Source organism: Equus caballus, chromosome 11 (genome assembly GCF_041296265.1).
Source record: "Equus caballus isolate H_3958 breed thoroughbred chromosome 11, TB-T2T, whole genome shotgun sequence".
NCBI classification, from domain to species: Eukaryota; Metazoa; Chordata; class Mammalia; order Perissodactyla; family Equidae; genus Equus; species Equus caballus.
The window spans coordinates 22173311-22455822 of NC_091694.1; the positions used below are offsets into that span (position 1 = coordinate 22173311).

The 282512-nt window shown below is 48.1% G+C and overlaps 11 protein-coding genes, 2 long non-coding RNA genes and 1 pseudogene across 39 annotated transcripts in view; 7 read left to right on the forward strand and 7 right to left on the reverse strand.

Moving 5' to 3' along the window:
* The first annotated feature begins 408 nt into the window (after positions 1-408).
* TNS4 (tensin 4) lies at positions 409-21847 on the forward strand. Its single transcript, XM_001500210.5, has 13 exons — positions 409-620; positions 4399-4931; positions 10678-11101; positions 12251-12675; positions 14805-14891; positions 15210-15335; positions 16526-16618; positions 16730-16807; positions 17684-17755; positions 18622-18790; positions 19455-19523; positions 19779-19805; positions 20223-21847. Exons 2-13 carry the CDS (start codon positions 4493-4495, stop codon positions 20362-20364), a joined length of 2151 nt encoding a protein of 716 aa, XP_001500260.1. The 5' UTR covers positions 409-620; positions 4399-4492; the 3' UTR covers positions 20365-21847.
* Positions 21848-32619: 10772 nt separating this feature from the next.
* On the reverse strand, positions 32620-45039 carry IGFBP4 (insulin like growth factor binding protein 4). The gene is made up of 4 exons (XM_014736810.3): positions 43786-45039; positions 36769-36926; positions 35858-35992; positions 32620-33926 (listed from the first exon to the last, which is right to left on the reverse strand). The coding sequence occupies exons 1-4, from the start codon at positions 44132-44134 to the stop codon at positions 33792-33794; spliced, it is 777 nt and encodes a 258-aa protein (XP_014592296.2). The 5' UTR covers positions 44135-45039; the 3' UTR covers positions 32620-33791.
* Positions 45040-70716: 25677 nt separating this feature from the next.
* TOP2A (DNA topoisomerase II alpha) lies at positions 70717-95107 on the forward strand. Of its 3 annotated transcripts, none has more exons than XM_023652551.2 (35): positions 70717-70932; positions 71770-71925; positions 72125-72215; positions 72516-72579; positions 73755-73900; positions 74090-74187; positions 74414-74626; positions 74965-75138; positions 75504-75605; positions 75715-75852; positions 77179-77317; positions 78519-78676; positions 78965-79090; positions 79400-79510; positions 79868-79973; positions 80065-80174; positions 80426-80518; positions 80922-81036; positions 81140-81261; positions 81396-81544; positions 83341-83572; positions 83762-83896; positions 84021-84221; positions 84400-84595; positions 86327-86418; positions 86521-86685; positions 86824-86907; positions 87804-87986; positions 88296-88386; positions 91652-91801; positions 92048-92171; positions 92284-92327; positions 92706-92846; positions 93499-93695; positions 94011-95107. In XM_023652551.2, the coding sequence occupies exons 1-35, from the start codon at positions 70912-70914 to the stop codon at positions 94134-94136; spliced, it is 4593 nt and encodes a 1530-aa protein (XP_023508319.1). In that variant the 5' UTR covers positions 70717-70911; the 3' UTR covers positions 94137-95107. The 3 variants fall into 3 exon arrangements, with proteins under 3 accessions (XP_023508319.1, XP_023508320.1, XP_070083431.1); XM_023652552.2 differs by having other exon boundaries at positions 70887-70988; XM_070227330.1 differs by lacking the exon at positions 70717-70932 and adding an exon at positions 70984-71140.
* A 3937-nt stretch (positions 95108-99044) lies between these two features.
* On the forward strand, positions 99045-100711 carry LOC111775552 (kelch repeat and BTB domain-containing protein 2-like; annotated as a pseudogene).
* Positions 100712-107545: 6834 nt separating this feature from the next.
* GJD3 (gap junction protein delta 3) lies at positions 107546-111345 on the forward strand. Its single transcript, XM_023652553.2, has 2 exons — positions 107546-107675; positions 108500-111345. The coding sequence occupies exon 2, from the start codon at positions 108504-108506 to the stop codon at positions 109395-109397; it is 894 nt and encodes a 297-aa protein (XP_023508321.1). The 5' UTR covers positions 107546-107675; positions 108500-108503; the 3' UTR covers positions 109398-111345.
* A 3252-nt stretch (positions 111346-114597) lies between these two features.
* RARA (retinoic acid receptor alpha) lies at positions 114598-159052 on the reverse strand. 17 transcript variants are annotated; one of them, XM_070227333.1, is made up of 9 exons: positions 158864-159052; positions 137640-138182; positions 123305-123453; positions 121839-121980; positions 119704-119864; positions 119298-119474; positions 117743-117947; positions 116765-116923; positions 114598-116130 (listed from the first exon to the last, which is right to left on the reverse strand). In XM_070227333.1, exons 2-9 carry the CDS (start codon positions 137815-137817, stop codon positions 115913-115915), a joined length of 1389 nt encoding a protein of 462 aa, XP_070083434.1. In that variant the 5' UTR covers positions 137818-138182; positions 158864-159052; the 3' UTR covers positions 114598-115912. The 17 variants fall into 17 exon arrangements, with proteins under 17 accessions (XP_070083434.1, XP_070083432.1, XP_070083438.1 ...); XM_070227331.1 differs by having other exon boundaries at positions 117743-118043; positions 158864-159002; XM_070227337.1 differs by lacking the exon at positions 158864-159052 and adding an exon at positions 151173-151545.
* Positions 121338-123736, forward strand: LOC111775647 (uncharacterized). Its single transcript, XR_002811454.2, has 2 exons — positions 121338-122116; positions 123536-123736. It is a non-coding gene; the product is annotated as an uncharacterized lncRNA (long non-coding RNA).
* On the forward strand, positions 150158-163306 carry LOC106783280 (uncharacterized). The gene is made up of 4 exons (XR_001380968.3): positions 150158-151292; positions 160596-160704; positions 161396-161448; positions 162482-163306. It is a non-coding gene; the product is annotated as an uncharacterized lncRNA (long non-coding RNA).
* An 893-nt stretch (positions 163307-164199) lies between these two features.
* CDC6 (cell division cycle 6) lies at positions 164200-175039 on the reverse strand. The gene is made up of 12 exons (XM_001497757.7): positions 174817-175039; positions 173814-174004; positions 172740-173021; positions 172416-172615; positions 171992-172167; positions 171490-171596; positions 170907-171046; positions 170265-170365; positions 169034-169098; positions 165749-165951; positions 165172-165312; positions 164200-164884 (listed from the first exon to the last, which is right to left on the reverse strand). The coding sequence occupies exons 2-12, from the start codon at positions 173989-173991 to the stop codon at positions 164795-164797; spliced, it is 1683 nt and encodes a 560-aa protein (XP_001497807.3). The 5' UTR covers positions 173992-174004; positions 174817-175039; the 3' UTR covers positions 164200-164794.
* Positions 175040-178172: 3133 nt separating this feature from the next.
* On the reverse strand, positions 178173-221227 carry WIPF2 (WAS/WASL interacting protein family member 2). 6 transcript variants are annotated; one of them, XM_070227344.1, is made up of 10 exons: positions 220510-220702; positions 218549-218702; positions 200444-200493; positions 200208-200339; positions 193945-194077; positions 193121-193237; positions 192121-192777; positions 184743-184952; positions 183311-183412; positions 178173-183073 (listed from the first exon to the last, which is right to left on the reverse strand). In XM_070227344.1, the coding sequence occupies exons 4-10, from the start codon at positions 200268-200270 to the stop codon at positions 183033-183035; spliced, it is 1323 nt and encodes a 440-aa protein (XP_070083445.1). In that variant the 5' UTR covers positions 200271-200339; positions 200444-200493; positions 218549-218702; positions 220510-220702; the 3' UTR covers positions 178173-183032. The 6 variants fall into 6 exon arrangements, with proteins under 6 accessions (XP_070083445.1, XP_070083442.1, XP_070083444.1 ...); XM_070227341.1 differs by lacking the exons at positions 200444-200493; positions 220510-220702 and adding an exon at positions 220840-221009; XM_070227343.1 differs by lacking the exon at positions 200444-200493.
* LOC111775648 (small EDRK-rich factor 2-like) lies at positions 186644-187167 on the forward strand. Its single transcript, XM_070227347.1, has one exon. It carries the CDS (start codon positions 186704-186706, stop codon positions 186881-186883), a length of 180 nt encoding a protein of 59 aa, XP_070083448.1. The 5' UTR covers positions 186644-186703; the 3' UTR covers positions 186884-187167.
* An 11848-nt stretch (positions 221228-233075) lies between the features above and the next one.
* On the reverse strand, positions 233076-246894 carry RAPGEFL1 (Rap guanine nucleotide exchange factor like 1). 2 transcript variants are annotated; one of them, XR_002811455.2, is made up of 15 exons: positions 245991-246894; positions 243122-243200; positions 242073-242208; positions 241744-241841; positions 239889-240001; positions 239468-239635; positions 238423-238520; positions 238192-238314; positions 237448-237626; positions 237266-237356; positions 236646-236700; positions 236218-236305; positions 235964-236028; positions 235544-235598; positions 233076-235325 (listed from the first exon to the last, which is right to left on the reverse strand). XR_002811455.2 is itself a non-coding variant. In XM_023652569.2 (15 exons), exons 1-15 carry the CDS (start codon positions 246508-246510, stop codon positions 235201-235203), a joined length of 1989 nt encoding a protein of 662 aa, XP_023508337.1. In that variant the 5' UTR covers positions 246511-246894; the 3' UTR covers positions 233076-235200. The 2 variants fall into 2 exon arrangements, 1 of the variants encoding a protein (XP_023508337.1); XM_023652569.2 differs by having other exon boundaries at positions 236650-236700.
* Positions 246895-250360: 3466 nt separating this feature from the next.
* CASC3 (CASC3 exon junction complex subunit) lies at positions 250361-271825 on the reverse strand. Its single transcript, XM_001500485.7, has 14 exons — positions 271431-271825; positions 271055-271082; positions 270691-270728; positions 258949-259107; positions 258717-258868; positions 257997-258173; positions 257129-257814; positions 255056-255120; positions 254603-254717; positions 254264-254362; positions 253792-254006; positions 253035-253157; positions 252822-252885; positions 250361-252085 (listed from the first exon to the last, which is right to left on the reverse strand). The coding sequence occupies exons 1-13, from the start codon at positions 271659-271661 to the stop codon at positions 252862-252864; spliced, it is 2112 nt and encodes a 703-aa protein (XP_001500535.1). The 5' UTR covers positions 271662-271825; the 3' UTR covers positions 250361-252085; positions 252822-252861.
* Positions 271826-274400: 2575 nt separating this feature from the next.
* MSL1 (MSL complex subunit 1) overlaps positions 274401-282512 on the reverse strand; it is a 12148-nt gene continuing 4036 nt past the window's right edge. For 2 of the 3 annotated variants that reach the window (XM_005597436.4, XM_023652574.2), the window contains 7 exons: positions 281285-281667; positions 279329-279376; positions 278818-278882; positions 278105-278172; positions 277578-277702; positions 277338-277410; positions 274401-276943 (listed from right to left, as the gene is read on the reverse strand). In XM_005597436.4, the coding sequence (XP_005597493.1) occupies positions 276853-276943; positions 277338-277410; positions 277578-277702; positions 278105-278172; positions 278818-278882; positions 279329-279376; positions 281285-281667 (853 nt within the window). In that variant the 3' untranslated portion in view covers positions 274401-276852. The remainder of the gene's footprint in view (positions 276944-277337; positions 277411-277577; positions 277703-278104; positions 278173-278817; positions 278883-279328; positions 279377-281284; positions 281668-282512) is intronic. The other variant, XM_023652573.2, reaches the window with a different exon arrangement.

Below are 282512 nucleotides of genomic sequence, written 5' to 3' on the forward strand. Positions count from 1 at the left end.
AGATGCCCCATTCCCAGGCTAAGAAGAAACGACAAGATCTGCACCCAGCCTGAGTTCCACTGGGCCCCTACCCTGTACCTGCCGCAGCGTGACCCAGTTCAGACAGGACAGGAGGGGGCTCTAGGAAGTGTCTCTTGCCTACTGGCATCCTGCTTTCCTAAGGCCAAGGCCCTCACCTCTGCTGGCTCTTCCAACCCACTGTCCTCCCCTTGACTGGCACATGATGAGAGGAATGCCCACAGCACACCTTGGTCCTAACAAGCCCCTGTCCGAGTAGGGCTCCCCTGACCATGTGGTGCACGAGGTGGAGGTGGGAGGAAGGAAGTTTGGGAGCCCCCCACACACACCCAGCCCCAGTGCCCACCAGGCCAGGCGCCACTCAATGCTTCTCTTCCTGGCGCCTGTGCCAGCCCCATCTGAGCTGTCCAGACACGGGAGGGGTGGGGCCTGCAGGCTGTCAGGCCACGTGTAGGGCCCAGAGTGGAGGAGGGGGGGCAGGCGGGCGGGTTGCTCTTAAGGCGGGTCTGAAGGTGAGCTGTGCCTCCCCTTACTTCTCACCTAGACTCTGAGCTGTTTGGTCCCAGGAGCCAGGAGGGAACACAGCAGCCGGTGGACACCAGGTAGGTGCCTTTTTTTAAGGAGAAGAGAGGGAGACTCAGCACCTTCGCACCTGACTCCTTTAACCCGTTGTCCTCAGCTTCTCCACCTCTCCTGGGGGCTCCCAGTGAAGGTGGGGAGAAATGGGGAAGAGGCTGTGCATGAGAGGGAGGTGGTCTTGGGACTACAGACCCTGGCGTTCAGCAGAACTAAATCTGTACCCCTCAGTGTACAGATGAGAGAACAGAGATCCAGGGGTGGGAAGAGGCTAGCCCTGAGCCCCTTCCAAGGCTGCCAGGAATCCAGGGGTGGGGGCACACGGCCTTCACCAGTCCTGCAGGTCCCTGCCTGCTGTCCCAGGTGCTGCTTCACTGGGTCTGGGTGGAGGGGATAGGACAATCAGAAGCCGCTCTTGAGGGTGGGGGTGGGGTAGAGGCTGGGCTATTGAGGCAAGATACTATTGGGAGACTCAGCCTTCCCCCAATCTACCCTCTCCCTTCCGTGACTCGGGTTTGTAGGAGGGAGAGAACAAGTCAGGAGAAGAGGCTGGCCATGAAGCGAAAGAGGGGATTTGCCTAGGAATCAAGATTCCCCTTGCCTCTGGAGCCCTTGGGAACGAAGAAAGAGATTTGAGTCTGAATCTGAAGGGGAGTAGGTGGGAGGGACCTATAAATTCAGCAGAGCTGGATGGAGCCCACCCTATCCATAATACACCCCCAACACACACACGCACACACACACAGTCCTAAGCCCCAGGGACCCTCCCCTCCCCCTTAGAGCAGGAAAGAAAGAGCTAGAGAAGTGTGCTGATGAAGGCAGGAAAGAAAGGGCATCCTGGAATAAAGGAGTGAGCCTGGCCCTGTCTTGGGAGGTCCAGTGGTGATTCAGGGGGTGTTAAAAGTGCAAAGAGTTTGCAAGAGAGCCTGAGGGGCTGTCTGCCCTATGCTCCATCCCAGGCCTGTCCCACTGGCTTCCAGAATCCCAGAAGGGGCAGAGGTGGAAGGCGCCTTAAATCTATGAAGCAATGGCATAGAGCGTGGGACTGTAGAGCAGACCACCTGGACTCAGACCCCAGTTCCACCACTGGGTCCCGCAGGTTGTGTGACCTTGAGCAAATCCCTTCATCTCTCCAGCTCCACAGTGACAGTGCCTTCTCCAAAGAGGCACTGAGAAAATGAAATAAGTAAGTTTTAAGTATCTATTATTATCGTATCCCCATTATACAGATGGGAACAGTAAGACCCAGGGAGGAAAGACACTTGCCCAGGATGGCACAAAAGCAGTTTTCAAGGGGCGGGCCCGGTGGCTCAGTGGTTAAGTGTGCACGTTCCACTTCGGCAGCCCGGGGTTCGCTAGTTTGAATCCCGGGTGTGGACATGGCACTGTTTGGCAAGCCATGCTGTGGTGGGCATCCCACATAGAAAGTAGAGGAAGATGGGCACGGATGTGAGCTCGGGGCCAGTCTTCCTCAGCAAAAAGAGGAGGATTGGAGGCAGATGTTAGCTCAGGGCTAATCTTCCTCAAAAAAAAGCAGTTTTCAAATCAGTAGGCAGGCATCCCGGGTCCTGGTCCTGGGAGAGACCCAGGCCCCCAGTGTGCCCTACAAAGTCAGTAGCCTCATCCTTCTCTTTGGGGCCCAGTGGAAAACCCTGCAGAGTGCACCAAGATCCTGCCCTGAGAAACCCAGCGTGAGGAGTGTGAGGAAAAGCTGCAGCTCCGCGTCCTTGGCTGCCCCCAGGATGAGGCTCAGAGGCCTATTCTCTTCCACTGCCATTTATAGACACACTTCCTGAGCCTGGGGTGTGCCCGCCCCCTCCAGGACCCGGCCAAGGAAGAGGCTGGCAGCAGGGCATACGGGAGCCATGGGGGAGAAGAGGGGCCTGGCTTTTCTCATTCACTTGCTGTGCGACCTTGGGCAAATCACGCTGGCTCCCTGGACCTCAGGTGTCCCTCTGCATTTGAACTCCACGTGGTAAAAGGAGTTAAGAGTCCAAAGTTCCACAGCCTGGGTTTGAACCCAAGCTCTACCCCTTTTCTGGATGTATGGCCCATGCAGATTTCTTAAACTGTATCGCGGTGTCCCCATCTGTAAAATGGGCTGGGAGTAAGGGCACCGTTCTTCCTAAGGTTGTGAGAGGATTAGAAGATTTACCACACGTAAAACCAGTGCCTGGCATGTGGCGAGTGCTCAGTAAATGGCAGCTCTTATTATTTATTATCCTGAAGGTGTGATACTCTCCCTACACCCTTATTTCTAAGTAATGCTTAGAACCATCCAATTGCTCCCATAAGCAGCACCTGATTGGTTCCACATCACTCTCTGGGAAGGTGCACGGCAGGAATTCTTGTTCCCATCTCACAGGTGAGGAAACTGAGGGTCCGAGTCACACCTTCAGGAAGTGTTTGAGCTAGGATTCAAATCTGAATCTTCAGACTCCAGAGTCTGCATTCATTTCATTTGCCCCAGGCTGGTCTCAACGCCTTTTCTAGCCCTGGGTGTCCGACTCTAAAGCAGGACGCGGTGGAGGCATCTTGGAAAAAGGGTGAAGCAGAGTTGGGGAGTGCTGGGGTGCGAGCGATGAGGCACAGCACAGGCTGTGGTAGTACAAGCAGCATGTCCTAGCTCCTTACGGTTTTCTTGGCAGCCTCAGTCCTAGAACATCTAACCTCCCACCCAGCCCCACCTATACGAAACTAGCATATAGCAATAAGGTTAGACAACAGGAAGAACTTTCCACACTAAGGAAAGTTCATCTTTCCTGGATGAGACCGCAGGGAGTGAATATCATCTGATGATGTCACTCCGCAGCTCAAAACTGTTCTGTGGCTCCCCATTGCCCTCTGGGTTGAGTTGGCACTACTGAGCCCACATGTAAGGTTCTGCAGGGTCCGGCCAGCCTACCTCCCCGAACCCCATCTTTCCCTCCAACCACCCCAGATGCTCTCTGTTTCCCAGATTCTCAATAATGCCTTATGATCTCCCTTGTCCACCAGGCTTTTGAACCTACTTGCCTCCTCACCCCTACCAGCCTTGCCCAGCTAGCTCCTGTTTTCCCTTCTTATGTCCCTTTACATGCCCCTTCCTCCTGGAAGCCCTCCCTGATCTCCTCCCATCAGTACCTACAGAGTCCCCTCTGCTTCCCCTCCTTCCTGGTGACACTGTTTATGATTGCTTACCTGCTTCCTTGTCTGTTTCACCAACTGGCCCACAGGGAGTAGTAGCTAAGTGCAGGGGCTCTGACATCAGGCAGCCTGGAGTCTGGTCTGACACCTGTTGGCTGTACAACCCTTGGGCAAGTAGCTTACCTCTCTGTGTTCTCACACTCTAAAATGGAATAATAATAGTATCTACCTCATAGGCTGGCTATGAGGAGTTAAAAAGGCTTTACATATAACTACCAATGCCTACATGCATAGTAATTACTCAATAAATATTTGCTAGTATTTATTTAATAAATATGCCTGGGACATAGTAGCTAGTCAATAAACTTCTACTGACGTTGTTTTATTTAATGATCACTTGCATAATGCTTACTACGTGCCAGGCACAGTTCTAAGCATGTTACAAATATTAACTCATTTTACAGATAAGGAAATTGAGGCACAGAGAAGTTAATTAGCTAGCCCAACATTATACAGCTAGTAGATGGTGGAGCCAGCGTGCAAACCAGGGTGCAAACAAGTCTGCCTCCAGCATCCATGCTTTTAACTGAATGAATAAATATGCCTTTGTTTGGGGCAAGGGGAGGCAGGGTTTTCATCTACAAAAGTTACTCAGTTCCCACCCTCGGCCTCTTTCAGGTCCTGGGAGCTCCTGGTTGGCAAGTGACATCACTGGGATGTAAGTGAGGCTGGTCGGAAGCCAGAGGTAAACTGCCAGGTGACTGCCCCCACCATGTCGCAGGTGATGTCCAGCCCCCTGCTGGCAGGAGGCCATGCTGTCGGCTTGACTCCCTGTGAAGAACCCAGGAGGGCCCTGCACCCAGCACCCAGCCCCAGCCTGCCACCCCAGTGTCCTTACTACACCACAGAAGGCTGGGGAGCCCAGGCCTTAATGGCCCCCATGCCCTGCAAGGGGCCCCCCAGCAGGCTCCAGCAGGCCCCACAGGCTGGAGCCAAAGCCAGCTGCCTCCTGCATTCCCCTGATGAGCAGGCTTCAGGGTCTCTGGAGGACCTTGACTCCTACGTTGACTTCTCACTGGAGAGCCTTAACCAGATGATTCTGGAACTGGACCCCACGTTCCAGTTGCTTCCCCCAGGGGCTGGTAGCACCTGGGCTGAGCCCACTCAGAGCACTGCCTCAAGGAGAAAGAAGGAAGAGCCTGAAGCCGTGGGTAAGGAACTGGGGCACAGTGCAAGAAGGGGGGCTTGGGGACCAGACCTCATGAGGAAGAAGGACTTTTCTATCAAATCAGATGAACAGGGGACAATGTCCTGTTGGGAGGTGCTGTGCAGCCCTAAACAAATTACTTAACCTGTCTGTTTTCTCTGCTACATAAAAGGGATAAATACAAGTTTCCCTCACTATCCAATTCTACTTGGTTCTTGAGTTTGGAAAATGATGGATACCTATTTTATGTGACTTTTAAGAGAATTTAAATAAGTGCTTATATATGTAATAATTTTGTACAATGCCATTCACATAAATAAGAGCTCCATAATTGTGAGGTCCCTCAACCTTGCTGTTTAATGATGTCTCTCTTTAAGTCCCAACCTAGGTTCCCTGAAATGTTTGTAGGATTGCTTTCTGGGCCCCTGTCCCTGTTCAGGGGAGTATCTGTCTGGGGGGCCCAAGGTGGAAATAGCAGAGTTGAAGAGACACAGAATTCAGTTTATTTAGGGCAAGAACCCTGCTGTGTTTAAGCAGTGGTATGCTGGTAAAAGTTTAACAACTGGCTGCCTGGGGGAGTGGGGGAGAGCCCTGATTTGAAGCATCTGCCAGTTTCCATGGTGTGAATTCTCCCTCCGTGGCCAATTTCAAGCCACCAACATGATGTCACTGAATGTGGCATTGGAAAGAGATACATAGTAGCAGGCCACTACATAGTATTTCCACCTTACCAATACAGCAGATGTAAATAACCTCCAGAGTATAGATACTAGTCAAATGTAGTAAAATAATTGGGATGTGATTAATTTTGAGTATTTATTACTTTTGTTTTTAACGTGTTATTTACTGGTAAGTTTATATAATTTAAATTTTAATAATAGCTGCTTTTAGCAACCAGCTGGACAAAATCCTGAACATTTAACAATCAGCCCTCGCCATCTGGTACAAGCCAACTCCAACATACCACCACATCCAATAGAATCAAGAAATCCCTACCTCTCGCTTCAGATTCCAGACAAAGAGTTTTAAGTATATGCCAAGAATGAGGGTCAAGGAGCAGCAGCTCCATTAGACAGGCTGGAAGACTGAGGCCTCCAGGAGCTTAAACAATCACCATGGGTCAGAGTGCGGTTAGGATTGGAGAGAGGATCATAAGAATTTCTACTTACTGAGGACTTATTACACCCAGGCACTGTGCTGAGCACTTCATAGCAGAACCTTTAATCTTCCCAATCCACCCCCATGAGATGAGTATTTTATCCCCATATTATAGATGAAAAAACGGAGGCTGATGGAGTTGAGTAAGGAGCAGTCTAGCCTAATCCCCGGAGTGGGGCACACCTCACACAAGCTGTTTACTTCACTTCGCTGTGTCTCAGATTCCTCGTTGTAAAATAGAGATGTGAGTTCTTACCTGAAAGGGTGCTGCGGGGTTAAAAGAAACAACAGTTGCTGGGTGTTTATCACAAACCCTGGCACACTGTAAGCCATTATAAATGCGGCTGTTTTTATCAAACTTTGGGGTTGCATTTAGGATCAGCCCCAGGGTAGGTTCAGGCTCTAGGGTGGAGGCAAGCCCAGAACCCAGGTCCTCTGGCACCTGGGCTCCTGCCTTCTGCTCCTCCTCCTGAGCATTGCCTTCCAGGCCTGTTAAAAAAATCACCTCCCTCCCTGAGTCTTCCTGCTTCTTGAGGCCAGTCATGGGCGCGGTCTCTGCAGGAAGGTGACTTGGCCTAATTACCTAATTACCCTTGGCAGGAGCAAGCCCAGAGCTTTAATGTTATGCCCCAAGGCAGGAGTTCCACACACTCGAGGCCAGCTGGGGCGAGGCCAGTCTCTGTGAAATGACCACATGAATGGGGTGGGGGTGTTGACAACTGGGCCCTTCCTCTAAGGGGCCAATGGTCTGTGCTGTCAGATGGCCTGGGCACAGCCTGCCATCATGAGAATGTGTCCATCCAACTCTGGGCAGCAGGAGGCGCCAAGGGGGCAGCATGATCATAGGGTCCTGATGAAGCTGCCTAGCTCTGCCCTAGCCCCTTCTGATGGAATATAAAAAAACGTCCTCTCCTCTAACCTCTGCCTGGACAACTGTGATGCCTGGGAGCTCACAACCTCTGAGACAGCCAGCCAGGTCAGCTCCCCATTAGAAAGTTCTCTTCTGCCATGGCTGAGAATAGCGAGCACCTACGTGTCACTGTCACTGTCTCGTGCATCCCAGCCTCCCAAAACACTCCTTTCAGACCACCGCTACTGGCAGCAGGGCTGTCACTGGCCCATGGCAGTGTAGCTAATTCTGGGCACCATGGTGAGTTTTCATCCAACCAAATGTATGCCATGTGGAGGACCCCCTCTGTTTGCATCCTCATCCTTCCTACTTTGAGGGTGTTGAAGGGAAGACACGCTATCACAGAGGTGCCAGCAGCTGTTCACTGTTTCTCTTTACCCAAACTTGGCAACATTAAGCATTAAACATTGGCTATCGTATGTTGATCCCTCGCCTAAATATATGTAGAATTTTGTAGATTATGCACGATCCCAGCATCTACCCCGTGAAGGAAATAGTGGTAACCTCGTTTTACAGATGAGAAAACTGAGGTTCAGGGAGGGCAAGTGATGGCCCATGGTCACACAGCTAGAGGGAGGTAGGTCAGGTCTCGAAGCCCGGGTTTCTGGGCTCCAAAATCCATGTTTCTGCCTTTCTCTCTTCCTCGGAGCTAGTTTCTTGTCCTCCCAGGCTTCGCAGAAGAAATGTGTTTGGAGGCAGCCTGTGTTGCGGGCTCCTCTTCTGAGGCTCCACCTCCCCAGTGTTCACAAACCTTCTCCTAGCCCCCTGGCCCCTGCCTCTTGCTTACCTTCCTTCAGACTTACCCTGTGGGGGGCCCCACCCCACAGGGAACATGGCTCTTAGAAGCAAGCACCATATCCCTTTCTTTATCCTGTCACCTCTCCACGTCTTTGCAGCAGGCCCCATGTTTCATTTTCCAGCAGTTTCTGCCAGGCAAGGCCGTTTGCCAATCCCAAGTGAAGAGTGTTTAATAACTGTCTCTCCGCCCCCCCACCCACGGGCTCCCCCTCCACCCACCCTGCCTGGGGCTGGCGCCTGCATCCACCCAGCACTGCTCAGACTTGCCCCACGGGCCTGTAAACAGTGGCTGCATCCAGGTGATGGCGGGACCTCTAGCTCCCCCAGCCACTTCCACCTCAGGGCAGCATCAGGAGGTGACTCACAGCTCCAGGACTCCTTCCTCACTTCCCGCCCTTCCTGCTCGCTCAGCCTCCAAGCAAGGCCTCTGGTGGTGAGTAGGAAGCCCAGAGCTTCAGCAGACCAAGAGACCCTCCTTGAAGCAGCCAAGCACCTTCTCGCAGGGCAAGGCCTTGGAAAAGTGTCCTGAGAAACCCCTCCTCTTGGAAGAGGCCCCCCAGAGAGAGCACAGGAACAGGAGTCAAGTTCCTCTGCTCCCTGGCTGTGTGGCATTAGACAGTTCACTTAACCTTTCTGAGGCTTGATTTCTCATCTGTTATATGGAATTAATAATATTTTCTACTTCAATAGAGCTGTCATGGGGGTTAAATGAGCTAATATAGGTAACATGTTTGTAACAGTGCTGGCACACAGCACTCAATAAATACCAGCCTTTATTAAAAACTATGCAATAGATGTCAGCCCCACTCTCACATTTCTCTGAGCCTCAGTTTCCTCCTCCACAAAAGCAGTGCCTACTGGCATTGGACATAAGGGCTGTTGTAAGGCTTGAGAGGATTATAAACACTATAAAGTCCTATAAAAATAGAAGTTGTGCTTGCCAAACTTCCAGAAGAATCTACCCCTTTCCAAGACCTCCTGTCTTTCAGAGCCTGCAATACATTGTGCCAAATTTTCTCCTCTTGCCCTTAGCGGTGGTTCCCCCACCTTAACCAGAGAATATTAGCCATCTGGCCAATACTGGCCCCCCAAAGCCAGCAGGTAGGAGATGCCCTTCAAAGCCCACCACGGGCCAGGCTCCAGGCTCTATTCATCAGCGTGTTTCACCGTCACCACAACCTTGGGAGGTCAGATTTAGGTCCCCACTTTGCAGATGAAGAAACTGAGGCTCAGAGCAGTTAGGAAGGTTACCTGATGCCTCTTGGCAGGAAAGTGGCAAAGCCAGGACTCACACTCAGGTTTGTCTGATGACAAAGCCAGGCCTGTCCCTCCACCTCCTGGGACAGCATGCGCAGGTCAGCCTGCCAGCCCCCCTCATCTGATGTAATCCTCCACCCCCACCCCAGCCCAAGCAGGCTCAGACAGAGGCAGTAACCATGAGCAAGGCCAGAAGGTCCTACCCGGGAGCGGGCTGGGGCACGCAGGGACTCCACAGTTACCGTGGGCGGGGGGATGGTGCATGTGCCAGAGCCCAAGGGGGTGGGAGGCCGGCAGACAGGAGCTGAGTGTGCGGTTTCCTGCCGACTCTGCCCCAGTTTTCATCCTGGGAAGCCAGAGGCCAGACACACAGCCCTCCAGGAGGGAGCAGCTGGGTAACCCCCACCTTCTGCCACCTTTGCTGGAAGAGCACCAAAGACAGCTCCCCTCCCCCAGGTCAGGAGGAGGGGTGTCCCTCCTCACTGTGGGGAGAACCACAGGGCACCCCACTCCAGGGAGGAACAAGGTCTCAGAGCGAGAGTCCTGGGTGCCCCCACTGGGGCATGGAAAGAGCAAGGGAGTGAGCAGCCCTGGGTGTGTTTAGTAACCAATCCCTGTGCACCAGCTCACAGTGCAGCCTGAGAGGACCACACTCAACAGTGTGACAAGCCCTGCCCTCAGGAAGCTCCCACTCTACAGCAGAACCTCAAACTCTAAAGTGCACCCAGGTCCCCAAGAGCTCGCTAGAATGCAGGTTCTGATTCCGCAGGCCTGTAGTGGAGCCTGAGATGCTGCACGTCTGACCAGCTCCCAACTGAAGGGGTGCTGCTGGGCCAGGGACCACAGTGGTGCAGCTCGATGCACAGGGCAATCACCTGGGGAACTAAACAAACTGACAGCCTGAGGCCTAGGTCCACATCAGAGATTCTGATCTAATTGGCACCAGACGTAGCCTCGACATTAGGACTTTTAAAAGCTTGTCAGGTGATTCTAGTGTGCAACCAAGCTGGAGAACCCCTGCCTTCCCTGTAGGCGCAGACATAGAAACAGCCCTTACTTGCCCTGAGTAATAGATGAGTAGCAGATAGGTGAGTAACAGATCGGAAGATGTGATTGGCGCAGTGTTAAGCAGTCATTCCAATCTGGGGAGGGGGCATACATGAAGGAGGGATCTCCCAGTGTAAAGCACTTACTATGTGCAGGGTATGGTGCTGTGCCACCTACTTCATTTCACCCCCACAGGGACACCAAGAGGCTGGGCAGAGTCACCACCATTTACAGGTGTGGAAGCTGAGGCTCCAGAGTGAAATCGTTTGGCCCTGCTCTCTCAGAGAGTAAGTGGCAGTGCCAGATCAGAAACCGAGGTCTGCCTGATTCCAAGGTCTGTGTTCATTCCACCAGATCTCCCCACCCAAAGGAAGATGTCATAGAGAGGGTGACTTTGGAACTGGGCCCAGAAGGTAGAACTGGGTACTAATCCTAACTTAATGAGCTTATCCTCTCTGAGCCTCAGTTTCCTTATCTGTATAAAAGAAGCGACCACATGGTCTTGTGGACCCTTCCAGCATTCCTGTTCTGTAAGTCCAGGCTCCTGGGTCTCACTGATGCTCTGCTTCTCTCCCCAAAGATATAAAGTACATCGAGGTGACCTCTACCAGATCAAGGTGCCACGATGGCCCCCAGCACTACTCCAGCTCATCTGTCACCCCACCCTTTGGCTCCCCACGCAGTGGCGGCCTCCTACTTTCCAGAGATGTCCCCCGAGAGACTCGAAGCAGCAACGAGAGCCTCATCTTCTCTGGGAGCCAAGGCAGGGGGCACCAGCGCCCCCCTCCCCCATCTGGGGCTCCCTCCTTTCATCCCCCACCCTCTCCCAGCATCTCCATCCCTTGCATAGGGAGCAAGGCCTCAGGGCTCCATAGCCTGGGCTCCCCACTGGTGGCTTCTCCGAGCTTGGAGAAGGGGCTGGGGACTCTGGCCCCTCAGCGGAGCAGCAGGGTCTCCTTGCTGTCGGCCAGCCCAGTGTCTGATGTCAGCTATGTGTTCGGAAGGTAGGTCACTCTCACTATAGCTTCTGACATTGCCTCCACAACACACACACACACACACACACACACACACAGATCCTAAAATCATAGGGGGCACCCTGCTCAGTCTGAGCAAAATCTGGGCATGCACCAAAAATTAAAAAGTGAATGTTCTCTTTCATGCCATCACATCTATTTGGATCTCAAGCTTTCCTCAAGCATTTAGAATATGATCCAATATATAGAAATTTTGATCTATGCCTACCTCTTGGGAAAAGAATTGTTGCATTAACGAGGCTCACTCGTATCCTTTCCAGCCCTCGTACAACTTATCTCAAGGAAGGATTTTTTGAAAACCTCAAAACACAGGGATGTAAATAGAACTTGGGGGCCTGAGATGAACCATTTAAGAAAGAAAAGCCTGCTTCCTCTTTGTTGCTGGCAAAACCCAGCAGGAGGGAGGCAGACCTGCCTGGGCATTATTTACAATTGCCCCAGTCTGGTTCTCTGCAGGCCTCACAGGAGAGCTGCACACGCACATATCTTGCCAGGAAGACCAAACCACAGGACCTCGGTCCCCCATACCAACTCCAAAGCCACTGGGCCAGGGCAGTCCTGGCAAGGAGTCTGGCATTCCATAGCCATGCTCGCTGGCATGGGCCTCTGAGCTCAGGGAGAAGTCTGGCTGGATGCAGATCTGGCTTCCTCCCCTTCCTCCAGCTGAGGAATTCCCTCTGCATCAGCCATGGACATGGTCCAGCCCAGGTCCAGCTTGTGTGCTGGGCCCTTGGCAGTAAAGGTCAGGGGTGTGGGGGGCGGTGCCTGCTGTAACAGCTCAGTCAGACCTGCCTGGCTGGGAAGGCAGAGTGAATCCCGTCCAGCCTAAGTCCCTATGACCTTTGGAGAGTCAGCTCATTGGCTACTTTAAGTGACCAAAGACTATAGTGCAGGGACACTTCTGTACCCTTCAGCATCCATTAATGACCAGGTGGGCATGCCCTTTGCTCTGGGCTATGGGGTATGGAGTATACAGTACTCTATTCAACCAAAGCTAACTGTGTTTGCCCAAAGATGGGCAACCAGATCAGTAGATTCCAGAGCCTGGCTCTGGCCCCTGAGTGTCCACCTCAATACCTTAATACCCCGTCTGTCTGATGCTCTCTCCCCCTGCAGCAGCCAGTCCCTCCTCCACTCCAGCATCTCCAGCCATCAGTCATCTTCTAGATCCTTGGAAAGTCCAGCTAGCTCTTCCTCCAGCCTCCACAGCCTTGGCCCTGTGTCCCTGTGTACAAGGGCCAGTGACTTCCAGGTCCCCAGCAACCCTACCCCAAGCATGGGCCAGCCCAGAGCAACTCACTCCCCACCACTGGCCAAGGAGCATGCCAGCAGCTGCCCCCCATCCATCACGAACTCCATGGTGGACATACCCATCGTGCTGATCAACGGCTGCCCAGAACCAGTGTCTCCCCCACCGCAGCGGATTGCAGGACACCAGGACTTTGTCCGACCTGGGGCTACTTCTTCCAGCAACCCCTGTCCAGCCACCAGGAGCCACAGCCAGACGGTACCAGATACCCCTCTCACTACATCTGCAGAGGGTACGTTGTAAACCAATACCTCAAGCATTGTAAGGTCTGGCTAAGTGGAAGAGACAAAGCACCAGAGGGTTTCTGCAACAGCCAGTCAACACATTGATTGAGTACCTATTATGTGCAAAGCACTGTGTGCCAGGTAGTGGGGACATAGAGATGGACACAGTCTAGAAAGGGAGACAAAAGCCAAGGATCACTATGGAGCAGGATAAACACAGAGATAAAGAGATGTTCTAAGTCTCACAGGGCCACAGAGGAAGAAGTGGTCCTTTTAGTCTGGAGAACTGGGAAGGCTCCTCAGAGGAGGTGACATCCTAGCTGGAGCTGGAAAGTGGATCAGAAGTTCATGGCCAGAGCAGGAGAGACAGAGGGAACAGTGTTCTCAGCAGAGGGAACAGTGAGTCCATAGTCATGAAGGTGTGGAAGCACACAGCATGTTTAGGAAATGACTAGATGTAGGGCAAGGTTATTGAGAGTAATTTAGGGCCATATTGCCAAAGGCCTTGAACACCAAGTTAAAGAGTAGATTTTACCCTTTAGGCGACAGGGGTCCATCAGAGAGTCTCAAACAGGAGAGTGGTGGTGTCAGAGACACATGCTCAATAGATCACTCTGGCAGCTGTGTGGCAGATGAATTGCAGGGCCTGACCTAGGCAGAGTGAGCAGTTTTATCTGCTTTTGTTTGGGTTTTTATCATGAAGTGGTCCTGACAAGCTGTAACAGGGCCCGAACCAGGGTGGGGCAGGGGGGCGGAGGAGAGAAGACAGAGCGAGGAGACCCTCAGGATATGGAAGCAGCAGCCTTGATGACTAACTCAAGAGAGGGAGGGGGAGTGGGAAAGTCAGTCGTAACTCTGACGTTTGTAGATGACAAGCTCGGAGAGGGGGAAGAGGGTAACAAAGACAATGCATTCCAATTCAGACAGCTAAAAACCACAAAACAGCAAACACCCTCCTTCCCGTAGTCTATGACTACAGGCGTCCAAAAAGAACAAAACCAACCAGAACCCAAAGCAGGAAACACAGAGGCGAAGATTTAGCACCCCCAGGGTGCACATCTCCCATGAGCAGAGCCCCCGCTGAGCTCCAGGGTTACTGTCTCTGCTCCCTCATCACTCAGCCAGCTCCTTTCTGGGGTTTCTCAGCCCTCACTCCGCCACAGGCATCAGGGAGACTCTGGGGGGCAGGGGGGGACGACATGCTCACGCTAACCCTTGCTCTCTCCCACTCACAAAGCCATGTCAATGCAACAAGAAAAAGTGACATGACAGGTATGCCTTTGAATCTGCTCTGATCATTTTCCTAGGACAAATCATTTGCAGATTTTAGTACATTTTTTTGTAATGAGTTACTCTCAACCGGCCACAACACACTTTTTCAAGATGCTGAAATTGGGAACCACTGCTCTCTGTCTTAGGGACCCAGGAAAATGGGCATTTTGGCATCTCAGAGAGCACATTTACTTAGCCTGGTGATGGTCCCATCCTGGTTCGGTGATACCCTAGGATATCACTAATTATACTCTGGGATCTTATCAAATTCTGCAAAATGTTCTTAAAACAAAATTCGTTTTAATTTCCTATGCTATTAGAGTCTTAAAGAGCCTCAGAGGTTTTTTAGTTCACTCAGTCCCTCCTGGGCTTCAGGCGCTAAATAGTTGTCCCAAATCAGAGTCAAGAATCCCGTCTCCTAACTTCCAAGCACATCTTCCTCTGCCCAGATCTGATTTCCTTTTCTTTTCCAGGCTGAATATACCCCTAAGGAACTCATAGCATTATTAAAGGGGAGGAGAGTGTGAAATCAAACAAATAATGCATCTTGGAGTCCCTTATTTATCTGTTATTTCAGTCCCCAGAAGGCAACACTAGATTTGAGAAACTGTTTCTCATTAAACTGAGATTTTATCTATTTGTTTGTGATTCATTACCAAGGATACAAAGGGAAACTCCTAAGTCCTAGATACGCCAAGCCCTGGAATCCTTCTGCTGGATTTTGCCTCCTTAGGCAGTTGGAGATACCTTGGGGTCAGGGGAGGGGAGGGTGGGTTGAATGGGACCACTGGGCCGAGGAAGGGGGAGGGGCTCTCGGCTCCGCTCTGTCCAGCCTACAAGGTTCCCCTTCTCTGTCTGTCTCCAGGTCCCACCAGGGACATGCAGCCCAACATGAAGTTTGTGATGGATACATCTAAATACTGGTTTAAGCCAAGCATCACCCGAGAGCAAGGTAAGAGGAATCAGTGTGTTTCAGGGGACGAGAGACTCAGGAATCAGGTCTGGGTCCTGCACTCTGCATCAGGTAGATGGGGCCCTGGGTCATGGTAGAGGAGGGAATGGCAAATGGCAGGTCCAGGGGAGGGGGTGTCTTGTGGACCTCATGACCCAAGGAAATAAGAACTGCAGCAGAAATGGTGGAGATTAGACAATAGAAAAGACTTCCTGGGAACTAAGGGTGATTCTGTAACATCTGCTTTATGAAGACCCAACGGGGACACAGGGTGTCCAGGTGGGGTGGTAACTGTCTCTGACTCAAGGACTGTTCCAGCAATCGAGCTGCTGAGGAAGGAGGAGCCAGGGGCTTTCATCGTGAGGGACAGTTCCTCATACCGAGGCTCCTTCGGCCTTGCCTTGAAGGTGCAAGAGGCCCCCGTACCTGCCCAGAACCAATCAGGTATGCATCTGTCTCTGTACTCACCCAAGGCCTCTTGGAAGCAACAGGGTGTGGTGGGCTTTAGTCCCAGCTCCACTGCTAGCTTACAGGGTGACCTTAGGCCAGTCCCATAATGACTCCTGGGACAAGGGTCAACCGCAGTGCTCTCCCAGCTGCCCTCCAGCACCAAGGCTCTGCCAGCTCCTTTCACAGCAAGCCTGAGCTGCCTCTGCCTCCCCAAATCCCCAAATTCCCTGCTCCACTCTCATGGTGGGAAGAGGAAGAGGAAGGTCCCAGCCTCTCTCCAGGGTGCTGTCTTCCGGGTGCCCACCTCTGTCCAGACCAGAATTATCTTGGGGGAAGCTAAAGTAGTAATCACCCATGTGTGCTAACTCATCATGTGTGTGCTGGCTTATCACATGCTTTCCCACGGTCTTGCACACCCAACACACATCTATGGAGCTTCCCCCCTGCATAAGGCACTGTGTAAGGCACCAGGGATACCTGTTTGGGGAGACAGATAAAAACAGATCATTATAGTACCAGCTACCTGGATCACAGCCTCTCACTAAACCCCAGGGTTGTAGTGCTCAGGTAACAAATGGATGAGCTTACAGGGGCTCCAAGTGTTCCTAAGTGAGCCCCCAGAGCAAGTAAGCGAAAGAGCAAGGATGAAAACCCCAGCTTCAAATGCTCTACACTATGCCACTCTGTCTAAATAAGAAAGTGACCTCTAGGGCAGTGTTGGTTATCAAGGAAGCCTTGCCAGAGGCCACAAGCCCGAGGCTATGGGCTGGTGGTGGAGAAGAGGCAGACGGCATTGTTCACCCTTCCGGGGCCAGCCAGGCTCCAGTAGGGACCATCTGGTGGAGAATGATAGCGCCTGGGAGAGGGTGGGTAGGACAGAGAGAAACCAGGCTGAAGAGTTGCAATTTGATCTAAAAAGTCGTGGAGAACCATCCCTGACAGCTCTTGAGACCAAGAGAAAGTTCTCCTGGAGAGAGAATTAGCAGACGCAGAAGCCTTTGAGCAAGGGTATTGGCACCTCCTTTGTGGGTAGGAAGATGGGATTCCTATTTTCAGTGCCACCCAGAAGCAGGACAATGCACAAGTTAACCTCTGGATGGACCGGGAGGAGGTGGGTCAGGGAGTAAGTTGGTCAGTGTTTGGCTAACGCTCCCATCCACATGCACTCGCTCTCCTTTGTCCAGGCGAGGACAGCAGTGACCTTATCCGCCACTTCCTCATCGAGTCTTCCGCCAAAGGGGTGCATCTCAAAGGTGCAGATGAGGAGCCCTACTTTGGTGAGTCTCTCCAGCCTGCAGGCCCCTGGGTGGGTGGGTGGGCTGAGACTTCTGGACGGAGAGGGTGGTTTGGGGAAGGCTTCTCACACAGGGCTGCCTGATTCTTTGCAGGGAGCCTCTCTGCCTTTGTGTGCCAGCACTCCATCATGGCCTTGGCCCTGCCTTGCAAACTCACCATCCCGCAGAGAGGTGGGTTGGGGCACCAGATCTGTTTGTTCTCACTTAAAAGACTCCTAATGGTCACATCTCACCTTACTTATGGATTATTTTAGTGTCACAGTTAAGAGTGCATGCTCTAGAGTCCGTCAACATCTCCGCTTCCTATTGGCATGTACCTATTGGTACGGTGGTGTGGGGATTTAATGGGATAGCTCAGGCAAGGCTCTTAGCACAATGCCTGGCACAGAGGAGATGTTTGATAAACAGTAGCCATCTTTAAGAGGGTGAAGGGAGCATAAATCTGCCAGTTTGGCAAGGTTTGAAGTGCTGCTAGGATCCCCACTTCACAGATAAGAAAAGAAGGGTTCGAGGTGTTAAGTACCTCCCCCAAAGGCACACAGTCAGACCTCAAACTCAGATCAGGAAGCCCCATCCAGAGCTTACAGCCCAGCCACACCCCTAGATGGAAGAGGTCATCTCAGGGTGCACAGGAGGAGTAGCAAAGGAGATTCTGGGAGAGGAGTCAAGAGCAGGGGGAGCCCCTGATGGAGAGATGGCAACAGCCTCCCTATTCTGCAAAGAAAGGCCTGGGTGTGGGGTGGGGTCTGAAAGAAGTGAGGAGGTCAGGGGCCTCTGAGGACCAGGTCACTGCAGCAGTCCAGGGGCTGGAAGAGCAAGGAGGGGAAGGAGGGATAAAAAGGCTTGCAAGCTAGGCGTTCAGGAAGCCCAAAGTGGCCCCCTTTGCCTAATTACGGTAATGACCTGGTTTCTTAGCCAAGTCACTTCCTGGAGGTGGAGGCGGAGGTGGGAGATGTTCAAAAGGATTAATGAGGCCTGTTCCTATGAGAGGGGTCCATTCACTCCACCCCCGCCCCCTCGGGGGCCTGTTCCTTTGCTTTGGCTCAGAATTGGGAGGTGGAGCCGGGGCCTCAGACCCCTCTGCAGACAGCCAGGCCTCCTGTCTGAAGAAATCTGCCGGTGAGTGGTACGGGAGAGGCTCCAGGGTTGGCTGTGCCTCCCAAGGGCACCTCCCATCTCTGGGTGCGCACATGCACACACAGGTCCACACGTGTTTCCCATCACAGCTTTATTTCTTCATCTTTAACAAGGTGCCACATTCCTCCCCCCCTCGTAAACCAGAAGATGAGAGTCTGCAAGCAGTGGGCCAAGGGGAAGAGGGGCAGAAAAGGAGGGGTTTGGTGAGGCTTACACCCTTTCTGTACACACATGGGCACACATGGACATGCTAGAGTCTCTCTGGATCTGAAGTACCTGCCCTTGAGGTGGTCTCTGGGTCTGGGATCCTCTGTGGGGTATCAAGTCCGAGTCCTGGGGGTTTCTATAGGGGAATAGTCTCTCCTCCCATCCGGAGGCCAAGCACAGATCAGCACTTGTCTGAGTGACAGCTCCTACTCTGTGTCCCTGAGCACAATGACCCCCTCCCCATTCTTGTCTTCTCTCCCTTCTCTCAACAATGAGCCAGGGCCCCAGGGCAGGTGGGGGTGGAGGAGGCACCAACCAGGGGTCTGGAAAGAAGGAAGGTTTGTCTGGACACCCCTATACACAGGGCAACATCCTCTCCCTTGCCCCAGCCTTGAGGACCAGGGGCCAGGGCAAAGCAAAGCAACAGATGCTCCAAAAGTCCTCTGGGGTTGGCCCCAAATTGCAGTTACCCATACAATCCCTGCCTGCCTAGTGGCTCAAAGAGAAGCCCTACTGGATTCCTGAAGAAGGAAGGTGCCCCCGTCCCTTGGCTCTAGGCAGAAGGAGGGCTAGGGCCTAGGTGACCTCCACCCACCCTGAGGATCCTGGCAGGGCCCCAGCACAGTATCTGTATCCCACAGGCTGCCAGGCCCTGTACCTGAGCTCGGTGAGCGTGGAGACCCTGACTGGAGCCCTGGCTGTGCAGAAGGCCATCTCAACCACCTTGGAGAGGGAGGTTCTCCCCACGCCCACCGTGGTCCACTTCAAAGTCACTGAGCAGGGTATCACCCTAACTGACGTCCAGAGAAAGTAAGGGGCTTCCCTTGCCCTGGGGCTATTGGGCTGGGCAGGGTGAGCTGAAGGAGATGGCAGAGACAGCTGTGGATCAGTGATGAGGGTAGAGTTCAGGATCCTGGACCCCATGGAGTCAGTGACATGCTGAGTGACTCCAGGCAAATTCTCTGCTTTCTCTGGGCTTCATTCCAATGATCTCCTGCCAAAGTTCCCCTTCACTGTGACTGATGGAGATGGAATCAATCAGTATTCACCAGACACTGATTAAATCTGCACCCATTGATAGAACATCTTCTGTAGGCTAGTCTCTGGCTGACCACTGGGACACAGTGGGCGGAGATTGGGCTTGGGGATTCACAGTCTAGCAGGAACCTGGTCCTGGGCTGGAGGAACAAGAGATGTCCAAGATGTAATTTCTATCCTCAAACAGTTAAATGATGTGGTGGACAGGGAGCAGGGAAGGGCTAGGAAACCCCAATAGATAGGACACATGGCAGATGCACTCCCCTAAAGGAGGGAAGTGCAAACATGTGCCCCAGGGCCGTGTGGTGGGAAGGGTCTCTGCGGGCTGTGAGGGCTCTAACTGGGAGGTTCTTAGAGGGAACTGGAGATGATGGAGGTGGGGCATAACACTGGACGGGCTCTCACCAGTTCTCCTTCTCTCTCTGTCTCCTCCTAGGGTGTTTTTCCGGCGCCATTACCCCCTCACCACCCTCCGCTTCTGTGGGATGGACCCTGAGCAACGGAAGTAAGTTCAAGGCTGGGCCAAACTAAGAAGGCTATCCAGGGCCCAGCTGCCCACTGAAGGTCCCTGCTGACTCTGGGATTGGGATGACAGACAGAGCCTGTGAACCTCAAGGGGCCAGGAGCAGCAGAATGAGGGGAGAATGGGGCATGGCAGGGGTGGGGACACAGCTGGATGTCCTCCCCACTGCTCAGCCAGAATCCTGCAGAATGGAGCAAAGCCTCACTACTCACTACTGTCCGTGTTCCTTTCCCACAGGTGGCAGAAGTATTGCAAGCCCTCTAGGTAAGAGGCCTGATGATGGTCTTGAGGGGGGCGGCACAGGCCCTGGCCCCAGAATGGTGGGAGGAGACATGAGCTCGGGAGCCCTCAATCTTATGTCGAGCCATGGGCCCTGACCTCAGGGAGGCTTAATCTGTAGGGACGCCCAGGTTTGATGGTCAAGATACATCTTTGCCCTCAGGAACCTTCCACCCTGATGAGGAATACACAAGTTCTGTCCTCAGGGAGTCCCCATTCAAAACTAGGGGAACCCAGACCTCGAACTGGGGGATCTCCCAGTCTGACAGAGGAAGGATCCTCCCCTCAGAGAGCTCTCCTTATAAGGAGGTGCTGGAGCCACTTGACTGGGGAAGGGGCCCTCCTCCCAGCCTGGTGCCTCCCTGGGTCCTACTGTTCACTCAGGCTGCCCTCTCTCACCAGGATCTTTGGGTTTGTGGCCAAGAGCCAGACTGAGTCACAAGAGAATGTGTGCCACCTCTTCGCAGAGTATGACGTAGTCCAGCCAGCCTCGCAGGTCATCAGCCTGGTGGGTGCTCTGCTGCAGGACACAGAACGAATGTAGGGCGAAGGAGCTTCCTGGGCACCTTCCCAGACATCCCAAGGGGCTTGCTCAGGAGCCCCCCTCCACCGTCCGAACAAGGGCTTGTGGCCACACTGGTGGACCAATCTATTGAGGATTGGAGGAGAATGGTACCAAGTTAAAACCCTTGAACCCACTGTGACCTTCAGCAGTGACCTTCATCCAGACCCCGCTGGATCTCTATTTCCTCAACCATAAAAAGAGGTCAACAGACAGGATCAGCTGTTCTTAGACTTTGGTGGGCATCTTAATAAGTTCCTGTGATTCTGAAGCACACCCATATCTGAGGACCCCTGACTCCATCAGCCTGGACACTACCAACACTGCAGCCTGAGCTAGAGACCTGTGACCCTGTTTCATGGCAAACAACAGGTGCCAGGTGGTGATTCATGGGGCGCTGGCCCGAGGCTGGCCTGAGAGCAGATGGTATGCAAGGATTGAGGAGGAAATGATGGATGGACTGACTCTCTTTCCCTCCCTGTCTGTTCCTTTCCCCACTTCTCTAATGGCTTCTTGGGCAGCTGTTCCCAGGACAAAGCTGGATCTGCCTGCCCTGGATTCTTTAGGCTAATGTGGCCGTGGTTGTTGGGGCTTAGCAAGGAAGAACTTGCCCTCGTGGTCAGAGACAACCCAGCTGTCCTTAAGTTCTTGATGTCTAATTGCCCCCATTGCAAATGAGTATCAACCCCATCTTTTCTTTCAACTTTTTGGTAAGCGAGTGTCCTCCAACTGGTGTCACAGCTGCATTAGTGTTGCTTATGTAACCCACACCTGGGAGGTGGGGGCAGCAAGACTCCTGCTCTCCAGAGCAGACACAAGGGCTGGCTCTCTCTGACTGAGTCCTCCCTGCCCCTGCCAACACACACACACACACACACACACACAGAGCCCTCTACGGCAAAGTGGCATCAACTAGCCCCACAGCCACACGGGGGCAGCAAAGAGTCAAGAATGCAAACAGGCAGCCACTCTCAAGAGGCTTGGAAAAGCTGGGAGGTCTTTCTCGTCCCACTCCCACCCCATCTGAAGCTGTAATCATTTGCCTAGCAGGCCTGGGGTCCTAAGGAAACCGCACCATGAGGGTAGAAGGGAAGCTCAAAGAAAAAGCCCACTTTTGCTCTATGAGGAACAAGTGCCTGCCCCCCTCCCAGCAGTGGGCCCTGCCAGAGCATCATTATCTTTGGCCAAAGTTGGGCCTGACCGGTTGTAATTTCAACCCAGGAAACCAAACCAGACTGAAGCGGCCCTGGGCTGGCAAGACCGGCCGAGACCAGCCCACCGTGCCTGTGGTCGGACACTGCTCCACCTCCAGAGACTGCAAAAGGCTAGACAAGGTTCTGAAGTTCATAGTACCCAAGTTTTCAAGGTCACAGCCTGAGGGCTGACAGAGAGCCCCCCCCCCCATACACCCATGGGTGCCTGTGTAGCTCCTATCATGGAAAATAAAATACCTGTCTTTGCATAACATTTGGTTCTGACGCATTCAGGGCTGTCCCCTTGGAGAAGGAGACCTGAACAGAGAAGGGGGCCTAAGTTGGCAGGCAGTGGCTGTGTCTTAGAGAAGACCACGTGTGCCACACTCCCTCCCACACCCCTGGTCACAGCAGTAAGGTCTCCATTGGCTTCCACTTCATAAACCGTCACTTAAACCATTTTGTGTCCCCCATATGTCCTACACTCCTGTTCTTCTTCTTCATGACCCCTTTCCTGCCACTCTGCCAGGATAACAGAGAGCTTGGACATGCCCTGTGTCCCAGGGCCAACAGTGAGTATGTGTGGCATCCCCAACAGGTTCCAAGGTCTCACAAGGGCTCCCTGAGGGATGAGAAGAGGCAGGTGAAACATGGGCAGCTAGGGTCCAGAAGAGTCCTTGAACTCAGATGAGCCCCGAGCTCCCAGCTCAGCCCTGGAGAACTAGACAATGGCCCCATCATCCCTCCCTGGGCCTGGGGGGTTCTACCCCTGGCCTCTGTCAGCTGGCAGTCCAAGTCTTGCCAAGTGGTACAGGAGGGGGCTGCAGGGGTCTCCGCTTTCCTAAAGAGCCTTAGGAAAAGGACAGCTGCTGCTTCTGTTTGGGCTGAACTATGGGACCGAGCGCTAGGGGCTTCTCTGGAGGGCCTGTGAAGAGAACTTCCCAATGACCCAGAACCCCCACTGAGTAGCCCCTGCCCCCACTCCTACTGCCAAACTGCAGTTGCAGCCCACGCCCAGGCTCCCCTTGGCCTGGCCGTGGACAGAGTCTGTGGAGGGTCATAATGTCTGCTGCATTTGCCACAGCTCATCTCTCCTCCAGGAAGATTTAACAGAGAACTTGACTTGGACTTTTGCTGACAAGCAGAGTAGCCAGCCCAGCAAGGGTGGGAGGGCTGGAGGTCAGAGGGGAGGAAGGACAGCCACCAAGCCAGGAGCCAGGAGGGGAGAGGTCTTCATACTCATACAGGATACCCAGGAATTTTCTCTCCAGAAGGTTCCAGGCCTTGCAGCCCTTGGTCTTAAGCCTCCCTCCCCAGAACCCCCTCCAAGGTCACTTCTCCCAACTTGCCATCCCTCCGCATCCCTTTCTCCATCCTTCTCTCTATACAGATAGACACCTACCCAGCCCTCCCGCACATCCCCCTCCCAGCTTCTCTCTCCTCACCATACCTTCTCCACCCACCCACCACCAAATCCATCCTCTGCTTCTTCACAGAAAAACCTTCCCTCTTGCTCACTCTTTCCCCTTTAATTCCCTCACCCCTTTGTCCCAGGCAGCTGGACCCACAGCCAAGCCCAGGGAACGGGAAGGGCAGCCCCCTGCACTGCTGACCATTTTTCAAAACTCAGATTCCCACGCTCCCTAAGCCCTGCCTCCCCTCTGGCTATAGAGTGATCACCCCAGAAGGCTGAAGCACCCTCACCCTCATCTGACCAGCCATCTCTCCCATACTCATCTCCCACTGAGGGCCGAGGCTGCTCACCTCTTCTCTTTCATCTTCTGCCTCCAGCCCTTAACTCTCCTGCTATCCAATAGGCTGTGGGCTTGGAACGAGAGCTGGGCTGAGGGGCTAAGGGCTCCCAAACAAGAGGTTGGTTCCTTGATTCATGCAACAAATGTTTTCTGGATGCATGCTTCGTTCGTGTGAGCCAGGAAAACAGATAAATGTGGCAGCATTATAACAGAAGCTTGTAAGTGCCATGCAGGGCTGGCAGGAAGGCTAGAAACAGGGAAGAAAAACTTTACCCATTTGGAGGGAATGAGGACAATGTTACCAAGGAGGTAACATTGGAGTTGGGTCTCTAAAGATGAATAGGAGCCTAGCATGCAAAGAGGGGGAGAAATCAGCTTTTATTGGGGGTCTCCTATGTGCTAAGGGCAATGTGAGGCACGTTGTATATGTTTAATCCCATTTAAAAGATTAGAAAACTGAGGCTCACAGGGTTAACTTGTCCACATTCACCTAGCTAGTAAATGGCAGGGAAATAGGATTCCAAATCTGTGCCCATCCTACTGCCTCAGCATTCTTAGACAAGCAGATGCATGAATCTATGTGTGAAGCACACAGGTATGAAAAAGTGCCATGTTCAGCGTGGCTGGAGCATATGGTATCCAAGACAGTAGGTGAGAGAGGAAGCAAAGGAAAGATGCAGGAGCCAGATCATCAAGAACCTTGAGTGCTAAGCTGAGAATGTCTAGGGAATGAATACTTGTTGAATAATGAATGAATGGATGAGGTCGGACTCAGGACCACCCTGTACCTTTGTGCTGGTTTCACAATGCACAATTGTACGTGGCAAACTGCTTGAACTTCTCCTGTAGGTAATGGGGAGACATCAGAGGCTTTTCATCCAGGGATTAAGCAACCAGATTTGTGCTTTAGAAATATGACTATGGGGGTAGGATCTGAGGCCTAGGTAGGGGAGGAACATGATGGGAAGAGGAAGCTGTGAGGACTTGGAGTTCAGGCCAGGAAAGGGATAAAAGCCCAAGAATAGGGGCGCTCATCCCAAGACGGGCTGGGGCAGGAGCCTACTTGATCTGGGCCTGGGTCCTGGGTTCTCTCTGAGCTGGGAAGGACCATGTGAGAAAGAGTAGGACCTGGGACTCCCATTCCCCGTTGTATTAGTCTGCTCAGGCTGCCATAACAAAACACCAGACTGGGGGGCTTAAACAACAGACTTTTATTTCCTCACAGTTCTGGAGCCTGGAAGTCTGAGATGAGAGTGGCAGCATGGTTGGGTTCTGGTGAGGGCTCTCTTCTTGCCTTGCAAGTGACCACCTTCCCACTGCCTGTTCACGTGGCCTCAGTGCATAGTTGTAGAGAAGATCTCTCTCTTCTCTTCTTATAAAGCCACCAGCTCTACGGGATTAGGACCCCACCCTTAGGACCTCAGTTAACCCTGATTACCTCCTAAAGTCCTATCTCCAAATACAGTCACACTAAGAGTCAGGGCTTCAACATGCGAATTTGGGGGGCCAAAATTCAATCCATAACACCCCTCCCTACAGAACCTTTCCCCAGCCATGTTCCTCACCCCCAAAAATCCCCCCAGTCCTGGCTAGGCTGGGGCCTTCAGCCCCAGCAAAGCAGACTTTCTCCTCCCCGATTCTGTGCCCTTGGAGCCAGCCGGGGGCTTGTTTTGTAACTCTGCTTCCTGGAAGGCATCTCAGCTCTTCACCTCTCCCCAGTCTAATCTTGCCAAGGGGTGCAAGTGGAGTTTGGCTTGGAGCAGGCCTAGGGGGCAGGGAGAAACACAAGGAGGAGGGAACCAGAAAGAGAAAATGAGGAGGGGGAGGAGAAGGGTGATGCTCACTCACTCATTCACTCGTTTACCAAATATGTGCTGAGCTCCCACGTGAACAGTGCAGAATTAGGTACACCAGGTTGGCCAGGAGCTGGGGGATAGTCTGCATGTGCCCCAGGAGAAATGTCCTCTCCTTCATAGCATTCAGATTTGACACCCCGTGAACACCAAGATGGGACATATCCTTTCCCTAGTTCACCCCACTCCCACCTAAGTACACACACACACACACATCCTGCTTCCCCCTTCCGCATCAAGCATTAGAAGCCTGGGTGGTCACGCAGATCTGGGTGGCAAGTCCTCTCTGCCATTGACAAGCTGCCTGATTTAGGGGAAGTTGCTTTTCTGGGTATTGAGCCTCGGTTTCCTCAACTGTAATATCCACCTCACTAAATTAGGGTTGTAGGAAGCCTAAAGACACAGTGGACATGAATGCACTTTGTTGCCCATGGAGTCCAAACGTTCATTACAAGAAGGAAAGCACTCCCATAGCTCTCACTGACCACCTACTATATGCCAAGGACCCCTGAATGTAGTGAATATTTGTTGGAAGCTTTGCTGTATTTTATCTCATTTAACCCTAACAACAACACTACATAACTACTGTTATTTACCCTCATTTGATGGATATGGAACTGTAGATTAGGAAATTAAGTCAGTTTCCCAGGGCCCAACCATAAGTGGCAGAGTGCGATTTGAACCCAATCAATCTGGACCCAAACCCGTGGTGATGATGATAATGACCACATTTGGAGTTTATTGAACCAGAGGTCATCAAGTCCAACCCCTGCCTCTACCTACGCTAGGGTAGGGTTGTCTGCCCCTCCTTCTGGTGTCTCTGCCAAACCCCTCTTCTCCCATCAGGGACTAGGTCCCCACCCCAATCCCTAGCCCCAGGCTACTCAGGGTGTTGAGAGAGTCACCCATCCCTCTTTCAGCCTAGAAGGTGGCGTATTTCCCCATGTAATCTTCCACCCAGAATCTTCCATCAGACTTCCTTCCTTCCTCTCAAATGATAGCCCTTACTTAGCTTCCCCTTTCTGGAGACTGAAGAGTCTCTTCCTATTTGGGTGCCTGACCACCTCCCCACCCTGGGTCCATTGAGAGATGGTGTGAAAAGAACATTGCCCTGAGTTCTAATCTGTTTCTGCCACCAGCTCGGTTATGCCTTCAGACCCGTAAGTCACAGAGCCATCTAGGCCTCAGTTTTCCACCTGTGTAATCGGTAAGCTGGAGAAGAACTTGAAAGCTGCCTCCAGCCCTGGTCTTCTTAGGAGTGGCCTTTCTCAGCTACCAGGCTAGAGCCACCCCCTCTCCCCCAATACATACACCCCTCTCCAGCCCAAATACTGCCCTGCAGTCCCCAAAGCTTCCTGTGTGGTCTTCCCTTCTCCTACCTCCCACCCCAGAATTTATCTGCCGCCTGGCAGCCTCTGCTCTCGCCCCACTCTGGGCATGCCCTCTACTTTGGATTGTGCTGACCCTCCCTTCCTCTGCCAGTGCCCAGAGTCCCCCACAAGGCCACCATCTGCAGACCGCACAACTGGAGGCTGGCCCCTCCCCAAGCCTGCGGGGCCCTCTACCCTCATTAGATCCCCCAGCAAGGGTTAACAAGGTCCATTTGCATTTTAAAGGCAACCTCCTCCACCCCAGCCCCCCAAAAGAAAACTTTTCAAAACTTTTAAGGTCTCAGTTTACATTTTAATATAAACTCCTCTGGGCTTGTTGCCTGGGATTTAGAACACACCCGCCCCTAAACTCGAAAGCTCTTTGGGGGAGGGTTTTTGTTTTTACCACAGCACCTCCCTCATTGCAGGAGGCTGGGCCTGCCCAGGGCTTTTGGAAGTGGAGGTAGTCACGGTTCGGGCTGGCCTGGCCTGACCCCTCCAGCTGAGATCAGGCCAGGGTCACCAAACAGTCACATGTCACTTTGAATGAGAAGCCTTGAACTGAGGCTGAGAAATGAAGTTGGGAGACAGCTTAGCCAAAGGCAATTTGGACTTCTTTTTTTCTTATGTTTTTTGGGGGAAAAAAACCTCTATTGTCCAACTAACCTTCCACGATACTGGAAAATTGAATTTATTTCCTGAGCAGTCTGGTCCAATTTCCCCTGGGTGGTGACGAGGCTGGGCTCCCCTCCCTGCTGCTCCAACTTAGAAGCTTCTGACTCTGCTCAGAGATCAGGACCAGAAAGGGAGGCAAGGACCTGAGCCATGGTTGCCAGGCAGTACCCCACCCCGAGTGCCATGCTTCCTCAGGAAGCCCCCACTCCAATGTGTGTGTGTTGGGGAAGCTTTCTCCAAAGCTTCAGATTTCCTTGTCCCCACTCTCTCAGCAACCTGGGTTTGCTTGGCAGCTGTCTTGGCCTGTCCCCTACCCACTCTGGCTCTCCATGTGTGCCCTCTGAGTCCCCCAGGCTCCCCGCCTCTGTCTCTAGACTCTCAGGAGCAAGCCAGTAGAGGTACAGCTGTAACGCATTTGTGCTGGCCGCCAGGCTGGCAGGGCAGCCATCTGCAGCAGGGTAGCTGCCAGACCTGCAATGACGGGAACCCTGGGTCTCAGCCTGGCCCTTCCACTCCAACCCCAGTGCAGGAACCTCTCTGCCTACCAAGGCCAAGGAGGCCAGGGGTGAAGGGAATGACCTTGAGGCCACTCCAGGAGACAAAGGACATGCGCTGTCATCCCCTCCTAGGCAATCTGCAGCTGAGCTTCACTTCAGGGATGGGGAGGAGGTGCTGCTCCCAGAGGAGGCTGTCATAAGGTCAAAGACGGCCCGCCAAACCTCAGTGAGAGACTTGTACTCCGCTGACCACCACCCCACCACCACCCTCCCTGGACTAATAGAAAAGTTTCCAGGCCACTAGCCTGGAGAGTAGAGAGAAGGGAAAAGACCCTCTCTCCCAGCCCCAGTGAAGAGGACCCCGCCATACTTCCACTTCCCCTTAGTCTATGCCCCCCACCCCTCCTAGGGGAGGACATTGAGTGAGTGGACTTCTAAGACAGGCTTCCGGCCACAGAAGACCCATCTGGTTCCAATCAGGAGAGCAGGTTCCCAGATCCTAGAGGGCACATGGGGGAGGGAGGCCACAACCTCACTGCGCACCCCGCAGCACCTCTCATCAGAGTGTAGTCCCCATCCCAATTGGTCTTCCTTTCACCTCCCAGATAGGCCTCACTCACAGCCACTGGAAGAGTAGGTGAGGCAGGGAAACCTCAGGAGGCATGGGCCTGCCTGTTCCTACCCAGCAATCTAACCACAGACCCCAGGCCTCTGTCCATAGTTAGACAAACACACGATAGAGGAGAGATGGGAAACTGAAGGAATGAAGGAGCCTAAAGGGAGGAGAAAGGGCCACAAACAGAGAGGATCGGAGCAAGCAAAGGCCCTAGAAACCACCAGGTCCCAGCTGGATCTTATTACAAATGCGGAACCAGAGGTCCTGAGAAGGAAGTTTAATAGAACCACTTACTGAACTTGGCCCTGAGCCCTGTCCACACATTCTGCCCACTAGTCTTCACAGGAACACTATAGATAGGAATTTCCACCTCCATTTGACAGATGGGAAAACTGAGGCTCACAGGAGTGAAAGGTCTTACTTGCCCAACCTCACCCAGGTGGTAAGAAACCAGGTCTGCCTAATTCCAGAGTCTGGGCACCAGGCTGCCCTCCAGGAAGTTAAGGCTGCCTCAGCAGCCCATGCTCCAGAGCCACCACTTTGCCTTCCCTGCTGTCTCCAGACTTGGACCAGACCGGAGCCCAGCTCCAGAGGAATCTACCCTCCCCGACCAGAGTCTACTCTGGTTCCCCAATACTCACCCATCTAGCCCCCAAGTTCTGTCTCCAGGCCTCGGGTGAAAGGACACAAGCCTGAAAAAACAGCCTCCCTGGCCATGGCTTGGGCAAGTGTTCGAATCCTGGCTCTGGAAGACCTTGGTACCTGGGCCTCAGCTTCCCCATTGGTAAAAGGGACCAGGTTGTCAAAAACTGGGTTAGACAGTGACTCTGTGATTCCCCAACCCTCCATTCCCATCATCCTGAACAAACCTACAGGCTTCCCTTTGGCTTGGGTGGTCTTTAGGAAGAAGGCTCTGACCCCAGTTTCAGAATTTAGAGCTGGCAAGGGGGCCAAGAGAATGAGAACGAGGGGAACCAGCCAGCCAAGGAAGCCACTAATCTCCGTCTCTCCCTGGGGAGACTTCAAGCCACCTCCACTGAAAGCAATTTGTCACGCCCTGAATTAAATGATTCCAACAAGGGTTTAATTTCAGTTTAATGGCTCTGTTTTTATATGTAATTAAATACCAATGCATGGTGAAAATATGTTGTTTGCACTTTAGAGACCGTGTCAGGGCCAGGAAGCCAATCTCCCCTGGTTGCTACTCCCAGGCTCCACCAGCCCCTCCCCTAGTCTGGCTGGAATGGTCCAGGTTGTGGGGAAGGGGATTGGGTACCTGGGGAAGGGTGGGGGGGGTGTGGTCCTGGTGGCGCCTGCTGACTCAGTAGAGCATGTTTCTAATTATCTGCAGCACTCCCCCCTTCTACTCCCTGACCTCAACCCTCCCCAGCCCCTGGGGCCTCAGACATAGAAGGGACAGGTCACTCTGACAGTGAGGATCTAATTAGACCCTTGGCTGGCTGGAGCGGTGTCTGCTCCAAAAAACAAGGTCTGTCTCATTGTCTCTCCTCCACTTATTGTTCCCATTAACTCCCTCTTTCCCCTTGAATATGCTTACTTATTGATCCTCCCCCTGGCTCACAAACCGCCCCTTCCTCCCCTCTTCCCCATTAGGACCCAAGATCCCAGCTGCCAGCCTGCCTCCCAGCTCCATCCAACCACATCATCTTGACTTTCTCTTTCTAGGTCAGAGGTGAAATTGCCATAGGGGTCTGGAATGCAGGGGGAGTTTCTCTGGCTGGGAATATTTCAGGGTCATTTACCACACAGTCATATCCGCCCGCTCCCCGCCCCCCAAAGAAGGAGGGCCGAGCAGACTCCCCAAGTCCTGCAAGCCTCATAACATTCCTGGAGCAGCTCAGGGGCGGAATCCGGCCCAGAGGGCAGAGCGGTTGCAACAAGCAGCCTTTTCCTGGAAGGAGTTGAAGGGATGGCAATGGCTGGAACCTCAGGGCCCTGATAGGAGGAGGGGTCAGGAGGCTTGGCCAGCTCTCCAGAGATCCCCCCAACCTGAATCCAAAACTGGAGTCAGTCCAAGTCTCGGTTTTTTTCTCCCTACTCCCTCCCTGCCTTCTTGCCAATTTAAAACCCAGCCCCCAACCCTCAGCAGACATCAGGGCTTGATCTCCACTAATGAGCTGGGAAATGGAAACCAAATGCCTGATGCAGATCGGCACCACTGGGCTAGGGGAGCCTGGTGAGGTGCCTCCCATCTTCTGCTCCAAGCCACAGTATGGGGGAATGACATTTCTTGGAGACGCAGGGCAGAGCTCTCAAGGACTTCAAGGACTTCAGTTTTAGGTTCATCCAGGTATGGTGGCCCAACTAGGACATAAGATTTTGGTCCTTACCACCTCCTCCCTTCCATGGCTGCCAGAGATGCTGATGCCCCTGTGGCAACTAGAGTGACCATTCAAGGGTCTTTGGAGGCCATGGTGGGAGGGCCTAGGTGCAAACTAGACCAGCAGTTCCTCTCTGGAGCCCAGTTCTCCACGCTGTGACACTGCCCAAGACAGTGCACTTCCTCTGACCTGGCAGTGGTAGAGCGTGTCCACATTGACATAGAGATGCTTTTATGTCCTTCTTTGACATCTAGGACCTGGCTCCCAGATCACGGGAGCAACCGCCAGAGGTGGGGGGTGGTTTCTGTGGGATGTGGAATTCCCCCTCCCAAAGTGCACATCCCCTGTTCTCTGGTGCTAGATAGCTCCCCACAAAACCTGCAGTAGGGACACCTAATGAGCGATGGTCACGCACTCACAGCTGGGAGGGAAGGACATACATACTTTGTGTATTTCTCCTTTCCTCTCTCACAGCACACACATCCATACTCAGATCCACACAGCCCACATAGACACACCACACAAATGTGCTTCTTGTCTACGTGCACTCAGATCAGGTATACATGCCCTGTAAAAGCCCATACACTCACTCACATCCAAAGTATCACTTTGCTATATTCACACGTGTGCACACGCACACACACCACAAATATATGTGTATAACAAAGGTACATCCTAGGCCACACATGCAGCTTCTTCCCAAGCAGACCCTGCTTTTTCTGGAGGCCCATGAACGAAAAAGAACCTCCTACCACCCACTGCCAAGGATGCAAGGGTAGAATATTGGGAAGGGGACTGGAGACAAAGGGGAGTTTAAAGAGATGCTTTAGAGAAAGAGATACTCTCTCTACACGTGGTACAGGGACCTAAAAATTAATCATCAGCCTTTGCTCACCTTCTACCCCAACATGACTTGGCCTCAGCCCCAGAAGAAGGGTGTTCTGTGAAGAGTGGCCAGGAGACCGAGGGAGCAACCCTCACCGTCACTTTGTTCTTTATCTCCTGCTGCTGGCAGTGGCCTGTGGTGCCTCAGGGAAATCAGATGGCTACAGGATGCCACCACTGAGACAGAGCTAGAGAGACAAGGATTGCAGCCACCGACTCAAGATGCAGACAGCACAGATGCCAGTGCATCAGGGGCCAGGGAAATCGAGAGGCCTGGGAGCGCCTCCACAGCTAGGGAGGGTCTAGGAATCCAGGAGACAACCAGATAGGAGGGAGTTCCCCCAGAGTGCAGCAGACTCAGCGCACTGGGTCTCAGGGCTGCGGGTGACCTCCCGGGAGGGGGCCCCCACCCAAGAGATCAATGCCACACACACACACACACACACACACACACAGCAGAGAGGTGGAGGGTGAGGCACTGGCAGATGACCAGGAATCTAGTCATACCACATAAGCACAAATTTGGGGGCTGGCACCAGGAGCCCACAGCCTGGTGAGCCCAGGACAGCAAGATCAAAGATGCCCCCACTTCCAACCCCTCAGAATCAAATTTCAGCACACCCCTCAGGCAGGAATCTAGGCAGTCAGAGCTGTGGAATGCACTGGAGAGTTTATCCCCTTTCCCCAACTTCAGGGCAGTGCCTCCCCCTACTAAATTAATAAATCAAATCCAGTTGCAAACCCAATCTGCCTGATATCCTAGGAAATGCCCCAGCTTCACACACAGGCTGATCGCAGAAATAGCTCTGGCCCAGCAGGGCTGTCCTTGCTTGCTCCCTCCATTCAGAAGCCATTATTTGCCCACCAGGAGTCTGAACACAGACAGCACAGACTCTGGGGACAGGGAGGCCCCCTAGGGAAGAGGCTGCAGGGAAGAGGAGGGTGAATTGGCTGACCCTTTGCAGTCCTTTTACCATGTAAGGCAGGTCTCCCCACCCTGGTACATCTCTGTCTCTAATTTGAAATAAATCAACCAAACACAATTGTCTAGATTTTTGTTTTGTTTTGTAAAAAAAAAAAAAAAAACACAAAAGAAAAAGAAAAGACACTATGGCCAACTGGTAGGTCCCTAAGTCTCCTTCTATCCAGTCAAGCCAGAAAATGCCCAGGGGGTAGGGCAGTGTGGGGGAGGGGGGTGCAGGGGAAAGAGATGTGGGGAGGGAGGCAGAGCCACAGAGTGTGAGCCACTGAAGGATGGAGTCATCCTGGTGACCTCATGGCTGTGACCACAAATGAGGAAGGAAGCAAGACCCAAGGCAAGTCCCTCACCCCCGGAATGTGGGTCCTCTTCTCCATCAGGCACATACAGTCTGACCATGCATTCTTTCCTCCAATCTTGACTGCTCAGAGATGGGCCCCACCTCCCCAGCCCTCTGTCCTGCAGACCTTTCTCCGACCTTCTTCCCTCCCCCATAGTGGGGTCTGGGCTACCAGGCAACCAAGCAGATGGCACCACACTCGACCCAAAAGCTGAGATGGATCTTGGCTTGTCTTTGTAGGTCCTTCCCCCTGGAGGGACCTGGAAGAAAGAAAAGGGGAGCCTGGCAGGCCTCAGCTTTGGAAATGGGTCTGGGTCTCCTGACCTTTGAGCCATCTGCCACCCTACACCTTGCCTATGACCTCTACCCTCTGACTAGAATGAGAGGAGGGACAATTGTCAAGGTACATGTCTACTTTCCTCCTCTGATTCTGGAAATGGGACTTCTCTTCTTCCACAGGCTTGTGCTCATCTTATAGGAGGTGGCCCCACATCCCTAAATCAGAGGAAGGCAGAATAAGAGGCCCCAGGGCTGAAAACTAGAAGTGGCATGTAGTACGTGGTCAATAAATGTTTTTAGATGGCTGGGTGGCTAGATGGCTGAATGAATGAATGAATCCAGGATCAATTTGGAAACACACCAGGGCTTCCCCATTGCCACTCTCAGACCTCTTGGGCTATCTAAACCCAAAGAGGACACCCCTAGGCTCCAGCTCATCCCAAGGGCACACCCATGCTCATACTCATACACACATACACACACACACACACACACACACACACACCCGAGGGAAACTTCTGGGCCAGAGGCAGAGCCAGGACTCAGACCCAGGCTCCTGGTCAGTTCTGCAGCCTCCAGGGGAGAGAGTAGCAGGGGGCACTGAGTCCCCTGCCTGTTGGCAGGGCTCACTCGCGGAAGCTATCAGCCAGCTGGTGGCAGTCCAGCTCCCCCTTCGGCTCAAGGCCCCCCGGCAGCTTCACTCCTGTCTTCCGGTCCACACACCAGCATTTGCCGCGTTGCCCATCCAGGGCGGGGTGGCACTGCCAAGACAAGGGGGTATGAGAGGTCAGTTCTCAGGCATCTCACCCCAATCCCAGCCCAGGCCCCAAGTCAGACAGTTGCTCCAAGATGGCCTTTGAGGGTGGAGGTTCTTTCATGAGCATGGGTCCTCTGAGCTCACAGAGTAGAGAGAACTTGGCCAAAAAGGAAAGGTCCAGAGAGTTTTGGAAAACAGGTTCTCCAGCCCAGCTGGAGGGGAGACTGGATGCATGGAGTTTAAAGGTGCAGCTGGGTTTGAAAGGCTAGAGTTTAGGTTGGATAGGTGTTAAGTGTGTGTTCTGATTGGGTTGGGACTTTAGAAATGGGATGTGTTAAGAGTAGTTGAAGTTAAGGTAGCATCAGGATAAGAGTTGCAGTAGAATTGGGAATTATGACTAAAACTTGAGTTGGGTGAGGCTTACAGCCCAGGTCAAAAATGGAATTGGGATAAAGATAGAAGTTCAGGTCAGAACAACTAAAGGAGTTGGACTAAAGTTTGGGTAAAGATTAGACAGCAGGAGGAGGGAGGGCAGGGGGCAAAGGTGTATTTCAGAGTCAGAATTAGAGTTGGAGTAAAGGTTGTCTCAAGGGTCAGAATTGGTCTGGGGATAAAGAGGCAAGTGTCAGAACTTTCAGTGGGATAAAAATTGGGGGAAGAAAACACATAGAACTGTACAATACAAAGAGTGAACCCTAACATAAACTATGGACTTTAGTTAATAATAATGTATCAATATTAGTTCTTCAATCATAACAAATTTACCACACTAATGCAAGATGTTAATAGGGGAAACTGGGGGTGGAAGAGTAGATGGGAACTCTGTACTTCCTGCTCAATTTTCTGTAAACCTAAAAGTGCTCTAAAAAACAAAGTCTATTAAATTTTTTTTTTAATTAGGGGAAAAGTTTTTAAAAATTGAGACAAAGATAAAATTGGTGTTGGGATAAACATTGGAGATAGGTTTGGCATTGGTTTTAGAGGTGCCCTCTCTGGGCCACTCATTGTACATCACCTCATAACCTCCTTGTGCCGTCCTGAGATGTGCAGACCCAGGGGGCAGCCTTCCTCCTAGCTAGGCCTCTGCTGGCCAAGTGGCAGCCTACTTTGTGGGTACGCGTGGAGTGGAGTGTGTGCCTCTGCCCACAAAGAGCTGGCGAAGGAGATCTAGGTCAGGGCTCCCCAGGCCACACCCAGCATGAGGCACCACAGTGCCCTGCCCACACATGCCACCTTCCAAGTGGGTCCAACTCTGACTGGCCAGAGAAGAGGCTGGAGCAGGCCAACCCTGCTGAACATCCCAGCCTCCTGGTGGCTCATCAGAGGAACCTGTTTTCCAAGGGCATGAGGGAGCAGGAGCACGGAGGTTACTGCATTCATGTTTTCTCTCCTGCCCTCTTCCTTCCTCTGCTTCCACCCAAAGCTCCTGTCTCGGGCTGTCAGATCTGGCTGAACCCCAGATGGTCTGGCTGCTCAGCTTGCGGGAAGGGGCAGTCTGAGTTTCCACCTCAGCTCCTCATGATCTAGCCCCTTCATTCCCAGATGAAACCTCAGAGAGTCCATGACAGAAAAGCACTACTCAGAGGAATGGAGTAGTGGGGAGTGAGAGTGTCAGGAGGCATAGGTTGCTAGGAGTACTAGGTCTACATCAGATGGTGAATCCAGAGGTCATGGAAATTGCAGGATAACCCATCTGCCATTAACTCATTCTGTGACTTTGGGCTGGTCTTTACCCCTCCATGGGCCTCAGTCTCATCTGCAAAATGAGTGAATGGGCAAAATGAGCTGAGATTCTGAGGCTGGGGGAGGGCTTAGGGAGGGCCCAAGGGGTTAGGTTGGGGAGCCTCCCCCTTCCTGAGATCACCATTCTGTGGAAAGTCCGGGAATGCCCCTGAAGCCGAAGCCAGGGCTGAGCTGGTGGAGAGGGAGACCCACCTGCTTGGGGTGGAAGTTGCCATTGCGGTCGCAGTTGGGGATGGGGATGATGTAGAGGTCCTCATGGGTGCGGCTCTGTGAGGCGGCCAGCCGTTCCAGGGCCCGGTGCAGCTCGCTCTGGCAGGAGCCCTGGGGCTGGAGGAGGGGAAGGATGAAACTGCTCAGCAGAAGGCAGAACAGCAGGAGGACCAGGGCTGGGGGTCAGAGCATGACTGAAGGCCCTGAAAGGAAGGTCAAGGCCTGGAGGCTGGGCAGGGCCAATGAGGTGAAGGGAGGGGCTTGGGTTCAGGGGACACTGTTGGGCACAGCTAAGGACATTGAAGAGAGGATCTTGAGCCAAAGAGCTTTGAAAAAGGAGGGGTGCAAAGGGAAGGACCTTGTGCGGAAAGGGGCTGTGGAAATCCATGCAGAAGGACAGGAAGCGGGTGATTTCTAAGCAGGAAGGATGGATGAAATGGTACAATTAACAACTTGTAAGACCCAGGCACAGATCCATCAGAACTACCCATCAGGAAGGACATTAGCCAGACCCTAAAGCAAGCTCCCAAGGCCCCCAGCTACGGCCAGCATTAACCCTTTTAGTTACTGAGAAACTCTGGGACAGGAAATCCATGAGAAGGGCCAAGAAACATCAGGAAGCTTGGGGCAACGGCTATCTACTAATGTGTACAGAAGTATTTCAGTATTTAACAATCCCTTCAGCTGTACCAATGTACAGAACTGATGAACGGGAAAGAAATTTCAAGGAAAGGAATGAGGACTCTTTGGGTCCTGATGACACATACTAGACTCATCTTGCACACAGTGGGCATCCAAAGAATGTTTGCTGAATGAATATAGTCCAGATCTGGTGTGGTGGCAGTGGTGTTGTTGCCTATGCACATGCACATTTGTAGGTCAGAGGTCCTTACCACAGGCCGGGCTTCCTCCCGGGGCACTCCAACGACCTTCATCTTGCCCCCACTGGTGCTCCGGTCTCGAATTTTGGCAAAGTGCTTCTGCAGGCACCTGCGGTCATGGGCACTACAGGGGCTGAAGCTGTTGTTGGGGTGGTCACCCTCATCCTTGTCTGCAGTCAGGCCAAGATGGAGAGAGGTCAGCACTGGGAAAGGACAAGGCGCACACCAACCCAACCTCCCACCTGCTTTCTTCTTGGAGATTCACCAGGCTGGTGCTGGGGAAGAGCAGGGAGCCTGGGGGGTGGGGTGAGGGGAAGAAATGAAAGCAGCCAGTCTCCTCCCCACTCCCCTGGATCTCCTCAGGAGAATATTCCTCTTGAAGTCCTTGACTTGTCCCTCACCCCACCCAGTCTGGCCCTCAGATGAGTCACCAGCTGCAGGTGTCCAAATGGCATGAGGGTCCATCTCCTGGGCCCTGCAGGGAGGTCTAAGGCAGGCAGGGGGGCCCCCCCACTGGATCGTGTCCCCCTTCCATTCAGCTCCTCCTACCATCCCCCTCTCCATCTGCTCTCTCTTCTCGTCTCTTTTCCTGCTCTTTTCAGCGTTTGGCTGAGCCAGCCAGGGGATCCCCAGGGCTGTTGGCTCTGCTGACCCTCTTCCAAATGGCCAGAATCAAAGTTTCCAAGAGTGGTGAGAAATCTGGCCCAAAAAGCTCTCCCTATTGGCTGGACAGGAGAGAAGTGGGAGTGGGTGTGTATGCCTGCATGTGAAATTGTGTGTGTGTGTGTGTGACACTCTGTGTGGCCCCAGGACCAAGAGAACACCCTCAGATATCCCTTCAGTACCCCACCCCAGTCTCCCATCCTTAGACTTCGGACCCCATCCAAAGTCCATGTCTGTTGCCCAGAGCCAGGGCACTGAGGATCTGGAGACAGGGTGGTGAGGTTGGACCCCCAAGCTCTCCCTTGGATCTCCTAAAGACTATCTGAACTCAAGAAAAATCCCATCCAGAAGTCCCAGAATTGAAACCACTGCTCCTCCATCCAGGCAGCTAGAAAACCAGAACATAGGGCTGAGCAAGAGAACGAGGCTACAAGACCTCTCCACACATCAGAGCCACCTCTGAAATGCTCGGGCTTGGCAGCTTGCTACCGGCCTGAGTGCAAAGTCCCTGCCAGCATTCCAGATGTTGGCAGCCAGACAGAAGGTTACATCTGGTTTGCGTCAGGATTTTTTTTCCTGGGGAGTTAGCAGGTTCCTCCATGCATGGCAGCAGTCCCAGAGCTGCCTCTGGGTCAAATGGTATTTTTCCGCCTAGCCAAAGTCAGCTGGGGGTTTAGTTCTCCTTTTATTCTCCTAGTTCTGGGGGGTATGGGAGAAAGCATGTGGATAAAGGGAAACCAGGCAAGGACGAATATAGACCCTCAGAAAGACTTTGTCAAGATTCCACACTAAAGGTTATTTATAAAATTGAGTTACCAAGGATGGGAAGAATTGTCATGGGTACAGGGCTGCCTTAGAAAAAAGAATCAAAGGGAAGGAATAAATGGAGCAGATAGATATAACCCATCCTTCTGTATATTTACCATCCCAAAAAGGACAGTCCAGAGAGGACTTCTGTCCCAGAGATGACATCAACTTCTTGAGGATCAGCCAAAGAGAAGACACTATAGCAAGGTCTCCTATAGCTGGTGTGAGCAGCAAAAGAAGGGGCAGATAAATTTCAGAAGACCAGGATTGTGCCAAGGGGGCCATAAGAAGATACACCCTGAGCCCTCAGTTAGGAACCAGGAGAAAGATCTGGGATCCAGGCTCTTGCCTGAAAACACTCCCAAGGAAGCTATCTGGCTAAAAAGGCCCAGGCTGGCCAGTGACACCCCAACACACACATCAAGTCCACCTTGCACAAAGCCATGAGACTTGTGGATGGGGTCACAGTGTTTCAGGGGTGTAGGCTGGAGGTGGGGAATGGAAAGAAAGAAGAAATGAAAGACCTAAAGGAATTAGAGCCAAATCTTGGAACGACAGAGGCTGAGCTGGAATGTGAAGAAAGGCACCACCATTTTACTCATTTACCACAGCCCACGACACTAACGCAGGGACACCCTTTGAACTTCAAAAGGTTTCATTGTCTTTCCTTTGAGTTTGCTTTCTTTTCTTGACCATAAAGGAAAGGATTACTTTGCACAGTGACACTAGGTCCTCTTGGACAACATGCAGAATGTTCATAGGTTTCAAGAGTAAGGAAGAGTTTTCTAATGAATGGGGCTGCCTCAGCAGATAGAGAGCTCCACACCCTGGAGGTGTGGAGCATCGGGTGGTTGAGGCCTCAAGAATCTAGAGATCTGGAGTGGAAGTTTGATTGGAACCACGCTTTCCATTGCTGAGTTTTTATGAATAAAAGTTCACAAATGACTAGCACTCAAGGGATTATTAATGGATATTTGGAATGTTTATCCCTTTACTTAAGAGGTACCACTAAGGAGGACAACTGGGTCCACTCACTGAAATCTAGGGCTGCATGGAGCACAGGGCAAGCCTGGAAGCATAGCTTATGTTCCTGTGTTGGTGTGGCCCCACGTCACACAGAGGGGGTTATGTGGGGAAAGCAGAGCAGGCAGCGCGCCTGGCCTCCCCCTTCTTGGTTTCCCCACTACCCAGCACACTTATCCCTAGCTCATGTGCAAGCTTAGAGTAGAACACATCAGACAGGGAGAGTATCTCCTTACTTACTCTCATGGGGACATACGTACACAGACAATGTCCATATCTGCCCACTCAGACACAGACAGGCTGGGACTCAAGAATCACAAACACATACAAACAATCACATGTCCAGGCACACACTCATCCACGCGTGCACACTGCGCTCTGACCCTGCCCTGGGCAGAGACACAGACCCAGGGCAGGCCACGCTGACTGCATCATGGCTTGTTGACTTTCCATTTAATCTGTAACTTTTCCTTGCCTGGCCTTGCTTAACCGGCGGACTGAGGGCTCACAGCAGAACCCATCCATAGGCACTTGGTTTGGGAAGGTGAGGTCGTAGCCTTGGGTCTCTGGAAAACGTTAACTTCTCATCTCCAAAACTGGCTAAATACTTGCTACTTCCCTGCTAGTGCAGGAGTTCCAGCTACCTGGTGCTGCTCACCCAAGTGGCTCCCTCTGGAAAAATCCCATCCCCGTGGGTTCCCCTCTGAGCAGGAGGCACAGGCAGACCTAGCCCCGTGAAAGTTCTGACCTCCTGACCTCTGAAAGGCTTGTTTGGGAGGTGGGGCTTCCAAGATAGGCAAGGTTATCTTCTCCCGCCCCTCCTTGGAACTAGGCCAACAACATCCAACCACAGGGGAAACCTTGGTCTTTGCTCCAGCAACAGAGGAAGCGAAGGCACCCAGACAGAGAAGAGGCTCCACAGCTCTGGCACCACTGACTGCAAAGTTCATAGCCAAAGCTAGAAGATTTCCTCTTTCTTGCTGCCTGATTTCACCCCCATGATTTCTCCTTAACTCCAGCCCCTGCCCTCCTCAAGATACCCAGAGTGAGGCTGTGAGGTGGGTGGGCCCAGCCACCCAGACACAGAAGTTTCAGGCATGATCTGGAGGGTCATCCATCTGCCTTGCAAGAAAGGCCTTTTCCTTCTTCCCCTGGACTCTGACTAGAGAAGCCAAGACCACCTGTGCTGGGTACCAGGCCCTTTCTTTGAGGTCTGGCTCACGGGGTGTCCCCCTCACTGTCGTGCCATGCTGCCGGCCTCAGACTAAAGAGCCAGGGAAGAAAAGCTGACCTGTCCTCCCCATGTTTACAGCAGCAAAAGCTACCAAAGTCCTCTCTACCCCTTTCAACTCCCCTGAATGTCCCCCCCAGCTTTGCTCACTTGCCCTACTGTCTCCCAAAGTCCCAGAATCAGAGGAGAATTTAAGCTTCAACTTAAATCTATTCAGCTTCCTCTTCATCACCATCCTCATCATCACTCCAATTTACTGAGCTCTTACTCCATGCCAGACATCCCAACCCTGTGAGGCAGGTCATATTGCAATCCCATTTTACAGATGAGGAAATGAAGTAGACTGGGTGGGGAGGAAGGAGGAGAGACTTATATCTGCAGCTCCTATGTCTTTAAATGGAAAGACTCCTGATACTCGAGACATCAATAATTCTTGCTTTGCCAATACTAAAGAAAAAATGTTAAGCAGCCATGCTCCTCCTCCCCCTCCCCCCTCCCCAAGGCACAGAATTTCTGGGAAGGCCCTGTTCCCATGACATGACTAGATTCCCAGTACTGAAGTAAAGGGGACAATATCTGCTGCGTTGACTAAAAATTAACCCAGCCTGCATGTTCCCTAACCCTGTCCCAGAGGGACCCAGAGCACAGTTTAGGAACTCCCCAATCCAAACACTGATCTTCCCACTGTCCCCTCCTCCAAATTCCATGAGTCGAGGGTCAGTACACTGATGCAGAATTGTGGACTTCTGACGCACACATCCCACCCCACCCCCACCTCTGGTGACCTGAGTGGTGTTAATCCACAGCATTTTTGGCTCAGAAAGCTGGGACATGAGGGCTATTGTCGGGGGGAGGGGTGGAGATGGAAGTAGGAGACCTGTCCCAGGACAAAGAGTAGGCAGCTAGACCACAGCAGGCCAAGGGAAGGGGTCTGCTAAGTGGCTGCCTTTCCCCAGTCACCTGCTGAAGATCAGCCCCAAGAGGAAAAGGCAGAAAGAAGACCCTGATACCCTCTGCCAAAGTATTGCCCAGGCCAGAGGGCCCAAGCCTTGGGACCTAGGAGGGACAGTGGCCTATTGACAGTGGAAGGCTAAAGAGAATAGAGGGGCTAGGGACCGAGCCCTGGCCATCTTGGCTCAACAGAGACCCTGCAGGGCTGCTATACAACTCCAGGGGACGCCTTTCACACAGAGTAATGTGGCCCAGGCCATGGCAGGGGGTACTTCTGTGATGACCAGGAGGTGAGAGGCCGTGGACACTGTTTGCCGAGCTGCTACCTAGTTTCCTCAGGGTCCTCCAGGCTTCCCCTTTCCCTCTCCAGATATCTGCATGCACTTCACGGGTGGAAGACAGGCAAGGAGCGAAGGGTGAGGGGTATTGAGATCTGGGCCCTGAAATCCAAAGGAGACCCAAAGCCACCTTTTGAGGCTGGTTTGTAAGATGTCATCAGGACAATCATAAACTGTTCATGCCATGTCCCCTAAAGGCTCCAGAGGATCAGATGCTTCCTCCACTACAGGATGGGATATTCCTACCCCGCCGGGGACGAAGGAGTGCCCAAGACCCTCTGAGGACTCTTCTACCCCATGTTCAAATTGGTGAGAGAGGAGGAGGCTACCAGCCATTCTAATTTGGTGCCAGATACCTGCTGGCCAGTGGAGGACAGCGATACAAAGGGAAAGTGGTCCCGTTATACCCAGAAAGTGCAAGGGCTCAGCCCTCACTCCCAGTCTGATCAGTACCAGTACCTTCCTCTCCCACTGGCACTGGCATCTCTGCCTCCGGAGCAGCAACTTAGTCCCCCAGGACCCCCCCTTCTCAGATGTGCTGGAAGCCAGGCTGGCATTTCTTCTAGAATGTTTTCTGCTGACCCATCCCTCACTACCCAGGGGCAGGAAGGGCAGAGAGGCCTGAGGCCCAGACCCCTGGGGTCCACCTCCTTCCTGTTTTCCCTGCATCCTGCTCTCCTCCGGCTCACAAGCTGCAGAGGATTGAGGAAGTGGAGCGGTCTGGGACCCAGAGCAGGAAGCTCGGGGCTGGAGTCCCAGCATCCGGACTGCAACAATGGAAGCTTCAAGCACCAGGAAAAGAGACAGACCCACACAGAGGCACAGGGAGAGCAGAGTCAGAGAGGGAACAAGAAACAGAGGCAGAGACAGAAAGGCAGTCAGAGAGAGAGATTCCAAAAGTAACAGAGAAAGACAGAAACAAAGAGGAACACTGACAGGGACACAGAGAGAAACAGCAACAGAAAGAGACTGAGATCAAAGTGAGAGAAGCGGGACAACAGAAACAGAAAAAAGGAATAAGACAGAGGAAGAGAAAGAAACTGATAATGGGCAGAAGATATCAAGGAAAGGAGAACTCTAGAATGTTAGTGAAACTAGAGGTTGAGAGACGCAGAAGGAAAGAACAAAAGAATAAGAGAACGGAAAGACACTGAGAAAGATTATAAGGAGAAACTGAGAGGCTCACTGAAAAATGGAAACAGAGAAAGTGTAAGAATGAGTTTAGGGCAAAGGGCCTTCTAAAGCTCTTTTCTCTCTCCCTCTCTCTCTCCCCTCTTCTCTACTCCCTATCCCACACCTGGTAGGTTTCTGCAGCTCTGGGCTGGGAGCCAAGACTTGCTTCTCTTCTGCCACCTCAAATGGCACCTGCCGGGAAGAAGCAGGGTGCCTGTGTACCAGGGCAGGAGGAGGTGCCCAGGCCTCGCAGAGAGACCCCTGTCTTCCCAATACCTCTCAAACAGTTAGGTGAGCTGGCCTGGGGCTTTGGGGAAAGGCAACTCCGACGACCCTCACCACCAAAGCCCCACTAATTTGCATGTCTCACTCCACCACACCTCAAGGTCAAAAGTCCAAGCCCTGGCTTCTCAGACCCCTGGGGTTTCACTTCTGGGCAGGGTGAGGGGAGCTCCCTGGATCAGGAACAGAAAGCCCCAACCGCCATCATCCCCATCCTCCCCCAGACCGTTCACTTGCAGGATGGAGGCTGGACCAGGTCACTTAATTTACCACTCTTGCACCAGCAGCCAGGACTATCATTGAGACCTCTCTTCCCAACTAGGCACCCTTGGGAGGTTTGAGATGGATGGATGGGACAGAGTCCTCCTTGATGGTGGCAACAGGCTGCTAGAGACTTGATAGCAGTTTCCTTGGCTGAGCTTGTCCCATGCCAGTCGGGCCCTGCCTTCTCCTCAACTCACAGGGGATTTTCAAGGGCCTTCCAGACTAGCCTGAATGAGAAAAGGGCTTCTGGGAGGGGAGACCATCAGGGAGGGTGTGCAAGGGTAGGGGCAACCTTACCAGAGGGCTGCAGGTTTTCCTGGATAGCCTCGATCTCCGCCAGCTCCATGCACACGCCTTGACCGTGCATCAGCGTGTGCAGGGGCTTCTCCACCCCCCGGGGCGGGTAACAGCGCAGGCCCGAGCCGCAGCGCGGGGTGTACACCCCGCAGGGCATCCCCTTGCCCAGGGCACAAGTGGCGCAACAGCCGCAGCCGGGCTCCCGCACCAGCTCCTCGCAGCCCACGGGGGGGCGGCAGCGCGCCAGCTTCTCCTCGGAGCAGGGCGGGCAGTGGATGGCTTCGTCCTCCAGGCTCGGCCCGGGCCCGGAGGCCAGGAGCAGGGCGGCCACGAGGCAGAGGGGCAGCATGACCAGGCGACGACGGGGCGCGGGCGCGAGGCGCGGGCGGGGGCCGCGGGCGCGCAGGCTGGCAGCAGGGGGCACACGGCGGCAGCGCCCGGCGCGCCTGGAGGACCCGAACCAGAGAGCGGGAGGAGACGGGGCGGCCCGCTGACGGACAGGGACGGAGCCAGGGAAGTTAGCAAGCGGGCTGGAGGGAAGCGAGCCTGGCCGCCGAGGCGCTGCGCCGCATCCTCGGCCCGGCCCAGGCGGCGGGCGGCGGGGGGCAGGGGGCTGAGCGGCTGCCCGGGACCGGCTCCCCGGGACTTTATACCGGCCCCTGGCCACACCCCCAGCGCCTTCCCAGAGGTGGGGGAGCGGGAGGGTGGGGGCGAGGGGGAGAGAGCGAGGCGGCCGTTAGGGGGAGGGGGCGCTGTCCTGAGTCGCTGCCGCTACAACGTCTGAAAGTCCTTTTCTGCCCAAGAAGGAAGCGGCGCAGTTTGGAAGCCGCGGCGGGCGCCGAGAGCGCCTCTGAACCGGAGCCTGGGAGCGGAGAGAAGGGAGAGGAGAAGCGAAGGGGCTGCTCCTTGGCCCCCCTTCCCTGACCTTGGAGAATTCTTCCCCAAGCCCACCAAGGCGGCCTGCAGCCCCCGCACTGAGAGGGCGACCTTCTAGCCCCGACTCCGAGCTCCGCGGATTCATCTCCCTGCCAGAGTCCTTTCCCACCCTAGCGCTTTTGGTCTCAACCACTGGAGACCTAGTCGGGTGAGGTGGGGAAAGGGGTGCAGGCACCCAACGAGGCGCCCAGAAGGGTCTGATGGCCCCAAGACGTTAGTAGGCCCTCTTCCCACTTGCCCTTTACAACCTCCCCCTGCCCTTGTCTCCCCAGAGCCCATTTGAGTCCTGGTCCGCTCTGTCTTCCCCAGGACGGAATCAACCGACCTCAGGGGGAGGGAGGTGCCAACCCTCTTCTTCCTTCCTGGATGATGGCTTCTTCTGCCCAGACCCACTCCCAGAGGGAGACTGGCTGGGGAGATTGCCACTCTCAGTGTGCAAAGTGTGCATTGCACAACTCCAGGGGGCACCATTTCTCTTGTAGTCATCATAGATTTGTATAGCTGTCGTGACAGTTTTCCAGTAGATGGCAGTCAAGGGTTTTGAGGAAGGGGTGCCTTTTTCTAATTCACCCAGTGTTGCTGTCTGGGCTAGTGTAGGGGCTGGCAAGGCCCTCTGTGAGATCCTATTGGTACCTGTATCCCCCACCCTGCCTCAGTCCTGCTAGGATTGGAAGCAGCCCTACAGTAGCATTTGAAGCAGGGACCTGTCTCCTAGGTTCTCTCTCAGGTCCCCCTAGTACTCACCCATCCTCCCCCACAAAAGTTTCTGCTATCCTGGAGCTGGTTTCAGGGTAAGGGCGCCTGTCCAGGCATAATCGGTGACCCACTGTGGATTTTTTTGGCCTGGCCTAGCAAGCTGCAGGGCAGCCAAGCTGAGCGCAGGTCAGAGACCCTCTTCCTGCTTCCTCTCCTAGGACAGGGCTCTTTCAGTCTCACAGGGATTGGGCCCCTCTCCTGCTTTCTGCAAGTGCAGACTGTTCAGGTGACAGGAGGAAGAGAGGGATGGAAGCTGGACCTGTAGGGACAGAACCAAAAGTTGCAGACTGACGGCACCTACTGGCAACCATCAAGACTGCAGAAGGGCTGGAGACTTATGGCCAGGGACAAGATTCTTGGATTCCCTCCATGCCATCTCACAGATGAAATGGGGTCTCTTCTGCCCCATCTGCCTTGGAGAAGGACAAGCAGAGCCAGGTTCCTCAAGTTCCTGGGGGAATCCCAGCCTGTCCCTAATTCAGAAAACTGCCCCCAGCCCTCTCCCCCTCCTTCATCATCACTGGACCCAACTTATTGTGTGAACTCAGACACTACCTCTTGGAGCTTGAATGTCCCTAACTGAAAAAGGAAGGTAGGTCATCTCCAACTATCCTACCTCTTGGAGATCTTGTGAGAATAAAATGGGACCAGGAAGGATGGTTCTGATCCCAATGCCAGACTTGTCCCCTAGAAAGCAAACCTGGGAGGGATAAAGGTGCTGGGACATGAAGGAAGGAGTGCAGGACAGGCCAGACTGAAGCCAAAAGAAGTATCTGAATGATGCATGGGTGAAGCATGAGTGCAGGTGAGTGTGGGAAATCTGGAAAGATTTCCAGGTGAGACAGATGCTCGCACCTCTACCCCAGCATCCCCCCACAATGTGTGTGGAGAGAGCATCCTCTGGTATCCCCCACCCCCCCCCCCCCACACACACACACACACACACATCACTGTCTGGGATAATTCCTAGGAGACAGGAAAATGGTCATGAGAAGGCCTTCCAAACACCTCCCCACCACTCACTCAACACACGCTTACTGAACACCTGTTGTGCACAGGCTTTGTGCTACACACAGGGGATACAGGGATGCCCAAGACCACTCTCTGCCCTCAAGGACTCACTGCCTAGTGAGGAGAGACAGGCATATAAATTAAATAAGTCTAACAAATGTGCAGGTGCCCTGGGGACGTTTATATAGGGGAACAGTGGGGACCCAGAGACACAAGAAGTCAGTACTACATTCAGGGCCTAGAAAGACTTCATGGAGGAGATGACCCTTGCGCCAATGGTCTCCCATGCTAGCGGAAAAAGCACAAGTGTTAGCAACAGGCTAACCTGGATTCTAATCCCAGCTTTGCCACTGGACTCACTGGAGAACCTGAGATAAGTTACTCCCTGAGCTTCACTGTCCTTACCTGGCAAATGGGACTTTGTGGTAAGAAAGAAAGGTGGGGAGGGGAGAGAAAGAGTGGCCTGTGCAAATTGCTCAGCACATAGTAGGCACCAAGTGTTTGCTCCCTGATATCCCTCCCTGCTAGAAACTGTAACTTGTGCACAAGGCTGGAGATCCTCTGGTGGCAGGACCTGTCTCCTCCACCGGACTGGAGGCTCTCGGAAGACTGGGTTTAGTGTCCCCTGCTGGTGTCTGGGAGAGGCTCTATACAAAGGAGATGGGATTTGGAGTCAGAGGACCTGAGGTCAAGTTGCAGCACAGTCACTTGAGAGCTGTGTGACCTTGGACATGCCACTTAACATTTTGAAGGGTCATTTTCATCCTCTGTAAAAAAGGAAAAGACAATAATTGGGCTTTCCCCACAGAATTGTTCCAAGAAAAAGAATGGGATAATAGGCAAGAAAGGGCTTTGGAACCCGAGCAATGAGCTGCAGATGCTGCTTATTGGTTTTCTCCACCTGACTGTGGCTGCCTCGAGGACTGCGAGCACCAGCTGGAACTCCTTCCCTGCCATCTTTTCCAGCCCAGGGCTCCACCAGAAAAAGAACCTCCTCCTCAGCATCCTTGTCTGTCCTCTCACCTCCTGGGCAACCGGAGGGTCAGGAAGATGCCCCTAGATGGAGGGTTGAAAAGCCCTACTCCCTCCCAGCCTCTTCCACCCCACACCCTTGTTGGTTTGGTGCTTAGAAAGAGTCTCACTAGCTCCTTTGTTCGTTCAGTTTCAAAATTCTGCTGGGCTCAGCCTGGGATTCTTAGAAAGTCGATAGGAGGAAAGAGAGCTTGAGTCCCTAGGGAAAGACACAGTCCTGCCCTCAGAGAATCCCCAGTCTGATGGGCTTACCCTAGGGAGCATCTTGTCTGATGGAGTAGGCAAAATACATGTTAATGAGCGTGGACCATATGCTGGACATCGTTCTAAGGGCTTCACTCATGTGTGCTTCACAACAGCCTCATGAAATAGGTACTATCATTATCCCCTTTTTATTTTTTTTTTTTAAGATTTTATTTTTTACTTTTTCTCCCCAAAGCCCCCCAGTACATAGTTGTATATTCTTTGTTGTGGGTCCTTCTAGTTGTGGCATGTGGGACGCTGCCTCAGCGTGGTTTAATGAGCAGTGCCATGTCCGCACCCAGGATTCAAACCAACGAAACACTGGGCCGCCTGCAGCGGAGCACGCGAACTTAACCACTCGGCCATGGGGCCAGCCCCTCATTATCCCCTTTTTAGAAGAGAGAAACTGAGGCACAGAGAGGTATGTAATTTACTCAAGGTCACACAGCAAGTAAGTGCAAGAACAGACATTCTGGCTCCAGAGTCTGTACGATTAATCCTTTGTTTTACTGCTTTCCAAAATAGCTGTCAGAAATGTTCTAAACAAATACCAAGGGCAAAAGACTATGGTACAGAGTGCAAACTAGATGTAGGGGATCAGAGCAGAGGTGGCATTAGCATGGGACTGGGCCCCAAGCCTCCCCATAACTTTGGCTTCCCAGCCACTCTCTGGCTGACCTGGACTGCCCACTGTGCCCACACTGAGTAAGGAGGTCAGCTCCCCTCCACCTCCATTGATGTCCAGGGCCAGGTACAGCATCCTCCACAGTGCCCCAAGTGTAGGCTGAGCAATGGCACATCAGGGCATCTGCCTCCTTGCCCACCAGGACCCCACACTTGGAGAAACCAGATCAAGAGAGTGAGGATCTCCATAGAGACACCACAGTGCAGAGGGAGGGCTGGTCCAGAGGACAGAGCCTATGTCCTTTCCTCAGGACATGCAGCTCCAGAAGGGACAGGGACAGGGAGGGTCCGAGGAGAGTCTATCTGCAGTTGGGCTGGCCAGGATCTGTTTTCATAGCTCCAGTCCAGCCAGCTCCTCTACTTGCCAGCTTTGTAGCCACATCCCCTTCCTCAGCTTCAGTTTTACCATCTGTAAAATGAGGGAGGGGAACTCATTGAATTGTCAAGCCCTTCTAGCTCTGGCAGTCTAGGAATCTAGGACCTCTGGAGTCCTTTTGCATAGTCCTAGTCCCCATGCTGGCTTGGCTCTCAACCCTTCAGAGTTTGCCCTGTTTCCAGGCCGATTGGCACTGACAGAACATCATTGGCCAAAGCCAGCACAGGAGACAAGCCAAGTGAATGATGTTGAGCCATGTGAGGGCTCTGTCACCTCCCAGAGAGGTAATGAGGCTCACCCAAGGGCACACTGCTAGTAAGTAATCAAGGCAAGACTTAAGCCAAATATATTTACTACCTGCTATGGATTGAGCCCCCTGTGCTATGCTGCCTCTGCTGCCAGAGCATCGCCTGAGCCACGGGCTCAGGACTCAAGGAAGGCAGGGGTGGAGGGAGAAGAAGGTGCAACCTGGGAGAATCTATGCAGAGGACATTTGCAAAAGTAGAGACACAGAGGGGACTCTGGGCAGAGAAAGACACATGTTAGGGTGGGGAAATTGTTTGCCCGGCCTCCCCTGACACCTGTTGAGTCAAAGAACAGGGTGCCTGCTTGCCAGGTTCCTGTTGGCCTGACAGCTCAGTATCCCAGAATCAGAGCAAACCCCATGCCCTTCCCCCACATTCCTTGGAGGGCCTCCTGGCCCTGCCTCCTACTCCCCTGGCCCTTAGAAAACCCCAAAGAGACTCTACCAAGGGGCCTCTGAGCCTAGAAAGACCACCCAAAAGGGTTCTTTACTTAGAGAGATCCCACAGGGGAGTCTTCAGACTCAGTAAAACCCCAGAGAGAGGGCCTAGGATCCAGAGAGATCCCTAACACACACACTGGCAGGTGCACATCTGCACACCTCCCTCTCCCCAGAAGCACTAGGAGTTTACAGATAGCAGCAGCCATGCTTTCTACATGTTCCCAGACCTCTCTTCTGGCCCCATCATCCCATGCCCAGGGCCAGGATCTCTGGTCCCTCACACCAGCCTTTATGCTTCATCCTTTCTCTCCTTCCCACTCCTGCCCACTTCACCCCAGACTTCTTCTTCCCCCTGCCCAGAACATCCTGGCTTGAGAGACCTCCCAAGCTTGGGAGTGACCAGACATCCCAACCCCACTGGGAAAAAGTGGGGAGGGGGCCCCCAGGAAAGGTGAGTGATTGTAAGAAAGGAAGGGGAAAGGAAGTAACTACGGCCTCCATTTCCTCATTTGCAAAATGGGGATGATAACCATGTCTACCTCATAGGATTATTACAAGAAGCTGTACAGAGCAGGTATTAAGAGTGCTTGCTTCTTGTTATAGCTCATTTAATAAATACATATGGAAAAACATAATGGGATACCACTACATATCCACCAGATTGGTAAAAAATTTGAAATACTGATAGTACCAGGATATGGAGTAAAGGGACCCTCATATAATACTGGTAAGAAAACAAAAGTGTGCAAACACTTGGAAGCAACCAACAATTCAATTTATTCCAATTCCATATATTCCTGATATACACCCAGTAGAAATGTGTGTGCATATATATATTCCAACACACATGTGTAAAAGTGTTCCTAGCAGCATTATTCAGAATAGCTGAACATTGCGATCAATAGTAGAATAGATAAATCTATCATTGAATAAACTATTGCTACATCCACCAACATGGATGGATCACATATTGAACAAAAGATTGCTACTGTATGATTCTATTTATATAAAATTCAAAAACAGGCAAAACTAATCTATGGCTTTAGAAATCAGAGGTTACTTTTGGGGACAAAGGTAGGAGTAGTGACTGGAAGGGTCTTATAGGGTTCAGGTAATGCTTATTATTCAGTTACGCAGTGTATTCACTATATGAACATTCATTGAGCTAAACGTTTCTCATTTCTGCACTTTTCTGTATTATATTTTAATTTTTTTAATTTAAAAATTTAAAAATTTTTAAGTACCCAGTGAGTGTTAGTTATTAGACATGACCAGCCAAGTGAGTGAGATTAAGAGCCTGGAGCCAAAACGCCTGCACTGCATTCTGGGTTTGCCATTTACTAGCTTTGCGACTTTGGCCAAGTGACATCCTCCCTCTTATCCTTAAATGCCCTCAGTTGTAAAGGAGGGATAATGCCAGCCCAGCCAGACGGGGCTGTGCAAGAACCTACAGAGACAATGCATGTAAAGCACTCAGCACACTGCCTGGCACGGAGGAAGGCTCAATACGTATTAGCCATTATGTTTATTGGTCACCATGGTAACCCTATAAACCCATTTTATAGATGGGCCTCTGGGTAATAAAAAGATCGGCTTAAGATCACATGCAACTAAGTGTGATCAAAACCCATTTAGGGGATGACAGAGCCTGTGCCCAGGCTCCAAGTGGCACTGCCACCGCACCCTAGAGGCATTACAGCCTTGGAGAGTTTTGCCCAAACCCACACAGCACCTCTTCCTCCTGCCAGGCTGTCCCTGTCAGGGTGCAGTGTGCCCAGAGGCTGTTGTGCCTTCCCCGCCTGCCTAGCTCTAGCACCAACCTGACAGTTCTGGTGCCCTCAGTCAGGGTGCTGGGGATGAAGCCCAGAGCCCATATCTAGCCCCAGCTGTGAGAAGAGAGGATCTCAGAGATAAGCCACGTGCCCACCAAGCTTGCCGTGCCAGGGGCCTCTTCTGCTGCAGTCTCCAATTGTCCTTGCCCTGAGAGGTAAAGCTAGTCCTAAAGTTGGCTGGTAGGGGCTGAAGGGAACTTGAGGGCAAGGGAAAGGGCTGAGAGGGCCCCAAAACAAGGCTCATCCTGCCCAGAGCCCCTAATCCACATAGCCCCCACTCTAGTCTCTCCTGAAGCCTGGATTCCTCTCACTCCCACCCCCTCAGCCCTCACTGTTTCCAGAGGCTGATGTTTGGAGCCAGTAATCTTCAAGATCTGTACAGTTTGTTCCTCACCCCCACCCAGCTAGGATGATCTAAAGAGCAGCAGAAGCTGGGCCTCAAGCCAGGGGAAAGCCAGCCAGCCAGCCAGCAATGGAGAAGAGTTTTGCCCTCAGGTTGGGGTGCACAGGCTGTGGGGCAGAGAGCTCTGGCCTTGCAGTCAGAGCCGAGGGTTGAAATCCCAGCTCTGCCCTGATTAGCTGTGCACTGTGGGCTTGTCTCTTCAACATGATGGACCTCAGTTTCCTCATCTGTGAAATGGGGATACCAGCCCCTACTTCATTCTGCAGGGCTGTTAAGGAGGATCAAATGAGGCTATCCATATAAGGGAAAGGACATATATCTCAAAAAACAGGTTACCAATTAGTGGCATCATTATTATGACCTTTCTTGATTCTAAGATTCTATGATGCCTTGAGGTGGAAGGATAGAGAGGAGCAGGGGTACTAGCAAGAGGAAGGCCAAGAGAGGGAGAGACTGAAATATGGAGTAGGACAGAGAGATGGAAAAGCAGAGATGACAGATATGATGAGATGAAGAACGTGGAGACATGGGAGAGATTTAGAGACAGATATGAAACCAAAGATCCCAGTCCAGACTCCCACTCTCCATTCAGTCAATCATTCATTCCTCAGAGGAAGGAATAAGGCGATAGCTACCAAGCTGAACCATGTCTCAGAGCCCACATCTACCCACCAAGTCTGCTCCCTGAAGCACCCAAGGACCCTCTGAGGGCAATAGACTGGAGGATGGGTTTCTACAGTTCCAGGTATCCTCTTCCTCAGATCAGACCCCTGGGGTCACAGTCCAAAGTCAGAGATGGGGGGGCAGATAGCTACCAAGAATGTCAGTCCCCTCCCCGGTACCCTGATTCTCATTAAAGAATGGGAGCGCCCCCCATGCCAGACTACACTGTCAGATTACACTGACATTCAGCCTCTACTCAGGCTCTCCCCATCAGCAAACAAGTAAGCAGATGTGGAGTGGGGGAGGAAGGGAAGGTCCCCTAGAAACCAAAGAGGTGAGATCGTCAGGGAACTAGATGTGGGTAGAGGCATACAGCACCCCACTGCATCCTACTCCTCTCTTCCTGGGTCCCACCTTAATGCTTCCTGTGATGCTGACACCATTCTGACGCATGGGTTTTCCAACACCATCAAGCAATTCTCCAACACAATTGGTGTCCTACAGTTTAACTCAATTCTCACACTATCTACCTGAAGATAGCATCAAATCCCACAGGTTAAGGGCTCAGTCCTATAAGACTGCCCCCTACATACACTTCAGATGACAATCACAAGTCCAGGTTGTCACCTGTGCTTCTGATCAACCAGCTACAGATCGGAGGTTCCCATGACACACCTCCTTGGCTTCGATTAATTTGCTAGAGCAGTCTCAGAGAGACACAGAACTCAGACATTTTACTCACTAGATTACTGGCTTATTATAAAAGGATGTAACTCAGGGACAGCAAGATGGAAGAGATGCATAGGGCAAGGTATGGGAAAAGGAATGTGGAGCTTCCAGGCACTGTCTGAGCAAGCCACTCTCCCAGCACCTACACATGTTCACCAACCTGGAATCTCTTCAAACCTTGTCCTTTTGGATTTTTATGGAGGCCTCATTATGTAAGCACGGTTGATTAAATCATTAGCCATTGGTGATTGAACTCAATCTCCAGCCCCTCTCCCCACCCCAGAGGTTAGAGGGTGGAGCTGAATGTTCCAACCCTCTACTCACTTGACTGGTTCCCCTGGCAACCAGCCCCCACCCTTAGGTTACCTAGGGACTGTCCAAAAGTCACCTCATTAACATAACAAAAGACACCTTCTGGTTCTCATCACTTAGGAAATTCCAAGGGTTTTAGGAGCTCTGTGCCAGGAACTAGATGAAGACCAAATGTATATTTCTTATTATAAATCACAATATCATACCTCCCAAGGACCTCATCTGGGATTTCTGCCTATTTTAGAGCAGGGGAGAAAGTGACAGGTCCAGGTGACCCCGTTCTCCACCACATTAGGAGACATAACTGGCTTTCTCACCCCAGGCCCCAGGCCAGCTTGCTGCCCCATTGCAGTCACCCGCAGTTACACTTCTCTCTGGGCCTCAGTTTCCCCATCTGTACAATGAGGAGGTTGGACTTAGTCATCTAAGAGCCAGCCTAGTTCTAATCTTCTCTCTTCCATGGGACTCCAACCCTGCTCCTGACCCACCTTCTGGGTGTGCCTGCCCTGCTGGACCTCCTAAATGTCACACAGTGCTAGTTTGGGTGAGAAATTTCAGGGACTTTGGGACTTTGGGATAACAATAGGGATGGGGTACGGGAACAGAAAGAAGATTGAGGAGTTGGGTTGAGATAGAAAGCCCTCCCATCCCTGCTTATATCTCTGTACATGTCTTGTGTGCTCCAAAAGGGAGAGCAAGGGAAGAGGAGTACCCCAGAACTGGGCCCCTGGCATTCCTGGTGAGAGGGGGCTTGTGGGGAGTCCAGAAGTCCCAGGGATCCCCGGCTTCTCAGCACATCTTGTAGCCCCAGATCATCCCCACCTTTGGAAGAAACAGACTAGAGGTGAGGGGTGGATAGTGTATTGTTGGTGGGAGGTGGGTAGTGAGTAAATGGTGGGTGGATTAATGGGTGAATGGTGGGTGGATGACAGATAATAGCGTTCTTTGGGTAGAAGTGTGGTTGAGGGTCCTCTGAACCAAGGGTCTGAGGTAAAGGTGGCAACAGGAGTCTCAAACTAAGAACCCAGGTTCCTCCTGAGGCAATCCCTATATTCATACCCAAGTACTGTAATAGGGCCTATAACCCAATAGTCAATTAATGATTCCATGTATGACTCAATTAATGCCCCACCCCCAAGACCACCTTATATTTCCCTAAGTGATCTCAGGGCTATGACACTTTCCCATGTACACATTCTACTCTCATCACAGCTCCCAGCTTGGCCCCACTGCTTTCCCCTATAAGAGTCCCCCACCTCCAAATACTCACCTCCACTACTATGGCTCACCTCCACCCCTCCTGCCTCTCCTTCTAGGTGCAGGATAGAATTAGACCTTGGGTCCCCCTGGCTGCCAAGGGTTTCCAGAACTCCCAGGACCTCAGGGCTACCCTGACCATGAAGACTCCCAGGACTACCCTGGATACCTGGAGACTGATGGGCTTCCAGGAACCCTGGGGACACAAAACCTTCCTGGATCCCAGGACTGTGTTGGCCCTCCAAGGCTACCAGGCCCAGGGGGGCTTCCAGGGATCTCAGGGACCAGAGGGGTCCTCCGGGCCAGAGTCTCTTCCAAGCCGACAAGGTCCACAGGTGAGAAGAGGCCATCCATCCCAGCATTTTATTCCTCTATCCCAAGCCCTCCCGAAACCTCCCTAACATCCTTTTTTTTGAGGAAGATTAGCCCTGAGCTAACATCTGCTGCCAATTCTCCTCTTTTTGCTGAGGAAGACTGGCCCTGAGCTAACATCCGTGCCCATCTTCCTCTATTTTATATGTGGGATGCCTACCACAGCATGGCTTGCCAAGCGGTGCCATGTCCGCACCCAGGATCCGAACCAGCAAATCCCAGGCCGCCAAAGCGGAATGTGCAAACTTAACTGCTGCACCACTGGGCAGGCCCCTCCTAACACCCTTTTTAACTTCTTTCTGGGGACCGCTCTTTATCACTGAGCCTTTTAGCCATCCTTTCTCTGGTACTCCCACTGCCACAGCTAGAATGTGAGTTACTGGATTCTACAACTGAGCCTTTCTTTCCTCCTCTTTTCCTTATTTCTTTACTCTCTCCCTCACTCCTTGTCTTTAGTGCCTTCATCCCCACCCCACCCCCCATCCTTCCCTACACCCTTTCCTACAACAAATGCTGCTCACATGTAAGGCACTGTGTCCCACACATCCCAGCATGGTCTTCCACTGTCACATGATAGATGCTCAGTAATACTTGTTGGTTCACTGACCCTCTACCTCACCTCCCATGGTATCTCCTTCCTCTTGGGGAATCTTGCCCCAGGGCTAGAGAGCCTGTCATCCTGTGTCCTACCTCCTTTCCCAGTACAGGGCCAGAAAGGAGAGAAAGGCTCCAAGGGTGTCCCAGGTTCATCCCAGAGGCTTGGCGGGGCCTCCTGGAGCCCCAGGTCCATCTGGAAAGGTTATCTATACTCAGATGGATCTCCCTGAGAGAACAGGCTAGAGTGCCCCTCCCTCTTTCTCTTCTGCCTCCTCTTCCTCCCTGAAGCAACTCTCTCAATTATGTCTCTCAAACCTTACCTTGCACCATTAAAGATTAATTCCCTTGGCTTTGAGGAGGTAGTGTGTATACTAGAACATCAATAAGCTGGGAATTGTGTCATCTTGGACATGTCACTCCTTATATGTTAGTGAAGCCTATGAAAATATCTTTCTTTTCTCTAGATAAATGATTCCAGATGCCTCCCTAACTCTCTTCTCTCTTCTGTTTGCTCAAAATTTAAGTCATTGGCAATATACTGCCATTTTCCTCATTCCTTCATCTGTTCCACCTCTCTCAAAGTGCTCTGGGATAAGTGGATGCCCTCCTCACTATTGCCTCCAATACCACCATCACCGCCCCCCAACACACACCTTCTGCCTCCAGGTAGCCCCAAGTAAGAGAAGTAGGAGGGTGTCTATAGAGACACTCTGTGACTGCCCTGTCTCTACTTCCAGAGGACAGAGTTAACCTGGTTCCCATCTCCCTGCCAAGCTCAAGTGAGGCATGTGGATGAAGGAGCACCTCACCCATCAAACCCCCATCTCACCCCATCCTTAGAAGTGATCTAGGAAGAGCAGAACCTCTGAGAGAAGGGTAGGAAAAAGGGGACTTGTGAATGAGATTGCTTGAGATGCTGACTCTTTGTCCACTTTCCAGTTAGGAGCAGGGTGCGTTCACCCTAGAGAATTCTCCTCCAACCCCTTTCACCTCTTGGTGATGCAGCCTTACTCAGGAAAAGTCTCCCCTGGGACTCTTGCAGCTGACCCCTTCTGCCCCTTCTGGGTTTTCATTCCTACAGCTTCCTCACTAGATCTTTGAGTTCAAGGTGCAGATGCTCCAGGACAGCCCCAGTGTCCCCAAGGACAGCCTAGCCAACGTCAGAAATGGTTACTGAGCCTTCCACTGCATCCCCAGAGGATGGAGCAAACCTCTGGTACAGTGCGCCCCAGCTTCCAGGGGGCACAAGCAGAGGCATGTGTGGACCTTCCCCAAACTTTGAGGTTTGACTTTGCCCAGCCATCCCTCCAGAGTTCCCGTGCTCCTGCACAAAGTGGTCTGCCATTGGGTTGCTGCCCCCAGGTGGACAATGATAGTACTGATAGGACCATCTACAGAGGGCCTCCCGGGGAGTGAGCATTGCACTGGGTGATGAGGGTTCCAAAGGCGCAGGCAAATCCCTGTCTTCAGAAGAGCTTGTGGTCTAAAGAGGTAGACCTGCGGGTAAACACACCATGATCAGTGCTGTGTAATAGAGAGAAATGCACTGAATGCCAAGAAAACAGAGAGGAGCCCAGAGTGGTTAGGGAGAGCTTCAAAGGGAGGTGACATTTGGGGCTGGCCCCTTGGCCGAGTTGTTAAGTTCACGCACTCTGCTTTGGCGGCCCAGGGTTTCACTAGTTGGGGTCCTAAGCGCATAACTGCCACCGCTCATCAAGCCATGCTGAGGCGGCATCCCACATGCCACAACTAGAAGGACCCACAACTAAAATATATAACCATGTACTGGGGGGCTTTGGGGAGAAGAAGGAAAAATTTTTAAAAATTTGTTTTAGTTAAAAAAAATTTTTAAAAGGGAGATGACATTGGATCTGAGTCTTGAAAGAAAAGAAATTTGCAGCATTAAGGAAATTACCTAACCCCTCCAAGCCTCAGTTTCCTCAGTTTAGAGGGTTATTGTAAAGATTAGGGGGGATATTATGTAAAGTACTTATTACAGTGTCTAGTACATTATTGGCACTCAAAAAATTTATGTATAATTATTTACTTTAAGGAAATGGCTCTGATTGTAGGGGCTGGGAAGTCTGCAGTCTATAGGGCAGATCAGCAGGCTGTAGATTCTTGCATGATTTCTATGTTACAGTCCTGAGGTAGAATTCTTTCTTTCCTGGGAAACCTCCGTTTTTTGCTCTTAAGGCCTTCCTCTGATTGGATGACACCTACCGCCGTTATGGAGGATAATCCTTTTACTCAAAGCCAGCTGATTGTAGATGCTAATTACATCTACAAAATAATTTCACAGCAACATCTAGACTAGTGTTTGACCAAACAACTGGACACCATAGCCTAGCCAAGTTGATACAGAAAATTAACCATCAAAGAAGTCATTCCACGCAGAGGCTATTCCAGACAGGAACTATAATACATTTTCCCATTTGATTACACTTTTTGAAAAATCACTCTTTGTTAAACTAGTAAAATAAAAATGTTAAAGAAGATTAGGTTTGATTATGACAAACAATTTATAGCATGGTATATAGAAGTATGAACACCTAGGTAAAATCACCATAACATCTTAAAGTTAGAAGGCATCTCATAGCTCTTTGAATCCAACTCTCACTCTGGAGAGATCTCTCTTGCAATATACCTGGAAAATGGTCACCTCTAGATTCTTCTTGAACATTCTAGTGGTGGAAGAAGCCCCAATCTCCTAAGAATGTCCATTCTTGGACAGTTCTAATTGGAAATTTTTTCTTTACGTGGTACTTTCTTAGATCAGCACCTCTCTTATTAATAGTTCCTTCTTACCTATCAAAGACTAAACTTATTCTGGTTTTTTGCCCAATGTCAAATAGAATACTTGCTTATACTTGCCCTAAATGTTCATCTATTAGGTCAAAACTTCCTTCTTAGACATTCAGAGAGCTTCAAGACAGCTTGATTTCAAAAGCCCATGCAGGCTTTCTCCTATTGCAGCTTCTAGTTTGTCTAATAAGAAAAGGTCTACCTGCCTGCTCCAACTGACAGTCTTCCCTATACTTTGTAAAATTCCCGCCTTTATGCTCCTGTAGCTTCTTTCCTTTCATGATCAAGAGGGAAGAGAGAGAAATATGTAAGCAGCATTTAGCTGCAGGCCTTTGGGAAATATGATTTTCTTCAATCCCAAACAGAAGGGTAAAGCTTTCTATTTTCTTGAGGTGAATAACTTGCTCCTAGCTCCATTTCACCCCTTTCCAACCTGCCTGGTCTCTCAGATAATCTGTGAATGGGGCCCTGTAGACCTAAACCTGGCCCTGGTGGCTGTGAACATATCAGCAGAAGGGACAGCTGTCAGATTAGTCTCAGACAGAAGACAACTCAGAGATGTACTTTTTTATTCCTCTTCCTAGGTGGAGGATTCTGACACAGAGTTCCTCAATGATGACCTTCCATGCTCCAGAGTGATCAGGTAAACTGTACCAGGAGTGAGAATTCAGGTAGCCTGACCATCAAGATACTCAATTCAGCTTTGCCTCCCCTTCTTGGTTTGAGAAGCTGAGTGAGAAGAGAGGCCCAGCCCTGGCCTCTGCTGTCAAATGGGACGGCCTCCCTGACCCACTCCCTTTACCACTTTCACTCTGTGGGGTATAGAGGAAGGATGTGGGGAGCTGCATAGTCTCGGGGTGAGGGAACAGGGAGGGGTTCATGACAGTGTTTGCCCAGGTTGTGCTGACCAAGCCTCCAGCAGGCACAGAAGCCAAGACCAAATTCCAGTTCCAGCAGTTGCCATCAGCAGCCGCTGGTGCTAGAAAGGGGCAGCTGGGGAGTCTTGGGGTCCTGGCAGACATCTAAGTTCAGATCAGCCATGCCACTAGTCCAGGAGGTGGGGGAAGGGGTGTCACATAAGGAGTGGAAAGAATCAGAGACCATTCTCCCCCGTAGACACCATGGGCTTGAGCTCCTATGCAGCTCTGGGCTGAGCACTGTGGGGGAAGAGGAAGACAAAGATGCAGGCATACCCTGATTTAAACCAACTCAATGCACAAAAAATCACAGTTGGAATTACACTATTAGAACTAGAAGGGCTCTGAGAGTGATGTCAGCATCATGGCAGAGTGAGCTTTCTCAGTAATCTCTCCCCTCCACCATACAACAAAAAAGACATTCAGGGGCCAGGCCCATGGCCAAGCGGTTAAGTTCGTGCACTCTGCTTTGGTGGCCCAGGGTCTTGCTAGTTCAGATCCTGGGTGCAGACATGGCACCACTTGTTAGGCCACATTGAGGTGGCGTCCCACGTGCCACAACTAGAAGGATCCACAACTAGAATATACAACTACGTACTGGGGGAATTTGGAGAGAAAAAGCAGGAAAAAAAAAAAGAAGAAGATTGGCAATAGTTGTTAGCTCAGGTGCCAATCTTTAAAAAAAGAAAAAAAACAGACATTCATACTCCAACAGAGGACATCCAGACACAACACAAAAGATGTCTGAGAGACCCATGCAGCCATATAACAGAGGGCGGAGAGGTTGGAGCCCCTCTCAGAGGATGTGGAATGAAGTAACAGAAAACTTCGCTCCCTCCCCAAAAGACTGCAAACTGGGCCCATGGGCAGCCACTGAGAGGGAAGGAAGGGGGGAGGGGATGTTCATTCATGGGAATGTGAAAGATCCCCAGGGCTCTTGCAGGCCAGAGGGATACCCTCTACCAGGGTGAAAGCTATCACAGGGGGTGACCTCATCAAGCCAACACCCAGGAGAGCAGATAGTAAGAGCAGAGCAAGAAAACCCCAAGAGCAACCAGAAGAAAGAACCCCTCCCCCTCACCCGCCCAGTGCCAGCTCCAGTTCCTGGGATCTCAGCTGAAGGCAGCGGGCTCAGAATACACAGCTCTTGACCCCCACCCAGTGGTGACAGGCAGTTACTGTGACCAAATACTACCATGATGCGCAAAAACAGAGCCACATCCTATAGCAGTACCAAAAATTATATTAAATCTCCAGACCAGAGAGAAAATGACAAGTACCCAGAAATCAGTCTTGAGGACACAGAAATATGTGATCTAAATGACAGAGAATTCAAAATAGCTATCATCAAAAAACTCAATGAGTTAAAAGAGAATGTAGAGAAACAATTCAACAAGTTCAGGAGCTACTTCACAAAAGAGACTGAAACTATAAAGAAGAATCAATCAGAAATATTGGACATTAAAGACACAATGGAAGAGATAAAACAAAATGTGGATTCCCTGAATGCTCGAGCAGACATCATTGAGGAGCAAATTAGCATAATCGAGGATAGGCATGTTGAAATGCTCCAGATAGAGGAGGAAAGAGAACTAAGACTAAAAAGAAATGAAGAAAGTCTCTGAGAAATATCTGACTCAATTAGGAAATGCAACATAAGAATTATAGGTAGTCAAGAAGGAGAAGAGAAGGAGAATGGAGCAAAAAGCTTGTTCAAAGAAATAATAGCAGAGAATTTCCCAAACCTAGGGAAGGAGATGGAAATCCATGTGAAAGAGGTTACCAGATCTCCTAAATAGGTCAATGTAAAAAGACCTAACGCAAGGTATATAGTAGTGAAACTGGCAAAAGTGAATGACAAAGAAAAAAATACTAAGGGCAGCAAGGAAGAAGAAAATATCTACAAAGGAACCCCTATCATGCTTTCAGTGGATTTCTCTGCAAAAGCCTTACAGGCTAGGAGAGACTGGAATGACATATTCAAATCTTTGAAGGACAAAAACTTTCAGCCAAGAATACTCTATCCAGCAAAAATATCCTTCAGATATGATGGAGAAATAAAAACTTTCCCAGATAAACAAGAGCTAAGGGAGTTCATAACCACAAGATCACCCCCACACACACACAAGAAATCCTCAAGAAGGCCCTCATACCTGAAAAAAAAAGTGGAGAAAAGGGTTACAAAACACAAAGTAATGAGACAAATAGGTAGACAAAATCAGAAAATCGTAGCTTTACATCAGAACAGTTTAGCAAATACTCAAATATAGCATTAAAGATAAAGAGAAGGAAAACACCAAAACCAAAGATAATCTTGTCATTTTAACCACAAACTCACAACACAAGATGGAATAAGAAGTGAGAAAAACAACTTAGGAGGGTAAGAGGAAAGGGACTGAATTGATTTAGTCTAAGGAAATAAGAGGCCATCAGAAAATGGACTATCTTATCTATGAGATTTTGAATACAAACCTCACGGTAACCACTAAACAAAAAAGCAGAACAGAGAGACAAATAATAAATAAGGATAAAACAAAGAAATACAACATTAAAAACTACATAAATCAAGTGGTAGACCAAAACACATGGGACGAGAAACAAAGGAAGTGCAGGAGAATCCGAAAATGGCAGCATTAAGCCCTCATATATCAATAATCACCCTAAATGTAAATGGATTGAATTCTCCAATAAAAAGACACAGAGTGATGAGATGGATTAAAGAACAAGACCCAACAACATGCTGCCTCTGGGAAACACATCTCAGTTCAAATGACAAACACAGGCTCAGAGGGAAGGGATGGAAAATGATACTCCAAGCTAATGGCAAACAAAAGAAAGCAGGTGTTTCAATGCTTATATCAGACAAAGCAGACTTCAAGAGAAGACAGGTAGGGGCTGTCCCTGTGGCCGAGTCATTAAGTTCACACGGTCTGCTTCGGCAGCCCGGGGTTTCACTGGTTTGGATCCTAGGCATGGACATGGCACCCTTTGTCAGGCCACAATGAGGCGGCATCCCACATACCACAACAAGAAGGATCTACAATTAAGATATACAACTATGTATTGGGACTTGGAGAGAAAAAGCAGAAAAAAAGAAGAACATTGGCAACAGTTGTTAGCTCAGGTGCCAATCTTTAAAACAAAAATAAGATAAGACAGGTAAAGAGAGACATAGAGGGGCAGTAACCAAAGGGACACTCCACTAAGAAGACAGAACACATAAATATCTATTCACCCAACACAGAAGCACCAAAGTACATAAAGCAACTATTAACAAACCTAAAAGAAGGTATTAATAATAAAACAATAACAGTAGGGGACCTCAACACTCCACTCACATCAATGGATAGATCATCCAGACAGAAAATCGACAAGGAAACAGTGGAATTAAATGAAAAGCTAGACCAGTAGGACTTAATAGACATATATAGAACACTTCATCCAAAAACAGCAGAATACATATTCTTCTCAAGTGTGCACAGAACATTCTCAAGGATAGACTGTATGTTGGGAAACAAGGTAAGTCTCAATAAATTTAAGAAGATTGAAATAATAACAAGCATCTTTTCTGATCACAATGCTATGAAGCTAGAAATTAATTACAAGAAAAAAGCTGAGAAAGGGATAAAGATGTGGAGACTAAACAACACGCCATTGAACAACCAATAGATCATTGAAGAAATTAAAGGGGAAATCAAAAAATATCTGGAGACAAAGGAAAATGAAAACACATCATACCAACTCATATCGGATGCAGCAAAAGCTGTATTAAGAGGGAAATTCATCACAATACAGGCAGACCTTAACAAACAAGAAAAATCCCAAATAAGCAATCTAAAATTACACCTAACTGAGTTAGAAAAAGAAGAACAAATAAAGCCCAAATTCAGCAGAAGAGAGAAATAATAAAAATCAGAGCAGAAATCAATGCTATTGAAACAAAAAAGGCAGTAGAAAGAATCAATGAAACAAAGAGCTGGTTCTTTGAGAAGATAAAGAAAATTGACAAACCCCTAGCCAGACTTACAGAGAAAAAAAAGAGAGAAAGCTCAGATAAATAAAATTAGAAATGAAAGAGGAGAAATAACAACGGATACCGCAGAAATACAATGGATTATATGAGAATACTACGAAAAGCTATATGCTAACAAAATGGACAATCTAGAGGAAATGGATAAATTCTTAGATTCTTACAACCTCCCAAAGCTGAATCAAGAAAAAAATAGATAGTCTGGGGGCTGGCCCCGTGGCCAAGTGGTTAAGTTCACGTGCTCCGCTGTGGCGGCCCAGGGTTTCGCCGGTTCGGATCCTGGGCTCGGACATAGCACCACTCGTCAGGCCACATTGAGGTGGCGTCCCACATGCCATAACTATAAGGACCTGCAACTAAGATATAAACTATGTTTGGGGGGGATTTGGGGAGATAAAGCAGAAAAAAAAAAAGAAGAAGATTGGCAAGAGTTGTTAGCTCAGGTGCCAATCTTTAAGAAAAAAAAATCAGCTTCCTTCTAAAAAAAAAATAGTCTGAATAGACCAATCACAAGCAAAGAGATTGAAACAGTAATCAAAAGCATTCCAAAAAATAAAAGCCCAGGACCAGAGAGCTTCCCTGGAGAATTCTACCAAACTTTCAGGGAGGATTTAATACCTATCCTTCTGAAGTTATTCCAAAAAATTAGGGAAGATGGAATGCTTCCCAATACATTCTACAGGCCAACATCACTCTGATACCAAAGCCTGACAAGGACAACACAAAAAAGGAAAACTACAGGCCAATATTGCTGATGAACATAGATGCAAAAATCCTCAACAAAATATTGGCAACCCAAATACAGCAATACATCAAAAATGTCATACATCATGATAAAGTGGGATTTATACCAGGGACACAGGGATGGTTCAACATCTGCAAATCAATCACTGTGATACACCACATTAACAAAGTGAGGAATAAAAACCACATGATCATCTCAATAGATGCAGAGAAAGCATTTGACAAGATCCAACAGCCATTTATGATTTAAAAAAAAACACTCTTAACAAAATGGGGATAGAATGAAATTATCTCAACATAATAAAGGCCATATATGACAAACCCACAGCCAGCATCATACTCAATGGGGAAAAACTGAACGCCATCCCTCTAAGAACAAGAAATAGACAAGGATGCCCACTATCACCACTCTTATTCAACATAGTACTGGAGGTTTTGGCCAGAGCAATTAGGCAAGGGAAGGGAATAAAAGGAATCCAAATAGGGAGTGAAGAAGTGAAACTCTCACTGTTTGCAGACAACATGATCTTATATATAGAAAACCCTAAAGAATCCATTGGAAAACTATTAGAAATAATTAACAGCTACAGTAAAGTTGCAGGGTACAAAACTAAAAATAGAAATAACATATGACCCAGCTATCCCACTACTGGGTATCTACCCAAACAACTTGAAATCAATAATCCAAAGTAACGTATGTACCCCTATGTTCATTGCAGCACTATTCACAATAGCCTAGATGTGGAAATAATCGAACTGCCCATCAACTGATGATTGGATAAAGAAGACGACAATGGAATACTACTCAGCCATAAAAAAGACAAAATTATCCCATTTGCAACAAGATGGATGGACCTGGAAGGAATTATGCTAAGTGAAATAAGCCAGACTGAGAAAGACAAACACCCTATGATTTCACTCATATGTGGAATATAAACAAACACATGGTCAAAGAAAACAGTTCAGTGGTTGCCAGGGGAAGGGGGGTGGGGGGTGGGCATAGGGGGTGAAGGGGAGCACTTATGTGATGACAGACAAGAAATAATGTACAATTGAAATTTCACAATGACGTAAACTATTATGAACTCAATTTTTTTTTTTGAGGAAGATTAGCCCTGAGCTAATATCTGCTGCCAATCCTCCTCTTTTTCCTGAGGAAGACTGGCCCTGAGCTAACATCCGTGCCATCTTCCTCTCCGTTACACATGGGACGCCTACCACAGCATGGCTTTTGCCAAGCAGTGCCATGTCCGCACCCGAGATCCGAACCAGTGAACCCCGGGCTGCTGAGAAGCAGAACCTGTGCACTTAACCACTGTGCCACCAGGCTGGCCCTATGAACTCAATTTAAAAAATGCAAAAAAAAGCAGAACTAGAAGGGCTCTTAACAATTATTCGCCAGGGTATTTGAAAGAAAAATAATAAGTGATGAATCCTCATTTTCAAATGAAATCTTACACAAAACAGAAATCTTACACAGGATCTAAAAAGATGAACGTGGAGGCTGCTCTGGGTTAGGGAACCTGGGCCTCACTTCCTCTAACTGCCCTCTCCACCTCCACCATTACCTCTCTATGACTCAACGGAAAGCATTTTGCTGGGCTACCAAGACTTCAGTTTAGAGGTGGGGAAACTGAGACCTAGAGAGGAGATGAACTCAAGATCATGCAACCAGTAACAGTAGAGCTAGGCTAGGACTTCCCACCACAGCACACTGTCCTTCAATTCAGTGCAAAAATTGAGTTTTTCTATAGAGTCCTCACCCCTGGGTTCACTTAAACTGCAAGTTCCCCCAGTATATGGAAAATCTATCTCTATCCACAAAACATATTCTCACACTAACTTGTTCAGACAGGTCTGCCTTGCCTTCAGTGAGGTGGGGAAAAGAGATGTGGCTGAGAAGGGTACAGGGTATATAGGTGAAAAGCAACACTTAGAAAGTCACATACTGGGGCCAGTCCAGTGGCATAGTGGTTAAGTTGGCACACTGTGCTTTAGCAGCCTGAGGTTCACAAGTTCAGATCCCCTGCATGGACCTATGCAGGTGTCATGCTTATCAAGTCATGCTGTGGTAGGCGTCCCACATATAAAATAGAGGAAGATGGACACAGCTGTTAGCTCAGGGCTACTCTTCCTCAGCAAAAAGAGGAGGATTGGTGGCAGATGTTAGCTCAGGACTAATCTTCTTCACATACACCAGAAAAAAGTCACATACTGCCGAAAGGTAATAAACACAGAGAATTATCAAGATCCACAATTACTGAGAGAAATCTTTTGTGTTTATTTAAGCTAACTTTTTACATTATAAAAATAATATGTCTATAATTTTAAATTTTTCAAATAGAATAGAAGGGAAAATATGAATAATTTTCCTCCACCTCCAACTATTTACAGTTCCTTCCAGAAGTTTTCAATGCATCCATAAACATTTACCCAAATGCAATTATGCTCTCCATACCATTCTTCATCTCACTTTTTTTAAACTTAACAAGATATCTTAGTGATACTTCCATATCGGTACATCCAGATCAACTTCATTCTCTTTAATAGCTGCAAATCATTCCATTCCATTAGATTGCTGCCAATTCTTTTTTTTTTCTGAGGAATATTAGCCCTGAGCTAACTACTGCCAATCCTCCTCTTTTTGCTGAGGAAGACTGGCCCTGAGCTAACATCCATGCCCATCTTCCTCTACTTTATATGTGGGATGCCTGCCACAGCATGGCTTGCCAAGCGGTGCCATGTCCGCACCCGAGATCCCAACTGGTGAACCCCGGGCCACTGAAGCAGAACGTGGACACTTAACTGCTGCGCCACTGGGCCGGCCCCCAATTCTTTGCTAATAAAAAGCAGTGTTGCAATAAATAACCTTGTGTGTGTGTGTGTGTGTGTGTGTGTATATTTCTTTGCACAATTGTGGGAGTGTATCAGTATTCCTAGAAGTTAAATTGCTGAGTCAGAAAGTGTATACACTTTTCAAATTTTGATGGATACTGGACTGCCAGACTGCCGAGGGAAACCCCTGACTGGACTTGTTGGGGACGAATCTCTGGTCCTGAGCTGCTCCCCACTGGAACTTCCTTTGCTCTCCTCCCAGCTCTGTTTGGTGACCCTCAATGTCCCTTTGTCTGGGGCCACTAACGGTCTAAGGAGCAGACCTACAGTGCCACCAGCAGGGAGAGGCTGAGCTGTATAGGACATTTTGGGTTTTCCTTGCCTCCTCCAACCTGAGGCCGGTATCCCTAGTAAAGAGAACTGATCGAATCCTTCCAGCTGTTAACGTCAAGGTAAACAGGGCCTGTTGGCCAAGCCCTAACCACCCCAGTACCCTGACACTGGCCCAGCCTCATTCAGGAATTCCCAGTATGCTCCAGCCTAGCAGCTCCATCCCCCAAATCCAGAGCCACGCTTTCAGCCCAGCCCCCATCACTTAGTCCTCCCGCTAGAGAGAAGAAACACTGCCCCTTCAAGGGGAGCTCCCAGGTGGAGGATGGAGACACAGTTCCTTCAGGATCCCTTCCTCTGCCAGACGGGAGAGACAGGAAACACAACACTTATCAAAGGAACTCATCCGCATATGCAAATATACTCCAAACGACTTGAGGGAGCCTCAATAAAAGTGAGGAGCTGAGAAGACTCTTGGACCAGGGGAATTCTGAAGTGGTTTTGGAGGAAGAACTTGGAGAACTGATAGGGGAGTGGGAGGAGGGTCTTGAAAAGTAGAGGTAACAACTGCTAACATGTTTTGAGCATTTACTATTTGCCAAGCAATGCACTAAGCACTTTACATGTATTGTCTCACCCTATGCAGCGGTACTCTCATTATCCCCATTTTAGATGAAGAAACGGAGGCACAGAGAGACTCAGTGTCTTGCCCAAGGTCATACACCCAGCAAGTACTGTAGTCAGGAGTCTGACCCAAGTACTACTCACTTGGCCCCTACGGGTGGGGGTAGGGATGGGGACAAGGTCCCAATGTCCAGAGTAGCTAGTTTGCACCCCTGCAGAGTTGGTGGAAGGCGGAAGGGGGAGGGGATAATGAGGATGATGGCTGCCCCCTCTCCCCACCACAGCCCCTGGAACTGACTCCCAACCCCTTCTCGCCTTCCAGGACTAATGACTGGCAAGTGCCTGGAATTCCTTCTTTGTAAAAATGTTTCCCAGCCTCTCCCACCCCAGACTTCCTTCAGTGGCCCCCGACAAGTCCTGCAGGACCTCCTGTGACAGGATCTGGAAGGGAGAAGGAGCTGACAAACAGCTTGCGTCGGGAAGAGAGGCTCCGCCCCCCCAGTCGTCCCTCCCCCCAACCCCAACCCCCACACACACCAAGGCCATCCCGTGCTAGAGGGCTGGAAGATCGTCCAGGGTGCTTCCACATCTCATTTAGCCCTCTGTACCTTTGATAAAGGATAGTGACATGGGGAAACTGAGGCTCAGGGAGATTTCTGACTCAGGCATATGAGACTCCAAAGTCCTTTTGACTTCACAGTTCTGCATCTGCGTTTTGGAACAGAGACTCATACAGTCAGGATCAGGCTAAACTGCAGGGGACTTTTAAAGTTGGGTCCCAGAAAATGGGCTAGAGCTGCTTATTAAATTCCTGTTGCCTCATCTCCAGATGGGTCTTGCAGGGTAATTATCACATTTAAACGAGTAATGGTAGTTAGGATGAGTTGTATTAGTACGTCGGATTGTTAGCAAGAAAAACTATCTGAAACACTCTTGTAGTTCCTGCAGGCTAGGATGAGCTACAGAGTAGAAGCTGAGAGAGGCAGAGGCTGGACTGCCGTCGTTGGGGAATCATGCCCACCCTCCCCTACCACCTGGGGCCTCTGTGTTCCAGGAGGTAGAAGGTGGTATGGCTGGTCTCTGACTGTCAGGGTCATCCTCTGTCCTGGGGAACCTGCAGAGACTGACAGGCTGGCCCTGGAGCCCAGGGCCTGGTCAGCCTTCTGATGGGCAGCAGCTACTGGAAGGGCCTCCCCACAACTGCTCTGAGACCCTGGTGGTCCTGCGCATTGAGACTGCCTTCCCGTATCAACACGCGTGGTGAGCAGAGAGGAGCTGAAGACACTCAGGAATTACTGGAGGCCAGGCGACGAGAGGACCTGGACCACAGCAATGCCATGGCTTTCCCAACCATCCTAGCCCTGGGCTACTTCCATCCTTGACTTCCTGTCACAACACACCCCGTCCTCACTGGCCCTCCCTGGGGCTCTGCAGGCGGAGTGGGCATTGGATCTGCTCGTGGGATTTAACAATTGATTGCCCTCTGATTTCTTTTAGAAGAAAAAAAAGAATGAAGTCCACAAATTGTCAGGGCAGCGGAAGGAAAAATTCCTGCTTCCAGATTCCGATACTGTCAGCCTACTATTCTAAATGCCTTACATTTACTTCGTGTAATCCTCACACAACTCTGAGGTAAGGCTTATTTTTATTCCTTTTTTTTAAGCAGAGGAAAGGAAAGCACCGGGAAGCTGCCTCCATCGAAACCCCACGACTGGCACACGGCGAGGCCAGGATTAAAACCGAGGGAATAATAATTGGAAGGTGGTTCCGATGGTCAAATGTGCAGTTATTTTTTCTAGCATCTAGTAAGGGCAACATTTTTTTGTCTTTTCACCATTGTGGATTGACCAGGACAGAATAAACCCCCTCAAAATGTATATGCTAGAGTAATAAAAAAAAAACTTCCGTCTTTGGCATCTCCTTGTCAAATCTGAACCGCTGCTCTGGACCGCGGAATTCAGGGACTTGAACACAGGGGAGGGCAAAAGGAACGCGTAGTAGGGCATGCTATCGGGAGTCTGAGGGGAAAGTTCCAGTCCTAGAGTGGCCCCTAACCCATGCTCAGCTCCTGAGGCGGTGACTCTGAATCATTCCTTTTTATTGACCAGTTGCAGCCCAACGCCCCTCCACTGTGAGACCTGAATGCTGCTATTTTGCGCGGCTTCTCTAGACCCTTCTTTACACGAAAACTAAAAACCACAACTGTAGCGCTTTTGTTTCTCTGAAAATATGTAAATTCTCGGGGGGGGGAGGGGAGGCTGAGGAAAAGGCCAGGACCTGTTCGCTTGACCAAATCGCCAGGAGGCCGGCACTCGGCTTCCTCAGGAAAATCGAGCTAGCGCTCCCGTTCCTCTCACGAAAAACCTCAGGCCAGAGGACGGTTTTTAGACTTCAGGGATCTGAAATTAGTTAGCTACTTCTGAGGAATAAGTAGCCTTCTTCCTCGTTTTACCCGAGCCTGCACCTCCGAAAACTCCTTCCCGCTTCCCCAGCAAGTCTCTTCAGAGCTTTCTGCCCTGAGAGAACAAACGAGCTCTCCTCATTGGCCGGATTCCCTGTCGGTCTCTCAGCTAGGACTCCGAGTGGTGCGTTTTGAAAACCATCTAGTCCCGCCTCCCCCGCCTCATTGGTTCATTCGACCGGGGCCAACTCAGCCGTTCATTGGTAGATATAAAAGACTAGCTACGATTGGTTCTTCGGGACACAACCGGTGAGAGCGAATCAGGGATTGGCTTACCTGGTTTGGGCGGGCTAGAGGAAAGTTCAAATGGGACTGGAGGAACTCGCCTAACCGACGCGCGTCTGTGGAGAAGTCGCTTGCTCCGCGATCGTCTCGTGCGTCCCGCCGGTTTAGTCCCTCGCAGGGTTCTCGAGCCCCTTCACGACCGTCATCATGGACGTGTCACCGCTGCAGGTACAGCTCGCGGGAGAGGCGGGTCGTGGAGCGGTATCTCTGGCTGCCCGCGAGGGGTGAGGCTCCTGGGCTGTGGCCTGGCCGCGGCGGGCTGGGAGCCGGTATTCCGGGGCGACCCTGGTCTCCCGGGCTCGGCGTGATCGTGAGGGGGGTGAAACCCCCTTATGGTGCTGATAGTGAAGTATTCGCGGCTAAAGCGGCCTCGAGGGTGTTGTTTTCGTTTGACTGTTTCTAGGGACGGGCTTCGCCTGGTCCTGTAGTAAATGTGTGTTACCGTGGTCCGCGCGTGACTTGAAGCACCGCACACGGATGCTTCCCTCTCCTCCCCTCCGCTCGGAAACGGCGTTGAACGTCCCTGAGCTTGGGAGGGGCAGGGCACGGCACAGGGTTCCCATTAAGGAGCCGGCGTGTTGCTCAAAATCTGTCCTTCCTGTTCGGAACGTTAACACGGCCGGAGCATTGATCGATAGCCTCCCAAACGGCTGCTGAACAGGAATCTGTTACGTGTCTGGGACAGAGCAGGCGCTCAGTGAATGTTTGCGGAGTAGATGAAAGAACTGGGTGTATTTTGTTGCTAAACAAAACATTGGAGGAAAATATTTCCATGTCAGACAGACCTGGTGAGACCACACGTCTACTCACACTGCCACCCGGGAACCTGGCCTCAGTTGCCTTAAAATGCCGTATTTGCACAAAACGACGTAAACTTCACCAGTACCTACTAAAAGAGGACGATTTGTTATAGTGTGTATAAGCATATCATCATGGTAGACGTTTATCGTTTCTGATAAACCTATGGTTAAAAATCCCTTTTCTTCCTTTTTCTTAAATTGCTAGCCCATAAATGAAAATATGCAAATCAACAAAGCAAAGAAAAATGAAGATGCGAAGAAAAGACTCTCCGTTGAAAGAATCTATCAAAAGAAAACGCAGTTGGAACATATTTTGCTCCGCCCAGACACCTACATTGGTTCCGTGGAATTAGTGACCCAGGTAAAGCCAAGCTAATTACATGCAGTTAATTTTCCAGATTAATTTTCTATACTTCATGTACTTTGAGTGTCACTGGAAGTGGCTTAAGCTATCGTATCTATATTGTTGTATTTACTCCAGAAGACATTACAGTAATCATGATGATAAAACAGAGTCAATATAGGGTAAAAATAACTATGTTCCTTTGCCTTATTTCTAGCAAATGTGGGTTTACGATGAAGACGTTGGCATTAACTATAGGGAAGTCACTTTTGTTCCTGGTTTATACAAAATCTTTGATGAGATTCTAGGTGAGTAAATTCTTTCAGATAAAGATCTACTAGTCCAAATCCTTCATAAAAAGCATCATTCCTAGCAAACCCTCTGTAGCCAGAGCTGTGTCATTTCAAACAATACCTGGCAAAGGTGAGGCAGTTTACTGGAGTCAGGAAGTTGAATTGTTTTCTAGGAACAGTACTCTGAATAAAAATTGCTAAATTAACATCTCATTAATGCTACTCCTGTGCTGTTTGAGATTTTTTTCTTTCTATATCGTAGAGTTATAGAATGTTTTTTTAAATACTTCACTTACAAATGTGTTTTATTTTCAGTTAATGCTGCAGACAACAAACAAAGGGACCCAAAAATGTCTTGTATTAGAGTCACAATTGACCCGTGAGTCTCTTGGTCTTTTGTTGTTATAGCTCATTGTTACTGTTAGTTGCATTTACTTGATTTATAAGGAGGTTGGCTTTTTTTAAATGAAAGTTTGCAAAAGCACAGAAAGGCAGAATGCTAAAATGAATAATCGATGATACCTATCACCTAGATTCAACAGTTATCAACACTTTGCTATATTTGCCCCATCTATATTTTTTCTGAAGCATTTTAAAATAAATTACAGACATTATCACACTTCATCACTAAATACTTCAGTAAGCATCTCCAATAATTACTGTCAGTATTCTGGGGTCTAGAGCTTTAACTTTTTCTTCTGATGCTATTCAAATAGTAAACCAGCAGGTGGTGATAGAGAATAATTTGATCTAACATTTCTGGTTATAAATGCTGAGTGTCCTTTTGTGGGTGGCGAGCATCATTATTTCACCTTTGTATTAGCCTGATCAGTTATGACATAAACTATACTTTAGGTTCTTTTTGGGAAATGTAGGTGTTAATGATGTACTTGAATGCTCTTAAGGACTTGGTATCATTGTCTTTTAAAAAATATGGAGTTAGTTTTAATTAGTCTTTTTTTTTGGATAATACTAAGTACTATTTGAAATAAGAACCATAGTGTGTATCCAGATAAAATATATTATCTTCTGAAAATTAACTTCAATTAAGAGATAAATAGTCCAAATAAATTTTTAGCATTTTATTGGCAAGGAGGGCAGTTTACAGTTGATAATGTCTTTGCCTTTCATATTTGTTTTGCAATGTGCTTTGTTGGATGGAAAAGCTAAGGGAGCTGGGATAGTACAGATGATCCTCTTAAAAGTGGTATAATAATACTGTTTCCAAATTTTGTCCTTTTCTTTCCATTGGGCATAAATCATTTCCCTCTGTTCCCTAACGTTTTAAAATTTCGTGTTTTTTCAGCATTATCAGTGTCTGCCCAGGTGTTGGAAAAGATTTAAATTTTTTTCCTCTTGGCTCCTATTTTAGGAGTGTCAGGAACTAAGCATGATAGGAAAGGTATTTCTTGCTGAATTTCAGAAGGTATATATGAAAACGAGTCATAAAGAAATTGAGACTTGTGAATTTATGTATTTTAGAAATGATGATATTAAAATATTAAGCACAAGTTTAACTTTTGTTTTACAATAAAAATGTCAATCTTTTCTTAGGGAAAACAATTTAATTAGCATATGGAATAATGGAAAAGGTATTCCTGTTGTTGAACACAAAGTTGAGAAGATGTATGTCCCAGCTCTCATCTTTGGACAGCTCCTAACTTCTAGTAACTATGATGATGATGAAAAGAAAGTAACAGGTAGAGTATTGAGAAAAATAAAGGAAATATTTGTTGCTGAAAAAATGCATTTTTTCAATGACTATGTGTGGCATAAAGTTTAAAAATATGAGAGTAAATCTATAATTGAATACCTTTGCCAGTGATTAAGAAATAAAGCTGTTAATGAGATAATAACAATTAAGTAGTATTTTTTATTTATTTGCCCAGGTGGTCGAAATGGCTATGGAGCCAAATTGTGTAACATATTTAGTACCAAATTTACTGTGGAAACAGCCAGTAGAGAATACAAGAAAATGTTCAAACAGGCAAGTAACTTGGTATCTTGTGCCTTGATTATAAATTATATTATAGCAATTTATAATCGCGTTAATGGTTGGTTTAATTTAACATAATTTGTAAGCTAATAAATTATGGAAAGTTATTCTTGAACATATATTAGGTTATTTTTTAGGATTTATAAATTTGTATTATTTAGTTGTAGTTTGTGAGATGACTTAAATTTTTCGTCTTTCCTATTCTTTACTTCTCTAGACATGGATGGATAATATGGGGAGAGCTGGTGAGATGGAACTCAAGCCCTTTAACGGAGAAGATTATACGTGTATTACCTTCCACCCTGATTTGTCTAAGTTTAAAATGCAAAGCCTAGACAAAGATATTGTTGCACTAATGGTTAGACGAGCATATGATATTGCTGGATCCACTAAAGATGTCAAAGTCTTTCTTAACGGAAATAAGCTGCCAGTAAGTATTTTCCTGAGTGTTAAGGATAATGAGGGACTTGTGAACACTGTCAAAAGCACAATTGATTTGTTTCCCTCCATATGTTTTTCCTACCACTTCTCAGATATGTTTCTGATAAGAAAACAGTATTCCATATTTTTCAGTCAGCTCATTTTAAACTTACTGAAGGAAATTTCTTTCTCAAAAAAACATCTAAATTCGTTTGTGACCTTTAATGACCATTCTCTTATGCCCATCAGTGAACACTATTTCATTAGTTTTGAAAAGTCCTCATAGCCCGTTATTGAATCTACTTTTTATAACTTTTTTTTATACCATTATTTTTAATTCCTGTACAGGTAAAAGGATTCCGTAGCTATGTGGACATGTATTTGAAGGATAAGGTAGATGAAACTGGCAATCCATTGAAAATTATACATGAACAAGTAAACCACAGGTGGGAAGTGTGTTTAACAATGAGTGAAAAAGGCTTTCAGCAAATTAGCTTTGTCAACAGCATTGCTACTTCAAAGGTAATTTTACTGCCAAATTATTAATCATGATTTATCTTTACATATAAGTGTTCTTACTGTTTTTAATATGTAAGATGAATTTGAGTATTTGGCTACTTTGTTATAAAGGAAGGTAAGTTAGATTTTTTTATGCTGAGGAAGATTCGCCCTGAGCTAACATGTATGTCAGTGTTCCTCTGTTATTTGTGTGTCACTGCTGCAGCATGGCTGCCAGCGAGTGGGACCTGAGCCTGGGCCGCTGAAGCAAAGCATGCTGAATTTAACCACTAGGCCACAGGACCAGCCCTAGATTTTTTTTTTAAATGTTTGATTATTATAATTTTAAGGATTCTGAGCTTTGCAATTTGGTATTTTTCCTCATTTAGGGTGGCAGGCATGTTGATTACGTAGCTGATCAGATTGTCACTAAGCTTGTCGATGTTGTGAAGAAGAAGAACAAGGGTGGTGTTGCAGTAAAAGCACATCAGGTATGGTGTTTTAGAACAGTTTTCTTTTTCTAAAGTCAAGGAAGAAGAGAAAGGCTATAAGTAAAGCATGAGTAAGTTTTTAGTGATTTAATACCAACTTTTACTGCAGGTGAAAAATCACATGTGGATTTTTGTGAATGCCTTAATTGAAAACCCAACCTTTGACTCTCAGACAAAAGAAAACATGACTTTACAAGCCAAGAACTTTGGATCAACATGCCAATTAAGTGAAAAATTCATCAAAGCTGTGAGTACTTAGAGGGTAATAAAAAATAGAAGTACCTTACTTTATTTTCCATTGCCCTTCTTGGTTCTGCAGAAACAAAGATTCCTCCCACATGCACTGCTCCAAGTCTTCTCACTCTGAAAAGGAAATTAAAAAAACAGCTTTTATCTCACTGGTCTTACCCAGGGCCTTAATTACCATCTATATGCCTATATTTCCCCATTACATATCACCGTTCAGTTTAGATCAGTTCTGAATTCAGCCCATTTAACTGCATTGAATGCAAGCATTGAATGCCTAAGGTTGCTCTCAGTTGACACATCCACAACTGAATTAATTATCTCCAGGCTTAATGATCTCCACACAAGGAGCCCCCCACTTCCCCAGAATAAAACTATTTCCTGTCTTAGTAAAAGGCCCCGGTCAACCACTAGACTGCATAAACAAGAAAGCTGGGAGCCTTCTTTTCATCCTCCTTACTCTCTAATCCAACCAGTAAGAATCACCTCTTGAATACCCTGGTAGCCTCCTACTATCATCTCTTTTCTGTGTTACTATAATAGGTTCTTAAACGTTCTTACTGTTTCAGTCCTTTTTTTTGCAATGCTCTTAAGTAATCTTTTTGTGTTAAAGCACACATTTTTGTCTTCACTCTTGACGTCTTTCAGTGACTTCTTCTCTTAGAAAAAGTCCAAGTTCCTTATTTGGCCTGTAAGACAGTGCCATGTCCAACCTCATCTCAGTGCCATTTTTTCCTATGTGTAAGTTTCAGTCCTACTTGCTTTAAATTACTCAAAAGCATAGTACTCTTCCCCTCCTTAGAGCTTTTTCACATGCTAATCCCTCTGCTTGAAATGCTTTTCACCTGGCTAACTACTTTAGGTCCTAAATGTCATTTCCTCAGGAAAGCCTTTACTTTCTACCCCTCTTCCCAACTAAGTTGATTCCAATATAGTACTGGGCATATATTATTATATATAGCACACTTTCCACTTATCCATAACATCACACTTGTAATTTCTTGTTTCTGTCTTCCATGTTGTATCTTAAATTCCATGAGGACAAGGACCATGTCTAATTTGTTTTAACCATTAGATCTCCAACATGTGTCTCAGTGCCTAGCACAATATAAGTACATAGTCAGTAAATATTGAATAAATGAACCCAAAGGAACCAACTCCCTCAGTAGTGATAACCTGAGACAGAAAGATGTGCCACCCTCTATCCAGAAATTATTGTTCCACCTCTTTTCAATCTTTGAAATATTTTTATTTTTATAGGAGCTGATTTGTATTCTGGATTTCCAATAGAACTCTTCTTTCCTAACATGAGTCTTCTCCTTTTCAGGCAATTGGCTGTGGTATCGTAGAAAGCATACTAAACTGGGTGAAGTTTAAGGCCCAAGTACAGTTAAACAAGAAGTGTTCAGCTGTAAAACATAACAGAATCAAGGGAATTCCCAAACTTGATGATGCCAATGATGCAGGTACTACACATTTAATAATGTTCCAAACTTTAAATCTTGTAGTTAATGTTTTATTCCTTAACAGCATACCACTGATATTTTTCCCTTGACACTTAATATGCAACAGAATTTGTTTTAACTTTGTTAAAAATCAACCAATTCCTTGTTATAGAACATTTAGGTTATTTCCAACTTTTGGCTGTTATAAATAATGTTGAAATGATTATTTTGGAGTATAAAACAAGGATATTTATGCAGTGATCTTTTACCTAAAGTACAGAAGGAAAAAGTTTTCCTTGACCCTCTTATATCCCTGGCTAGATCTGAGAATTAAATTGAGAAAGACAAACGGGAGAAAAGCATACAAATTTATTTAATGTAAGTTTTATGTGATACTGGAACCTTCATAAGGAAATGAAGATACAAAGAAATGGTTAAACCTGAGTGGTTTTATGCCAGGTTTGATGAAGAATGGAAAGTTGTGGAAAGATATGTTAAGGCAAAGGTTGGGCCAGCCCAGTGGTGCAGCGGTTAAGTTCTCACATTCCGCATTGGTGGCCCAGGGTTCCCTAGTTCGGATCCCAGGTGCAGACATGGCACCGCTTGGCAAGTCATGCTGTGGTAGGCATCCCACATATAAAGCAGAGGAAGATGGGCACGGATGTTAGCTCAGGGCCGGTCATCCTCAGCAAAAAAGAGGAGAATTGGTGACAGATGTTAGCTCAGGGCTAATCTTCCTCAAAAAAAAAGAAAAAAAGGCAAAGGTTATGAGCTAAGTACAGTAAATGCGGGGAAACTTAGCAAGGCCTGTTCATTCAGATTCTTTTTGGTGTCCCTCTGTTTTGGAGATAAGAATGTTCCTTTCCTCTGGGTATAGGTAAGGCACCTCTCACGTAAGGGTCTTATGGCCTGCTTCACGAGAGAAAGTTTAGGGAGGAGGTCAGAGAGATTCCTGCTTCTATCATTTTCTCAAACTTCAGTTTAAAATAGTCAATAGGCCAAGGTGCCGTATTTTGGGGTACCATGTCCTGAACTCCATCACCAAGAAATATGTTTAATAGATGATCAAATGAATCTTTAGCAGCAATATAATTATTAGCTCCATTTTATTCCTAAACCAATGTGTTAGGAATTGTAAATTATTTGTGTTTCATCACATGTCTGAGTTAGTATATTTGAGAGTGAACTAAAACTAATATTAATTTGTGTGTTTTTATTTTAGGGGGCCGAAACTCAACTGAGTGTACACTTATTCTGACTGAGGGAGACTCAGCTAAAACTTTGGCTGTTTCAGGCCTTGGTGTGGTTGGAAGAGACAAATATGGGGTTTTCCCTCTTAGAGGAAAAATACTCAATGTTCGAGAAGCTTCTCATAAACAGGTAGAATATAAAAACCATCTTTAGAATGTAAATCTAGTTTTGTAATGCAGGACTTCATGCCTATTTTTCGTTCCCTCACTGGGCATTTTGAAATATATCTTGGACAGCTTGTTCTTGTTATTTTAGGAAATTGGATACGTTATATCATAACTTAACAGATCTTTCTGCCTTATAAATTAGCCTAATACAGAAGCTCAAGAAAATCCAAGCAACATATACTGTTGTATTTCGTTGTTCTTTTCAAATTTGTAAACAAAACATTACTTTTTTGGTGGATGTTCATTTCAGATAATGGAAAATGCCGAAATTAACAATATCATCAAGATTGTGGGTCTTCAATACAAGAAAAACTATGAAGATGAAGATTCATTGAAGACTCTTCGTTATGGGAAGATAATGATTATGACAGATCAGGTCAGATTTGTTGTCAAATACTTTATAGATTGTTAAAGTAAATTAAACGTGTCTTATTGTTTCATTGCTTTCCTGCCATGAGAGGAAATTATTTAACTTAAGAGTTTTATTCATTATCTCTAGTCCATATTTAATCAGATATTTTACTTATATAATGTATATTGCATATACAGGTTAAGTCAGTCTGAATTTGAAAAGCCTTTTCTTTTAATCCCCATAGAAAGTTTTTTGAGAAATTACCTGTGTCAATCATAATTTTTTTAGTTTCTAAAAGAATTTTTAGTGTTTTGGCTTTCCAAATATTTCTAGGACCAAGATGGTTCCCACATCAAAGGCTTGCTGATTAATTTTATCCATCACAATTGGCCCTCTCTTCTGCGACATCGTTTTCTGGAGGAATTTATCACTCCCATTGTAAAGGTATGCTATTTTCTAACATACCATAATGGGTATTTTAACATCCTACTCCTCGGGGCCGGCCCCATGGCCGAGTGGTTAAGATAATGTGGTCCGCTTTGGCAGCCCAGGGTTTCACCAGGTTCGGATCCTGAGCGGGGACGTGGCACAGTGAGGTGGCGTCCCACATGCCACAACTAGAAGGACCCACAACTAAAATATACAACTATATACTGGGGGGATTTGGGGAGAAAAAAGAAAAAAAAAAAAAAGACCCTACTCCTCAACCATGGGTACACATATAATAACCCCAGTGATGAATGGTGGTATGCAGGAGATCCAGCAGTATGCAAAGCAACTGCAATGTTTCCTTTACCACAGGTGTCTAAAAACAAGCAAGAAATGGCATTCTATAGCCTCCCTGAATTTGAAGAATGGAAGAGTTCTACTCCAAATCATAAAAAATGGAAAGTCAAGTATTACAAAGGTTTGTAATGAAACTCATGTAGAACTTCTCATTTTGTTATATATCATTGTACAAGGTTATATGGAGTAACTTGGTGTTTTTGATTTTGTAGGTTTGGGCACCAGCACATCAAAAGAAGCTAAAGAATATTTTGCAGATATGAAAAGACATCGTATCCAATTCAAATATTCTGGTCCTGAAGATGATGCTGCAATCAGCCTGGTGAGTTTGAGTTGTATTTTACACATACATACTAGTTTTAGAAGTCAATGCTTTAGCTAGTCAGTTGAAACATTTAAATTTTCATATAATAGAATGTTTTACAGAATAGAATGTTTTCAGTAAACATATACCAGAGAAAGGAACCAGATGTTTCAGAAAATTGAGTTTTTGTTGTTTGCTTATTTTTTATAGAAGAGATATTTTGCAACCTATTAGTACCAGTGACATCTTTTTCATCTTCTAATTTGTAGGCCTTTAGCAAAAAACAGATAGATGATCGAAAGGAATGGTTAACTCATTTCATGGAGGATAGAAGGCAACGAAAGTTACTTGGCCTTCCTGAGGTAAAAATTTTACATATATGCCACAAAATATATTATTTGCTGACCTTTTAGAATTGATGTTGTAGCAAATTAAAGTCACTGAATAGTTATTTCAGTAAAAAGTTTAACAATAGATAACTACATAAATATTCTTATTCTTATTTAGACTGCTACATAAATGTATTGGACCTGAAAGAAATTACAAAGGCAATGTACTTTTTTTCTAATTATGCAGCAATTTAGACTTGCTTTATCTTTAAAACATGTAAAATACTTCCGCATAATTCTGTATTTTTGAGGGATTTACAATAGAAATTATACTGTTAAGAGGATTCTTTGTTTTATTTTTGTGTTAAGCGTTGTTAAGACCAGTAATATTTTTTATTTTAAACTAGATGATGTAATATTCTCTTTGGTCCCTCAGGATTACTTATATGGGCAAACTACCACATATCTGACATACAATGACTTCATAAACAAGGAACTTATCCTGTTCTCAAATTCTGATAATGAGAGATCTATCCCATCTATGGTGGATGGTGAGTTCTAATTTATTAGCCTGTTTTTATCATAAGATGGAAATTAATGCCAAGAAATTATTACATTGAGGATACTCATATTTGTACTTCTTTCATTCTGAAGGTTTGAAACCAGGTCAGAGAAAGGTTTTGTTTACATGTTTCAAACGGAATGACAAGCGAGAGGTGAAGGTTGCCCAGTTAGCTGGGTCAGTAGCTGAGATGTCCTCTTATCATCATGGTGAGGTAAACACACAATCTATGATGTTCCCAGAAAGTATTATAGCAGAAATACCTGCAAAGTCATAATCATGGATACATATTATTTAAAGCCTGCAGATTAGATAATGAATCTTTTTTCTCCCCTCCCCACCCCCCAGATGTCGCTAATGATGACCATTATCAATTTGGCTCAGAATTTTGTGGGTAGCAATAATTTGAACCTCTTGCAGCCTATTGGTCAGTTTGGTACCAGGCTGCATGGTGGCAAGGATTCTGCTAGTCCTCGATACATCTTCACAATGCTCAGGTGGGTATGCTTTAAATTTTTAGTGAATACTTGCCATTTCCAATTTTGAACTATTGTGAGATTTAGTTGACCAAAAATAGAAAAATTCAATTAATCAGAAAATGTGTATTTGATACAGATGCTTAGATTATTAATTTTCAAGCTCATTAAAGTTTAATTATGCTATTCTTTGCAATGAGCAGAAAATCAAAATTCTATTTCAGTTTGATGCCCGAGCCTTTCTGTCCCTTAGAAGTATTGTTTCCTTGCCAAACTATAAATGTTTTGCTTCCATTTCTTATATTTTCTTTTCTTTCTTCATGTAGAGCAGTGATTCTCAACCAGAGTAGATTTTGCCCCCCAGGGAACGTGGGGCAATGTCTGGAGACATTTTTGATTATCGTGACTAGGGGAGCTGTGCTACCGGCATCTAGTGGGCAGAAGCCAGGGATATTGCTAAATGCTCTACAATGCACAGGACAGCCTGCTCACAACAAAGAACTGTCTGACCTACAATGTCAACAGTGCTGAAGTTGAGAAACCCTGCTGTAGAGTCTGTTAGAGTAAAGAAGAACTTGATTCTTCCTAAACACCACAGTTGAAATTTTACTTTGTTTACTAGTCTATGGGAAGTACATTATGAATAGTCAATTTTCAGCTGTTATCTTATTCACCCTCAGCAGCACTGGATACAATTTAATCACTCCATCCTTGAAACTCTTTGTGTTTGCCCTCCAAGACACGAGGCTGTTGGTTTTCCTCCTTATTAGTCTTCTTTGCTGGATCCTTCTCATCTTCCCAACCTTTAAATACTGGCCTACCCCAGGACTCCTTCATCAGATCTCTTTCCACTAGCTATATTTACTTCCCATCCATGGATAATATCTCATACATCCAGTCTCAGAGCTTCAGCCCTGACCTCTAAATTTTATGCCCAACTACCCTCTCATTATTTATCACTTGGATGTCTAATAAATATCTCAAACATAAGTTCAAAACCAAATCCTTAGTCTTCCTGTCTCAGTAAATGGAATGCTATCCTTCTAATTCTCAGGCTAAAAATCTTAGAATCACCCTTGACTCCTTTTCTCCATACTTGCATCCAATTCATCAACAAATCCTATAGACTCCTTATTAGAAAACTACTAAGCCATCTCATTCATCTAAACTATTATATTCTACCATCCTTCTTTCTTACGGCAGCCAGTTTTTTTAAATAGGTCACTCTGATTCAGAACCTTGGAACTTCTTCATTTCAGAGTAAAATCTGAAGCCCTATTTTAGCTAACTAGACTCTACATGGTCTGTGTCCCCACTCCCCATGTCTTTTGATTCCATCTCTTACTATCTCTGCTCCTTGCCTCTTTGCCTGTACACAAACATGTCAAGCACATTCCCTCTTCAGGGCCTTTTACTTGTGGGTCCTTCTACTTGAAATTCTCTTTCTCCAGATAACCACGTGGCTCATTCTCTCAGTTTCTTCCCTGCTCAAATGTAATCCTATCAGAAAGTGCTTACCATTCTTTAGCATCCCCTCAATCACTCTTACCTACTTTATTTTTCTTCTTAGCATTTACCCCACCACCTGACAAAATGTATGTTTGTTGGCTACCTCTCTGTACTTCCATGTGAGCTCCTTCAAGGCTGAAACTTTATGTCTGCAGTCCCTGGCACATAGAAACTGCTCAAATATTGTTAAATCAGTGTTAATCAGCAAGTAAGGCCAAGGTAATGTTCATGTATATGTATGAGATAACACATGTCCTTTCCATCAAAGTTAAGTGTTTTTTGTAAAATAACATTCTTTGTTTTTTTAGCCCGTTGGCTCGGTTGCTATTTCCACCAAAAGATGATCACACATTAAAGTTTTTATATGATGACAACCAACGTGTTGAGCCTGAATGGTACATTCCTATTATACCCATGGTGCTGGTAAATGGCGCGGAAGGAATCGGTACTGGATGGTCCTGCAAAATCCCTAACTTTGATGTTCGTGAAATTGTGAATAACATCAGACGTTTGATGGATGGAGAAGAACCTTTGCCAATGGTAACTATTCTATATTAGGAACCTTAGTTTTCCTCTGGTTTCAATTCAGTAGACTATGGTTAAAGAAGACACAAATATAAGTTTATTTCATGCTTTAATGTTAGTTAGGTTTTTTGTTAAATAGTCTTGTGATTTCTGTTTTTAGTATCACATTTAGAAAATATATTCTTTTTTAAAACACCAATTTAGCTTCCGAGTTATAAGAACTTCAAGGGAACTATTGAAGAGCTGGCTCCAAATCAATATGTGATTAGTGGTGAAGTGGCTATTCTTAATTCCACAACCATTGAAATCTCAGAGCTTCCCATCAGAACGTGGACCCAGGTAAATAATTGTAGATTTATTTTTTTATTTTTATGATTTTAATACTTTTTGTGTTAATGCTTATTGATATTCAGGACCCTATGTTTTAGAAACTTACAAAAGGATTATTTCTTTCTTCATTCAGACTTATAAAGAACAGGTTCTAGAACCCATGTTGAATGGCACTGAGAAGACACCCCCTCTCATAACAGATTATAGGGAATACCATACAGATACCACTGTAAAGTTTGTTGTGAAGATGACTGAAGAAAAACTGGCAGAAGCAGAAAGAGTTGGACTACACAAAGTCTTCAAACTCCAGACTAGTCTCACATGCAACTCTATGGTATGTCTGGTTTTATGAGAGATACATATGTTTCCATTTATATTAAAGATTAGTATCGATTTTAAAAGGATATCTTAGGCTACTTTTATATTTTCAAAGAATAGGGTCACTTCTCTAAAATCATTAAAGATTAGCCAATTTATCTCTTGTTGGTTTTAATCTTGTTTTTCCTTTTCAGGTGCTCTTTGACCACGTAGGCTGTTTAAAGAAGTACGACACAGTGTTGGATATTCTAAGAGACTTCTTTGAACTCAGGCTTAAATATTATGGATTAAGAAAAGAATGGCTTCTAGGAATGCTTGGCGCTGAATCTGCTAAACTGAACAATCAGGCTCGCTTTATCTTAGAGAAAATAGATGGCAAAATAATCATTGGTATGTTTTTGGAATAATAACTGCCTGTACTAAAACCATAATCATGCCAAACTTCCTTTAAACATTTTTGGTGAGAGTAATGGTGGGGAGAGAGGGCAAAATCCATTTAGTTCTTCTGGTTACATATACAAGCATTTCTTTCAAATGCCTAATTTAGGCATTTATAGTTTGAAAGAGATAGCTTTTCCTAGATTGAGCATCTTGAGAAATCAAGATTTAGTTAACATTTAGACCGGAAGAGAATAGGGAGCTAGAAGAGGTCCCTGTGTAAACTGATCAAGAGAAGAGATAATAAGTCTGATAGGGAAAGAAAAGGCAGGAAGGAAGATTATAAATGGTTTATATTATAAGTAAATTGTATACTCAACACTGAAAGAATCATGTCCTAGGGGATTTTTTTTAAAGAGGTTCTAGAAGCAACAAAGTCAAAGTTTAAGTGACCAGGAAGAAAACAGTTTTGACTAAAACTGGAGTATAAGGAAGGTTAAAAGAAATAGCTCAACTCTGGCCAGGGCTAACTAGGAAAGCCAGATAGCTAATGGGTTATACAATAGCAAGTCCCAAAACATGACAACACAAGTTACTGGTGATCACAAGATAATTTTCTGATAGTACACAAAAATGTTTAACTTAGTGGTTACATGTTCATTTTCATAAATATTTTTTTAAATAACTATATATATACATATATATACATACAATAAACTACTACTCAGCCATTAAAAAAGATGAAATCTTGCCATTTGCAACAACATGGATGGACCCTGAGGGTATTATGCTAAGTGAAATAAGTCAGATGGAGAAAGACAGTTACCTTATGACTTCACTCATGTGGAAGATAGATAAACACACACATAGATAGCGACAATAGATTGGTGGTTACCAGAGGGGAAGGGGATAGGGGGAGGGCAAAAGGGGTAAAGGGGCACATATGTATGGTGACGGATGGCACCTAGACTTTTGGTGGTGAACACAATGCAATCTAAACAGAAGTCAAAATATAATGATATACACCTGAAATTTATATAATATTAAAATCAATGTGACCTCAATAGCAATAGCATATCAATCCCCCAGTTTCACAGATATTATTGCTTAAGGCCAAGCTAAAATGAGTGATATTGGACATGACTCAAAAGAAAAATATAAAGATTGTATTCAGTTGACTGGAATTTAGAAAATACTAAGGACTATCCAGTCTTCTTGAGGAATAAATATAGAGGGCCTAAAAATAAAACCTATGTCAAGTTAACTAATGAAAGGTGGTACTTTAAACCTCATTCTGTCTATAGCTAGTAACTCTCAATATCCCTCATAGTCTAATAAATTGAATGCAGTAGACACTGGAAAAAAGAAAGGGAACAAGTGCATCATAGAGAACCGTAGTCAAGGAAAATTGAGGTTTGGATGGGTGGCACTAAAAACTTGCCCAATCAAGTGTTGAAATTAAAAAACCAGGGGGTATAATTGAAGTAGATGTTATCAGACAAAGATTTTGACTGTTTTCTATTTTATGATTAGATCACAACTTCATATGTGATTTGACTGCCCCCTTGTGGTAATTTACATTTGTCAATGGTTTAGGGACTTGTCCATATACCAAGATGTACAAATCTATGCCAGATAAAGATAGTTTAATTTCCACTTTTAATCTTTTGATTTAATATGGTAAAACCTTATTCCTTTCCTAAAATATTGCTCAAAACTATTTGTTTATATTTTTTAAAATAGAAAATAAGCCTAAGAAAGAATTGATTAAAGTTCTGATTCAGAGGGGATATGATTCGGATCCTGTGAAGGCTTGGAAAGAAGCCCAGCAAAAGGTAATTTCTTGGGTAACATTTTTCTATATTATTAAAGACTGTATAATCTAATGTCTGTGTTTCACGTTTCCTATTAAAGCTGCATTTCAATTCCTCATTTAGGTTCCAGATGAAGAAGAAAATGAAGAGAGTGACAGTGAAAAGGAAACTGAAAAGAGTGGTTCTGTAACAGATTCTGGACCAACCTTCAACTACCTTCTTGATATGCCTCTTTGGTATCTAACTAAGGAAAAGAAAGATGAATTGTGCAAACTAAGAAATGAAAAAGTGAGTTGATGATAGGATGGTACATGTTGCTTAAGTTATGTCCTAATGATAAAAGCAAAAACTTAATTGTGTGCTTGCTGCATGAAAATGCTGTTTGGTGCACATGAAGTAACTTAATTTTCTGATTATTTTCTGAAGGAGCAAGAGCTGGAAACATTAAAGAGAAAGAGTCCATCAGATTTGTGGAAAGAAGACTTGGCTGCTTTTATTGAAGAATTGGAGGTGTGTAGTTTATAATGCCCGTGTTAGAATTTTTATTAATGAAATAATGTATTCTAGCAATATATCTCTTTGTGAAGAAGTTTCACAATTGGAAATAGAAAGAATATAGGAGGCATAATGAAACATTCCAAGATAACACATAAAAGAACGGATTATTAAATGCTATTAGAATAAAGTAAATGATGCCAGGATATATACTACCCAGAAGTTTTTGAACAAAGAGAGGAAAGGGCGCAGGAGTTGATTTTCATAAAAGGAAGGACCTCCTGGGACTAAGAAGATAAAGAGAATTTAAATGTGGAAGACTAACCCAATCCCCCAAGTCAACTTAAAAGGACAGAGAGCTAGCTAATCAGTAGTTTCAGGAGATCCTTTGTTACCTAAATCTCCCTAATAATGTTTGTCTTCCAACATTATTTTAACATAAGAAAAACATCTCATTTCGTAAATTAAGCTAAAAGACTTAGCATGCAAATTTATATTACATTTCAGTATGGATGTCCAGCTTGCAATCAGTTGATTAGAGAAGTGTACATTACTGATATCACATCCTTTCTCATTTCTTATTTGAGTTTACAAATATACATATATATATGTATATGTTTTATCCTCAACCCAATTTCCCCTTCTTATTCTCAGAAAGATCAAGTGGTAGAATCAAGTAGAACCTAATCTTCTGTCTCCATACTTAGCTTTTCAAGGTGTGCCTTAATTATATCTTCACTGTTGTGGTGGTATATACCTAGTTATGGAACAGGTTATCACAAATTTATCTTAAGATGTAACAAATTGAAATCAATTTAACTGTTGCGTTTTAGTCTATCCCTATAAAGTAACACAGATGTTGTAATGTCTTTGTTAGCTTATAAACTTCCTTTCTTATATTCCTTTTGTAGGCTGTTGAGGCCAAAGAAAAACAAGATGAACAAGTAGGACTTCCTGGGAAAGGGGGGAAAGCAAAGGGGAAAAAAACACAAAGGGCTGAAGTTCTGCCTTCTCCAAGTGGAAAAAGAGTCATCCCCCGAGTGACCATAGAGATGAAAGCAGAGGCAGAAAAGAAATTTAAAAAGAAAATTAAGGTGAAACTCTTGAAAATGTTATACATAAAATACTTTAAGCATATTTCCACTTAAAATTGGGCAAATTATATTACAAAATTTCTAGTTCCATAGTTGGAATTTGTCCCCTATCTAATCATAACCATCTTATGAGCCTGATTTTTTAGTGTTTAAGTAGCTTGAAAAAATCATTCTTTTACCTTTATTCAGAGCTCCAACCAAAACTCAAAGGAAAAAAAAACACTCTTTGACCAGATATGTATTTGACCTTATATTATTCCAAATAATAAGTTGGCAGAATTTGACCATTTTTGTCTTGCTATCTTTTAGAGTGAAAATACTGAAGGAAGCCCTCAAGAGGACGGTACAGAGGTAGAAGGCCTAAAACAAAGATTAGAGAAGAAACAGAAAAGACAACCAGGTATACCATTTACGGAAAATGGTATAGAGTCGAGATTAAATTGTGTCTGTTACCTAGAATGTTCCACATAGATAATAAGTTCTTTTATTTTTTTCCCAAAGAATTTTTTTTTTTCCTTTTTGCTCCCCAAAGCTCCCCGGTACATAGTTGTATATTCTTAGTTGTGGGTCCTTCTAGTTGTGGCATATGGGATGCTGCCTCAGCATGGCCTGATGAGCGGTGCCATGTCCACACCCAGGATTCGAACTGGCGAAACCCTGGGCCACCGCAGCGGAGTGCATGGACCTAACCACTCAGCCACGGGGCTGGACCCAGGTGATAAGTTCTTATTAAGTAACATGAAGGAGGACTATGTCTGAAGTATGCCTGAACCTCCATAATATTGCCTGGGATTTGATTTATTTTAAAAAAGATCATTTTTTTAATGAAATAGTCTGTTAATTTGACAACTTGAATTCCTCAGTTGGGATCTAAAGAAAACAGTATATTAGATCCTACTTTTTTTTTTAATTTCTTCATTAAGATATTCACATGCTAAATTTACTCATTTAAGTGTACCATTCAATGGTTTTAGTATGCTCAGAGTTTTAGAACAATATCTCACTGCAAAAACAAATATTGTTTCCATTATGGTCATTCCACATTTCCCCCCCAACTCCTCCTAACCCTGAGGCAACAACTAATCTACTTTCTGTCCCTAGATTTGCCTGTTCTGGACATTTTGTATGAATGGAATCACATAATACATGGTCATTTTATGACTGGCTTCTTTCACTTAACACAATGTTTTCAAGAGTCATCCATGTAATAACATCTATCAATATTTCATTTATTTTTATTGCCAAATAGTATTTCATTGTATGGATATACTACATTTTATTTATCCATTTATCAGTAAGTGGACATTTGGGTCTACCTTTTGGCTATTGTGAATAGTGATGCTATGAACATTCATGTACAAGTTTCTATTTGGTCTTATGTTTTTATTGGGTAGATACCTAGGAGTGGAATTGCTGGGTCATATAATTATTTTATGTATAAGTTTTGGAGAATTACCACGCTGTTTTTGAAAGCAGCTGCACCTTTTACATTCCCACCAACAACATATGAGGGTTCTAGTTTCTCCACATCTTTACCAACACTTGCTAATTGTCTTCATTTTGATCTAGCCATCCTAGTGGATATAAAGTGGTATCTCATTGTAGTTTTGGTTTGCATCTCCCTGTTGGCTAATGATGTTCAGCATCTTTGCATGCGCTTATTGGCCATTTATATTTCTTTGGAGAAATCTATTCAGATCCTTTACCCATTTTTAAGTTGAGTTATTTGTCTTTTTTATTGTTGTAAGAATTCTTTATATATTCTAGATGTCACTTATCAGATAGATGATGTGCAAATATTTTCTCCCATTCTATGGGTTTTCACTTTCTTGAGGATGTCCTTTGGCGCGCAAGTTTTTAATTTTGATGAAATCAAATTTATCCATTATCTTTCTTTTGTTGCTCATGCTTTTGATGTCATATCTAATCTTTTGGGATTTACCCCTATGTTTTCTTCTAAGAGTTTTATAGTTTTAAGTATTACATTTAGGTCTGTGATTCCTTTTGAATTAATTTTTTATAAATGGTGTAAGGAAGGATTCCAAGTTCATTCTTTTGCATGTGGATATCCAGTTGTCCCAGCACAATATATTGAATTGTCTTCACCCTTGTCAAAAATCAAGTGACCATAAATATTAAGGTTTATTTATGGATTCTCAGTTCTGCTCCATTGATTTATATGTCTATCCTTAAGTGTCTATTCTTGATAATGTGTGCTCAGTTCTGTGGGGATACAAAGGTGACTAAAACAAATGGAAATATCTTAGCATTAAAAAGAAGTAAGAAAAGTGTGTTGTGTGTGCCATGCTGTGCAAAATTCTATATTGGCCTTAGAATGCAGCACGCCTTTAACTTTAAACTTAGCTAGCAATCATTTAGCATGTAAAACCGATGAATCAGTTAAGTATTTTGAGCATGTATGTTCCCATCACTAGCAAATATTGTGAGGGCACGAGAAGTGGGAGAGCATGGGCATTCACCTTCAAGAGGTTTATCAAGAAAGAAAGGTAAAGCAGTATATACAGGCCATGTACGGATTTAGAGAAAGGGGAGGTCAGTGTGGGCACATGTAGACTATAGAGGCTTTGTGAAAGAGGTCAAACCTGGGCTAGAGCCTTGAAGATTGAGTAAGATTTAGGTATCCCTAGATTGGGAGAAGAAAAATGAGCATATAATATGTATGAGACAATGAAAAGGCCCTCTTAATAGAGTGGGAGGTTTTATATTGGGAAATAGAAGAAAATATAGTTAAGCCAGATTATGGAAAATTAGAAAACCAGGTTGTTGGGGGAGGATATATAAGATTAAATGCAACTAGGGAATATGAAATGGGTATACTTAAGGAAAATTCATCTAACAAGAATATGAAGAAAGGACTATGTCAGGCCAATAAAGAGACTGCCATTGTAACCTTTGTGGGCCAAGAAGAGGGAAGTAAAGATCAAAGGATGGGTATGAGAGTCATTTGGGGAACAGAATTAACAAGACCTAGTGACTTTAAACCTCCTAACTCATCAGCCATTAAATGCCCCTCAAGGTTTGGTCCTAGCCATTCTTTTGTCTTTGAATTGTCTCCCTTGCCTTGATTTCAGCAATAACCTTCTGTTGATCTCTTTGCATCTATTCTTGCCTCTTTCCAATCTCCACACTGCGATCTGAGAGAACTTTTTAAAATGGAAATCTGGTCATATAGGTTCCCTGTTTAAAACAAAATCCTTAAGAAGACCAGTCACCCTCCCCCTGGCTTATGCTTTCCAGCCATAATGGATTTCTTTCACTTTCCCAAAGGCACTATGTTTTCTCACAGGGCCTTTGTACATGCACTTTCCTGAATTGGAATGTTTCATCACCCACCTCTTTTCAACTAGTTAACTCTTATTTAACCTTCAGATAGCTCTCAAGCATCTCTTTCTTAGAGAAGCCTCGTATTTATACACATGTAGATACATACCACATGCCCTACATAAACACATTGTATTTATTCATGGGATTAGATGATCAAGTTCCACAGGAGGAAGGACTGTATCCATTTCTGTTCACCATTGTATTCCCCGTACTAGCACAGAGCTCAATAATAAATATTTGAAGGATGGGTGGATGGATAGAGATGGAGAAAAATTGAGTCTAAAATTATCAAAAGTGGTTAATTTCTCTCTCCCTTCTAGATACCAAGACAAAGAAACAAATTACATTGCCATTTAAACCAGTCAAAGGAAAGAAGAGAAACCCTTGGTCTGATTCAGAATCAGATATGAGCAGTAATGAAAGTAATTTTGATGTCCCTCCACGAGAAACAGAGCCACGGAGAGCAGCAAGTAAGGAAAACTGAAGAACATGCTAGATAGGCCGAAAGATTTGAATGGACCATACATTTCAGGGCACTTAATTCCAGAAATTGTTGTATCTTAGAGCAGTAATTATGTTAGATTTTTGAAAAACTAAAGCATCTTTTAGGATATTAAACTGAAGCTTAAATCTTCATGAAATGTTATATCAATCTGTGGACTAAATATTTCTCCTATTATCCTCTTTGATTCTTTTTATATGTATGTTTTTAATAGCAAAAACCAAATTCACAATGGATTTGGATTCAGATGAACCTTTCTCAGATTTTGATGAAAAAACTCAAGAGGAAGATTTTGTCCCATCAGATTCTAGTCTACCTAAAACTAAAAGTTCCCTAAAGTAAGTATCTTCTATAATATGGATTTTATGATTGCTTGTAATAGTCAGTAATATATTCTTCGTTGTTTGATACATTTAGAATTGGTTGTCAGGATGTTATTTTTTATTCTAGACATGCTAACAAAGAACTGAAGACACAGAAAAGTGCAGTGTCAGGTATGTGTTTAAAAATAGTGAGGAATCTGCTTTACTGGGGCACTCAGGTCCACCTGGGTTCTAATCTGGACTACACTATCCAAGTCCTGCCTTTGAAAATAAATGTAAGTTCTTGTTAGCATTACATTGATGTTGTACATTTAATATACTAAAAGTAATCATGTGCTTACTAGGTACTGTGCTAGGTGCTAGAGATAAAAAAAATAACTGTTTTCGCTGCTGGAAAACCTAGAAATTTTAACAAAGTTATAAGAGTGTGTTTTAAATATTCCAGAAAAGTCGCAGACTTGGTGTTTAAATAGAAATTCATAGCAGCAACAAAGCAGTAAATGGATTTTCACATGTTGCTTATATGTACTATTTTCCTTTCCACTGAAGTAACAGACCTTGATGCTGATGATGCCAAGGACAGTGTACCACTTTCTCCAAGCTCTTCAGCTGCTGATTTCCCAGCTGAAACTGAAATTATAAATCCTATTTCTAAAAAGAAGGTGACGGTGAAAAAAATAGCAGCAAAAAGTAAGCCTAAATCTTTGAGATGGGTTAATATTGGGATTAACTAACTGGCTGACACAAACCAATTTGATTTTTTATTCCCAAAATTTACTATTGATAATTGAAATTAAATCTTTTCCAATTGAAAGCAAATCTTTAGATCTTTATAATCAAAACTGGTGGTCAAGGGGCCAGCCCAGTGGTGTAGTAGATAAGTTTGCACACTCTGCTTCAGCAGCCTGGGGTCTGTAGGTTTGGATCCCGGGCACAGACCTACACATTGTTCATCAAGCCGTGCTGTGGTGGAGTCCCACATTCAGTACGGAGGAGGACTGGCACAGATGTTAGCTCAGGGACAATCTTCGTCAGTCACACACACAAAAAAGATGGTCAAAAGTTTTGACATCAGTGTGTTTCTCAAAATGCCAGGCATTATCTGGCTCATTCCTATAACATGGATAGGATTTAGAAACAATTGCAAATATTTAATGTAAAACATATACCTATAAAAAAATTGTATGCCTAAGGATACTTTGGTTCTCTAGTGTATTTTCAGCTCCATTGGGCTGTCTTTTCCTATGTTAAATAAAAGCAGTCAACAGTTTGCCAAAAAAAGTTCACAGTGAGAACAGTTCATCTAAGAGTGGCCATGATAAATGCCTATGTTGACTTGCAGGTCAGTCTTCTACCTCCACTACCGGCACCAAAAAGCCTGCAACAAAAAGAGTCAAGAAAGATCCAGGTTTGAATTCTGATGTCTCTCAAAAGCCTGATATGCCCAAAACCAAAAATCCCCGCAAAAGGAAGCCATCCACTTCTGATGATTCTGACTCTAATTTTGAGAAAATGATTTCTAAAGCAGTCACAAACAAGGTGTGTATTTATCCTAGTCAGTCCGTTTGCTATAGGTTTTTTGAAACAATAGTCAAGCTTTGCTCTTAATAACTTAGCACATTTTTAAGAAAATAAATTTAAATCCCATAACCCATTAGCTTTTACTATATGTTTAGTTGTAACAAAGTTAAATATGCCACTTACTTAGTCAATGCAAGTTGCCTTGAATCTATTTCTTACTGCTTATTAGAAGGTGGAAAACTCCTTGAATTGTAGTCTGTTGATATATGTTTTACATTGAAATTATGCTGTCAGGTTGACATTATGCAAATTACTTGGGCTTTTGTCTTTTAGAAATCCAAGGAGAATGATGACTTCCATCTGGACTTAGACTCAACTGTGGCTCCTCGTGCAAAATCCGGACGGGCAAGGAAACCTATAAAGTACCTCGAGGAATCAGATGAAGATGATCTGTTTTAAAATGTGAGGTGATTATTTTAATTAATGGTTCTATTGAGCCCAGGACCAGTTTTAAAGTTACCTAAAGCTCTTGATTTCCTCCTTTCTGAATTTACTTTGGGGGAAGGTAGTTTTAATCTGGAGCCATCAAAGTGAAGTACGTAGACCCCAAGTGTCCAATACTGTCTAAATAGTAACCATCTCGTGGGCCTTGTTTTCTTCTCTGCTTTGTCTGTTTTGTCTGTTTTCTTTTGTCTTTAAAATCTGTTTTTAAATTCTTCTGGACAGGTAGCTGTGTGGTTACTTCAGCATAATGTACTTTGTTTATTGGCCATTAAGCTAAAATTGGATCACTTTGATATAAAAGTGTCTGCTCTGCCTCCTTTCCTACTTTCAGTATCTATGAGATAAAGCATGATTCTCTGTTTTATCTTAGTTTTATAGGTAATTCTCCATCAAATAGAACTTTGTAGTTCTAGTACAAATACTTCCCACTCAGCCTTTTATGTGCTGATTTTTTGTTGAAGCAATGAGAAATTGCTCATATTCTTCATATCCTTTTGAATACCACCAGAGGCTGAAGAAAAACACCCTGACTGTGTCTGTACAACCTCAACACAGTCAATAGGATGAAGAAAATTAGACCATAAGTTATGTGACTATCTCAACTCTTGACTTGTCCCCTCTGGCTGCCTCTGAGTCTAAATCTCCCAAAGAACAAATTTCTAGGGAGCACTGGATCACAGAAGAGTTAGGGACAACATTTGCGCAAAGATCGTACATATTATATCAATACCATACTCAGCAGTGAGCTATTATATCCATTTTGGGAAATTGCCATAATTTTCAATTTGTAAACTTTGAGACCTTTCTGCAGTGTTACATGTGTGTGACTTGAGTATTGTTATCAATGTTTTTGTAAATATTTACTATGTGTTTCCATTTAGCTTAACTTCAACAATTTTGTACTTTAATAAAATGTTCAAAACATTGCAAGTCATTGATTGCCCCTTTTTTGCCCCTGCACTACACCCTTTTCCTTACTCTAAAATATATCCCTTTTCACTTCCTTTTGAGAGCTATTCCGATCATATTCTGATGTGCCTGGCAGCCACAGTGATAGGTCTAAGAGATAGGCATCATGACCTAATAGAGGCCCATCAGGGTTTTTTTTAATGATTCCCTACTTTAACAACTATTTTGATAACCTGGTCAACTGCTTGATGATATCAGTAAATTGGGGCCACTGGCTAATCTTTTAGAAGAAGAAATGTTAGATAAATCCAATCCCTTCCTCACATCTTACACCAAAATTAAGTTCAAATAGACTAAATATTTAAATGTCAAAAACAAAACTATTAAAAAAGGTACTAGAAGAAAAGTAATCGTGAGTTACAGACGGATATCCTAAACATATCCCCAAGGGTAATGTTGACAAAGGGAAAATGAGCCCTTTCATCAGAATCTGGACAAAAGGCCAAGCTCTTTGTCCCAGCAATTCTCACTTTTAAGAAGTTTAGTTCAAGAGAATTGGACATGTGCCAAAAGCTGTGGAAGCACACACAAATTTGAGTTCAAGTAACACAGGAAATAGCAATATCCTGATTATAATTTTGCAAAAGGTTACCATTGGAGGAAAGTGGGCAAAGTGTACGAGGGGTCTCTGTACTATTTCTTTCAACTACATGTGAATCTATAATTATCTTCCAAAAAAGCTGTATACAAAGATGCTTATTGAAGTTTCTGTAATAATAAAATTGAAAGTAACCTCAGTGTCCAACAATGGGCGACATTTGGTAAAACAATTAGTTTAAACAAATTGTAGTACAATGGGAATACCATGTGTCCATTAAGAATGATCATGTATATTATCTATTGATGTGAAAAGATGTTCATGACATGGAGTGAAGAAAGGTTACAGATCAAAGGTGAAATCCCTGTCTGGTAAGTAGGCATTTGTTTATAAAATAAATTGTGGGAGAAAAGCTACAAACCCTCTCTAGAAAGAAAAAAATAAGAAATGTTTCCCTTTTAAAAGGAAAAGTTTGCTCCTAATCAGTAAAATGTCTATTATCTAAAAAGACTTCAAGTGAATACATTCCTTGACTTTATTCATTATTCCTTAAGCCACTGACATTCTAGGAGATAAAAATTCTAGTGCTAATAACTTGGACATTTTAGACCCTTTATAGAGTGTAGTTAGTTCCTATAAATTTGAGACATTGCTTAAATGCATATTATATCAATTATAAATTACAAAAGAATGGTTACTGAGAAAATAAGGATTCAAAATTTGTATTAGCTGATAAATGACACGAACTTACTAAGCCTTTTTGTTTTTTGTTTTTTAAGATTTTATTTTTCCTTTTTCTCCCCAAACTGCCATGGTACACAGTTGTATATTTTTAGTTGTGGGTCCTTCTAGTTGTGGCATGTGGGATGCTGCCTCAGCGTGGCTTGATGAGCAGTGCCATGTCCGTGCCCAGGATCTGAACCAGCGAAACCCTGGTCTGCCAAAGCGGAGCGTGCAAACTTAACCACTCGGCTGGGGCCAGCCCCACCTTTTTGTTTTTTAAGGTACATTGCATCCCACTGTTCTTGCTGCAATGGAATTTTTTTTTTTTTTTTTTAATTGGCACCTGAGCTAACAACTGTTGCCAATCTTTTTTTTTTTTTTTTTTCTGCTTTACCTTCCCAACCACCCCCCACCCCCCCACCCCCGTACATAGTTGTATATCTTAGTTGCAGGTCCTTCCAGTTGTGGGATGTGGGACACCGCCTCAACGTGGCCTGACGAGCAGTGCCATGTCCACGCCCAGGATGCAAACCCTGGGCCGCCTCAGTGGAGCACATGAACTTAACCACTCGGCCACAGAGCCAGGCCCTGCAATGGAATTTTTTTAAGTGAATTCTGGACATTTTTTCTGAAACCCACAGAAAATTTTTTAATTCATTAACTTTTCTTCTAGAGTAATGGACGTCTGTTCTTGCCTGCCCAGTGTCCTTTTCCTTCGTAATTCCACTTTTGGAAAAGTATCCTAAAGACTGAAAACCAAAAAGCTTGTGTCCACAAGTGTTCATTGAGGGGAACAGCAGAAATGTCCTAAAATAGAAGAATTAGTTAAACTGGTACATCCTTACTTACCATGTATTACACAGCCATTAGAAGTCATGTTTTCCCCAAACAATAGCACAGGAAAGTCCTCATGTTGGGTAGAGGGGGAAAAAGATACAAAACTATCCCGTATAATTTGTCAAAACACATTGAATTATAATAAAGGTGCATTTTATTGTGTGTAAATTATACCACAATAGAGTAGGGAGGAAAAACTGTCTTTTAGACAGTATGAGGCTCGAATATAAACTAGTGCTTCTCAAACTTGTGCCTACAAATCCCTTCAGGATCTTGTTAAAATGCAGATTCTGATTCAATAGGTCTGAGGGGGGCCTGAGATTGTATTAAGCAGTTCCCAAGTGATGTCAATGCTGGTGGTTGGAGACCTTACTTGGAATAGCAAAGGTGTAACTACATGCCAGTTCATCTTGATGTGTGGTCTCTGGACCAGCAATATTACCATGACCTGAGGGCTTGTTAGAAATTCGGATTATCCGGCCCACCCAAAAACTACTGACCTAAAGCACTTGTTTTAACAAGCGCTCTGGTTAATGCTGACGCACACTAAAATTTGAGAACGAATGCTATGTGCATTGAAAGACCTATGGCAAATTGCAACAAAGTGCTAGCTGCTTTTCTCAGGATGATAAGATTTGGGTGATTTTTGTTTTCTTCTTTGCATTTTCCTATAGTTTACAAAAGTAGTAAATGTTACATGTTTTTCAAAATGAAAATAACTATAATTTTTTTCTGGTTATAAAAGTAATATATGGGTTCCAGTTCTAATATCATGCTGAACTGGTACCACTCCAGGAATCAATCTCAGGTGTTTTTCACTTGTGCTGTACGATTGCAAATCTGAACAGGATGTCTTCAGGATGTGTTGAAAAACTATAATGGTTAATTGTGTGTGTCAACTCCCCTGGGCCAAGGGATGCCCAGATAACTGGTAAAGTATGATTTCTAAATGTGCCTGTGAGGGTGTCTCCGGAAGAGACTAGCATTTGAATCAGTAGACTGAGTAAAGAAGCTCACCCTCCCCACTGCACGTGGGTATCGTCCAATCTGTTGAGGACCTGAATGGAACAAAAATGGAGAGGAAGGGCAAATTCCCTTTCTCTAAGCTGAGACATCTATCTCCTGCCCTCCAACATGGGCGCTCCTGGTTCTCAGGCCTGGGAACTCAGATTTACATCAATGACTCCCCTGGTTCTCAGATCTTCAGACTTAGACTGAGTTGCACCACCAGCTTTCTCTCCAGCTTGCAGACTGCAGATGGTGGTATTTCTCAGCCTCCATAATTATGTGAGCCAGTTCCTATAATAAATCTCTTCTTATATATATATCCATATATATCCTATTGGCTCTGTTTTTCTGGAGGACTCTGACTAATACAAACTCCAAAGTCCATTTTGGTACCTAAAGAACCCAGGATGACCTAGGGTAGTGGATCTGCCAGCCTCGGTTCTGAGCTGCAGATGAGACCACATGGAGCTCCTCCTTGCTTTACTCAGGAATCATTCACTTGATCCTCTTTCGTTAGAAAGACCGACTTTTGGGGTCGGCCCGGTGGTGCAGCAGTTAAGTTCGCACGTTCCCGCTTCTTGTCGGCCCGGGGTTCTCCGGTTCAGATCCCAGGTGCAGACATGGTACTGCTTGGCCAAAGCCATGCTGTGGTAGGTGTCCCACATATAAAGTAGAGGAAGATGGGCATAGATGTTAGCTCAGAGCCAGTCTTCCTCAGCAAAAAGAGGAGGATTGGCAGTAGTTAGCTCAAGGCTAATCTTCCTCAAAAAAAAAGAGACCGACTTTTCCAATCTGATTCTACAGATATTAACAGAATACAGTCATGTCCATCACAACAAGAAGAGACTGATCTTGAATATGCTGTGTCTGCTGGAACAGCTAAAACTCTTTAATAAAGGGCAGTTCCTCACTGGCATAGTGTTTGCTGTTGAAGGCGTTGAAGTCCCTCGTCATAAGGTGGTTCTTGATGTGTAGTTCTTATTTCAGGCCACGCTGTGAGTGAACTAGTGATAGCAGACACGCTCACACCTAGGGAATGTTGGTGTCACTACACTGCCTAATAGACAAGAGAAACTTAGGCACACAGTAACTTGGCAATAAATGACAGCACTGTATAACAGTTTTATGAAACAATGTGCTTTGTGTAAGTAGACGTGTTGCAACAATGTCAAAAACATATAATTAAAAAATAATCAATGCAGAGAATTGTTGAGTTTTGCAGATTGTGAGGAATTAAAGTGCCAAAAGATTGGTGGGCACAATTTCACTTCTGGGTACCACCAGAAAGCTTTCATGCTGCTGCCACCCGACCTACTGATTGATAGGTGTTTTCAGTAGTGACCACTTACCTGTGGAAAATGAAGGGACAGTTTGCAAAGCTGCTGAGCTGTGGCTAGAGCTCAACCCAGAATCACCTTCACAATATTTCTCAGCCATATCAAAGTGGATGCTCTTGAGATGACGAAAGAGAAGATGATGATTTCCATCAAAGCATCTTCCAAAGAGCCTTGCAGCCTTTACTTTTCTGTTTGTACAACCCCAGATACAAAAAGTTCACAAGCTATACAGCCCACCAGCTGATTTGCGTAAGGTTGGACAGTTGTAAGTCTTGATAATGACATCTCTAGAGCAGGCGGTCAATTTGCTCTGAAAAACACATAAAGGAATCAGTGAAAACAAGCCAACATCAAGCTACCTTCAAATCTGGAATTACTTTTACTGGTCCAATCACAGCAAGATTCCCAAAGACCCTGATGCTTTTTGTCCACATAAAGCCACATCTTTGGTTTGCTGTGAAGACTACAACTATAATCTGGAGGAGAGAGTGTAGGGAGAGAACTTAACCAGAGGCCTGCTGAAAGGTAGGACACTGAGGAGGGTGCGCAGACAAGGGTGAGCCCGTTTTCTTGTGCTCAGCAGTCATGGTCCACAGTGCAGTCATGTGATAATACCTTCTAGTAGAGTCACTTTCCAAGGTCTGGAACAGTGGCCATGAGGCAGACTAGCAGGGCCTTTAACTCGGGTTGCAGCTTTTGGTAATAATATTTTGTATAGTGCATAAAACTTTCTTCTGACACAGTAGATGGTTCTTCAGTACTTGTGGAAAATCACAATGTGAATAAATGTGGGAAATGGCCAATATTCCTGCTGAGTGATGCTCTGACCCGCCCCGCCCCCCATGTTAGAGCTGTTGTAATCTCAGATTCTGTGTTTTTATGCAAGAAACCCACTTAAGAGAGAGAACTAAAGATGTCACCTACCAGTATGATGTGGAATTGACCAGAACATATACTGTGGTTACTGGGGAGAGATTTTCAATGCACCATAGGGAAACTCTTGATCCTGCCTTGAAGAATCTCCATGGAAACCATTTATGTATCTTTTCCTGCCGGAGGGAACAGAGGAGTTTGAAGTGGATGGAGAAATGGTTGCATTACCAACTGTTTGGCTGTAGAACTCAGGCAGTGCATACCCGGATTATGTGCTTTGTAACTGTCTTTGCTAAACAAGAGACATGAAGCAACAAGCATGAAAAGGCGAAAAGTGAGAACATAAACATACCTTTAATAAATTCCAAAGCAAAAAAGTTACCTATATGATGGAGAGCTCTAACAGACACCACATTAACTAAGCGATCAATAATGAGACAGAATGGCATACCACGCTCCCCAGGTGAAGCAACGGGAAACGTACATCATCCCCCAGGCAGTAGTCTCGTCAAAAGACTTACCCTACACCTAATCTTGAGCAAAGATTCACACATATTGAATTATAAAACAAATTCCTACTGAGAGGGGTGAGCTCGGGCACTCTGTCGACAAAGCAGAGGGGGTCAACCACAAGAAAAGAGTCAACCTGGTCCCAAACCTCAGTCTTGAATTTCTAACCCTTAATCTGTCTTGATGTTTTTCATTTAGAAATTCTCAGTCCACCTGACGGGATTAAACTGTTAGTTGGGTAGAGGACTCCACAACCCTGAAGGGAAAGATAGAAAGACAGAAATGATGAACTAATTAAACCCAAAGTATTTATAATTTTGTGTTAAATTTAGAAATGTTTCATAATCATTCAGGATGATGTGTTTGTATTACATATTTTGAATGTCCCTAATGTTTAAGAGAATTTAACCGACAGGTTAGCCTTGCAATTTCTATTTAAATGTATAATTTATCTTTACATGTGATTTTAATTTAAAAGTTTTAAGAAATTCAAATAAATTTGTAAACACTACTGTAAAATTGAACTTGAACTGCTACATTTGTACATTTGGTTTATTAGGTTTACAGGAATTGTTTTAATAAATATGAAGATGTTACTTGTTAGAGTTGTCAGTCAGTCCCATTAGGCACTGGAAACGTTTGGAAATTTAATTAATCAGGCTTGTAATTAGTGCTCATTGCTTAGGCAAATTAAACTTCTCAAAATTATGAGATAATTGAATATTAATTAAAGAACAAGTGAAAGTGATTATTCTTATTTTGATACTCAAATTATTAAATGTATAATAGAACAACAAAAGGTGTAGTTGAAGGTATAAAAGGAAAAAGTTTTTTCATTTTTTTTTTTTGAGGAAGATCAGCCCTGAGCTAACTACTGCTAGTCCTCCTCTTTTTGCTGAGGAAGACTGGCCCTGAGCTAACATCCGTGCCCGTCTTCCTCTACTTTCTATGTGGGACGCCTACCACAGCATGGCTTACCAAGCGGTGCCATGTCCGCACCCGAGATCCGAACCGGCAAACCCTGGCGGCTGAGATGCGGAACGTGCGAACTTAACTGCTGCACCACCGGGCCAGCCCCAGTTTTTTTCATTTAAAGTCTTAATTGAATATAAATTCAAACCCAAGGATATTGATTTTGTGTACAAAAGCATCCTTCAGACATCAAACTCAAATGTATAGAAGCAAGCCAAATTACTCCACTTCATAAAGAATGATAAGGAGAGATGAGCAGCGTGGAGTGTGGGGGAACAAGAGGGTGAAGGAAGAGGAAGAGGAAAGAAGTTTCCCCAGAGAGCTGGAGAGAGAGAGATGTGTAACAATGACTTAGAGGAAGTCTTACTCTCTTTCATGACCTCCTCAAAAGAATTTCAGTACAGACCAACATTACTTTTTTCTTTTTAAATCAATTTTATTGAGGTATAATTTAGATACATAAAATGCACCCGCTCTAAGTGTACAGATTGATGACTTTTGACAAGTGTGTACTCCCGCATAAGCCACCATCATAATCAAGATGTAACACATTTCCATCAGCTCAAAAACTTCTTATGTGTCTCTTCAACCCCAGACAAACGCTAATCTGATTTCTACCATTACAGGTTAGTTTTACCTATTCTAGAACTTCATATAAATGGAATCATACAAATGTATGCTTCTGCGTCCGGCTTCTTTCATTTGGCATAATTTTTCTGAAATTCATCCATGTTGTTGCACGTATCAATTGTTCCTTCTTTTTTTAATTGCTGAGTATTATTCCATTGCATAGATTTGTTTATTCATCCATTCACCTGTTGATGGACACGTGGGTTGTTTCCAGTTGGGCCTATTGTAAATAAAGCTGTTATGAACGTCAGAGTGAAGGTCTTTTTTTTTTTTTTAAAGATTGGCACGTCAGCTAACAACTGTTGCCAATCTTTTTATTTTCTTTCTTTCTGCTTTTTCTCCCCAAATCCCCCCAGTACATAGTTGTATATTTTAGTTGTGGGACCTTCTAGTTGTGGCATGTGGGATGACGCCTCAACGTGGCCTGATGAGCGGTGCCATGTCCGCGCCCAGGATCCAAACCAGCAAAACCCTGGGCCACCGTAGCAGAGCGCACGAACTTAACCACTCAGCCACGGGGCCGGCGCTGCAAGTCTTTTTTATAGACATATCTTTTTATTTCTCTTGAGTAAATACCTAGAAGTGGAATCGTTGGGTCATTTGTTAAGTATGTGTTTACCTTTATAAGAAACTGCCAAACTTCTTCAAAGCAGTTGTATCAGTGTACACTACTCCCCCTTACATTTTCTCTTAGTACTTTCTCAAGTCAGATTTGTTTCTTTGGAGTAAGACAGTATCTTCACTGGCCTCAAGGTGGCCCCAATACATCCTGGTAAGTGCAAAAAGATATTCCAGTAAATGCTATTTTGGCTGGAGGAAAGGAAGCCCAATCCACAGGTGACTGTCTTCTGCCTCTAGTAACTTTCCACAACTTTCCAGGGCCTGGCCAAGGGCAGCCCTTGGACCCAGGAGTGTTACTTTTAGGGAGGGAGTTACGTTGATCTGCCCATCAACTGATCTTGAGTTAACCTGATCCCACTTCAGCCCCTGGGGTTATGGAGAGAAAAGGGCCCCAGGCTGCAGGCAGTGATCGTGGTTGCTTGTACCTCTCGGCCCTCACAAACGTAGGCCATTCAGAGCTGCATGGAGGGAGAAAGGGACTTTGAAAGCTGCCTCTTGATAACTAACTCAAACCCTTACCCTTCCTCTCACCCCCAATCCCAAAGCAGTTTCTCTCATCTACGAGTTCACTCTGGGCTTTCAAGGAAAAGAAGGGAGGGACTCCCAAGCCCTCTGGTCACTCAGATGAGGCTGCCTGCAGAGCCCAGCCACTTTCAGGCCCAGTTATTGTCCTACTGAGCAAAGATCTCTATAGACAACCTAGAAATGGGTGAGATGGGGAAAAGAGACCAGGTGGGGACCTCCAGCTGGCAGTAATGACTCTTCTGCCCAAGGACGAGAAAGAGGGGATGGGGCTAGGCAGAGGGCATGAAAGAAGACCCAGAGATGCAGTGGTTTGGAAGGACCTGGGGACAGGGTGACTAGACTGGGGAGGCTTCTTGAGGAAGAAGTTGTGCCGAAGTGGCTGGTGGGAGCAGACTTGGGGAGAACTCTCTGACTCTCCATCTCAGCATGAAAGACCAAAGCCAGATGCAGATCTGTGAGAGCGAGGGCTGAATTCTCCTGTCTTGGGTGCAAGGCCACGTAGAATAAAGACTACATTTCCCAGCCTTCCTTGTGGAGGGTCATCCTGGCCAATGATATGTGAACAGGTCAGTCACGTGGCAGCTTCCTGGGATTTTTATAAGAGACGGATGTCCTTGCACCTATTTCTCCCACCTTCATCCCTTTCTCCCTCTGCTGCCTGGAGTCCGAATGACTCTGTGGATCACGGAGGAGGAGGGCCACACCCAGGAAGGAACCTGCCCCGCTGAGGACTCTGGAGCACACAGCTGCCCCACCAGCGCTGAACGGCCCACTGCTCTCCACCTTTTATGTGAGAAAGAAACAAGCTTCTCTTGTTTAAGCCACTGTTTAATATTTGTGCTGTTACAGCCAAACCTAATCTTAAATAATCACGGAGCTGAAGGAGGAGGTAAGGCCTGACAGGGAAGCAGGTTCCAGTGGTGACAAAACCGCAGAGGTTGAAGGCCAGGGGAGAGGGGAGAGGAGCTGGGTGGCCAGTGAACCAAAGGTCATCTAGTTTGGAGGGTTTTCAGGCCTGGGGAAGAGTTTGAAGGGTCAGGTACTGTGTGGCAAGGCGGGGGACTAGGAGAAGCAACAAGGAGAACCAACCAGGCCCACCGCCGCCCACCCCCGACCCTCCCACTCAGGCCGAGCTGGGGGCAGGAGATTTCACCATTAACCCATTCCGGAGTTTTCATTTCTACCCAGGACTAGACATTCTGATTATTGATCTCAGTCCAGATTGGCCACTTAAGTGATCACAAGCCCTAGAGGAGATCAGAGGGAGCAACTGAGGCATGGGACCCACCAGAGATCTCATCACCTTGGGGCAGAGAGGATCTGAACCCTCCCCCCTTCACTCATTCATCCACCCCACAAATGTTTACTGAGCATCTACTACAAGCCAGGAACTGCTCTGGCGGAGACAGGACAGTGAACACAGCACCAAAAGTGCCTGCCCTCGGGGAGCTTACAGGCTAATGGAGGAGACACACGCTACACAGGAAAATAAGATAAATATAAACGATGTTACATAGTGATCAGTGCAAAGGAAATAAGGCTGAGAAAGGGGATAGGAAGTAGGGGTTAAATTCCACTTAGGGCTGCTAGGGAAGGCCTCACGAAAAGGCCACATTTATGTCAAGACTTTTAGAAATGTTAGAGGGCACAGGAGAGAGAAAATACAGCCGTGTGTTGACGATGTCGTTGGTATTAACCTACGGGTACAAACATGAATGTGATGCCTGTGTGCATCTGTGCAACAGGCGCGAGAAGGGGCTCCACAGCCCGACGGGCCAGGCTGGGGTGTCTGGCACAGAGACTGAATGTGACCAGGGCAGGACAGGCCTCTGAGCCCAGCCCAGATCTCAAGTACGGCCAAGAATGGGACCACACACCACCAGCTCTGGGCAGCATCAGCGACACCTGCTCCCAGGCTGGACGGCGCTATCTGAGGAGGATGGGCCCCAGAGATTGTAGAGTCTCTTGTGTCTGGCCCTGTGATATCAGGGGCTGGGGACAGTGCAGGGTGACCATGCGTTCTCCGCCTCCCGCCCCATCCTCGCCCACTGCCTCTGCCATTTTGCACTCCCCACAGGCAGATGGGTCTGATGGGGTTTTTCCAGGCTGGGTCGGTGGCCTGACCCAGCAGGGGCCATGGGGACAGGGCAGGGACCATTCCTGGACACTCAGGGGAGATGAGGTGTGTCCCTGAGCCCCCACGGCTGGGGGCAGGGGTTGGGGGTCTGGGAACAGCTTTGGCAGGAGCAGGCGGAAGTCAGGGATGGGGAGGTCGGCAGTGCCCCCCACCCCACATCCTGTTTTGGAATGTGGGGCCCCAACACATGCGTTCCTTTGGACTTCGTCCAGGCAGTATCTCCCCACCCAGGCCCACTCCCAAGGGAACTGTGCACCAGGGTGGGGAGGGTTCCCCGGCACGCCCAAGCATTAACCTAGGGTTTTTCCAGGCTGGGCTGAGCCCCTGAGCCAGCACGGGTTAAGGACACATTTTCCACCTCTTCCTGAAATCAGGCCAGGGGATCTCCATCAGCACGTGGAAAACCATACAGGCCCCCATGGCTGAAGGGGAGATGAAACATAACAAAGGAGGCGAGTCCTGGCGAGGCACAGCCCACCTCCAGTGCCTGTGCCCACCAGCCCCACATTAAACCCTGGGGACTGTCAGGCCCTGGGATACCACCTGGGAAGCCCAGCCAGGCTGAAGTGGGGACAGTTCCATGACGGGTTTAAGAGCATGGGCTCTGGACCAGTCAAGCCAGGGATGAGGCCGGGACCTGCCATTTACTCGCTGCCTGACTGTGGGAAAGTGGCTTAGATCCTCTGAGTCTCAGCTTCCCTCCTGCCAGGGTTGTCAAGAGAATTAAATGAGCTAATTCATGCAATGGGCTCAGCACAGGGCTGGGCCCAGCACAGGTGGCCAGGTGAGGGAGGGGGATGGTGTGCGGGCTGGGCAGACTCCCAGAAAGGCAGAGGGGACAAATAAAACATCTCAACCTGCAAGTGTCCCCTCCCTGGCCGCTCAGGTCACTGTCCATCCTCCTAACTCTCCTCCTCTAAGGGACAACTTCTTCTGCCACCTAGAGCAGTAGGAAGTGACTCAATTCAGAGCCTTATGGGGGAAGAGAAGCCTTTCTCTCTATTATAAAAACCATGCTCATTATAGTAAATCTGGACATTACGGAAAAGCAGGAAGGAAGCAAAAGCTGTTATTTAGCTACCGAAGCCAACCCCTCTGGTTAGCTGCATGTTTTTCCATGTGGGATTTTTCCCGGGCACGGGTTTGCTTGTTCTCTGTAACATGGTTGGGACCTTAGCATGAGAACGGAGAGCTGAAGGAGATACAGGGTCAGCTGGCCCAGCCTCCTCAGTTGACAAGCCAGGAGACTCTGGCCCAGAGAAGCTCAGGGACTTGTCCAAGGTCAGGGGTGGCAGAGCCGGAACCAGATCCATTAGGTGTTTGCTGCCTCTCAAAATACCAGTGCCCCCAACACCAGCACCAATCCTCCCTCCAGCCCTGAAGACAGCCTTCAAAGGGGACAGTCAACAGCGGATTGAGGCCTTTCAGTTTGGAGGGACAGGCTTCCATGAGTCCCCTGGTTCCCTCAATAAGGGGTGCAGCTCTGGTTGACCCCTCTCCCCCATTTCTAGATGGAGACACACCATGGGATGGGAGTGAGGTGGGGGTAGGGGTGGGTGAGAGACGGAAAGGGAGGGCTAGCAGAGCCCAGCAAGGGGTGTGCCCTGTGCCTGTTCCCAAGGGTGGAGTCAGACAACAGGGTCACGCTGTCCCTTTAAGAGAAGGGGGAGAGCTAGCCCCTCTCAGCCATCCTGTCCTGTCATCCATCCCAGCCAAATGCGAAAGGGAAAATGAAAGAGGGACCAGGAGGAACAGGTCCTAGGCATCTCTCAAGGTCCCTCGCTCAGCTCTAACACCCCAGCTCCAGCCACAGGGTGAGTGGGGCTGGTGAGGATCTGGGGGCCTCAGGGCCCCAAGGGACCCGAGTGTGTGTGTGTGTGTGTGTGTGTGTGTGTTGGGGGAGGCTCTGAGGAAATGTGGGAGGAAGCAGAGAAGCACCAGCAGGAGATGGGAGAGGGCTAGGCCCACATTCCCAACACCCTGGGGTCCGACTGTTTGGGGACACCTAGGACAAAAGATCCTGATAGAGTTATGGAAATTGGGGCTCCCTTTGTGTCAGGCCCCCAATTCTGTGAGGAATCCACTGAAGTAAAAAGGGCAGTAGAAATGGTGGGCGGAGAAAGAAGGAGGTGGGATCCCTCTGGGTCTGGTGGCTCCCACCTCTCCCAGGGGTACCAAATTGGGTCTGGAGTCCCGGGTTCGAGCCACCGTTATTGCCCATGGAGCATCCCTGAGTACATAAGGGCACCACTGGCTTTCTGCTTCTACAAATGCGGTCAGGGGCTGGCCCTGCTGATCTCCACGTTCCCTGTCTACAAATCCGGACTCTGGAGGAGCACAGGACCCAACCACGCAGGCCCATGGGTGTCTGGCTAGAGCACCAGGGTGGAGCTCCTCCCCAGCACCCATTGGCCCCAAGGAGAAGGGCGCCCATAGTTGAGAATCACCGAACCCCTCCCGCACCCGCCCCATTTGCTAACTCATTTGTTCCCACAAAATCCCGCCTAAACCCAGGTCTAGCTGACCCCCTGACTCACCCCGAAGTTAGAGGAGGTCTAATGGACTACACCCCGACGGGGATGGAGGGGTGGGGGTCCCTGATCTGCCCCGGCCTCTGACTCCAGCCCTGCGTCCACAGCGCCATGGGGGAGTGGGCGTTCCTCGGCTCGCTGCTGGACGCCTTGCAGTCGCAGGTGCCGCTCGTGGGCCGCCTGTGGCTGGTGGTCATGCTGATCTTCCGCATCCTGGTGCTGGCCACGGTGGGCGAGGCCGTGTTCGCGGACGAGCAGGAGGAGTTCGTGTGCAACACGCGGCAGCCAGGCTGTCGCCAGATCTGCTATGACCGCGCTTTCCCCGTCTCCCACTACCGCTTCTGGGTCTTCCACATCCTGCTGCTCTCGGCGCCCCCGGTGCTGTTCCTCATCTACTCCATGCACGAGACCAGCAAGGAGCCGGGTGGGGCCGACGCCACGCCCCGGGGGCGCCCCCAGGGCCCCTGCGCGCCCTCCGCCCTGCGCGCCCGCCGCGCGCGCTGCTGCTACCTGCTGAGCGTGGTGCTGCGCCTGGCGGCCGAGCTGGCCTTCCTGGGCGGCCAGACGCTGTTCTACGGCTTCCGCGTGGCCCCGCGCTTCGCGTGCGCCGGCCCGCCGTGCCCGCACATCGTGGACTGCTTCGTGAGCCGGCCCACCGAGAAGACCGTCTTCGTGGTCTTCTACTTCGCCGTGGGGCTGCTCTCGGCGCTGCTCAGCGTGGCCGAGCTGGGCCACCTGCTCTGGAAGGGCCGTCCGTGCGCCAGGGGCTCTCACCAGGCGGCCGAGCGCGACAACCGCTGCAACCGCGCGCACGAGGTGGCGCAGAAGCTGCTCCCGCCTCCGCTGCCGCCGCCGCCGCCGCCGCCGCCGAGCCTGCCCTCCCGGCGCCCGGGCCCCGACCCCTACGCCCCACCCGCCTATGCGCACCGGGCCGGCGACAGCGAGGGCGGCAGCGGCCGCAGCAAGGCGTCCCTGGCCATTGTCCGCCAGGACCTGGCCATCTAGAAGCGGCCACCTCCTCGGGCGGAGGGTGAGATCAGAGGCCGGCAGACCCCGCCGCCCCCGGCCCTCACCGCAGAAGCAAGAGGTGGCTTCCGCAAGAACTGCTCGAGGGACCCTGCTGAGCAGGAGACACGCAGCGGGGATGGCCTGCAGGGTGGCATCCCAGCCGGGCCGGGTCAGAGGATGAACTAAGGCAGGTCCTTGATGCCCTGACCCAGGTGGAAAGGAAGGAGGCCAGGGGGCTGGGAGAAAGTGGGTGAAAGGAGGGCAGACAGAGTGCAAGGTGGAGGAGGTTCAGATGGTGACCTGGTTGTTTTACTGGGGACGAAAACAACCGTGAGACTAGTCTCTGTGTGGGCTCTCCGTGCATGTGTGCACATGTACACAAATGCGGTGTGAGCTGTGTGTGCGCGTGCACATGTAAAACTTGTGTGAGCCGTTTGTGTGCATGTGTGTACGAACATACACATTCCATGTGAGCTCTCTGTGTGTGCACACCTGTACATCCTGTGTGGGTTTTGTGTGTGCATATGTATACCCCGCGTGCGTCCCGAGTATGTACATGCATGTGTACGCCCTGTGCGAGCTGTGTGTGTGTGTGTGATCTCTGATATACTCTGTGTGGGTGGCCAGGATCCAGTGCCAGCAGCAGCCACAGTGCCTCCCTCCCTACCTGGGGGGTGCATCACAGGAAGGTCTCCCCTCCTGATGGAGCCCACACAGGAAGAGGGGGGCAGGCCACAGTCTGGTAGGGCTTGTGGGCACCTCCACACTCTGGACCTTGTGGCCTGAGCTGGGAGGCGAGCTGCCCTTTCACCGAGGTAGAGTGGGGAGCGGGGGTGGGGCCAGAGGGCAGGACTCTTCTCTTCTAGCTTCACCCTCCTCACCCTGCTACTGGTCCCCACAGTTTATAAACATGCTTGAGTCCCTTCCATCCTCAGAAGAAACGTCCCCCCAAACGTGCTCCTGGCCCCGCATATCCTGCAGCCACCACCCATTTCCCTCCTGGGGGAATACAGAGAGCTGTCTACATGGCTGCCTCTTGTCCCCCTCCTGTCTCTCCTCTATCCCCATCTGTCTTCCTCCCTCACTGCCCAATGGGGCCACTCTCCATAAGATCTTCCAGAGCCTAAGCGACAACTCCAGGGGCCACCATCTGACTGCTCCCCTGGGGCTCCGTCCCCCCTGCTGAGCAGACTGCCAGTGACTCACTCGGCCTGATTTTTCCTGCGTCCCTGGCCCTTCCCTCTCTGTTCCTGCGCTCCTCTTCCGCGGCTCTTCTGCCTGTACTCCACAGGGCGGCCGAGGGGTCTTTCTCAATAGCCCCCCTGCTTAGGCCATTGGGGCTGCTCTGCCCTTTGGGTAAGCCCAGCACCTGAACGCGGCTCCTGACGTCCATCTGGCCCTGCCTCTCAGGCCTCCAGCCCCGTCAGATTGACTTCCCCACGGGTTTCTCTGCTCCAGATGACACCGAATTTTCTGTTTCTCCCAAGCCTGGTGCCTGATTTTGCTTCCCAGCGTTTGAACATCCTGTTCCTTCGCCGGGAGCAGCCTCCTCTTTGCAGCCCCACCCTCCCCTGGCTGACACCCACCTACCTGCCTTTTGGTCTCATTTGGGAAGAAAACAGATGCTTTCCCTGACGCTTGCCACTCTCAAGTCACTGAATTCTGGACCCCTCCACGCAAACTCAGATGTGGAGGTCCAGCTGTTTTCCAGATATATTCCTTCAACGAGTATTTGTTGAACACGTACTTTGCGCCAGGCAGTGTTCGAGATCAGCACTGTTCAGGAGAAACAGGACATGAGCCACATGTAATTTCAAGTTTTCCATTAGCCACATTAAAAAGTAAAAGGAAACAGGTGAAATTAATTTTAATATATTTTCTTTAACCCAATCTATCCAAAATATAATTTCAATATATTATTTGAAAATATTAAGGAGATATTTTACATTCTTTGTTTGGTACTAAGTCTTTGGAATCTGGTATATATTTTACCCTTGGAGCACATCTCAGTTTGGGCCAGCCATGTTTCTAAGACTCAGTCACCACACGTAGTTAGTGGCTGCTGTATTGAACAGAGCAGATCCAGATGTTGGGCTACAGTGGTGAGCAAAACCTGACTTCATGGCGCTTACATTCTGGTGGGGAGGGCCAACAGTACATGTAGAATGTACTGCCAGGAAGCCGTAAGAGTAAGGGGAGAATGACATCCTTGAGGGATGACACTGGAACAGAATGTAACCATGAAGTTGTCTCCAGGAAGAGCATTCCAGGTGGAGGGAATGGCAAGTGCAAAGGCCCTGAGGCAGGAATAAGCCAGAGGTGTTGGAGGCCAGTGTGGCCCAAGTGGAGCAAGGGATGGAGGAGGAGGCATGTCAGCAGCACCTCAAACACAACCTCAATTTCCTTAGTTCTCTTTTCAGTTGCTGATGTCCCCATCCACACAGGTCACCTCTACCCACTGTTGCTGTAGCCTGTCCTCTGCCTGCCTTCCACACTCCTCAATCACCTGTCCTCCCATTTCACCACCTAAGTATTTCCTCCCTGTCTCCTCTCTTCTTCAGCCCTCAGAGGCTGCACAGGGTCAGCCCCGTCACCAATGGCCTGGAGAACTCCCACAGCCTCTGCTCTGCACCCCTGCCTCCACACTCCTCATCCTGGATTACTGATCACCTCACTCACTGGCTTAAAGTCCTTCACTCCCATTGCCCTCAGGATCAAGTCCAGCTCCTGAACAGGCGTGACCTGAGCCTGTTCCGGCCGCCACATCCTCACCTCTTCCACCAATCCAACCAAAAACTGAAATGGTTGAGACACAGAGATGGTGGCGATTTCCAATCATGAGAAGCTATTTATCACCTCTGCATCCCACCTGGCTGACTTTCCCTTAGAGATGAAGCTGGGGGGAGGCACCTCTTCCAGGGCGGCTTCCAAGCTCTACCTGAGCCTGGTTCGATGCCTCTGCCCTGCGCTCCCGGAGGCCTGAGCAAGACCCGGTCACCGCCCTCCCCAGGCTGTATCTGCCACCATCCTTGGTGAAGGCGGGGCCTGGTGCAGTGCCAAGCACATGCCAGCCCTTGGTGACCAGACGCCACAGCAGTGGTTCCCAACGAGGGGGCAGTTTTGCTCCCCAGGGGATGTTTGGCAATATCTGCAGACATATTTGGTTGTCACAGCCGGGGAGAAGATGCCACCGGCATCTAGTGGATAGAGGCCAGGGATGCTGCTAAATATCTTACAATGCACAGGATGGCCCCTCACAGCAAAGAATTCCCGAGCCCAAAATGTCACCTGGGCAGTGGTTGAGAAACTCTGCTCTGCAGCAACGTGCTGTGAGCCCCTGAGGGCAGCCCTAAGCCGCAGAGGGTCCCAGCAACAAAGGGACTACCCCAAGGGGCACTTTGTAAATGTGGGGGCCGCTGCTTTAGCTGTCACAACGAGGGGGACCCTGCTGGTGTTTGGTGGGCCAGGGCTAGGAATGCCAAGATGTCCTCCCATAGTAAAGAATTGTCACGCATGACTTTAGAATGTCCCACTGGACATTTACATAGTGAGAAAGCTCTTAATAATTACCTGAGCCCAAAACCTGACTGTTTTACATGTAAAACATTAAGGGTTTAGTTTGGGGAATTTTTTTTTGAATGTTTTTATTATGCATTCTAAGTTTTTATTTCAACAGCCACTCATACTCTTTAAACTTTCCTGGGTTTCTTGTACAGAATAGTTTCTGACCTTCTTACTTCTTTTAAAACCAAATGTATTCATTAAACATAAAAGCGAGCAGGACTGTCACATCTGCCATGTGGTTGTGCTCAAGTATGAGCACACGGAAACTCACAGTACTTTCCCTTCATTTCTCCTTTACAGTACAGCTGATTTTCTTTTTTGAAGATTGGCACCTGAGCTAACATCTGTTGCCAATCCTTTTTTTTTTTTTCTTTTTTTTTTGGTTCTTCTCCCCAAAGGCCGCCAGTACATAGTTATATATTATAGTTGTGGTCCTTCTGGTTGTGGCATGTGGGACGCCCCCTCAGCATGGCCTGATGAGTGCTGCCACGTCCGCGCCCAGGATCCGAACTGGTGAAACCCTGGGCCACTGAAGCAGAGCGCGCGAACATAACTACTGGGCACCGGGCGGCCCCACAGCTGATTTTTGTTAAGCACGTGTGCAGGTATAACTTTCACTTCAAATTCTTAGAGAAAGTCTTAGAAAATAGTTACCAGAAGCAGAGAGCCCCTGCTCCGCGCTCCCTCCAGCGCCAGTCCCGCCGACGGTGAGATAAGTGAGGCGCTGCCGCCACCTGGTGGCTGAAGTAGAAATGGCAGGCGGACTCCAGTGGAAGGAACTCTTCCTGGCCAAGAATCTCTGCTCGCCCAGGCGTCCCGCTAACACTCCCCAAACACAGCTTCCCCTGCCACCACCGCGCACCGGATCCCTGCCCCAGACCTCGGTGCTTGATGCTTCTTCAGGGGCTTCAGGGATACAGGAAAGAAGCTGAGAAGCTGAGAAAGTGGGAGCCCTGAGCACTAGTCGCTGATCTGCCACTAACTGGCTGTGTGACCCTGGGCAAGGGCACTGCCCTCTCTGGGCCTTGATGTGTACTGTGATGGATGGGAAAAAAGTACCCTAGAGGCCTGCCATACTTGATGCTCTCAACCAGGAGCATCCAGGTTCTCCTGCAGCCTCCTGCCCACAGAATGACCGGAGGGGTGGGCAGGACAGTCCTTCTCCAGGGCAGAGAGATGAATGGCTCCTAAGCTTCCATCCCAATCCTGAGTTCTTGTAAGGTTGCGATGAGCCCCTGACCCGGATCTCCATGCCAACTGCCACTCCTCCCTTGAGGTCACTCCAAAAATAGAACTGCTCTGCCACTGAGTGACCCCAGACGCAAACTCTGACTTCCCAGTGGTTACGGTCTCCCTGCGAGCAGAGGCTGGCTTCCTCCCTCAGAATGGGGACTCCCTGAAGGCCGGGCAGTCTCTCGCCTCCCCTCTCCCCACTGGGGCTCCCTGACACGGGCTGTGTCCGACCCCAGACCGAGGCCTTCCCAAGGGCAGCCCTGTCTCCTTCTACAGGGTCGCCAAAGACCTCAGGACAAGGTCCCAAAGGCAGCGTGGCCCCCAGTGCTCACACCTGACCCCCCAGGCCCAGCCCCAGGCCCAGAGAAGGCGGCGAGGCAGCGAGGGTCCGAGGCATGTGTAGAATAAATATAACTTTATTCTTTATCCAGTAGATCTCAGTGGAAAGTCCAACAGTAACAGGTGCACCAGCGGGCTCTTGGGGATGAGACCTCAACCCCGGGGCAAGAGGGCAGGGCAGAGCCAGCTCCCCCAGCCCAGGGGTGCAGGGGGTGAAAGGAGGGGACCCCCTGTGGCCCGTCCTGCGGGGCAAGGAGGGGGCATTGGTGTGGGGTGGGGGGCAGGGGGCAGGCCAGGGAGATGGAGGAAGTCAGGCCAAGTGTGTCTGTCGGCTCATCTGTCCGTTGTGTGTGTGTGTGTGTGTGTGTGTGTGTGTCTGGGGACCCTGTGGGTGGTGCTGGTGGCTGTGAGGCTGGGGGGCCGGCGCCTTCACAGTGGGGGCTGGAGGGCTCGGATGACATGAGCCCTGACAGGGAGGCAGCTCTGCCAAGGACACGGGGCTGAGAAACACACACGGGGATGTTCTGAGCGCCCCGTGCTCTGCTCCTGCCCGTCCCTCGTGGTGAGCCCCTCCTCTGGGGGCTGCTCCGAACTTTCCACACCCAGTGGTTAGGCAGAATGAGAAGAGGAGGGCAGGCCTCAGAAAGTCAGTACTTCACAGTTTTAAAGAGAAAACTGAGGAGAAAAGGCTGGGGAGGAGGGCTAGGGGGGTGCAGGGACATGGAGAGAGAGTAGGAGCCCCTTCTGAGCCGCTCCCCTCCCCCAGGACCCACCCCACTCCAGCTCTGGATCCAGCTTCCCCCCCAATACACAGCACAGATTCCTTCAGTATAAATGTGCTTAAAATGAAAATTCTTATTAAAAAATCAAAACCAAAAAAAAAATTAAAATAAAAACAAAACCAGCGAGAATTAATACCTGGGGGTTGGTATGGCAGGGTATGTACAGGGGGAACCCCCCACCCCTGGCCCACCCCCTCTGTCACCAACCGAGGCAGGGGGGTTCCCCAACCGGGGGGCAATGGCTTGCGAGTTCTGAGGATGGGGAGCCAGGTCCTGGCATTTGCTGGTGATGAAGATGTGGCGAGGCGGGCAGAGGGGGGTCTTGATGAACACGAGGCCCCCAGCCCCATCCTGAGGCCCAGGACCAGGGGTCCTCGCTCAGTTCATGGCCTTGCCCCTGATGACAGCCCAGGCTGCGGGAGCAGGCAGTCCATCACGGCCCAGGCCTCTGTCCCAAGAGTCGCCGCCTCCTCCCTCCCATCCCCCGAAGAAGGGAGGACGGGTGGGGGGCAGGGCTGGCGGGGGTCACATGGTTGGTAGAAAGGCAGAGAAGCCAGGGCATGGGGCGAGGGCTGTGTCCACGGGGCGCAGGCGTCACGGGGAGTGGGTGGCGGGGCTGCTTCTGTTTGAGCTGGGGCTGAGGCTGGGGCTACAGCTGCCGGGTGGGGGGACCAGGCCGCCCCCATCCCGCCCCCCGCCCCCTGGCTGTCCGCTCAGAGTGTCCAGGCCCTCTGAGTTCTCCAGCATTTCCTGGATGAGAGGTGGCATGGAGCCCGGGATCTCCATCTTCAGCGTGATCACCCGCTCGGCCCCTGCAGGAAAGGAGAGGCAGAGGTCAGCACGCCAGCCAGCCCATTCCCCTAGCAAGCAGGGCCCCAGGAAGGAGGGCTGCAGGGTACGGGGATCAATACTGCCCTTATCAGCATCGCCTGTGCACTGAACTCGGGCCTCGGTTGGACATAAGCCAGCCCTCATAAGTCCCCAAGTCTGAGGAGCAGCGGGGCAAAGTGGTTCCGAACTCAGGCTGTGGGGTCAGACGGCCTGGGCTTGACTCTGGGTCCTTCCCATGTGCTGTGTGCTAAGGATTCTCCTGACATCTCAAAACAGCTCTGTAAACACCGTCATTATCCCCACTCTTCAGATGGGAAACTGAGACTCAGAGCTATTAAGCGACCTGCTCAAGGACACACACCCGCACGGTCTGGTTCCAGAGCCATTCTCTGAACCACCATGCAAAGGTGACACTGCCACCTCAGAGCTCACAGGCAGGTCACCTGGGCACGGTGGGGTCCAGATGAGTGGGGCATCATCCTGGGTACAAAGATGTAGGGTTTGGCTCGGATATGGAGAGCCTGACCCTGGGCACGGACAGTGGGTCCTGGGTCAGGTCTTGGGGCCCGACCCAGGCAGACCCACAGGGCACAAATCCAGGTGTGGGAGCCTCACCCTTAGCACTGATGCTTCGCAGGTCTGTGATCTTCATCAGCATCTTGGGGAACATGTGGGGGCGGCTGGGCCTCCGTTTCCGCACATAGACCTTCAGCGCCTCGAGCAGCGGCTCCTGCAGCATGTCCACCCTGTCTGGCTGCTCCAGGTCCTGCCGGTCTGAGGAAGCAGAGATGCCCCCTGAGCAGCTGCCCTGGCCAAGCGAGGAACACAGCCGCGCTCCCAGCCTTGGCCACTGGGGGGCGTGCCTGCCCAGGAGAAGCCTGAGCTTCTCTGCTCCTGGGGCCTCCCCACACCGGGTACTGGAGGGGTCTGTCTGCTGCGAGAAAGCCCTAAGAGGCTCTTAAATGCCAGCAAAGGGGAGCTGGGGATGGGGGTTGCCCAAAGGCTGCCCTGACAGCCCAGTTCATGGGGCTGGGACCCCTGAACACAGGCAGTGCTGTCCGTAGGCAGACGAAGGATGGCCCAGCAGGTCTCCCAATCCCACCCACTATTCTGCACGCCAGCACCACATGGCAGAAAACATAACAATAAAATAGTAACAGCCAAGATTTACTAGGTCTTACACTGGGCACACTGGGCCCTATTTATTAATTACCACCTTAATCCTCCCATCAACTTCATAAGGTGGCGACTATTATTGCCCCGATTTTACAGAAACGGGGCCTCAGAGAAGTTCAGCAACCTGCTCAAGGTCCCAAGCTGGCCAAGATTTGGACCTGGGTGGTCTGACCTTCAGGCGCTCACTCTTAAGGCCCCTAGGAAGGAGCACTGCCTAGAAATAGGGAACCAGATGTCAGGTCTCCACCGCCACTCCCTTGCTGTGTGGCCACAGATCAGACTTTGCCCCTCTGGGACTCAGGTTCCCCCTGAGAGGAGCCTGACAGGGGCCAAGGTCCCTTTCTGATCTGATGACCCCTGAGCTTCTCCCTAGGAGGGGCTCCAAGGGCTGCACCACCAGCCCAGACCCTTGCCCACCTCCACAGATGAGGCAGATGGCGCTGAGCAGCCCGGTCTCAGCATCATCCATCTCCAGGGGCAGAAGCTGGTTGGCGAAGGCAAAGACCAGGTCCGTGAGGGGGCCGAAGCCAGCGTTGTGCATCTGGGTCCGGTTGAGGGTCAGCCCGTCTGAGAAGGTCATTGTGTCCTGCTCGGGCGTGTACCGCGTGCAGATCCGCAAGATCTGGGAGCAGAGGATGCTCAAGTTCAGGGACTCGGCCCATCCCTCTAGCACTTTCAGCACAGCATCCACACAGGACCACCTGGCAGGCAGCCAGACCTGTGCCATCAGACAGAAGCTTCTTCAATGATGGAAACATTCTCCACCAGCACCATCCAATACAACAGCCACCAGCCAGCCACACCGTGGCCACTGGGCACTTGAAATGTGGCTGGTGCAACTGAGGAACTGAGTTTGTTTAATTTTAATAAATTTAAATAGCCACGCATTGTGAATGGCTACTGTAGTGGACAGTGCAGAGCTGGAGCATCCTGCCTCCACGCAGAGAATTTCTAAGGGAAACTAGAATTGCCAGGGGCAAGGACCACAGTGGATTTATGTCTACAGTTCCCAGGACTATTGCACAGAGCTTAACAAACGTCTATCATCTCCAACTGGGTCAAACCCTGATCCTGCCTCCTGCATCCAGGGCACAGGAGGGGAAGGCTGCCCAGAGACGGCACACTCTGCACCTCCCACTGCGCCCCACCCCTACGAGGAAGCAGCAGCCTGGTCACTCCCAGGTTCCCCACCCTGGAGGTGGCCAAGAGGGAAGAGATGGGCTGAACCCATCAGGTATGACAGGGAGAAGGGTCCTCCTTCCAGCCTTGGCTTTGCAAGTTCCACTGCCCCCCATCCCGCCTCCAGCCCAGCCCACCCTCGGCTCCACCAAATGTCCTGCAGTCCTCTGAACCCAGCTAGTCCCACACCAGCAGGCCTTTCAGATCCTGGTCCTAAGTTAGGGACGCCCTCTCATGTGCTCCTTCTACACGATGGCCCCTAGATGCTAGCTCCTCCAGGACTTTGTCCCTGGGGCCCAGCATTTGTGGCTCTCTCTTCTACAAGGAGGAAACAGCCCTCCCCCATCTCCATCCAGCACTTAGCTCAGTTTTGCAACCTCTGTTTACATATCTGTTACCTCCACCAACAGAAGGTTTTCGAGAGAGGGGATGGTGTCGTGTTCATCCCTGTTCCTGACACCCAGCTCAAGGCCTGGCCACGCAGGGTCCCAGGTGAATCTTTATTACAGACATAGATGGCAAAATGGGTGGTTTGGATGGAAGGCTCAATGGAAAGATGGGGTGAGGTGGATGGCTGCATGTACGGTGAATGGGTGAACCAGTGCCCATCCGAGTGCTAAGTGGCTGAGTGGACAGGTGGACACACAGGGGAGAGGAAGGGTGGATTTTTGGGTGGGTGGGCATTTTGGCAGATCGATTCCAGATGGATGTTTAGGAAGGTGGTGATCTGAGTGGCCGGACATCCTCCAAGGACAGGGGGGCAGTGCCCAGTGGGCAGGGTGCAGACCCTCACCAGGATGTCCAGGCAGGCAGCCTTGAGGAGGGTGATCTGGTCAGCAATGGTGAGGGTGGTGAAGCCGGGCAGTTGCTTGGCGAACTCCACAGTCTTAATGATGCACTTGGTGGAGAGTTCACTGAACTTGTCCCAGAGGTCAATGTCCAGAGAGACACGTTGTTCTGAGCTGTTGTTCTGGGAGGATGGCGGAGAGTGAGGGCCTTCTCCTCAGGGCACCCATTCTCGGCCTGCCTCCACCGCCCCCACAGGCCTGCCTCACTTCCCGAGAGCTCCTTGAGAGAAGGCAGCAGGAGGAAGGCGAAGTGGGAGAAGAGAGGGACGTGGAGGCGGAGGCAGGGCTGAGGAGGCGCAAGCCCGGCAGGAGAAGGGGTGCCCCGCCCCGCCAGGACGGGGGAAGCCGTACCGTAGTGTATTTGCCCAGCTGGCAGAGGGCAGGAAAGGTTTCCTGGTGCGCTTTGCGCACCTTCTCGATGAGCTCCCCCACCTCCGGCGTCAGCGTGTAGCTCTCTGAGCACTCGGGCTTGGGTGCCTCCTTCTTCTTCTTGTTCCGGTCATTCCTCACGGCTGTGGAGGGCACAGACCTGGCCATTAGCAGGCATCAGTCCATCCCCACGCGAGCTCCTCCCACCAGACAGAGAGCCGCTGGCTGCGGAGGTCACCCAGCGGGGGCACACACACACGGGAACACCAGGCAAATGTGCACACACACAAAAGCACACACATATGAGTGCACAGGCAGGCAAGGTGTCAACACACCGTCCACCCCTCCACGCCCACCTGACCCACACGCCAAGTCCTGCCCAGGGCCCCACAACCACAGCACATGGGTCCCTCAGCCAGCCCACCGTGCCCCGCGCTCCCACACATTGACTCCAGCCCACACTCCAGGTGTGCAGGTGTCCCGGGCCAGAAGCAAGTGTGCAGTGTTCCATCTGCGTGCTCTGCCTCCCCCGCCCCCGACTCCCTCTGCTTCCAGGAAGGACCAACTCCTGCCTCCACTGGCCCCCAGCCCTCCTGGCAGCCCGTCCCTGGGAGGAGCCCCAAGCAGCTCCTCCAGCAGGCAGGCAAGGAGGAGGGCTCCCCAGCCTGAGAGTGGGGGGCCAGGCGGGAGAATCTCTCGGCCCATTAGCCTGGGGAGCTGACAAATCACCAGGGGCGCTGAGCCGCACACACCACTCGGCTTTAAAGAAGCGATGGGGTCGTTACCAGCCGATTATCCCAGACACACAATCACTCACAGGGCCAGTGGTGGCGGCTGCTGACGCTGGAGGAAGAGAGGGTGGGGGTGGGGGCCCGGGGAGGGGGCAGCAGGTTGGGGGGAGCTGGCATAATTTGGAGATCACTCATGTCGATTCTGCAAATTCAATAAAGTGCAAGGGAGAGAAGAGAGAGGGAGAGGGAGAGTGGGGGGATAATTTGGGAAGAGAAAATTGCAGCTGTGACAAGACGTTTATCATTCGGAAGCTTTAATTCTATTGAAATGGCAGCTGCTCAGCTCGGGGGCACAGAGCAGCCGGAGAGGAGGAGGGAGGGAAAGGGGGAGCAGGCGGTGGGAGGGAGAGGGGGTCCCCATCCTGGTCCTTCTGCACTAGAAAGCTCTGGGAGTGGAAGGTAGCAGAAGCAGAGGGAGGAGGAGGTGCTGGGGCCCCAAGGGAAGGGTCCAGGACTGCGGGTCCCAAGCTGTCACCTGCTCTGCAGCATGGAGCCACCACTTCCTGGGCTCTAGACATTGCAGCCCGTGTCTCCTGTGGCAGGAGGTGGCAGGGTGCTGCAGGGCCCCTCCACTCCTGTCTGGGGCTCCTCGCATGCCCCCTACATCCCGTCTCCACTTCCCTCTTCCAATGCCCTCCCCACAAAGAGCTAGGGGTCCTGCAGCGCCCTCCCCTACCCCATCCCCCAAGGCTCATGCTCCATGGCAACGGCCACGCAGACAAGGAGGCGTCTGTCAGCGTCATTTATCTCTGACATCATCAATCACCGGTCACCACGGCAACACCCATGATTCAACATAAGAGGGTCTCCCTGTCCAGCCGTCCCTCCCTCCCTCCAGTGGGCCTCAGCTGAGCCCAAACTGGAAACCCCGTTCCTCTGGGATCTGAGAAGTCCCAATTCTCTCTTCCAACTCCACGTCCCAGGCTTCACCAGACAATGGCTTTTAGATCCCCGTGCCAGCCGCAACACCACACAGACACTAACACCAACCAGCACCCCTCAGCACAGGCCCTTCCCGAAGATGCACAATCCAGAGGGACTCAGGTATGCCTCTGAGCCCAGCCACAAAGCCAAGCAGGGCCTGGAAGCCAGCTGGCCAGGAGCAGACACACACACAGACATGTGCGAGCACACACAGCCAGCCCTGCACCAACAGGCACAGCTGTCCATACACGGACACACAGCTGGCTAGATGCAGACAGACAGACAGTCCCTTGAGCCCACACACCACCCCAAGGGCATGCAAGTGCACAGCCCTACACACTCACACCCCTGCTCCCCGGCCTTCCTGCCCCACAAGGCCGGCCCCTGGCCCGTGGCACTCACACTCCCTGGACATGCCCACTTCGAGGCACTTCTGCAGCCGGCAGTACTGGCAGCGGTTCCGGGTCACCTTGTTGATGATGCAGCTCTTGTCCCGGTGACACGTGTACACCATGTTCTTCTGGATGCTGCGGCGGAAGAAGCCCTGGGTATGGAGGGAAGGGGTCAGGTCAGCCACACCCACCGCGGGAGCAGTGCGGCCTAAGGCCCCCGCCCAGAGCAGGTGGCCAAGCCAACTGCTGCCCCCAAGCCTGTGGCCATCACCTACCTGACCAAGCCAGGTAAGGTGGGGAGAATGGTCCACCTACAAGAATACCCCCAAGAGAATCCCAGCACCTGCCTCTACACTGCAGGTGGGCAGGGGTCTTCCCCCAACCTACACCCACACACCCGGCGCTTCCTCCCTCCTGGGGAAAAGGACCTCAGGGCTGCGAGTGAGGCAGGAAAAGGGGGAGATGGGGCCAGACAGGAGAGGGCAGGGCTCCAGAACCCACGGCCCTGGGCTCAGAGTGCAGGAAGAGAAGGCAAGCACAAAGAGGCCACAGAGGGACACAGGCTGGCCAGAGAGATGGAGACGAACACACACTCAGAAGCAAGGCAGCAGACACACGTTCAGCAACCAGGCAGATGTGCATGCACTGATCACAGGAAGACCCAGGCGGGTCAGGGGCTGTACACTCGGGCGAACCAGAGAGGCAGACAGACAGACCAGGGACAAACTGGAACAACCAGACAGGACGGGCAGACATACACAGTCTGAGGACTTGCACTTTGCCCTTGATCTGTGCCCTTTGTCCCACACCTGAGGATAGCCATTCCACACCAAGGGGCAGCCCAGTGCCCTAAGCCCCAAAGCTGTGTAGCTTCTGAGCCCCAATCTCTAGGGAAGAAACAGGCACAGAGGTTCTGGCTCTGCAGAGACGAGGAAGAGAGGCCAGGCCCACTGCTGGGAGGGCAGCAGCCACATCTGCGCCCTGGAGCCTAACATGCACACAGGGAAATGCAGCCAGCCAGCGAGCAGCCCGCAGCCTGGGCACCTGAGGGAGAAGCCAAGACAGGGCGCCCACTCCAGACTGCCGCCTGCCAGGCTGCCGCGGCGAGGTTCAGGCCAGGCCGCCGGGGACAGGCCTCCTGGGTCCCCAGCCAAGAGCCAGTCGGCAGCCAGCTCACCATGGCAACCTGGGCAGCGGCAGCAGAGTGGGTGTATGCCCTGCCAGCTGGAGGATGAAGACAGGGCAAGGAGCTCAGGCAGGAGAGGGACCTCTGGTTTGGGGGAGCCCTGTTCATTTCTGGGGGAGTACGATTGCAGGCCTCTTCTCCTCCAAGGCTGCTGCCACCTTCTGCATAGAAGCAAGATCAGCAGCTTAGGGACATCCCTGCCCCCAACAGCATACTCCCAGGGCACTGGCAGTGGGGACATCCCATTTATCTAATCAGGATTGTCCTTCCCAATGACCCTCTCAACTCACCTTGCAGCCCTCACAGGCGCTGACCCCATAGTGGTAGCCTGAGGATTTGTCTTGACAGACAAAGCAAGGCTTATAGATGCGGGGGAGAGGGGGTGGCGAGGGAGGGCTGGGCACTATCTCTTCTGAACTGCTGCTCTGGGTCTCGATGGCTAGAGAGAGAAGACGGAGGGGAGGTTAGAGACCGGGGTCGCCATCCTTAATTCCATGCCCACCCTGCCTCATCTCTCCCAGGAGCCTTGCCCAGCCTCATCACTGATGCCAGGATTCAAACTCTGGGGTAGGGACACAGTCTCAAGAAAGCTGGTACTTCCCAGCCAAACTTGGGGAATGAGGCTGCCAATGAAGCCGCAAGCACCCCATCACTCGTGCCGACTTTCCCAGGATCCCCCCTTCAAAACGAGAAAGATCAGATGATAAACCATGAGATTTGTATGTGGACATGGTGACATTTGGCGGGTGAGGGTGGGGGTCAGCCCTGTTCTAAAGCCCTGGGCCCTGGGTGGCCTGGCACGATGTCTCCATGTTAGGAAGGAGTTAAGCCCTGATGAGGAGGGAGGGAAGAGGACACAAGCTGGGGGCAGAGGAAACTGGGGTCAACAGGATATTCAAAGCCGGCCACTCCCCCACCCCCTCTGCTTCCGCTCCCCCCCTCCACCCGCTCCCCTCTCCACCGCCTCTGCCAGAAGCCACAGCCCCTCCTCCACCCAAACAATCCCCTGGCCAAGGACCCAAGGCAGGGTCCGCAGAGTCTCGCAAACGTTGGGGCCAAGAGACAGGGACTCCCTGAGATAAGCAGGGGGACTCCCTAGAGACAGGGAAGAGTCCCTATGGGCGCCGGAAGCCCACTGCTCTGGGTGCCCCGTCTAGGGGGAAGCAGCATGACAAAGGGGGTCTGTTCCCATCAATGCTCTGTCTGTCTGGCCTCAATACTATGTCCGGGTTACTACCCCCCTCCCCTCCTGTTATTCAGCTCCAAGAGGGCAGCCAGGAGGGGTGACCCAGCCAGCAGAAGCAGCCCCCACTAGCCAAATCCTCCCCAGTGTCTGGCCTCATGCCCATCACGCCAGGCAGAACACAGCAGGGCTGGATGGGGGCTGTCTGTGCCCAAAACCTGGGCAGCTGGGGGTATACCATGCTGGATGAGAACTATGACCGAGGCAACCCCAGATTCCCAAGGGGCCACCCAGCATCCTCCTGAGACCCTAGCCAGGTCTACCTATCCAGGTCCAAGGAGGGGCAAGGACACCTCCCTAAATAGGTAGAGCCCTATCTCTTCCCACACCTCAAAATCCTACCTAGTCTCACCCTAAACTCTGGCATACAAGGTTCGGAAATTCAAAGCGGCCCAGAGCTCCTGGCCCAAGCACTTACAGCCGTGAGTCACATGGCCCCAAATCCAGGCAGAGAGAAAAGAAGTGCATAGATGCTGGGGGCTGGCTGCATGTTACCACCCTCCCCCCTTACATGCAGACACACCAGGACTGCCAGGCAGGCGGTTGATGACCGGGAACCTGGCCAACGACCTTGGCAAGGCCCTCCTGGCTCTTAGTAGGGCCTGGGCACCAGTTCCCCAGTCAGCCTGGCTAACCAGCACTGCTGTGGTCCCATGTCCCCATCCCTGCCCAGAGGCCAGCCTGCAGCAAAGGAATAGTGGATGCCCACATCCTCACCAGTGCACAGGCTCTTCACTGACCTAGCCCAACGTTCAGCTCCTCACTCAACACCAAACTGCCCTGGCCTGGTTTTCCCCCACCTCACTCTCCCCAGGCCAGACAAGCAAATCAGACAGGCGAGAGGCCTGAGAACAGCTGCTGGGGGGCGGGGTGGGGGGCCTGGGTGAGGCCAGGAGGCAGAGGGGTGAGCGACAAAGGAACCCTTTGTTGTGCTAACTTTTTCCAAGACGTAAAAGGAGTAACAATAGACAATCCAGACTGGGGGGTGGGGGGGGGGATCAAGGACAAGGGTGTAGGGGGACTGTGGCCTAGAATCCCAGTCAGCGTTCCAACAGGCAGAGGATGAAGGCCCTGACCTCCCCTCCCATTCCACCCTTTGCCCAGGGCTGGCCTCCTCCAAAGCCCCACCTCTAAAATGGACCAGATAGGAAGAGGAGAAAGGACAGAGGGAACTTTGGGGTACAGAGTGGGGTGGAGGGAGGGGAGGGGTGCATGGGGAGACACACAGGATACTGGGATGAGGGACAGACAGCTTTAAGGTCAGGAACTGACTGGAGGGGCAAAGGCCCATAGAAATTCAGAGCTAAGGCAAAGTCCAGAGGGCGTTTATGGAGCTGAAAGAACATGCTTTTTAAAATTGTTTTTTGGCAGGATGGGGGAGATGACCCAAGGTGGGGGCTACAGTTTGGGCTGGGTGAGGCTTCCTTTTGGCCCACTCCAAGCAGCTGGCTGCCTTTGAGACTGTAACACCCTCTGCACACCACCCCCCCACCAGCACGTCCCCACCTGTCACCCAGGTAACAGCTTTGAGGTTTCCCACTGTGCCCTTTGAACCTAGAGCCCTGGCCCAGTCCTCACCGTCCCAGGCCTCCAGCCAGCAAAGCCTGGGGCACTCTGGCACCCTCACAGCCTCACCAAGAGTTAATACACAGCTTTAACTCTGCACACCCCACCTAGTGGGGAAGGACTGCCACGGCCTGGCCCCTCCCCACTCAACTCCCTCCCCAGAGGCTCAGCCCACAAATCTCTCTTCTTCCTGCAGAAGGACGAAGCTGGAGAAGCACCACACCTTCTCAGCTCAAAGGTCCAGGGCCCAGCGGAGGGCTGGAACCGGCTCAGGAAGCCAGGCGTCCCCTCTGCCAGGGTCCCCTCCCCCGCCCCCCTCAGGGCGGGCAGGAGGCGCAGAGCCTCCGGATTCCCCACACCCCAGAGCCGTTCGCAGGCTCGCACAAGGGGCCGGTTTCCTGGAGGAGATCAGCAGGAAATCAGCCGGGCCCCCGGCCAGCAGCTCCCCTCCCAATCCAGCTGGCGCCCGCTCCTCCGCAGCTCCCCTCGCAGCCCCTAGGGAGGGTTGGGGAGGGGGCGCAGGGCCCTCGGGGCCGCCCTTCCTCCTCGCCAGGGGAGGGTGGGGGTGGCGCTGGGGGTAGTACGGGCAAGAAGGTCCCTGGCCCAGCGGCCGCCGATAAGCATCTCTCCCCCTCCCCCCACTCCGGGCATCCACGTGCTTCACATTCTTGGACGTCTGGGAGCGGGTGGAGGCGTGAGAGGCGAGATTGGTGGGGGACAGACGGGGAACCACATCCTGTGTACCCCTTGTCCTCTAGTGCCCTGAAGCAGGGCTCGGGGAGGGAGAGGCAAGGTCCCCACGGCCCTGCAGGATCCAGGTCTCCTCCCCCAGGCAACCTGCTGTCTCTTCCCACCTTTGGTGGAGGTGGCAGGAGAAAGTGAGAACTCGGTGGTTGAGAGTGCTGGAGGGCTCCTGTCACCAGACAACCTCCACACACACCAAGGGGTTCCTTCCAACGCAGTGGTAGACAGGGTCAAGTCACCACCCCTGGCCTCCAGGTCCTTCCTGTGCCTCAGAACAACCTCCACACCCACCATTCCCAGCCCACAGCCTTGGGGGTGAGCCCACTGGCACCCCACTGGCATATGCACATCTACATGCAGACTACAGGAACTGGGAAGCCCAGGCCTCTCACTCTCCTCCAACCCAGACAGGCCGTAGGGAACAAGGCTCCACTTCCCCATTGCCTGTGGGCTCCACTCTGCTTCTCCAGCTCCAGTTTGGGGCCAGGAAGAGCTGAGCTGCCCTGACCAGCAAAGGAAGAGTCAGGGCTAGAGCCCAAGGTCTCAGATCCCAGCTTCCTCCCAGTCCTCTGGCAAAGGTGGCCAAGGTGGTGGAGGGGGTGACCCTGGCAGCTGTGCCCCAATTATCCCACTTTGGGGGGACACCTTCCTCCAGCTCTGGGAGGATAGAAGAATGGTGCTGGTGTCACACCTCTCACCTCTCCCTTTTTGCCAAAGTCAACCGATGCTCACACCCCGTCTCACCCCATCTCCCAACATCTCCCACCGTCTGCAGCCCACAGCCTCCCAGCCGATCTGCCCCAGAGGCAAAGGTCGGAGGCTGGACAATAGGAAAGGCTGGGGGTGAGGTGGCTCTGAGAGGGGCAGAGGTGGGGTGTCTCTCCACCTCAGGTCTGTCTTCCTAGAGTAAAGGGGGTGGGAGTTGCCCTTCAACCTTCTCCAATCTTCCTTGCCCCCAGAGACCCACTCCACTCCTGCTCCCTGGCAGGCCGGGGGGCGAGGCAGCCAGTCAGGGAGGGTGGCAGAAGCTCCAGAGAGGAGCTGAGAAGGTAGAGGAAGAAACTCGAGCCGGTAACAATAACCCCCTAGGGCAGCTCTCTCGAACTCAGGTACACCACCTCCCAGCTGGAATGAACACGTCCAGGTGTGCACCCCAGGCACTCACCGCTGGTGCCCAGAGCCCCTCTTGCAGAGGAGCCGGAACCCAGAGAGGGGACAGCGAGGAACGAAGGTGAGCAGGCTGCCAGAACCCCAGGGTTCTCATCAGCGCCCCTCTTAGAAAGGGATAGCCCAGTGCCTGCCCCATCCCCAAGTGAAAACAAGGTAACAAAAGGACGTGGCTTGGTTGGGAGGGGATGCATGCTCATTTCCAGAGTAGCCTCAGACCCACAAAAAAGAAACTCATGCCCCAGAGAACAAACCAGATTAGGATTAGGGGGAGTGGGATTTCTCCCACCAGAACAGCTTCTACCCTCCATTCCCAGGGCAGAAGCCTCAAAAATGCCAGCCAGTGTCTAGGGCCAGGACAACCCTCAGATGGACGTGCCCCTCCCCAAGATGAAAGGGTTGGTTAGGATGGCAGACGGGTGTCTGATGAAGTTGCCCCTTCCTGCCACACCCCACTGCCAACACCAAAGACACGGAGCGCTCCCCTGACACCGACTCTAATAACACAAGGGGAAGGGCTGGGGGCAGCAGCTGTCGCACAGGAGGAGGTCTCCCCCAGGCTTTGGCAGGGGTGGGGTCAGGGGAAGAGGCCCCTCCTCCTCGGGCAGACAAGCCCACAGATAGGACCTTTACCCTACCCTCCAGGGTGGCAGAAAGGACCCCTCTCCTGTGAAACTACAGGATACCAAGCACGAAGATATAAACTGGAGGCAAAAGGCTTCATTTCCCCTGCAAGCCGTAGAAGGAGAGGAGAACAAATGTTTCCTGAAGGGAGGAACCCCCAAAGTTCCTCAGTCCTAATATAACACAAACAGCGCCCAGGGTTACTCGGGGCAGTCCAATTGTCCAGCAAGGGCACCCGAGTTTCAGCCAGATAGACGAGGGAAAGTGAAGGGTAGAGACAAGACCCCCGCCACGCCCCCAGACCCGCATCCCACGGTAGGAGGGGAAGCCCCACCGCCCACCCCCACCCCCAGCTCCCACAACAGGAGAGGGGAGGCCGGTACCTACAGTGGTTTGAGCCATTCCAAAGCGGAGTCCGGAGCGGGGTGGAGTAGGGACCGGGGGCGGGGAGCCCCTTCTCCGGGAGCAAACAAGCCCGATTCTGGTTATAAAAATCCACCACTAGGAAGGGATTGGGGGTGGGGGTAAGGCCCCCCACTTCTACACTCTCGTACATCTTCCCCGCGGAGATAAGAGGTCCGGGCGGGGACGTCCTGCACGACGCCTCCCTCACTCAGGCGGCGGCGCCATCCGAAAGAAGCTGGGGGCGAGGGGCACGTGCCCTCGCCCCGACTGGCGACCCGGGCAGGGGGCAGCCCTCTGCCCGAAGTCCAGCGTCTAAGTCGGCCGGCCGCTCCGCCAGCGCCAGGTGAAAAGCGGGGAAGTTGTGTGTGCCGGGAGCGGGGTCCCTCGGCTCCCCCCGGGAACGCCCGGCCGAGGCCCGGGAACTCAGCCGCTTCACCTCGAGGGGGCTCCCGTCTCGTGTCTCATGGTGTCCAAGGCAGAGTTCGCGGCTCCCCAAGTGCGCCGGCCGGGGGCGGGATCGGCGCGGGGCAGGGGGGTCACCGAGCACTTCCTCCTCCCCGCCGGGGCTCCCTGGCTTCTCCGGGCGAGGATTCCGGGTGGGGGTGGGGAAGGCGCGGCTCCGCCTCCGCCAGGCCCGGGGCGGCCGGCCGTCGCTCGGTCTCCGGCGGTGCGCGCCGAGGCCCCCCGGCCCGCGCGCCCCCTCCCCTGCGGCCCCACCCCCTTTCCTCCGCCCCGTCCCGTCCAGGCACCGCCCCTGGCTTAACCCTTTCCCGGCGGGTCTGACCGCAGTGGGCGAAAAGCAGGGAACTGAGAGCGAGAGGCGGGATGAGGATAGGCGAGTGGGGGGAGCCTGGGAAGGGGGAGGAGAGAAGAGGGGACGGAAGCGGGGAAAGGCTCCAGAGGAGGAGTACGCGGAGTACAGACGGAGGACGGGTACGGGGAGAGGAGGGGGCTGCGCGCGGAGGCGAGGACGGAAGAGGGGCGGGCGTCTCCCCCACCCTAGTTCCGGCGTGGTTTGGTCCCCCGTGGTTTGGTCAGTCCTTGGCCCGGCGATACCACGGCGGGGAAGGTGGTGGGGCGGAGAGGAGGGGGTGGTCCCGGTGTCCTCCCCCTAACACACCCCCCACCCAGCCCCGGCCTCATTTGCCTAATGCAATGCGGCTGAACTCTCGCTGAACTCGCCTGGCGGCGCCTCACCTCCGGGTGACCCACCCACCGCTGCCCGTGACATCACCCGCTCGCCAGCCCGCCCGCGGAGCTCGCCCGCCGGCCCCCTGCCCGACTGAGCCGGGCAAGCTCCCCCGGGGACACGGAGAGCGGCCGCAGGAGGCGAAGGGCCGCGGTGCGTGTGGCCAAGGGTTAGCGCCACGAATGTGGCGTGCCGGGTGTCCCGGGTGTGACATTGTGCAGCTCGGGCGCTGTGTCGGAATGAGACACCCGGCTTGTGTCATTGTCTGTGACATCATGTGTGACTCCGGCCGCCCGCCCACCCGCCGCCGGAACCCGACGCGGCAGCGCGTGTGCTCTGGCACAAACGCGCGCAGAGGGGGCTCCCCTCCCCACGCTCTGCGTGCTTCCGGCCAGCATAGCCCCGCCCAGGGTGTCTCCCGGCCGCGGGAACAGGATCGACCCCCCACCGCACAGCCCAGCCCTGGAGAGAGAAAAGGAGGAGCTGGTGCCTTCCAGCTGACCACTTCCTCCCCGAAGCCCTCTTTCATTGGAAGAAAGGTTTAGGTTGGATAGGTCCATTAAAGAGGGGATGCCCCCAGAGGAGAGGGTATCCTATTACTCCCTCTGACCCTGCTGCGCAGCTCCCGCCCTCTAAAAAAGGGATGGGAATTCACATGCTTCCCAAGGATATTCTTCTAGCAGCTAGGCTGTTTACCTACGTTGTCATTTAATCCTCACAGCAACTCCAAGAGATAAGTGGGCATTATTCGTATTTTACAAATAAATAGGCTGAGGTTTCAGCAACGCTAGATGTGTTGTCCAAGATCACACTACTAATTAAGGGTGAAGTGAGCATTTGAATTTTCTGTAGCCAAAGCCCATATTCCCACCATGCCAGGCAGATTCAAGAAAAACTATTTTCTGAGCACCTCCAACAGAGATACCGTGGTGAGCCTGCCCTTGCAGACCATATGGAGCAACAGCCATTAAGCAAATAATCACAAATATATATAACTGCAAACTCAGATAATTGGTATTATGACACAAGTATAGTGTGCTTTGAAGGAGAATTAATGTAGGTACCTAATTTAGGTTGAAGGGTCTGGGAAGACCTCAAAGCAGAGACGTAAGGAAAGAGGAGAAGTTTGGAAATTAGACAGAGTAGGACGGATTGCAGTTTCAGCAAGAGGAAGACCCTATGCGAAGGTCCTGGGGTTGCAGAAGCGTGTGAGTTCATCCAAGGAACTGACAGAGGACGAGGGTGAATGGAGTATAAAACTCAAGAGGAAAAAGGGCACAAGACCAGACTGAAGACATGGGCTGAGGCCAGACCAGGGGGGCTTGTTGGCCTCAATAAAACTGGATTTTACCCTAAATGCGAGGAGAAGCCACAGAAAGGTTCTAAGCAGAGCACAGGCAAGATCTGACTTACAGTGTTGTAAGATCTTTCTGTCAGCTGTGTAAAGAATGGATTGTAAGAAGGCAAGAGAGACCACTTGGAAGTTTCTGCACCAGGGGCCGGCTGGGTGGCGCAGCAGTTAAGTTTGCACCTTCCGCTTCTCGGTGGCCTGGGGTTTGCCAGTTCAGATCCCGGTGTGGACATGGCACCGCTTGGCAAAAAGCCATGCTGTGGTAGGCGTCCCACATATAAAGTAGAGGAAGATGGGCACGGATATTAGCCCAGGGCCAGTCTTCCTCAGCAAAAAGAGGAGGATTGGCAGTAGTTAGCTTCATTAGCAGAAGATTAGCTCAGGGCTAATCTTCCACAAGAAAAAAAGAAGAAGAAGAAGTTACTGCACCAGTCCAGCCGGCACACAATGGTAGCGCAGCCTAGGAAATGCAGTGGTGATAGACAGAGGAAGGTGGATTCACAAGACATTTTGAAAGTAGAATCAAAGGAGGGGGAGTGGGAGGTAGCAAAGAGGAGTCTGGTACGTAGCTTGTGCAACAGCAAAGTTCCTGAGACTTCAAAGTAGAGAAGTTTCCTGAGCTGGTGGACAGGTGGTTGTGGGGCTCCAAAGTGAGGTCTCCCCTGAGTGAGGTCTAGGCTGCAGGTGGAATGCTGGGGTCTGGGGCACAGACGCAGGCCTTGGCAGTGCATAAGACTGCTGGGGAAGAGGGCAGACTGCTTCCATGGCCCTGGTCTCTGTCCTGCCAAATGATGTAGCCCCTGGGTACCAGTTATGTGGGAGGCTCTGTGTTCACAGCTTCCAGGTACTAAGGGATCTGCGGTGTCCCTGCCATCAAAGACCTGGTGATCAGGAAGGATTACAGATTATTACAGCTCATGGCAGGAACTAGGTGGGGAGAAGTCACTGCGTGGTGGAAAGATGAATGTTGTCTAAGAGAAAAAATAAGGACCCACAGGCATTCAAAGGAGGGAGGGAGAGTGTGGCAAGGAAGGGGGAACATCTGTGAAGGTTTCTGGGAAGAGATGGCATTTAAGATGTTCCTTAAAGGATGGATAGGATTTCCGGAGCTGAAGAAAGGGACAAGTCGGGGTGAGATGCCTGCTCTGAGCAACAGCAAGGTTGTGAGGCAGGTCAGAGCAGAACAGTGTCCTGGGGCAGTGGGAGAAGAGCAAAAAAGGAAGACTCTAGCCGGCCACTGGGGGTGGGAGGACTCGGGTAGCCACTGTTTGGAGGCCTGAGGCCCTGTCCTCCTCTGCCGCATCTCCCACAGCTCCACCAGGGCTGTGTGCTGAGCAGGTGTGGGCTGAACCAAACTGGCCACCACTTGTGCTAGGCAGGACTTCCTCCTGTCCCTAACCCCATCTGGAGGGGACAACAGGAAATCAGGAGGCTAGAGCCAGACGGACTTCAGGTCCCAGTATAGGTGGCCATCCCCCAAGACAATGCTTACTCCACCTGCCCCTGGTCATCAGTGCTCTCGCAGAGTACTTGAAGCTCACCCAGGGCCTCACCAGCAAGCAGGTCACTGTGGCCTCATAGCAAGTTGCCCAGCCAGGGACCGATTAGGAGTCTTGCTTTAAAGAAGAGGAAACAGACTCAGAGGTTGGGTGACCTGCTGAAGGCCACACAGGAAGAGCTGTCCTTTTAAGACTTCTGCCCACGGGGGGCCTTAGTCTGAGGGCTGGCTGAGGTTCCTGGCAACCCAGATGTAAAACAGGGAGGGGAAGGCCTCTATTTCTGATCTAGCCAGGGCTGAGGGCCTCCAGTCTACCGTGGAGACCCAGCTTCACTGGCTGTGCCCGGACTCCATGGAGGGAGAGGAGGAGGAAGGCGGTGTGGGCACCGCCCCGAAGTAATTTGGAAAAGGGAAACACTTCCTCTTTCCACAGATGCTAAACCCCTAAAGAGTCGTCAGGGCCTGCACTGGCACATCCCCATGGGCACACGGCCCCTGGCATGGGGTGGACACAATGTGTCAGGTCCTGGCCAACCTAAGAGGACAGGCTTCCTTCCTTCCTCTCCCCCAGCCCATCCTGGGATCCTGCCTGAGGGGCACTGAGCATTATCAATGCTATGAGATAAAAGGTGAGGGGGCCCCATTTTCATCAAAACCCCATACTAAAGTCTTCTGGCTGACTCTGCATTTTACATTCAGGAAAGGCACTGCTAGCAGCACCCCCTTCCCCTAGGCTGTCCCTCCTATAGTCCAGGGAAGGAGTGGGCAGGAGGGAGGGAAGACACAGACTACCAAGGGGAAGGAGTGGCAGAGGAGAAGAGAAAGGTACACCCCCAGCTCTGTCTCCACAGGCTTCCCAGACCCTAGGCCCATTCCCCACACACAGCAATTATGTGGACGGAAAGGAAAAGCCTGGAGCCAGTCTTTTGGGGCTCCTATCCCCGGCTCCTCTACTGATTGCTTCCAACTTTCCTGCCCCCACCCCACACATTGAAACAAAGTAAGAATAAGAACTATGGCTTTTACACTCTGTTCCTACAGTGTCTGTCTGAAGATGCGGGGAGGGTGCCCGCTGAGCTCTGCAAACTCCCCTGGCAGCAGTGGGCAGATTCGGGGGTGGGGATGGGTGTGAACAGACTGTTTCCCCAGCTTCCAGGACAGGATGGAGATATGGCCCAGGCCTCTTATCACTCTCCCTCCAGTCTTCAGGATCCAAAACAGAGAAGAGGGGGAATTGGGCGGGGAGGGGGCGGGGGGTGGCTTCCCTATGCACCTACTGGGGCAAGGAGGAGGTCCTAAAGGAGAAGCAGGGCCTCAGCCATGGAGAAGGGGGTTTCAGCATTGGCACTGACAGCTCCCAAGGCTCCTCGCACCCAGGAGTGCTCCCCACAGACCCTCCCACAGCTGCCTATCTGGATGGTGGAAAATAGCCCAGCTTTATACTTAACCCAGTCACTTAACATCCACCAGTGCTGTTCCCTCATGTGTAAATGAGGATAATGCCCCACCCAGGATTGCAGGGATTAAGATTGGTAAAATAGATCCGGGCACACATTAGGTACTCCACAGATGTTAGCATCCCCTTCTTTCCAACTCTGACCTAGAAAGGGCCTGGGTCCCTCTTCAGTGTCGTAATAGCCAGTTCCGCAGCAGTGACACAGCGATGATCACATGCAAGTCGCAGAGCTGAGCACATTACGTTGATGTCTTGCCTAATCTCAGCCCTTTGAGGGAGGTTCTGGTAATATCCCTGCTTTACCGATGAGGAAATATGCTCAGAGAGGGTACTGCACGCAGTAAGTGGCAAAGCCAGAACCCAAGGTACACTGCCTACTCCACAGCCGCCCTTGGAGTTCCCAGGGTGAGCAACCAAAAAGGCAGGTTACTTTCCCCTCCAGCCTAGACCAGTGATCCTCCCCTCCCCAAACCCCTCCCTTTAAACACTCTGTGCCCTAAGTCACTGCCCCCTCCAGCACACAAACTAACTGACACCCCCCTCCCTGACTCCAGATTTGATTCTCCCAAGACACTCAACTCTCTGACCCTCTCACCAAATACACACAAGCCATTAACCCCCTTTCCAACACACACACAACCCTGACCCCCCCTCCCAAAACACACACAACCCTGACCCTCCCCACAATGCACACAGAATCTCAACCCTCCACAGTAAACAGCAGTCCTCAGAGACCAAGCCCCAGGGGCCTGTTTGGGGGTGGGGGATCCAGTACCATCTCTGGGGCCTCCCACTCTGGCTCCCTGAGAGACTATAGCAGGACAAATACCCACCCCTCCCCACAGTGACCTGGAGAATATTTCTGTCGTTCCAGGGTCTCTGAAAGGTACACTTAAGATATCCAAAGTCCAGCCTCCTTCCAACTTAAGACAGGGATGGGAGGGTGAGGGGGGCCATCTGAACGCCTTTGTTGGTGGGAAGTGGGAAGTAGGAGGAGGGAGCCTTATCAGCGAGGTTTCCTACAAAAAAGGTGGCAGAGGACCAGAGCATATCGTTGCTCCCTGCAGGAATGGGGGCCACCGATGTCGACCTCTTCCGGGAACTGCCTGACCCCCAACACCAGACTAAGGCGAAGGGAGCAGGGAAGGTGAAGCTGCCTCTATCTCTGAGTGTGAATTCTGATCTGTCATGCTTCACTACACGGAGCTGAGAGCTTGGGTCACCAGGCCCCTCAGCCGTGCACGAGAAGGAGGGAGATACCTGGCTCCCTCAGGCCGCAGCCACACCTCTGGTCCCAGAGAAGGGGAAGGTCAAGGAGAGGCTCAGAAGCCGGGGGTCTGAGTAGGAAGAGAAATTGTTATTGTTTACTAGGAAGGAGGAGGGGCAGGGAAACCCACAGGCTCACAGAGGGAGGGCGCAGGAAGGGGCATTGCCTAACCTGGGTGGAGAAAGCCAGAGAAGGCTCCACTTGCCTGAAATGTGGGCACCCCACCCTAGGGGGAGAAGGTTACCAGGGTGGGAAGCGGGGGACCCGGAAGCCCTCCCCACCCACCTCTAAGAAAGAGGAAGAAGCTTGCAACATTCAGAGGAGGGCAAAGTATTCACTCATCTGGCACAGGACAGGGCAAGGACAGGCGCCAGGCCCCTCCAAACCTCTATGAGTCGAGGCCCAGGTGGGCAGATTTTCTACGTCTCCGTTCCCATCACCTGGGCAAGAATAAGTTGTCCACAGGCACCAGGTTACGGGCCTCTGACTTCTCCCTCCCTAAAAATCCCACCCTGGTAGGAAGCAGATGTTCCAGTTACCCAAGCTGAGGATATGACCCCCAGTCCCTGTAGACGCAGTAACCACTCCACAGATATTAGGAAGCACGGACACACCCACCCATTCCCTAGCAACCTTGAACCCAGAGACTGGCCTCCCCCATCACCTAGCACAGCCTGGAAGATTGGACTAGAATCGGGGTTCCCCAACTCCCAGGTCACTATGCTGTCCACCTCACACTCCTATGTAAGGAGGACAGAAGACGGCGTGGGAACAGAAGGTAGAGGTGTAAGAAGGGGTGTCAGTGGGAACTGAGGCAGTATCTGTCTACCCTCTGGCCCCAGGGCATAAAGGACGGGGCCTAAAGGAGTACAGACATAGAGCCCCTGCTCCCAGCGGCTGATGGGGCCTGGGAAGGAGGGGGCCACCGCGGAGCCACAGGAGGCGATCCAGGAAGCAGTGGTGGCGGTGGGCAGACAGCCAGTGCGGGCAGTGAGGCACCCAGCCAGGGCCTGCCCCAGGGACAAAGAGACTCCCTGGCTCCAGGGAGAGTGCACTGCCCCCACACTGAGAAGGGGGCACTGACCCAGTCGAGCCAGGCGCACAGGGCAGTGGTGCCAGGCAGCTTGCCAGTGGTCATGGGAGGGACGATGGGTGCCCAGGGCAGGGTGTTCAGTCCATGCCCGCTAGGAGAGGTGGGACACGTTTCCCAGGTCAGCAGCTGACCAGCCAGCCAGCCCGTTCTGCTGCTTCCACCCCCTCCCACCCAGGCCAGGCCTCTGCTCTCTCCTCCCCCCAGCCCTGGCCTGGCGCCCAGCTGGGCCCTGGGGGCCAGAGTTACTGTAAGCGGCCTGGCAGGCCCAAGGCCTGGACTCTGCCAGCTGGCCATAGCCGCCACCACCTCCCACTACCTGGCTCGGCCAGCCAAGGAAGGGTACTGAGACCCCCGCGCAGCCAACAGGCGACCCCTGTGGCAGAGGGCGGAGGCAGACAGAAAACACAGGCCCTGCCAAGAGCATGAATGCGTCCACAGCCAGAGTCCGGGCTGAGCGCCCCCTCCTGGGACACTCGCCCTATCCACCAGGCTACCCATGGGTCCCTCCTTCTCACCCTCCCCACAAAGGGAAGCACAACCTAGCATGGCCAGGGTGGAGCTGGCAGGAAGAGGGGGGGTTCCAGCTGGCCTGCCCCTGTCTACTCCTTCAAGCTCTTTCCCTCAGACGCACTGGAGGGGGTGGGCTGGAGGTGGGGGGCCACTCTCCGTAGAGCTGCCATTTCCACCAAATGTCGAGAGGTTTGTTTACCCGCCTCTGACCTCTGTGTCCAGTCCCTGGAGCTATTTATAAGGCCCTCAACAGCAGAGCACAGGAGAGGGCCCGAGGGCACTGTGTAACAGCACTGTTTCATCTCTCCCTCTGCCACCCCCAACATCAAACACAACCACTGTGATCTGCCTATAAGCCATGGCCTCTCATCCTTGAGCCCCCCACATGATGGTCCCCCACTTCTGGAGAACACCTCAACACTACAGCGAAACAGGTGTGCCCAGAAGCCAAGCCCTGAGGCCTGCCGCCCTCCACAGCCCCCACCCACCAAACCTCCCACCACCCCACTTACTGGCTGGGGATGGCGTGCTATAGCCGCTAACTGGAAGCTGGTGCTGGAGAGTGGTCAGAGCGCCTGGCGGGGAGAGTCCACCCAGCATAGGGGGGAAGAAGAAGGCATAGGGGGGCACCGGGTACCCATTGAGGTGCCCTCCCCCAGGTGTTGGGCAGGAGCTGCTGTTGCTGGCCATGCCAAGCAGCCACAGTCAGAAGGGCAAGCAGACAGTCTGGCAGAGGGCTCTGGCGGGCTTCAGGCCGCCCCTCCTCGGAGCATGGGGCCTGGGCCCAGAGGGGGTTTGGGTGGTCAGCCCACCCCCCCTTCTGTCCTGGAGCTGCTGTCCAAGGCCAGCAGGCTAATCTCCGCCTTCTGGAGCCCCCACTCTAGCTGGGGGCCGGGTGGGTTGGGGGATGTCCCAAGAGCCGATCCTTTGGTCAAGCAGTTCTGTGAGCTGGCACTTTCCTGGGAAGGTCCAGAGCTGGCCTTCAGGACGCCGAAAAGGATGCCTCTCCTAGGTGGGCCCCGGCTAGGCGGCTGGGGGGGCCATGTCCTGTGATGCTGCAGAAAGAGGAAAGACAGGTGAGTGGGCACTGAGGAGCAGGCACACGGGCATTCCCCATGGAGCTCCCCAACCTGGGCGGCCGGAGATTTTCCTGTGGCACCCGGCTGAGCAGACAGCTGGCACCATGCCTGGCTGGCAGAGACAGCCTGGGAGCAGGGCCCAGACACTGCTGGGGGTAGCAGGATAGCACAGCCAGGCTAGGGAGACGGAGACAGAGGCCAGAGCCATGGAGGGTCTCTCACCCACAATCCTGAGGGGCAAGGGTCCAGGGTGCCACCCCAGAGGATCCCTGCAGCAGAGGCAGGCAGCTGGCCGTCCTTCCCCCAGTGAGGGTTACCTGAGGTCAAGAGCGGAGAATGTGTGCTTGAGGGGAGGGGGGGAGGAAAAGCTGCTTCCCTAAAGCATTGGTACTTCTCAGAAAAATGACTCCTAAGCCAGGGGGCCCTTCTCACACCACTTCCCCCCCCAAATCAAGCCCCAGCACCCCAGATGGGTTTGTCCCACAGGCCCAGGGAGGAGGCCCATTGACCTACAGACAAATAGGGAAATGGGAACCAAGGACTCCTAGGTATCACCTCCAATGCCCAACAGCACGATGGGCTGAGGGCAGGCAGTGTGTCAGGAGGGCAGGGACTGCCCCGGCCGGAAGCCCCCTACTCCCAGGCAATGAAGGGGTGAGGGAGACTGATCTCAGAGTTCACCCACACACCCTGTCTGCAGAAGCCACATCCCTGGAGGGGGTGGGAGGTGGGCTGAAGATGAAAGGCCAGGTGCACCCCCACCGGTGGGTACACAGATCCACACCCTGTTTGAACAGCTGGGACCAGAGGACACGGACAGATAACACCCTGGGATAGAGAGAGACAGAGATGAACCCGGAGATCCCACGACACAGTGAGACAGACAGGCAGCAACAAGAATAAAGAGACGGAAAAAGAGAAGCAGATCCACAAGAGGATGCTTCACGTCCACTCGGGCTACAGGAGTTTATACAGACATAAGTACATATGCACGTGTTTATATATGGATATGTTTGTACTAATATATATGACACATATATCTATAAGAAAAACAAAAGAAGAGAAACAGACAAAAAGAAACACAGCCAATCAAAACCACAATGAGATACCACTTCACATCCACTACGATGGCTGTATTCAAAAAGTCTGATAAGGGGGCTGGCCCCGTGGCCTAGTGGTTGAGTTCAGCGTGCTCTGCTTCAGCAGCCTGGGTTCATGGGTTTGGATCCCAGGTGTGGACCTACACCACTTGTCAGTCATGCTGTGGTGGCAACCCACATACAAAATAGATGAACACTGCCACAGATGTTAGCTCAGCAACAATCTTCCTCAAGCAAAAAGGAAGATTGGCAACAGATGTTAGCTCAGCCACAATCTTCCTCAGCAAAAATAAAAAAGTCTGATAATAACAAATGTTGGCAAGAATGTAGAGAAACTGGAACCCTCATACATTGCTGGTGGGAATGTAAAATAGTATAGCAACTTTGGAAAATAGTCAGGCAGTTCCTCAAAAGGTTAAATACAAAGTAATCATATAACCCAGCAATGCCACTCCTAGGTATCTACCCAACAGATATGAAAACACACGTCTACACAAAAACTTGTACATGGATGTTCATACCAGCATTATTCATAATGGCCAAAAAGTGGACCCAAATGTCCATCAACTGAGGAATGGATAAATAAAATGCTGTCTAGCCAAGCAATGGAATATTATTCTGCCATAAAAAGGAATGAAATACTGACATACATTACAACATGGATAAACTTTGAAAACATTATGCTAGTTCTAAAAGACCACATATTGTATGATTCCATTTATATGAAACATCCAGAAAAGGCAAATCTATAAAGACAGAAAGTAGATTGTGGTTACCAGGGGCTGGGGCGTGGGTTTGAAGGAAATGGGAAGTGACTGCTGATGGGTATGGGGGCTTGTTTTGGAGTGATGAAAATTTTCTAAAATTGACTGTGGTGATAGTTGCACAACTCTGTGAATATACTAAAACGATTGAATGGTACATTCTAATGGGTGAATTTTATGGTATATTAATTACAACTCAATAAAGCTGTAAAAAAGAAGAAGAAAGAAAGGAAGAGAGGAAGGAAAGAGAAAAGAAAAGAAACACAGACCCAAAATAAGAACTGCCTCCATTTCCAACCCCTTCTCCCCCAAGCTCAGGCCAGACTAGGTTCCAAGCTCCAGGCTCCAGGCTCAGACCTGGAGTCCAGGGCATGCGGACATGGCCAGCATTTGGCCGAGGACAATGCCTGGGACGGGGGAGTTCCTGCCAAGGCCACTCTGAGGAGGCCAGGACTTCTGGGCCCAGCTGGGCCAGGCTGAGGGAGGGAGAGGTGGGAGACAGGTACTTGCTAGGGAGGGGCAGCTTTGCCAGGAGGGAAATCTGGACCTTATTAATGACCATGATTTTTACTGTTACTAATTACGACAGCCACAGGGCCTCTCTCCTTACTTCTGAACGAGGTGCCCCCTTCTCTCCCCAGGCTCCTCCCAGGCTGAGAGGGCTGATGTCAGAGGAACAGGGGCCCCACCCATCGGGCCAGCTGCCGTCCTGGCCCCCCCACACCCCTGTGGGGCCCCACACAATGGGAACTCAAGCTGGGGAGCTAGGCAAGGGAAGGAGGAGTTGGCTGAGCCTCAGCAGCATGACAATCAGACCCTCACACACACACACACACCACACACTTACACAAACTCCTGGACACAGGTCTACGGAAAGTGTCCGGGTGGGTAAGAACACGCTTGCGTGCCCCAGCCTGTGTGTGTGTGCGGGCACACACGTGAGGAGAGGGAACCTGGAGATACCATCTCTCCACACCTGGGCTCCGCCACACAGCGCGTGGTTCAGGGCTTGCTTGCGTGCATGGCCCCAGGACACAGCTCCCCACAGACACCATCACAAGCCCACAGTTCTCCAAACTGCACATTCCCTGGCCCTCACACAGCCGGGCTGGCCTCTGAACCCACCTCCCTGCAGGCCCCTCAACACGCACAATAGGATCCACAAACACCCAAGAGGTGCTCCCTCTGAGAAACACTGAAGTGGATTCAAGTCCATACGGAGGCCTGCCTCCCCGAGGTGAGGCCCAGGAGGCTGAAGCCCGGAAAGCCATGCACTCCAGACCCCAAGCACCCTGACCCAGCTTTTGGGGGGTCAGGAGAAGATTCAGTCAGACCAGTCTGGACCCTCTGGAGCCCACCTTGCCTCCAGAGGAGAGAGAATTGCAGCCACCTTAATGCCTCAACTTTGCCCCAGAGGAGTTTGAAATCTCGGACCATACTTCAACCCCCTACAGATACACACCCAGGGAGAGGCTGGAAGGCCTCCCCCACCCCCATCAGAGCCTCATTAACTCAGCCTGCAAACTTTGGTGCAAAGTTACTCAGCTCCCTGGGGAGGGCCTTGAGCTGCGAGAGGGGGTAAAGGTCACAGAAATGGGCCAAGAGCCAGGCTGGCCAGGGAACAGGGATGGGCAAGGGTAGGGATGATGGAGGCGGGGCCAAAGAGTGTAGGCCCAGCCTCAGAAGGTCCCTCTGTAGCCATGAGACTTGGGCAGACGCTTGGGCCCAGGCCCCCTGTACCCAGGGGTGGAGACGATACCGTCAGAGAATCGAAACCAGCACCAAAGAAAGGGAAAACAAACTACCCACATCCAACCTCCACCCTATGCCCGCCACCTCCACTGCCCACAGGTTCCCTCCCTCGAGGGAGAGAAAACCACATGCCCACACCTCCACAACACTAAGCCCAGCCTCGGCACAGCAGAAAGAGGGCTGGGGGCTGGAGTGTCTGCCAGCAACCATGCACCCCTGCCCGCTGGGGCCTCCCTCACCCCAAAAAGGTGCCAGGATCCCTTCCCCAGTGTCAGACATCCCCAGCTGCCCATTCGTTATATCCCCCAGAGTCACACGCCTAGAGACAAATGCAAGAGCTGGCTGAGCCACAAAGATGGTAGAAAGAACCAGAGGTTTGAAGGGTCAAATCTCAGCTCTGCCACTCTGGGTGACCTTAGGCAAGTCACTTAACCTCTCTAAGCATCTGTTTACTCGCCTGTGAACTGCATACCTCAACAACTGGCTCTGTGATTTAAGAGATAAAAGTCCTGGAAAGCACCTAGTATAGCGCCTGACACAGAGGAGGTGCTGGGCAACTGGGTCCCCTCCCTCCCCCATACCTCTGAGCACCACCTGAGTGCCTCCCTGGGCAGTGTGTCTGCTCTCCCTTCCCATTCCCCAACCAAGGCTAGCATCTGTTCACAGGGCTGGGCAGGAGAATTACCCATTTTCCAGGGTCTGCTTCCCCCCAGACTGAAGAGAGGGATGTGGGCAGAGGGGTATTTGGGGTGTGGGTAGAGGCCCGACCACAATCCTTTCCCAAATTCCCTTCTTTCATGTCACAAACCAAAAAAGGGAAACCTTTGGATTTGGGGAGGGGAAGAGAAATAGACCATTTCTTCCCCTATTCTCAGGGGAGAGGAATCAGGGGTCCCCAAACCCAGCTGGCCCAGTCCCCCTTCTTCATCTACTTTCTCCTCTCTACTCCTCAGGCTCTCCCAAAACAATGGCTCCCAAGGTAGAAAAGTCAGGCGGTCCCAGGGGGGCTGAGAGGAGGGGACAGGGATTGGGGAGCTTAAAAGAAGGGGAGACAGGGGGTTTCCTAAGCATTCTAGACAGTCAATGAATCATATGCAAATAACACTCAAAGCTCAAGCTCAACTTGGGGGGTGGTGGGGGTGGGGATGGGGACTCCAGCCCTGGCAGAAACAGAGACCTGGCCCCTTTGGACCCCCTACCCCTGCTAGGAGCTGGCAGAGCAGGGCAAGGCAGGACAGGGCAGATTTCAAACCAGAACAGTGGGCTGGAACTATTTATAAACTTTCCAGGAAAACACACACATATACACACACACACACAAAGCCACAACCTCTCTCCTCCCCCACGCTCCTCAGATCTGCAGGCAGGGGTTGGGGAGCAGCAATGGCTACTACTCCCTTTTTCCCCTTTATCCAGGAGCCCCTCTGGCCAAGGTTCTCACCGGCTCCTCCCCGGCAAGGCCACAGTCCAGCTACTCTGGTCTCAGTTTACCGTTTGCTCACCAGGGTCCGGGTTGCAGAAAGCCTGGCCAGGCCAACCTCTCTTTGAAAGGGACCACCCCAGGATGGCCTGAGAAGGATCACGTGGGCAAGGCTGGGACAGATGGAGGTGCCTCTTCCCCACCAGCCCTGAGGACCCCAGGCCTGCCTCACTGGAGCTAAGCTTGTTTGAAAAACCTGTCCCAAGCATGCGTCAGCCCTGAGCACATCCTCAGGGGGGTAGGGGAAGGCTGAAGTCGAGCATCTTCCTCTGGATACTGCCACTGCCCACTGCCCACTGTCTCAAGCGCAGCACCTAGTCCCAGAAGAGTGGGTCTGATGTCTCCCGAACTTGTGCCCCACCTGGCCTAAGGTCCTGCTTCAGCTACGCAGGGCTGCCTGACCTTCACATGCCACAATCTCAGCAGTGACTGAATACCAGGCAGAAAGGGCAACTGGACAAGCCCAAGCCCAGACAGGCCAGGTTCTGGGAGGAGGAAGCAGGGGTCTCTGCCAAGCAGGGCAGTGCCCCCAACTCCTGCACCCCCAAGGACCGCAACCCAGAGCCCCGTGGGAAACATGCTCAGGACCTCTGAAGTCCAGGGTGGCTAAGGGGCCCACCCAGAACCAGAGCTGAAGCCTCCCACCCAGTCTTCTTTCAAGCAGAGAGTAGGTGAAAGGGCAGGGGGCAGCCCAGGCCGCAAGGAGAGGGAGCAACCCACGGGGAAGGAAGAAAACAGGAAGAGGAAGAGATGAGCCTGCCCAGGCCACAGCCAGACCACAGGAGTGTGTGGACCATACAAAGGCAGCTCTGTCCTTGTGGGGGACCAAAGGGGCACAGACAAAAGGGGACCCCCCAGCCTGGAAACCACCGTCCTCATACCCAGCCTGGCACGGGGATTTCCCCACCCTCACCTTGGCAGCTGCCCCCTCACCACTGTCTCCCCCTCCCCCATGCAGTGCAGGAAGCACAAGTCCCTCACAATGGGGGGGTCAGAGCACAGAGCAAGTGAGTGTGTGTGTGTGTGTGTGTGTGTATGTGTGTGTGTGTGTGTGTCTACAGCAATCCCCCCATCCCCTCAGCTCTGCCCCAACCCTGAGACTGCCAGATTCTAAATCCTAGGGCAGACAGACTGTCTGCAGGTCACAGTGCTACCAGCCCCCTCCCAGCATCTCTCCCTGGGGACCCAGGCTGCAGGGAAGCCGGGAATGGCCCCCCTGCTGCCTCAGGATATCCTTTTGGCTCTGACCCCAGACCAGGCCTGAGTCAGACTGTGCCCTGCCCCATACTCCCTCATCCCTCGACCCCCCAGGAACTTCCTACTCCATACCCGCCTATTCAGTTGGGGCTAGAACTAGGGGCAATCTCTTCCCCTCTCCATCCTCAGCTGAACAGGGAAGCCCACAAGGGGGTGGGCAAAATGGGTCACAAAGTCCTATGGCCTGCCCCTTAAAGTACAGGCCTGCGGGATCAAGGAGAAGCTGGTGCAGGCTGTGTGTACGGGAAAGGACACTCTGCAGACCACGACCCTCCCACCCCCAAAAACATACACAACTGGGGATCCTGTCCCGAGCCCCTCCCTACTCCAGCCTGGATCCCAAGAAGCCACAGAAATGCCCTGGGGAAGGTAGTTTCCATGAGAACACAGGATGGGAGAAGGCTCAAAAAGTAAAAGGAACTAGAGAGCAGAGGTTCCAGGCACCGGCATCTTCACGAGGCAGCAGGACCCAGGCCAGAGGGGACAGGGTCTGCACAATCAATCAGACTCACACAGTCGGCCACAGTCAAGCACAGCCAGACGCGGTCACAGTCTCCCCAATGCTGGGTCTGCGTAGGTGGCTGTGACTCCTTCCCACAGACAGAAGTCTGGGGGGCCCTGGGGGATCTGGGGCATCGGAGACCACACACACTCAGCCTGAAACGGCCCCCTAGACAGGCCCCCCAAGACCCCCCCCAACTGTGGGCCTGGGGGGAGGAGCAGCTCCCTCCCCACAAGAACCAGGGTAGTGCCCACGGCGGCGGCTATCTCCAAGGCAACCAACAACAAACATCCCGGGAACCACAGTGGGACAGGAAGTGACAGCCACGTGACAGGAAGACATTTTTTTCAGCGTTGGGGGGGTGATGAAGATTGTTAGCAGCCCCTGGGGAATCAGCTGTCCCCCTAAGTTTCCCTCACTTTGAGCTGGAGGGAAGGGGGGCTGGGAGGGTGGCCACTCCCCAGCGCAGTGTGCACAGTTGGTGGCAGGGTTGACAACCCCTCCCTCCCTGCCTGCCACTCACAGTCTCCTCGTTGGTCACCCTCCCCTCCACTTCCTGCCGTGACTGGAGATCAGAGAACTCCCCACCGCAGCTTCCCCTTCTCAAGTCTCGATTCCTGGGCTGAAGGTTTCACTGGGGGTGAGGGACTGAAGGAAGGAGGGCTGGGGACCTGCGGTAGGACCCAGGGGACAGAAGCTCTGGGGTGGGGCCCGGAGGGAGCCACTCCAAGGTAGGTGTGTACACACAGGCACACAGCGAGTGGGTCACGGTGACACACCACCAGGCGCAGTGACACACCGAGACTGCCTGACCTCGGACAGCCCTGGGGGGAGGGGAGCAGAGCCATTGGATCCAGCCCTGGCGTGCCCCACTCCAGCCCTGTCTTGAGCCTCCGGGTTCATCTCAGGCGTCTACCGCCTCCAGGCAGGCGAGGTCGCAACTGTGCACAGCCTCCGCCGCCTCTCCCCCGCCTTTTATGCAGAGGAATCCCCCTCCCTGCTCCAAGGTGCCCGCCTAGATGAGGGCACCTTGGCTGGAGGTGGGGGGAATGGAACCTCCCTCCATCCCCCTCCCCTTCTCTGCAGATGTCCCAGACTATATTTAGCCCAAACCGGGCGGCCAGCCAGACCCAGACTCCCCACTGGCCCGGAGCTGAGCTCCCAGTTTTTATGCAATTAAAACATTAACAGAGAACCACCCCCAGCCACACACCCCCACGTCCCCCAGCCCTGCCAGAGCAGCAGAGCTCAGAAAACTTGAACAAGGGCAGCCCGGCTCTGCAACCAGTGACGGGGGTTGGGGGGGGTCACTGGGCAAAGAGCAATAAATCCATCCCCTTGCCTATCATCTCCTCGCCTCTACCCCCAGAGGCAGGACAGGGGCATCATCCATGAGATCAGGTTGACAGTTGGAGGGGGGCAGGCTTTCCTTGTTTCGCAGAAGGAAGAGAAAGGCATATCCAGTGGGTGAGGGGGTTGCCTGGTTGCAGAAATTCCACCTGTCATTTTGCAGCCCCCTCCCAGGCCAGCTCCAGTTACAGGGCTGGGGGCTGGCAACAGGTGCTGGCCAGGCTGGCAGCAGTCTAATCCCCCACCCACTCCCCAGGCTGAGAGTGGTGCCTGGAGGTCCCAGCAGGGGCCCTGGTGGACACGATGTTGGGTTGGAGGAGGAGGCATCGCTGCCAGGTGCGGGGTGGGGGGGTGTAAGACCTGGCCCCCTGGACACTACGATGTGTATTGGAGGGTCTGGGGAAGGCAGGGAAACCTTAGCTCCACTGCACCTATTTCATTTCCCCATGATGCCAGGCGGGAGGGCTAGAGTGTGGGAGGTCTGTCTGCCTGCCTCTTCCTCCTCCTCCTCTCCAAATTCCAGGAACAGGCAAGGGAGGCTCCAGTTGCGGAGAGAGAGGGAGAGCAAGCGGGCGGTCCCAGCTGGTGGGGGGCGGGGACTGGAGCGGGAGGCAAAATCCAGACGAAGCAAGAGACACCCACACCCGAGCCAGACTGGGGACAGACACACCGACGCTGACACATTCTCACACTCTGGGCCTGGTCCCCGCATGCCCGCCCAGACACCCTCAGCCAATCCTGCCAATCCCCAGAACACTCCCTGAACACACACAGAGATCCTGGCCCTCACCCCCACCCTGCATCCCCCTACAAACCGGGTGGGCTCCAGACAGCAGCCAGAGGGTGAGGACGGGAACAGAGGGAGGAAAGACAGCAGGCGTCAGAGAAGACGTGCAGCCAAAGCCCTGGGAGCTGGGGGTATCAGTTGCCACACTCCTTTCCCAAAACCCAGTAAGTCAAGACAACCCTGGTCATCTTGCCAAGGGCCCTGACAGCTTCCCACACTCCCAAAACCACCACCACCAGAAAGGGACGGGGGTGGGAGGTGCTGGGCAAGTGGGGAGTACCCCGTTTATTTGTCACAGGGATAGGATTACCTTCCCCAGATGCCCATCACCCCAGATCCCAGACAGTGCTCCTAAATAGACCCCACAGAGGCCCAAACACACTCAGCCGTCCAGCCCAGAGTAAGTCCTGCCCTGCCCTGCCCATGCCGCCCAGAGGACAGGGAACCAGGCATTGAGGTTTACATTTTGGGGCAGGCCTCACCCTCATGTCACACAGTTCTAAGGATGACTCCACCTAAGACTCTAGAGTCTGAGCAGGCGGGAAAGGTCTCAGAGGGCAGAGCCAGCTTCCAAGACCAAATGATTTAAGGGAAGGGGTGCTAATTAACTGGGGTCTGGGTCAATACCCCCAAAATGGACCTGAAGGGCTACTCAGACGACGTCCTCTCCCCCACACTAGACAGGGTGGCAGGAACCACGTCATGGCACAAGTGGGTGACTGTGCCCAGCGGGGGAGGCACGGGGGTGATCAAGATGGGGCTGCCCACAGCTAGCTTCCTGCCAGGCTGCCACATGGTTGGGAGTAGGAGGGGGATCAGAGAGGTGTCCCAGAGTGGAAGCAGGGGCATTTAAGGTCAGACTGAAGGGACAGAGATTTAGAGGCTATGGGGGTGGGCAGGATTAAGCTATTCCAAGCCCAGAGTCTTCTCAGATCTGCCACTGCTTGTGCACTGCCCTCACCAGTCTGATGGGGAAACCCCGACAGCGACCACCTCATCCACACTCACTCACACCCTCAAAGTCCTTCCAAATCCAACATCCTCAGCTCCCAAGGGCCTACTTGAGTCTAACCCTAGTGACGGCTCTGTCCCAAGATGGACATGGTCCAGACTCCCAGGCAGAAGTGATGTCCTAGCCCCTCCCAATACACCAACACCCTTCACAGCCACAAACTCCCTGACTCCGCAACCACCCTCCTTCTTCCTCCAGCTCCAAATACTCTTTCTCTTGTTCCTTCCTCCAGACTCATCCCCACCTCCCCCCTCACAGGGGAAACCCCAAGCCTCCAAGCCACCCTACTCCAACCTGGGGCTTCCCTGGCCCAGCTGCCCCATCAATCACAAGGCCCTGGTGGAGAGTTTGGGGCTTGAGCCCCAGTTTCCTAGCAGGACCTGATATCCTTACTGAACCACTTCTCCAGAACAACCCTGCCCTATGATGACTGCAGCCAGGGAAGAGGACAAGAGACATCTCTGAATCTCCTAACCAGGAAACTGGAGGAGGGATGGTGGTCAGCAGCAGAAGTGAGGGTTGGGGGCAAGCCGCACGGGGTGGGGAGGTGGGGGAGTGTTCTAGGGAGCAAGTCCCTCTGAACGTGTACACACACACATGTGCAGACAGCCAGCAGGCAAAGGACAATCTGGTTACTGAAGAGGGAGCCTGCACCAGGCAGGGGCCAAGGGTACTCGTCCATGCCAGCACACTGGGCATCCTATCCAAGACAGGATGGATCATGGAGAAGCCTCTAAGGTTGGAGGCTTTTCTTGTTTGATCTCCACAGGAGTTGGTCCTCATCCCCAGCCTAGTACACTGGGGGCCTATCCCCCTTCCCACGGAGCAGCCTGACAATAGGGCAGTGCCCAGAGAGGGGACAAAGCCAAGCCAATTATCCAACACTCCCCTGAACATACACATCTGGCTAGCAGCTTTTGCGCCTCGTGGGTGGCACCAGGTCCTAGACACCCTCATCAGAGCAAAGACGACGACCAGTCTATTCCGTCCTCCCCTCAGCCCAAAAACCTTCCACAACCCCATGGTAGCACCAAACCCAGAGACATCCCTCCCCCTACTGCACTGGCTCCCGCACCCAATTCTGACGGCTCCCCTCACTCCACGGGGGACACCAGCTGAGCGGGCCCCGCCCCCCAGCCGACTGCCTCTGATGGGGGTGGGCCCCCGGGCTGATTCTCCCCAAACCACAGGGCGTCTCAGATAACAGGAGAGAAAGAAGGAGGGGGCTAGTCCGTTGGGCATCCGATCTCTCCCCAAACAGGTTTGAAAGTCTTTTTGTTTTGCTTGGTTTTGAAGAGAAAAGACAGAGAACAGGGGTTCCCAGCGGCGGTTCTGCTACAGCTCGGGCACCGGGGACACGCGCGGCAGACCGCCCCAGACGCCTCACGGCTGCGCGCGAAGACACGGGAGCAGACAGACACATAGACGGGGCACCCCCACCCTGGGCACGGCGGCGGCGGATTGGGAAGCCCAGGAATCCCCAGGTTCCCGTCGGAACCCGTCTGGCACCTGGTCCCCGCCCGCCGCTCCCCTCAACAGCAGGCCACGGGGCTCCGTTGCCTGCGGGAGCCAGGGGGGTCTCCAAGATCCCCGGGAGAGAGGTTACCTCGAAGTGGGGGGACGCAATCCGTCCGGGGCGCCCGCGGGCACGGCGTCTGCCCTAACCCTGCGCCTAACCTCTGCGCTCGCCGTCAGAAGTGCGGGGTCCCGGGAGAGGAGCAGTCCGGGGGGCCGCGGCTCAGGGGCGCGGGGCGAAGGCAGCGGCCATGGCGAGTCACGTGCGGAGGCTGAAACTTTACCCGGAGCCCCAGACTAGGGGGGCGGAGGGTACCGAGCAGTGGGGAGGCCCTCTCCCTCAGGCCCGCCTCCGTCCGCCCAACAACCAATCACCATCCAGGGGCGGGCCCACAGGATCACGCCCCCCGGCCCGCCCGCCCTTATAGAACCAGGGAAGGGCGAGTCTTAAAGGTGCCGCGCCTAACGGAAGGCAGGACCGTGGGAATCTGGGAGAATCCCTCCCTCTGCCCCAAAAGAAGAGATTCAGAGCCAGGAGCGGGTGAAGATATGCGGAAAGAATGGCAAGAGGGCTCGGTGAAGAAAGGACTGCAGTGTGTGGCATCACACTCCCTTCCCCCCAACCACACACACCCACACTCACGGGGGCATGGATCACACACACAGCCCTCACACCTAAACCAAGAGAGGCGGCGGCATAGTATGGAAGTGAACACGGTGACTACGGACGGCCCTAGCTGTCAAGCCCCTGATTCCCATAATTATAATCTTGCTCCAGGGACCGGTTGGAGCCGAGAGCTGTGTGACCTTGAATAAGTCGCTTCCTTTTTCTCAATCTTAATTTTCTTATCTGCAAAAGAGGAGGGCAAGAGTAGACCTCCCGCAAGTACACCTCCTCTCCTCTTCCCCCAAACACCTCTCCATCTCGACTGGGTCACAAGAACTCTGGCCCAACCAAACCCTTCAGCGCCCCACAAGCACCCTTCCACCAAAAGGGCAGCGGCTCTTGGATCTTCCAAGAGCCAAGTAGGGGGCGCCCAGGAGCACCCCTCCATGCTAGAGGACTCTCAGACTCAAGCTTCTCCCTCCTGGCCCAGGCTGGAGGAGCCTGGAAAGCTTGCGTTCTTGTTCCAGTGGGGCAGATCTGAATCACTCTCCATCTGCAGAGACCCCAATCCCCAACACAGTCACGAGCCCCTCTCCAAGCCCCCCAGCCTGCTGCTCCGTTTGGGAGGATCGTGTCCCCACCTCCAGCAGTCTACTGGAGTGGGGGTGGGGCGAAAGCGGAATCACTAAAGAACAACCTCCCCTCCCCGTTCCCGGTCAGAGAAGTGGCCACAAGTGCCCCCACAGGACTTCCCACTGGAAAGGGAAGTGCCACACTCCCAGGCCTCCATCCCAGTGAGGAGACTCAGCTTGATCCGGCTGGCAGAGCTCTCAAACCCACCGGTCCGACGACCCCGCTTTACAGACGAGGAACCAGAGACGAGGAGTGTACACAGACCGGGAGCGGACACTGGGTTTTGTCCACGGTCGCAGTGGTTACAAAGCCGGGTCTAGAATTGAGGTATCTGATTGTCTCTCTCCAGCTTTAGCCCCCTAGCCTTGGTAAGGTAGGACAGGCCCGGTGGGGACGCTCTGCCCTGAGGTCAGGCGCAGGGGAAAGGTGCCTGGGCAGCGCCAAGCAGCGGTTACCCAGGCCCCTTCCCGCCTGCTGGGCTGGGCTGTCTCCCGCTCCCGTCTGGATTTCCGTCTGCCGGTGCGAACCGCCCGCCCAGCCCCTCCCGCCCCGTCCCGTCCAGATCCATCCGCAAACATGCGCTCAGCGGGCAGGAATGCGCCAATGGCTCCCAGATGTGGACGCCGACGCTTAACCCCTTCCCCTCCAGCACCCCCACCCCAAAGGCCTTCCAGCTTGAGCCTAGGCAGCAGCTGGGGACGGCGCCCTAGGGAGGGACCAGCCTGAGATGGGACCCAGCACCAGCCACCCCCAGCCTGCACAGGCTTCTCCTGGCCTAGATTCTACCAGTCTTCCTTCCAGCTGAGGCCAGAGGGGAAGGATCATGGACACAAAAATGCAAGTGTGCATAAACGTAGGTACGCTTCCTCCCACCAAGGGTGGCCTTCACATACACCTGCCAGCACGTGGGGTCAGATACACTCGTGCACATTGAGAGTCAGGTGTGCAAATGCACTCCCAGAAAACCCATACATGCATAGCCATGTGCACATTCAGAGCACACATGTGTATGCCCCCACATGCACGCCCAGGATGTATGCACATCCATGGGCACACGGAACAAGCACATACAAGACAGGCATCTGTGCTAGCACAAGGGCATGAAGCAGAGGGTGGGGCACACTCCTAAACAGACACAGCAGTAGGCCCATGTGCGGATGAGGGAAGAAATTCATGCACCCACAAACCTGCTCCCCACAGGGGGTCAGTCACTCATGCATACAAGACTGGCACCCATGTGTATAAGTACACAGCCTGCACACCTTTAGGGTACTCCCTCCCTGCCAAGGGCACCCAGTACTGCATGTCCAATGTCTAGCCCTACCCAGGCTTGACTCCAGGAGGCAGGAGAGGTCCCCAGGTGGGAGGCTAGGAGTCTTCAATCTGCAGCAGCAGCTGAACTGCAGCTGTGCTGGGCCTGCAACAGGGCTCCCATCCCCCATCCTCCAAGGACCCTCGTGCAGGAGGTTGAGAAAAGTGCAGGAAGCAGCAGAGGACTAGCGGAGGGGGAAAAGCCACAGGCCCAGGGGCTCCTCACTCTTTAGGAAAGACACTTCTTGGGGCTTACCCTTCCCCTCCTGCACACAGAAGTAGATGTGCTTGGGGAGGAGCCTGAGCTGCTGGTTTCCCAAGACAGTGATCCCTCTCCAAACAAGATGAAAACCAAGAGAACCCTGACAGGTGCATTGCCAGTGACAGCCCCCAGCAGTCAAAGGAGATACAAAATAGCTCTGAGACACCCCAGGAGGGCCCACACTTCCAGCAAAACAAAGCCTCCCTCTCAGAGCCTGCCAGGAACTCCTGAAGAATAGCATCATTGGTAATCTGAAGAGAGGATGGGAAGCATTGCCCCTCCAAGACCACCTGGATGTGGGTGGGGTGGGAGATGTCTGCTGGAACAGAACCAGCCCCAACTGACTTCTCTTCTCCACAGCCTCCCAGCTCATCCCCAAAGGAGCTCCTCCCACAAGCACCCTCATGGCCCCACCCCCATTTGACTCTCAAAGTACGGAAGGGTAATCTGGGGCAGGGCTCCTATGTCCATTGCATAGATGAGGAAGCTGAGGCTCAAAAAGGAAATTTCCTTGCCCAAGGTCATACAGCTTGTCAGTGGCAGAGCTAAGACTCAAACCCACAGGCTCCTCAACAACGCCTCCCCCCATTTACTCGGAATCAAACATATTTCTACACAGTACCCTGCTGCCTCTTCCTTCACCCCCTAACAGAGCAATTGAGCAAAACACCATCCTTGCCTGGCTCTGCAGGTTTATGGGTGGGGCCAACACATGCCAGAGAAAGATCAGAGAAGGTACTGTGGGCTACACACATATCCCCCAACCCTACCCTAAGCATGATGCCCACCTGCCCAGCAGGCACAGCCGGGTGACTCAGCTGCATCCGGGGGAGATGCCAGGGCAGTGACTCACCTACCGAGAAGAGCTGAGCCTGGCACTTTGCCAGCCCCAGGACAGAAGTGACTTAGTCACCGAGACTGTGATGCCCAGCAGGCACACCCCAGGGATTGGGGACGGGGCAGGCTGTGCCCTCCATGGTTACATACACCCCCTGGTGAAGAACAGGCATCCTGGGGTGAGCCATGGTTGTATCTGCCCCTGCCCCCTCACCACTGCCCACTCCCACCACACCAGGCGCTGCTCCAGTGCAGACAAGTTTTGTGAGACCCCTGGGCTGCCCTGCTCCCTTGCAGCCTGCCCCCTGCCTGTCACTCACCACCCACTCTCCCACCAGCCCCACCTCCTCCTGCCACCCAAGTTGTACCCAGGCTGTGAGTCTCCTTTAACATGTCCTGGCAGCACCTCCTGCCCCCACAGCCCCTCTCACCACCCCCCCACATACACACACATACACACACTCATACACACTTCTGCCAGCAGCTGCTGAAGTTGTTGAGCAGGAGAGGAATCGGGAGGGTGGGGTACAGGGATTGAGTTACCAGAGGCCGATGGGGTGGGCCGTCACCCAATCCCTTCCCCAGCTAGTCCTCCTCCTTGGGCACAGTCTCCCTTACCTGCTTTCCTCCCACCTCTGGCTGGCAGCCTCCTGCCCTTTATGCCCCTCCACCCCCACTCCACCCAAGCTAGGAAATAAATGTTTAAGAGTATTTGTCATGCTAAGACCAGCCCGGTATATGAGGGGGAGACAGAATGAGAGAGATCGAGACAGAGATGGACAGAAAGAATAATTCCAGTTCTCAGTGCTCTGGCTACAACCACTAAGTGTGTCTATCTCTGTGTATGTTGGAGCTGTAAGGGGACTGAATAACTCCCCAAGTCCCAGGAGAGTTGATAGGGCCCAAGGGGAGTCCACAGGCTGAACAACCTCAATCCATTTGCACTATTGATTTCTCACACACTGCAGCAGGTCTGATGGAGGGGGGGACATGATAAATCAGCCCCCCAGAGACAGAGAAACTGAGTGGGGGGGGGGAGGGACTCCTGCGCCACAATTTGTGGCCCACTGAGACCAGCTTGGTGGGCAGGGGGTGGGCAGCAGAGGAATAGATATTGAGTAGCAGGAGGCAGGGTCAAGGAGTAGGTGTTGGATTAAGGCTCCTCTGGAACACCTCCTTCCAGCTGGATCTGAAGCTGATTTGAAGAAAGAAGGTAGGGGACAGAAGCACCACATTTGGCTACACAGGCAGGGCCCTGAACAACTCCAGGGGGCGCCATTCACATTAGAGTCTATGCAATGGCTCCTCCTGCAGCTGTGCAACACGGTGGCCCTGGGGATGAGGCTGAGACAGGAGACCAAATTCAGAGGGACCACACTTCTCCACCGAAATTTCTCCACCTGCACCTCAATCAAGGCATCAGAGGAAAACTCATTTCTGACTTGTTATTAGAAGCCCGTAGTAATCTCCCTACTTTTCAGCCCTGCACCCTTCCTTTGTTGAGGAGATTGGCAAACAACCACGAGGACCTACACATGGCAGGATGGGGGCTCACAAAGGGCTCTGGAGAGTCTGCAAACCTTAGTCCTCAGTCTGTCCCTAACTCATTCTGGGTCTGTGGGCAAATCTGTGCATCTCTAAAATGGAGTTAGACCGGATGCCCCTTCTCTAAGTTGTCTCCAAGCCTCACTACTCGTCAGCCTGTGAGCCTGTTGGAAGCCGCCCAGCACCTCGATTCACACCAGTGGCCACAGGCCACCTAAACAAACCCCAACCCTCACCTCCCTCCAGCCTGGACACAGGCTCTCTCCATACAGTGGAGACTTATAAACACACCAAGCTGGGGTTTACCGGAGACTCCGCACAAACAAGCAGAGAGGAAAACCGACCAGACGTGCCTGGCTGAGGTCCTCCTTGCTGCCCTAGGGGAGGGACGCACAATCATGTGTGGTGAGGGAGCTTGACGAGAAAGAATGGTGCAAAGGGCCTAGGTGGGGGTTCCAATGCAGCTAACAACTGGCTGAGTCCTTAGGGCCAGTCACATCCCCTCTTTAGGCCTTAGTTTCCCTCTCTGTAAGGAAGAGGGATTGTCTATGTGACTTCTCAAGCCCTTTGTGGTTCTAAGTCCACTTGGACAGACAGAGCCCTGAGGGGTCCCCAAGACACCCTGCCTGCTTGCTTACCCTCACCTTGGCCAGCCCCTCTGCCTGCCCGTGCTTTTCTGCACGTCCCTTCTGCCAGGGGACAGACCAACTAAAAATAGTCCCTGCAGCCTTTCTCGCCCACAGCTGCCCAAAGAGCAGGAAATGAGGGGGGCAGGGAGGCCCATGTCCTGCTCTCCTCCACAAATTCCCAGCTCAGAACTATGTCCAGCACTCCAGCCTGGGGCTAGTGCCAACTTGGCCATCTTGGGGGCATCCCACACCCCTTCCCTAGGGGGAGGCCTGCCCATAAGTGCCTACAGTCACAGAGCTGTCCCTACCCCGCAAGAGGAGGAGAGAGGAGGCAAGCGGTCTAAAGGGAAACCTTCCCAATTTCTGACAAATCTGTGCCAACCACATTGTGGGCACCGTGAGGGCAGGGCCTGGCTCCACTGACTGGTCTTTTGAGGGCAGAGAGAATTGGCGTGGGGAAGTTTGTGCTGGTTTCCTTCATCCTGGCCCAGCTGGAGGGAAGACAAAATAGTGCCCCAGCTTCAATTATGCTAATCCCCTGTTCCCCAAAATGTGTGGGGGAAGACATAGGGGTTTCGATAGCCACCCCTCGATACCATGGGAAAAAAGCTAAAAAGGATAACAGAAGATCTTGGCTTCCACATGTAAAGATGGAAGGCTGGAGGCAAGAACAGGCCATGCCTGCCAGGCTGGGAATGTGTTGCCCCCAAACTGAATCAGAGGCTAGGAGGGAGGAGTCAGGGTGCTACGGTGCCAGGGGCTACAGTGCACCCACCCCTATCCCACCTGAGATTCCTGATACCTCCCAGCCCTGGGAGAAGGCCCTCCTCACACAGGAGGAAGGAAACCAGCTTAGTGACTTTCTGGAGGCCTGCAGGGCAGCTCTGCACCATGAGGTAGGCAGGAAACCCAGGAGTCCTGGCACCCAGCCCAGAGAGTGAGTGAGAGAAATACCTTGGAGGGGAGGAAACAGCCCAGAGTAAGGCAGACACATGGTACCCCGAGCAGCTCCCAGATGTGACCCATAAGGAGGAACTGGCCAAAGGCGCTGGATGGGGAAAGTGAACACATTTCTGAACAAGAGAGAAGAAAGTGGGGCCATGGGAATGGGAGGGATGGGGCCAGCCTGGCTCTTACCTCCTGTCCTCTCCTCCCTGTCAGAGTCAGAGATCCTGACATTAAGGCCACCAAATATCCAAGAGGTCTTGGGGTCCTGGGTGTGTTTCCCTCTCCCCTAATCTTCAGACCCCAGCCCCTTCATTCCTAAGCTTCCTCTGGCACCCCTTCCCCAGGGCCAAGCCACGCTGGGAGTCAGCAAGCCCAAGGTGGTAACTGGGAGGCCTGGGCAGTGCCAAGGGTAGCCCTCCTACCATCCTCCCACTGGCTTTCCTCCCGCCTGCTCTCAGCCGCCACACATATCTCAGCTGTCGAATCCGATTAGGGCTCCTGCCCAGTGAGCCGGACAAGGAGGCCAGTGGGCAGGGGAGAGACAGGGACAAGGACGCTGAGCAGGAAAGGCAGAAGGAAGGTGAAGACAGGGCTCAGGGGAAAAGGTGTGGAGCCCCCAGAGGAAGAACAGCCTGGTAGGGCGATCTGTCCTCTCTGACCACAGGCGCTCTGGCGTCAGCTACAACCGGCACTAGGGGAATTCTGCAGAACCCTGGGGCAACAGCCCTGCCTGGTTCCTCTATCCCCCAGATGGGCAAGGATGGGGGAAGGAAACTGAAGGCAGAGAGACTGACCTAGATTTAGGAAGAGAATCCCATCCTGGAACCCTCCCCCCACCACTCCAGTCATAACTACCATTTGCACTGGGCTTTAGGATACACTGTCTTATGGAGTCTTTATGGGAGTATCCCTATCAGGCAAGCTGGGCTTGTTACTGATGGCTATTTTTACAAGTGAAGAAACTGCGGCTTAGAAACCTGTATAAATACATATAGTTAAATGACAGGACTGAGTCTCAGATTTAGGCATCTGATTCTCAGTCCACTGCTCACACTCAGAATCTCTACTTTTCTCTCTGAGTCAAGAGCAGAATTAAGTCTAAAGTCACTCCATTATCCACCCTTTCTTCCAAAACCAACCCCTCACCTAGACAGTTACCAGATAAGGACATGGCACCCACCCCCAACATACAGAGAGCTAGAGGGGTTCCCCCAAAGTGTGACCTGTCTTTTCTATCACTCCCTTCTGCAGTCTGCTACACCCAGAGGTAATATACACACTCACACACAGAGTTACTCCTACACTCCCCCCTACAAACCCACCAAACCAGAATGAGGTGCCCTAGATCTTCAGAGAGCTGGGCCTGTCAGCCCCCCTCTGGAGAGAAAAACAAGCCACTGTAAACAGTAGGTGCCATTCAGCCCTCTCCCAGAGAGCCTGCAAGAGGGCAGAAGCTTCAGGGTAACACCACGAGGCTGAGGCTCTGACAGTCAAGGAGCCCAGGGAGCTGGCACAGCTGGGTGTCCTCCTTGATCTGGTCCACACCCCCAACCCCAGCCATCTGGGCTGAGCCTCTTCCGGCCTTGGCCATACTCTTGGATCTCTCCCCTTCAATGCATGTAGCCACCTCTATCCAAAGCTTATAGAGCTTACAACTATATGGTCTACACACACACACACACAGCAGGGGGGTCCGGGGGTGCAGGTAGGGGTGGAGGACTTTGCTATGGGCCCTGAGGTGTTGGCAGGGATGGGGGCTCTAAGCTGAAAGAAGTTTCCCTAGAGGAAAAGGTCACCAAAAACCGCTCACAACCTCCACTACCCTCCAGCAAAGCCTTCGGTCACCCAAGTGCCAGATGAGCCTGGAAAGGGACAGTAGTTACCCTACAAGGTGAGTAAGGAGTGGCAGGTGAAGTCCTGAGCTCTTGGGGCTGGGAGGCAGAGAGGCAGCAAGAGAGAAACCCCCCAGAAGGGCTCAGCTCCCTCTCCTGCTCCCTACACTGTTACCCCAGCACTGCCAATTCTCCTGTGGAGGTGACATGGGGGAAGGGGTATTAGGCAATACTGAAAAGGAGGGTGCAAGGGTGTGGGGCCTGAACAGACCTTCCCCCCACTTTCTATTCTTAGCCAGAGAACAGGGAATGCCTCCGGGGAAGTGCAGGAAAAACGCTGGAGGATGCAGGGGCTCTGAGCTTTCAGATACCCCACTGTTCCCAGGCTCCCACCTCCCAGGATTACAGTGAGCAGTGGGGGAGGAGGGATGGGGAAAGCCTGAACTGGCGAGAGGGAAATAACCAGATCAGAAGCAGAGAGGCCCAGCAGAAGGCAGCCGAAGGGGAATTGGGAAGGGGTGTGTGTAGTCCTACCTGCTCAGGTGAGTGCTGGCATGGGGGCGATGGGGTTCCCAGGAGATCCGGGGAAGCCCTCTCAGCTCGATTCAGGATTCCCCCCTGCTTCTAGGTTAGGCTGCTGCAAGAGGCACGGGTTCCCGTTGGGTCCTAAAGCCCACTCATCAAACAGTAGGCTCTCCCCGCCCTCTTCCACCCGCCCTGACTGGGTCATCGGGTGCAGAGCTGAGGACTGATGGGAGAGAAAGGCTCACTGGGAGAAAGACAGGGATCTGAGTCATAGGCTGGAGACAGGAACAGTCCCCAGTCTCAGATACACAGCACATGGATGACTCTAGCTGAGGATAGGATAACATGGGACAGGAGAAAAAAGACATTTCTTCCTGCCTGCCTCAAGCAGATGGATTTGGGCTTTGGTGCTGAGATGGGGTTAAGATCTCCTCCCCTATCACTCCAGCTAAGCCACCTAGCCACTGAGAATTTGGGGAAGGGGGCGTTCATTTTGGATGGGTGCTCCTTCTCCCTATCCCTCATAGATGTAGCACAGTCTCCTCATCCTTCCCTACTATTCCTAAATGACAAGGAGGTCACCCCAGGGGGAAAACCCTCCAAAACCTTGCTTTCCAGTAAGTAAAAAAGGCAGCATGACTTGGATGGCAGTTGGAAACTGGTCAAGTTATATCTCCTTAGACTGAGGTGTGTGTATCTGGGAGTGTTAGTGTGCAGATATACATATACAGTGAGAGTATGAGCAGGTGGGGCTGGGGGACTGAGCTACATCCATTACCAAAAACGGCAATTGTCAGTGGAAGAACAGGATGCAGAATCTAGGGGTCAACTAGTGCCCCTACCCAGCCCCTAATAGGATCCTGAAACTTTACCAGAATGACTAAGTTAAAGAAAATGTTTTCCTAGGTACCATATGAGATAAATACAGGGGGCAGAGGGGCCTCTTAACACACTTAGATCAACTTCAACATTACAGACCCAGTTTAGCATAGCTAATCTCAGTAACTCAGAAAGGAGAATTCAGGTTTGGTGGGCCAGGTGGGCCAGGGAAAGGTGGACAGGAAGGCTGCAGAGGGCTAGATTGAGAACATTTTGCAAGGAGAGTTGCACATATCTCCAACAGCAGCAGAGCAGGGAAAACGTCATGGGGTAAAGGGCCAGGGGAAACCAGGGACAGTCTTGAGGGAAGGGAGAAAGCACATCCTCTTCCTAGAAGGGGAGAGGGCAGTGGCATTGCCTCCACCTCCTCTGTCTTGCAAGAAAAATGGGGAAAGAAGCTAGACAGTATGGACGAGGGCCCCAGGGTGGAGTCCATGGGGTGAGTTCAGGTCAAGCCTTTCACCCTAATGTGCCTCAGTTCCCTCCCAGCTGTTACACCAGGCTCTTGGTTCTTCCCAGGCAGCTAATGAATGTTTACAAGAGTTTGGAGATCCTCAGATCTCAGCTGGGCCACCGCTACAGTTATAAAGCTCAATAAGCACTGAGCGTTATTTGGGGAGGGGAAGAGAAAGCCAAGAGGGAAACAGACTACTCTCTTACAAACTAAGGATACAACCAAACTCAGAGCAGCACAATCCTCAGCTGCCACAGGATATCCTTGTGCCCAGGGATGAAGGTCACACACCCTGGTACCTCCAACCACCACCAAAGGCTGGTCTCCAGCTAACTGCAGGCAGAACCCAGACTAACAGCTGGTCTTCATTAACTCCAGCTTTTTTCACCCCCCACTGTGAACCCACAGCTTCTACAGGCCTAGGCCAGAGCGGGCTGCCCTAGCTGACCTTGCAGCTGACTCCGGGTTGGGGGACGCTGCACCAAAGTCCAAGTTACCAGCTGAAAATAAAGTTGAAGTAAGTCTCCTTTTTCCCACTGGGAGCAAGAAGAGAGGAAAGAAAGGAGTGTGGGGGTGAGAGGGTGGAGGTAGGGGAATTTAGGGCAAACAGCAGGCAGTGAAGTCAGCTGGATTGAGGCCCAGAAACCCCCACACTCTGGGGCCAAGTCTTACTCTAGCTTTGCTTTCAGCTTGAGTCTTGGCTAGGCCCCAAACTAGGGAAGGCCCTGGCTGCCCCTTTCCACCTCCCTACCCCCGCCCTTATTAAATACACATTTTATCTCTCAGCATCTTCATTATCTTAACTGAAGGAGACAAGCGGTGGATGGCGGCAGCAGAGCGTCAAGAGGGGGGGCGGGTGTGGGGAGTAGGCGCACCCTTGTTATGAAGTGCTGATCTAGCTCTTTCAGGCGGTGTGGGAAACAGAGGAGGGATCAAAGGGAGCGAGGCTGATTCAGAACTCAATTAGAGCTTTTTAAAAAAGGAGCTGGCTCTCTCCTTTCGCCAGTCTTCAGACAGCCTTTACCCAGGCCCCTTGCACCCAATTAGCTTCTACTGCCAGTGCCTTGGGGCTGGGGTTGAAAATGAAGGGGAGGCCAGAGGGCACGCCTTCTCCCCTACAGAATGTACCTCTTCTGAGAAGAGGGAGACCTACCCTGTTGGTAGCTTAGAAGAGAATGTCTTAGAGGGCACCTTCCTTATCTTTTTAGGAGGAACCTGAGATCAGAACTTTCCCCAAAAGTGAAAATGTGGGACATCAAAGGTGGGTTCCTCCTTAATCCCTTGCCAACTACAGGCACAGCTCCTGGCCAATCTCTAGGGACTTAGGTAACACCCAGACAGGCACCCCTCTTCCCAGCAGGTAGGTCTCTCTCTCCATAGCCAAGGCTTCCTGGTAGCAACATGGAAGTTGCCTGAAGCAAAATACCACTACATCAGAGGGAGCGATTGGAACGCATCTGTGAGGCCAATAAATGCTCCACATTTTATAAGACAGAGCACGCTTCTTTTACAGGGGCCTGCTCCACCTCAGTGCAAAAGCATCAGCCATGTCTACCCCAGATCAGAACTGTCCTCAAGACGGAGGGAAAGGCAACATCTTGGTTCATTTATTAGTTCATTCAACAATTGCTTATTGAGTACCTACCAGGTACCAGGGGCACTCTACTAAGTGCTGGGGACAGATAGAAATGTAAATAAAATCTCAGTCTAGGGGCTGGCCTGGTGGCACAGCCGTTAAGTTTATGTGTTCTGCTTCTCAGCAGCCGGGGGTTTGCTGGTTCGGATCCTGGGTCTGCACATGGCACCGCCTGGCAAAAGCCATGCTGTGGTAGGCGTCCCACATATAAAGTAGAGGAAGACAGGCATGGATGTTAGCTCAGGGCCAGTCTTCCTCAGGAAAAAGAGGATTGGCAGTAGTTAGCTCAGGGCTAATCTTCCTCAAAAAAAAAAAAAAAAAAAAAAGAAACCTCAGTCCAGGTTCTCTCCTGGTCTTCCTCAGTAGTCAAGGTAACAGCTTTCAAAAGATATTTTTAAAGATCTCCAAGTTGTATCTCATTCCTACTTCCCAATTCTTACTGGTGTATCTTAAAAGGGCACTTAATAAAAGCAGGGAGCAACGAGGGGAAGAGAGAACAGAGCTCTGCCAACTTTTTTTGATCTCTGGGTAGCTTGGACCTCACACACTCTTGCCAGTTATCTAGCCACAGGCAAGTCTTCATTGAGCCAGAAATGTCAGTGGCAGCTCTGGGGTTGAAAATCACACCAATTTTATTGTGTCTATGTTCTTTCCATAGCAATACCCACCAAGACTCTATGGAGGCTTCTTTGAAGAAAAATAAATAAGCCAGGATACAGACACACACCCCACCACTTTCAAGAGGAAGAATGTAGGTCAGCATCTTTGCCACTACTCTATGTGAAACAGCCTATGATCTTGGCAAAAACTAGTAACCACAAGCCCATCCCATCCCACTAAAAATCCCACCACCTTCCCATAGCTCTCAGCTTCAGTAAGAAAAAGCCAGCAAGAAAAGGACTTTCTTCCTCCTTTCAATCTGCTCCCCGGCTGTTTGAATTACACTTAAGACTTCACTGACAAACATACATCAGCTTTTGCTCCCACAAGGGCAGCGGAAGCCAAGCAGGGACTCTAAGTCTGCTTCACGCATCATTGACAGAACCAACCCTGTTCCAATTGCTGAAGTCTTAAGAGCAGCAATGACCTAGAAATTGACAGTGGGGGGAGAACTGAAGGAAAGGAAACTGACAAACCAGTACACAGAAAACCCTATTTCCAAATACCAGGGGAAAGAGAGAGAAAGGAGGTAGAGGGGAAAGAGATTTGGCCCCTTTGAATCTGCAAATGTGATCTTGGCTCAGAGCCATGGAGGATACATAGCAGCCCCATTGCGAGTCAAGCCATGTTCCTGACTCAAACCCTACAGTTAAGAGGAAGGCGCCAAGCCTCAAACACAACGAGGTGGGGAGGCCGCTCCTTTTTGGGCAGGATCCTACTGTGGACACAGAACAGACAGCAGCTGCCCACAGTGTGGAAACAAACTGTAAAGCAGTCACGTCTCTTAAGGCTGCAGCATCCAATAAAATGTAATTTAAATCAAGCCTTGCATCTGTTCTCAATCCCATTCAGTCTCTGCTTTCCATCAGCCTTCGGACAATCTTTGCAATTATGCTTGTTAACCCTTATAGCCCCGGACACTTTCCAAGCTTCTAGGTATAGAACTGTGTTCTCCACTCACACATTACCCTCTCTCCATAGCCAAGAGAGGGAATGAATGCTCTAATAAAGGATTGTGAGGGTGAGAATGACATTCAGACTCCTGTCTACAGACTATGCTCAGCTACACACACCAGTGGGTAGTTTTCATTTCAGAGGGCTCTGTGTGCCCTTCTATCCCACACCACCTGCTGTAGCCCAGATCACATTGCAAGGATACAGTGGGCAGCATGAATGAAACAGTGGCCAACAGATCATTTGTACATGTATCAAGTTCCCAAACTCAAGTCCATATCAGAAAGACAGGAGTCAGAAGAGCTCAGGGAGAAGCACAGACTTGGTCACTGGCTCTCAGACCATTCAAATCACACATAGTTTACATTCCAAGCATTTGTTTGAGTTATAAAAGTACAGCAATCTCCCAAACAAATCAAACTTAAGCTTTTTTTCCCTTTCCTCAAGACTACCCCAGCCCCATGTTTGTGCTTTCAAGGCACTCAGTGCCCTCTGGTGTCCCCATCAGTAATTGCCATTTAATGCCACTGGAAACCAAACCCAGAAAAGGGGACTTGAGTAACCATATGGATTGATTTATCTATTAAGATTGGAACAATATGAGGTTTAGATGAAAATCCAACCCCAAACTAAGGTGTCTTGAAACAAGTGGTTTCATCTAGGGCAGCTAAGACTGTGGGACAGTTTGGGGAGGAATTTTCACATTGCCTTTTAAAAGTCTGAGCTCTCTTGAAATGCGATTGCTTAAAAAGACAAAGAACACAACTTAAAAATAAATATATTCACAATCTGAAGAATTACATTCTCCTTATCACCCCCACAACTTTGGGAGTACCCAAGAAACTGAAGTAGTCTTTAAAATGTCACAATGTGGAAGTAAGTGAAACATGAACACAGTATACTCCAAAAAGAAAGAAATTCTTTGACCAAAGTGTCCTCCAAATCTCCATGTGGACTTGCTTATTTTCCTGTCATCCTTTTTCATTCTTCTTACTCTAGCCCCAAACTTCTTTAAAATACACCAGTGTTTGAGGAAACTAAGAGGTAAACATATGCACATTGTACAAAATAATCTGTATACTTACAAGCATATTGGTTAGCGACACTGAAGTGGTAGAAGTAGTGAATGTAATTAAAAAGGGTCTACTCAGTAATTTTTAATGCATAAAAATAATAAGACCCAAACATATTATGCTGTGCTAATATTCATGAATCTATAGATTAAAATTTACCAGTTTCATGTAAAAAAGATCATATTTGTTTTCAGACCTGAGTGTATAAAGCACTAAAATGAAGACTCCACAGCTTTCTAAATGCCAGCTGGATGCTTTCAAATGGGGCATTAGTATAAAAGAATTTAAGGCAATCCAATAGCTAAGATATTTCCAATTAAAGCTTTGTCTTTCAGAGCACGCTCTATTTCCTTCTCTTCAATCTTCAAAGACACCTGGAAAGAAGAGAAGAGGACTTTTCACGGTAGAGAACTCACAAAAGCAAAGTTTTTATTACATAAACTTCTACCATGTTAAACTTTTGTTACAAGAGGCTAAACACTGCTTTTTCAATGGCCTGCAAAAAATATCTCATTCATACTGCAGTCCCGTCCTCACAGATCTTAAATCCTACCTAACAAAAAACAAATCAATTGTGGTCATTTTTAAATCTTTAGCAAAAGATAAGCTCTCCAAAACACGACAATTAAAAGCAATGTCACAAAGAAGCAGTTAGTTGTACCTTTGTGAAGCGGGTTTCCTTGTTTTTCTTTAATCCTAAAATGCCCCTGGCCTCCAAGAGCCCTGAAAGTGATAAACACTCTGACTGGTCCACAGCTGCCACCTGCTGTTTGCGACAGACGTTGCTATAGGCTTCATATAACTGAGGAAACAAGGGAGAACAAATGTTGCTTAAAAGTCATATCGCTTGTCACCTTATAATCTCTTTTAAAATGTGAGTTTGGGTTTGCAAAAAAGATATCTGAATACTCTAATTCTCCCTCTTTTCAATAAAATCCTTGAACAGGCATTCTGTAGATATTGCCAAAACCCTAAACTGTAATGCAGGAAAGGGGCTTTATATATTTCACAGGGAGAGGCAGAAATGAAGGGGAGAAGATTAATGGTAAATTCTCAACCACAACCCAAGGGAAATAGAGTCAGCTGCCTTTTATATGGTACCAGTATTTATTCTTACTGTTAAAATCCATTTTTAATTCATATCATCTGGAGCTTGACAGACCTTTTGGAAAATATCTGCTCTGCAAAGCAGATTCTCATCTCCACCCCAGCTCCATCTGCTAAGATTCCCAACTAACCTTCCCCAGAGTGACCTCCTTAATCTTCAACTGCCTGGTCAAGAGCAACAAAGAGCAGACCAAGATCTTCTGCTGAAGAGGGAAGGAATCTTGTGCTCCTTCTCGGCTCAAAGTCATTCTGTTACCATCAACTTCTGAAATGACTTGGGATATGTGAATAAGACCAACTTGCTTGGGAACCAGTGACTCAGAGGGTGATTTACCTATAAAGTAAATAAATCAAGCTTAATTAGATTTTAAGATATTGTGTGTACTGAGACAGGTGATACGAAGTTTTAGCTGAAGGAAATTCAAGTGCAGTCATGTCGCACCAAAGCAGAGGTTCCAACTCTCTAACAGAAACTAAGGATGAGAGAAAATGCTATCCTCAGAAAGATGCCCAAATAATGTGGATAACTTGTAAAGCAGGGTTATCCTTTTTCTGGCAGAATGGTGAACTAGTCTGTCCTATAGAATGCAACTTAATGTCAAAGAGTCAAAATCCACGTCAAGAAAGAACCAGACAGAGAACTGAGTTCTGCCTTGGAAGTTCCTCATATCTCAAAGGTAAAAAAGAACAGAATCTTGAAGCAAAGACAACCATGCTTGGTAATTAAGAAAGGAAAAAAAAGTTGGAAAAATTACCCAATATTTTGAATCAAATGAGTGGCTAAATGTGGACAGGCAAGTCAATCCTACGTAAGTCCTCTAGACAGCCTCCCCAAATGACCTTTGAGCTTTCGTTCACTTGTCCAAGCTGATCTACAGTAGAGCAACACTTGAGAAAATGTCATTGGATATCTTAGCAGATAGTACCATCCCAGAGGCCGGAGGTTGGGAAGCTGCCAACAGCCGCACAGGACTATGGACTCATTGTTTGGAGATGCATGAATTGCAAGACAGAGGAGGGATTTGCTCTGAAACAACCTTTGCCTAAAGTTACTTCCTGAGACCACGTGCATTAGCCCCACAACAATTTGCTTCTATTTCATTACCACAAACAGGATGCTGCAGAGGACTAAAAGTGGAGAAACTAGAGATCACTGATCAAGTAGCAGAGTCTTAAAGTTGGAAGGAATGTAGAGGTCTGTTCTTGCTCCCTACCCAATGGCTGAATCTCCTCTAAAACAATCCCAACCAAATGGTCATCTATCCAGCTTTTGTTTGAATGTCTTCAGTGCTGGAGAAGTCACTGTGTGTCAAAGAAGCCCAGTTAGTGCTATTTATTGAAAGGGTCTTCTTTTTTTTTTTTTTATTTTTTTTTAAAGATTTTATTTTTTCCTTTTTCTCCCCAAAGCCCCCCGGTACATAGTTGTGTATTCTTCGTTGTGGGTTCCTCTAGTTGTGGCATGTGGGACGCCGCCTCAGCGTGGTCTGACGAGCAGTGCCGTGTCCGCGCCCAGGATTCGAACCGACGAAACACTGGGCCGCCTGCAGCGGAGCGCGCGAACTTAACCACTCGGCCACGGGGCCAGCCCCTGAAAGGGTCTTCTTATATTTAGCTGAAGTCAGTCTCCCTATAGCTTTCTAGAGCCATTAAAAGCTAATCACAAATACCAGAGATCAAATGACAAAAATTAGGTTCTGTCTAGTAATTTATGGCCGGAACTTAAAGCCTCTTTCAGCTATGTGTGCCAGTGGTGCTCACAGGGACCACTGACAAGCCTAAATGTTATTGGGACGGGGAAAAAAGGGAATAATCTGAAAAGTTGAAGAGAAACCAGTATCTAATCTATGCATTGGCATATATTACCTACCATCAGCCTAAGCACTAAGTGTGGCTACTTCTGAAAAATTTTTATTTATTTATTTTTTATTAAGATTATGATAGATTACAACCTTGTGAGATTTCATTTGTACATTATTGTTAGTCATTTTGTGGGTACACCACTTCACCCTTTGTGCCCTCCCCTACTCCTCCTTTTCCCTGGTAACCACCGATCAGTTCTCCTTGTCTATATGTTAACTTCCACCTATAAGTGGAGTCATATAGAGTTCGTCTTTCTCTGTCTGGCTTATTTCGCTTAACATAATACCCTCAAGGTCCATCCATGTTGATGCGAATGGAACAATCTGGTCCTTTTTTATGGCTAAGTAGTATTCCATTGTGTATATATACCATATCTTCTTTATCCAGTCATCAGTTTCTGGGCATTTAGGTTGGTTCCACGTCTTGGCTATTGTAAATAATGCTGCAATGAACATAGGGGTGCAGGGGACTCTTGGGATTGCTGATTTCAGGTTCTTAGGATAGATACCCAGTAGTGGGATGGCTGGGTCATAGGGTATTTCTATTTTTAACTTTTTGAGGAATCTCCATATTGTTTTCCATAGTGGCTGCACGAGTTTGCATTCCCACCAACAGTGTATGAGGGTTCCTTTTTCTCCACAACCTCTCCAACATTTGTCACTCTTGGTTTTGGATATTTTTGCCAATCTAATGGGTGTAAGGTGATATCTTAGTGTAGTTTTGATTTGCACTTTCCTGATGATTAGTGATGATGAACATGTTTTCATGTGTCTATTGGCCATACTTATATCTTCTTTGGAGAAATGTCTGTTCATGTGAAATATTTTTATTAATTTTCTTTCAATAAGTTGATGAAAAAAACAAAGTGTGTTCTGTGAAACTACAGTGCTAGAAACAATTTTAATAACTCTCAACCACTGCAGGAGTTAAGGAAGAAACAATCAAATCAGACTGTCCTGTTTCTAAAGATTAACGCTGGATATTAAACACTGACAAGATAAGTATGTAGTTCATGGCCATTTTACATCTGGGATAACTAAGAGAACAAGGCTGAGGGAAAGGAAAATTAAATGTTGTTTTTCTAACAGCCCATAGTTTACTGTAGCAATATCATCTTCATACCTTGACCCTCCTAGCATTGTTTAAAGTCTTGAGACATGGCACATTGAACTCAATTCTTTCACTGTCTGACTCTCTCCTATTTACCAGGCTTTGCTTTCACCCGTACGGAGACCTGAAGTGCACTCAATATAAACACCCAAAGAGAAGCTGATCCAACCTTATTGTCTACAGTTTTCATTCCTAGAGCTTGGAAAGAAAACTTACTCTGTCCCAGCCATTTATGTAACACCCTGGGGAACTCATTTCCAGTAATGGATGGACTATAGTACTGGCAGGCAAGATTGAAATAAAGTAGATAAAATTGACCAAAAACACAGGCACACACACAAAAATGGGTGAGTGTGGATTTAACTATGTTCATCTTTCTCCCTCTTTCCTAAGAAAAGTTAAGCTTCTAATTATAAAGGAAGATGGGAAGGAGATAAACTACTTACATTCAGACAGTGGTTTGAGGATAGTCTGGCTTTTGACATCCGACTCTACAATTTCAATAGCTCTCCTATAAAAAAATATTTCTAAAATTAATTTAGACTGAGTCACACCAAACACTACATCAAACCACCAAGTTCAAAAACAGATACATTAACAAAAAAAAACAGCATGTTTTATAATTTTAAAGCCACCAAACAAAACCGGGTTATGTCTCAGCTAAAGGGGACTTAATTGCCTTGAAATAATTCATGGACCAGGGAATCTGAGAAACTTCAACACTACATGGTTTCCTGTTATAGATGCCAAGTAGGTCATCACACATCAAGCCAATGATAACATTTTGGATGAGGAGAAAATGTCATGGATAGGAGAGAGGTTATGTAATGTGGGCGACTGACTAAAGAGAGCCAGTACCACCCATCTACACCAGACCTAAAAGGGGAGTCCTCAGTTTTATATACATAGAATATGTGTAGGCTAAACCACACCAGCCCACATGACTATTGCTCATAGCTGCAGTCTTTACCCAAGTAGTTTGCAGACTAGGGGAAACTTTCAAATCCAGGATCATGCCATCTAGCAACAGCAAGAACTTACTCTCCCACTGCTCTCTCCAAAGTACTTTGCCCACAGGAAGCCATAAGCCAGACCTGGATCTTGTGCATGGCAGTAGGGGGAGGTTAGACCAGCAGGCCAGCACAGCAAGTATCATTTTAATGGACCCAGTGTCCCTACTGGGAAGGAAGAAATTTCATCAGTCAGCACAGAGGCTTTCCTCAGCAGGAGGGGCTGGGGGATGGGAAGGGAGAGAGGTCTGGAGTACAACTGTGGGGGACCACCAAGTGGAGGAAGGGGTGCTCACAAAAGCAAAGGAAGGGGAAAAAAGTCTAAAGGCAAAGATGGTTCAGGTCCATAAATAAACCTGCTTGAGACCAGCTAATGGAAAAGTAAACTGGAGTCTTTTTTAATACAAATGTAATTAACCAATCTATAATCACCACAGGGAGTGCCAGCAACATCTCATTTGTTTCTCCCTCTGTAGGTAATGGACTGATAATGTTTCAGACATTAACACGGTGGAAATGCAGAGCTCCCCACTGAGAAACAAGTCCTCCTTTCTGAGTGTAAAAAGTGGCCGAATAAAGCCTCTTAAGCTACAATCATTTGAGTTACAAGAGACAATTAACAGCATTTCTTTTTTTAATAAAAACAGCCAATAGTACCATAACTCACCTGCAAACATCTAGCGCTTTGCGAACATCTCCTGAAACAGCAGAGACTTTTCGGGCACAGAATTGAATTGCAGCATCGTCCACAACCCAATCTCTAGATACCTTTGGACAAGACATAGCAGATGACAACTTGAACTATAAGATTCCCCCTCTCTGTAATTTAGGTCCCAGACATAAATATTTTCACACTTAAGTCTAAACTTGATGGGCTACCCTTTAGGGTCTAAAAGATACTTTTTCTACTCATAAGTAAAGGGAGATTTCACATATTTAAATATTTTGTAGGAATGTGGTAGAGGTTCATAAACGGGAAAAAAGTAATCAGAACTTAAATTAGCAAAATTAAACTAAACTAAACTCTATCTGGTCATTTTCAAAACAGAAAGTTTTTTATAGGCCCTATTTTAAATGCCATTAAAGAAGCATTTGAGTAATTCCTCTAACTTTTATTTTTATTCCAACACTGAGGCATCCAATAAATGGAGCCATGGCTGGAAATTCACATAAGATATTCTCACTATGGCCCATTCGAACTCCCTGCTTAGTAAAGCAATCAAAGCAAAATACTTTAGAACTATTCTTACATTTCCCCAACACAGGTGATCCAAGGAACGCATAATTTGGTACAATGGTTGGCACCTACCTGATTAAGTCGATCTTGCAAGATAGTGGCTATCTGATTTTTGGTATAAGGTGGGAAGTTCAACAGCCGTGGCTTACATTTTTCTCTAGCTTGAAGCCTGGGCAGAATTCTGTCTGTGAGATCCAGGGTATTAGCAATACCTGAGGAGGAAATAACACTAACCATCACTGGTCACATCACCCTAAAAAGAAAACTAAACTAAACTAAAGCTGAACAGAATTTCCAGTCATAATCCAGCATTGCAATTGTTGCTTCCCACTTGCCACCCCCCCCCACCAACACTCATCAGGTAAGATGTCATCATAGAATGCTTTTTTCAAGTTAGGTTTACAACTGTTGACTGATAAGCAAGACAAGATACTCTCAAATTCAATTGTCTCTGAAATGCAATACTATGTCATTTCTATTCAGACTTAAAAAATTGATTTGCCTTAGATTAAAATTATTATTTTATAGTAACTTTCTTATTTTGACAAGCAGAAAGCTGGTTAAAGATAAAATAATAGGTGATAAATAAGCTGAAGAGATGAAAGAAAACGAATTCTTTAGAACCACCACGTAACATTAACAGTTGAGTACTAACCAATCAGCACCAATCGAGAATTGCTTAGCCATGGCCATTCAAACAGTGTGTACAATACATCTTGCCCTTTGCTGTCCAGCTGATCCATCTCATCCAACACCAACACACTACACATAAAGAGAAACAATTAGTATCCATGTTCACCTTCTAAACTCTCCAATCTGTTTGATCTGGGCTGACTGTAGGTCACATTCCTACAAGTGAGACCAGTTTGAAGATCATAATGTGTCCTACCTCCATTCACTATTATGTAATACCCCCACCATCACGAAAAAGTAACACAATCAAGCAATTCGTTTAAAAACATTTTTTCCATTTTAAAATTAGAAGGTGTATTTTTCCTTTCTTCTTTCCCTTTAAGTTTATGTAACCACCTCTCATAGAATATAGGAATTGTTCTCTTTATGAGCAAACTGATAAATTCAAGAGATTAGAATGTGAGTTTGTGGGCAATAGATCTTGCAGATTTTCACAGAACAACATGCAACAGAGCAATACTTACATCATGGGGCCCTTTTCCGCAGTCATATGGTTTTCTAGTTTTCTCATCATGTCCTTCCCAGCTGGCCTGGATACTCCTTCCTGACAAATCTCCTGAGCAATAGCTGGGAATACAGCCTGGGCACTCCTCAAGGACATGCAATTCAGCATGATAGTTTTAAAGCCTTTTAATTCCTTCTAGAAAAACACAAACATGGGCATTATTTTGGCTTCAAATAAAGATTTGATGGAACCTGAAGGGTCATTGAGGAATTAACAGCACATAAAAGAATAAGCTTACTTTCATTTGGGAAGATTTAGACAATGAAACTAAAGACGTCTTATTTTGGGCAAACCTTCAATCCCCTAAGCACTTCTACTCTTTCTTAACCCTTAATAACAAAGTGTCACTTTAGCAAGAGCATCATAATTCAGACTCAATGTACCTTGAGGTCTTGCAGAATTCGGCTTAAGCAGGCAGTTTTTCCAGTCCCAGGAGCACCAGAAAGATAAAGACTTCCAGCTTTTTTCCCACAGATGTGCTCTCTCAGGAAATTTCTGATGACGTTCATCTCCTTTTCCCTGGCAGGCAGCCGATCCGGGACAGCCGTATTCAGGACCAGCTTTGCTTGCTGGTAGCAAGTACCTGTGCCAGATATAAAAGGACAATAAGACACAACAATGGTGACTGAGAAGACTCACTGGGTTTCACTTGGAGTCACCAGCCTTCTTTATGAGGCTCCACTAACAGCTGCCATGTAAGAACGAACCTTCTTGCTTGAACAGTCTTACACATGCAGACTCTTTCTCCAGTGGACATCTCTGCTCAGAATTTGTTGTGATGTCTTGACCTTTTTGAACTGAGGAATGAATTTTGTTTTGGCGACCTCTGGCTTGTTCTCTTTTGCTAGGAGACTTAATTGTCAGCTGATTGTCAAATACCAATCTGCGCCCCTTAGGTACATGTGAGGGAGGGGGACCATTCTCTTTCTTGCCTTGCTTTGGTGGAGAACAGGGAGGTAAGTGGGGAGTGTTGCACAGGTTGTCATCACCTGAAACATTAAAATCAAAATATGGTAATTCATAGCAAAGGATATTAAAATGACTGGTGAAGATCTCGCAACCCCCAGAAAGGTGAATTTCTAACACTTCAGAACCACCAAAATAAAATGCCTCTCATCTAGAAGCAAATATTGGCCACCAGATGGCACCACTGCCTCTTATATGGTAGAAACCAAATGGGTTTTAGTGGGATGAAATTCTGTGATTGTTCTAAAACAGGGTTTCTCAATCTTGGCGCCACTGACATCTTGGACCAAATAATTCTTCATTGTGGGGACTGTCCTGTGCATTGAAGAATATTTAGCAGCGTCCTTGGCCTTTATCCATTATGCCAGTAGCACCAGCTAAGTTGTGACAACCAAAATGTCTCTGGATACAACCAAATCACCCCTCATCAAAAACATTTGATCTAAAACAAGAAAGGATTACCAACCACTGTTCTAAAACAAGAATGTCACCTGTTTCTCTTATTCACAATTACTGAGGCAAGTTTCCAAATACTTTATAACTAACCGCAAGGTCATTTAAAACACTGACAAAACCAAGTTCAGTGTTTAGAACTGAAGATCAAATTTACTAAGTAGTTCAGAAAATCATCTCCATAAGTGGCTTAACTCTGAAGTTCAGTTAGCACTTAGCAACCATTCTGAACATAACCAAAGCGAATAAAGTGGTCTTAGCTGAATTTAGAAAGCTGCTTCAAAGGCCTAGGCATCTTATTGAGGAAAGAGAAGTCGAGAGCCACCAGGCAAAAAGTTGTACTTATATAATGGATAGCTTACCCAGACGTTTTCTGGGGCTGAGAGGCAGAATTTTTACACAAGGAGGACGGGGTGTGGCCTGGACATTTGTCAGTGCTACCTTGGTGTCACTAGAGTTTTTAGCTTTGTCCAATGTCCGAGACAGCTTCTTTTTTGGAAAACTGATTGTAGCCTGTGACTGGGATCGGGTTTGAGGCATGATGGCAACACAGCTGGGTACAAAAGAGAGAACAGGACAGCCGGTCAATGGGCAAAAGTGAAAGGAAAATAACTAACATGGAATTTATACAGATGATCAACACTCATTTCATGCGAAAATTATGCTATAACAATATTTTCGCATTCAGTGCTGCTTCACATCCTAAGCATTGCAATAACAGGGAACACCTGTTGTCTACCTACTATGTGTAAGACACTGTTATAAGCATTTTAGGCATTGACTCATTTAAGTTCTACACCCACCTTAGAGGTAGGTCCTACTAGTACCCTCATCTTCCAGATGAGAAAACTGAGAACACAGCGGCCCAAAGACACAGCAAAGCAGGGATATAAGCCCAGGCCTTCTGGCTCCAGAGCCCAAGTTCTAAACCAGCTGAGCAATGAAATAAGAAGTTTATCTTAATTGACTTCTAGAACACTCCTAATGCCCTCACTCCAGGGACGGGACCTATCTTTATCACCAGCTTAGCCCAGCAACCTTCCACATTCACAGTCTGCCCCAAGTCCTCACTCTGCACGGAGTGCCCACTCCACACACCTTTCGGCCCCCGCCCGGAACACCGCCTTCCTACCACATTGAGCTCCTTTACCCCACGCACACTGCCAGACTACTCCGAGGGCGCGCAGCCCCCTGCCCTTGCCGCGACCCCAGACCTCCCGCGATGAGCTCTCCTCCCCTCGCTTCACCTCGGGCCTCGTCGGAACCCGCGGTCCTCGCCGCAGGCCCTCACCCCACTCCGCTGCCTCCCAGACCCCAGGCCTCCCCGAGCAATGCTCTCCTCTCCACCTCCCCGGGCTGCGTCACCTCGGCGGGCTGCTTCCTGTCTCTCGCACACGGCTTCAGGGATTCTCCACGACAAGCTCCTAAGCAAACCACACACCCGCAGCGGCAAAGCCCAGACGCGCTCGCGCCAAATCTCCACAGCCGCAGCTTTCCCGCCTCCCGCCAAGGCCCGACCAGGCTTCTGATTGGGTGTCGCCAGAGCGCCGCGCGCCTTGGCCAACGCCCCCTCCTTCGCGTCCAATCCAGCTGGAAGGCCCACAGCCAATAAGAGAGCCCCAGGTCTCAGCGCCACGGGGAGGCCACGCCCTCCAAGCAAAGAGATCATCTACATCCGGGGCCTCGGCGGAAGGACGCGCGGTTGCGGCTCTGGGTAAGGAGGGACTGCTGCGCCGCAAAGCCCGGCGGGAGATGTAGTCTTTGCCGCACAGGACTCTATTTCCACGCCCTTCTTTCGAGGGGAGGTGTAAAGATGTGGGTTGCCCCTTCTCACGGCTGCTGGAACCCATGTTTATTACCCTAATTGCCTAGAATATCAAAGAGCTACCACATAGTACCTTCCATTTTGGGGGTGGTGCAGGGCGCCAGGCACCATACTAGGCGCTTTACTTCCTTTTTTTTTTTAAAGATTTTGTTTTTCCTTTTATCTCCCAAAGCCGCCCCCCCCCCCCGCCCCCCACCGTACATAGTTGTGGGTCCTTCTAGTTGTGGCATGCGGGACGCCGCCTGGCGCGGCTTAAAGAGCGGTGCCATGTCTGCGCCCATGAGCCGAACCGGCGAAACCCTGGGCCACCGAAGCAGAGCCCCCGAACTTAACCACTCGGTCACTGGGCGGGCCTCAGGCGCTTTACTTCTCTAATGCTCAAGCCTGCAAAGCTCAAGGCATATGTGCGGAGGGTTAATTAGAGGTTACAGCATGTTGGTAGCAGTGACGGGCCGAGGACCCAGACACCCTGACAGCCAAACTAATGTGCTTTTGTAAAGTTCTACACATGCATAAAGAAATAGACTACACTTCATCACAGTATCCTCCCTGATTTGTATTTCGAATATGAGAAATAGAGCTAGACCTTTGCTTTTATTTTGTTAAAGGTTAAAATATGATATTCTGTGCACCTTATCATTAATCCCATTAATCCACACACTGTGGGGGGTATAGAGAATTATGACCCCTTAATTTTAAAATCTTTTTTATGGCTAAACACCAGGGTTTCAGGGCCAGAGAAGACTGCTATAGAAGAAGAGGCAAGCTGAGCTTTTAATGAAAAATATAAATTAGAGCAGTAATTTACAGGCCAGTATCCAAAGCTAATAACCTAGTTAAGCCTCAAGTTCTGTTAAAGATCAGGACCCAGCTCTAGGTAATGGTAAGCATTTATCTTTCATCCTTCAATATCAAATGAAACAGAGCAATAAAGCTAAGAAGTAGGAAAACAATATTACAATTGTCAGTCAATTTAGTTAGTTCATACAGGAGATAAGAGCCAATATTGAGTGCTTAAGTGTATGCCAGGGGCTGAGTTCAAGTATTTCACCTATATCAACTTATTCTCACAAGCACCCCATGAGGTTGGTATTATTTCCATTTCACAAATGAGGAAACTGAAAGAGAGGTGGTTGAGTAAATTTGCCCAAGGTCACACAACTAGTAAATGGAAGAGCTGTAATTTAAACTCAGGAAGTCTGACAGATCACTCTTGACCACTTAAACAAAGGGGAAGGATTAGACAGGCATAGGTTCTAAAGTGGCCTATAGGCCTTCCCTAAAAGAGGAAGAGATGGTAAAGGAGCACATTTTGGGAAGGCTTTGCAGGAGCTGAAAACTACATCCTGAAGAGATTAGGCTGCTGTGAATGGAAAAAAGGGTTACCACAGAATGAAGGCTTTTTGACCAAATGTTATTTCTGACTTTTTTTAAGGAAGATTAGCCCCGAGCCAACATCTGCCACCAATCCGTTTTTTTTTTCTTCCTGAGGAAGGCTGGCCCTGAGCTAACATCCGTGCTCATCTTCCTCTACTTTTTATGTGGGACACCTAACACAGCATGGCTTGCCAAGCGGTGCCATGTCCATACCTGGGATCCGAACCGGCGAACCACGGGCTGCCAAAGCGGAACGTGCGCACTTAACTGCTGTGCCACCGGGGCCAGCCCCTATTTCTGACCTCTTAATAGGACAATAGAACCCAGGAAGCAACCTTTACTGTTCATATTTATTTTTATAACCTGGGCACCTCACCTTTAAGGGATGGAGGTGAACCACCTCCCTCACTTACGGTGGGATAGAGGAAGCAGAGGAAACTATGAGAACTTAACATGCTTAACAAACATTAACGTGTTGGAGCCTATGAACACCTTCACCAGGAATACAGCACTAGTCCAAGAGAAGCCTACCAATGTAAATGACCACTATAAAAGCAGGCAAAGAAATCAGAGAACGTCGGGATCAAAACATCTCTAAAAGGTTACCTACTTGAAGCTTTCCCTTTTCAAAACTCCAGTAACATGATGCACATACCACCAGACTGTTTCTTGCTTCTCTGCCTCTGTCCTCGCTGTTTCCTGTCTGGAATGCTACTCACCAAGCTCTTTCCTTGGCTAATTACCATAAAGCCTTTTAATACCCTACATAGGTTTCTCCTGGTAGCTGTCCTGAAGTCTTCTACTAGACTCTGAGTTCCTTGGAGGCAAAAACCGTGTCCTATTCATCTACATATTGTAGGTACCTGGCACAGAGTAAAGTATGCAATAATGCTTGCTGAATGAATAGAAAGGACATTCCTGCCAAGTGGATATCCACCTTTTTCACGAACACTTTTTGTGGTCGGATAGCATATAGTCCTTTAAATCTTACACCCCTACACCCAGGAGTGGAGTATGAATTCAATTATGTGTAAAACGACCCCAACTGGGCTCCAGCGGTATCAGAGGCAAAGCATTTCCCCACAGTGTATCCTCTGGTGTGGTCAGGATCCTGAAGTTGACGTTTTAGTTCTCTTTCCTCTGTCTGCAGAGTAACAGGAAGTCAGAGAGGGGCAGCTTCCTCGAAGTGAGTCACACAGTTTGTGGCTGGGGTGGGCCAGGAAATACTTAAGAGGCACATTCACAATAATGAGCTGCTATGTTCCAGTAATAATTAGAGTGCGTAAACTGGTGCCCTTATCAGCTGCTAATTCATACGAAGTATCATGGGGGAAGGAATCAAATCACACTGGAAGGACCCGTTCAGCATCCTGTTTGTGTGTGTACACACACACACACATGCGTGTGCAGACTAGCAATACCATCCCAATAGGGCATAGAAAAGCTTATAGGGTTAGGAAGCTGAGGGTCATTTAGGCAAGCTCCATTTGAAGGCTATTTAAAGTCACAGGAGGAACAATTAAATCAATAAATAGGTAGTTTATTTATCATATTAATAACAATGATGGGTCAAATAATCAGGAATTCATCCAATCTGGCATGTACGGATGATGAAAATGAAAGGGGGCCTTTTTCCCCCCTCCCTCCCTCACCTTCATAAGTTTATATCTAAATTATGTGAGAATGATTCATACACACACCCATTATGAATCAGTATGGGAAATAATTTCAAGACCTTTGCTAGTCATGAAAGTGCAAGTTAAGCTCATGAAGTCTTAGTGGTGATTAAGTCAGCTGACCACAGTAAGGAGAGAATGTCTGGTTCAATTTTTACACCTAAAGTCAAAGTTCAAGAAAGCCAGCTAAGATTTCAACTTAAAAAGCAGTGAAGACAGAAAGGCAACATACATAAAAATAGACACACACAGTCTTGTATGCTCTGCCCCCCCAACTTCACTTTCACACCCCAGTGTGAGAATCTGCCATGCAACACGGAGAAAGAATCATAAGGGATATAAAGAAAGGACACAGACCAGAGGGTCTCCTGGGTTCCCTGAAATCAGGAGCAAAGGAGAGTTAAGTGGCAAATATAAATAATGACCAAGTCTATCAGAATCACCCAGTCAGCATGGCTAACTAGAACTGTGATTTTCAAAACACAGCAGGAAGGAAGGAGAAAAAACCCTCAGGAAGCTACAGATGCTTCTGCCCAAGTCAGTATATCTGCTTTCACAGAGGACCTGGAGACAAGCCCCTACACTAACCTGAGGCAACAGATTTTCTCCTCTCTATGCCACCACTTGGGGTGGTATTCCAGACAAGAGTACACAGTTTTCAGTTTTGTGTTTTTGTTTTTAAGCAAGATTTAATTAAACTGCACGGCATCCAGAAGAAATGTACCAAAGAATCCAACCTGAGACCAGATTATACATTGTAGAGGGGTAAAAAAATCAATGCTAACTGGGAGAGGGAGCGCTGTAATCAGAAATATAACTCCAAAATAAATCATACAATAAATTATTTTTTTAAAAGAAAAGAAACTGATCCACATGCAAAGATGGGCACACACATACGCACACACGCTCTTCACAAATGTCACTCTGGTCTTTTATTCAGTGTTGACTATGACTTCCATGCTGGTTGCCATGGGGAAGGACAAAGGTTAGACGTGAAAAAAGAAGGCTCAGCCCCTCTGTCACCAGAGGAATGAGATTTAAGACAATTAAAGAGGGAACCCACTAGCTTGTTGGAAACAAAAGCAGAAAGAAGGAAACAGCAGTTATCAAGGAAGATTTTAATTGCTTCAAAGAGGGAGAGAGGAAGAAAGCACAGAAATCTAACACAAGTAAAGGCACAATGAACGCGGAGTTGAATGGAACCAAACCCTTCCTTCGGTTAAACAGTTACCCTTTTTTTATATGTGTTTTGAAGGTGGTTGTAGTTTTGTTTCATTTTGTTTTTAAGAGATGAGTCTTGAAGGCAGAGTTGTAATGCCTCCTATTCCCTAAATTAGGGTGGTTTACAGAAAACCATCTTGACCACATAGCCAGGGACTGAGATTCAACAGGGAAAGAAAGACTACAACTGGAATGTGAAGAATTTGATTTGCAGTTGATTGTAGGTTGGGTTTCCAGAAAGACAGACAGCTCAGTGTAGTGTGATCAAAGGGCCTCAGATGCCCTATACTCCACCCCCAGAACGTCGAAGAAGGGACGGACCCTGGAGTCACACTTCTCCCCCACTCCCATAAGCACTCAGCCTACAGATTCAAGTGATCAGGAGAATTAAAACACACCCCAACCCTGAGTTGCTCCGTAGCAAGTCTATTTACAATTTTTTCTCACCTCTCTCTGGAGGTAAATCTGGGTTTCAAGTTGGGAAGCTATGGGGTGAGAGGATGCCCCCAGTGCAATGGCCAATGGCTAGTCTCCTTGCCTCTGCCGGTTGGGAGGGCTGGGGTGAATTGCTGGAGACAGCAGCCTCACATCCATTGGGTGGGGTAGCCCTAAGTGCTCTCACTCTGCGGGCCCAGGCTGTGAAAATGCCATCATTTTCTCTGCAGCAGGAGTAAATCCCCACAATAGAGAAAATCACACCTGGAATATCAAAGTGTTTTGATCCAGGTTTGGTGACTAGAGAAGAGGGGGAAGAGGGGCATCTAGCTCATTTAAAAACTTGGAAGCCACTGCCCCCCTTCCCAGAAAGGGCGGTAAGAAATAATTAAGCTTTTCCCACTAGAGAAAAACATCATAAAACCAAACCCACACAAGGGCTTTTAACACAGCTTCCTGATGCTTAGTTGGGCAATGTCTCTTCCTTCTAGGAAAGGATAAGGGGATTAATGGGACTGGGCAACAGCCTCAACATGAGACCACCCAATCTGCCACTGAAGAGACGATATTCCCACAAGCAGATAAAAAGAGCAGTTTAAAAGGTGAGAAGTTTTAGTGCTCTTGCAGCCAGCCCACCTTAAACCTATATTACAAGCTTTTTACAACATACAAAATAGATCAATAACTATGAGGATCACATTCCCATTCTTCAATAGTAAATATACATGACAAATCTGTTATTAACAGAGGGACCAAATAATGTATAAGGCAAAGACATTTAAGTAGGTACTGTGTCATCAACATGTTCTGAAGAAGAAAATCCACCTGACTAGATCTAGGCCTAGGCCTTTTCTCATGAGGCCAAGAAAATGAAAATACAATCAATACCCATTGACACAGTCCAAATGTAGTGGAATATGAGGAGCAGCAGGTCATAGGGAAGATAGCCCCAGTGAAAAGCTGGGGTTTGGCTTTTACTTGTGATACTTAGTTTGATGCTCTATGTCTGAGTAAAGGGGGAAAAAAGATACACTTTGATAAAATTGTACAAAGGCATCAACTCCCATTTAAAAAATAAATGGGAAGGTTTCACAGTCCAAGTTCAATAACTGGTCAGTATCTACCCTGGAACTCTGCTGCACTATCAACTCTGTACTCTCTCCTTTTCCCTCCACCAGCATCCCCTCTCACAGCTCTACTGGCTTCAGGATGCTGGGGATACTGCTGGAAGATAACTGCTAACGGATTTTAAAAGTAGAATAATAAATAAAGAATGATTGGAAAAGTTTGGTGACAGACCTAATCATGGTTTGCCCCAAGAGTCACTGTGGTCCAGGGGATGGCAAAGGATAGCAGCCCCACACAAATAAGCCAAGGTGAGCCCTCTCTCATCTAGTATTGGGAAGACTTGGGGTTCACCGGGCATCGTGCACAGATCCTTAGTCTGCAATCCAATAGACTGGAAATGTGCCTAAGGTGGTTTAAGCCTGTGATGTATCTGGTGAAGTTTTTAAACTGACTTTCCCTACCCATTTCAAGGAATAGCCATGTCCTCTCTGCAAGCTTGGAGCAGTCTCTACACTTGGCAAGAGCTGTAGCAAACCAAACCATCTGGTGTGTGGAGCTCAGGAGCCTCATCCTGCTTTTGGAGAAGGAGAAGTCCTTGTCCCATCATTCAAGCTCAGTTCCTACATAGGGAACCTCCATTTTCTCTGTGCTCTTTACCTAGGAACTTGGAAGATGAAGAAACAACATACTGCTGGCTGCCAAGGAAGATCAATTGGACTAGGCACACCTCACCAAAGTCTCTGTGCTTCTTGGCACAGAGGAATCTTTGACTACCCCCATAGACTTCCTCGCCCTTCTCTATTTCTGTGTTGTTAACCCCTGCAGTCTTGCGAAGGCAAGGGTGGTAGAGAAAGGAACAGCAAGAGCCCGCCCAGTCAGATGGGCTGTGAACTTCAGAATGAGCAGGCCTTAGTTAAAGTCTTTCGTAGCCCACAGAGCTGCTCCCTTCCAGGAGGTGCTTCACTCTTCCCTTCGTTGTCATCCTGGAGCACCCACCAGGGGCTGAAGTTTCTAGACAGGACTGAAAGGGCCAGTGGCCTTCAGGGCCAGTCAGAAAAGACTGAGGAAGGCTCAAGATTAAGGCCAAGGTCCTCTTCCTGTACCCCACTGGAGGTTTTTGGGATTTGTGAATCTGGAAGGAATGAATGAATGAAAGTGACTTTTCTCTTGGGAGGTGAGGGGAAGGAGGAAAAAGATCCCTCAGTCTCAGCACCCTGAGGAAACAGGGCAGGGAGGCCCAGAGGACTCAGATGGCCCCTGGTCCCTTTGCTTCAGAGGAACTGACTAGCTCCAAAAGGATCCCCAGTTTATTTCATCCTCTCTTTTTATTAGATGTTTAGTTCAACTGATTAGTATTTAGTGTTTATATCCAACTTATCCCTGGGGTGGAGTCATGGGGTGAGAGCAAAATCAAAACACCCCTAAAAATAAAGCAGACCCATTTCCTTGAGCTTTCTTCAAACTTGACCTTTAAAACAGATCACTTCTCTGCAAACTCCTTTCCTGTTTCACTAAAAATGCCCACTCCCCAGAAGTCCTGGCCATGCCAGCCTCCAGCCTCCCAAATGATGAAATCTAATACATACCCACCAAGTTCCCCCCACAGTGGTAGGAGGATGTAGGAGTACCATTCTCCATCCTGCCCCAACAATGAGTTAATTCATCACAACAAGGCACCTTTCCCCAAGAGGAAAGCAGGAGACATGGAAGCTTTTTCCTCATCTGGCTAGCAGGGCTTGCTAGAGGAGGGATGGAGGCAGGGTTTGAGACCCTACTGTCAATATAAAGAGTCCGATCACCAAGTCGAGAGACGAGATGCATAGATGGAGGTGAGCAGGGAGGAAGCCTGGAGTCTAGAGGTTGGCTGCACTGGAGAAACACGTTAGGAGCTCTCATGCAGGTTTCAGGGGAATGGAAGGGACCATCTGAGAAGAGGAGAGGGTCCATCCTTTTCCTGAGGAACAGGACCAAGCCAGGCTTCACCTGAGAATGGGTGGCAGAGGCGGGGCTCCACGGGCAGCTGAAAAAAATAAAATAAAAATAATGCACACAAGGTCACCCACCAGACCCTGAATAACCCAAACATTCCTGAAATGAGCCACAGGCTCTTTATGCTAACCTTTACAACTTGGGGACTATGTTTTGTTGTTTTTTTAAGAAAATGAAGATGAGGAAAAGCAATTTTTAACCTAAGAAAAGGACACCAATTCTACATTCTATGCACTTATGGAAAAATTTTCATCACTACTCCTCTCACCTCGGTTTGTTTTGCTGGGATATATTCTCTGAAAGTGTTTATATTCTTCTGGAGCAGGAAAGTCTTCTACTGGGTGGAAAGAATACTTTGACTCAAAATCATCTGTGAAAGGAACAGAATATTAATTCCTATCACCCTTTCTTGTGAGCCCACACGCCTCTGTACCACTTCTGATCTCCCCTTTACTAGTCTCTCATGCATTCGGATGTACTATGAGGGCCTGCCTTGCCCTGTAAACCAAGGTGCCTGAGGACAGTAACAGCATCACTCCATGTGCCTCATATGCAAAGAGGACGTGCTCAAAAGCTCTTTACATTAAAGAATGAGTCTTTGAGCTGATTCTTTAAATCTTCCTATCAAAAATCAGGCACACAACAGGAAAGGAGCCCAGCTGTTTGCATGAGAGCAGAAAGAAATTATGGTTCTGTGTTTCTATAACATAGTCATCTTACAGAATATCACCATGGGAAACCAAATGAACTGAATCCACAAATTTGTAGAAATTAACCTAAAATGGGAATATTTGTCACCAGCCAGTGAGAGATCTGATTAGATAATTCTCTTTTGGGCCCAGGTCACTCTCATTTAGGTCTGCAACACAGTTGGGAGAGCCATCCCATGACCCCCACTCCCACTTTCCACAGCCCCTCTACAGGAAGGCTCAAATCTTCTAGTTGTATAGCTCGATCACATTCCAAAGGACATATCTTCAAAGCAAAAACTCTGGTCCACCTAATAGGAACAGACTAGAGCAGGGGCAGAGAAGAGTCAACTATAAAAGAATCTAGAGTGTTAGGGCTGACAGAGGCCATATAGATCTTTCCAGGGGTCCTCAACAGAGGGTCTAACATACCCTCTGGACAACCTTTGCCTGGGGCTCCATCCAGGATCTAATGAATTAGAATCTCTTAGGTGTAGCCCAAGCTTCATTTACAACTTTGGAAAATTTAAGCTGATACACTCATAATCTAGTCAACCTCCTTGTTTCACAGATAGGGAAGTGACTTCCTCAAAGTAACCCAACTAGTTAGTAGCTTTGGATTACTAGATAAATGTTGTGCACAGTGTTTAGTTTTGTTTTTAAAGGGCCAGAAAGGAGCTCTTCTTCCTAAGAGAATACATAAGTCCTATCTGAATAATCCTAAAGAGGATAAGTCTCTGACCTAAAAGCTAACCACAGATATGGGTGGCTTTAGAGTTAGCACGACACTTGCTGATTTTACTTCAATCTTTTCCAAAGCCTATTCCATGCCTAGAATTCGCATACGGAAAGGGATGTCAATAAACAGGGCCTGGAAGTCTGAGGTGAAGTCAGGAGAGGAACAGCTGTGAATGGAGGATACAGAGTGATCATCCCACTCTACAGTAGCCACTGGAATTAGCAACGTCACCACTGGAACTATGAGACTAAAACAGCGAACTAGCTACTCACCCAAGAAAGATCGAACAGTGGTAATTGAATCTCTGTGGCCATTCCTCAGGGGTGGTGGAGGAGGAGGGGGTGGCCCAGCTGGCGTCCTGGAGGGCGGAGGTGGGGGCTTTCCTCGGCTCAGGGGCTCTGACCCATGCATTCGGTATGGTGGCGGGGGAGGAGGAGCGTCCCTGGCACCATTTCGGATCATGGGTGGAGGGGGTGGAGGAGCTGCAATTAAAATCCAGAGCAGTTAGGTTTGGATGTAGAGATGGTGAGGAGTAGAGGGATTTGAGAGACACGGACTAAAAGAGTGCCTGGGTGCTTTCCCAAAGAACTGGGCTCTGTGAGCCTCTGTGCAGCATGTTAAATAGCGTATTCACACTCCTCTCATCCCCACTTCTTTAACAGCATCACTATTCTTCCAGAAACCGAAGTTCAGGATAAAGGTATGACCCTTTTTCATTTCCCATGAGAAGTCAGTCAGGAACTCTACCTATTTTTTTTTTTTTTTTTTTTTGCTTTTCCTCCCCAAATCCCTCCAGTACACAGCTGTATATTTTAGTTGTGGGTCCTTCTAGCTGTGGCACGTGGGACACCGCCTCAACATGGCCTGAAGAGCAGTGCCACGTCCATGCTCAGGATTCGAACCAGTGAAATCCTGGGCTACCGAAGCTGAGGGTGTGGACTTAACCACTCTGCCACGGAGCCGGCCCCTCTACCCATTCTTGATGACTTTTTTCCTGCTTTTCCATGCCTTCCTCCACAGTTCAGGGTCTTCTCATATTTAGCCTGTTCCACTGCAAAAAGCCTCCCAAATGTTCTCTTGGCTTCTAATCTCTTACCTTTCCAATCCATTCTGCATACCACCAACTCACTAATCTCCCCAAAATAACTTGCCCAAACTTTTTCAAGGCCTTTGCATTTCCTACATCCCCAACTGGGTCTCATCCAATTATCCTCCTTTTTTACACTGTAACCTCCCCATCGGTCAGCCTGATCTCACCTTCTCTTATTCCTTTCTTAATTCCTAGGCTGGGCTGGGTAGCCTCTTCTGCACTTCCACTGTCGCCTCTGTAACTCTCTACCACTCTGCTATACTGAATTATAATTATTCATTACATGTGCTTCTTTCCCAGTACACTGTGTGTATTCCTTAAAGTCAGAGCAGTGTCCATTCACTGGTGTTCCCAAGCTTAGCCGAATGTACAGCACAAGGGAAGTACCCAAACGACGTTTGCTGAATAAACCAAATTAGATATGTTTTGCTCTTGTGACTCCCTCACAATACTCTGAAATAGCGTGCCTCTTCCCTTACTACCAAATCCTACCTATCCTTTAAGGTTCAACTCAAGTCCCATCTTCTCCAGGTTTTCCCAAAGCAATCCACTCTATTCTGAGCCCCTCCTTCTTTGCTCTCCCACACCATATATAGGTTACGTCACTTATTCTAGCATTTAATAGCACAGACTAAAATGAAATACATTTGAGGAAGTTACGTTTCTCCAAGGAAAGTCATGTTGCTCAAAAAAATTGGCAATACCTCTTTTGGAACTGCCTGCAAACCCAGTTCATCAGACAGATCCATAAATATTATTATATGATAGCTAGACATCTCTGAGGTCGCCCCACCAACAACAACAAAAATATTCGTACCTACGTCTGACTCTGCTTTTTGGCCATTTTCAAAAGTCACATTCATCCATAAAAGAGAAAACTTTGCCACCAAGTTGGAGGTAATGTCAAAAGCCTATTTGAAGAAATGGCGGCATCATTGGAATAGGTTCTAATGTGTTTAAGTTGTATTACTTCTATGCTCTACATTAACAATAACAGTAGCTACCACTTGTTTGGTATCCATTATGTTCCAGGCACTCTCCTGGGTGCTTTATATGCATTAAATCTTAAAAAATTCTGGGGCCTGCAACGTCGGACTGAACGAGGGGACGCAAGAGAGGCAGGCCGGAGCCACTGCCGTCGCCATGACGCGCGGTAACCAGCGCGAGCTCGCCCGCCAGAAGAATATGAAAAAGCAGAGCGACTCGGGTAAGGGAAAGCGCCGAGATAACGGGCTTTCTGCTGCCGCCCGCAAGCAGAGGGACTCGGAGATCGTGCAGCAGAAGCAGAAAAAGGCAAACGAGAAGGAGGAGGAACCCAAGTAGCTTTGTGGCTTCGTGTCCAACCCTCTTGCCCTTCGCCTGTGTGCCTGGAGCCAGTCCCACCACGCTCGCGTTTTCTCCTGTAGTGCTCACAGGTCCCAGCACCGATGGCATTCCCTTTGCCCTGAGTCTGCAGCGGGTCCCTTTTGTGTTTCCTTGCCCTCAGGTAGCCTCTCTCCCCCTGGGCCACTCCTGGGGGTGAGGAGGTTACCCCTTCCCAGTGTTTTTTATTCCTGTGGGGCTCACCCCAAAGTATTAAAAGTAGCTTTGTAAGTCAAAAAAAAAAATTCTTACAGTCACCCCTGCAAAGTACGTGGTATTGTCTCCACTTCACAGATGAGGAAACTGGGACTCAGGTTGTCTAAGGTCACAGAACTAATACAAACAGACGCAGCACATGTCTGCTCTTCCCCTCCCCCACACTGCTCTTCCATAACTGCCACAAGTATTATGTATCTTATCTCCCCAACAAATTTACAGCCCAGTGAGAAGGCAGTGCATCTTTTGGTACCTAGGCCATGTCCAATAAATAGTTGTTACCTAAATAGTACATGGAGAGACTACTTGGCGTAACAGACAACACCATTTTAGTAATAAAAGTACATCTTATTATTCTTCCTGAATTACTATCAGAATCTCTACAGAGTGACTACAGTTAAGCATGTAACAGTAATGGGATGATGCATATATATAACGGGTCCAGCACTGCAGGCTAAAAAATTTTAGTTTTTGCTTCCTATAAGACACACCCAAAATGTCAACTCTCCCTCACTCTTTTTTTTTTTTTTAAAGATTTTATTTTTTTCGTTTTTCTCCCCAAAGCCCCCTAGTACATAGTTGTATATTCTTCATTGTGGGTCCTCCTAGTTGTGGCATGTGGGACGCTGCCTCAGCATGGTTTGATGAGCAGTGCCATGTCCGCGCCCAGGATTCCAACCGATGAAACACTGGGCCGCCTGCAGCGGAGCGCGTGAACTTAACCACTCGGCCACGGGGCCAGCCCCTCTCCCTCACTCTTTTTAAGGTCTCTTTAAGTATGTACAGTGGCCATTAGAGGCAATAATTAAAGAGAAATCTCCTTAACACCTCCCAGCAGCTCTCTGAGCCTTGTTTTCATTCCAAATCTGCCCAAACCAAAGGTCTTTCAGGTCATCCTCAAAATATCTCCCTAAAACCCAGATTTCTCAGGATCCTAAGAGCTTGTCTGTATTCCCAGGGCAGGGCAAGACAGAGTAAGGCAGACAGAATTAGCTAGGCTCAAAAGGATACCAGCTGGACACTTGGCAGGTGGCAGTGATTAAAGCCAACCTGGACCGGCAAAACAGAGCAGGGCCAGTCATCCCAACCAGGTTCCACCATCTCCAGTAAGTTTCTGAGCTCTTTGCCATATCCAGTTTTAAGACTGTTTCAAGTGACAGAATCAGAACCCAAGACCCTAAGAAACCAGTTTGTAAAAAAACCTCGGGGTGGGAGATCACCTTTTGTACTCTAAGATAAACCCAATTTTGAGGAAAGCATGATGGTATTGATTCTTTTGAAAAGAAAAAAATTCCTTTAAAAATAGACAGTGTAGGGGCTGGCCCAGTGGCATAGTGGTCAAGTTCGCACGCTCCACTTCAGTGGCCCGGGGTGCACAGGTTCGGATCCCAGGTGCATACCTAGTGCTGCTTATCAAGCCATGCTGTGGCAGGCGTCCCACATATAAAATAGAGGAAGATGGGCACAGATGTGAGCTCAGGGCAAATCTTCCTCAGGAAAAAAAAAAAGATAGTGTTTTACTCTCCAAAGGAAAAAATTCAGGAAACAAACTCTATGAACCAATAATGTGGGATTTCTTTGGTCCCTACGTACCCTGAAAAGACAAAAGACTCCATACTCTTTCAAATGTAAATAATTCATATGAAAACAAAAGTATATTATCACATAATATTGTCATAACATTATTTAATAACAGAGATAAGTCCATGAACTACCTGGAAGTCCTTTGCATAAAACCACTCACATTCATCAGTATACTACAAAGCACTTTCATATATACTTTGATTTACAACCACCTCTGAAAGTACTATGAACACCATTTTACAGATGGGGAAACAAACTCAGAGAATCAGAGTAATCTTCCCAATGTCACACAACAAAGAGAGCCAATACTCAAAAGATCTGACTAAAATAACTCAATTTCTTTCCAGTGTGTCATTCTTAAGAATTGCTGCTCTGGTTACTGACGAGGAAAGCAGACTGAGGCCTCTACCAGCCCTCAAAGTTGGAGATGCCCAACAGACAGAAGAACAGGGTTCATAACTTCACATTTTCCTAAAGAAAGAACTGAGAAATGGAAAGCAAGAAGTACGGAGACATTTAAAACTACTCAGTTCAATGCAGAGAAATTACATTTTTCTCCACTTCTAGTCCTGGATAGCGTTGGAAAGATATGGGCACTGCTCGGATAAAGGGTCTTTCAAAAATCCCTAAGTTAAAATCAAAAAACTTGATTTTAACTTTTTTTTTAAAAAAAGTTAACAAAAGTTAACAAAAGTTAAGGTGGTGCAGTGGTTAAGTTTGCACATTCCACTTCAGTGGCCCGGAGTTTGCTGGTTCGGATCCCGGGTGCGGACATGGCACTGCTTGGCAAGCCATGCTGTGATAGGTGTCCCACAGATAAGGTAGAGGAAGATGGGCACAGTTGTTAGCTCAGGGCCAGTCTTCCTCAGTAAAAAGAGGAGGATTGGCTGTGGATGTTAGCTCAGGGCTAATCTTCCTCAAAACGAAAAAATAATAATTTTAAACCTAAACTTTGTAGAATCAAAGTCCACTTTAGGACTGTATCCTTACAGCTAAAGCCAGGGAGACACGGGATCAGGAACACAGCAGGCTACTGCACAAGTGCCTTATGTTAGACTGCCAGCTCCTACACTACAAATCTCTATGTACCTAACCAAGCAGCAGGACAAGTTAATGCGCTTTTAATACAGGCTTCTTGAGGACAGAACTTCTTAATCAATGATCTATACCTGCAGAGACTGATTGTTTAAAATAAAAGCTCAAAAGCCATTTGTGGAAGGTGTGGCTCAAAGCCCAATGATACAAGAGGATATGGAAGCCAAAATTCCTGGTTCTAAGAAGGCCCTAGACAGCCGTCATGGTCTCCTTCACCCTCTAATTTGTCATGCTATTTTGTAAAAAGATTATACAACCTCGTCTACCTTTTCTAGGGTTCCTTAATCCCCTCCTCACCCATTTTAGGGCTATGGCCCATTGTTACAATCACTCCCTTACACACTCCCTTGCCCAACTCTCCCCTAAAAAATGCTAACCCTGGTTAAATACAACTCTGCCCCTACTCAGTACCTGCACATGCACAGCTGAACACACACCTCACTTTAAATGTATGGTCCCTAATCTCGAGTGGCCCTTCCTGTGGCTGGTTATCCTAGTACACTTCCCTACTCCATTCACTCTCGCACACTTCCAGATGACCACTTCATGCCCTTTTCTCTCTCTCACATCTCCCTCTTCTTCCCTTCCCTCATTCACAGCAGATGTCTTTGCTATCACACCAAGAAAACAGAAGCAAATCAGAAGAAACCTTCCACATGCTCCTATCACTACGTCCACCTACCCACTTGCTTCTATGCCTCTATGCTTTGCCTTCCCTCCTGTTACCACAGAAGAACTATCTGTGTTCTTATCTAAGATCAACCCCTTATCTATGAATCAGATTCCATTCCTTCTTGCCTCCTCAAGGACATTACTCAGGAAATTTTCCCCCTCTCTACTGGATCATTCCACCAGTATACAGATGGTGAAGTCTCTCTCCTCTTGGAGGGGGGGACCCAATCTTCAATCCCACATCCTTCTCCAGCAACCATTCATCTGCACCCCCACTCCCCTCTACAGCAAACTCCCTAAGGGATGTCTATATTGCTATCTCCAATTCCTCTTCTCCTATCCCTGCGTTCTTGAGCCCATCCCAATTAGACTTCCATGATCACCCTTCCTCTACCATTCTACTAAAACTACTCAAAAGGGTCCCATGTTGTTTGGGGGTCCCTCAAAAAGACTCCCCTGTTGCCAAGATCAATGTCATTCTTAGTCTTCAACTTACCTGACTCATCTGCAGCACTGGACACAGTTGATCACTCACTCTATCTTGGAGTTTTTCCATCACTCTCCTGGTGTCCCTCCCTCCTTCCTCACTAGAGACTCTTTCTCAGCTTCCTCTGCTTGCTGTTCTTCACCTCTGTGACCTCAGGTCTCAGATCTCCTCTCTATTTATATTCACTTCCTAGGTGATCTCACCCAGTATGTGGCTTTCAATATCATTCAAATTTCTCTCTCTAGCCAGACCTCTCATCTGAACTTCCCTTCTGAGTTTGATAGCCAATCACCAATTCAGTATTTCCTCTTGGATGCCTAACAGGTATCTCAAATTTGACTTGTTCTCCCTTCCCCCAAACCTGCTGTGGTCCTACCCACCTGCCCAGTTTATTGCAACAGCCTCCTAAGTGGTCTCCTTTTGCCACCTTTGTCCTCCTGCAAGTCTGTTCTCAACGCAGGAGCTAGTGATCTTTTGAGAAGGTCAATCAATCCTACTCCCCTATTCCAACCCTTCCAGCGGCTCCTTATCTCACACAGAGTACAACCCAAAGTCTTTACAAAGTCCTACAATGTTCTCCCATGGAAATCTAGCTCTTTGACCTCCGAGTCCCGACACTCTCCCTCTCCCTCATTCTAGTCCTGCCACAATGGTCTCCTTGCTGTCCTCAGTCTCATGGCCTTTGCGTTTGCTTTCTCAATGCCTGCTTAGCTTACTCCCTCACTTTCTTCAGGTCTTTGCCAAACTGTCACTTTATCAGTAAGCCCTTCCCTGACCCTACTTCACTCCCCACCTCTGCAACTGAAAATATCATCACTCCATCCCCACCCTAGTATATCCTAATCCCCTTCTCTGCTTTGTATTTCTCTAAAGCACCTACATACTATGTATTTACACATTTTTTTACTAATTTATTTGCTTGACTGTCCAAGAGAACAGGAATTTTTTGTCTTTTCTATTTATTGCTGTTTCCCTAACAACACAGTCCAAACACATAAAAAGGCACTCAATAAACCTGATGAATGAGTAAGTGAATTCTTATTCTCTTCAGTCACTGAAGGAGAGCTTTGGGGAAAAGGTTGAAGAGAAAAGATAAACTCAACTTTCTGTAAGAAAGGGAAAAAAGGTGCCTCCAGGCACTTACCTGCTCCCCGACTGGGAGGGTCTCGGGCTGGAGGAGGAGGCCTATTACTCTGTAAAGAAGGGGAAGCTGAGGTGGGTGGAGGAGGTGCCAGGCCTCTGACAGGCCCTGCTGTCTTCCTATGCAAAGAATTGTGTCTCTGTGGCAGCTCAGGGGCTGACTCATTAGTGGGACTGGAGGGTCCATTGGGGACCCCAGGAGGCTGGCGGTAAGGCGGAGGAGGAGGGGCCAGAGACTGGCCACTTGGTCCCGTTCTGATATTCACAGGGGAAGGAGGTGGTTTGACTGGGGGTGGAGCAGGAGGTCCCTCTCGACCAGGGTGAAGCCTTTGTCCAGGCGTGGGCGGCAAGGGTTTCTCTCTGTTGTAGGCTGGGGCTTTGTTGCTGTGCATAGGCAGAGGTGTAGAGGGTGCATTGGCACGCCGCCCTGGGGGTGGCGGAGGAGGAGCAGAGGAGCTGTGCTTCATGCCCGTACTGCTGGTAGTATTAGGCCGGGAGAGGTCTGGTAATGAGGGTCTCTGCATCCGGGGCAGTTCTGGGAGAGAGGCTCGGCTGTTGTCAGTATCATCTTGAGGGCGCCCGCTGGCTGTAGACACTGGAGGCCTTGGAGCAGCAGCTCGAGAACTGGGGACCTGTAGAGCTGGCTTACCAGCTAGGTTCTCTACAAACACACCAGACAGCACTGGGTCAACAGAGCCAGATATATGTTGGTCAGTATCCCTACTTCACCCAGCCTCCTAGAGCAATCAGCACGGTAGCAGGGAAAGTACCTGTATAGTTCTGGGTTTTAATCTGGTTTTAGGCTCAGGGCCCATTAACAAATACTGCTGATATAAGCTGAATACATTTTTATTTAATTCCTCAGCTTTTGCTTTATTCCATTCTATAACTCCTCCCCTCCTTCCTTGCCTCCTTCCTACCACCTCTACCACACTCCTCAACCCCAAATGGCTCACTTGGGACCAGTCAGAAATTAATGTGCCAAGAAAGTACTTATGAGGTACCTGAAACATCCTTGGCTCCCACAGGTCGGAGCTTTGGCACCCCTCCTTGGAAGAGACCTCCCTTGGGCTGCAGGGTAGCTGTTCCAGAGCCGTAACCACCACTGCTTCCTTTGGGTTCTGGAAAGCATACCATTAGGGTTTTCACTTCATATGCTCTGAGCTGATGACCAAGTCAATTCTGAGGAGAAATCCCTCCTCTATCTGGGCTTTAATTTGCAAACAAAGCAATCTTGCTTTTGCCTTCCCATTAATAAATAAAGGCTAGGCCACTGCTCCACAACTTCACGTGGAGATGAAACTCCTCACTGTGATGAAAGAGAGACAACAAAAGAAACAAGAGCCAATCTTCCCTTTTTAAGGCAGAGGGATAACCAGGACAAAGACATGTTCGACAGAGTTCTCTGAGCTCTCCTCTCCAAGTACCAGTTGGTAAGGGTGCCAATGACTCAGGGGACCCAGGTGTGAGCAAACTCTCCATAGGCCTATCAGAATGGACACTTGTAGCAATTAGAAAATCATCATTGGCTTTAGCTTAGCAGTTTTTGGGAATGTGGTAGTCTCCCCAGAGAACAGCCAAAGATGTGCCCTAAACAGCACTAATTACAGTAGGAGATAGGAGTCTTAATCCTGAGAATGCTTCCCAAAGGTAAAAAAGAAATTTCTAAGGTATTCAAATGAACAGATAAGAAGACAGGCAAAGAAAACTCTCCCAAAGCACAAAACTCTCCCACTCAAGCCCCAACAATAAATATGACAAGCCAGCTAAGTCTCCAAGTCAATCCTGGGATGCTGGTGGTTCACTAGGAAATGAAGCTTAGACTCACTCTCAAGGATGGGAGCACTCCGATCGTTAATGTTGGTCACCTTCTTCAGCTTGGTTCCTTTGCAGATGTCCTGTAAGAGGGCACCTCGACCCCGCTGTTCATCTCTACTCAGCTTGGGCAGCTCTGTGTTTGCCTGGAGGAAGAGGGAAATATAAGTTCATCCTAAATAGTTCCCTTCATCAAAAGCTTGGGATAAATACCTTAAGCCAAACTGGATTCCATGAGATGCTTCTCTAATCTAATCAGATATATGTGCCAAACGACAGTAACAATGTGCACTATCGCTCTCTATCCTTTTTCTCCTACTGTACCTTCTGTGAAAGTGATCAGTCTCCCTCTTAATCAGCACCTTCTGATAGGAGGCCTATACTACTATTTACTGAGTACCTACGTGCTGGGCTGTGTGTTACAGGCTTTACATCTACCATCATCATCATGATCATCATCATCATCATGATCATCATCATCAGGACAAACATTCATTGAGTCCCTACTATGCCTCAGGCATTGTGCTAAGAACATTACTTGCATTATCTCATTTAAATCTTGCAATATTCCTGTGAGAAAGGTACTATTATCATTATTCATTTGGAAAGTGGGGGCCAAAGGCTGACAGTTTACTAAAGCCATGAATCCCGTAAATAGTAAAGAAAGGATCCAAACCCAGACAGTGACTCTAAAATTCATATCTTATCCCAACTAACATACCTGATTGCCTCCCTATTACTTCAATTTATCCTCTAAACAATGTTATAAAATAGACTGTATTATTCCCATTCCAAAGATGAGGAAACAAAGGTGAGGAAAATTAGCCACATGATTAGTAAATGCAGAGCTGAGATCTGAAGGCTTGTCTGACAACATCAAAGCCCATGTCTTTTCCACTTTCCCTACTGTCTCTTTCAACAACATTCTGTTTCTTTTCAAGTTCTTCATCCTCTACCTACCTCTTAAACGTCATTTCACAGAATTCTATCCTCAGCCTCCATCTAAATATCCCTAAGCAAGCTTATCCAGTCTCAGGGTTTGAATACCACCTATAACCCCCAAAATCTCAAATCTTTATATCTTTTCCCCACTCCTTGATCTGAGCTTTATACCAATATATGCCAATGCCTATAGGACATCTCCAAATGAATATCCTACACATACCTAAATACAACACATCAATACCATGTCCCTTACAAAGTTTTCAAATGTAGAACTTTTTAAATTAAAACACCCAATGGAATCTTTTGGAAACCATTAAAAAATTCCTCTAGGGGCCGGCCCGGTGGTGCAGCAGTTAAGTTCCCACATTCTGCTTTGGTGGCCCGGGGTTCGCTGGTTCGGATCCCAGGTGCAGACATGGCACTGCTTGGCCAGCATGCTGTGGGAGGCGCCCCACATATAAAGTAGAGGAAGGTGGGCATGGATGTTAGCTCAGGGCTAGTCTTCCTCAGCAAAAAGAGGAGGATTGGCAGGTTAGCTCAGGGCTAATCTTGCAAAAAAAAAAAAAATTTCTTCTAAAATCCATCTGGAAGACTAAGTATTTGGAAAAAACTATGAAAATGGTACTTGCACCACTAAAGGCTAGGACCAACTACAACAGGAGCACAGGGACAGACAGCTAGATAAATGGAACACAACAGGAAGTCCATAAGTAAGCCTAGGTCTATATAAGAAATAATAAAAGTATATTTCATCAGTGCAGAAAGCATAGATTACTAAAAACAAGCTGTTAATAACAACTTATTAATTTTTGGAAAAAAACAAAATTAAATCCCTACCTCATAGCTTACTCTCAAATTCTAGCTGAATTATAAAATGTAAATTAAAGATACTACAGTAGTCCCCCTTATCCACAGTTTCATTTTTTTACAGTTTAAGTTACCATGGTCAACTGCAGTCTAAAAATATTAAATGGAAAATTCCAGAAATAAACAATTCATAAGTTTTAAACTGCATGCTGTTCTGAGTAGTGTGATGAAATTTCACGCTATCCCACTCTATCCTGCCTAGTACATGAATCATCCCTTTGTCCAGTGTATCCATGCTGTATATGCTACCCACCCATCTTGGGTTATCAGATCGACTGTTGAGGTATTGTAGTGCTGGTGTTCAAACAACCCTTATTTTACTTAATGATGGCCCCAAAGTGCAAGAGTAGTGATGTCGGCAATTCAGATATGCCAAAGAGAAGTTATTGTTGTTAATCTCTTACTGTGCCTAATTCATAAATTAAACTTTACCATAGGTATGTATGTATAGGAAAAAACAGTATATAGAGTTCAGTACTATCGTGATTTCAAGTATCCACTGGGGGTCTTGCAACATATCCCCTGCACATGAGGGGGGGATTAATGTATATTAAAAAATTAGGTAAGGGGAAGGACACAACTGAAAGGAAAGCATGACAACTAAAATACAGGAAAAGATTGACAGACTTGCCTATTACAAACTATTTACTTAGGAATATAAGTAAATAAGCAGATGACATACGGGAAGGAAAAATCACATGTGACGAATGTAACATACGACAGACACAAAGGTAGTGTCCTAAATCTGTAGAGCATTAACATATAAATATGACTTATGAATCAATAGGATAACAAGCAAAGAATATGAACAATACTGCATAAAAGAAATCAAAGAGCCAGCAAATATGAAAAAATTTTTCAATTACAATAAAAAATGCAGGCTAAAACACAGTATCATTATTTACCAATGAAACTGGTAAAAGTTAAAATTGTAACTAAAGAGACTGCTAGCTTCATGAAGGCAGGGTCCACCGATCACTGTTGTACAGTGCCTAGCACAGTGAGGATATTAAAAAAACGTGTAGAATAAATAACTGTCCTACGGTAGTCAATAAGGATCCAGGGAAACAAGTACTCTTGTACTACCTGGGGTAAGACAAGTTGGGTGATCTTTCCAGAACATAATTTATGTATCAAACACCCTTATAAAGTCTAGCACAAGAATTCTACTTCTAGGAATTAACTTTAAGAAAACTGCAGGCGGCCCAGTGTTTCCTTGGTTTGAATCCTGGGCACGGACATGGCACTGCTCATCAAGCCACGCTGAGGCAGCGTCCCACATGCCACAACTAGGAGGACCCACAACGAAGAATATACAACTATGTACCGGGGGGCTTTGGGGAGAAAAAGGAAAAAAAGAAAATCTTTAAAAAAAAAAAAAGAAAACAATTGGAGCAGTGCACAAAGATGTTAATAATAGCAAAAAGTTTATAATAGCATAAAACTGAAAATAATCTAAAAGTTCAACCAAAAGGAACAATGATGGTATAACCATACAATGGGATGCCAGTTAAGTTCTTAAAGATGTACAAGTAAATATCTTTACGTAGCAGTAAATGTTTAACACAATCAAGTAAGCATAAAACAATATATGCAACATAATTCACTTTCTATTCTATAGAACAGGACCATCAAGAGAACCTATCAAAACTATCTAGGGTAGTTTTGAGAATAAAGTGAAATATAACACTTTTCAAGAGCTTAATTAGCACAGTGCCTGGTGTATAATAGGGGCTCAAAAAACAATACCTAGGTTATTATTTGGAAGAAAAAAGGTACACACATATAGAAAATTTCTGGAAGGATATACACTGATAATAGCAAAAGTTAATTTCAGGTAGTAATTCTTTACATTTATTTGTATTTTCCAGTTTTCCTACAATAAATATATATAACATCTAAAATGTTAACAAAGGTTATAGATAGTTTAACATTTTCTATTTTTATTGGTATTCTCTAATTTTTTCCACATTTTCAGTACAGTAAAAAATGTTCTAATGGTATCACTAACCATTTAATGATATGAGAAGTCATTCACGATGTATTGAGTAAGAAGAGATTAGAAATCAGTATGTATATATAGCATAACCTCTTTTTTAAAAAAGTAGATAGATAAAAGGGAGGGAGGAGAGGAAGGATATATATAAAACTGTTATGAATGGTTGGATTATGGGTAATTGCTCCCTTTTGCTCATCCATAGTTCATAAATTTCTTGAACATATTACTTTTGTAAAGAGAAAAATATTATTAAAATATTACCAAACGTGTCGAAAGTTGAGCTCGTATTCTCTTTGTAAATAGCACCGTCATTCAACCAAGCCCCCAAACTAGAGTCATTCAAATCTCCTTCCTCTCCTCACTCTTCTAGATAGTGCCATCAAACTCTAAGATAAGTGTTTCTCGTCTCCACTCTCCATCCTCACTGCTTTAGTCCAGACCCTTAATTTTCAATTGCAATAGGCTTCTGTCTCTAGTTTCGGCCTCCCTGTCTCCAGTCTCAACCCACAACCTACTCTCCACACTGTTAAGAAAGATCTTTCCAATACAAACTCAACCAGGTTACTCCTGCTGCTGAAATACACACCTTCCTATCATCAGAAGAAGAAAAATCCAAACTCCAGCCCATTCCTCTCCAGCTTCGTCTCTCACCATAGCTCTTCAAGCAATAATCTAAACCTCTAGGTGCTTTCTCAGAAATCAGCACCCTTCCACAGGCTACCTCCTCAACTTCGAATGCCCTCCCTCCCTCTTCTCTTTCTGGCTAAACTCTACCCACCTTTTAAGACTCAGCTCAAGTATCACCTCCCTACTGGAAGCCTTCTCTGACTGCCTCCTCTCCCTCCAACCACTAGGTGAGGTGCCCTTCTTTGTGGCCCTCTTTATCTCTGCATAGCAGAGAATTTGCCTGTTGACTTGTCTGTCTGACCCACTGCACTGGGAGCCTTGAAAACAGAAACTGTCTCATTTCTGGTGATGGTATTACAGATGATTTTTATTTGCTTCTTTTTGCTTATCTGCATATTTTTCCTCTCTTTAATTATATAAATAAGTTATCACTGTAAAAGAGTGAAGCAATATGTAAGCACAGAGTAAAATTACCTGGACTTTCTAACTGTATGCCTAGCCAAGTCCCTGACACATAGTAAGCCCCCAGTAAAAGGCTGTTGAGTAAATCACAATGTAGGGCAGTAATCCAAGAAGTTATAGAGATCGAAGCACAGTCTTTGGGTCCTTGAATGCCACTATAAGTGGAGCAGCTATGCTTTTATCTACTTCACTTATTGCACTTCCACATAAAATTTCATCCAAAAAGGGGGTTCATACATATCCTCAAATAAAATGTCTGAAAACCAGAAGTTAAGGGGAAAAAACAAGTCGGTAGACCTGAACTCTAGTCCTAGTTCTGAAATAAATTAGCTATACAAGTCACTTTTCTTCTTTAGGGAACCATTTCTCATCTGTTAAACACCTCACACACACACAAACACACACTTCCAGGATATTCATTCTCTAAAGTTACTCTTGCTTCTAAATTTTACAAAAATGAGAAAAAGCATCCAGGTTGCTTCTTCTTCATGTGACACTAGATATCACAATCCAGATATAGTACAGTTGGCCCTCTGTATCTGCCATTTCCGCATCAACAGATTCAACCAACCGCTGACTGAAAGGCCTGTGAGGGTTGTGTCTGCACTGAACATGTACAGACTTTTTTCCTTGTCATTATTCCCTAAACAATAGAGTAGAACAACTATTTACATAGCATTTCCATTGTATTAGGTATTATAAGTAATCTAGAGATGATTTAAAGTATATGGGAGGATGTGCACAGGTTATATGCAAATACTATGCCATTTTATATACGGGACTTGAGCATCCTTGGATTTTGGTATCCACGGGGGTCCTGGAACCAATCCCCTGTGGATATGGGGGGACAACTGGAAAAGTGGCTACCTCCTTGGTTCAGAAGCCACACTGCTTTTTTTCCGCCCATTATCGAACCTTTAAGTCTTTTTACTAATATGTTCCATAAACTCCTTTCTTTCTTGATGGTGTATTAGACTTGATGGACTTGGCTGTAAAACTAAGTGATCTGGAGTAGAAGAAAAGGAGATGAAACGGCAGCAAGAAACAAACACCAGGAATTGCCATACCTTTTCTCAAGGATGCCAGAGAAATGACACACTGACCTTTATAAAATAGTTTAGGGGAGAAGCACTAGTTCCCACTCTGATATCACCTGTACAAATCTCCCTTTAGACTGAACCAGGACGAGAAAACTAGATAAGCCACTATGGTTCTAAGATGACCTCTCAGGAATCACAACCTAGTTGATGAGGACAGACTTGACTTGTTAATTCTCCATCGTCCTACACCATATGTCTTTGAGTATGCTGTCTTATACTAGGAAGCCCCAAGTATTCATTGAGGTTTTGAGACAGCCAGGTGGAAGGATTACCTACCTGGTTAAAAGTGGGAGGTGGAGGAGGACCAGGCGGGGGTGGAGGGGGAGGAGGAATTGGCATCCTTGCCCTGCTTGCAGTTGGCACTGCTCTCTCTCCCTTTTAATCTGCAGCTTTAGGTCACTCATATACCTGCAAATGAAACAGAAATTCATGAGAACAACTTTCCCATTAGAGACACTGAGTACCTAGGAGAACTAGAGGACCAGGCATGACAGTAGAGAGAAACTAAGCACCTCATCTCCTAGTTCCACTGGGATACAGTCCAGGGTTTGGTAAACTTTTTCTGTAAAAGGCCAGATAATAAACATTTTAGGCTTTGTAGGCCACACATGGTCTCTGTCACATATTATTGTTTTATTTTGACAAAATTTTTTAGATTAATAAATGTTTATTTTTTAGAGTAGTTTTAGGTTCACAGCAAAATTGAACAGAACATACAGAGGGTACCCATATACCCCACACACAGACACAGCCTCCTCAACTATCTATATCCTGCAGTAGTACATTTGCTACAAGCGATGAATCCACATTGACACCTCATTATCACCCGAAGTCCACAGTTTACATTAGGGTTCACTCTTGGTGTTGTACATTCTTTAGGTTTGGACAAATGTACAATGACAACTACCCACCGCTGCGGTTATCACACAGAATAGTTTTGCTGCCCTAAAAATCCTCTGTGCTCCGCCTATTCATCCCTTCTTCCCCCCTACCCCTGGCAACCACTGATCTTTTTACTGTCTTCATAGTTTTGCCTTTTCCAGAATGTCACATAGTTGGAATCATGTAACATGTAGCCTTTTCAGGTTGGTTTCTTTCACTTATAATATGCATTTAAGTTTCCTCCATGTCTTTTCACAGCTTGATAGCTCACTTCTTTTCAGCCCTGAATAATATTCCATTGTCTGAATGCACCACTGTTTATCCATTCACCTACTGAAGGGCACCTTGGTTGCTTCTAAGTTTTAGCAATTATGGATAAACCTGCTATAAATATCCTCGTGCAAGTTTTTGTGTGGACATAAGTTTTCAGCTCACTCGAGTAAATACCAAGGAGCATGACTGCTGGATCATATGGTAAGCCTATATTCTGTAATAAACTGCCAAACCATCTTCCAAGTGGCTACACCATTTTGCACTCCCACTGGCAATGAACAAGAGTTCCTACTGCTTCACATCCTTATCAGCATTTGGTGTTGGCAGTGTTTTAGATTCTGGCCATACAGGTGTGTAGTGGTATCGCATTGGGTTTTTTGTCTTTGTTTTTTTTGAGGAAGATTAGCCCTGAGCTAACCTGCCAATCCTCCTCTTTTTGTTGAGGAAGACTGGTCCTGAGCTAACATCTGTGCCCATCTTCCTCTACTTTCTATGTAGGACACCTGCCACAGCATGGCTTGACAAGCAGTGCATAGGTCTGCACCCAGGATCCAAACCTGCGAACCCCGGGCCACCAAAGTGGAACATTCGAACTTAACTGCTGAGCCACTAGGCCGGGCCCTGGTATCTCACTGTTTTAATATGCAATTCCCTGATGACATATGAAATTGAACATCTTTTCATAAGCTTACTTGCTTGCCATCTATATATCTTCTTGGTGAGGTGTCTGTTCAGGTCTTTTGTCCAGTTTTTAAATGGGCTGCTTGTTTTCTTATTGTTGAGTTTTAAAAGTCATTTGTGGGGGTCGGCCCGGTGGCGCAGCGGTTAAGTGTGCACGTTCCGCTTCTGGTGGCCCGGGGTTTGCCGGTTCGGATCCCGGGTACGGACATGGCACTTGGCAAGCGGTGCCACATCCGCACCCGGGATCCGAACCGGCAAACCCCGGGCCACCAGAAGCGGAACGTGCACACTTAACCGCTGCGCCACCGGGCCGACCCCAAAGATGCCTTCTTAAAATAGGCTCAATTCAAATGCCAATTTCAAAATAGATCCATCCAAAAAAAATCACCTTCATCAGGTGATAGACTTTAGTGTTGACAACCGGCAATGGCCTTCAATCTTTCTTCTGCTTCTATAAGGACTGCATGTATGACACGCTCCTATCAGTGACATTTAGCATACAATGGTACACAACAGAAGAGTATTATCATTTCTCATTTTACAGGTGAGGACAACAAAGCTCCAGGAATGGCAATGCACGCATGCTCATTAGAAAGACTGACTGAGGGGCCAGCCCCATGGCCGAGTGGTTAAGTTCACGCACTACGCTTCGGCTGCCCAGGGTTTCACCGGTTTGGATCCTGGGCACGGACATGGCACTGCTCATCAGGCCATGCTGAGGCGGCGTCCCACATGCCACAACTAGAAGGACCCACAACTAAAATATACAACTATGTACCTGGGGATTGTGGGAGAAAAAGTAGAAAGAAAAAAAAAAAGACTGACTGATCTAAGGGCAACCGCCCAAGACCGCTCAGGAGTAAACTGCAGAGTTAGGACTCAAACCTAGGTCTTCTGATCCCTTTCTATTTCGCTAATCACTACGAACAACATCTCTACTAGAAACTGGTTTGGTTTAGCAATTTTCTACTATTTTTCCCCAAATGGAAATTCACCCCATTCCAAATTTCTACCTTAGTGAGGGAATACAAACAGCTCTCTTTCTGTTCCAAGAGCAGCCCAACTTATGTAAATTTAAATTCATACAACTTTCCTTTCCCTTTATTCAAACCAATTTAGTATTGATACTTAGAATCAGTAATCCAACGCAGAGTGCTGTTTCGAGAACTGCTTTTAGTTAAAGACAAATGAACCAAAAATAGTTTATAAAGTTTTATGACAGAAAGACAAATTTTAGTGACCAATTTTTAATCCAAAGACAAATTCAGGCCTTCTGGAAACACTGTCTATTAAAATTGTAAGATTCTTACATTCCTGAGGTTAAACCTGAGATTAAACTTAAAAAGAAAAAAAGAGGACCAGCCTCGTGGCCTAGTGGTTGAGTTCGGCACCCTCTGCTTCAGTGGCCTGTGTTCGTGGGTTTGGATCACGGGCACCCTACACCCCTCATGAGCCATGCTATGGCAGCAACCCATATATAAAATAGAGGAAGACTGGCACAGAAGTTAGCTCAGGGCTAATCTTCTTAAGCAAAAAAAAAAAAGGGGGGGGAGTTCTCTACAGAATTGTTTTTCCTTTCTGATCTATTACATCAGAACTACAAATCTCACCATCTGTGCTCTTCAGAGTCCTTGATTTTCAGAAATATTTTGGGTTGCCTCTAACATCTGCCACTAATCCTCCTCTTTTTGGCTGAGGAAGACTGGCCCTGAGCTAACATCCATGCCCAACTTCCTTGACTTTCTATGTGGGACGCATGCCACAGCATGGCTTGACAAGTGGTGCATAGGTCTGCACTCAGGATCCGAACCAGTAAAGTGGAACATGTAAACTTAACCGACGTGCCACCAGGCTGGCCCCAAGCCCTTCCATCTTAAAAACCACGATATAATAAGCTTTTCACATCCTCAGAAGTTAGTTTCTTTGAAATAAAGATCAGAGAGCATTATTTCAAATCTTCTTGACGTCAAATTTATCACAAAATTCAGAAATAAGTCTTCACAAAACTCAAGCAATGTACTTTTAACAAGTGCTTTCTTCTGTTCTTCAAAAGGCAAAACCTATTTTTCTATTCAATTTCCTAACATTTCATTCCAAATATTCCTAAATTTTTTTAAAGTTAATTTTCCAAATATTCCTAAATTTTAAAAGCAAGAGACTTTCTGAATGCAGAGACATCGACTATTGCTTTTTACATTTAATAAATGAAAAATCGAATTTAGTTGTTGCTTTTTTTCATATATTTAAAAATGATCTAAGAGACATCATAGTTACTACTACAATTTGGGGCCTCTTTTCAAATAGCATTCTGCTGTTAAAAACTCAGGTTTCAATTGCAAGTTATTAAACAAAATTTTTCTTTAATTCTAAATTTTAATGCCATCTACTTTCATGCTAAGAGACCTCAGGTAACTACACTTTCTTTTGATCTCAGCTTTGATTACAGAGTAAATTACAGGTTTTGTATCGAAGTATCCAACAAAATCCCACAGGGGAAAAAAACTGACCTTAAAAAAGTAGGCTGCCTCCCTCAGCAAAGTCTCATGGGCCTTAGTTCCGCCTTACAAGAACCAGTCATATGAACAGGAATTTGGGGTGTCAACAAAAAAATTACAACTTTCTTAAATACATGTTCAGTTCTTTAATATCCTATTAAACCTCTTCCCAACATAAAGAAACACAGAGAGAGGTAAAAGAGACATTTCAAGATCTTCTCTGAAAGACCAATAGCTCTGCCCACCCTGCCTTCTAGATAATCTAGACAGCTGTGTCTTCAAGAGGAAATGGTTCCAGATATTCTCCCAACGGAATTCTTCTGATCCCACAGTTCAAATCAAAAGAAAGCTTTCTAACAGTATCAGAGATGGAACATAAAATGTTTGGCAGAAAGAGAAAGCCAGTTGCTCTAGGACAAAGAAAGTCACATAATAGAGAATGGAGTTTTTGTTTGGTATATTTTAATCCCAGCCAGAAGGAACTCCAGCCTTGCCTAATGTGGCTTCAATAATCCAGGTAGGTGGGGTGGCAAGACTTTCCAAGCACGGACATTAAAAACTCATTGATGAGTCAGCTGTTCACAATCATAAATAAATAAAACCACCAACCCTACAAACCTTCACATCAGACAAGCTCAAAATGAGCAAGTCCATTTTGTACATTTCTCAACCAGGTTTTAGACAAATAGAATGAACAGCAAGAAACCAAGGGTAACTGCAACAAATGAAAATAAAAAGTGAGTGGGTAGGTTTTTGTTAAAACTAGACTCCAAATTCAACAGCAATTTCACCCCATTCTGATGAGCACTTGACGACTACTGACTCAAATACCCCATGACGGCCCATTAGTATAGTTTAGACAGTACCCGGAACTAAGAATTAAACTTGAAAGGAACATTTCATTTATCTATGTCCATTTAACCCAATGAGCTCTTAAGCACAGACCGGACCGTATCTTTCTACAGCTTTTTCCTATTATTTTACAGCACAGAGTAGTTGCTCAATAGTCACTTGCTGAACTGAACAAAAGTAAATTTAAGCTCAGCACTGTCTGAAAGAGCAAGCAAGTCTGAGTGGAGTAAAAAAAGCAACAAAAGAAGGATCAATGTGCCAGAAACAGAAAAGACAGAAGAATGGATAACTACGAAAAGAGGAAAGGAAGAAACACAGGGCTACGTGCAAAGTTCAGTGTTCCAAGAATTTTTAACTTGCTGAGGGGCTGGCCCTGTGGCCGAGTGGTTAAGTTCACATGCTCTGCTTCAGAAGCCCAGGGTTTCACCAGTTCAGATGCTTGGCACGGACCTAGCACAACTCATCAAGCCATGCTGAGGTAGCGTCTCACATAGTAGAACTAGAAGGACCTACAACTAGCATATACAACTGTGAACTAGGGGGCTTTGGGGAGAAGAAAAAGAAAAAAAACAAGATAGGCTACAGACGTTAGCTTAGGGCCAATCTTTAAAAAAAACTTGCTGAATTCATTCATTCATGAATTCATCTACCATGCAATAAATATTTATTGAGCACCCACCACTTAATCCATTCAAAAATATTTACTAAGCACCCACTAGGTGCCAAAGCATTGTTCTATAACAATAATTCTGAGCTGGGGTGATTTTGTTCCCCAGGAGACATTCAGCAATGCCTACAGACTTTTCTTTTTTTTTGAGGAAGATTAGCCCTGAGCTAACTACTGCTAATCCTCCTCTTTTTGCTGAGGAAGACTGGCCCTGAGCTACCATTCATGACCATCTTCCTCTACTTTATATGTGGGACATCTACCACAGCATGGCTTTTGCCAAGCGGTGCCATGTCTGCACCCAGGATCCGAACCAGTGAACCCTGGGCTGCTGAGAAGCAGAACGTGCGCACTTAACTGCTATGCCACCAGGCCGGCCCCCTACAGACATTTTTGATTGTAATGACTGGGGCTGCTACTGGCATCAAGTGAATACAAAACAAGGCTCCTGCTAAACATTCTATAATGCATAGGACAGCTCCCTATGACAAAGAAGTTATCTGGTTCAAAATGTCAATAATGCTGAGGTTGATAAACCCTGTTCTAGAGGCTGAACAAGACAAGTTTCTTGTCTTGTAGCTTACATTCTAGTAGAAGAGATAAACAAGGAAACATATAATCTCAGTATCTCAGTTACTGATAAAAAGAATTTAAGAAAGAGAATCATAAAGGGAGAGTGCAGGAGTATGGTGGAGTATTCTTTTAGATAGGGTTGCAGTGAGGGGGGCTTGCGGGGGGAGGTGGCTCTCCAAAGAAGCCTCTCCATGAGCAGAGCAAGCCCTATGAATATCTGGGATAAGAACATTCCAGAAAGAATGAACAAACAGCAACTGAAAACCCCGAGATGGGAAAGAGTTTGATGTGTGAGAGAACTAGTAAGAAAGTCAGGGTAGCTGGAACACAGTGGGAGGGAGAGTGGTAGGAGATGAAATCTGAGGCCTTACAGGCCAGCCTCCAAATCCAAAAGCAGTATCGTTCTCTATCCAATATGCCTGTAATACCAAAGAAGTCTAAACCAACGAACAGCTTCACACCCAAAGTAAACAACTTCAATCAGTTACCTCATTAATCCCACAGACTGTACTTGATCTCTTGGCTTAAGCACAGCTAGGGACCTAGGTACTAACTGGAAGCCTTCCAGGGTTAAAAGTCACCTGGATAATCTGCCTGCCTGTCCACCTGCCCATCAACTTTGCTCCTGAAAAGAAGTACAGTATGGGGAGGTAGGAGCTCATTATCCCAGTGGCATAATGGTATCCAGTTCCCAGGCCAAAGAATCCCAACATGGGAGAAGAGCCAGGCGCTAAGAGTATCCACATGCCACCCCAGGAGACTACCAAACAGCAGGAACCAAACAGGTTCCTATAATTACGTGGAAACTGATGTCAACACATAATTATGAACACACCTCCATGTGTTGTAGGACAAAATACAGCAGAGGGTTTCTACTAAAGCATTTTTGGTTTCTCTAAAATACAAGGAAACAGATGAGAATAACTTTCATGTTAAACATATTTTACCATCGCCCCTAAAGGCTTTATACAGTTTAAAAATATTCCACAGCCCTCTTCTCTCAATGGAGAAGGTGCTACCCGGCCCCCGAAATTAAATTCAGTCAAACCTCTGGTGAAACAGATTTCTATCATGTGTCAAGATGGAATGAATTAAAATTCCAATGTTACTCCATGAACGGGAAAAAATGATCTTTCCAACTACACGATAAATATTTAAACTGAAAATCCTAGGACTTCTACAACTAAACCTGGATGTTTTACTCTTTACATCAATGATTGTCCACTGTAATAGGCAGCACACAACCCTGGAAGAGAAAAGGAAGGAGGCAGAAGAAAAATATATAACTATATGATGAAATCCTTTCAAATATAATTTCTCCCAATACAACAGCTTTTCCCTCAAACATGACTCTTTCCTCTTGTCCCAGATTATTTTTGAAAAGCCCTAAAAACATAAACCCAGAAGTCTACTTATTCATATACTACTTGATGTGGTAAATATTAGGTACCGTGGGTTATTCCCAGATACAGGGTAACCAGGAAGACAAGTCCTCTCATCTAATGATGGCAAATCAATGAGAAGTCTTCTCTTGTGGTCAATTAAATAACCACAGCTGCAAAGAATGGCTTCATAAGAAAGATAATGAGAGATAAATGCAAGAGCAACTGTAAATTAAATGTCTCAAAATCATGCCAAACAGAGATTAGGGAATGACCTCACCAAACATCCCCAACCTCTACCACATCTCTACCACACTTAGAGCAAAGAGAAAATCCTGTTATCCTGAAAACTGAATATTGGGAAGGTAGGGGAACACGTACAGCAAATAGATAGCAGTAAATCAGTAATAGTTCAAATTTGTGCCTTATAACATAGTCAGCGATCAATAATCAATGACACAATAACTTCAGATTTAGCATTGTTTTGTGACTTAATATGCTCAAACCGTTTCAACGGAACATGTAAAAACATATTAGGGCTATTTCTATAGAGCTGCTCATCTTAGAACGCAAATCAGCTCTATGTCAGAGCCAACACGGTTTCCTCAGGCTGTACAGTCAAGCTCCACATAACAACGTTTCAGTCAACAATGGACTGCCTATACGACGGTGGTCCCATAAGACTAGTACCGTATAGCCTAGGTGTGTAGTAGGCTAGACCATTTAAGTTTGTGTAAGTATACACAATGATGTTCTCACAACGAAGAAATCGCCTAATGATGCATTTCTCAGAATGTGTCCTCGTCATGAAGTGACAGACGACTGTACTTTAGTTAATAACAGCCACAAGACTTCCAAGAACTAAGAACTAGGGTCCTACACTTGGCCTCTACACTACTAAGATAGGTACCATTTGGCTCCTGACCTCCAAGCAATTTATAGAAACCAGGGAGCAGCTGCAAACGTCTCATTTCCAGATGCTTCACAGACTGGCAGTAGAATATACAAGTTTTCCTTTCTAGGCCTAGGGATCTATAATACAAAAAGGAGAAAAGAATATGCCCTTTCATATTGTCAAAGTTAAAAACAAACTTCAAATCACAGTACTTTAACATCGCCAAAAATGATGCTGCACAAAGCCAAGGCAGATAATTAGTACATCTGTTTCAATTTTCCATTTCACCAAAAAAAATTAACAAATTCCTGGATTTGGATGTGAAATGATGCAGAGAGTAGCTCAATGTTCATAACTAATGTTTCCGCCCCACCCACACTTCTCAGGAACCAGTGGATTTAGAAATGTTGGCTAAAAAAATAAAGTCACACAAGGCCAAAGTTATTATTACCATTAGCCAGCATTTAACTAGAGAAGAGAGTTAACCAGATGAAGGACACACATTCTAATTTAAAAATCCAGACCAAAGCTACACAGACTAAAACGCAGTCTGAATACAAAAGTACTATTAGAGGAAGCCTAAAGAGTCTGCCTTGCAGACTTACGACAGCAATAAATGGTTTAGAAGACTCTTCTAAAACAGAGTTTCCAAATTTGCCTGAAGATAAGACATATCCCAGGGCAATTGTTTAAAATACAAACAAACAAACAAATACAAAAAGACTCCTGGGCCCTAATCCAGACCTACTAAAATCAGAAATTTTCCAGGAGAGGGATCTAGGATTCTACATTCAACAAGCACCTTAAGTGATTCCCGGTATTAGGGAAGTCTGGAAAACATTGTTCTAAAGGAACATTAGTAATCAACTACAGAGATATTATCCGAATGGATATCAGCAAGAAAAAGCTGATGAATATGTTGGTTAAACATGAATATGATGCATTTATCAGTGCCCCCTCATAAAATACCATTAAAATTACAGCAAAAGGACTTTTTTTAAAGACATAAACCTAAAAAAAAAGTGAAGAAAATGAGAAAGGAGAGAACAGCAGAAAGAGAGATGTCAAGAAAATTTTGGAAGCTGGAAAGCAGATGCACTAGTGATAAATAACTTCACAGAAAGGAAAAGGCTAAACGCATCAGTGGAAAGAAGCAAGCTGATTCCCATCACAGAATCTCAGAGAAGGTTCAGAAATTAGAGGCACCTGGTACCTTTGTACGAAAGAGTGTAGGAGGAGCTAAAACAGGAGAATCGGTTGAAAGTCTGCAGAAGAAAGAGACTCCTCCATCCCTTCTTTCCCCTCCCCATGCTGCAGGCAGAAGACTGGAGAAGACGAACCACAGGGGAGGGCCTCTGAACCAAGAGATCAGTCACAGCTAAGGGCAGGAGTGCCATACTGAAAATAGGGTATCAAGTGAAAGTCTAACCTTTACTCACCTTACTCACCAATGAGACTTCTCCCCGCTCCCCAGTTCTTTTCTCCCACTTGGCTCCAAAAACACCTGCTGCCAGACTTATACTCTCTAAGCAGGAGACTGGAGAAGTCCTCGCTGAGGAAGCTGACCAGCTGCCAAGTCACCCTAAAGTGGTGCCCACCACTTGATGAGCCAGGGCTCCACACTCAGAGCTTTTTAGTGCCTCATTCTTAAAAATGAACAGATAGGGGCCAACCCAGTGGTGTAGTGGTTAGGTTTGCACACTCTGTGCGGCCCAGGGTTTGCAGGTTTGGATCCCGGGCGCAAACCTAGCACCACTTGTCAAGCCACACTGTGGCAACATCCTGAATAAAATAGAGGAAGATGGGCACAGACATTAGCTCAGCAACAATCTTCCTCAAGCAAAAAGAGGAAGATTGGCAACAGATGTTACTTCAGGGCTAATCTTCCCCAGGCAAAAAAAAAAAAAAGCCAAGAACTATCAGACACTTGAAGAAAACCTCTAACACAAAAGACAGGAATAAAAGTAAACCAACAAAATAGAATTCCTGACCATCTGAAAATTTACACATAAAATTCTGAGAGTAAAAACAGCTCTTGGGGGGCCGGCTCAGTGGCCAAGTGGTTAAGTTCGCACACTCTGCTTTAGTGGCCCAGGGTTTCACTGTTTCAAATCCTGGGCACGGACATGGCACCACTTGTCAAACCATGCTGAGGTGGCATCCTACATGCCACAACTAGAAGGACCCACAACTAAAAATACACAACTATGTACCAGGGGTCTTTGGGAGAAAAAGGAAAAATAAAATCTTAAAAAAAAAAAAACTCTTGAAAATCTAAAAATTGATAGCAAATATTAAAAACACAAAAGTCGAAAGAAAAAGCTAAGGATATCTGAAAACTGAATGAGAAACAAAAAACAAAAAATTCGCAAGGAAAAACAAATTAGAGGACCAGTATAGGAATTTCATCTGAATAATAAGGATTCCCAGAAAGAGAGAGGAGAGAAATAATTATCAAAGAGGGAATACATTATCAAAGAAATAGCACAAGAAAATTTCCCAGGATAGGTGGAAATAAGCTTCAGACTGAAAAGGCCCACTGAATGCCAAACATGATGAATTTTAAAATATCCACACGGAGGTACGACATTTTGTATTTCAGAATACTAGGGGTAAAGATAAGACTCTAAAATCTTTCAGAGAAAAAACAGATCCCATACAAAGAATCCAAGTCAGAATAACATCAAACTACACAATATTACTATTGAAAGTTACAAGACCAGAGAGCAAGACTTAAACTTCCAAAGAAATATGATCTCCAACATAACATTTTATTTCTAGTCAAACTGGTAAGCAGCATAAGGCTAGAAAACAGACAATTCAAACCTGCAAGACCACAAAAAATGCACTCCCTCCAATGGACTCTTTTCCATAAGGCCTGTGGAAGAAGTGCCACTAACATGTTTGTACTAAAAGGAGATTTAGGGGCCAGCCCCGTGGCTGAATGGTTAAGTTCCCCATGGCCCAAGGTTTCGCTGGTTCGAATCCTGGGTGCAGACATGGCACCACTCATCAGGCCATGCTGAGGCGGCGTCCCACATGCCACAAATGGAAGGACTCACAACTGAGAACATACAACTATGTACCGGGGGGCTTGGGGAGAAAAAGGAAAAAAAAAAAATCTTAAAAGGAGATTTATACTTCTATCGGAGTTTAGGGATGAATCAAGTGAAAAAAAGAAAAGAATAGCAATTATTATATTTAGGGGAAAAATTTATAAGGAAGGAAATATAATCATAGTACACACAGTCATTATATTAGATGCTAAATTTTTTTTTCTTCTTTTGGTAACAATCACCTCTACTCCCTTCTGGACTCACGGGGGAGGGGAGAGGAGGCTGGAACTAAATTTCCCAGAATCCCCTGTCAATAGGATTGTGGTTTAAATTCCACCAATATGAGTCATTCACTCAAGATCTGGAAGATGGTAGAAAGGTAGATGCCATTATTGCTCCTCCAGTAGCAAGGAGCAGGTGTGTGGGCTCCAACAGATGGCAGACGTGCTTTGCAGCATTTTCCAACAGTCTACAAACTGCCTACTTTGGTGTTTAAGGCAGCCAAGATTATTAATGGTAGCAGTTTCTTGTAACCCCTTTAAGGTGGCTTTCCCTGACCTATGCTCCCATTGCCTTCCAATGGTTTTGTAAGTATCTAATATTCTCTTTGAAATATCAAGAATGGTTTGTTTTTCTGATTGAACCCTAATATATAACCTAAAAACACACAACATGTTGATTTAATCAAAATTGTGATGTATGTGTTTTAGGAGGATAGCAGGAAGGGTTGAGGGTAGACAGTAGTATAAGAATACAAAATCATTTTCCATAGTAGAAATTCAACAGATACTATCTAAGACCAGAAAAATCAAGAAATAACAGTATAAATATACCATGTAGAAATATGGAGATAATATACATCAGAAAAAACACCGAAAGTATTAAAAGTGATTGAAGACAAATAAGGAGAAATGGACCAGCTGGTTTTTTTAATTATAAGCCCCAGAGTACTATTTGACTCTTTAAACTCTGTATTCTGACTATTTTTTTCCTTTTTTTTGAGGAAGATTAGCCCTGAGCTAACATCTGCCACCAATCCTTCTCTTTTTTGCTGAGGAAGACTGGCCCTGAGCTAACATTTGTGCCCATCTTCTTCTACTTTCTATGTGGGACGCCTGCCACAGCATGGCTTGACAAGCAATGTGTAGGTCCACACCCAGGATCTGAACCAGCGAACCCCGGGCTGCCAAAGCGGAACGTGCGAACTTCACCGCTGTGCCACTGGGCCAGCCCCTCTCACCATTTTCATAAAAAACATTTAATTACCAAAACCCAAAAAATCCTAACACTGCATAAGCAAAACGAAACTTCAGACTGACCAAAATTTCAAAAAATAAGGTCAATACCAGATCTGTTACCAATGCAGTTAAGGACAGTAGAAAATCCCAAACAAACCAAAATAACTACAAGGCCATTACGCTTGATTCTAGAACCTGTGTCTCAGATTCAATTCTAATAGGAGCAGGCTATCTAATATGACCCAAATCTCTGCCACAGCCTGGGTGTAACCAAACAACATTCACCACCCCAGAGCTTACTCTACCACAGGTCAAATACATGAGGAACTTACATGCCACCATAAGAAAGCACAACCAAAATTAATTGCAAAAGAAAGCACAAAAATAGAAGGAGAAGGGAGCCAGCCTGGTGGTGTAGCAGTTAAGTTTGCATGTTCTGCTTTGGTGGCCCGGGGTTCGCTGGTTCGGATCCCAGCTGGGGACCTATGTGCTGCATATCAAGTCAAGCTGTGGCAGGTGTCCCACATAAAATAGAGGAAGATGGGCATGGATGTTAGCTCAGGGCCAATCTTCCTCAGCAAAAAAAAAAAGGAAGGATTGGCAGCAGATGTTAGCTCAGGGCTAATCGTCCTCAAATAAATAAGTAAATAAATAAAAATAAAATAAAGAATTGGATCAAATAAATAGAGAGATAAATCTTAAAATCAACTATCTTAGCTCCTTTTTAGGTCTTGTTTTCAATTTAATGCAACTAACTGAAAAACAAAAACAACCAGGGGCCAGCCTGGTGGTGCAGTGGATAAGTTCGCACATTCCACTTTGGCAGCCCGGGGTTCGCCAGTTCAGATCCTGGGTGCGGACCTACGCACTGCTTGTCAAGCCATGCTGTGGCAGGTGTTCCACATATAAAGTAGAGGAAGATGAGCATGGATGTTAGCTCAGGGCCAGTCTTCCTCAGCAAAAAGAGGAAGATTGGTGGCAGATGTTAGCTCAGGGCTAATCTTCCTAAAAAAAATAAATAACATTAATAGAAAAACAACCAACATCTATTGTCAAAACATCTTCAAAAGTTCTAAGACACTGTTAATTAGATTAAAAGGTGATTACAAGGTAGGCTGAAACCTAGTCACTGATGACAAAAAACAGCTCTTCTCCCTCTAGGCTAGCCATATCTAATATTACTAACCCTCAACTTCCATGTGCCATCTGCACTTACACACCCCAAATATAAAAGTAGAAAAGCATACACAGAGAACAGTCAGAAGTAAGGAAAATCCAGTGATGACAGCTGCCATTAAGAAAAGGCCTGAAAGATAACTTAAGCAGATGCTCCATAAAATGTTGATCCAGACTTCACATGGAGAGAAGTGTCATGCTTCATTTCAAAGATGATATATTAAGTCCCAACACACCACAGATAATCTAATAACAAAGCTGTGACTTTCATTGTCGAGGAGTCCCTTCTTTCTCACTCTAATACCCTTAAGCCATCAGATACACAGATGCTCCTTGCTGAAATGCAAGAAAAATATGCACATTTTCATTCCCTGATCACCAGTGATGGGCTGCTAAACCAGAAGTCTACTTTAAGTTATGAAAACAGGGCAAGCTGATCCAATTACACAAGAAAGGTACTAAATCAAACAGGACCATCTGGCTTTGAGGAAGAGTGCTGTGATTTCTGAACAAAAGTCAACATACTTGCAGATAAAAATGCTTTCAAATATTCAGAGTTATACTGGCCCTTAGGCTACTGATTCATTTGCATGTCCAACAAGAGTTACGCGTTGTGTTAAGACATATGGCCTAGATGGCGGGTATGAAAGAATATCACATTCACCAGTTCATACAAGAACATCTGTGCACTCTCTCTAGCCCTATGAGACTTACAAAAAACAGTCAATATTCCCCAGAAGTGAAGAGGTTTTCTGTTTCCTGAATAGCAGTTTTGGTAAACTAACAATCCAGCATCCCCCATAAACTAAGAACTGTTCCCCAACAATCACTAATCTCCAAACCAATTTCCAAGATCCTAAAATTTTAAGACCTAACCCAACCATGTAAGTTTAATTTGCAGGACCTATTTTAAAATAGCCTTTATTCGGGAAAGTTCTTATAGAAAAGACGTTCCATTGTACATGCATCAAATTTCTTTATGATATTGATGGTTTCAGCATCAACACTAATACATTAATATCTGTGGAAAGAACTGACAGAAAAAATCTCTACTGTAAATGTTGAGCTCAAAATTCACTATGCTTTTTACCTGGTTTTTGGGAGAGCTCGCACGCTCTGAAGCCTTGCCTCCTACCTCTCTGCTGCTCACTCCCTAAGCTCCAGACACACGGGAACTTCCTTCAATTCTTCAAAATAGCCATGTTCATTCCCTCCTCCGGACCTTCACCCATGCCATTCCCTCCATCTGGAAGAGTCTTTTGTCCTTCCCTCTCATCCGTTAGGCTTCAGCCTAAAAGTCAAGTCCTCAGGAACCTTCCCTGACTGCTCTCCTTCCCAACTGACCTGCGTTAGGCTTCCCATTAGCTGTCTCCACAGCATTTAGAGCAACAGTAATTAATTACTCGTTTAATGGATGTCTTCCCCACAAGACCATAACAGCATGAGTGCAAGGACTGAATCAGCTTCTTTCACTGCTGTATTGCCAACACCTAGCAGTGCTCAGCACAGAGCAGCAGCTCAAAAATTCTTGTCAAATAAATGAATAACAGGGCCAAGAGAACCATCAGCTCCGGCAACTCTACTTATAATTTACCCTACAGATACAGTCACACATGCAAAGGGCCAAATATATATGGTTATTCACTGGAGCACAGTTTCTAATAGCGAAAGACTGGAAACAATTTAAAATGTCTACCAGTATAGGGCAGGTGTCAAATCTCTTCATTGCTTATACAGAATGATTGCCAAAATAAGTTTAAAAAAATGCAGATAGTGAAAAAGCAAAAAATATACATATATTTACTTTATAAGTACATGGTATCTTCAGAAAGAATCTTTTTTTTTCCCTGAGGAAGATTAGCCCTGAGCTAACATCCATGCCCATCTTCCTCTACTTTATATGTGGGACACCTACCACAGCATGGCGTGCCACATGGTGCCATGTTAACTCCCGGCATCTGAACCGACGAACCCCAGGCGACCGAAGCAGAATGTGCGCACTTAACCGCTGCGCCACCGGGCTGGCCCCATGAAAGAATCTTAAGAAAGTGATCATTTTAGTTACCTCTGAGAAGACTGGCTTGAAGAACTTCTCTGAGAAGAACTGGATTGATAAGCAGACAAGGGTAGAAGGTAGACTATTCACAGTACACCCTTTTTATCTTTCGAATTGTGAACTATGTGTATTTAAAAAATAAAATTTGCGGGACTGGCCCCATGGCTGACTGGTTGAAGTCTAGCTCTGCTTTGGTGGCCCAGGTTCACAGGCTCAGATCCCGGGTGTGAACCTACTCCACTCATCAGCCATGCTGCGGAGGCATCCGACATATGAAATAGAGGAAGACTGGCACAGATGTTAGCTCAGGGCTAATCTTCCTCACCAAAATAAAAATTAAAAAATAATAATAATAAAATAAAATTTGCTGAAGACAGTCCTGTCCTTATTTCTAAGACAGTGATGAAGAGTTTAAAAATCTCATACCTGGATCTTTAATGACAAACATCCTGCCTATAAGCTGAACACTGGGAAGATGGAAGTGGAAAGAAGAAAAACTCACCTAGCCACAAAACTCAGACAGCTTACCCCATAGTAGACTGTACCATTTTAGAAGAAAATTCCTTTTTTTTTAACTACCAATTGTCCCAATGTGGACATATGGAAAATGTTTTCAAAGTCGGGATTATTGGGAGGAAAAAACGGAATTATTGGATTCAGCATTTCTATAAGCATAGAAAGCAGGTTGATGAATCTGTCCTGAAGAAATATCATAAATACTGACTAAAAAAAAAATTACTTCCACTGAAGGGCCACAAAATCTAAATGGAGCTTAATTTGGCCACAAAGTGTAAGAAACTAAAATTTTTTTGAAAACCAATTATAAGAACAGGGAGGAAATCTACACACATTCCTTAGATATACAGATTTGCCAAACTTTAAGACAATCTTCAGGAAAGAAAGATCTGACACTAAACACACCTCCAGCAATCCTATTTGTTACCACAATCAAAGCCCTGGACCAGAATCAAAACCTTTGCATCTGAACCTATGAGGTTCCCAAACCTGCACATCAGGAACAGAACACTCTGGACTAATGATGGCCGGAGAAAGCTGAATCCAGGGCCACCAACGAGAGGATCTGTGTCGGGGTTATCTCCAACATCACACTGTCATATACTGCAAGAAATGATCTTCATAATCCATCCCAAGACCTACTGGAGACACACTTATCTTCAACTAATTATCCCCTGAAAAACAAAAGACTACTTACTAAGTAGAACACACTGGAAAGCGCAGTTACTAAGTAGAACTAAGTATTTAGTGTAGCCATTCTAAATTGTTACAACTTTACCAAGCCCGAATGGCAAGTCAGAAGCCGATTCCTGGCTCCCCTATTTGATAACTTATTTGCCTCTCCTGGCTCTCTCCTCTTAAGAGATCTAAGACTGACACAGACATTAGCAAACTTACGGCCTTTTTCCCCTGTAACACTATTTTTCTCCATAAAGTTCTATTCAGCATTTTTAAACACCCCTCTATAATAATACCGAGAAGCGCTCATGAGTTTAGCCTATGGCTCCCAAGGCTCAAAAACCTGGGGGGGGGGGGGGGGGGGGGCAAGAAAAAAGTCAAAAATACTCTCTCTCTTCCTCAATGCCCTGGACTTGCAAAGCCAGGCAAAGGCAATGATTCTGCATTTAACCACCAGATGAATAAGAAACAGGGTTGAATTCTGAAGAACCATAAAGGAGTGCACGCACATTCAGTAAAGAGCTCTGCTTCTATTTCCCTGCAGGGCAGCTCTCAGGATCTGCCAATGAACCTCATTTTGACATGGAACACCCCATCCACTCTAATCCGGGGCATATCCCTCAAGAGACGGTCAGTCAAGCGGAACTCTGCCAACTCCTGCTCGGGTGTTGTGTGAGGAACAGTAGCAACAAGAGCCTACTGGGAGAAGGAGATCAACAATCACGCTCAAGAAGAAAAGAAGTTATTTGCCAAAGGGAAGCATGTTGCCAAAATGTTAGTCACAGCTTCAAGGTCCCAGTTCGTGTCTCTGCAACTATTCTTTGCTTTGACAGAGTCTATTCTCTGGCCCAGGAAACCCAGTTTAGCTTCTGTTACTTTCCCCATTTGAAGCAGTCAAAAATCCTTTCAATTTGGTGGTATCAAACTGTGACACAGACAAGATGTCCACCAGAAACCAAAAAGGAGGAAAAAAATGTGTAATTTGCCGTTTCCCACTTAGGACTGGCTCAAGTAGAGCAATGGAAAAGCGTGACAGGATAGGAAAAATGGAAAGTCATTATGTTACAGAAGCAGGTTATATCAAAAGCTTGCCCACAGCTCTGAGCCTCCATAATTTATTTCAAAACCTTCTTGAAAACAAACCAAAAAGACACACTGTAGGTTGAAATGACGGCAAAATATTAAGCAGGTTTTTACCTCCAAATAAGTGTCTATACTTCATAGCCTAGAGCTCTTCCCGGGATTCGTATGAAGACTGTGGTTGCTGAAACAACCGGAACCAGCAGCCCATGATTTCCAGAATTATTTCAGAGCAACAGGAAAAGAGACTCAAGCGAACCAATCAAAGAGCCTAAGAAGTCAAGAAAGAACATCGGACAATTTTCTCTTCAATAGGAACAGCACTCCTCTCTTCCCTTCTTAAAAGCCATCAGTAAAACCTGAAAATTCCACTATTCTCAACCCCTTCCACCTTCCCCTGCATTTCATCTTTGTGCTGACATAACTAATCACTACCAACTAAGGTAAACACTACTCTGATACCAAGTGCGAGGCAGAATTAGAAACTGCCCCCTCTTAAGCAAATCCACGTCAGACCTCAGAAATGCCAAGACTTTCAGGAACATTTCTTCTAAGCTAAACAAGTTCACCTATGTCCAAAGAAAAGCTAGAACAGTCAAGATTTCAAAGGATTAACAACAAAGAAGGTAAAACTGTCCACAAGCACACTGGTCCTCCCCAACTGGCAACTAACTGGTCCAAAGTGACTGGACCAAAGCCAAAGGTTCAACTGTCTAAAACACTACTTTTCAGTGAATTCTCAAAGAGTTCACGAGGAAAGTCAGTGTTTGTCAAGAGTAAAATACTGTGGTGGCTAGAAAACAAAACACTGCATTCTTCCGCATTCTCTATCAACCGACCTCATTCACCCTGAACTCTTAAATTCCCTATCTCCATCTTGTTGGCTACCAATACAAAGTAACACAATAATATGAAATTTTTGGCTACTAAAAGTTGACTCTCAGAAAAGTTAAAAAATTGGACATGTATCAAATCAAAATCAACTATTCCCTGATACAAAAAAAATGCAGCAAGGCTGAGAGGAGGAACCTGAGAAAGACACATCTTCTAAATATCAGTATCTCAGTCTTGTTTTCAGGGATCACCTTTTTGCAAGCACTTTAAATATTCCCTTTGGTTAACAATCTTTTAGAGGCAGAGAGGGACCAAACTTGTCATTTCAAAGGTGAAAAAAATGAGATACGGGCGGCCCCCTGGCAGAGTGGTTAAGTTCGCGTGCTCCACTTTGGCCGCCCAGGGTTTCGGAGGTTCGGATCTTGAGCACAGACATGGCACCGCTCATCAAGCCTTGCTGAGGCAGCGTTCCACATGCCACAACTAGAAGGACCCACAACTAAAAATACACAACTGTGTACCAGGGGGCTTTGGGGAGAGAAAGGAAAAATAAAATCTTTAAAAAAAAAAGAGACAGTTTAATGATTTGCCTCAAAGTAAGTAAATCTATAGGTGGGCTAGGACGGTCCTTATTCCCTGAGGTTCTCTTTTGGTTTGTAAAAGGAGAAAAAAGTCACCAAAACATTCAGTAAGTCATTCAGAAACAGAAACTGTAAGGCAAAAATAACCACATGAAAAAGGAGGTGGATGCTGGGGGTGCCCAAAGCAGTAACAGATTGTTCAAATCCCTTGAAAAATACAAATTCCAGTACATACCAGCTTCTTCCAGTTCCTCACTCCAGTATTATTTTTTACAATGTTTCCTTCCTGATCAGCAACTGAACGACACACTGCCCAGGTTTAACAGGTTAAGATTTCCATCTTTCCTCACTTCACACCACTCCAACCTGAACTCTCAACTCTAGGTTGCTCCCATGCGCATCTCAACATTTCTCAATCCGACCTTTAACTCGACTCTGATTCCTTCTCAACCGACCCTCTTAAGATTCCCTCTAGTGTAGGCAGTTGTCCCGAGTTATCCTCTCCACCATCGGTTTTCACTCAACTCAACCCCCAAAATGTCACAGTGGCCTCCTCACCCGGGGCATCCTGTTAATCACCTGTTCCCAACAGGTCCTCCCGCCCCATCTCCCTTTTGGCGCACGATTACCTCGTTCCTTAGCCTGAGTTGCCGTCCTACTCACCTTACCCAACCCTCCAGGATCCCTTGTTTCCTGTCTCTCATTAACCTCCCTCCCCATTTTCATAGTCAGCGCTCGCCCCACACCAATTCCCGACCAGCCCTCCCTACTTAGATTCCCCACGCCCCCTTTCCTCCTGGTTCTTCAGACTCAGCCCCAGTCCCCTCACCCCTCAGGCCCCGCCCCCAGGACCCCTTGCTCCCTCAGGTCCCTCCTCCAATGTCCCCCCTCTCCTCAAACTCCGCCCCAATCCCCCCTCCCCTAGTTCTCCCTCCCACTCAGGTCCGCAGGTCATCTCAGCGCCAGACCCAGCCTCCTCGGCCCCTTTCCGACCTGGCCGCAGCGGCTCCGGGAGCGAATCCTCCGCCACCTCCGCTCCGGCTTCTGCCGTCCTGCTCGCCCCCCAGCAAGCTCCCTTTCTCGCCGCCGCCGCCCCTTTTGCCAACCCGGAAATGGATCGGCTCCCACTGTCCCCAGCGTCCGCGAACAAAATGGAGGCGGGGGAAAAAGGAGGAGGGAGCTAGGAGCGAAGAGACGCTACACGCATGCGCCCCTGGAAAGCCCGCCCCCGGCCGACGGACGTTAAGGCGGAAGCGGTCGGGTGGCAGCCATCTTGGGAAGGTCACAAGGGTTCCGTTTACCAGCTAGAAGCAGACTTCTGGCTACAATTGAAATCATCTAGGAAGACTTAAATAAATAGTGCTGCTTGCGTTCCACCCTCAGAGGTTCTGATTTAACTGGTCTTGGGTACGGCGTAGGCATCGGAACTTTTAAAGTTGCGCAGGAGATTCTAACACGTTGTCGAGGTGGAGACTCGCTGAGCTAAAGATTCTTGAGTACGCCTCTTTTTCCTCTTTATTCCTCCGCGCACGAGCACGCGCCCATACTCATCCTAAATGTCTTTCCCTAGTTTCAAGTTAACGAAGAAGGCCTCAGTCAACCTCGTAAGGGCCGGGTAGTCAAGTTCCGGTTGTCATAGCAACCGAGAGACAGGCCCCTGCTAACAAATCATCTTTAACGTCATGTTAGCTACCTAAGCTGAACACCCGTGAACACCCGTCTTTGTGGCGGCCGGGGGCTCCCCAGCTTCCAGGGCCAGGGGATGGTGCTGTGGATTCCTCCAGCTGCTTGGGTCAGGGAGAGGAATCCTGTGCCCTTCCTGGTGGGGCTGCTGTTACCTTTGTCCCAGCTGACTAAGGGTCCCTCTCTAGTCCCCCCACAAAAGCGATTTTCCGCTGCAGCCAATCTCACTGCCTTATATCCTCAAAATGCTCTTCAGGTCTCCCTATCATCCTTCCTTGCGCTGAATCCAGAGTAAGTTGACAGATTTGGGACTTAGTTCCCATTACTTAGTATGTACCATCGGGCCTCAGCCACCCTATCTGTAAAATGGGGCTAATAGCGCCTGTCCCGACTGTTTCATAGGGTCGTTGGAGAGCTCAAATAGGTAATGAATGGGAAAGCACGTGGTAAGCCATAAGTTGTTATTATTTTTGTTTTCCTTCTGCCATGAGTTGTGCTGGGCACCACCCATGAGTCAAATAAATGTCACAGTGTTCGTTGAGTACCTGCTGTGGGCCACCTACTGGGCTAGGCACCAGGAGATGGCTACAGAGGTGACTAAGACAGAGCCTCTGCCCTCAGGGAACTCACTGTGTGGTGGGCAGACTGGCATGTAAGAAGCTAGCTAAGATACAAGTCAGCCTGTGATTAGTGTCATGGGGACATATCTGCTGTGGGACATCAGACAAGGGAGTGATTAATTCCTGCTAAAGGATGGGAGAAGGGGTACTGGCCCTGTTGCATAGTGGTTAAGTTTGCATGCCCCACTCCGGCAGCTGGGGTTCATGGGTTCAGATCCTGGGCACGGAGCTACACAATACACCATTCATCAAGCCATGCTGTGTCAGTGTCCCACATACAAAATAGAGGAAGATTGCCACCATTGTTAGCTCAGGGACAATCTTCCTCAAGCAAAAAGAGGAAGATTGGTAACAGATTTTAGCTCAGGGCTAATCTTCCTCACCAAAACAAAATAAAAAAAAAAAAAGACGAAGAATGGGAGAAGTTTTCATAAATGGTTTTGAACTGGGCCTTGAAGGATGAGTAGGATTTTATTACTAATCAGAGAAGGCCAGAAACACATTCCAGACATAAGGATCATAGATGCAGAGGTGAAGATTTTCAGGTATGTAGTCCTGCGTATGTGAAGGCAGGGTGATTAGGCCAGGGAGATAGTGGATCTAAACTCTCAGCTCAGGCCAATCCTGGTGGCCTGGAGGTTAAGTTCAGTGTGCTCCACTTCAGCCGCCCAGGTTCAGTTCCTAGCCGCGGACCTGTCAGTGGCCATGCTGTGGCGGTGGCTCACATACAAAAAGAGGAAGATTGGCAACAGTTGTTAGTGCAGGGCAAATCTTCCTCAGCAAAAAAAAAAAAAAAAAAAAAAACCACCTCCTAGCTCTTCAATCTCATCTCCATCCTGTCCACTTCCTCACTATACACTGTGTGGACCTGCTTTCTATCACTGCAATGCACCAAGAGGTTCTTCAAGGCCTTTTTATTGGCTTTACTCTGTGTCTTCCTCATTTGTCAGCTCTTAGCTCAAATGTTCCCTCCTCAAAGGGCATTCCCTGCTCACGTTAGTTAACGTAAGCCCCCCATTCTCTATAACATCACTCCATGATAAGGGCAGCGGATGGGGTGGAATACAGGGACATCTCAGCCAGACTTGGGGAGATAGGCATGGGCTTCATGAAGAAAGTAATATCTAAGTGAGGGCTGAGGGCAAAGTAGGAATTGGCCAGAGGCGAGGGAAAGCATGCAAGGGCAGAGGCAGAGTATATGCGAAACAGAAGAAACATGGCACGTTCCAAAACCTGAAAGCATTTTGATGTGGTTAGAGCTAGAACTTATGGGAGAAGCAAGAAATTAGGTCAAAGAAGTAACCATAACATCTGACATTTATTAACCCTTTCCATGTGCCAGGCACTATCATAGCTTCACATGTCATAACTCATTTAATCCTTGCAAGAACTTTCTGAAGTAGGTAATATTACCCTCATTTTACAGATGAAGAAACAGATGCAGCAAGGTTAACTGTTTTGCCCAAAGTCACATACCTACGAAGTAGCAGAACTTTCTCCGGAGTCTGTTCTCCTAATGCCCGTACTGTGACTCTGCACCCTACCAGACCCAATGTCCCTTTATTATAACAAATATTCTGTAACTTAGTTTCACCATCCTGAAGTGAAATTAACAGATAATAGAACCTATCTGATTTCAAAGAAACAAATCAATAGAATGCCCTGACTATAAAAAAGACAAGAGGGAGGCATTTCAATATGGCAATGCTCAGGCACCACTATGCTGGAAGATACACAGTAAAATAGTCACATGCTTGCACTCATGCCTAGAATCAATAAGAACATGACAGGGACAAAAGCAGACTGACCTAAGGAGTTATATTGGGCAGTGTTGTCATTTGTGATTTTCCAAAATGGTGAACGACTCTTGTTAAAGTTCTGAACAACGCAGTAGTTGTATTCCTAAAAAAAGACAGGTTATGTTAAGTACGTGCAAAAAATATTTCGTGTTTGTACTTTCCTTTTCTGATAATATGACAGGCTAAGTACCTGGGAGAACTTCTCCCTAAAAACAACTAAGAATCCTGGATGCAACACTAAAAAGTCTTAAATGCTTTGACGAAAAAAGTAAGGAATTTTCAGGGCAAAACAAAGTAAGTGAAGGCAGATGATGCAGAGAGAGGTAAGTGGAACACTGAGGCAGGCTTTGTTCTGAGGACGCTGCCTGGCTGGGTGAACTTGAGCTTCTGTCAGGGTCTCATGGGAAAAGGAAATGCCCCATGGAGCTCCTCCACAGGGGAGTTTAACAGGAGAGTCTCCTTCATAAAGATGGGACCTCAGGGGCCATCCCAGTGGCCCAGCGGTTAATTTCGCATGTTCTGCTTTGGCAGCCTGAGGTTCACCAGTTCGGATTCTGGGTGCGACCTACACGCCACTTATCAAGCCATGCTGTGGCAGGCACTCCACATATAAAGTAGAGGAAGATGGGTACGATGTTAGCTCAGGTCAACTCTTCCTCAGCAAAAATAGGAGGAATGGCAGCAGATGTTAGCTCAGGGCTAATCTTCCCAAAAAAATAAAATAAAATAAAAAAAGATGGGACCTCAAAGAACTACATCCTCATGGGAAGGGTGAACCAGAAATAAGCCTGTCCCCTTTTCCCTTAGGTGTAGGGTTAATGGAGACAGATTCTAGGCTCAGACGTAATAAATACATTTTTCATGTAGACTGTCCAGTGGGACATTGAAAGTCATGTGGAACTCAGATTCTTGGTTGTGTGGAACCATCCCTTGCCTTGCAGCCTCTAGCATCCCTGACCCCTGCCTGCTAAATCCTTTATCGTTGTGATCAGCAAAAAGGCCTCCACAAATTTCCAAAATGCCCCCGTGGAGAACCACTGCCCCATGCTACACTGTCAAGGTGACAGGGGACAATTTGTGAAGGACTGTATCATGTATCGTGAAAAGTTAGATTTTATCTTGAGGACAAGAGAGAAACCATTGAAAATTTTAAGCCAAGAAGTGCCATGACCCACTTTGCCTTCTAGAAAGATTACTCTGAGTGCAGCAGGGAGGATGGCTCAGATGGGGCCAGGTTGGAGGCAGGAACGCCAGGCAGGAGGCTGCTGTGGAAGTCTAAGTGTTAGATGATGGTTGCCTGTACTGACTGAAGAGCCCAAGGCCTCAAGTCTAAGTTCTCCCCACTACTGAACAGAGTGAGACTTTGGGCAGGTTATTCAACCTCCATCAGCCTCAGGCTCCTCATCTGCAAAATGGAGATAAGACTAAATAGAATGCATCAGAAGTTGTGTACAGGGACCAGCCCGGTGGCACTGAGGTTAAGTTTGCACGTTCCACTTCGGCGGCCTGGGGTTCACCGGTTTGGATCCTGCGTGCAGACATGGCACCGCTTGGCAAGCCATGCTGTGGTAGGCGTCCCACATATAAAGTAGAGAAAGACAGGCATGGATGTTAGCTCAGGGCCAGTCTTTCTCAGCAAAAAGAGGAGGATTGGCAGCAGCAAGCTCAGGGCTAATCTTCCTCAAAAAAAAAAAGAAGTGTGTACATACTTGGAAAGCACTCACTAATCTTAGCCATAATCATTATTAGGGTATCAGCAGTAGAGATGGAGAGAAGTAACTCTAGAGATAGTTAATAAATGGAAATTGAGGGCTGAAGAGAAGGAGGAGCCAAAGATGATTCCCAAGTTTCTGGCTTGAACTCCTGTGTGGAGTTCAAGCTTGGCTGGAGAGAGTTGAAGAAACCTGAGGAGCCTGGAGGGGAAGGGAGGGAAGAGAGGTCCAGTAGGCCACTGGATGTTTGGGTCTGGAACTTAGAAAAGCAATCCTAGTAATCTGGGACTCAAAACTGCGGTAGCTAGTCTCCAAAGACAGCCCCCGTCAACCCGGGACTCCTTGTATTCATTGAATCTGGGCTGGCCTGTGACTCCCTTTAATGCAGTAGAAGCTTCCACTCTTTTGCTTTTGGGACCCCCTAAGCTCCCATGTGAGAAATCATTTACTGTGCTGCAGAGACCACCTGGAAGGAGCGACGTTGACGTGAAGAAAGGGAAGTCCAGCTGTGCCAGCATTCCAGTTGTTACCACCAGGGTAAGCCAGCCATCTGGGACATTCCAGCTCCAGTCACCTTCTGAGTGCAGCCACATGAGACACCCCAAGTGAGACAGCAGAACTGTCCAGCTGAGCCCCAATCAACCAGGAGGATCATGAGAAGTTATAAAATGGTTGTTGTTTTAAGCCACTTACTTTAGAATAGTTTGTTCTGCAGCAATAGATCCCCAAACAGAAATATATTGATGAAGTCTAAGCCTGGGTGTATAGCGGGAAGAGAACATGGCTTAGGACAGAGCCAAGGAACTCCCGGCGCAAGGACCAAGCTGATTGAGAAGTCCAGCAAGGGAAACTGAGAAAGAGAGGACAGAGGGAAATCCTGAGAGCATAGTGTCCTGGAAGCAGCGATCAGTGTTCAAAAATGAAGAACAGTCAGAAACATCAAATGCCAGAGAGAGGAAGAGTAAGATAATTGTCCTTTGGATTTGAGACGTGGGCATCAGTGACCTTGACAAGAACAGTTTCTGTGAGTAATAAGGGCGGATGCCACATGCCCTGGGTTGAAGAATGAAAGGGAAACAAAGAGCAATAAAACCAAACAACTAGAGTTAGACATATTTTCTTTTAGAGTTAGATAAATTGACCTGGATGAATCTCACAAGCATAGTGTTGAGGTGAGGGGCCGGCCCCGTGGGCGAGTGGTTAAGTTCGCACGCTCTGCTTCGGCGGCCCAGGGTTTCACCAGTTCAGATCCTGGGCGCGGACGTGGCCCGCTCATCAAGCGATGCTGAGGCGGCGTCTCACATAGCACAAGAAGAGGCACTCACAACTGGGGGGTTTTGGGGAGCACAAGAAGCGAAAAAAAAAAAAAAGAAGAAGAAGATTGTTGGGGCCGGCCCGTGGCTGAATGGTTAAGTTCGCACGCTCTGCTTCAGTGGCCCAAGGTTTTGCCGATTCAGATCCTGAGTGCAGACGTGGCACCGTTCATCAGGCCACATTGAAGCGGTGTTCCACATGCCACAACTAGAAGGACCCACAACTAAAACATACAACAACGCACTGGAGGGATTTGGGGAAAAAAAAGCAATTTAAAAAAAGAAGAGTTTAGAAAATAGCTGCCATCTATTCTCTGGGAAAGGAAAAAGGACACAGTTACCATGAAATAAAAACAGAGATTTTTAAAAAAAGAAGATTGTGCCAATCTTTAGGGGAAAAAAAGTGTTGTGGCAAGAGAGTTGCTGAACACTACATCCTGTAGGACAATATTTGTATAAAGTTTAAAAACATGCAAATATAAAAATCTCTTAAAACTCAATAATAAAAAGACAAGTAACCCAATTAGAAAATGGGCAAAAGATCTTATAGTGGGTTGAATAGTGTCCTCTAAAAATTCACATTCACTCAGAACCTCAGAATTTGACCTTATTTGGAAATAAGGTCTTTGCAGATGTAATTTGTTACATTAAAGTCATACTAGATTAAGACAATGTCATACTGGACTAGAGTGGGCCCTAAATCCAATGACTTATATGACGTATATCCTTATACGAAGAGGAGAGGACTCAGAGACACACACAGGGGAAAACATCATGTGAAGACAGAGGCAGAGATTGGAGTGATGTATCTACAAGTTAAGCAAATAAAATTCATATAACGTGAAGTCATTTTAACTACCTTAAAGTGTACAATTGAGCTGTTTTAGTATATTCACAATGTTGTGCGACCATCACCACTATCTAATTCCAGAACATTTCCATCAGCCCTAAAAGAAACCCTGTACCCATTAGCAGTCTCTCCCAGTTCAGCTTTCCTCCCACCCCCATTCCATTCTTTGTCTCTGTGGATTTGCCTATGCTGGACAAATTGAATCAAATAATATATGACGTTTTGTGTCTGGCTTCTTTCACTTAGCATAATGTTTTTGAGGTCCATCCATGTCGTAGCATGTATTAGTACTTCACTTGTTAAATGGCCAAATAATATTCCATTTTATGGATATACCACATTTTAGTTTATCCATTCATGAGCTGATGGACATTGAGTTGTTTCCACTTTTTGGCTGTTGCAAACAATGTTGCTATGAACGTTCTTGTACAGAGAGTTTCTTTTTGGGGTGATGAAATTGTTCTAAAATTGACTGTGGTGATGGTCCCACAACTCTAGATATACTAAAAGCCATTGAACTGTATACTTTAGTGTGTGTAAATTATATCTCAATAAAACTGTTACCTCCCAAAATGCAAAACACTATATTGTTTTGAGATGTATATATGGGTAGTAAAAGTTGACAGAAATGCATGGAAATGATACCATACTCAAGAAAGTCGTTGCCTCTAGGGAGAAAGGAAGAGGATGTGACTGGGGACCAGTACCAGAGGGCTCAGCGGTGGGTAGGGTTTCATTTCTTAAACTGAGCGGTGGAGACACGGGTATTCATTATATTAGTCTTTAAACTTTTTGTATGATTGAAATACTACACAACACAATTTAAAATAACTGTTTAACAAGAGTGAGTGATTGGGATGCACAGGATATCACAAGATGCAAAAATCATCACACACTAACTGCAAAGAGAAAAAGAAGTGTTTTTTTTTTAAAGATTGACACCTGAGCTAACATCTGTTGCCAATCTTCCATTTTTCTTCTTCTTCTTCTTCCCAAAGCCCCCCAGTACATAGTTGTATATTCTAGCTGTAGGTCCTTCTGGTTGTGCTATGTGGGACACCGCCTCAGCATGGCCTGACGAGTGGTGACATGTCTGTGCCCAGGTTCCAAACTGGAGAAACCCTGGGCCACCGAAGCAGAGTGCACGAACCTAACCACTCGGCCACGGGGCCGGCTCCTCTTCTTACTTTTTTAATGTAACTACTAGAAAAATTTAAATTACATCTGTGGCTCCCATTAGATTTGTATTGGACAGTAATGCTCTAGACAGAACTTACATCTTATACTCTATAGAGCGGATGAAGGTGCAAGTAAACAGGGGCATGGGGAAACAATTAGAACAAGTCAAAATTTGGGATATTTTACAAGACATCTGTCCGAGACTACAAAAAGTCAATGTCATTGAAAAAAAGAAAAGGAGCTGTTCTAGATTAAAAGAGGCTAAGGTGACATAACCAAATGCAATGCGTGGAACTTGATTGAATCAGGGTTTTTTTTAAAGTTCATTAAAAGATATTTTTGAGACAACCTGGGAAAATTAAATATAGGCTGGATATTAGATGATATTATAGAAACATGTTGATTTTCTTATGTATGAGAATGGTGTGGTGGATATGTAGGAGAACGTTCTCGTTGTTAGGAGATTCCCGCTAAGGCATCTAGGAGTGAAGTGGTATAATCTTCACAACTTACTTTCAAATAGCTCAGCAAAAGAAAAAGTGTGTGTGTGTGTGTGTGTGTGTGTGTGTGTGTGTGTGTGTAGAGAGAGAGCGAGAGAAAGAGAGAGAATAAAAGCAAATTTAGGGGCCAGCCCAGTGGCGCAGCGGGTAAGTGCGCACGTTCCGCTTTGGCAGCCTGAGGTTTGGCGGTTTGGATCCCTGGTGGACATGGCACCGCTCATCAAGCCATGCTATGGTAGACACCCCACATATAAAGTAAAGGAAGATGGGCACGGATGTTAGCTCAGGGCCAGTCTTTCTCAGCAAAAAGAGGAGGATTGGCAGCAGATGTTAGCTCAGGGCTAATCTTCCTCCCCCCAAAAAAAGCAAATTTAGCAAAATGTTAATTATAGAATCTAGAATGGTTTACAAATACTCATTGTACTAATCTTTCAACTTCTCTGTGTATGAAATTTTTCATGATGAAAAGTTAGGGAAATGACAAAATTAAAAAGAATGAATGGGAGATGAGGAAGTGGAGACAGTTTGTGGAGCCAACCCTTTTAAGAAGTTTGGCCATGAACTGAAGTGAGGAACAGGGCAGTAGCGGTAGCAGGTATGTAAGGTCAAGGAAAGTGTTTTTAAAAATAGGGACTTGAGAGCGTTTAAATGCTAAATGGGAAAGAGACAGTAGAGAGGAAGAGAATGAAAGATACAAGTTATTCTGATCAGATTTCTGACTCATGCCTGGGGATAGACCCTCTGAGAGAGATTCAAGATACCCCCTAAGAAATGTTCTACCCCACCTCTCCCCGTCCCACGCCTCCTCGCTATCCCCAAGCGTGGTGAGAAAGTAGTCTTTGTGGTGACATCTAGTGGATTCAAAGGGCACTGCTTAAATTCTTCACACTCCGCTCTATGTACTCCCGCAACCAGGAGAGCATTACGCTGGTCTTCTGACCACTCCAAATTATTTTCAATTGTTATACATATATAATTATGCTCAAATTATTTTGTTCATTGCTAGACCAGCCTAGGAAGTACAACACTACTAAGTAAGCTCATCCTCTCCCTCACACAGCCCACAAAGCCCTTTGACCACCTCTCGTGTCTCTCCGCCACTCTCCTCACAGGGAGGCAGAACACAGGCGGGGTGGAGGAAGGGACCAGGAAAGATAATCCTCCCAGTTGCAGTCAGGTGGCCACTGCAGCCTGGGGAGCGCAAGGTGGATGTTCCTCAGCTATATAAGCTTCCAGGATTGTGCAGAGCTTAAACTGTGGGCTCTGGAGTCAGAATAACTGGGTTCAAATCTCTGCTAGCTGTGAGATGAGGGCTGAGGACTTGGCCTCTCTGTGCCTCTGATGAGAAATCTCTCGAGACCTCAATTCTCATCTGGAAAGCAGAGTTGATAAACCAACCTCCTGGTTTTATTGGGAAGATTAAATGAGAGAATGCACGTAAAGCCAAACATAGTGAGTGACAAAGGACACTCTTCCAAAGGTCAACTCTTATCGTCAGCCCTGAAAGGGGGCAGATGACTAACCAGTCTGGCGGTGGCTGAGATGGGGATGAGGGGAGAGCCCCATACTACTTCCTCTGTCCTCCTGACTTCCCACTTCCACATTTTGGCTGTCAAGCCCTATGCCTGCTTCAAGGCCTAGGTCATCTCTTCCAAAACATTTTCTCTTATTATGTGCCAACTCCCATCTCCAGACCAGTAGTGAATCGCCTGGGCTTTGTTCCTTGAGCACTTATCATCTTGCGTCTAGTCCCATTCTTACAGCTCCTACTTCAACCAACCTAATTTATTTATTTTTGCTGAGGAAGATTAGCCCTGAGCTAACATCTGTTGCCAATCTTCCTCTTTTTTTTGCTTGGGGAAGATTAGCTCTGAACTAACATCTGTGCCGATCTTCCTCCACTTTATATGTGGGATACCACTACAGCGTGGCTGGCAAGTGGTGTGGCTCTACTCCCAGGATCCAAACCTATGATCCTGGGCCACTGAAGCAGAGGGCACTGAACTTAACCACTACACCATGGGGGTAGCCCCCCCAACATAATTTATTCCCCCAAAATAATTTTACCTGTTTTTGAACTTCTCCTAAATGGAATCGTAGAGTGTATAGTCTTATGTGTCTGGCTTCTTTTGCAGAATGTTATATCTATAAGATTCATTCATGCAGGTAGTAGTTGTTTGTCTTTTTTATTGTTATATAGGATTCCACCATAAGAATACACCATAATTAATTTATTCATTCACCTGTTGAAAGTCACTTGGGCTTTTCCCCAAAGAAACAATAATTTCTTTATCATTAATAAAACCACTATGATCACTGTTGTATATATCTCTTGGTAGACATAAGCACTAATTTCTCTTGGGTATACACCTGGGAGTAGAAATGCTAGGTCATAGTTTAGGTGTACATTAAGTTTTAGTAGATACTATCAAACAGTTTTCCAAAGTGGTTGCAGCAATTTACACTTCCCCAGCAATGTATAAAAGTTCCAATTGCTCCATTCCTCACTGAGGCCTGGTATTGCCACTCTTTTCAATTTTGTGCATACATAATCTGATTTAGGCTTTTTAAAAGAACACCCAACTGAAGAGTAAAGAACCAGCTGGTGCGATCAGGGGTGGGTCAGAGAGAAGAAGCCGAAAGACCAGGTAGGAGGCTAGTGTGGTTGTCTAGGGAAGATATGAATGTGGTTTGGACTGGTGGTAATAGAGGAGTCTCAGAGAAGTGGACCAATCCAGGATATATTCTGGAACTGTAGCCTATGGGACTGGCTGATGAGTGAGGGAGGAGAGAAAGAGGCATTGAAAACTTGGGCGGGGGGCTGGCCCCGTGGCTGAGCGGTTAAGTTCGCGCGCCCCGCTGCAGGTGGCCCAGTGTTTCGTCAGCTCGAATCCTGGGCGCGGACATGGCACCGCTCATCAAACCACGTTGAGGCAGCATCCCACATACCACAACTAGAAGGACTCACAACGAAGAATATACAACTGTGTACCGAGGGGCTTTGGGGAGAAAAAGGAAAAAGAATAAAATCTTTAAAAAAAGAAAACTTGAGTGGATGAGAGGACTGTTTTTTAAGATGCAGCAGATTGGGGAATAGCAGATGTAGGGTGAGGGAAGGTCAAGGGCTCGTGTGTAGCTGTTTGGGTACATGATGTCTCCTGCAGCTTAGGCTCTAGATGCCCCATACTTTAGTGTAAATGGTAAATACTGGTGGTGTGAATAATGCATGCTGTCTGCAGGGGACAGATCTGGGTTAGGGGCCCAGTTCTACCCCCTCACTTACCCTGTAACTTGGAGCTTATGCTGGGACTGCCCAGCTTCCGTCTTCCACCTTACAGTGTTAGAATTAAACAAGATCACATATCTATGGCACCCGGAACATGGAACAACTAAAATATTCACTCTTCCAAGTTCCAGGCTCCATGTGACATGTCTCATGAGGTTGGCACCTTTTCCTCTCATCCACATTTTCAAAGTCACTCCAGAACAGTCCTGCTGAGGGGCCCAGCACAGTCCCCTCTTGCCTCCTTCAGCCCTTCCCCAGGCTCAAAGAAACAGAATGGAGAACAGCAGGCGGGTTGATTCATAGACTTTATCGGCTTTTACTCCACCCAGAGGTTTCTGCAAAGACAACCAAGCCTGTACAATACACACGGTTCACTCTGTTAAAGCTGTGGGGCACGGGGTGGGGAGGAATGGGGTCCAGGGGGGACCAGGAGGCCCCATGGAGGCAGCAGGGCAGGCGTCAAGGCTAGGGGCGGGCAGCAGCCAGACTGAACCAGTGGGCCCCAGTGTTCGAGGAGGGCTGTGGGAGCTGGAGTGAGAAGGCTGCTGAGGGGGGTTAGGAGGAAGGGTGGCAGCAGGGAAAGGAGGGAGCATTAGCAGTTGCAGGGAGGAGGCAGGAGCAGGAGGGGGGCCATGGTCATTGTCTACAGGGGACAAAGTTGGGGGGGAGGACAGCGCCCATGTATGTGTGGGTGGGGGTGGGGAGTCCATAGACGTTTTCTGCAGCAGGAGCAAGACAGACCGCTGTATAAAAGGGACTGTACAACATAACCTATGATACATTGTTTACATATGATACAAGGCTCTTTCTCTCTTTGAGTTTTAAAAAATAAATTTACAATTCCAGAGCTTTTGGTAAAAAATATATACACCTCCAGAGCAGGAGCGGCAGCTGCTTTTGCTGCTGCTGCTGCTGCCTCTTCAGAAGGGAAAGAGGTGGTGCCAGAGAAGAGGGTGAGGCTGCGCCAGGAAACCCCACCTAGTAGCTGCCAGGAGCCCCTGCACCCCTCAGCCCTGGAGGCCCGTGATGGGAGAGGGAAGGGAGACAGAGAGGTAACAAAGGCATGGCCAGAGTCCAGTTTTGCCTTTACAGTCTCCGCCATTTCCTCCCCCCACTTTTGGGGGATGCCCTCCCCAGGTACAGGGGTCCAGGTACAAGGGCCCGCTCCACCCAAGCTCTGATGAAGAGGACAAACGGGGAGTCAAGACAGGGAGAAGGAGGGGCTGGCCTGGTGGCGTAGTAGTTAAGTTCATGTGCTCTGCTTCAGTGGCCTGGGGTTTGCCAGTTTGGATCCTGGGCGTGGACCTGCATATCGCTCATCAAGCCATGGTGTGGTGGCATCCCACATACAAAACAGAGGAAGATTGGCAACAGATGTTAGCTCAGGGCCAATCTCCCTCACCAAAAAAAAAAGAGAGAGAGAGAGGGAGAAGGATAGAGACTATGTTGTTGGTGTCATATATAAGAGCCAGAAGGGGATGACAGCTCCCTTCTTAGCAGTGAGACACCCCAAAAGCAGGAGTGCAGGCACCCCTGACTCCTGATACCGCCACACCCTACCTCACTGCAGTGCAGAGGGAGGGTCCAGTAGGAAGCCTAGGCCCGTGTTTCCCTGAGCATCTTTTACCCTCTCGTGGGAGCCCACCCAGGGACCTTCAAGAGGCCTGAGTGGGGAGCTTACAAGGGCTGATGGGTAACCCCTCCTACCTGCGGCTGCTCCCTGACCTCACAAGCAGCTTCGCCCACAAGCCTGGGCATGCAGGGCAGCAGAGGAGCTGAGCAGGGAGTGGTGCGGGTGGGGAAAGCAGCCCGCACTGTCCCAGGGGCAGAGTGGACAAGGGTAGCACCAAACAGAAGGACTCCCCCGCAGCACATACAACACCCTCCCTGAATTACCAGATGCGCTCCTCCTCCTTAAAAGGGGACACACGCACATACACACGCAGACACAAGGGCAATATAATATGCAGGGGGGTACATCCAGGGGTCCCAGCCCTGACCAGGGAGATGGTAGACAGGTGGCAGAGAGGAAGGCTGCCAATCCCGCCCACAGTTCTGTTCGATGAGACAGGAGGGTGGGCAGCTTTCCTCCCTGCTTGGGAAGAGAAGGTCGGACACTCCATCTCCAGAACAGACCTCCATGGGAGGGGACAGAGGAAGGAGCTCTCTGCCCCCTTTCCCTTCGAGGGCAGGAACCAGCAGAGTGGTTTTGGCTTGAAGGAGCCAGGGGGAGAGGACTTCAGCAGGATGAACAGGCTTATGAGTCCAGGGGTAAATCCAGCCAACTCCTTCCCATGGGGCGGGAAGCTGCTCCAGGGGAGAGATGTCAGAGGTGGGTTGGGACATCATACAAAGTGCTTGAGTGCCAGGTGCCCGAGGACCCTGGTGGGGGGCCGACCAGAACCTCTGTTCTCACTGACTATTAGCCTCCAGCTTGTAGGAGAGCTCGAAGAGGAGGTTCTGGTTGTCGATGACCTGGAACTGGCGCACGTAGGCCTTGGTCTGCAGGTGATGGGGAGATGCCTCCATATCCAGGCCTGGGGGCATAAGAAGAGAGAGGCCCATTGGGTGCCTAGCCTCCCTTCTTCCTCTACACACAAATGGGCCAGAGGAGAAGGGTGTGAATTGGGACAGGTGTCGGGCAGGAGGGCCCCTAAGGAGGCCAAGGAGAGAATGGAGAACATTTGGGCAGGGAGTTCTCCCCGGAACACTCCACTGCTCTGCCTATAATGCACTCAGAGCCCTGGGTACTCACAAAGGGGCCGGCTCCGGTATCTGCGGATTGTCCTCACTTTTTCAGCCACTGAATGCTGGGAGATAACAAAGAATGAGCCCTACAAAGGACACTGAAAGACCCTCCCCCTCTCATGCTCCTCTGCCTCCATTCTCAAACTCAGTTGATTTTACTCCCTCCAGTCCCCAATTCTGGACGGTCTCAGGAGGACCAAAGAAGGAGGTGTAACAGGGTGCCAGGTGAGAGGAGGTAGAGTTGCCCCCAACTGCCTGTCAGCTTGGCCACCTGTGGGCGGGGTGACAGTCAGGGAGACAGTCAGGCATCTATCTGCCAGGCAAGCTGGATGCCAAGGAGGAAGGCTGCTGTCTCTAGGGGGGTGCCAGGAGAGGGGGAGGATGCCAGCCCCCCGCTCATGGGACTGGAGCTGGCAGTGCCACTCACCAGCTTCTCAATGTTCACCAAGCCATCCACAAGGGTCTTACTCCCCTCGTGCAGAAAAGTCAGGTCTAGGGGATGAGGAGGGAAGTAAATGGATAAGAGAGGAGGTCCAAAGGGCCCTTCCCCTGCCCCAGAACCCACTCAATCTAGGGGGTTCCTCTTTAGGTAGGCACTCAGAGCTCAGTTGAGAGGGGACTGAGAGGCGGAACTGGGGCAAGGAGAAGTGGAGAGGAGAGCACAGCCTGGGAACGACTCACCTTTGAGGACCAGAGGCACGAAAGGAATCACAGGGGGTTTCATCTTGGAGATCACTTCTCGGTAGCTTTTGTGGTTCCTGCAGGGGTCCTAGCATTCCACAGAAGAGGGATAAAGGGACAGACAGGCCCAAAGGATCCCAAAGACATCCCCTACTCCCTCCCTCATCCACTTGTCCTAGACACATCTCCGATCAGATAGGGGTGGGTATGAGTGTCTAGCTGGAGGGACCTGACTGCTCTCCCCTTTCCTCCAGGGAAAACGGGGTAGCATCGTTGCACTCTGCCCCTCCCAGGAGGGTGGGGCAAGGAGGAGGAGGGGGAGTCCCAGGCACTAAAAACCTTGAGAGGGATGCCCTAGAAAGAAGGTTTAGGGGAACAGAGAGTCTCTGGGGTACAAGTCCAGAGGCAGATCAAAGAGCCAAACCTACTCACTGTCAAGTTCTCAAATTTGCGGAACAAGTTCTTGAATTTCCCTGGCAGCTTCTGCAGAGAGTTTGAAGGAAAGAAAAGGAATGTCAGAATGAAACTCCTTGGGTTTCACGGGAGCTTCTGGCTAATCCCCAGGTGTTAGAGGTGGAAAGGGCCTATGTGTGTCTCCCAGGGGGCTGGGAGGCTGGTGGTGAAGTAGAGTCAGCCCTTCGCTCAGTCTGGGGAGCTTGCAGTAGCCCAAAGGAATACATTATTCTGGGGGAAAGGGAGGCTTCTGCTTATACACGTGCCACGGACAAGGTGCCTCACTGAACGTTGGCTGAAATCCAATAGCCGAGTCTGTGACCTTGCCTGGGCTGTCTGACCCCACTCAGGCTGAGGACTCCGCCTCTGGACTAATCTGGACTAGGCCAGGGTCCATTAGCCAAGCTGTGTGCCCTAGGGCCGGATCTGCCAGAAGAGGGCGCCTCCTTCCAATGGGCACAAATGCTCCCTATAGGCTAGCAGCAGCCCCAGGAGGTCGCATCGGGTGAGCCCAGGGTGTCAAGACTGAGGCTGGAGGCCAAGATCCCCGGAGGGGGCCAGCACAGACCGGAGGAGAGGGAAGAATTCTCATCACCTCCCAGGTGAGCCGCAGGCGGCTGACAGCAGCGTTGTCCAGCCCCATGACCACAGCGTAGAAGGACAGCAGGTCCTGGTTCTGCTTGCAGCTGTAGGGGTGCGAGGCCGGGTCAGGGGGCGGTCAGGCGGCGGCGGCCGCCCGTCCTCCGCGCTCCCCCATCGCCAGCCGGCCGCACTCACATGGCCGCGATCTTGATGAACTTCTTGAGCAGCTGCGCGCGCTTGCCCGGGGCCTCGCAGAGCAGCACCTCGGTGGCCACCCAGTGTGTGACCTCGCTGCAGCGCTGCAGCAGCAGCTCCAGGTTGGCCGTCTCGCGGCGGCCGCGCTCCCCGTGGAACACGTAGTCCACGAACTCCAGCTGCACCCACGGTGGCGGAGGGCCCGCCAGGGCGTGGGGGGTGTGGGTGGGAAGATGGCAGCGCAAGGCGGTGAGGAGAGAACGGCAGGAGGGCGGGGGCGGGAGGGGTAGAAAATAGAACAAACCAGGACAGGACAGGATGCAGCAGAGATGGGGAAAAAAACAACCAACATTAATAATACTCTACCGTCTATGGAGCACTCACTAGGTGCCCCGCCCTTGCTAGAGGCTGACTTGTTCTCAAGGCAGCCAATTGATAGACATTATTGTCGCTGCCTTATTTGATGTCTTTAATAGTGAATATTTTAAAAATACTATGGATCAGGTTCTGTGTAAGCTTCACTTGGGCCCTGAACTACTCTGCTAGGGGGTCTATCTGTTTATTGTTTTTTTCAGAGGAAGGGACAAAGGCTTAGAGAGGTTATAACTGCATTGCCCAAAGGCATGCTGCAAGTGAGCACTCCTACTAGGAAGTTCGGCTGCAGACACTGCCTCCCTCCAGGCCCCGGCATTGGCACATTTCTCCCTCCAGGCCCCCAGCCCTGCACCAGGCCTCAGTCTCTACCTCGTGCACACATCGGAACAGCTCCCAGTGGAAGGCAGTAAGGTGGTTGGCAACGTCCTCAGGCTCCACCCGGTGGATCTCTGTGTCTCCAGGGGAGACCTGGATCTCCTCAGGGAGGGGCACCTGGTGGCAAGCAGGGACACAGGGGCTGGCTCCACCCTGGGCTTGTGAGTTTCTGCTCCCAGCCCCTCCCAGCCCTGGCTACCAGCCAAGGCCTTGTGAACTTCTTACCAGGGCCTCATAGCTGTCCCGGGTGCAGGCAAACAGGTGGCTGTTGATGCCCAGTGTGGTGAAGACACAGTCTTCATGCGGCTGGAGAAGGACCTTCTCTGAAGAAGAAGGAGCTGCTCTGCCTCAGCCCGGGCCACCTGCACCCCCACACACCCCAGCCACTGTCGCCATCCCATGCAGATGCTCCTAACCCTGCATGGACAGGTTCTAGACTAACGGGACTCGTACTAACACCAGGTTAAGCTGTATTTATATGAAACTTTTCAAATGATTTCTTCTGCATTTATAACCTCTTTTTTGCTCCCAACGTTCTTTCATAGCTCTTGATTCATTCTATCATCCCTGTGACACTGGGAAAGCAGGAATTTTTTTCCCATCTTAGAGGAAAATAAGGCTATGACTACACTGCAGGCTTTTTGCTTTCCCACAGGGATTGGAGGCCTATCCTGTGTCTTTAGCCTCAAAAACGTAGCATCCTTAGGTATTAGAGGAAATTAAAGGACCAGAACACGATCCCAAAGTAAGAGGCAAGCACCCAGATTGGAATCCACCTGTCCTGGACCAGTGCCTCACAAATGTTAATGTGCATAGGAATCACCTGGGGATCTTGTTAAAATGTACATTCTGATTCAGCAGGTCTGGAGTGGGCTCTGAAATACTGCATTTTTATTTTACTTCATTTATTTTTTATTTTTTTGTGAGGAAGATTGGCCCTGAGCTAATATCTGTTCCAATCTTCCTCTATTTTGTATGTGGGATGCTACCACAGCATGGCTTGAGCGGTTCATAGGTCTCCGCCTGGGATCAGAATCTGTGAGCCCCAAGCTGCCAAAGCAGAGCGTGCAAACTTAACCACTATGCCACCAGGCCGGCCCCAGAAATACTGCATTTTTAACAAGTTCCCAGGTGATATTCATGTGGCTTGCCCAGGGATCACACTTCAAGTAGCCCAGGCCTAGAATTCAGTCTTCACCCCTGCCCCAGGGCACTGGACTTGTCAGTTTCTCTTCTTGTGGCCCCCAGCCCAGCTTTTCCTGACCCTCACCTCCTGAGGAGGCCACAGCTACCAGGATGAGGGAATCCTCACGCCCTGCAGGCTCCTCCGAGTACTGCAATTTCTCCGTCACAGAGCCCAGAATGTCCTGCACAGACGCTGACAGGCGGCTGCGTATGGTCACGTAAGAGTGGTCAGGCATGTAGACCCGGCAGAAGACTGGACAGACAGAAGAAGGTGGCTTTTCATCAGAGGGCAGCATGGCAACACTGGCACAGTCCCCTCCAGGGCACATCTGTTCCCCACCCACTCCACCCCTAACCCTAAATTGATTGGCCTCTGAAAAAGATGCTGTGAAAAGGACTGGTTCTAGTGCACAAGGAGACTCCACAGAGGAGGCCTAAGACCCAGAGACCCCACAGGGCCCCTGAGCCATTCAGGAAGCCCTGCCCCTCCAAATGCCCATACTCACTCTCATCTGAGCCCCGGAAGGCCACTCGGGTCTGCAGACAGGAGTCTATTCGGCGGAAGTGGCGGAAAAGTGGCTTCACCTGCTTGCTGGGTGGCTGGCTCTCCTCTGGGATCCTGGCATGGACACAGCTGGGCATCAGGGAGCCCTGCCAGGCATATGGAGCACCAGGCAGGCAACATCAAGCAGGGATATCAGAACTGGGTCAAGGCTGCACCAGCACCAGGTTCAGAAAGTGGTGAAGGAGGTCAGAAGAGAGGACAATGACCAGCATGGCACAACTGTCCAAGTGACCCAAATCAAATGCCACCTCTTCCATGAATTCTTCTCTGATCCACCCCACCTACCAGGAAAGGTCACTTTTTTGCCTCAACTGCTATAGGACATTGGGCTAATATTTGTTTATGTGTTTGTCTTATGTCTTCTACAGGATTGAGAAGTTTTAAGGGCTGGGATTAGTTCTTACTGAATTTCTTTTCATCCTCCAGGCCTAGCACACTGCTTGGCACATGGTAAGTGTAGGTCATCAGCTGTTTGCTGAATTTTGCCAACAAGAACTTCACAGTCTGCGAAGGAGACAGACGTGCATACAGCTACTTCTAACACAAGGCAGGAGGTGTTAGGTGATATAACAAAGGTACAAGGAGAGTTATGTTGGGTATGGAGGAGGGAGAAAGCTGCTCCTAAAGGGAGGATCTGTGGAACTTTCATTAAGAAGATGGCATTTGACCTGGGCCTTGAAGGACAACAGGAAGAGAAGGGGATGGGAGGAGGTCCTTCTGGAGTGGACCATATAAATGACATCAGGGAAGCTGGGAAAGCACAGGAGTTCAGAGAATGGTGGGGTGTATAGGGAGTGTCATGGGTGGAGGGGGGTGTGGGAGATGAGATGGGAAAGATCAGCAGAAGGCAGAAAGCGAAGGGCATTGAATGCTGTGTTAGGATGTTGCAACTTTGTCTTGTAGACAATGGAGAGCCATGGATGTTTCTGAAACTGAAGCATTCTGTTGTCGAGTTTGAAAGATCTCTCTGGTGTCAGCGTAAGAAGGGAGAGAAGATACAAGACCATAAGCTGAAGCCCTTGATAGGAGGCTGTGGCAATAATCCAGGTGAGAGATAATGAGGCCTAACGAGGGTTGTGATGGTGGGGATGGAGTGGAGAAAAACCAAAAGGGCCAAAGGAATGGATGGAAGGATGGATGGATGGATGGATGGATGCAGTGGTGTCCTGAAGCCACTGACACTGGCTCATGAGAGTAGATTGTTACATTTTGGGGAATTTTGCCAACTGGTTTTTAAACACAGCCATTAAAAGTAGTAATAATAAATAAATACACATATATATCTCATATATCATCATATATATATATCAAAGCCATTAAAAAAATATATATATATGTTTTATAAACGTACAGTCAAATTATTACCAAAAAAGTAGTTTCCTAATTGTTTTAGTACTATCTGTGCTCTTCAGGTTATTTACATCTATTGTACTTATATGGTGAAAATACTATATAATGGCTTGCAACTGCACAGCTCTTCCCAACTTCACATGCAGTGATGGCTCGTTGGTAGATTGAAATCAGAGAGTTTACACCATGGGAATCAGCAAAAGCTACAAATCAGGGTTCTTTTTCCTGAAGTGCTGGTTGTTAAATATTTACCAGTACACCCATCAGATTGACAAATAAATGGATAGGAGAATGGACAAAAAACTGACTGGAGACAGTGCTATTCTCCAGTAAGAAAAGGGACTGAAATAAAACCATATTGGAGCTCAAAGCCCAGAGGCAGGCCCTGTAATAGAAGAACATGGGGGCCCTCATTCCTGTCCCCTCCCCCGACCCATTCCCCTCACTTTAGCTCCACTGTTTCCACAAGCTGGTGCAGCCTCAGTGTGTCCTCTCGGAGGTCCTGGTAAAGGGACTCATCCTTCATAATCAGCAGGTACAAATCCTGGGGAGAGGAGGAGAGAAGGTGACGGCAGGGGTCTCATTCTGAGCATCACTCTCTGCAAGGGCTGGGGCAGGGTCCCCATGCCTTCAAGCGTAGAAGAACCATATAAGCTAAGGCCTACTGGCATGTTTTCCTTCCAGATACCCAGCTTGAGGAGTATGGCTCCTTCAAAGGGCCCCTTTCCAGAGCTAATAGCCCGCTCACCCACAGGCCCTCTTCCCCCAGGCCCACCTTGATGATGCAGCCGGCCCCCTCTTCCTCCTGCAGCAGCCCCTGGTATGTGTCCAAGAAATGAAGAAGCATGGCTAGGCAGGCCTGCTTCCGGCCCAGCCCCTCGGGGCCCTCCATGCCTCCTGCCCAAACAAAGCTGACCCCTAAGTTAAGAAAAAGCCTTGGGCAAGCAGATCTGAGGAAACTGGGAAGGGGATGGGAGGCTAAACCTCCTAGAGATATTCTCTAGGTTTGGGGCCGGGGAGAAAGAGGCCAGGGATTCCTGGAACCAAGACCCCCTCATGCCCCAGCCCAGGTTTTTGCTCGGATTAGGTAGGGATGGCACCCACTTGACCATATCCAGCTCCTGCCTATTTGAACTTCACTTGAGGATACCCTGCCTGGACCCACCCAACCTCTGGCCGGCCCACAGCCTGGAGCTCACAGCAGCCTAATGAAGGCCAATGGTGCTTACCACAAACCTGACCATACCTCAATGTAAGGCCTGGCATTTCTAAGAAAGCCTATGATATTCTATTCAGCAGACTGACATTTACAATTAGGTCCTAAAATAACTCAATGAGAGGCCCTATGCTTACATGAGACCCTATGAATAGCCCAGCCAGTGGCTGGTCTCTAGCAGACCCTACTACAGCACAGCCATGACCTGATGTTTACATCAGACCCCGTAATAACTCACTGGGCAACCAGATGTTTAGAGCAACAATTCAGTGGGGAAACAGGCACTCTTAATAGAATAATGACACCTTACATTTGTACAGGGCTCTGCAGTCTCCAGAGCACTCCCACATCTGCTATCAGATGGATCTGCACAGCATTCCTGTAGGTAGGCAGGGCAGGTGCTATTTACCCCCATTTTACAGAAGAGGAAATTGAGGCCCCAGGAAGTTAGGTGATCTGCCCAAGGTCACAAAGCTGGTGAGTAAAAAGCCTGGAATTGAAACTCACGTATGCTTTCTAGGGAAGAGCTTAGGGCCTGACATCACATGTGGGGTGGGCAGGGTGGCTCCCTCCTGACCTCCCCTTTTGCAAGCACTACAAAAGGATATTACTGGTGTAGCTCCTGCAGAAATTTCTCCGTGGGGAGGAAGAGAGAATGGGTGAGGACGATGTCATCCAGCAGGATATCTGTAGAGATCAATTGGTGCCACTGATGTCAGGAGGGCACTTCCAGGACCCAACTGGACACTTCCCATCCCCCTCTCTTGCCTCTGAGGCTGAGTTCTCATTAGCCAGGCTGGAGCCCCAGCCACCTGCCCTGTCATGCTTCGCACAAGCGCACACACACACATGTGTGAAGGTTCTGGGCAGCCGCTGCGGGGGTGGGGTTGGCAGCTGCCAAGGCAGCTGGAGGGAAGGAGGGGGTGCCCTTCCATGGCCACGCCCACTTCTCTTCAATGTGTGGGAAGCTGGTCAGATAATACACCAAGCTCGAGATCTGCCTGAAAAAAGAGGTAGCCCACAGAATTGTCTCTAGATAAAGAGAACGTCCACACACAGAGGTTAGGGTCAGCAGGGTGTGTGTGTGTGTGTTTATGTATTCCTCCTCTCCTCCTCACTCCCTACCTAACAGCTTTGAGTTCCAACTAGGCAGGTGAGAACCAGCCCATTAAAAGGGAGAGGGAGCAACTGCCATCTCTTTGATCCCAAAGCCTTTAAGTAGAAAACCTGTGTCCTCTGAGTGCCCAGAGATGGAAGGGTTAATGATGGAAGGGTAGATGGGAGTGGCTCTTCTCACCACCCTTTTCCCCACCACACCTCCATCTGGGCCTGGCTCAGCCAGTCAGCCAGGTACAAGGTCACCCTGACTTGCAGCCTGCCCTGGGGTGGGGCTGGGCAGCCTGGCACACACAGACAGGTAGGGCACAGAGAGGGAGCCAGGTGTCCTCACCAGGACAGGTTAGGGCCAGGTCCCCAGGCACTGCCCCAGGACAAAAGCAAGGCTTCTGACGGCCCGTGGCTCACCATCTCCTGGCCTCCAATTCTAGCCATGAGGTGGAAGAGGAGAACCAACACAAGATCCTCTCCTTCAACTATTTCATTTCACAAATGAGAAAGCGAGGCCCAGAGCTGGGAGGTACTTGCCTGGTGCTGGAACAAGAACCCAGACTCCTGAGTCTTTGTTCTTTTCTCAATATGCCTGAGACAAGTAGAGTGTCAGGGTAGAGCCCAGTGGTCATATGGGGCTGCTTAGATGTTTCAGAGACTTTGGCTAGTTTGGGGGTACCTTCTGGAAGTTCCCTTCTCCCACACACCCTGGGAGGAAACCAAGATGGCTTGAGAACATTGGTTATATTGGAGAATATCAGAGTAGCAGGTTAAGCTGATTCTCATCCACTCTAGGACTGGTTTGGGGTTTCCCAAACCAGTTTCTCCAGGGATCCAGCCTGCCAGGGCAGATAATACAGTGACAATCAATTCAGGAGTCCTTCCCCAGGGGAGACTGAGCAGAGTCTGTGGCACCAGGTTCCTGTAGAAGGGGAAAGACAGTTTCTCCTTTTTCCTCTCCTTTTTCCTTTCCTGCTGTGATCATAAAGTGAATCTGAGAGCCCCCGCCCCAACCCCCAGCTCCAGGGTTGAAACTAGAAATAGGGATGCCCAACATCCTTCCTATACGGACTCTTTAATTCACAAGAGAGCAAAGCCAGAGCAAAGGAAGAGGAACATGGGGCAGGGTTGGAGAGATGCTGCTATGGGGGCTACAGTTTGGCATCAGTCCCTTCCAAGGCAGGCTCTGGTCCAACGCACAGCCTCCCCAGGGAATGTGTCATAGAGATACAGGGTGTATGGTGTAGGCGGGAAGTTATGGTTAGGAGAGCTGTGTGTGTCTGATATTTTTCTAATTAAATCCAAAAGGTGTCAGCTCCCCAGGGCAACTACAGCCTGAGCCAAGGAGAGGACCTGGGTTTTGAGAAAAATCTAGAGGAGTGGAGCCCCATTCCATACAACTAGGTTAGGGCTCCCTGAAGAAGTCTGAGAGCCAAGTGTGAAATCCCCATCTTCAGGCCCTCAACCAGGGCTCCCAATCCTCAGACCCTGCTGGGTTTGGTGACATGCCAAGAGCTAGACCTAAAGACCCGAAAGTCTTCTATGCTGGCCGCTAACCAGCAGTTTGGGGCCTCAGTTTCCTCAAAGTCCCCTTAGTAGGGGTGCTGGTGAGGAGTGGTGAAATAGCATCATCGTTCAGGGAATAAGCCTCTCAGGGTGTGGTTTTTTTTAACAGGCCCTGTGCTGAGGCCTGCCACTGGAAGGGCGGGAGTTAGAGAGGCTCAGACCCCCCTGGATGCTGCAGGGCTCTGATGTCTGCCCAGCCAACTCTCCCCCAACAAACACCTTCTGAGTCAGCCCCCAATTAGAACGCCTCCCTCCAGCCCAAGCTGCTAAGGACAATGCATCCCTTTGCCTGAGCCCAAAAGGCAGCTTGAGCCCTGTGCCTGTCTGGCACTGCCCCACTGAGGGGGCCAGCCCTGTGCTCTGGGGCTTCTAAACAGAATCAGGCTCCTGGAAGATCTTTCAGGGGTTGGGTACTCTAGGGGGGGTGGCGCTGGGCTGCTCTGGGCAGCTTCCATCTTAGTGTGTCAGGCCCTCATTTTGGGCCACAGAAGGAGGTAGTCAATATCTGAGACCCCTGAGAGTCTGCATAAAATGCCCAGGGGAAAGGAGGGGTGACTTAAGGAGAGAAAGAGGTTCAGCGTCTTCTCCAGCCGTGGGTGAGGCTGCTACAGGGAGGAAGGTGGCACTGCCACTTCTCTTCTGCAGAAGGGTCTGTTCCTCCTATAGGCCCCCACCCCACTTCAGCTGACCACTCAACCCCACACCGAGGCTCTGCTTAGAGCCACTCCCACTCTCCAAGGGCAAGGAAGAGGAAGCAGGTGGCAACCCCCTACTCCAGGATGGATGAGCCAGCCGACTCCTTACCTGAGGCGGCGCTGTCCCTGGTGGCCCCTCCGGCCAGCCTCTCCAGAACCCGGTTCAGAAGATGCTCCGGCCGCTCGGGGGCGCCCAGGGGGGCCCAGGGAGGGGAAGGCAGGGGCTCGCCCGGGGACAGCTCATCTGAGGAGTACGAGGAAGGGGAGCGCAGGGGCCCCCCTCCCCCGAGCGGCCCAGGCCCTGGTACCTCCTCTAGCTGCAGCCAGCAGGGCCCCCCACTGCCTAGCTCCTCCGCGACTCCCGCGGGCTCTGCCCCTTCCTCCTCAGGAGGCGGCTCCAGCCCCGGTTCGGCGGGGGGCTCCCGGAGGAAAGCTGGGAGCAGCAAGCGAGACACGCTCTGACGCCGCTGCAGCGGCCGCGGTCCCCCAGCTGGACCGCCTCCCCCGCCAGGTCCCCCACCCCCTCCAAGCCCGCTGCAGCTCCCTGGACCCCCGCCGGGACCTCCTGCCACCGTTCGCCCCGCCAGCTGCGACGTCTGCTTCTTCAAAAATTTCTCCAGCGGCTTCATGCCCCCCCCCGCCCCTCTCCTCGGGGCCGCCGGGGGACCCAGGTGTCCCAGGCGCGGGCGGGGGGGGCGGGGACACGATGCTCAGAGCCGGAGGGGCAGAGCGGAGGGCCGTCCCAGGCGCTGGACTGGGGGCCAGAGGTGCCTGAGGCTCGCTGGCTGGAGTCCAGTGGCCAGTGGCCGGGGGAGGTGCCAGAGCGAACGAGCGCCCGCTCTTAGTGGCCCCCCATACTGGCTGCAGCCGGCACGCGGCCCGAAGGTGGGTAGGCTCGGGGCCAGTGCCCCCGGCTTTGCGCTCCTGGGCCGGGCTGCGGCGGCAGAAGGAGCGGGCGGAGCGCAAGACTGAGAGGACGCGGCGGCGGCGGCGGCAGCGGCGGCTGCGCTCCTGGCCCGGGGGAAGGTGGCAGAACTGAGGCCGCGCCCCCTCCTCCAGTCCCCGCCCAGTCCCCGCCCCTGCCCTTCCTGGGCCCGCCCCCTGGCCGCGCGAGGCTTGAATTTGGGTGCTGGGGCTGACCAAGCGGGAAACAGTAATGGGTTGAGTGCGCTTGGGTTCAGAGCAGACCAGAAATTAATGGCAAAGGTGAGGGAGTGATTTACTAATGGAGGGGGACTCCTGGCTCGGGGGCTTACAGGGACCCTTCGTATCGTTTCAAAGAACCAGGGCAGGTCTGTGGCCTGCACTGCTTAACTCACCTACCTGTACTCAGGTGAGGCCTACAAAGATTGCTGATTGGATGTCCATCACTCTCAACCCCGATAGTGTGCTCTGTTGCCATACTCACAGGAATATGTGCTCTTTATCTTCCGTAAGAAGGACTGGGAAGGCCCCAGGTGGATTGGCATTGGCACTGGGGGCAGTACCCATCTGCCCTTTCTGGTAAGGCACGGTAGGTGGTGAGGGCCTGGTCTGTGAGAGGCAGGTACTGGCAGGCAGATAGGAGCTGGGCAGGGAGAAGCAGGTTGTGGCAGGTCTAGTTGGGGTGAGGAGAGAGACAGTAGCAGGGGGGAGGAGACCAGGAGCACAAGGGCACCTGAGCCCAGCTGGCAGCAGAAGGAAGCAGGGCTGTGGAGATAGGTAAAGAGATCCAGAACTGCCAACCAACATCTTCAAACATAGAGAGCCCCTCTAGAGTTGACATAGCCATGGAGTGGGGAAAGTGGTGCCAAATTTGCACTCCAAATAGTTCTTATTCCTGATGCCTATGCCAGGAGCATTGTGTACCTAAGGGTACACTGCCCCCAGAAGGAGGAGGAGGGGTATAAAGACATGCTCAGTGTAAGCACATCAAGGTTAAGGTAACAAGGTGGGGAAGTGGCACCAGGTTCCAGATGGGTTGAGGCTCCTTCAACAATGCCCCACCCCTGTTTACTGTGCACCAACCAGGCAGGGACAGGAATGCTAAAGGCTGGGAGTGGTGTTAGAACTGAACAGGGTGTGTACTACACATGTGTCACTGTGTGTGTATATCTGGTCCTATGTGCTAGAGCATGTGTTCACAGAAATAAAGATTTGCACACCCATCTGTTTGTGGATTTGGAAAGGGGACAGTGAAAAAGAGAGAGCACAATTTTGGCTAAGAAGCTGGAATAGAGATTTGAGTATCAGTTTCTTGGGTTCCCTTTATTGGATACCCCAATATCACTGGGGTTAAGAGTGAAACTAGCTGGAGTGGTTTGGTGCTCCCCAGGCATTTTATGAACCGAATAAGAAGAGGGGAGGGCTCTACTCCCAGCACATGCCACAGTTACCAGATTAAGCTGGTTGCCTTGGTAACCTCCTCTCTGGGCAGGATTTGGGATTGTCGGTTAGGAAGGGGGAAGAATTGGGGAGTGTGGAGGGTGTGGGGGGGTGGAAATAAAAGGGGCAGAGAGACTTCTGGAAACTGGAAGCTTTGGGAGCAGGACCCCAGCACCCCTCCAATTACTCAAGGATATCAGGCAGACACTAATTTCTAGACCTTGAATCAGAGAGGAAAGCCAGCCTCAAGTCATGGTCCTTGTAGAGCAGCAGTAGTTCTCACCCTAACTGCATGCTGGAACCCCGGGGGAACTTCTCAGAAACAGTTGATGCCCAGGCCACACCCCAAATCAGTTAAATCCGATCTTTGAGGTGGGGCCAAAGTTTACGGTATTTTTTAAAAGATGCCTAAGTGATTCAAATAGCCAGGGTTGAAAATCACTGCCCTAGAGGGACAACCCAACCCAAGTGGCTGGAGATGCTGGCAGACAACTTTGAGATTCTAAGACCTTGCTGTCCTCAGTTGTCCGCAAGTTAAGCTTGTGTGCTGACCACACGGGGGACGGGGGTTGGCAGGGCATCATGGAAGAAGTAGAGGGAGAGGGTATGATTCAGAACTGTGAGGAGATCAGGGCAAAAATCTTTAACTGAGAGCCCAGCCCATGGACTTCTAGAAGAGGATTGGGCAGGGCTACCCAAGGATGATCCTTCTGCCCCTTAGACTCCCCTTCTTTTTGCCCACCGAGAGGCAGACTGGGGCGAGGGGCAGAGAGAACCTGGGGGCTTTGCTGAGCTTGAGTTTCTTCTTGCTGAGCTGGTTACCAGGGCAACAGAGAGCAATGGGATCTAACTGCAGGACTGGGGAAGCAAGAGGCAGGGGTGAGGGAGGAAGCATCTTAACATACTCATTCCTCCTACTAGTAACCCACCCCCAAGGCTGGCTGGCATTCTTTGCATGACCTCAGAGATCAGGCCCATAGTTACCCATCACCCTGTGGGGGAGGAGAAAGGAAGCAACATGACTTGACTTGAAGAGAAATGAGGGATGGGGGTCAGGAGAGTCACGGTCCTCTGGGTGTAGCAGCAGTACCAAGTGGTGTAGGAAGAGTTGCAACTGTCATTTTAAGATGCACCACGATGCCCATGCCCCCAGTGTACAAGGATTTGTGGGACCCAAGAACAGATGCTGCCAGCTCCACATTAAACTCAACTGCTCTCCCGTACCAGGGACAGCCTCTGTAGTCAACTTCCACCCCACCAAGGACCTGGAGGAAGAAACAGTCAACTCAAAGCTAGGAACTGCCCTGTACACATGGAGGCCAAGTGGCCTAGGTAACCAGCAGAATGAGCCCAGCTGGTGGTCTTTCAATTGCCCCTCCTCTATACCTGTACTAAGATTGATAGGAGCCTCTCTTAGACTGTCATCCTGAATACTTCAGTGCCAACATCTTTACTTTTCAAGAAAGCTAGGGGCCAGCCCAGTGGCATAGCAGTCAAGTTGGCACACTCTGCTTCAACAGCCCAGAGTTCGAGGGTTCAGATCCCGGGCATGGACCTATGCACCACTTATCAAGCCATGCTGTTGTAGACATCCCACATATAAAATAGAGGAAGATGGGCACAGATGTCAGCTTGGGGCCAATCTCCCTCAGCAAAGAGGGTTAGCAGTGGATGTTAGCTCAGGGCTTATCTTCCTCAAGAAAGAAAAGAAAAAAAGCTAGCTACCTACACCTTCTCCTCACCCAGTTCCTGGTAGAGTTGTATCGACACCTGATAAATTACCCTGGTAAACTTACTTGTCAAACACAAAGGCAGGCATGAGGGATGCTTAGATGTTCATGTGGGTAAGCAGCATCTCACCAGTTTTTCTGTCCTTGATACTTCCAATCTAAGGGACTCGTGATATCCTGCTATCTATATGGCAAGGTGGTTAGGAAAGATAACTGATGGGGAGTGCAGGCACACTTACGGCCTCAAAGGCGCTCCTCACCTCTTTGGGCTTCCACTTCACAAGTCTGACCTGGCTCGAGTAGTAAATGTGACTCTGGGGGATCAGAGTCCTCTTCCCTCCCTCCCAAATCAAGATTCATGCAAAACACTAGCAAACAAGCCAAGTTTACAGTCTAAATTTTATTATTTCCAAGTCACAATGCTGATCACAAATGTGCACCCTTTAAAACAGTAACAAAAAACAACACACACGGAAAAATCTTTGCAATGAAACACAGCGGACCAACAGAGACAACTGTCACAGTGTCTTAAGGTCTGGGAATCTGGGCATGCTGCCCACAGGCTTGAGGAGACATCTTCAGGTTTAAGGCAAAGGGAACAGCCTACAAAAGGCACAACCACCAGCTACCCCTAGAAGAATGTTTTAGGTATTTCCTCCTTGGGGGTTACAGCTTGAGTGCCTCTCCCCTCTCCCCACCCCACACCTGTGACTAAGAGTGGTCAGGCCAGCTGCTGGAGAGAAGGAATAGAAATACAGTGACGCTACTTCGGGAGAGACACAGCCGCCACCTTCTCCCTCAGATTCTGTAGAAGGACAGGGACAGGGGCCAAATTACCCCTGGCAGACACAAGTGCTGCAGTAACAGTAATCTCTTCCGCAGAGGCATCAGGGAAGTGGTTCAATGCCATGGAAGGGAAGGAGGGAGGGAGGAGCCCTTGCCCCAAAAGTGACTGGCTTCCTTAGGCCTTAAGCCCAGGTGTGGTATCTTCTTCTGTTTCCAAGGACAGAAATAGAACTTGGGAAAAATAAGGTAGTAACATCTAAAACATTTGTAGCAGGAAAGACATGAAGAGCAATTGCAAAGGACAGGAGAGAGTGCTTGCTGGGTAATATCTGCCTCTAGAGATGCATTGGTCCACAGCAACTGGAAACGGGGTGTGGTAGGAGGGATGGAAAGGAGAGGAGCACGGCCCTCTAATTCCACTTACCTCAAAGACTGAGCCCCGAGGACTGTGTGAATACATATCCCTAAGATGCAAAGGCTCTCAACTCTACCCTTCCTTTCTCATCAAAGCATCTGGTTTGCCTTCTCTCCCCACAGTAGAGACTTTTCCCTCAACAGAACACTGAAGCCGACCAGAGTACAGGGACTGATAGAGGCTCGGACTCCTAGAAACCAAAGGCAAGAAGAAAGGCTCCTACCACAAACTTTGAGCTTTTCTCCATAATAGGACACTGTGCAAACAGCTATGTTTCCATAGGGTTAAAGAAGTTAAGAAAATCCAAGTATACAATAACAAAACCAACCAAAAATGAAAGGCCAGCTCTTTGTAGACTTAGTGGGAGAAGACTAGCTGGTGCATTCTCAATTATCTGGGATGCAGGAGAGAGTCAAAAGGGAACCCAGAAGAGCTAGCAAACCAGAAGGAAGAACTTGTCTCATTTAAAAGCTGAGAGAGAAAAAGAAACAGACAGAGAGAAAGAAACTAAAAGAATATTAAGTTAAGAATAGCAAGCCAGGCTTTAAAAACGAACATCTCAGAAAACAAAACAAACAGGAAAGAGCTTCCCTGGGAGCAGAAGACACTTGAATTTCCCAGGAGAAAGTGTAGAAGAGCAAAAGACATGGGCTTCTAGATGCAGAGCTAGAAGCCTGGGCTGTCTGGATCTCTGCTCCTCTGAGCACAGCCAACTCAAGTACAGAGTGGAGATGGGAAGAAGTCCACTTGTTTCTCCCTTTCTCCAAAAAAGCCTGTCCTCAGAGAAAGGCAGGGGTTCTCCTCATTCAGCTGCTTGCCAGTAGGAGCAAGCCCTTATCTCTGAAGCCCTCCTGGTAGCAGACAGCCAGTTGTATTTCTCTTCTCTCCTGGGTTCTCACCTCTGCTGTTCTGAAAGGGGTGGGAAAAAGGGAAGAACCACCAAATTATTAATGGACCTTCTAGGCATTTCCAAGTTGTTTTCAAAAAGCTACACTTCTATGGGGCCGGCCCTGTGGCCAAGTGGTTAAGTTCATGCACTCTGCTGCAGCGGCCCAGGGTTTCGCCGGTTTGAATCCTGGGCGCGGACATGGCACTGCTCATCAGGCCACGCTGAGGCGGTGTCCCACATGCCACAACTGGAAGGACCCACAACTAAAAACACACAACTATGTACCGGGGGACTTTGGGGAAGAAAAGGAAAAATAAAATCTTAAAAAAAAAACAAAACAGCTACACTTCTAAATAACGTGTTTTATTAAAGTAATGTTCCTAAAAAACCAAACCAAAACAACAACAAAACTCCCATGGTCTTTGTCCTCCATGACCTTTAGAATTGGCTCTGTTCTAACACCTCAAATTTAGATTTCCCCTCTCCTCAATAAAAAAACGCCCTCCTGCATTTTTTCCTTGCAGCTTCCCAAATGAAATTCTGCCAAGTTATCAATGGTTTCTACTTCAGCCCTACTCAATGCATTCGCAAAACAAAGAAGCTGGCAAATTTTGGGGCTCCTTTGAGACTTCCCCCAAGACATCCCATGATTATAACTTAAAAAATCAGACAATTGTTTGTTTGTTAAGCATTAGTTTTAAGAATGCTGGGGAAAAAAATGAATGTTGTAAGAGTCATGGTAAGTTATTCACTTACTTTTATATGATGTTAGATTTAAAATATTCAGAAACTCATATTAACTGGAACCCCTGCTTACAACCTGAAATAATAAAGTTGGAATTTGTTATCAGGTCATAAAAAAAGACTGTTTTCCACAGAAACACACCCAGAAAAGGAATGCAATCTTCTGGGGAAAAGGAAAACCCACTGAGTAGGATGTGCCCTAAGCATAGGAAGGAGCTCTCATACCTCAGGTGGTGGGGGCTTGATGGTGACTGGCTGGGGAGTCCTCCGGGGTGGGGAGGGCTTTGGCTGCACCTGCTGCTGGGCAGGGTTATAGTAGGTCACTCCTCCATACACCTGCGATGGGGCCTGGGACCCCAATAAGCCAGAAGAAAAAGTTAGGAATTAATTCATCCATACTATGAAGAACAGGAAACACTATTAAGGCACAAAAGTAAGAGTGTTAGGGAATTTATAATTTTTTAATTCTCTAAGTGCCCCTCTTTAAAATAAAGTGATTATTCATTTCTGCCTTAATAATGTCATAATTATGCTCTGGTTCCTACTTCTTCAAAGTACTGCCCAGCTTTCTCTAATTCCTATCATCAACTGACAAATGGAAGAGGCTGAGCTTAGTGGTGACACTCCAGATACCAGATGGTGTCAACCCGCTGGGAGTGAAGCAGTACAGGGAGGGGTAGGGCTGTTAAGCACCATACAGTTTCTTTATATGCAGGTGAATAAATATGAAGATGTGATCACCTAAGATGTACCAAACCACTTGAACGAAACACCATCAAAGAAACAGAAGAGAGTAAATGGATGATGGGCATTACGTAAGCTGCATTTCCAGCTCCACACCACCAAGAGGCGTCCTGGCGCCACATGTAAATCAGTGGCATTGAAATGTTCTCTCCAATTCCTTGAGTGTCCTCCCCATACCACATTCCTCTCTGATTTAAAGGATGTGTACCTAGAAAAATCTGCTCATTAGCCATCTCACCTGTGTATTAGGATACAGATGAGGCGGTGGTGGGGGAGGCAGTGCCCCTGGAGCATAAGGGTAACTGGGATTACCAAAGTTCATGACTCCTGGAGCAGAAAAGTAAGTAGGAGCAAGCAACTGCTGAGGTGGTGGCTGTCCTGGAGACATGGACACGGGTGGGGGATAGAGACCTGGATTGGGCAGAGGCGCCGGTGTCTGGTGGGGATGTAAACCTGGACAAGAGGAGGAAAACAAAAATTGAAATAGAAGATAACACCATTTCCATGGGATGGCCTGGCTGGGCTGCTCAGCACAAACAGGCTCAGGATGGAAGTCCTCAGGATGGACCCAAGAGGAGTTTGTTGCCCAAGCAGCAAGAGTGCCTAGACTCATAGGCAAGCAGCACAGAGCTCAAGAGGATGGGATCTGTGAAGACCCAAACACACATTCTCCCGTACTGGAAGCATACAAGCAGAGGTGCAAAGCTTACCTGGGTGGGGAAGGTGCATTTCTGGCTGCACAATCATGCCCTGAGGAGGCAGTGGAGCAGGGCTGTCACCATGGGTATAGATTGGTCCCTGGAACTGCACTGTAAGATATCACATTGGGACTCTCATAAACCCTCACTCTTCATATCACACAGACAAGTCTCCTTGTCCCCCAAGCTCTTTAAAAGATGTTCTCAACTTTCCATGTGAAGAAAACAGCAACCAGACAATGATAACCACTGTGAGAGGTCAGAAGAGAAATTCAGGAGGCAGGAGGCTGGTCTCTTAGTTCACTTCACCCTGCCAAGAAAGGTACCCCAACAATAAAAAAAAAAACTCACGTGCATCATAGTAATGTCCCTCCATGATACTGATGTGCACAGGAGGGGCAGGGGGCTCTGGCACAGGTCTTTGCCGCTGAGATGAATAGCGTTTGGCTCGCCCACCCTGGACACCCTGAAATAAAGAGGTCTGAGCAAGAAGACTTCCAGAGGGCTGACTCTTGTATCAAGCCTCGTTTAGGTGCATAGCACCTTCCTTTAGGTGCTGCAAAACACTTACTTGGGACATGGAAAGTCTTTAAAAAGCATTTGCAAAATGAAGTGAAAAACCATTGAAAAACACCAAGATCTGAATCACCTAACCCCTCTATCCTAACTTTCTGGAGACCCAAATTAAAAGAAACATGGGTAAACAATAGGAAAACTGACTTCAAGACCGTATCTTGGTTTAAACAGTGCATAAGCTATTACATGCAGCCCCCTCCCCATCTACCCGCTTTTCCCTTTCTGTACCATTTCTTCCATCCGGTTAAACTGAGGTGGAGGTCCTGCTCCCATGTGTATGTGGTTAGGCATACCTGTAATACACCAAAAAAGTCACTGCTGCAGAGCAGACACATGTGAGTGGGACTAAAGATAGCATCAAGAAAATGACAGGTTGAAGAATCCAACATGGGGAATAACTTTCTTCTTTTAAATTATCTCTGCTTCCTGTCAACACCAGCATCTGGAAATTTGCCCCCACTGCCTGCCACCTTAATATAGCAATAACATGAAAAAAATTACTTCAGTGAGAAAATCCAAGTTCAAATTTTTCCCACCACATACTTCCCTGTATAGAATCCCTGGGAGGGGGGCTGGCCCCATGGCCGAGTGGTTAAGTTCACGAACCCTGCTGCGGCAACCCAGGGTTTTGTCAGTTCAAATCCTGGGTCCGGACACGGCACCGCTCATCAAGCCATGCTGAGGCAGCGTCCCATATGCCACAACTAGAAGGACCCACAACTGAAAATACACAACTATGTACCAAGGGGCTTTGGGCGAAAAAGGAAAAATCTTAAAAAAAAGAATCCCTGGGGGGCTGGCCCCGTGGCCGAGTGGTTAAGTTCGCGCGCTCCGCTGCAGGCGGCCCAGTGTTTTGTTGGTTCGAATCCTGGGCGCGGACATGGCACTGCTCATCGGACCACGCTGAGGCGGCATCCCACGTGCCACAGCTAGAAGAACCCACAACGGAGAATACACAACTATGTACCGGGGGGGCTTTGGGGAGAAAAAGGAAAAAATAAAATCTTAAAAAAAAAAAAGAATCCCTGGGAGGTTATAATTAGCATATTACATTATCAAACATATTGAAAAAACCTCAGCCCCAAAGTTTCTGAGCAACAACGGGACAGGGGAGGACTGTTCTCTAAATCCACGTGATTATTCCTGACCACAGAAGTCTGGGCTTCAAGTGTAGGAAGAGATTCCCCTCTGGCTGAAAATGACTAAAGACAAAAAAGAAATATTCTAGAGACTATCTTCCAACGGTAATAAGATATTGGTAGGAGTTGTACTCCTCTATCCAAAGATCAATTCAAGGTCCCATTTAGACTACCATCATTTTTGGTTTTCGAAAATCACGCACATCAGAGAAGGATGCTAAAACTCCCAGTCCAAACGAGGATTTCTAATCTTTAAATTCAAATTAAGACTTCAGAAACTAAAGAGGGGCTGGCCCAGTGGTGCAGTGGTTAAGTGCGCCCGTTCTGCTTTGGCAGCCCAGGGTTTGCCGGTTTGGATCCTGGGTGCAGACATGGCATGGCTTGGCAAACCATGCTGTGGTAGGTGTCCCACATAGAAAGTAGAGGAAGATGGGCACGGATATTAGCTCAGGGCCAGCCTTCTTCAGCAAAAAGAGGAGAATTGGCAGCGAATGTTAGCTTAGGGCTAATATTCCTCAAAAAAAAAAGAAACTAAAGAAAAAATCCTTTGAACTATCTGATTGGAGGAAGACAACGAAGAATGGACAAGAGGGATGGTAAATAGGTCCTAGTCTCTAGAACTATGCTGTCCAATATATCCACTAGCCACATGTGGCTACTTAAATTTCAATTAATTAAAAGATCAGTTCCCCTCTCACCCTGACCACATTACAAGTACTCAAAAGCACCATCATTACAGAAAGTTCTACTGGGCAGCCTGGTTCTAGAAGATTAAGGAAATTAGAGAGGTTTTACCTTCAAAGAGATTAGAAGATACTCATCCAAATTCAAATGAGTATGTTTCTGCCTTCAAATGTTTAACCATTAGCTCAAATAATAAGAACACTACCTTTTTCTTCCAGTTTTTCTACAAAGTGGTAAATGATTCTGCACTCAGGAGGTCCATATTGATGACTGATCAGTTAATAGAAGGCAAAGTAGTGGGGTAGATAAAATTGCTCTGAGGTCTTTGGAAGATATACCTATGAATCCATCTGTTTTTTTCAGTTAATGAAAATGTAGTTATTCGTCAATCACCAGCTCCCTCAGAGATATAAGTCACATGCCACTAAGCTGATGATACAAAGGGAAAAAGGCTAGTCATTACCTCTAAGGTACCTACCCCGAAGCTCACGTGGTTGCAGGAATGAAGGCTGCCCTGGACTCCAATTTTGTTCGGTTATATTTAGTTGTGCCACGTCTTGCTCAAGTCCACCTGTACTAGAATCCACTGGAGGCTCCCAGTTACCAGTCTTAGCAGGTGGAGGAGGGGTAGATTCTGGGACTGAAGGTGCTGGGGTCAGCCCTTCGGGTGGAGGGGGCACCTCCTCTGCAACCTTGACAGCATCTCCAGCTTTGATTCTGGTTCTTCTTGCCCGGGAATACGATTTCTTCTCAACAGGCCTATCAGGGGCCGGTGGTGCAGTGTCAGGAGCAGGAGCTGGTATCTCTGAGGCTGCCTCTTCCTTCTCAGGACTGCCAAGCACTTGAGCATCTGCTTCGGGAGACGGATCCCTTACAGGAGTCTGCTCCAGGCGCCGTGACCGGTAACTAGTCTCATGTTTAACAGTCTCACCAGACCGGCCACCATACTGCCCACCAGCCTCCATAGGCCTAAAACCAGCACGACCTTCCTTGAAACCCCCAGATCGAGAGTAACTCCTAGGAGCAGACATGCGGCCAGTCCCTGCAGCATTCCTATTGATAAATGTCCTTGGTGGTAGGGTGCCCCCAGGACCTTGGTGGCGATGGGACTTGTTTGGCCGCTCACCAATCCAGTTTGGATCTCTTTGTGGAGGACTCCCAAACCTGAATAAATGGAATGGAGAAAGTCTTAAGAAAAGAAATAACAAAAGGACCACTAGAGATATAAACTGAGGGTCAGGGACTTACCATATTCCTCACCCATTCAATTACGGGCTAGAAAGGCATTTTTAAAAGCAGAGTTCTTTCTACAAATACCAACAGAGTAGGCTCCCAAATTTCCTCACCTGGGTTTCCGGATTCTCCGCGGTTTGATGTCATCGGGGTTGTGAGCTGAGCGGATGTCATAGCCATAAAGAGCAATGAGCTCCTGTCGAGACTTTGGAGCCTGTTCGTCTTCCCGAAACTTATCGTGTTCCCAGCGACCCTCATCCTTCCACAGCTTTCGCTGACGCCCCTTGGGTCTGGATAAAACCAGGGAAAAGTGTCTTAGGTTGAGAGACTCTGCCAAGTAAAAATGTTCATGAAACACACATGGTTGGGCAGGGAAACAGTAGGAACTTCATGTAGTGTCCCCATCTTCCCAGATTATACAAAACAGGCCTTCGAAAAGCAAGAGTGAATCATAGCACCGCAGGTCTGATGGGCTCAAGTCTAACAGGAATACAAATGAAGAAAGACTTCACTTCAAACTACTCGGCACTTTGGAAACACCTCTCTCCTATAAGGCAGCCTATGCAAGCACTTCATATCCCAGAGGCCTTGAGCCTCAGATTAAGGAAGGCAGTGGAAGTGTGGGTCTGGACCCCAACTCTTTCACCAAGAGTTACCAAATATTCTAAGCCTCACTTTTCTCATTTGTACAAGAGGGAGAATCATAATGCATACCTTAAAATGTTGTGAGTAGTAAATGAGATAATACACATAGCACTTAGCAAAGTCCTGGCATATAGTAAGTACACACTACTATACTAAACACATACTAAATAGCAGAAAATGGCTGTTACCTGACTTCTTCCTCCTGAGTTTGCCCTCGAAGATCATGCTCAAAGAAGAGTCCTTTCCGGGGTATGTATGCTGGGTTCTTCCGATCTTCATCATCATCCAAATGCTTAGGGCCCTTTTTACCCAGTTTGTTCTCCACAGGCTCTGTGCTCTCCTAGAGAACATATAAAGGGCTCCTTACTTCCTCCAAGGTTAAAAGCCACTATACCAGCCCCCAAATGGGTGGGTACTGACCTGTCCATCCCCACTTTGCCTCTCTCCAGTCACAGTGCCTTTGGTGTCAGGCTTTTCTTCTCCTTTCTCTTCCTTTGCTGAAGAATTAGCAGCATCATTGGCCTCTGACTTCAGCTCCACTTTGGAGTTTTCCTCTTCACTGTACTCCCCTTCTTCACCCTGAAAAAAATTTCCCCATCAGCTATGGAGATAAGATCTGAATGGTGCATTTTATTTACTTTCCATTCTTTAGGAAAAGATTTTCCAACAAACTTTTACTATAATGTAAGAATTAAAAGCAAATACATCAATATTCTTCCTAAAATTTTTAGAGGATAAGGGCACTATTTAAAAAAGCACATTAAAAAATATATACACACATACACGTGCTTATACAGATCCATGTACGTTTTCCAGGAAGATATGCAAAGAGCTCTAAACAGTGGCGGCCTCTGGGGAAAGAGCCCAAGGGATATGGATGGGAGGCTTTAAAGTGCCTAGCATAGGGGCTGGCCCCCTGGCCAAGTGGTTAAGTTCGAACGCTCCGCTGCAGGCAGCCCAGTGTTCCGTTGGTTCAAATCCTGGGTGCGGACATGGGACTGCTCATCAAACCACGCTGAGGCAGCGTCCCACATGCCACAACTAGAAGGACCCACAATGAAGAATATACAACTATGTACTGGGGGGCTTTGGGGAGAAAAAGGAAAAAAAATAAAATAAAATCTTTAAAGTGCCTAGCATAAAGAAGGAGCTTAATCTTTGTTGATAATTTCTCTCCCTTTCCATGAACTCTCTCTTAAACATTAATGCCTAATAACAACACTCTAACTCAAGTTGTGAATTCTCTCATCACAAAACAGCTTACAGCAAAGATTCCCAACCTTTCAGACCCCTTTTAGGATCTAATATTTTCATGGATTCCCATGAGACATACCCCAGAAAGTATACATGACTGAGAAAATACATAATGAAAAACAACTGCTATACATTTAATACTATAAAATATATTTACATTTTATTAATTTATATATATTCAAAATAGCAGTACATAAAGGTGGGAGATAGATATTTAGTCTAAAGAGAATGAGAGCTGAGCTAGCAAACTCCTTGTAATAAATAACTCCATGACTTCCCAAGGCACTACTTACCCTCAAGCTGGGAAATAGTGGCTTACATTTTTGATGTCTATGATATGCATACTAAATTTTCTGCAGCATGAGATCCCTTTATCCAACAACTCTGTCGAGAATTATGTAATTATGAGATTTTGACTTGGAAAACCTTAGGGAACAACTTGTAAAACTACTGCCTCTTAGAAATGAAAAAAAGCCCAACTGCTCTCTCTCCTCTCCACCATCTTCTTCCCTCTCTTACCACATCGAGATTAGATAATCCTGCCTGTGACAGAGAAAGTGTTGGGTCTGTCCACACAAAGGGTGTCCTTAGGGCATCCTCTAGGGAAATAGGGGCCACTAGAAAGGATCAGGTAAGAGAGGTCTGGCTAGTTCCAGGCAGGGAAAAGGAGCAGCTAAGGCTCACGCTAGGGGGCCTGGCTTTAGAACAGAGCTACTCTTATCTCGTCCTCCCAAGATTTGGATATAAGGAGGCAGAGAACTACAGGCTAAGGAGATAGGTTTAGAGACCTGTAAGAACATAAAGAAACAAGTTCAAGGGAAGGTGGTCTAGTCCCCACTGCTGGCATAATATGTCAGGGTAACAATACACCTCTGCAACCTGGTAAATATATGTACACTGGGCTCTTATTCTCCTACTGGGTTCTCATTGACCTGAACCAGGCCCTCTTGTAACTCCAGACCCAGGAATCTGATCAGAGACTCTCTGTGAGATTCCTGATAAAGCAAGAAACTTTCAAGCTCAAAGTTGCGGCCCTTTCTTCAAATAGAGCTGAGTCTGCCTGATTGGCCCAGATAAGCCAATTAATCCTTCTTTCCCATTCTTCCCTATTCAGCATCTGGGTATTTAGGCCTCAAAGTGTTTTGGGTTAGGATTTCCAGAAAGATGAATCTGTTATGAAACCCACAGAATTGAGGGAGACTGCTTGACCACAGCCAAACTATGAGAATCAAGCCTTTATCCACGACTTTTTTTTTTTGAGGAAGATCAGCCCTGAGCTAACATCTGCTGCCAACCCTCCTCTTTTTGTTGAGGAAGGCTGGCCCTGAGCTAGCATCTGTGCCCATCTTCCTCTACTTTATATGTGGGATGCCTACCACAGCATGGCTTGCCAAGCGGTGCCACGTCCACACCCGGGATCCGAAGCGGCAAACCCCAGGCCGCCGAAGTGGAACATGTGAACTTAACCACTGCACCACTGGGCCGGCCCCCCGCAACTTTTTTTTTTTAAAGATTTTATTTTTTCCTTTTTCTCCCCAAAGCCCCCCCGTACATAGTTGTATATTCTTAGTTGTGGGTCCTTGTAGTTGTGGCATGTGGGATACCACCTCAACGTGGCTTGATGAGCGGTGCTATGTCCGCGCCCAGGACTCAAACCAGCAAAACACTGGGCTGCCACAGCAGAGTGAGTAAACTTAACCACTTGGCCACAGGGCCGGCCCCCCCCACCACAACTTTTTAACAACCAAGTACCCTTGATTCTTCCCATTTTCTCTCAATCATAAGAAATTTTCCCTCCTGAGAAGGGGATAGGTATGTGGTAAGCATTCAGTTTTTTTTTTTTTTCTTGAGGAAGATTAGCCCTGAGCTAACTACTGCCAATCCTCCTCTTTTTCCTGAGGAAGACTGGCCCTGAGCTAACATCCATGCCCATCTTCCTCTACTTTATATGTGGGATGCTTTCCACAGCATGGTTTTTGCCAAGCGGTGCCATGTACGCACCCCAGATCCAAACCAGCGAACCCTGGGCCGCAGAGAAGCGGAACGTGCGAACTTAACCAATGTGCCACTGGGCTGGCCCCTCAGTTCTTTCTTTGATCCTATGTTCCCTGGAGGTTCCGAAGCAGACATTGCAAGAATCCTGCTTGGTGTGTACATGTGACCTTAATTCATTACACACTACCCGCCCCCCAGCCCCCAAACAGTGACTGAATTCAAACATCCTAAAATAGTATCACAGCATGATTAATGAGGGAACTTTGTTTTATGCCCCACCCTCTCTGGTCTGTGGTGGAATGTCAAATGAGGCAACTCTTTTATTCCAAATGAGAACTGATTTTGTTTCTAGGACAGGACAGAAAAATACAAATAGCATACTGCTGAGGAGACTCCAAATTAGAGTCAAAGTCTGGTCTAATTGAAGACAAGGTGCTACCATAGGGTCACATGGCCCTATAAACATGCCCTTGCTTTGGCTAAGGGCTGATATCAAAACCCTATTCCAGAGAGAGCTCCTCTGCTGATTCTACTGTTCAGCGAACACTCTTCCCAATTCTAAAGCCAGCTCTCCCCTGAAGCAACTGCTTCCCCGGCAGAATTCCCATGCAGAGGTTTAGCTCATTCTTCCACTCCTTACATATTTCAGAGTAAGAGTTGGAGCTGGTGTCTTCCTCGTTCTCAACGTCGAGTCTATTTTTTTTTCTTTTTTGAGGAAGATTAGCCCTCAGCTATCTACTGCCAATCTTCCTCTTTTTTTGCTGAGGAAGACTGGCCCTGAGCTAACATCCATGCCCATCTTCCTCTACTTTATATGTGGGACGCCTACCACAGCATGGCTTTTGCCAAGTGGTGCCATGTCTGCACCTGGGATCCGAACTGGCGAACCCTGGGCCGCTGAGAAGCAGAACATGCAAACTTAACCGCTGCGCCACTGCACCAGCCCCTCCAACTTCTTAAGACATCCACTCCCTTGACCTTTCCACCTTCTCCCCATCAATCAGTCCTTTCCCACATTCAATTTCCTCTCTCTAGTCTCCGCGGCCCATTCATTTCAATCACTACCAGTAACACCCTCAAGTCCCTTGCTACTCCCAAGTACCAGGACTGGACCAACTAAAATATATGCTTTTTCTAGGCCTACAACCAGACCACTGATCACCACCAAAGGTACTTCAAAAAAAAAAAAATCATAAAACTTAACACATCAGGGCCACCTCCAATCTCAGCTACTCAAACCTCCTTTAGTCTCACAATTCCTACCCCACCCCAACCCCAACCACCCTTCTTAATGTCTTTCCTTTTATTTCACAAGGAAAACCAAACAAAGAAGGAAACACAGCTTCCTCCCCACACACCTTTTCTTCCCACCTCTCTATAATTACAACGGTTGATGTTTCCCTTGTCTGGTTCCTATTTCTTCTCACAAACTCAGTTAAGGACACTAGCACACTTATTACCCACCTCCTCCCTTTTCTTTCCCTTTCTACTTGTTCCTTCAATCTTTAACCATACTTGATTCTCCAACTTTAAAAAATAACCACCAAACCCTCTCTTTACCTCATAGCCTCCATTCCAGCTACCATCTCTCTAGCCCCCCTTTCAGAGTCAAATTTCTTTTGAAACTTTCCTTGGAGGATTCTGGGAAAATAGCAGTGTAGCTTTTGATGTCAAACCTCCACATGAAGTAAGAGCTTCTAGACAGCAAAATCAAAGCCCTCTGGACAACATTTACAACCAAACTAGGTTACAAGGTATCCCCCAGACCCCAAAATACAAGCACATAAGAACAAAGCACCAACAGCCACAGGATCTGCGTCAGATTGCTGTCAGTAACGGCAGGAAGCAGAGAGTAGTAAATAGACCTGAAAACAGGAGAACTGTGAACTAATCAACAGGTATTCAACAGAAGGCAAAACTAAGAACAACAGGTGAAACTAACTAGGAGGAGTTTTACTGTCACCAATAGCATGTGAGCACAAGGGTCCTGCAGGGACCTGAAGAAGGCCTGAAGGGGCTAGAGCAAACTAACTGCTCTGAAATCTTGAAACTGACCTGGCTGCCAGGGTTCCCTTCTAGGATAGGGTCCCACACTGAAGAGAAACTGTTGAGAGGAGAATGAAATTAAGGAGGAGAGTGACAAAAGGAATAAAGGAAAGAGAAAGTTCAAAACAGGTTAGGGAAGGGAACGAAAGCAGGAAATCTCAGAAAGCAAGCCACCATATTTTTTTACTGCTGTAAGAGAAGAACAGAAGGAGCTTTATTAAGTTAGAAAAAGCTACTCTGAGCCACACTTCCTTCTAAAAGATCAGGAAAACTGATTTTACACAAAAATCAACGACAGAAAAATACAGAGATCAAATCCCACAGAAACTTATGAGGAAAAAAATAAGTAGAAAACCATTCCTACAATGAAAGCATTTCAGAAAGACATGCACATATATCAAAATTGTAACTTCTATTTCAAAATGAGCTAAAAAGACATTTTAAAAAAAGTATATAAGACAGAACATCAATCAGAATTGGAAAAACTCAAAAATGAAATGAAAGAACTCAGGAAGGTATCAGAAATTAAAGAAAAAAATCATTTCAAATACAAACTCTAAAACTAGAAGGAACACAAGAGGGACACACAATAATAACGCCTTAAGAAAAATACAAAAGTGAAAAGGAAAGAAGTATTTAAAAATCACAAACAAATGAAGAGAAAGATAAAAAGGATTAGTGAGAAAGGATCAAATACTGAAGAGAGGCAAAGAAATTATTTGGATAAGGGTTCCATGATATACTACAGAGCACATCTAATACCTGTGAACACTGACCCAGAATGACCAACACCAAGACAATTCTAACAGAATTACTGGACCTTAGAGAAAATATATTGGGACTATCTAGACAAAAACAGCAAATGACCGGGGCCACCCCGGTGGCACAGCAGTTAAGTGCACACGTTCTGCTTTGGCGGCCCAGGGTTCACCGGTTCAGATCCCGGGTGCGGACATGGCACCGCTTGGCAAGCCACGCTGTGGTAGGTGTCCCACATATAAAGTAGAGGAAGAAGGGCATGGATGTTAGCTCAATGCCAGTCTTCCTCAGCAAAAAGAGGACTGGCAGCAGATGTTAGCTCAGGGCTAATCTTCCTCAAAACCCTCCCCCCCAAAACAGCAAATGATTTATAAGGGAAAGAAAATTAGGTGATCAGGCCAGCCTGGTGGCACAGTGGTTAAGTGCACACGTTCTGCTTTGGTGGCCTGGGGTTCACTGGTTCGGATCCAGGTGCGGACATGGCACTGCTTGGCAAGCCATGCTGTGGTAGGCGTCCCACAGAGAAAGTAGAGGAAGATGGGCACGAATGTTACTTCAATGCACATGTTCGCTCAGGGCTAATCTTCCTCAAAAAGAAAAAAGAAAAAAGAAATTAGGTGATCATCAGTCAGTTTTGTTCAAGATAAACTCTTTGACTCCTATTTATCTTTCCACGGATCTGGAAATACAAATTTGCAGGAAATACAACACACAAAGGGAGCACACTGAGTTGTACCATGAGTGAGCAACCATCAAAATCTTTTCAAAGGATAAGTTGTAAGGATAAGAAAGAGACGAAAAACTAATCTGGAGACTAAGAGACAGATAAAATCTTAAGAAATAAGCAAGACTAAACTGTAATGTCTAGATATATACAGTTAGTAACAGAGAAGAAACGCAAGCAAGAAATGGACTACTATGAAAGTCAGGATATAAAATGTTTTTCTGGGGCCGGCCCCGTGGCCGAGAGGTCTAGTTCTTCTCTGTTCAGTACACCAGCCAAATGTGGCTCAATTTAAATTAATTAAACTTAAATTAGGGGCCGACCCAGTGGCGGCTTTCCTCGCGCGCTCCGCTGCAGGCGGCCCAGTGTTTCCTCAGTTCGAATCCTGGGTGCAGACATGGCACCACTCATCCAGCCATGCTGAGGAGGCATCCCACATGCCACAACTAGAAGGACCCACAACTAAGAATATACAACTATGTACTGGGGGACATTGGGGAGAAAAAGGAAAAAACATAAAATCTTTTAAAAAAAAAAAGTTTTTCTCTACCCTAGACAGGTGCTGTCCCAAAGGACTTTCTGGGATGATGGAAATGTTTCATCTATGCTGCCCAATACAGCAGTCACTAGCTACATGTAACTATCTAGTACTTAAAATGTGGCTATTGCAACTGAGGAACTTAAGTTTTAATTTAAGTGCTTTTTGTTGTTGTTGGTTTTTTGTTTTGTTTTTTTTTGAGGAAGATTAGCCCTGAGCTAATTACTGTCAATCCTCCTCTTTTTGCTGAGGAAGCCTGGCCCTGAGCTAACATCTGTGCCCATCTTCCTCTACTTTATATGTGGGACGTCTACCACAGCATGGCTTGCCGAGCGGTGGGTGCCATGTCCGCACCTGGGATCCGAACTGGCGAACCCTGGGCCACCGAGAAGCGGAACGTGTGCACTTAACCACTGCGCCACTGGGTCGGCCCCTAATTTAAGTTTAATTAATTTAAATTTAGCCACATTTGGCTGGTGTACTGAACAGAGAAGAACTAGACCTCTCTTTTAAAAAAATTTTTTTTTTAAAGATTTTATTTTTTTCCTTTTTCTCCCCAAAGCCCCCCAGTACATAGTTGTATATTCTTCGTTGTGGGTCCTTCTCGTTGTGGCATGTGGGACGCGGCCTCAGCATGCTGTGATGAGCAGTGCCATGTCCGCGCCCAGGATTCGAACCAACGAAACACTGGGCCGCCTGCAGTGGAGCGCGCAAACTTCACCAGTCGGCCACGGGGCCAGCCCCTAAAATTTTTTTAAAGATTTTACTTTTCCTTTTTCTCCCCAAAGTGCCCCCGGTACATAGTTGTATATTTCAGTTGTGGGTCCTTCTAGTTGTGGCATGTGGGATGCTGCCTCAGCATGGCTTGATGAGAAGTACCATGTCCGAGCCCAAGATCCGCACTGGCGAAACCCTCGGGCGCTGAAGTGGAGTGTGTGAACTTAACCACTCGACCACATGGCCAGCCCCCAAGACCTCTCTGTTAAGTTTCACACAGTATATACTAGATATCACCACTTCTTCAAAGTCCCACAGGTTTCTCAATCTCAAAAGATCCAAAACTTAACCCACCACTGTCCTTCCTGAAATCTCCTCCTCCTGTGGTCCCTTTCTTAGCAAAAAACACCATTCATCAAGCTGGGTATCCCTTTGACTCCTCCTTAATTCAGGCTCCACATTCAATCACTCAACAACTTCTGTTAGCACCACCTAAATCTCTCTCAAATATGTCCATGTCTTGCCAGTCCCACAGCCACGTCCCTTTACGGCACCATCATGATCCTTGGACTACTCTCATAACCTTTTTTTTTTTTTTAAGATTTTATTTTTCCTCTTTCTCCCAAAGCCCCCCAGGTACATAGTTGTGTATTTTTTGTTGTGGGTCCTTCTAGTTGTGGCATGTGGGACGCCGCCTCAGCATGGCTCAATGAGCAGTGCCACGTCTGCGCCCAGAATTTGAACTGGCAAAACCCTGGGCCACCGAAGCAGAGTGCGTGAACTCAACCACTCGGCCTCAGGCCAGCCCCCGACCCTCATAATCTTTTAACAGTTCTCCTTGCCTCCAGTCTTGCCTCATCCACAATTCATCCTCCACACTTAAGCTTTCGGTAGCTTTTCTTTCCTTGCTATTGGGATAACATCCAAACTCATTTACATGCAGAACGGTAAGTTACTATAAATTCACAATCACCAAACCTCAATGACCACTCTACACTGCCTGAAAGACTTTCCAGTGTTTCCATTCTCTAGTGACTACTGTAAACATTCCTCATCCCAAAATCTTGTCTCCCTTCTACTCTTTGCAGGTAACTTTACTGCTGACTTCAGAGAAAATAAAGCATCTCATCAATCACCACATTCTGTCAATTCCATAGCCTAAATAACTTTCAATTCTATCCACTTCTATTTTCACTGCCACCACTCCACCCATTCTACACTTACTTACTGCTTGCCTAGACTTCCACAATAACTTTTTCTTTCTTTCTTTTTTTAAAGATTTTATTTTTTTCCTTTTTCTCCCCAAAGCACCCTGGTACATAGTTGTATATTCTTAGTTGTGGGTCCTTCTAATTGTCGCCTGTGGGATGCCACCTCAGAGTGGCTCGATGAGCGGTGTCATGTCCGCGCCCAAGATTCGAACCCACAAAACACTGGGCTGCCTGCAGCAGAGTGTGCGAACCTAACCACTCGGCCATGGGGCCAGCCCCTCAGAATAGCTTTCTTAACTAGCTTTTCTGGCTCTAATCTTGCTCCCCTCAAATCAACTCTCCCCATTGCAGACAAAATAACTGTTAAAAAAATAATTCTCGGGGCCTGCCCGGTGGTGCAGCAGTTAAGTTCGCACATTACACTTTGGCAGCCAAAAGTTCACTGGTTCAGATCGCGGGTGCAGACCTATGTACTGCCTGTCAAGCCATGCTGTGGCGGGCATCCCACATTTAAAATAGAGGAAGACTGGCACAGATGTTAGCTCAGGGCTAATCTTTCTCAAAAACAAAAATTAGGGGCCAGCCTGGTGGTGCAGCGGTTAACTGTGCACATTCCTTTGGCAGCCCGGGTTTCGCCACTTTGGATCCCTGGTTCGGACATGGCACCGCTTGCTAAGCCATCCTGTGGTAGGCGTCCCACACATAAAGCAGAGGAAGATGGGCACAGATGTTAGCTCAGGGCCAGTCTTCCTCAGCAAAACGAGGAGGATTGATAGCAGTTAGCTCAGGGCTAATCTTCGTCAAAAAAAAAAAAAAATTTTAAATTTAAAAATATATAGTAAAAAAACCCAAAAAAACAAAAATAATAATTCTCAAATTTTACTGTGCACAAGCATCACCCTGGGAACTTGTTAACATATAAACGCCCGAGTCCTTCCTCCATCTGTAAGATTCTATTTCAGGAGGACTGGCCTACTGGATTTCCTGATGCATATGTCCCTTGGATCTGACAAACTGCTTTAAAAGTTAAGTCTAATCCTTATCACACTCTTATTTAAAACCCTGTTATACTCCTTCACTTCCTTAGAATAAAATCCAAATATTTTTTTTTTTTAAAGATTTTATTTTTTTCCTTTTTCTCCCCAAAGACCCCTGGTACGTAGTTGTGTATTCTTCGTTGTGGGTCCTTCTCGTTGTGGCATGTGGGACGCTGCCTCAGCGTGCTTTGATGAGCAGTGCCATGTCCGCGCCCAGGATTTGAACCAACGAAACACTGGGCTGCCTGCAGCGGAGCGTGCGAACTTAACCACTTGGCCATGGGGCCAGCCCCAAAATCCAAATACTTTTTAACCTGGCTTATAAGGTACTTTAAGATTTAGACTCAGACTCATCACTTACCACCCGTCATACTAAACTTTTCACATCCTCCAACTCGTCACGCAGTCCATCCCTTCTAGCCCTTCTTCTCAGTGTTCCCAAAGCACCCTATGCTTCCAATATCATGGCACTCACCAAACATTACTGTAATTACTTTTTAACTCTCTATTTTCTCCCTCTGACACAGAATATAAATTCAATGAGGGCAGAATCATGTTTGCCTTTTATTCCAGTGCCTAATACAGCTCCTGGCACAGAGCAGGTACTCAAGAAAGAGAAAGAACAATCGGGGACCAGCCCTGTGGCCGAGTGGTTAAGTTTGCACGCTCCGCTGCAGTGGCCCAGGGTTTCGCCGGTTCGGATCCTAGGCGCGGACACGGCACCGCTTGTGAGGCCACGCTGAGGCAGCACCCCACAGGCCACAACTAGAAGGACTCACAACTAAAAATATATAACTATGTACCCAGGGGGCTTTGGGGAGAAAAAGGAAAAATAAAATCTTAAAAAAAAGAGAAAGCACAAATAAGAACCTTCATGATCTGGCCTCTGCTCATTATCTGCCTTTATTTCTTGTATCCACCTTGTACCAACAATGTTCCAGCCATATCAAACTACTTTCAACTTTCCAAACATTCAATCTTCTCTCCTATCTCTGGACTTTCCCAGCTGTTGTTCCCTCTGCCTAGAACACAGTTTGCCCGGCTAACTCCAACTTATTCCTTTCTGACTGCCTAAGATGGATTCAGTACCCAGCCATCAACACCCTACTTAACCCTATCCTCCAGCAGTTGTCACTAAGTCCTTTGACTGTCTGAATATCTGTGACTTCCTAAGTTGCAACATTCCTAAAGATGGGAATTTTGTTACAGTGTTCATTGTTGCATCTCCAGGGCTTAATGAAGTTTTAATATGTAGTAACAGTTCAATAAAATTTACAGAAAATCCACAATCCAATTCCCCTGGATATAACCCCAAGACCAAAATCCAGAACTCAGGACTTCATTTAACAACTCCAGCAAACAGTCATTCTGATAGCACCTCTAGCAGTTCACCCAATCAAAACAAGCAAGCTAACAAAAGACTGGCTTAGGGAATCTTTCTCCCAGACACAGAGAAAGCCCCATCTTTAAACTGAGGGATGTTTCTGGCACAAACCACTCAGAACCCCACCCCTTCGAGGTCTTCAGATACATGTGGAAAGAAATATGCAACCAGATGGCTTCACTACTTAGGCAGCATAAAATAAACTGTCAAACGTCCTGTGAAGGGCTTCAGGATGTTCTCATTCTCTTATTTAGAATCTTACTTTCTTCAGATACGGTGAAAAACCACCTTTTAACAGTGCAACACATGTGGCCTGAAGAGGCTTACACCAAAACTTTCCCTCACTCTAACTGAACAAGACCTTTTGTAGCAGTTTTTCAGAAGCATAAATGAAGAATGCACAAGAGGAGTAACAAGCAGGTCATGGTACACGTCTACATGTTTTTAAAGTACATTCCGCGACCTACACCATAGGAAAAAGAACCTATTACACTCACTTCTGAGTCTTCTGCACTTTCATAATCTGAGAGAACAGCTGAAAGAAAACAGAAATACATAAAGAAAAAAATGCAACACAAATTACTATAATTACATTTCCCCACTGCTTGTTATAGGTCAGGCTAAGACTTTCATTTACTTCTGACATCAAACTATGGGACAGTTCCATTTACACACGGGAAATAGGCTCAGAGAGTGACTTGCCCAAGATCTTACTGCTCAAACGTATTCTCTTAAGCGCTACGCTACCAAGAGCCACTTTGTGACACCCGCCCCCAATTCCTAACAGGCCGAGGGGACGTCATCTGCTGGAAGTTGATGACCTGAGTTTACGGGCAAAACTCTCGTCGTGATGCTACTCACCATCGCCCTCGATGCCATCTTCACTCTCCTGAAGGAAATAAGACACGGGTTAGTTCTGTGATTTCCAGACGGCAGAGAGTGGACGATTCAATACAAAATGGTTGAAAAGGGAGATGAGGGGAGGTACGTCTTTAACAAGTACCAACCGAGGGAGGTCTAGCCTCTTCACCTCCAACCCCAATTTCCGAATAAACATCCGCTTTCCATCCGCGACAGCTCTGCCGCCCCCTAAAACCCCCCAACCCCTCCTCTTCCCTTGGGGCTCCGGATGCAAACCGCACTGGGATAGCTCCCTTCTCTAACACAATATGCCCCGGCATCGACCATCAACTCGCAGCCTCCCACCATCGCCTACGCCCCGCCCGCGCGCACTCACACACTCCGACTCCTCGGCGCTCTTGGCACCCCCGCTCTCCAGCCGCCGCAAATGAAGGGCCCCGCCTCGGCCTCCGCGCTGGGAAGGCAGAGAGCCGCTCCCGCCGCCTCCAGCGCTGCCACTGCAGCTCCCGCCGCCCCGCGCCGGGGAACCGCCGCTGTCTGAGCCCGAAGCACCAGACTCTTCGTCTTCGGTGTCCTGCGAAGCGCGCTGGCGCCGCCGGTCCGCCATCTTACGGAGAGCGGCCGCCGTCGGCCAGCTCCTTACGTACCGCGCCCGTCGCAGGGACTGCCGGGAGGCTCCAGAGCTAGTCCCAGCATGCTTCACGTGCGGCGAGCCGCTCCTCTTTTCAGAGGGCGGGGCTGGGGGCGGGACTGGCGCCCTGCGGCACCTTTGCGGGCAAGCGGGATTACGTAAATCCGTGACGTGTGGGGGGGCGTGGCGCGGCTCTTGACTTCCCCTGGGTAGGCCCCGGGCAAGGGGAGCCGCGCTCGGCAAGTCTCCTCCGGTTCCTCCCTCGGCCATCTTGGGCTTTCCAAGTGGAAGGCGTCCTGCACAGCATTACTGCGGCATTGTAGCTGCTTCATGGTTTTCTCTTTCGATTTCTCGTTTCTACCTACGTTTGAAGCAGATTTTACTGCATTCGTTTTCTTGGTAAAATCACGAATCAAGGTAAATCTCTAAAGCCGTTGTGCTCCATCAGATTTGCCACACCGGCCCATCTTAAGCTGAAAGGCTAAGGAGAAACCACTTGTCTACAGTGAAGCCCGAGGATTGGGTGTTGCAGCACTACACTGTTTTCCCTGTATTCTCATTTCCCTCTTCATGTGTCTTTTCACCCGGGCCATCACCTCTCCCGAAGTGCAGGCTGGTATGATGCTAGTCTTACCAAGATTTTAGAACGGATTTAAAAAGAAGAGATTATCATAGGAACCGGCGTGGTTCAATATTCTCATATTTTCATTCTTGCTAAGGATTACCAGACGGATAGATGAGGGATTTTGATTTTGACTTTGGCAAGACATTTGTCACTAATGAAAGAAATCAGTGTATTTTCTTTGGACCGTAATGAAGACATGCAAAATGCGTGAGCTAAGTTATTAGTGCACCTACAGGAGTGCATATTGATAATACTCATCAAACAGAGAAAGGTCACTATAGCATAGCACAGATTCTGTCCTGTGTGATATTTTTACAAATTAGATGGTTAAGGATCCTGATGCTTAACAAATTCATAGACAATTTGAAAGTAGAAGGCATTCTGAATGCCTTCAGAGATAGAATCAGTATCTAAACAGATGTCAGCTGGTTAAACAAGTGGCCAAATGTGACAACTTGTAAATCCAGCTCCAAAAACCAATTGCCTAAGTTCAAAACGGAGGATAGATGATTTAGTAAATTAAAAAAAAAAATCTGCAGGATCTTATCGATCACAAGGTAAATTGATGCAAATAAACTTGCCAAGTTTAGTGTAAATAAGGAAAATAATATGCTGCCACTTTGCCTTTCAGCTGTTGGGTCTGGGTTCAGTTTTTTAATTTTTTTTTTTTTGGAGGAAGATTAGCCCTGAGCTGACTACTGCCACTCCTCCTCTTTTTGCTGAGGAAGACTGGCCCTGAGCTAACATTTGTGCCCAACTTCCTCTACTTTATATGTGGGACACCTACCACAACGTGGCTTTTGCCAAGTGGTGCCATGTCTGCACCCGGATCCAAACCGGCAAACTCCGGCCGCCAGAAGGGGAACTTGCTCACTTAACTGCTGCGCTACCGGGCCGGCCCCCAGCTTTTTAAATTAAAAAAAATTTTTTCTTGAGGAGTAAGGAAGATTGGCCCTGAGCTAACATCTGTGGCCAATCTTCCTCTTTTTGCTTGAGGATTGTCGCTGAGCTAACATCTGTGGTAGTCTTTCTCTTTTTTGTATGTGGGATGTGCCACAGCATGGCTTAATGAGTAGTGTGTAGGTCAGTGCCCAGGATCTGAACCCACACCCCCGGCCACTGAAGCAGAGGAGGCCAACTTAACCACTATGCCACCAGGCAGCCCCAAGGGTTCAGCTTTTAAATGGACATGAGCAAATTGTTCACTCATCCAGAGAGAAGTGAAAAATTCAAAATCCTTTCTTTTGAGGAACAATGGTAAGATCTCTGAATGTTTACCATGTAGACAAGACTGGGATAGCCATAGCAATCTTTATTCCAGGGACTATGAGGAAAAGGAGGGATTGATCTTTTTTTTATCATCATGGAAGGCAAAGCAAGAACCAATGGGCGTTGAGTTACAAGAAGTTAGATTTTTATCAACAAGGAAGAATTTTCTAACATTCAGAAAAAAAATGTATAGAAAAAAAGAAGCAGGACTTCATTTGTCTGGAATGTTGACAAGGGCAAATCATGTATTGGAGGTCAGACTAGATCACCTCTAAGGTCTTTTCAGCTATGAGGTTTTAAAAATTTGGACACCAAGCACCCTATACTCTATTGTTTTTAAAGTTGCCAATTATGTGTGTAAGGAAGAACACAGGACAAAGAGGGATGAAATGTTGTGTTCACATACAAATGGAAGTGAATACCTTATAAAAAACGAAAATGGTGTGTTTTCGTATTTTGTGAAAATTGATTTATTTTTCTAATCTTTTAAAATATACAAGCAGAATTGTTGGGGCCGGCCCAGTGGGGCACTGGTTAAGTTCGCACATTCTACTTCAGTGGCCCAGGGTTCGCCAGTTCGGATCCCAGGTGCGGACATGGCACCGTTTGGCAAGCCATGTTGTGGTAGGCGTCCCACAGAGAAAGTGGAGGAAGATGGGCACGGATGTTAGCTCACGGCCAGTCTTCCTCAGCAAAAAGAGGAGGACTGGCAGCAGATGTTAGCTCAAGGCTAATCTTCGTCAAAAACAAAAACAAAAACAAAAACAAGCAGATTTAATGCTTCCCAGTAGATCTAATAAATTGAAGCAGAAGTTCAAAAATTAACAGCCACAATAGTTTATTTACAATTGAACTCTTTATAAGATATTTACAAGACAACCAATTTTACACATCAGAAATGGTATCAAAAGTATGAATTACAACACAGACAACAATATGAAATGGGCATAAAACAAAGCTGAAGTGGACAGACAAGCAATTTCTCTTTTTAATTTATTAACACTAGCTTAAACTTTGTTAAAGAAAGAAACAAAGAACTATGTTTTAGGAGAATTTCAGGGCCTTCAGTTGAAGATTGAATTTCACAGTGTTGTATCCCATGTAGGGAAAAAATAAGACTAATTTTCCCCCCACACTCTAACACACTGTAATTTTGCTCTTGGAACTTTGCTAATCTACTCTCCAACCTCCTCTCAACAAACCTCAACATATCCAAATCAAAGGAGAATTGATCTAGAAGAGGGGACAATAAAATAAAAGGTCCTAGGTAGAGGGAGAACCAAGGAAACAGAATCCACTTAAGTCTGGCCAGATAGCACCTCATGAATTGCTCTTAGTCTAGCTCAAGTTCAGAATCTGGGTAGTCCCCTGGGTAGGTCACAAACACAAAGGTTAAATTTGCTAACCCATATCCAAATTAAGAATCTGTCAAATACTGGAAGTCAAGAAGAAACTGAGAGGAATGAAGGAATAAAGTAAAGAGACACTGATTGGTCTTTTTTTCTTCTTGGGCACATTACAAGGAGTATAACATAGGTCAGAGTAGGAAAGCTGAACAGGTTGCCATATTAAAATGATGGAGAACAAAGAAAATCTGGCCCAGTTTTTCTAGAACTCTCCTTTCTCTCCTTAAGGTGTGAGATGAGAGCCCCTAGTGGAATAAGTCCTATTTCTCTCTACATTCTTGCTGCAAAGAAGTTCACAGCAGGTTCCCTTGTGGAGAGCCCACTCTCCTAAGTAGATGGAGTTACAAATGAAAACCCATAGCCACACACACACATAAAAGGAGAAATAAGAGCAGCAAGATCATCCAAGAATACTATATGTGCTGCCGGAATAATTCCTTTATAAGTCAAACCCAGGGAGCACAGATCAACATCTCACAAAAAAAGCTTTAGCAGTGGGAGGCCCCTGAGGAACTTTTCATTTTTTCCCACAATGGTATCCCATTTTCTCATGCTCCACTGATGGGCCGGCCACACACCCTACATACCTTGGCTTCTCCTCTAAAAGTGCTAATAATCTGGGGACATAGTCTCTTCAAGGATAACAGCCCCTACCTTCTAGGAGATTAGACCCCTACTTGTTTTCACACAATAGTCCTGAAGACTAAAGAAAGGCAATTCCTATATATTTAAGACCAGAGGTCTTGGCTCTATTTTCCTTCCAGATAGTTACAGGGATCTTACACTGAGACCAAAGTGGCCTGGAGTGCTGTCCTGAAAATTTTTAACAAAATGGAGGGGAGGGGGGAACCAAGATGGTACACATATAAATCTACCTTTACAAAGTGAATGGAGAAGCTCATTAGGTACATCTGTTTGTTTCAAGATGTAGACATTTGCCAGCCAAAGGAAGCACATATTTCCACATACACCCCCCACCCTCCCTACATCTCTATCCCACCACCAAGAGCTCAGCTAAAAGGATAAAGCCCAACTAAGGAATACTTGAGAAGTGAAGTGATGCAAGGACATCTATACAGGTTCTGGCATGCCATCCCCAAATACCAACTGCTTTTGTTTAGGAGCCATAACTTGTCCAAAACTAACCATCCCCATTCTCTTTTCCAAATATTTTATTTTTTGAGGGATGAGGGAAGAAATTCAGTTACCCATTAACTACGAAAATAATCACAGCCAAACATCCCTTCCCACATGGCTATATCACAGAATAGTTTTAAGAGAACAACTGTCTTTTCAGACATTTATCTACCAACTCTCCAATCTCTTTTCTACCCTGTGAAGATGACTTGCTTCATCACTTGACTTGTTATTCCTCATCTGGTCCTTAAGCTCATGGTGAGGCTTTTTTGTTTTCTTTTAGGGTAAAAACCACTCTATGCAAACTATAAGGAAGGGTATACCACCGTGAGAAGAGTGCCATGCAGGCACAGCTCTAAAGGCAGGGGTTGCTTCATCTTCCACACATCTAATGAAGAGAGCCCTTTTACCCCTTTAACACAGGCAAATGTATAGAAGCAGACCCCTGAAGCTTCCAAATCTGCCATCCTATAGATTTAGCTTGAGAGCTCATTTCCCCCAAAAGGGAAAGGAAATCCCAATCACCCTCCATAATTCACAATTAGCCCAATGAAAGAGTCTTTGTGAAATCAGAGTGATGAAAACAGAACCAAGATCAAGGGAGTATGGAAGGGCACTATCAGCGAATGATAACATACATGAGGACATAGGTCACATATACAGGTCTCTGCCACTCTCTGGGAGTGGCATGCTACAACTATCTGAAGACAGAAGGTTCCTGCCAGCACAGCTATTTCCTACACGTCCGGTGAGGTGTTTGTTTCTTCTGGATCTCCAACCTGCATCGGCTACGCTCATCCAACCAGGGCAGTTCAAAATTCCTGGCAAAAAAGAATAAGCAAATCAACTTTAAAGACTAGAAGGGATTCAATGCGGGGATGAGAGTAACTCCAAAAAAGACACTATGCCCCTCACCAATCCTAGCCCTGATTCCCAAGTCCCAAGTTTGTCATCTTTCCTGCCTCATAGCCAGAGCAACAGTGTGCTATTAAAGTGACTGAATAATCTATTTCTAACTCAAAAAGCAATCCTCCTAATTCCTGGCTTGGGAATCTTATCATTGTAAAAGTTGCCCCAGTAGCCTCACTTCTGTTGAGGAACCATGGCTATCTCTAAGCCACTTGTTCCACCTTATATGTAGGCTTTCATGAAATCTGAAAGGGAGGTGAAGGGCAGGCTACCTGAGAGAGGAGGGAGAAAAAACTTTATACTTACTGTGGAGTTAATTTTGGTAATGGTCGTCCAAATGCTACAACAGGCAAGAAGGGAGTAATCATCAAACTTTCAACTATGGAAAAAAGCCAAATGGGACCTCGTTAGTGACACGGATGGGAAATGTCTAGCAACTGTACCTGCTCCAAAATACTGTTCATTCATTCACAGCAAGTTGTATCCTGGAGCCTTGCACCCTTTTTCTTCTTTGAAAAACCACTCTTTTACATGAACAAAACTTACCATCATCTGGCTCAGGGAAAAATGAGGTAACCTCAGGCTCAGATTCCTGAATTCCTTTCTTTTTATACATTCTGAGCTGCAGTCGCTGTAAAATTCTTTGTTCCCTGATCCTCTGAATATCCCATCTGGGAAAAACAAATCAGACAAACAAAACAAACAAACAAACGCAACATTACTGAAAACCTGCTCTTTAAAAGCAACTCATACAATCCAGATGATAGGAAGATCTTTGTTGACTCTTCCTGATGGGGGAGTAAAGAGAACTGCCTGCCTGTTTAGGGAATTACGCCTAGCAGTCTAGATCATGTGTTGGTGTTCCAGAGAGTGGAACTGAAGAAGGGCATACATGAAGAAAAAGAAGCCAAACATCTTCACCTACAACAATGACCACTTCAAACTAAGATACTCAACCAATTGGGAAGCCAGTGATTTAAGAGTGTGAAGAGCTCCAGGACTCTCCACAGCATGGATGAGAGAGGTCAGGGTCCTAGGGTTCAGCTTCCCAGGATGAATATCTCTAGCCTCACCTTTTCCTTCTCTTCTCATCCAGCTCCAGTTTTGCATGCCGCTTTGAAAACACACTGTCATCCAGGTTCTGTGTAAAGAATAGATGCTGATAAGCTTTTCATCACTGTGAGACACAGGTATACTAGCTCATTTCCAGCTTCCAGGAATATAAAATCTTTCACCTTCAGGTCCCACCTGAGTCTGTGAGTTCTATGGATATCATGGGAATCTCCTGGTAACAAAATCAACAAAACACATCCTCCTTTCCCCACCCCTACCCTTACAGAATCTCCAGATTTCAAAATCATTTCCATAACTTTCCAAGTGAAAGTCGCATCAAACTGAAACCCTTGAGACTGCCATAAACCCTCCCTACCTCCATACTTGGTAAGAGTCTAAGTTTAAAATAAACATCAAACTTTTAAGAGTCAAATGAGCTTGCAATATATATTGTTGCTGCTGAGTGGTACATGCTAACTTTTCTACTTAGTATGAAATCTAGCTTGTTTTACCACTCCCCAGATATTTATTTTTGAATAAATCACTTAACCACTCTGGACCTCAGTTTTCTCATCTATACAACAAACGCATTGGACTAGATAATCTCTCAAGTTCCCTTCTGGCTTTAAGTTCTATTTAACCCATCCATACAGTTACTAAGACATATTCAAATTATACCCCTATTTCTAGTCTGTCTCTCACTCCCTTCCACAGACAGGTCTTGGGTACCTACCTCCAAAAGGTCTGAAGGATTTGGGTCCCTTAGAGGCTCTACTGAGTGGTCCCTCCAAGAAGGAACTGAAAAAAAAAAAAAGAAAGGGAGGAGGGGTGGAACCACCCTTAAGTCCAAGGTCACACAACCCTCCTGCTATTCACTAGGATAAGAGGTCTCTCCCCAGATAAGACAAAGTTACCAAGTGATAGGAATCCATTCTATGGCCTCACCTGAAGCCATATTCAGTGTCCTCGCTACGGTATAAAAGAACCTAAAATGCCATTGCAGTCTGCCAAACACAGGATCACAAAAAACCCTACACCAATACCTGACAATTCATATAATGGATGCTATTGCAGTTCCTGAAAAACAACTGAAATTTGTAGTCATTTTGAAGTCTATAGTGTAATCATACACCAAGGAATCTCACTTTCCCACATCCAACTGATGGGGAATGCAGCTCCCAACCATCCACCATCCCACCAACCACCACCCCAGGCCCAGCCGGCACAATTCCTATTCTACTCACCGGCCAAGACTGAAGTTTCTCCTGCAACACTTGATGGCATCAGACACCCTAAATAATGCAGGAAAGAAGAATCATCTCAGTGTAAAAAGAAAAAAAGCCCATACCCAAAATGGAGGAAAGGATCATCACTGAAGTTCTCACTAGGAAGCCATTTTGGTTTTTTTGAGTTGTTCTTTTGAGAATTTCTCTCTGGGGGAGGGGAAAGGGAACAACAGACAAAAGAAAAGAAAATAAGCCCACCACTTTTTTTTTTACACTGAGACGACTTCTTTTCTTCATTATTTAGGGTGGTTTCCCTGCAACAGTTGATGGCCAAGGATATCAAACCTTAAACTCAGAACATGGCAGGTGAGTAAAAGTTGACCCTATTTTTCAAATAAAAGATCAGTGTTCTCAAAACTTACATATGTAGTCTTCTTAAACAGCTCCCTCCTCCCTCCAAACAAACTACCTTGCTGGTCCAGCCTGAACAACATGCACAAAGACTTTGGCTTCCTTAGAACAAGCCATTGAGACTTCCTCTTGAGATACGGACATCAAGAATAGATTCACGCGTTTATTCACACCTCAGGCTCCTCAAAGGGCTGGGATCCCCCGAATCAGACTCTTTCTGTACTGCTATGCCCACAATCTCAGAGGTTTTTGGAATTTTCTGTACTAGGGCAGATAGGGTTTTCAAAAACAGCCAGTCATACAGAACAGCTCCGGACCAAGCCATTTCCCAATCCCGGATGGGAAGTTGCTTCATGGTTTCTCTTAAGTTGTTACACAGCATTGCCATGGCAGCAAGAAGGTTAACCATTAAGGATGAACCTCTTCAACTGACTGAACCAACAAAAAACCTGAACCTAGATCAGGGTCCTAGTCTATCTCATGTTCTTAAGGGTGAGGCCTAATGAATTTTAGATAATTAAGAAGAGTAATCTATCTTGCCCACTTAATTTTGTCACCAGAACAGTCAAACAAAGCCTGGAGAATGCTCTTGTCTTATTGGAATGGACTCCCATCCCCATCCCTGCTAGGGCAAGACACAGTGGTAGAAATTTGGGGCTGCAGCTCTATCCAAGAAGGCTTCCCCCACCATCACCCCGGAGCATCCGCAGTGACTGTCATAGACTAACATTACACGATTGAAGGCACATTCCAGTTACTGGTTGATGCAGGACATAGGGGAGCATCTCTGTGTGGAAGCCATAAAGAAAAAAAAGGGAATGAAGACCAAGGTCCCACACCCCACACCCTCCCCAAGCAGCTCAGATATCCCAAGATAGTCCTTATTGTTTGAAAAATAGTTTGTAGACCATTTTATTTAAATATATGAACAACCAATGGGCTACTGCAATCCAAGTAAACTCTTCACATTTAGAACCTTTGTGAAGTATAGTAAGATAAAGTAAGACTGTTGGTCTTTGGCAGATTCCTCCTGCCCCCCAGACCGGGACATAGAGATACAGATAAATGTTTATATAGTTAAAGAGCGGAGGCCCAGGTGAAATTCCCCACCCCAAGCTGGCTCCCCAACCCAAAAATTACCATTGGCCCCTGAGAACACCCAAAGACCACCCTCCCAGGTTTCACACAATATCAATTGCAGGAACAGTCGTGCATGGCAAAGTATAAGTTCTATGCATTTCACAGCACAGAAAACCCTTCTTTCAGAGGGCATGCAAGTTGCTGGAGATTACACCCCCAAGTCTGGTGCTCTTGTGATGAGCAACTTACTGGCAAACACATCTCCCAGTGTTGTAAGCAGGCAAATACATTGAGCACATTTTGCTGTAATTCCATCTATTTGCAATGCCTGCACAGTGTCTGTCTCTGGCTGTTAACTTACTCATTCTTGACAGAACTCTGCTTTATTGATTGCACTTTTTTAAAAATGCCAAAGGCATTTTCACACTTGTTAGCTTGACCGCCACCACTAGGGTATAAGAGCAAGTGTTCTCTATGCCTTACTTGCTACAGTCTCCTCCTTCTTTGGAGAGGATTCCCGTAATGGTAACGGTGATGGGGGAGGCTGGTGCCAACGACACAAATACATTTCTGTGGTGGAAAGGTACGGCAAATCTTCTATCTCACTTGAGAAGGCTTTCTCCTTGGGATGGGTGCTGGGTCCCTTCTGGGGAGTGGAGAGTCTTGGTGGGGTGTCCACTGAAGACCGGGGCTTTTCTGGAGTTTCTTGGCTCCTCAATTCACGTTTACAAACAGTTTCAGATAAGGAACCACAGGGTTCCTCTTTAATGGGAGAGTGCTTAGGAGTTTTTGTTTTGACTTTTGAAAATTCAGGAGCCAGCTTTTTAACAGGAATCTTTCTTTCTGTACTTCCAAATGGGGATTTCCTATTAGATAGGGAAGAAAACATTATAAAATTTATTGACTCAAATAAAACCTGATTTCATTACATTTTGGGGCAAGAGAACAAGCAGTATTCAAGTATCTAAATCTCTGGGTTCATTTGGCAGTCATGAGCAGGGACAGCGTCATGCTTAACAGTATACAGAACAGGCCCTTAGTAAATGTTTGTTGCATAAGTGAGTTTCCACGCATAAGAACCTCTAAAGGTATCCTATTGCCTACTAAATCTAAAAAGGTTCCTATTTTATTCAAGATCCTATAGTTAACATTAGGTGCCACTGCTCTGTGGCCTATTTCATTCCCGTCAACCACAGACCAGTCTTACTTTTCCCCTAATCCCATACTATGTCAATTACAAGCTCTATTTCTTTTTTCTTGCTATATGCTGGCTCTCTTTCTCCTACCAATTTCTCCCTCCCCTGATGCCCACATTCCTAGAATGCCATCTTCTTTCCTTTTCACCAACTTAAATTCTGTACTTCTTTTTCAAGATCCATCTCCTCCTTAAAGTTTCACTATTCTAACTCAGAATAATCTTTAATATCCCTAAATCTTACAAGGCCTAGTTTGTATCGCTGCTGTCTATCTGCATATTTTATTTCAGCTGAATTCTGAGTTTTCAAAATTTAGGCCATCCTTACAGCTAGACTAATTTCCTTGAGTCCAAGGACAGTTACATCTTACTTTTTTATGTCTACCAGTGCCTAACACAATGAAGGAACTTAATACTTCCTAACTTGAAGTGGACTGCTATAGTTTTAAGAAACTCAGCTGTCACATTTGTTGCCCATTCTCTTTATGATGTACTCTGCATTCTGTAATTATTACT

Coding starts and splice junctions, on each gene's coding strand:
- WIPF2 (XM_014740606.3), bottom strand. CDS start 200,270: ATGCCAATTCCTCCTCCCCCTCCACCCCCGCCTGGTCCTCCTCCACCT. Junction 192,778..193,120: donor GGGAGCCAAGGATGTTTCAG/GTACCTCATAAG, acceptor GTGTGTTTGTAG/AGAACCTAGCTGGTAAGCCA. Junction 184,953..192,120: donor CCCTCCCAGTCGGGGAGCAG/GTAAGTGCCTGG, acceptor TTTTAATTGCAG/CTCCTCCACCCCCTCCACCC.
- RAPGEFL1 (XM_023652569.2), bottom strand. CDS start 246,510: ATGAAGCCGCTGGAGAAATTTTTGAAGAAGCAGACGTCGCAGCTGGCG. Junction 243,201..245,990: donor CAGGGACAGCGCCGCCTCAG/GTAAGGAGTCGG, acceptor TGATCTCTACAG/ATATCCTGCTGGATGACATC. Junction 237,357..237,447: donor TTCATCAAGATCGCGGCCAT/GTGAGTGCGGCC, acceptor GCACCCCTACAG/CTGCAAGCAGAACCAGGACC.
- CDC6 (XM_001497757.7), bottom strand. CDS start 173,991: ATGCCTCAAACCCGATCCCAGTCACAGGCTACAATCAGTTTTCCAAAA. Junction 169,099..170,264: donor AAAGCGCTAGATGTTTGCAG/GTGAGTTATGGT, acceptor ATTTTTTTATAG/GAGAGCTATTGAAATTGTAG. Junction 164,885..165,171: donor AGGAAACCCGCTTCACAAAG/GTACAACTAACT, acceptor TCTTCTTTCCAG/GTGTCTTTGAAGATTGAAGA.
- TOP2A (XM_023652551.2), top strand. CDS start 70,912: ATGGACGTGTCACCGCTGCAG. Junction 80,175..80,425: donor ATGATGCTGCAATCAGCCTG/GTGAGTTTGAGT, acceptor TCTAATTTGTAG/GCCTTTAGCAAAAAACAGAT. Junction 81,545..83,340: donor TACATCTTCACAATGCTCAG/GTGGGTATGCTT, acceptor TTGTTTTTTTAG/CCCGTTGGCTCGGTTGCTAT.
- IGFBP4 (XM_014736810.3), bottom strand. CDS start 44,134: ATGCTGCCCCTCTGCCTCGTGGCCGCCCTGCTCCTGGCCTCCGGGCCC. Junction 35,993..36,768: donor GGGAGGAAGCCCGGCCTGTG/GTAAGGACCTCT, acceptor CCCCTCCTCCAG/CCCCAGGGCTCCTGCCAGAG. Junction 33,927..35,857: donor GCAACTTCCACCCCAAGCAG/GTGGGTCTCCCT, acceptor TTGTCTTGGCAG/TGCCACCCCGCCCTGGATGG.
- CASC3 (XM_001500485.7), bottom strand. CDS start 271,661: ATGGCGGACCGGCGGCGCCAGCGCGCTTCGCAGGACACCGAAGACGAA. Junction 254,007..254,263: donor AATGCACCTTCCCCACCCAG/GTAAGCTTTGCA, acceptor CCTCTTGTCCAG/GTTTACATCCCCACCAGACA. Junction 252,886..253,034: donor TCAAGCCCCCACCACCTGAG/GTATGAGAGCTC, acceptor TTATTATTTCAG/GTTGTAAGCAGGGGTTCCAG.
- TNS4 (XM_001500210.5), top strand. CDS start 4,493: ATGTCGCAGGTGATGTCCAGCCCCCTGCTGGCAGGAGGCCATGCTGTC. Junction 4,932..10,677: donor GGAAGAGCCTGAAGCCGTGG/GTAAGGAACTGG, acceptor CTCTCCCCAAAG/ATATAAAGTACATCGAGGTG. Junction 16,808..17,683: donor ACTCACCATCCCGCAGAGAG/GTGGGTTGGGGC, acceptor GCTTTGGCTCAG/AATTGGGAGGTGGAGCCGGG.
- LOC111775648 (XM_070227347.1), top strand. CDS start 186,704: ATGACGCGCGGTAACCAGCGCGAGCTCGCCCGCCAGAAGAATATGAAA.
- GJD3 (XM_023652553.2), top strand. CDS start 108,504: ATGGGGGAGTGGGCGTTCCTCGGCTCGCTGCTGGACGCCTTGCAGTCG.
- RARA (XM_070227331.1), bottom strand. CDS start 137,817: ATGGCCAGCAACAGCAGCTCCTGCCCAACACCTGGGGGAGGGCACCTC. Junction 119,865..121,838: donor AGTGGGCATGTCCAGGGAGT/GTGAGTGCCACG, acceptor TGCCCTCCACAG/CCGTGAGGAATGACCGGAAC. Junction 119,475..119,703: donor AGCTGGGCAAATACACTACG/GTACGGCTTCCC, acceptor CCATCCTCCCAG/AACAACAGCTCAGAACAACG.